We start from the raw sequence: 261,238 nt of genomic DNA on the forward strand, positions 1-261,238 counted from the left end.
TATTGTATATTTGTTTTTAATTATTTGTTTTTTTTTGGGGTAATTTATTTGGTTATTAATTGGGTAAAATTATGTAGTTTTTGATGCGTCATTAATGGGTTTCTTTTATGCAATGTGCAAAGATGATTTTCACCGAAGGGAAAATTTATTCTGAGCACTTGCGAATTTTCCATAAGTACATAAACCACTGGGTTGTGGTGCCATCTGATGAGGGGTGCAGGTATTACTGCCGAATCATCTACGTCGAATAATCGATCTAGTTCTTCGTTTATATAAAAAGTTTTCCCCATTTTCATTCAGTCGCACCCCGAGTTGAGTCCGGACAAGTAGTCTCTACGCGACCGCCGTTGAAGTACAATTTTCTCTATATACCAGAGTTAAATTGGTTGATAATTGAAAATTGTCTCAATATCACAGTTTAGTGTCTATTTTCACATTGAAAATTGTAATAGTTGCACTGTGTGTTGGGAATTTGTGGAATTTAGGAATCTTTTTGCGTGGAATTTCCACGAATTTATGTACAATTTTCACATAAATTCTAGTCAACACTTTCTCTCGCCTTTCTTCCTTACCCCCATAATTTTATGTGAATGAAAAGAACGTTCTCTGTGGTGTCATAATCTATGTTCAAATGATTATTTCTATAGTGGTGGAATGTCTGTTAATTTGGCAGGATTTAGTGAAAGTCAACACAGTTAAATTACCACGTATTGTCCGTATGAGTATTTTCATTTGAAATTTTATACCAATTACAATGGATTTGTCATGTGGTTTCGTGGTCCAAGTCATCAACTGTGAAGCACAATAATTAATGTGCACTCTGGGAAGATTTAAGAAGAATCTGTATGTGCTATGTGTATTTGTTTTTAAGGGTGAGAAGGAAGATTGCATCAAAGTAAAATATATTGAGTGAAATATTGTGAGTTTTTGGTGTCAAATTTCACCAAAGTAAAAATATAAAAAAAGCATAATCTCCGTAGCAGCTTCCAATCCGCTTTGCTATATTGTTTCTTCGGCGAGTGAAGGAAATTTGGAGGAAAAAAATGGTACGCCCATAAAGAGTTTTATGTTGCCCTACTGATGTTACACATTCGACGTTTCAGTACAATTCAAATTGAATTTCCATTAAAGGCTGTAAACATATTCACCCTCTTGAGGCAAAGAAAAAAAAAGAAATAAGAAGAGAGCAGATATGCTATATCGAAATGAACTGGAGCAACTAAACATGGCACATTTACTTCCATCCCCCAAACCCTTACTCATGTATCCATCCTCTTGTACATATGTTTTGTCGTGTTATAAGTAATTGCAGCTCATGGTGTTGAGGATATATTACACTTGAATATGTTTTTCTCTCCAGTAATAATTTAATTTCACACAGGGATTTACTCATGAATATAAATGTGATAAAAAGCTTCAGCTGATATGCTCGTGCATATGATAAATAACAACCTGAACTTCAATTTTCTCCTGATAAAATATGTACACACTGGAAGAGTATATATACAAATTTAACAATTAGGATCTTGCTATGCAAATAACATACTCCATAACTCCTATAATTTTCATATCATCTCAAAACTCACACCTACTTTAGCGTTATCTGCTATACGCATGTTTTATGAAACATCTTCAACCATAGAATATCACCCACTTGCAGATTACATTGTATACTCTCCTTTCTATCTCTATCCCAAAAAAAGTATTTTCTAACAGCCTGAAAAATGTCCTCTACTTTCAGTACGGATTTGTGAATTACGCTCTTGAACTGCTCGTCATCAAGAATTTCGGATTACAAATATGGAACCAAATAAAGTGAGTTTTTCCACCAGATAGAACCCTCCTAAATCTGGATTATATTGTTTCATCCAATTGTGATTTTGAGTGATGGCATTTTTGTGTGTTTGTTGCTCCAAAAAAAAAAAAAAAAAGATTCTAAAGCGTTTCCATAGCAAACAATACATTGGAAATGCTTCACCGCGGTTTCTATAAAACATCATGCTTTACATTTACAGAAATCATATTGTATTCTGGTGAATGGAATTGGAGATCATTCATAAATTAACCTAAATAGCTATGGGGATTCATTTGTGCTCGAGAAATATTTATATAAAATGTAAAAGGATTATTTTGATTTCCTCAAATGAAATCAAAAGGAATGGAAGTTGGCAAAATAAAAATACATAAAAATTCCACAGTTAGGAATACCTCGAAATGAATAATATTTCCTTATATCCATCCGCAGTAAAAAGAACTAGTGTTGATCCAAACGATTTGGAGGAACTCCCTAGTCAAAAAGTTAAAGTACATTCTAGAGAATTTGCGTTTGACAAGATTGAAATAGGAAGGGATTACTGTTAAAAATTTCCAATTTTCCGTGAAATCATTTTTAACTCTGCAATTTTTCTTAAAAGGATTTGCAAAATTTATAAAATTCATTTCTCGGGGTTAGGCTTAAGATACAACTCGGACGGAAAGCAAGAAAAACATGGAAGAAATGGGTCTGTTTTAAAATTTTCAGGAAAAAAGAAGCACTTTGTTAATTGCTTTTTTGTCTTTCTGAGAAATTTGTTGTAGGAAATTTTCCATAAAGGATGAGATCGACTCTGGGAAGTTATATGTTATCAAGGGGTAGCTCATTTTGGGGAATTCGAGACGAACTGACCAGGGAACCCAAGGAGAACCCGGGGAATCCAAGGGAACTCGGAGAGCTCACGGAGTAGGGGAGACTGGGGCAAAAAGTCACAAATTAAAAAATTCAAAATTCAATATCTTCCAAGGTAAAAAAGATAACGGCTCAAATTTTTTTTCTATAGATAGCCACCATAGACTTTCTTCAATGTCGTAAGTTTCTTAGAATTCAAACAAGGAATTTAGAAAATAAAAAAAATATTGAAATTTTTAGCACTATTTTTGAAATATTTTGCTTGCAGAAGATATCAATTATTACCACTTATTTTCCAAAATTGATGCACTAATGAATATTAGGTGAGATTCTTAACAATCTCACCTACTATAATCCTAACAAAATTTCATGTCCTCCGATCGCGCTCAAACTTGGCCAAAATGTGTCTCGCCACTTCCTGATCACGAATATATGGGGGGCTAAGTTACGTTCCCGGCCGGCCGGCCGGCCGGCCGGCCGTCCGGCCGCTCTTTGGAGCTTAATAGCTCCTAAACTAAAAAAGATATCGACTTGCGGTTTTCGGCAAAGGTTATATATCGCATGAAAATTGCAACTTGGTGCATTGACCCCCCACCCCCCACCCCTCCTTCCGCCATTTTGAAGACCCCCCTTTTTTTGTTTTCTCAATAGCTCCGCCCCTATGGCATCGAGCGGGCTCAAATTTTAGTATGTTATAGCTGGGCCTTAGAGCTTTCCATCAATACCAAACTTAAGGTCCCGCGACCCCCCTGACCCGAGCTATAAGGGTCCAAAAAAAAATTCTTAAAATGGCCATAACTCCGGTTCTAGTTGTCAGAATTTAAAAAATGAGGGCTTTTTGGAAAGCTCTCGTGAAATGCCACTTCTCCTTCTAACATCGCAAGTTCATAAAACCACCGCTAGGGGCGCTATTATTAAAAAGAAAATTTTTAAATCTTATAAGTTAAATAACTCAAAAATTCCTTATGCAATCGGGCTGAAATTTTAGTATGTTGTAGCCGTTGATTATACCTATCAAACAAAAAAAACCTTAAGTCGATCCATAACCCCTGACCCGAGCTATAAGGGGTCAAAGTTCGAACATTGACCGGCCTCTATCTCCGGTTCTAATTAACATAGCGGCCTAAATTTTACCTTTTTGGTTTCGTCTCGATGAGCACTTTTAGATGGAAGTTCAAAAAGTCACCACAGGTGGCGCTGCGATAGCGTCAAAATTCATCGAAATTCAAAATCATTTTTCTCAAAAACGGCATTGTGCAAGTTAATGAAATTTTAGTATGTTGTAGTCCAGTCTAGGACGTTTCCAAAATGGTGCGTATGTGCGCTGTGGTTTCAATAGAACCGGAGATATGAGTGGTCAAAGTTCACGAAATTCAAAAAATCATATCTCCGGTTCTATGTGACCGATTTTGATGAGTGAGGGCTTAAACGAAAGATCTCACCAAATGCTACAACTTTCTAGAATATTTGAACTTCGTGGGACCAACACCAGGGGCGCCACAGTCGAAAAACCAATTTCAATATCACATAACCTCAATTATCTCGACTGTCGCTGAACCGATTTTGATGATTACTTCGACATAATTGTAGAGGACATTTGTCTCTACATTTCGTCCATACATCATTTTCCGCTCAGACTACGCTATCACTCCGATTTTGCCGTTTAAGTGTGAAAAAATTGATTTTTCCCATAATAACGCTTTGAAATCACTCAGATGCCAATTTGACTGCCTCTACTCCACCAAGACACTTAAAATAGGGTTTTAAATGGAAAGTCCCACAAAATACAACAATTCTTTGATATGGTTGAAGTTCAACAAATGACTACTTGGGGCACTCTAGATGAAAAAACGAGTTAAGAAACAAAAAACCTCGATTATCTTGGCTTCTGAGTAATCGATGAGATCATGTTCTATGGGAAAATTATAGAGAACATTCTGGTCTACATTTCACCCATATAACACTTTTCTGTCAGTTCATCCAAATCCTTGATATTTTGGTTTAAATGCAAAATTTGTACAATTTCACGAATTTGATTCAAGATAACTGAATGGCGTCTCCCAACTTCAGCTCCAAATCGAATTTGCATGCACTCCGAGTTAGCTCACGTTAAGAATCTCACCTACATAAGCCGGTTAGGATTATCTGTCCCTTTTCTAAATGATTTGGATTCTTTTTTCAAAATTGAGTCTTCCCTATTCGGGGAACTGACGGGGAACTCGGGAAACCCATAGGGTAACATGTGGTATTTCTGGACAAGGTGCTTTTCGGGACATAATATGGGTATTTTGGGACACATCAAAAATCCTATAAATATTTGTTTTCTAATTATTTTTAAGTTTCATATGAAATATTAAGCTCTTTACGTATCAGATAAACACAACACTTCTGAAATTTTATTTAATTTAAAGCGTGAAATACGCGTGAATTGTGAGTGTTACTTTTCACTTTTTACAAGACCTTCAGTTTGGTCAATTTTGCAGATGTCAACACAAACAGTGCTTAGTTTTTTTTTCGATTTAAGTCACTTTAAAAGTGAAATTTGAACAAAAATTTTATGAAAGAGTGAAGTTTAGAACTTCTACTTAAAGGTAAATAATCAGGCTCGGTAAAATTTATTTGCATAATAGCGACTTTTGTCTGTCCCGAAATACCCAACTGTCCCAAAATGTACGACTCTTACTTTTTTACATTTTTTGCTATTTTGTATAAAAAAATATGCATTTTTCAACATTTTTGGATAAAAATCTTATTCTGGATAGCATAAAGAACGTAAATATTTGTATCAACAAAGAAAAATATATTTGAGAAGTCTTTAAGGTATTTGAAACTTAAAAGTGCTAAAAACTGTCCTTAAATACCACACGTTACCCTATATATATTTTTTTAAGGAACCCGGGGAACTTACACATTTTCAGTATATTATCAGGAAGCAGTCTTTTGAAGAAATATCCCGTATATATGGTATAATAGTATAAATATATAAATGAATTAGGGATATACCTAATTTTTAAAAAGTCGGATTGTGTTAAAAGTCGGATTATTAAAAGCGGATGCAGCACACAAACTGGGCTATTTCTTTAGTGTCCGTCTTTCCAAATTTTACCCTATTTACTTTAAATTGTTCCTTAAAACTCTTGCTGTTTAAAATGCTTGTTAAGCCATTTGGTTAAGCCTTAAGTCTGAAGCCCGCATTAGTGTCCTTCATCATTGAACTAAGAATATTATATGTTTTTATTATGATCTTATAGAAGAAAAATCGGTCTTTTATGTATCATTACAGCATCTTTAATGAAAAAGGGTGTTTATGTGAGGACGTAACAATTTTTTGACAAAATTCGAATCTTAACACTAAACCTTTCGACCGTTTTTGATCGTTTTTTTTAGAGCACTCGATCAAATGATAGACCGCGGTGGGATACTCAATAAAATTTTTCTTAGAAAAGAAAAAAAAATAGAATTTAAACACTGAAAAAAAAATTTAAGAAATGCATAAAGTTTGATAGTGACATTATACCGTTTGAATATGAGTTAATTTTGAAATGCTTTTAAACCGGTCAATTTAACCAGTCTTGGTAGGTTTAGTGTTAAAACCGTTCAATATTTTTGATTCAAAAAATTTTTTTTTCATGATTTTGAGTTTTTAATCCCACTCGAAAGTTGTTTTGGATCCCGGTCAAAATGCGGAATGTGTTGAAATCCCGAAAAAAACAAAATCCCGAACGTTAAAATCCCGAAAAACCAAAATTCTGAAAGTTAAAATGAACGCTGAAATTCTGAAAGTCAAAATCCCGAAACCGAAATCTACAGGGCATTTTTATTTTTTTTTCTTTCATATTCCTTATGTGAATAAATTCAATAAATTTTCGAAAACCTTATTGATTGTAAAAACAGTAAGAAAATGTCGTTTTGAAGTTACTTCTGTAAAATTAAATTTTGAAATTTTTTCAATTATTTTCTTCAATAAATTCTAGATCTTCCCAAAAAAGGGGGGTCATCATCATAATTTTCAACTGCTTATCCCTATTGGGGTATAATTTACTAAATTATTAATAATTCACAAAACTTTTGCAAGAGTAACTTAATCAATATAAAATTTTTTGAGGATGAAGATTTAAGGTTTCTGCTGTATCCATTGATACCATCTTCTTATACTACTGTAATTAGATTTGCAATAGTCTTGTTCAGAGTCGACGATTTGTACAACTCCATAGATTTTTGAACAGAAATTAAATGTAAATCCAATGTTATTGGATAATAATTGATTTCTCTTTAGCTTAAATCACTGAAAGTCTAAAAAATTGCTATTTACGTTGAACGTTAAAAAAATTATATGGGTTAGTTGAATAAAAAATTTTACGATATGTGTTGAAATGATCAAACCCGCTAGTACATACCATAAAATAATACGCCTTCCTCTCAAAATTGCCCATTTTAGTTGATTTTTTTTTTATTCCAGTAGTGTCAACTAATCTAGTAGTGTCAACAAGGCTGGAAAGTTGACTCTACTGGAGGCGAACTGTATTACTATTTGTGCAAGCTCAGGTATACATGATTCTCTAATACAGAACAGAAAGGATTTCACAATATTGATGTCAAAAGAATTTAAAATCGAATAAAATACATTTAAAAGGCATCCTCCAAACACCATGAAGCTGTGTGAAGTTTTAAAACAAAATAAAGAGGAATTTGGGGAAGTCGCATATCAGAGAGTTAGGAAAATTTATATAGGGTACAAACCACTAGGGGAGGATTCTCGACACTTATCGGTGCATAGTGCAGAGAGGTGTATTTCAAAATAAATTTGTTTAGTAGAAGCTCAAATAGATTCAGGATGACCCTCGAGAATATTTAGTCTGTAATATTCGGCAGTTAAGATTTTTTTAGACTATCCTGGGAATTCCTTTGGATAACTTTACTTTTCTTAATTCTTTACTGCCAAAATTTTATAGGCTAAATATTCTAAAAGCTCAGTCTGAAACTATTTAGGTCCTAATAAGATCTGTTTTAATTGGATGAATTTCGAAATGTTCGTACTATATACCGGTGAGCTTGAGGATTTTTTCATATTTACTCATTCATTCCAAGGATAAAATCTCTCTATCGTCTATTATTATGGTTCACCGAAGTCTTTTCGGAATGTATTCCAAAACGTTGTAAAATTGTATGGAGGACTATCTTATTTATAGAAATATTAATGTAAAAAAAATGGTAATATATTTACACATCATAATAAATTAACTTCACAATTAAAAAAAGATGAAACATTGTACAATCAGAATATTAAACAAATCTTATTGGATATTCAAGAACGCTGAGGATGTATCTCGTACGGATTGCTCGCACTTGATTTAGCATTAAGTGAAAACTAAAATTTATATAGTCAGTTACAAAATGTATATTTTTTTGACATGAAAATAAATATTATCTATCTATCTATTTTAAAGTTCGTGGTAATACTGATAATATTATTTTTTAAAAGAAAAAAGAGATTGGGTATCTTTTTTTATGACACTGACTTTTAGAAAAAAGACCTCAAAATTCGATGACCTCGCTTATGCACTAGACACATTTAAGCCTTTGAATTTAAGCCGAGAAGCGGATTAGTCAGAAACTGATGGAAATATAATCTGATCATTATTTTTATTACAATTACGTTAACCCTTTACGGACCATTGGAGCACCAGTGTCCCATAAAGAAAATACTTTTTCCTAACTACCTAAAGGTACTCTTTTCTAATGTTTGTACATAATTTGAAAGTAGAAGGTTCGAGGAATCTATAATAATTTTTGCAAGCCTTTAGCTACTTGCTATATAGTAAACATTTAAGCCAAAAAATGGCGATTTTTTAAATTCTCAAAGAGATTTGTCCGAAGCTTGATTCGTTCGAAGATAGCGCGCTTTCTCCTGAATATATCAATTTTTATTGTATTTAGTATTTATTAGTTCTTGGATAAATACTTTTCTTGATTCATTCATATTAAGTCAGTTTAAAAATGGGATTATAAAGAATCCTAAGTAACATCTCATTGTATGATTTAGCCCTGACACCCCCTACGGTGCATCTTTTTTTCAAATAAGGTTGATAATATTTCGTTCAAAAATAATATACAAATACTTATGTAGGATGGAGTAATTACTTATGAGCGTTCTACACTAATGGACAGCGTCTAATAATCTTAAGTTCTTACTTAAAACAGATTTCGAAAAATCATAGAACTTTGACAATTTTGTGATTATTGGATAACTGTTTTAGGTAAGAACTTAAGATATTTACATACTCTCCATAGACACACTTATGGCTTAAACCGAGAGACGGTTTAACGTAATTATAACTTAAATAATGACCAGATTTCAGATTACGTTTCCATCACTTTCTGACTAATCCATCTCTCGTCTTAGGTCGAGGCACGGCTTAGAGGTAAGCTGATGGAAATGTAGTCTAATCATTATTTGGATTATAATTACTTTTGAGACAATTTTGGTCTTAAGGTGTCTACACATTGGGAGCAATTTTCGTCAAAAATTGCGTTTTTGACAGAAATTTGACGTTTCCCCCTGCAACGCTGCAGGGAATTTCCTTCAAAAAAGCAATTTTTGACAAAAATTGCTCCCAATGTGTAGTGGCCATTATGCGATATAACGGTAGTGGACGGAAAAACTTACACAAAACTTAGCAAAATTCAAGAAAGGTCTAGGTTTTTCCGTTTACTGCCAGTCCCGATTATAATTACGTTAAGTCTTCTCTCTGCTTAAGCCGTAAGTGTGTCTAGGGTATAACGTCCATAAGTGATGACTCCACTCTATGTGCAATTTTAGATTTTTTGCTGCATTTAGAAAATTCTGTATTAAATTTGTAGACAAGCTTTTTTATTTTGTCTAAGCAGAATGGTCAATAAAAATTCATTCTGGTTCAACCGAAAATCCCACGATAATACATAACTTTTTCAATTAGTAAAGAATTATTTTTATTATCTATAATTTTTCTTGGTGAAGGAGGTTGAGAAATTAAACACGATATTAAATTTAAATGGATAACATAAAAGTATTTTCAATTTCTTATTTTTATACGTAATACGCGCTCTTCTTGTGTTTAAGTTAGGTTTAATAGTTCAGTTTAACTATATTTGGGAATTAAAATAAAAGAAAATATGCAAAAGGAAAATTATACTGACGAAAGCAACGACTTTTGTATTTGAATGTTTAGCAAATATTAAACCATGACAATAAAGTCTTATTAAAGTATTACAGATTTAATAAAATTATATTCTAGGTACCAGTAGAGATAAGCCACAATATTCACAGAATTTTAAATTGCATGATATAAATACAGTAGGTTTAGTGAGTTAGCAGATACAAAAGCTTTCAGAATGTCGTTTTTTCGTATTCTATTTCGATTGTGCGTTGGTAGATTCATTCTGCGAAAGGTAAGGGTATCAATTTTCTAAATTCTCTCATTTTTCATCGTGCATGAGACATTAAGGTAATTTTTGTCTTCTGTACAAACAGATACTTTCTGCGTGATATCTTTCACGTTTCTTCCTTTTGTTTATTAATTATTCTAAAAGTGAGTGGCAGAATTTTGCTGTTCTAACAAGAATTCCACAGTGAAGGAGTTGGTAAACTTTGATGCCACTTGTAACATCAGCGTGACTTATCCACATTGTTTACTTCAAACCCATTACATTTATCAATTTTAATAAATTTTCTTGTGCCTTGGTGGGGAAATATTTTAAATATTTCTAATAACATTCTCCCTAGAACTTGGAGGTATGGTAGATACTCAAAGAAAAATGTATTATGTAATATTCACAGGAAAGAATGCGTTTTCTGGTGAAATTAATTCTTATGGTACGTGTTATGTGGTATTATAAATTCTTCAGCACAATATTCCCTCTTCGAGAAAATTTACTTGTAGAAGTTTTCATTTAGCTTTCCATCACATTTTTATTAGATCGTTGAGCTATTTCAGTCATACATTCACCCGTTTCATCTTATATAAAACATAATTCATTAATTCAGACAATATAATCTCTCCAAAAAGTCATTCATTGAATACATGTTAATGGGACATCGCATGTTTCAAACATTTTCTCTATATATATATACATATATAGTCAACATTTTAGCGAAAGGGGTGTAATTTTGTTATATATATAGACTAACTTGTGAGACAATCCAATTTGCTTCACTGACTGATGACTAATTGTCGTATTCTCCTTATAAAATATGTAATTTTATATCACATAGGGGAGAGTAGAGCACTTTCACGCACGTATAACTTTAAATTTTTTTTCTTCAGGAAATTAATAAAATATTAGTTTTGTGCTGTAGGGGAAAGCGCGCTACCTTCGAACGACTCAAGCTTCAAACAATTCATTTTTTCTATGTTTTTTAATGAAATTCGCCCTTTAGAATATTAATATTTTAATAGATTAGTTCAACGCTTCAAATTTCCAGAAGAGAGCCATGGTTCAAATCCAAAAATTAAGTTGTCCGAAGCTCGAGTCGTTCGAATGTTTCCCCTGTATTTCAGATATTTTATACCAACGAAAAGAAGTTATAGGTCCCGTAGATACGGGTGACTTACCATCCTTACATTTCGTAAGCTTTTCTTCAATTCTATCTTTCAAAAGATGGTTTAGAGACCATAAGGGCCCTTTAATAAAGCCTATGGATCATCCCTGGGTGTTAGAATTAAATTGAGGCTTACAAAAAGTAGGAGTGCAAAGCCACCACTTGAGTGCAAACATCCGTATCTACGGTAATAACTTGAATATTCTTTAGAGGAAATTGTGATATGTTCGGATGGATAAATCTTCGGATAACTCATTTTTTGTGTTCTTATTAAATTGACCATGACTATTTTTACGAAATACGAGTATCAAGCGTCACCTTAGCCAAATATTCAATCTTTATCTTGAAGTGCAGTCCAATAAGAGAGAACAAGGGACATTTGAGTTCCTGGACGAGGTAGTAAAAGCCACGGAGACTTTCCGGATCCTTTGACTGAGTCACATCTATCATACCAGAGAACCCGTTTTGTAAGTCGTGCAGGATATATGCTTATCCTCAATTACAATCCCAATCTTCCGTCTTCCAATACGGTCTGGCAATTTCCGAACGATGATTCTCTTGAGTTTCTCCATCACACAGTAATGTAAATAGGCCTCCTTCCGGATCATCGTGTCGTTCTTGTACTTGGCACTCCTCAATTTTCCATCTAGATGGACAGAATTTAAATTCCAGTAACTTATGCCCGAACTTTCCCTTGTGCCGTACGTTATAACGCAATTAGAAATCCTCTATGGCCATTTATCCAAATCCTAAAGAAGTGATTTTCAGCGAGATTAGACGAATTAATTGTACATAATATAAAAATACATAATAAATGAGTCCCAGACAAAATCTCGAAAGCCAAAATTCCGGAAGCCAATATCCCGAACGCCAAAATGCCGAAAGCCAAAATCTTTAATTGGTCAAAATCCTGGAAGCCAAAATCCCGAATTCTTAAAAGTGGCATAGCTACTACAACGATTGCACCCGCGCTTGTTGGAATCAAAGGGGGATTTTCTATGTCTTTGGAAATTATTCTTCACATTATCCTCCATATAATTATGTCCCTTTCAGGATTTTGTACATTCGGGATTTTAGCTTTCCGGATTTTGGTTTTCGGGTTTTTGGTTTTCGGGATTTTGGTTTTCGGGATTTTGGTTTTCGGGAATTTGGCCCTTTCGGGATTTTGGCGTTCGAGATTTTGGCTGCCTCCGATAATAAATACAGTTGAGTCTTTTAAATTTGAAAGCTTGGGGGGTATAAATGATTTTTCACCTCCCAAATTCAAAGGATATTTTCAAAACTAACGAAATTTATATGAGATGGAATTGAACTTTGAGTCAAAAGCCCGTACTTCCTCACAAATTTTCGTTGTGGCGTACTTTCTTGTCATTTTATATGATCATAATGTATGTAAACATTCTGGAAGCAGCATAAAAAATTGATTTTCAATTATCCACAACTCAAATTTTTAAATATAACCCCACAATTGACATTTTGAATACAACCGTCGCCGTTCGAAATTGAAAGATTCTGATTCGCAAAACTCTACTGCAGGGGCAAGCAAGAACCTTTTGAAAGGTTTGAAACCGAATCGTCAAAACATGTCGTCGGTTGCGGCTACCTCTGTCGTATCTGCATTTCTTTTGTGTCAGCATTTCACGCAAGAGGCGACGTCTGTATTGTAGCTTGCTCCGAATGCAGATACAAAACAAATGCAGATACGACAGAGGTAGCCGCAACCGACGATGTATAGATTGTGTTTTGACCGTTTGGTTATATGGACCTGATTGAGTCCGACAGCCTAATAAACATAAAGAGGAAGAAAAAGAAGAAAGAAGTTTTGATCCTTGACGTAAAATTTTCATTTGACGTTTGCTCGATTTCAAACGGTTCTCGCTCACCTCTGCTCTACTTTATGTGACATAGGACTAAATATTTTAAATACAATGAATCCGTGGGTAAAATTAATTAAGAAATATGTGAAAAAGATGAGTTGTTTAAAGTTTACTTCACCCAACCCAGCTAACACATTAAGTACTTATTAAGTACTTAATAAGTCCTTAATTTAATGTAATATCATAATTTTAATTAGACGCAGAACAGCTGTCAATTTATCAAATGTATAGTGAGTCAATTCGAGTAACATAATATCTTGTATTATATGGGAAAGTACCACCCTTTCCTCTATATTAAATTTGGCATAAAAAACCAAAAATAAAACATGCGTGAATCCTCCTCACCCTCCCCTGTGAACGAAAAATTATGTCCTCTGGCCAGTACTTATAATATACTTTTATATATGATACTCTGAGTGACAATGGAAATTTGCTTATCTCCATACACATGGTAGACTTTCCAAAGGGACATATTGGGTAGCAAACTCATAAAATTGATTTCAAATATTTACTCATGTCATGTTTAATTATTGCTCAAAATCTAGGGAAGGAGAATGTAATATAATATATAAATCCCTCGATTTTTTGATACCTATAAATTTCCGTCCCCACCTACAGGAAGTTTAAAATTTTATCATAATATTATGAATAGCATTATGCCCAACGCACAATAAATTTTGTTTGTAAACATGTTTTCAAAATTTCATATGAGAGAGAGCGAGATGACTAGATCTCGATTTCATTCACTCTCATTGAAATGTCAAAAACATGTTTACAAAACAAAAATTATTGTGCATCGGGCATTACAATGAAACAAATATTATATTTGGGATCTTTTTTGTGACACTATAGTTCAAATTTTAAGAACTTTCATAGCTTCAGTGAAGTAGAAAATGTTTAAAATATGTTTTTACCGTTTTTACACAGAGTTTAATAGAGCAATAAAACGTTATTTTGTCTAGATTTTCTAAAGAACTTTAAAAGTTTCCAACAAATCCTTTATATTTCATGCCCGGAGTGCCAAGTGATAAATAATTCCTTCGCACAGCTAGTATTTATATGTCTGGGTTTTGCTTTAGATATCTTTTAAAGATAATTGACCATGAAAGTGTTATTTATCTTTTATGTAGAACTTTACACTGCTTCTGTGAGAATAATCTTGTGCAAAATAAATTTTATCCTTCAGACTAGATAAATTGTTTTAGTTCAACAACACATTATATACACATATAACCATTATTTTTTATATTTAGAATTTTTTTGTGTTCTTTATTAAATACATTCTTATAGTCTTTGTAAAAGAATGTATAAGAATGGAGCTAAATTTCGTAAATCTCAGCTAAAACATCACAATGCAATAGACGTCCGATTTAAAGAAGATTATGTAGAGCAGACTAGGGCAATTTTGAACATGTATAGATGCTAAAGAAGTCCTCGTCAGTTAAGTAACTAAGTAAGATATTGTCTGTTTTTACCAGTCTATATCTATTAAAATACAAGTTATTGAAAACAGAAATAGTTTTATTTTTCGGGGGGTTTTCAAAAACCGGAAGTCAATATAATATCATACTGTTTGGGTTGCTTTTGTGTTTCAAATTAATTATAGTAAGTTAAATTAGTTTTAGTAACAAATTAGTTTTAGTAGGTAATTTTAGTAAGTTTTTGGATTGATTTTAAAGCACGATGAGGGTAAATTTTAGTAAACTGGGGGTTAATTTTTGAACCTCGAGGGTTAATTTTTGTACCATTCGGCACTAAATTTAAAACACAGTGAGGGTAAATTTATGTAGCCTACGGCGATAATTTTAGTTATTGAACGGTTAAATTTATTGACTTTCCAATAGGACTTTAGTAATTTTGTGGGATCAGTTCTAGAAATTTTCCGTGTTGATTTTAGAAACTGAACACTTAATTTTAGAAATTTTCAAATTGGTTTTAGAAGTTTTATGAAATTCATTAATAAATATTATGGAATAATTTCAAGAAGCTCAATAATTATACAACAATTTCTACAATTATCTGAAATAGTTGAAGGTCGTCACATGGACACAAGACAACCTCTGACAAAAAACGAGTTTAAAATCAATTAAATTGGTTTAGGGTGAAAGGAACACCAATTTCCACTTTAAGAAGTCGTGTCAGGGCTTATTGACACCCTACTCTGTACCATTTGGAATACGAAATTTGAACACTGATCCTTATCGAAAAACGTAGATTAATGACAAAACGCCATATTACTTACATTTTGTAAGATATATTAAATAAATTTCAACATTTTGACAAAAGTGTCAATAGGGGTTCCCTGTCGAAGAGGTGTTCATTCGACCCTATTCGTTTCCAGAGTAAACGCTAAGATGACGTTCTTTGGGAAAATAATAGAGAATATTTTGGTTTACATTTTACCAATTTTTTTATCATCCTTCTGTGACTTCATCCAAATCCTAGATATTTTGAAAAATTTGCATTTATTCAAAATTGCTGCATAACATCTGTCAAATTCAACTCCAAATCGAATTAGTATACAATCCGAATTTTCTCACGTTAAGAACCGTCATCTACAATAAACTTTACTATGGCTTTTTCTTAGCTTTGACTACCCAAATGTAATATTATTACTGGGAAAATTTGTTTATGGATCTTTTTTTTGTTTTAGAATAATGGAAATATCATACGAATGACCAGTTGACCTTATAATTTTTCCTTTTCTTAAAGAAAAAGATTTTTAAATTAATTTGCTTCTAAAATGAATAGGAATTTTGTCAAATTTGTCAAAAAGTTTGTAGTTTAAGGAATAAATTTGTTATTTTGGTTCTATTACCAACCAAGTTACCAAACTTTGGGTCCTTTATCTGACGCAGAACAAATTTTTGTTTGCAATAGACCCAAAAGTAGAGGAAAGTACTCTCATCAATTATCAGAATTATCATCAATTGTTGCTAATTCCTTGATAATTTAGTCTTTAGTGTAAATCTCTTACGAAAAACAAAAGAAATTCACATTATTCGAAGGTATGAACAAGGGTATGAACGTTCGAAGGGACCGCACTTTCCCCTAATTATTTTCATTTTTGTATATGTTTTAGATATTAGTCAGGCAGGTAGTGGTCCATATACGAAAATACCATTGGATTATTCCGAATAACAGTTTTTCAAGGTCATAGGTTAAAAAGGTTCTAGAAAGCGCATTTATAAACTGAATTATATCATGTTTTGGATCGTTGGAAAAATCTTGGAATTCTTGCCAATCCTGAACTGATTCCACATGAATCCATTCATAACCGATACTAATTTTTATCCCAAAACTCAATTATATTACTCTAAAGATAATTTGGGCAATATTTTGACTGATTTATAAAACATTTCAAATTGGTTATAGACCGGTAATGAACCGGTTATGAAACGATAAAAAAAATTTTACGAAAATCAATCGGTCTTTAACTGAATCTTTAACTGAATCTAACTTGAATCGGTAAATAATGGAAAATTATTTTTGAGGTATATTATCTAGTCACGAGTTCGAGTACTTCGCAAAGCCTGGGTCCTGGGACGCTTTGACACCTCGTATTTAAAATAATTAGAAAAGATTATTCAAAAATCATTTTAAAAAGAAAATGATCTAGATCTTTTTTGTGTTTTTTTTTATCTCAACTAAGACATTACAATGTGTTCTTCTTGTGCAAAAGAGCTTTTTAATATTATGAGGAGTGAAAAGTTAAAATTGAATTCTTATCTCTTTAATAGTCAGGTAGAATTTAGTTGAAAAGTTGAAATGAAACTTTCTGGGAATCATATGAAATTCAATTTTTACAAAAAATCCTTTGTCGAATTCGAAAAATCTACCTTGTAAAGTTTAGGTATATAATTTTGTAAAACTATATTTGAAAAATATTTATAGCAGTTTTTATTGAATTTGATTTATCTTACTTCATAGTTGGAGTTTCGTTTGGTTCAATATTGTGAGGGAATTTTAAATCATAATACTTTTTGAAATTTATGATAGGGTAAAGTGGTACAAGTTGGACAATGCAATGGTACAAGTTGGACAGGGCTTTTTCCTTGATAAATTTAGTACTTCATTTTTATTTGTATATTTTTAATGCTTTAGTTTTATAATTTGGTTCCTTGTATTTAAAAAAAAATTAGTATTGTATTTATCAAGAAAAAATCCCTGTCCAACTTCTAACACTATGTCCAACTTGTATCACTTTTCCCTACACTATAAATACGATTCAAATTGAATTTCGACACAAAAAAATAATACAAAACAATTAAAAGTTCTTTATGAAAGGGATACAACTATTTTAAAAGCTAAAAATAGAAGAGTCTTGGATAATGAGACTTAAGAAAGTACACTTGTTCATAATATAATCCACTTTTTCCTTTGCATATAAAGAGAAAATTCATTATGGTAATAGCGTAAATATCTTGAATTAAAATTTTTAAGACAAAAATAGTCTGAAGACAGAACTTTCTTTCTCACTCTTGAAGCATTTTCAGTTAGAAAAAGATATAGCTAAGTTTCTGGAACGAAGATGTGACGATGTTTTTGTTCATGGATCAAAGCATTAACATTTTTTTGTGGCTGAGGTTACAACAATTTTCCCTCAATCGTCTTTTTCTGTCTTGAATGCTATTCTAAAGATGAATAGTCCTTAATGTGAAACGTCATGTCTTCTGTATACAAGTATTTCTCACTGTTATTACACTTTCAGACACAGGATACATTTTGACACTTTTTCATTTCACATTACGTACCAAAAAGAACAATTTTGGTTGGAAATAGCAGAAGCTGAAGGAGGATCCAGGAAAAGACTTATTCTTTTTTTTTATAATACTGCAGATATGTATGAGAAAGAATTTTCTGCTTATTCGTCACACAGTAATAAACTTGACAAACTTGGATATTCTTTCGTTCCGTATGATGTACGCGAATTGAAATTTGCATAAAATATCACCATATACAATCAAACTCTGTATGAGTAATTTTGACAAAGTTCTTGGGATGGAAGAGTGTGAAAAGTTTTGTTGTGAGAGAAAATTTGATTTGGCCAAAAGACATTTTCTGTTGCTAAAGCTCATAGAAAAGTCACAATCATAAGAGTATTGTTCCACCTCAATTTTCCACTCTTTTCTTTACAACTTATGCAAAAACCACAATTATTTTCGTGTGTACAACAAGTGGTTAGAAAATTCATACACGTGTTGTGGAAATTAGAACATAAACATAATTGACTCGTTATTTTCAACCGCAAAAACACTTATACAGAAAAGTACTTTCCTTGAATTCCATTTTGTAAGGATTAGTACATTTAGTTGCAATTGTAACAGTGTTAATTCAACATAAAATTGGTTTTATTCAGTCTAATTTAAAATTGTGCTGTGCTTCTTAAACCAATTTCGCCAAAGGGAAAATCCCATTGAATGGAAAATCCATACCATCAAAACTTCAAAGGTTTTATTTTTATATTGACCTATTTTTATCGCAATTGTCAGAGCAATTTGCATTTCGCTAAAATTTGTCAGTGAAAATTAAACTCCTTTCAGATAAGGAAAATTTCATGAAATCTAAATTGACATCCTTTTCTTTCTTAAAAGCTTTGCATACGTCTGTCTCACTCTTTCGCACTCTTCTTCGTCTTCTTTTGAACATCACAACAAATTCAATTTAATTCAATCTAATTCTAAATGCGAAAGAATTTGATAGACATGTAAAAACGTTTAAAAGGGAAAGGGATGTGAATTTATGCTTCATGAAAATTTCCTGATATAGGGTAAAGTGATATAATTTGGAATTAGTATTACAAGTTGGACAATTCGCCGGTACAAGTTGGACATGGCTTTTTTCTTTATAAATACAGTACAAAATTTGTTTTTAAGCACAAGGAACCAAATTATAAAACTAAAGCATTAAAAATATACAACTAAAAATGAAGTACTAAATTTATCAAGACAAAAAGCCCTGTCCAAATTGTACCATTGTCCAACTTGTACCACTGTCCAACTTGTACCACTTTACCTTAAATAGTGTACTAAACCTACTACTGTACCTTAAATAGAGACTTGAGACAACAGCTTTAGTATACGTTTTGGACTAGGAAAATTTCATTAAATCAAAATTCACATTCTTTTCTGTTTCAAAAAGTTTTCATATGCATTTTACACTTTTTCGCACACTTCTTATTTTATTTCTTATGAACATCATAAGTAATTCAAATTAGTTCAATCCGATTTAAGTGTCAAAAAGTAAGATAGATATATGTAAAATGTTTGAGAAATAAAGGAATTAAAAATTTTACTTTATGCAGTTTTCCTGATATAAGAGAGTGCTAGATACAACAGCTAAAGCACAATTTTTAGACCAGGAAAATATCATTAAGTAAAAATTCACATCCTTTTCTTTCTGAAATGTTTTGCAAATGTCTATTACACTCTTTCGCACTCAAGTTTGGTCTGAATTAAATTCAGAAGAAGAAGGAGAGTCTTTAAATCAAAATTCTTATCCTTTTTTTCTCAAACATTTTGCAAATGTCTATTGCACTCTTTCTTCCTCTTCTTCTTCTTTTGAACATCACAACAAATTCAATTTAGTTCAATCCAATTTTGAGTGCGAAAGAGTGTGATAGACATGCAAAACGTTTAAAAAGGAATGGAATATGAATTTAGATTTCATGAAATTTTCTTGATGTAAATAGTGTACTTCAGACAACAGGTTCAGTACATATTTTAGACCAGGAAAATTTCATTAAATCAAAATTCACATCCTTTTCTGTCTCAAATTTTACATATGTTTGTCCCGCTTTTTCACATTCTTCTTCGTCTTTTGAATATGACAACAAATTTAAATTAATTCAATCTGATTTAGGTTTCAAGGAGTGAGATAGACATACAAAATGGTTGAGAAATAAAAGAACGAAAAATGATACTTTGTGCAGTTTTCCTGATATAAGAAATGGGATAGATAACACAGCTTCAGAACAGTTTTTAGATCAGTAAAATTTCATTAAATCAAAATTCACATCCATTTCTTTCTCAAACGTTTTGCATGTGTCTATCACATACAAAACATATCACATATTTCTTCCTTTTCTTCTTCTTTTAAACGTTACAACAAATTCAATTTAGTTCAATCCAATTTTGAATGCGAAAGAGTTTGATAGACATAGGGTCGGAGGAACGTCTGTTCGACAGGGAACCCCTATTGACACTTTTGCCAAAATGTAGAAAATTATTTAATGTATTTAGTAAAATATAAGTAATATAACGTTTTTTCTGTAATATAGCTTTTACTATAAACAGAGATGTTCAAATTTCATATCCCAAATGGTACAGAGGAGGGTGTCAATAGGTGCTGACACGAATTCTTAAAGTGTCAATAGACGTTCCTTTCACCCTATGCAAAACGCTTAGAAAGGAAAGGAATGTGAATTTAGATTTCATGAATTTTCCCGAGCAAAAAGGTGTGTAGAACGCTTTAATACCAAAAATCAAAAAATGTAAATAAAAGTCTTTTAATCATCTTTCGCGAGTTATTCAATTAAACTTGTATTTACTGAGAATGAATATAGAATAGGTCCCATTATAACTTTGAAGAACTCTTCATCAATATTCCACCGGTCCATTAGAATGCAAGAGCTTGCACTTGATGAGGCGTTTGCAAAAACCTTCAAGATTCTCCACTCAATTGAATGATTTGAGTAAACTTCTCCTTAAGTACTTCCTCTTCACAAAATAGTTATACTTCATAATGATAAATTAGGATCTCATGTGCTTCATACAAACAAGCATTCATTTTGTCTAGAGATATACTGTATAATTAATATAACAACGTTGTTTGTATAAGTTCCTCCATAATTATCTGAAAATGATACATTCTGTACGTTCATCATGATGAAATTATTAAATTTGTTTTGAAATTAAAAGAAAATCAAGCATTTATGAATTACCATCGAAAAAGTTTTTCTAAACAAATTTAATACCATAATATTAAAAAAATATTATATGATTGAATATGATGAGACACATACCTACTTTATGCATGGATCTAAAAAAAATATTTTTCATCGTTTCTGTTTTGTGAGATATTAAATTCAAAGAGACCTAATTTGAAATTCAAATAATATGTTTACTGGAAAAATGAAAAATTGTTTATGAACGTTCAGTATCAGAAAAATCATATTTAAATTTATGTTTTTTAGTTCATTATGCAGAGTTTATTTTATTTCATTTTTCATGAAAGAAAAACAACGATAAAGGAAATTTGCGAAGCGCTGAAACGCTCTATATGAGTTTCCCTCTATCCATATGCTTTTGGGCATTTCAATAAGTTCCCAACCGATTTCAATCAGTTCATAAATCAAGTAAAAATTTTTCAATTCAATTTTAAATTTGTTCAGCCAAAATTGATGAAAGATGAATAGGGAAAAGTGCTCTCCCTTCGGACGTTCATGCCTTCGAATAATGTGAATTTCTTTTGTTTTTCGTAAGAGATTTACAATAAATTATCACGGAATTATCATCAATTGATGGTAAGCCAACTAATATTTAATAAAAATGTGTAAGTCTCTTAGGAAAACTAAAAGAAAATTTGCATTATTATTAGTACTTCACATTATTCGAAAGTATGAACGTTCAAAGGTAGAGTACTTTTTTTATAATTGTTTGTGGATAATCCCGCCAGGCGCATAATTCCGGAAGAGCATAATCCCAAGACTCCCTGTACCTAAAAATAGTTAAACATGAAAAAATCCTCTCTCAGATAAATCAGCCTCTAAGTAAACAGTGGAAATTATACATAAGATGATAAATTCGGAAAAGATTAATACCATCCACTAAGCAGATAGTGCACCAACTTTGTCTCAAACCTGTGTCATGTATGAGACAAAGATCAAAGAAAGTCCAATATACCATCCATTCGAGATGAATTACAATAAGATGGCAAAGTCCATTATGACTATGAAGTAGCGGTCCTCTGTAAAGGATCACTGAATGTATATAAAGCAATAGCTCAATGAATCAGTAGTTCAGTACACTCTCACCCAATATCTTATTTGTTTCCACTCGGATGCCACAACTTGAAAATACACCTAGAATTAGATTCGGTAAGAATGGATCACACTCTTTCATCTGGAGCAGAGAAAATTTATTTTCTTCATTCTTTTTTCTTTACACTTTCACAAAGAAAGTAATTGTAAAAACAAGCCATATTAAAAATCATCAAGATGCAAGGGGGAGATATTAGGGTGAAAATGTGTACAGTGTACACTACTTCCAGACACTTCCACAATTTATATAGAGGAGCTCTTCACACTTCCAGTATTTCGGAAAACTCCCGAAAAAGCTGCAATACTTCCGGCACTTCTTACACTTCATGCAATTCTCATACTTAGGAATCAATAATTTATTTAATAATATGAAAAATCTGTTTAAAAAATTCTCAAGAAATTTATTTTTAGATATAGTTTTTTTTTTTAATATTTTGCTTATATTTTGAATTTCTTGCAGCAGATATTCTTCATATTAAAAATCAAATCGAAAATCATCCTTCAAATTTTTATTTTTCCATGCCTGTAATCCATAAATACTATTCATGCATTTCAAAAACAAATTTATTTAATATTGTATCAAATATAATTGTTTTCCAAAAGTTGACCATTTTTTATCGGCTAAAAGTTTCTTGTTCCGTTTGAAAACATTACTTAAGTTATTCCGAAAAATATATCATCCGACAGGATAGCGGTCAGATCAGTGAGATGTCTCTAAGGTTACTCTTAAAACCCCATGCATCACCACGCTCTTACTTAATTGCCGTTATCCCCAAAGACTTCATACCCGTTTAAACATAACACGGGATCCGGCAAATCGTGTATTCCGGAATTGGATAGAGGTCTTTGCTTAAAAGGTTACGAGCAAAAAGTACCATAATAACCCGTAATACAGTTCATACAGTTCCGGCAGTTTTCCTTATTCCTTTCAGTGAAAAAATGTGGCACCCATGTATCGAGCTTTTAAATACATCCAAGCTTTTTCTAAATAGCGAAATACGATCGAATTATTGTTTCCTAAAATCTTGATAATTTCTTCAATTCGATAATTTTTTCCACTCGAATACTCACAATATTGCCATCAATGTCAGAGCCCGTTTAAATAAAGTTGATCTTTTCAATAATTATATCCTTATATCGAAATTTTCTAAGCCATTCTTCAATCATTTAAACACAATCTAAATAAACCCCAAAAATGTTTTTTTTTGTTGAAGTCCATCACTTAGGCCTTTCCAAAATTCGACTAACATTAAATACTACAAAGGTACCTTTTCATTTCCGACGTATTTTATAAAAGTCCTTCAAAGGACATACCGACTTATTAGAAAGATACTCAGCATTAGGGGGATGTAAGACATTATAATCTTACCAGTAAAAGCAAGAAAGTAAACATACATGCTGGAGGAAATCTACGGGATACTTATTGAGTATAAGTTTTAATAGCTACTCCTTAAGTTATAATAAATTTTAGCGTTATTTACTCCAAATTATTATCATAACCGAACTTGTAAAATGTTAAAAAAAAAACTTTTTCGGCCACTAGAATTTAAAATCTGAGCTAAAAGTAACGTACAGTCTGCAAAATTCGGAATTAGACAGAGATGACTTTATTTTCGGACACTCCCACTTCCAAAGACTTCCAAGCACTTCATTCAGTTGTACACCACTTCTGACCCTAATATCTCCCCCTTGTCAAAATGGGTGATTAATCATAATCAATTTGAATATAGTAAAATCTAATGAATTTAGACCAATCTTGTACAATTTTATTATACTTTTTGGCTTTTTAAATATTTATAATATACTTATTATTCTTCAAATTAAAAATCAATTAAATTATTGATAGTTTTTCGAAATATGGAGTATGATTTATCACGTTTTTTGAACATGAAATATTGATGTATTTGAGCTATTTAAACAAAAGTCAAGTCAAATTTGTTTTTAGTATTCTAATGATTGTAAATTTTACGAGTAATTTGATTCATAGAAAATTAACCCTCCTATTCACAAAACGTTATAGTATAATCAATAATGCTTGTTGTCTGCTATGAATTTGAATTGAATAACTCTAAAATAGGCCCATTTATTTTAGATGACACGAAAACTTTCGCATGAAAATATTCATAGTGTAGATTCATATTCAAATGTAAATTATTTGGATTATGAGGTGATAAATTGCAAACATTACTACATCTATCTATTATTATTCAATAATTCTAATTGTATTTAGAACGCACGCTGTATGAAATTTTCTATTAAAAAACATCAAATTTACGTACTACAATTGATACTACAAAACCAATTGACAATTCGTTCGATTTCATGTCATGGATATTGATTTGCTGAAATGTAAATAAATATCATCGAGATACAAAATATTGTTGACAAAGCTGAATTCTATTAAGGAAGTTGAATAGAATGTTAGCGTTTTGCCTAAACAAAGTTTACTAATAGGGCTACCGCCTTTATTTGTCAGTAGAGGTTTTGTAAGAAGTTGTTCTGCTCGTTTAAGCATGGAATTACAACAAAGTTTTGAGTTGATTTCACAAAGGATTTCACTTATATTATCATGTGGGACTCGAGCCTTAGTATTTTGACTTCATTTATCTGGTGAAACAATTGAAATTTGAATAAGGGACAGTGCGGCAGTATCACGCATGTGTGACTACAGAAATTATTATTCTTCTATGTTTATTAATAAATATGTAAGATTTTTCAGATAGCCAATACCCTAGAGAAACAAATAGTATAAACTATAGGTCAAAGTTCACATCACTTTAGTAGATATACAAATACCAAGATCCTTTACGAACAATTATATTTTCGCTATGTTAATTTCGAGATACACAAAAACAAGGATTAAAAATAGAGAAGAGTAGAAGAGTCAAGAGGAAAAATATTCTTTAGAGAATATATTACTTGTTTAAAAAAAAGTACAGGGGGCCACCGAAGATCGAAAGTCAATATCTGCTACCGTTTTGCTTGTATTCACAAATATTTCAAATAAAAAACAATTAACACAAGAAATATCCTTATATAGAAAAGAAATTGAATAAAAATTTATAGACTTCAACACGCGCTCTCCTGTAGAACCTGTTGTCACTTCATTCCATACCAGTTTTCTCTCTGCGACTGTCTCCCGTTTCCTTATCGGCCAATTAATACTGTTAACGTTATAGATATATATATATATCGTTGTATATTCACATAGTTTAATATGCACTCGATTTTATGAGACAGCATAAACGCCCTACTGACCCAGGGTTTTTGTGGTTTACCTGCTGAGGCCCGTAATGGTAAGACGGCGGCAGACGTAATTACAAAACAGAATTTTGGGATAATAAAAGTCTTATCTTATCTTAAAATTATATTAAATTTTAAAAAACAAGCTTTAATAAGCGTTATGAATAATCATGAATTGAAAAAAATCTTAAATAAATACTTTAAATAAATAAATTTATTTATTTATTGATTAAAATTATGTGTTGATAGGCTTGCGTATAGTTAATATTTAATTTATGTAATTAAAATCGAAAAACTGTTGAACTACATTCATCTATCACATCCTCTAAAATTTAAGTTATCAAAGCGAATTTCGAATTTGATATTTTCTATCAAATCATCCATCTATCAATTTTCATTTTTGAAATGGATATATAGGTCTTAATAAAGTAAATGGAGCTTTACTTGTGCAAGCAATTTGCTAAAAGCATCTTAGAGTTGCATTTTGATCAATCCATATTCTTGTGATTCTCATGGGGATGTTAAGGTAACAACTATTTACTCTATAAGATGCTTTCTTATAACATTGAGAGAACTTTTTCTTATGACACAAAAATCTATCTAAAAAGGAGTCTATCAAAAATGTGAATAGCTGCCACAAATTATTCTTCCTTATATCCGGCTTAAATGTGAATTTAATACGAAAGGACAAAGAATTCAGATAACATCTTGAAAATGTGTTTGCAGTTCTATATCTTACATCTTGTGAAATTGCAATTCTTCTCGAATTGTCTGAGAAACTTTCTTGCGATTTAGGACCAGGCCGACGGAAACCCTTATTTTTGCTAACACATAAAATTACACTTGTCTGTTCTCTTCCTGTATATACAGATATATAACATTTCAAGTTGTGATATAGACCGCTCAACGTTTATTGTTGTTGGGATTGTTATGCTTGCGAAATTAAAAAGGAATCCTAAAGAGCAGTTAAATTTATTCGCAGGACACGAGACATTTTTTAATGTAATTGCAGCACGTAATCCATTTCTTTTACAGACGGAGTTACGTTTTTTTTATTTCAAATAAAGCCCAAATTTCTATTATGAGACTTTAAAACAGAGATTAATCATTGTGTTAATGTTATAACCAATTGGGAATTTTCAACTTCCTACTAAACCATTTCTAACTATTTCTACACTGAGAGAAATCCGAAAAAGTTAAAATAGCATTACGGAAATGTTAATTTTACCCTGCAGTATTGATCCAAAATCGGTGTAAATATTACCCCTTTTAGGTGTATCGCGGGTTAAAGTTATCCTTTTTCATGTTAATTTTACCCTTAAAAAGGTGCAAAATTAACATTAAAAAATGTTGATATATTTTTACATCTAAAAAGTGTTAAAGTTATGACGAAAAAAAGTTAATCGTAGCCTCTTTTTTCTTAGTGTAAAAACTAATTCTAAAATGTTCCTATTTTTTGAAACGTTGTTGCAGAATAAGTGTACTAAAAGCAAAATTAATAAATGTATAAGAAACTTTAAATACTATAAATCTTAAGTTTCGATCAATCCTATTACTTAAGATACAAAATGTTAAGATCCATTAAATAATAACTAAGTTTTTTTTATGAAATTGTACGCAACTGCATACCCTTGTACTAACTAAGGATAAGAGTTCATTTAATTCTGTCTCTTAATATTATTTTTCTGATCATTATTCAAAATCATACACTTTCTTAAAAAACTGACACATTTTTTGCAGACAGAAAATAATACGGGCTTCAGACCTAAGGCTTAGCCATCTGGCTTAACTCTTCTAATTCCTTATCAGGCATGATTTTCTACAGTGAATTGTTGTTCAGAATTAAATATTAAGGGCAAAAGATCCATTAGATTTTGAAAAATCAATAAAATATCTGATTAACCTTCGGGAACTGAGCTAAACCTCCAGTCTGAAGCCGGCATAATCTAACAATTTTCAAAATTTATTGCAAAATTACTAATGAAAATACTTTATTTGAATTTTAAAAGGCCAATTTAACTTTAAAAGTAAAAATTTTCTCGGTTTAATTATTCTCAAAATGGCCATAAATTGCAAAGCTCTATAATTTCGAACTTGGTTTCCAAGGTCTGGACTGGTAACCAATGGCACTTACAATAATGTCATATTGCAAATCACCTGATAATAAAGCAACATTTCCTGAGAAAATGTAAAATATGTTAGTATTATTTGTTTACTGCTCGATCTCCACAGTGAGATGAGCCTCTTGATTTTTCACCCCTTAAAATTTACACCTTCCAATTTTCTTAATTAATCTTCGCGTTTCAAACGATTTCTGGGAAATGGTGTTACGGTGTTTGTCTATCTGTCCGTCTGTCCATCCAGCTGTCGCTAGCTCTAGAGGCCAAATAATTAGAGATATACGTTTAGAACCTTCGAGGACCCCCGCCCGATAAGTCGACCTTAAGTTAGGCGTTAACATGCCCTTAATTTTTCCTCAGTCACCCCTCCCTTCCCTGACCAAAATCAGGCTTTTTTGAATTTGTCGAATACGCGCTGTGCGATTTTTTTCATTTTTGGATATGTTTTTGGGGTTGTCCAGGCGGACATTTCGTATACAGACAAAAGTATCGTTGAATCATTCCTAATAACGATTTCGTCAGTTGGATCAGCATTTGTTGTAATTTTCTCATCACCTCATCAGCACTTCTTCTAACACCATGGAAATACACACACTATACAAGAACTGCTGATGAGGTGATGAGAAAGTTGCGACAACTGATCAAAGCCAAAGGCGGTGTAGAGAGTGCATTTATCGACTGAATGGGGTCATGTTTTGGTTCGTTGGAAAGGTTTTGAAATTCCTGACAAGCTTGAGCCAATTTTAATTGGTTATTAATTTGTAATGAACCGATTCATAACCGATAACTATTTTAACCAAAATTCAATTTTAATACTCCTAAGGTATTTTGGGCAACGTTTTGAGTGATTTTTAATCCATTTCAAATCGATTGTTGACCAGTAATAAACCGGTTATGACTCGATAAGTAATTTTTGTGCGAAACTTAATTTAATCATTATTAAAACTGGTTTGTGGAATCTGTGGGTGATTCGGTTCAAATCGGTGTAGAACTGGTAAACAGTAAATGATCTGTAAGTACTTTTCAGGAATAGCAGTACTTCAGTACTTCGAAAAGCCTCGGACGCTTTGCCATCCCTTTTTTTAAGGATTGAAGCAGTTATATTAACATGCTCTACAGTACCATTGCATTTCCTAATTATTTGTTTTTGAAAATTAGAAAATTATATATCAAATCGATCATTAAAAGGACCATGTGCAAATAATTCTAGGTTATACAATGAAAGGCTACTTATAATCGTTAAGTTCGTTAAGATCGTTATGTTTCGATTTTAGTTTTAAGTTAAAGTTAGGTTTAGTAAAAGCGCCAAACACGTCACAGAAAGAGTCTTTGCAGAAGGAAAAATTTAGAAATTATTGAATTGTGAAATATTTAAATCCCATACAAACCTTCCCAACTGATTTTTCCTGCTGTGATGTTTTTCCTTAATTCCCAGAAAGTGAACGAATCCTCAAGAAATCACAAAAACATAGTCATAGTCGACCACATAAGAAGGTCCATATCCGGACCGAAAGCTCCGGCAAGATTAAAAAGGTGTTTTAGTCTTGAGATGAAGAAAAACTCTCTAGATATTTTTCAATTAAAATTATTACTACACTTCATATGGTAGTGTTACGATTCTGAGGGTAAAGTGTGACCTGTTAAACCCTCGGAACAACCCTCAATTGACTCACGACTGAAGGGATAGCCAGATGAGCTCCTAGGTTAAATAAAACACAAGAATTTTTCTTGTAGACTTTTATTTACTTCACTAATATATTTCTAAGGGAAGGTGGGGCTACATTGAAGTTGGGGTTATATTGAAAACACTATTTTTCGTACATTTCTAAAGAAAGATAGGCTTTAACGAGAGTAATACAATTTAGATATAAAATACAATTGTGGATTTAAATCAAATTTTGGCTAAGACCAGTTTCCTTTAGAAATGTGTAAAAAATAGCGTTTTCAATGTAGCCTGACCTTCAACGCAGCCTCACTTTCCCCTACTTCACTTTCCTTGGATTTCTGGGGACTAGATGGGCCACTTTAGATTCCAGAAATAAAAAGAGATCATAAGATCACTCTCTGACGAATCGGAGTAGATCTAGAGACTCTATTAATTAGCCCACGGACCAACGGAGCCAGATCTTCAAACTCCACTCAAAACTTTCTAAAATAAACTCAAAAATGAAATAATGCACTTTTATCGTTGCAAGTTTAATTTGTATATGCGTTTTGTTCGCAAAAACTATAGTCCAAAAGTGAAAAATTGCTTTCTTGCGAAAAATCGTATTAAAATTATAACTAGGGGGAAGTGGGGCACCTTTGAAATGGGGCACATTTGAAATCGAGCTATTTTCTCCTATTTTTAAATGAAACTGTACCTTAGTTAGCTCAGCAAATCATCGTGGAGCTTACGATAAAGCTCAGTTTCATTTCAAAATAGGAGAAAAAAGGATAATTTCAAAGGTGACCCATTTTCCCTATAGTTATAATATTTAGAGCAGGGGCCTTTAGACATTTTATTTTTCCATACGTTTTTGCATATAGGCACTGAAGACTATTGGCAAGTTTTTTCCTAAAGAGAATTGACTTATCAGTCTGATATATTTCGAAATCGTGCATTAAAAGCTATCTAAAAATACATATTTCATAATGCTCGCCGAAATAATACAAGAACTACGAGCAAATTTGTTTAAGTCGCGGTGCAATATCTGCAAAATTTTTACAAGGAGAAGTCAAAAATAACTTCACTTTTTATTACGCTTGATGGGCCCCTTATTTAGAGGCTGCAGTTGATTGTACAGTGTTTTGATTAGTAAAAATTAAATTTTATAATTTTATAAATAAAACAGGAATTTGCAAATGTCCAAAAATTGGTAAATTTCTTAGCAAAGTGAAAATTAAATGAACCATCTAAATATTTTAGCTATGTTTTGAATCTAATCTGCTAATTCACTAAACAAAAATGACTTTCCATATTTATAAATGTTAAATATCAGATATCTTACATATGGGTCCCGGCCAAAATCCCGAAAGCCGAAATCCCGAATTCTTTAAAGTGTTATAACTACTCCCACGATTGTACCCGCGCTTGCTGGAGGCAAAGGGAAATCTTCTGTGTCTTGGGAAATTATTCTAAACATTTTCCTCCATATAATTTCATTCCTATCAGGATTTTGAACATTCGGGATTTTGGCTTTCGGGATTTTGGCTTTCGGGATTTTGGCCTTTCGGGATTTTGGCTGCCACCGTTACATATATTTATATTCCATTATTATTTATTCAAGTCAGTTATAATAGCCAAATATCTCATTCAGACATTTCTATTGCAAAATGAATTGAAAGCTCTACCATTATTCTTAGGATTATCTTTTTTTTTTGAAGAAATATCTTTACAAATAAATATCAGGGACCACTTACCAGCTGTGTTACATTGAGAAAATGTCAATTTCTCCTGAATGATATTTATGTGTTTTTCCGGAGTCCATTCATCGATGTGGTTCTATTCTGTATTCAGTGAAGTAGTATTCTATCGACCTATATATACGCATTAATTTCCCTCTTTTGTTTCCTATCTTGCTCCCAGGAGTTCCACAAGAAATCAAAGTAATAAGAAACCCGCATATTTTTACATACCCCCATGGCTCACCCCTAAATATTGCGGGTAGCGTGAATTGTAAACGATTGTGTGTCAGAAAATCAATAACTGATTTCAGCGAATAACTTTGGTTTGGGGTAATTAAGTGTTTGGTATATGGAAAATGCTGTATATAACGACCATTTGTTGTGCACAATCATTGCCAATTACTCAAATTAACAATGGGTTGGAGCATGAAAATTGAGTATATAAAAATTTTGTAATTTTTGCTTTTTTTCTGCAATTTTTTTTTGTTTCGCAGAAAAAAGGCTGAAGTAACGATGGAGGGACAATTTCTCGTCCGACAGATCTATGATGATGAAATAACATACAATCTGATAGGTGCTGCTGTTGAAATATTAGGTGAGTTTAATGTCTACCATTAATAAATTGCCTTAAATCCTGTGACATCTACCTTATACCTGAACTTTGAGGCATACCCTAAACTTGTTAGTGAAAATTTTGCGGGGAAAATTTCCACAAAATATTATGAAATTGCAAAAATTAAATTCATTGCCCTAATTTCCGCAAATATTACCGCTTTCTCACCCTTCTCATCCGTCCAAACCACACCAGTCACAGCGCAAAACTTCACCGACTTTTGCGTACAATATTATAGCACTTTGTGAAATATAGATGATGTCTAATTTTGCAGAAATACCCGCTGATGCTATTTTAGAGTTATTCGGGAAGACCTTTTTTGAGTTCTGTCAGGATTCTGGGTATGATAAAATTCTCCAAGTCCTTGGTGCTACTCCACGGGATTTTTTGCAGGTACGTGATAAAACGCACCACGCATGACAAATTTCCGCATAAATTATAATCATGATAACAAAAAAAATAATCCATTCACAGAATCTCGACGCTCTTCACGACCATTTGGGAACGCTGTATCCGGGCATGAGAGCACCCTCCTTCCGATGTACGGAGAGTGAAAGTGGTCTCAAGTTACATTACTATTCTGAACGTCCCGGTCTTGAACATATTGTCATAGGAATAGTGAAGGTATTTTTTTTTCAGAAAATTAATCTTTAAGCATGAACTTTAATTTCACTCGTTTTGCACTAACATTTTTCATTGTCTTTTGGAAAATATTTTGTTTTCGTATTCATCTTTCTCATAAATTTTAGCATGAGATTGCGCAACAAATTTATTCTGCATTTCCAAAGGAACATTCAGCAAAATATAAAATTTTTATCATAACATAAATATTCTTATGATTGATGATGGGAAGACGATAGACTTAACAACATGCAATCTTTTTTTAGCTTCAATTTTTTTTGATTATTTAGTTTAGGTCAATAAGTTGAAAAATAGGGTGTGCTCTGCCCTTACCTCCATTTTGAGTAAAATAGGGGGAGGTAGGGCTACTTTGAGCTGTGGGGCTAAATTGTTATACGATCATTTTGCCAATTCTCCTTTACACTTACAAGATTATAATGAAAAATAAACCATCATCCAAGTAGAAAAGATTCCTCTTTTTAAGAGAAAGTATAATGATGACGGAAAGAGAACCCTGAAAATAACATTGAACACAAGGTGGCCCGTTTTAAATCAGAATCACAGTGATACGTATGAAGAGTAGAACAAATAGAGAATTAAATTAAGCTTCAATGTTGGATTGACGAATGCAGATGAAACGCAGACTGAATGGGTAGATTGTTCAGAAGCAATTTAGTTGCTACTGAATGGGGTGCTAGAACACTTGTTACAATCCAACTTGAGTCTGCATTTGTCAGGAGTGTGTTCGAACTTTAGGCAGTTGAAGCATTACTTAAGAGTTAATAAACAAACATTATATTTTGAATATTTTGGATGTACAAGACAAAAAGTGGTGCTAATATTCCAAAAACTCGGCTTTCTATCAATTAGCTCTTAATGTTTAATGTCTGTTAACGTGTTTATAGTCATATTCTCAAAGAAAATTATTTCTCACTCCTATGATAGAAAACATAATTACAGGTAATTAGATGAACGAGATGGAAGTTTGCACATTATCATAGTTCAGCGGTAACTTGAAGTTTTAACTTATAATAATAACCTCACTGTGAGCAACACGGAAAAATGTTTCTTTTGTAAAAATGCTTTCAAATACTTAATTGGTCAGTAGAAAATTTAAATTGATCAATAAATAAATTAAGTAAAATGAATAAATTAGCAGTCAAATTACGATATGGTGGTTAATTTTTGGTTTTGGTAAATGTAAATGTCTCGAACCATAAATCTAATTTGTGCAACTGACATCCAAATTCATTAATTAAAACTATTTTGGTTAAAAAATTTTGGTTCCATAATTTTGTTATTTCAATGTGCATTAAAATTTTATATGTATATTCTTTTGGGCCTTTAGCAATCTAATGCAAACTTTTTATAAAGGATTTAGAAGAAAAGCCGGACTTGACAGTCAAAAACCTTTGCTTTTTTATTAAATATTCTTAATTTATAATAGTAATAAAAATGTTATTAGTGCCATAAGTATGGGTTGCTATTAATTTGCTGAATTAAGGGGGGGGGGGCACTTGCGGTTTTTAGGTTTATTTAAAAAAAATTGTCGGTCAATTTCAGCTTATCTCCGTGTTTTAATCAAATTTTAAGAGTTTACATAATTCATTATTGCTCAAAATTCGCCTATTTCGCCTCATTTACACAATGCTTCTTCTTAAATTGATTAAATATTAAATATGTAGAAAATAGAAATGTACAAAAATGTTTTCGTTCTAAGTGAAGAGAGTAATTTTGATTTTTCATGAGTATTTATGTTATGATAAAGATTAATATAGAATTACCTACTAAAAACTTTGTGTGATCATTTCATTTGCAAATATGCCATGTTCTTTTTCTATACTAATTTTCTCGAGCAAATTAGATTGATTTTTATGTTAATTAGGGAAAACTGCTCATGTTGTTCAAGGTTTGTGATTTTTACTGATTAACACATAGACTGAAGCTGATTACGGAAGAATCACGTTTAATTTATATTTCTAAGCATCTGTTTTACTGCTCGAACTCAAAGAGAGCGCTGTTATATAATTCACTTTTTCCAACTTGTGACACGGCGAAAGGCCTAACAGTAAGAGATATCGACTCCGGTTTTCGACGACCCCCCCCCCCCCATAAGTCATTATTCCTCTTGATCAGTAATAACCTTCCCGATTTAAGAGCTCTCTCCGGTTGAGGTTTTTCCTTTACCGATTCGAAGTTATGTCAGAGAGAACTTACCTAAAAACCTGTTGGAAGTTCGAACGTTTAAACCGACGAGTTATACAAAATGAGCAAGTTCATGAAAAGGACATTCCTTTGAATGAAATTGCAATTAAGACGATCTACCATCCTTAAATTCCACAAAACTACACAAAAATTCACTTTTTGCAGCAGACGTTTGCACACGATTGAAGTGTCAAGTATATCGAAATTCGAAATGGCAGAACAATCAGCGCTAAAGTGGCGAGTACGCGAACTTGCACTTTAGGCTTCCGGTAAATTTTCGAATGACTCCATTGGAGCCATTGGCTCCGTTCAGTAATAACCTTTCGAAGATACAAAGTCACTCTAAAGCCAAGCCAAACCTATTCGAAAATCTACCGGAAGAATAAAGTGCAAGTTCACGTATTGGCCGCTTTATCGCTGATTGTTCTGTTATTTCGAATTTCGAGATTCTTGATATGTCAATCGTCAACAATTTCAACAACAATGTGCAAACGTCTGCTACAAAAAGTAAATTTTTGTGTGGTTTTGTGGAATTTCAAGATGGCAGAACTTTTGAATTGCAATTTCATTAAAATAAATGTATTTTTGATGAACTTGCTGATTTTTGTGTAACTCGTCGGTTAAAACGTTCGAAATTCCAACGGGTTTTTAGGTAAGTTCTCTCTGATGTTCCTTTGAATCGGTAAAGGAAAAACTTCAACCGGAGAGAGCTCTTAAATCAGGAAGGTTATTACTGAACGAGAGGATTATTAATCTTGGCTTCTAGAACTTTTTGCGTAGTCCATAATTTCTGTGCCATTAAGTTTCAATAGTTCAACCAGCAATGAACTTGAATTTCTGAACTAATTGAAATTCCTGGATGAACCAGAAGTATTTCGAGTCTTCTGGATCGTGTTTCACCGCTGAAGTATCAGACCACCTTCCCCCCTCATCTGCTTTTGCGTCTCCAAAAGTATGTTTTTCGGCTTTATTTCGAAAACGGCTTCTTGGATTTTTTTTTTAAATTTTCGGCGACTCCCCTTCCCCTTATAAGTCAACATTCTTTACGTACAGAAGTAGAGTTTGGTAAAAAGAAAAGCCATTCGCAAAAATCTATTTGAAAAGCCAAAAAGAGACTTTCTTCTTGATACTTTCGCAAGGTGGCTGAATTACATTCTGTTTCAATTTCGAAGTGCTCAAGTGTCAAAATGTGACGGTCTTCACATAGTTGATGTTAGGAAAAAAACAGTACAATGACACTTGTTCTTGTCCCATTTATTTAATCACTCAATAATCTCTGAGTAACTCTTTTGTCAGCTTTTTAGTGTGATATTTCATAAATTTCCTAACTTTGTTCGAAAATTTAGTATGAAAATTCGAAATTAAATTTGAATTCTTCGAACATCAACGACTCTTTGTGCAAATAGAGTTCCATTTACTTTTTATCCAAGACACTTTTGGAGAATCAAAATCTATTTGTGTTTACACCCATTAGGTACCTAGTCTTTTTCCTTTTTTCCCTACCCACTTTTTCTCCTCCAAAACCATGTATTGTATTTTTGGTTTATTTCGAAAACGCCTCCAAGATTTTTTTTCATCTTCGAACATGTTTTAAGGTAGTCAAGGTGAATATTTCGTCCTTAGATACCTGTGTTCGGAAAATATTTTCAAGATATATTTTCAAGATGAATATTTCGTCCTTAGATACCTGTGTTCGGAAAATATTTCGATATCGAATTTTCGAAGATCAAACTTTAACCACTTTGGTATGTCTGTTTTTTAACCGATTTGTTTAAGTTTGGATTTTATTGAAAGATCTTGAAATTTTCAACCCGGCTTCATTTTGTTTAATCTGCGTAATTAATCGGTAACGTACCCGTAACTGATATGTCTTTCTCGGATTTACTTTCTTATTTGTCCGTATGCTTGTTATACTAAAATATTCTAATTTATGTTGTTTTCTTAAACAATTCTTTATTTCAATTCATTTATTCAATCTTTAGGAATATAAAATTCAAAAAGAGTATACTTTACATGTTGAGCCTTTCGGCTGTTCACATTGAAAAAAAGTTATCGATGCACAAAAAGCAGAGGAAGTTAAAATATGAATTACTGATATCTCGATTTGAGAAGGCCCCTGACAAGATCTCCGGGTGCTTTCGAAATGATTTTTAAATTTATAAATAAATTTAATCGGCAGTAAATCGATATGCACCCAAAAAGCATGCGAAAAGATAATACACGGAGAGTTCTTTCTCGTGAGTTCGAGCACTCTGCAAAGCTGGGACGCTTTGTCATTTCTTTTATCATTAGAAATGATGGCTATGGGTAGGATTTGTAAATTTTCCACCACCCACAAAATCAGCCTCTTCCAAGCTAATTTTATCTTTGACTTGTGATAGTAGATTTTTACGATAAGGGATGTTAATTATGTAAAAGATTGTAGGGGAAAGTACTCTCCCTTCGAACGTTCATGCTTTCGAATAATGTGAATTGCTTTTACTTTTCCGAAGAGATTTCCGCATGATAATTACATAATTATCAGTAATTGATAATAAACTAACTAATATTCAATAGAAATGTTTAAGTATCTTAGGAAAACTTAAAGAAAATTCGAAGAGAGAGTACTTTCCCCTATATAGAAACACAGGAAAATTTGAATACTTGCAAAGCTTGGCCAGTACGAAGCATGAGCACTTTTCCTTATGCTCTTAAAATGTATTTACATTTTTTTTTATAAATTCTATTGATATTAAATTCCTCTAACTTCATCGAAAGGATAGGCACAATTTTCATTAAAAGCCCTAATCTAACTGACGGAAGAATTTTCCTATAACACAGCAATTTATTTGTAGGCGGTGGCGTCGAAGCTTCATGGCGTTGATGTGGACATTCAAATAATTAAACGAAAAGGCGATCCCATCGACAGTGTGGATTCAGCGGGTGTACACATAGCGAAAAGTGTCGACACAAAAGACAGTCATAGTATAAGCTTAGGAAATCAAAATCGTGTAGGAAAACAAAATTGTACCTGTTTTAAATCGTCTGTGCTACAGAATGGAAACGACAAGAATGTTATTTGCACGTGTCAAGGTGAGTTCCATTCATATTTTTTTCCTCTTACAAATATCAATTGAAATGTATTTCAAATGTCAAGTGTGAAATTGATACCTTTTGCAACTGCTCTCTTGTTATTAAACAAATCGTCTTCCAATTTGTCCCCGTTGATGGGGGAGAAAGCGGAAGGGCAAAAGTTCGCGACGTACAATAAATCCATTGACGAGGAGATTAGAAAGTCGGGGATTAAAGACGAATGAGTGGCAGATGAATAATTAAAGGCTCGAGATGAACGAGTAAAGGAAAAGTTACAATTATATTCTACCTTTTGTTTTAAAGAAAATTAATAGTGTTCAAATCGAAGAGAGAAAAAATTATCCAAGAATATAAAGTTCTTTTCTTGAAGGAGGTGGGGGGTTAGGGGTTACTTTAATTAAAAGTTATACAGACTAGTTAAAAAAAAAAGTGGAATTGAGCAGCGATAGATGAAATTATGTTAAATAGAGAAAAATATATTGCATGCTCTTTTTCGCTCTTTTTATTAAATTTAATTTAAAAATTCCAAATGCAATCAGAAAAAACTTGAACGATAATACTTCAAAAAAAAAATAATAAAATTCGGGATGGTGGCACAATTTTATTCCATGCACGCCATTGAATTCTATTGAATAAATTTATATCTTTTAATATACCGATTTTTTTTTAAAAATATAAGAACTATGTAATACCACAATTTGGGCAAGGCACCAGCTTATTGAACGTAAACTTGCCACTGCATTGTTGTTCCAAAATAAAACAAATTTTTAAAAATTTTCTCTACTTTTAATAAATTAACTATTAGGGGAAATGTTGACATGGTTCGCACAGAGTGAACCTTCAAACAACGTAAATTTTCTCTTTGCTTACAAAGAACTGGTTCGTCATTTCTTAGCCATAAGATAGATAATTATTAAACTCATGAGACGAGATGAGAAATGGTAAGTCAGCTCTTTGCAAAGAAAGAGAAAATTCACATGATTTGGAGGTTCACTCTGTGCGAACTATGCCTACATTCCCCTACAAGGATGCATTGCGTCAGTTCACATTTAATTTATAAAATCATTTGTCCATGACACAACTAATTATATTCATGATGATCCAGGGTACTAAATCCTTTAAAGACGAATTAGACACCGGTGTCTCAAAAATAAAAACTTATTTTTAGGACTATTTGGAGGACAAAATAACTTTCTATAGTCAAAAAATAGTTTTAATATCCGGTCTTTGGTAACTCCCAATTAATCCTTTAAGGACGATTAGAAGACCGGTTTCCAAAAAAACTCATACGGCCTTCTAAAGTTATATTTTGCTCTAATAAGTCAGAGAAAAAGATTTTTTTTTACCCCAAATTTTTGATCATCTCGTCCTTAAAGGGTTAAAAGGCATTATCGGTAAACGTTTCTTTTCTTTTTCTTCTCGCTTCCCCTCCCATACCTAAAAAAAACATGGTTTTTGACTTTTCTCGAAATCCTCCTCAATTTTTTCGATAGTTTTCAAACAAGTTTTAGAGGTACTCCAGGTGAACATTTCGTGTAAACATACCTATGATCGGAAAATTCGCCATTTTGAATTATTAGAGTTCAAAAATCAGTCACTTTAGAGACCTCATTTGAAATTTCGCACTCACTTATCAGGCATTGAAACTTCGAACCCGGCTGTATCAGTCTTCAACGGTATGAAATCGGTTAAGTACCGATAATTGGATTAGTTTTTTACTTGACCTTAATAACCTTTTAAGGACGATTTGGTCACCGGTGACCCAAAAACAAAATTTTTCTTACAGTCATCTTAAGTTATCTCTAAAACAGAGGTGTGCAAGAACCGTTGAATCCGAATAAACGTCAAAATAAGTTTGTCCTGCTAGCGATTTGACCATTGACGTACATGTTTTATTCGACGTTTATTCGGTTTCAACGGTGCTTACACGCCACTGCTCTAAAAAGTAAGAAACAAAATGATTTTTTTGAACACCGGATTTTTTACCCTCTCGTCCTTAAAGGGTTAAGTTTGTTCCCGAGCAAGAGATCAAGCGGTAGAAGCTATCCACCTCAGGTCTTTCCCCTAACTCCCTTCTATCCCCTTCAAAACCATGATTTTTTTGGTTTTTCTCAAAATCGGCACCAAATAGATCTTTCTTATTTTCGGATATGGTTTAGAGGTAGCCTATGCGAGCATTTCGTTCAAACATAGTTATGACCGAAATAAAATCCATTTTGAATTATTGAAGGCCAAAAGTCAATTTACTTTGGATGGCTCATTTTTTAACCGATTTGGTTAAATTTGGATTTTTTGGAACTTATTCTTATTAAAAAAAAATGAAATTCTTAATAAATTCGGAATTCCTTCAATCGTGCTCCCCCGATGAAACAATAAGTTAAAATAATCACTTCAAAGGTTAAGAAAAGTACTATGTCCAACTGTAAATAGGATAATTACTGGTTGGTAGAAGTATTAAATCCCAAACTACTCTATAAGAATATTACGCCAAAAGACTTAAAATACGGTATATTACACCAATTTTAGAGTCATTTGCAATGGGAAGATCTAAACGAAATCTGAGGCTGAATCAGGGATTCTTAATCACCGGAGACAGTTGTTTATCGCTATCGGAAAGTCGTTTGAAAAATGTGTGAGGAAAGGAACTGAGGAAAGCATAAAATAGGAATTAAGATTGTTGATTTCATCTTATACGAGGAACTTGCAAAGAGTGAAAGAGTAATGAATATTTAACCAATAAACAATGATCTGAAAAATTATTCTAAATTAATTTTAAATATTAAATATATACTCCCATATTTATGCGAAATTATCTTTAAAATACGTCCGTCTGTCGCCAGGTCTAGAGACCAAATGGTAAGAGATAGCGACTTAGAACTGGTTCCAATTTAGTTCTGAACCGGCACTGCACCGGTTTATAATCGATAACTAATTTCTATCCGAAATTCAATTACTCCGAAGATATTTTAGGAAATGTTTTGAGTGATTTATATATCGATTCAAATTGGATCTAAATCAGTATTGAACCGCTTATGAACCAATAAGTAATTTTCGTCCGAAAATCAATGCTATTGCTCCTAAAACTATTTTGGGGGATATTTTCACTGATTTATGAATCTGTGAGGTATTCCCTCTAATACGTCGTCCCTCGGCTTAAGCCGTAAGTCTGTCTAGGGCGTTATATATTCAAGGAAAAAATTACGACATTTAATAAAACTACCTCTGTCCTCATTATTCTGCTTTCTTCTGTATTTCAGGTCTTTTAAAGCAAAGTTCAACAAATCAAAAGTCTCTGTATGAATAGAAAGTAAATTTTTATATCAAATCCATTTTTTGTGGATTAAAAGAGGATGAATGGATGAACTATTAACATCCTTTAGCAATATTTAAACACATGTACGTTTTATATTGTAGGTGCCGTAAGCGACGGTACACATGAGAATTTTTGTTTAAAAGTGTATTAAGGAATGTCCACAATCCTTACTCTTCCTGTTCAGCACAATGAATTATACATTGTGGAAATACCACGATAAATTACTCAGCTGTTTCAATTGCAGAAAGACAATTGTGATAAAACTTCTGCTAATGGATTAAAACTCACTCTTAATCCTACAGCAAATATCTGCATTTACTGAGGGATTCACTTTTATCGTTCTGATTTTCCTGAACCAACATATGCATTAAACTTCCTTGAATGTATACCGTTCTACGATAAATTATATACATTGGGGTTTCACACTTTTTTTCTTCCCTGGTGGATTTTTTTTTTCATGGAGAAACGTATATAAACGTATTTAAATAAAGCAAACTTTTTGTAATAACCCAGTTCAAACTTTTGTATTACGTACTTGTCTCATATAATTTAATATTCTGTGATGTAGCATTTTGTCACACATCCATTTTTTAACATACTCCCTATGTATTGTATTTTTTTTGCGTATATAACAGAAAATTTGCAACAGAATTTGAGTCGAATCAGCAACGAGACGACTGCGGTGAGTCTGAATGAAAAAGCAATTTCAGATGTTGGGAATAGTGGAAAGAGTAGCACAGGAAGTCAAGAACTCTCGGACCATATCCAATTTTTGATAACAGAAACTTCTGGCTCAAAGACGGAGAAATCAATATCGACAGAGGAGAAGGACCTACCTGATGATGCAGAAATAACTTCTCAAGGTATTTTATTTTGAACAAAATGAGAATATTCATGAATTCAATCAACAATTCAGTGCTCAAGTTGCCAAACCTATAATTTATCTTATGACTTCATCCTCGATAATCCACGCGAAAATATATAGAAATGATGGAGATGAAGAACACATCTGATAAAACTTTTTTTTTTACTTCTTAATTAGATGAGCCCCTGATATCGCCATCAACTTTCTGCAGAGTATTTCCATTTCATATAATGTTCGATCGGCAAATGCGAATTGTTCAAGCGGGAAAGTCAGTTTCACGCGTTATACCAAGGTACGTATAGTCATTACTTATTCTTTAATAAACTTTTTAGGGAGAAAGGGACCTATTTAAAAGAATATCATAGTAATATTCTTCAATGAAGCTGAGTTTTAGGGACAAATGCCTCTTATTAGACGTTTCAGTAAAAAGGTAAAATCTATTTGCTAATCCACTTAGTCCTCAAATATCCCAATGACAGCTGTCAAACCTTGGTCTCCGGTATAAAGCATCTCTGTTTAAATCGGAGTGTTTTGAAGATATACTCCATTGGTGTTATGTACCACTAAGTCTTACAAAATATCCCGAAAGTTTCATTTCCACCATAAGAATTTAATACAATATCTCCCGGTCGAAGTCCCAAAAGTCTAAATCCCGAAAAAACCAAAATTCGGAAAGTTAAAATTCCGAAAATCAAAATCGCAAACGGGCCAAAATTTCGAAAATCTGAAACCAAAATATACCGAACGCCAAAATTCTGAAGGGGACAAAATCCTGAAATTTTAAAAGTATCATTTTCTGAGTTTTGGAAAATTATACCACACTTTACCGTTCGTATAATTTCGTCCCTTTGAGGATATTGGCTATTCGCGACTCTGGCTTTGAAGATTTTGACCCTTACATGGTTTTGGCTTTCGGGATTTTGACTTTCCAAATTCTGGCTTTCGGGATATTAGCCTTTAGAATTTTGGGTTTTGGGATTTTTGCCCTTTTGGGATTTTGGCTTTGAATTTAAGCTTTTGGCATTTTGGATTTTAGAATTTAGGCCTTTTCGGGATTTTGATCCATTCGGGATTTTGGCTTTCGAGATTTTGGTTTTCGGGATTTTGGTTCTCGGGATTTTAACTTTCAAGATTTTTTCTATTCGGGATTTTGGCTCATTCGAGATTTTGGCCCTTTCGGGATTTCGACTCATTTAGGAGTGTGGCTCATTAAGGATTCTGTCTATTCGTGATTTTGGCTCATTCGGGATTTTAAACCGTTCGGGATTTTAGCCCATTCGGGATTTTGGTTTTGGGAATTCTGGTTTTCAAGATTTCGGCCTGTTTAGGATTTTGTGTATTGAGGATTTTGGCTCATTAGGGATTTTGGATTTCGGGATTTTGGCTCATTCGGGATTTTGAAATTCGAGATTTTGACCCATTTGGGATGTCTATGATTTTAGCTTTCGGGATTTTGCCTATTCGGGATTTTGTCTATTCGGGATTTTAGCTCAACCGGAATTTTGGCCATTGGGTATTTCGTCTATTCGAGATTTTGGCCCTTTCGGGTTTTGCCTTATTCCGGGTTTTTGCATTCTCGGATTTTGTCCCTTCAGGATTTTGTCTATTCGGGATTTTGGCTGATTCAGAATTTTGGCAATCGCGATTTTGCCCATTAAGAATTTTGACCTTTTCCGGGATTTTGTTCGGGATTTTAGCTCATTCGGGATTTTGTCCCTTTCGGAATTTTGACTCATTGAGGTTTGTGGCACATTAAGCATTTTGTGTATTCTTAATTTTGGCTTATTCGGGATTTTGGTTTTGGGGATTTTGACTTTCGAGATTTTAGCTCAATCGAGATTTTTAACTATTCGGGAATTTAGCCCATTCGGGATTTTGTCTATTCGAAATGTCTAGCTATTCGGGATCTCGGACCTTTCGGGATTTTGGCTTCCGGGATTTTATCTATTCAGGATTTTGATCGGAACCAAGGCATATGAACTCGTATAAGGCTCAATGGGGGATTTCTATTTCGAAAGATAAATTTCGAGTCAAAATACTCTGGCTTAAATAGATATTTACTTAAGGGCACTTAGGCTTAAGGGGGCATTTGATCCTACATACTCTTAAATAGGGAATAATGTAATGGAATTTTGTAAAGTAGTCATTTGATTTCGCACAGTTTAAATGGAAAAAGTTAGCCAAATTACACTTTTTAGGAAAATGTATTCTCTATTTAAGAACAATCCAATAAAAAAGTTGCTATTTTAAATGTAGTTTTGGAATCCTTAAAACACGATACAATAAACTTGAAAGTAATTCTGAATAAAATCTTAATTTAACTTCCAAGACTTTCTTTCTTGTATACCTTATTATGTCTTGTAATTTAGCACGAGAGAATTGCTATTTCAAGCAACTTTTGTGATAACAATTATCTCAGTAAAGCTTTCGAGTGGCTTCAGAAAGTCAATCTATTATCATGGAAATTTTAGAGTGTATACAAGAAAAGCGAGGAGAAAACATAAAACACCCGGAGAAATCTAAGAAGAAGCACTATGGAAATCTTCTTCCATGGCAGTTTACTGTGTCCAAATGAATATTAATTGCCTAAAAGAGAGCAAAGTACTTCACTTTTAATTACTTTTAATCACGCCCATTATCCGACAGAGAATCAAGATTTTCCATGTTTATTTTTCTTGTTTGTCTCACGATTAAAAAAAAAACACAGAGTATCTGAAGAAAACTGCCCACTGCTGGAGGTGCTGGAAGCCGTGCGTCCTCACTTGGATATGACTTTCGAGAACGTTTTGGCTCACATTAACACAATTTACGTGCTGAAAACAAAACAAGGTGCAATGGGCGAGCACGAGCGCTATCTGAGACTGAAGGTACATAAACCTCCCTTAGTATATAAGCGTGGGCAAAAAAAGTTTTTTTTTCTACATAAAACATAGTGCTATATACAACTTCCCTAGTAATTTTTTCAACCATTTATATAACTCTAATACACATAATATTACGCAGGGTCAAATGCTGTACATACCCGAATCTGATTTGATCCTGTTCCAGTGTTATCCCAGTGTTATGAATCTCGATGACCTCACCAAGTAAGTCAAACACGGTTTAGCAATACATCATGTTACGCCAAGATATAATAAACGATATTTTCACGCTGGGAGGCAATATTTCACTTACATCAACTTCTTTCCTTGTCTATTCAGGAAGGGCTTGTTTATATCTGATGTACCACTTCATGATGCAACGAGGGACTTGGTCTTGTTGTCTGAAAAATTCGAGGCTGAATACAAACTTACGAGAAATTTGGAAATTCTCACGGATAAACTTCAGCAAACGTACCGCGAACTCGAGAGTGAGAAACAGAAGACAGATCGGTAAATAAAATTAAATTTTGAATTTTGTCTCTCCATATGTCTCCAATATTCCCAATAGTTGTGATTCTCTCATAATCACAGCTATTGTGATGATGCTGTTTAGTTAATATTGTCTAATGGAACTCAATTAGAGGGAAGTGGGGCATCTTTGAATTGGGGCAGGTCTGAAATTGAGTTTTTCCTTTATTTTTAAATTAAATTGAGCCTTATCATAATGTAATTTAGCTCCACAATTGGTTTGTAGAGCTAAATTATATCCAAGATTCTATCATGATACGATTCCAGTTTCATTAAAAAATAGGACAAAAGAAGCTCAATTTCAAAGATGCCCCAATTTAAAGGTGCCCTACTTCTCCCTATCCATAACTTTTAGGGTTTTCTTCTTTAAACTAGATTATAGAATTTTTCAAGTGACTTCATATTTGACTCCTAGTATAGAGTCATAGTGGCTCTTAATTGGCATTTTTAAAAAGGGACCAAGAGCTGTTATAAGTATTTAAAAACAAAACTTCGTTATAAGCATTATAAGATATTTATAAGTTTATTAAAAGATTTTCAAAAAAGTTTCGGTCTGATGGGATGTAACAGAGTTGAGGGAATAATATGGAAAAAATATTATTATTTTTAATATATGATGGATGTTTTCTTTATCAGATCTACAAAGAATTGTTAATAATTTTGGGATAGGGTAACGTGTGGTATTTTGGGACACTCTTTAGCACTTTCAAGTTTCAAACAGTTTAACGACTTCTCAAATATTTTTTTTTCTTTGTTGATACAAATATTTATGTTCCTTATGCTATCCAGAATAATATTCTTATCGAAAAATGTTGAAAAATGCATAATTTTTTATACAAAATAGCCAAAAATGTAAGAGTGGTATATTTCGGGACATTTGGGTATTTCGGGACAGACAAAAGTCGCTATTATGCAAATAAATCTCACCGAGCCTGATTATCTACCTTTAAGTAGAAGTTCTAAACTTCACTTTATCATAATTTTTTTGTTCAAATTTCACTTTTTAAGTGACTTAAATCGAAAAAAACTAAGCACTGTTTGTGTTAACATCTGCAAAATTGACCACAATGAAGGTTTTGTAAAAATGGAATGTGATACTCACAATTCACGCGTATTTCACGGTTTAAATTTTATAAAATTTCAGAAGTTTTATGTTTATCTGATACGTAAAGAGTTTAATATTATAAAGAGCTTAATATATATAGGATTTTTGATGTGTCCCAAAATATCCATATTATGTTCCGAAATGCACCTTGTCCAGAAATACCACACGTTACCCTACCATGAAAATATATCTTGCATTTCCTTAAAATATTACCTCTAATTTCAAAGCAAGAATGTAAAAACAAAATGCAAAATTTTTCAGTTTTATAAAATTTCTGAAAAATCTTTGTACGCTTGATGAAGAATACATTCATTCTTGAAACGTGCGTCGTGAAGAATTAAAAGAAAAATCAAAAGATATTTTTGTTTTATAAATGTTTGCTTTTTCGTTCTGAAATTTGTGTAAGGTTGACTTTTGAAAAACTAATCTACTGATTTTATACAGTTTTTATTTGATATTTGCAATGATATTTTAAAAAAAAATTTCTGAAAACTTTCTGAAAAAAAATGTTTTTCTTATTGTTATAGCTTGACCGGTTTTAGGTTTAAGATCGGTCCAAATCGTACTCAGACTTAAAAATCTAATTTTAAGCTATCGAGTTACAACATTTTACAAATTTCCTTTTGAAATATTGTTAGAAAAGTTGAGTTGGACGATCGGAGTCAGTTAATTGAAAAAGTACTACGATATTTTTTTATAAAATAATTTATTCACCTGATTGAATTGTTTCGATTGGTAGAAAACACACTTTTCACGAAAAGTTGCATCAAATCTATTCAGTTGCTTATAATACTAATTGTCTGTCGTGATCGTTTTGTCGCGTTGGAGTAGCTCTTAAGAGGTTACGTGGGTTACAAAGATAAAAAAGTATCATTTTCTTTTTTTTTTTTTTCAAAATAATAAAAAATGCAAAATTTTGATCAGATAAAAGTACATAATTTGAACAATATTTTCTGATTTTAATTTACAATTTTTAAAAATTAACCGTTTATGCCATTTTTGATAATATATAATATTACGGTAATTAATTCCCCTCAATAGAAGAGAACGGAGAGTGGAGAATTCGTAGCGATAGGGAGTCAGTCTTGGTTGGAGCGAGGAAGTCCTGGGTCTGATGAGGTGGATAATAGCATATTCCAAGGCCCAGGGCAATAAATATACCGAAAATGGTAATTTCTTGCATAAAATTATCCCAAAAGTACAAATTTACTTAATTTTTTTTTAAAATATCCTTGATTCAAGTACGATTTTAATAAATCTTCTAATAGGAAATATTTTGATTGTTCTGACTTCTGATGAATCTGAGTAATCAAGACTACCGCGAGGTAAGGTTTTTTACAATAGATTTCGGCAAATCAGGTTCCGACCCCAAAACCTTTTAGGTGACACCTTTTAGGTGTAAAAATATATAAACATTTTTTAAATGTTAATTTTACACCTTTTTAAGGGTAAAATTAACATGAAAAAGGGTAACTTTAACCCCTAATAACCTAAAAAGGGTAATATTTACACCGATTTTAACACCAATTTCCCGGAAATTAACATTTCCGGAATGTTATTTTAACTTTTTCGGATTTCTCTCAGTGTAGACTTAAACGCCACGGAGATTTACGTCCAATTTAAGTTCCCAAGGGTCTTATTCTAAAATTAAGGGTCAAATTTTTCTTGTGTGTACCCTTGTGAAGTGCTTATAAGATATGAACCCTTACTACGTGCTGTAAATGCAACGTTTCATTCTTAATCTTGGAAAAAAAAATTAATTAAGACTAATTATATTGTTCAAGTTTCTCGAATTTATTCCGAAAATGTAAACCAAAATAGAGGAAATAAACTACAAGATACAATGTAATTTAAATTACGAAACTATTTAAAATTACTCTATACGTGTAGAATGATGCCAGTTTTATTATATTACTTAATCCGGAAGAAAATGTACATTTGTTTATGCTTCAATTCAAATTTGCACATAAATCAAATTTACAATGAAAGATTCGCAGCTCCCATATGCTCAAACAAGCTTATCACTGATTTTTTTTTTACTACTCAAAGTCAATTTATTTCCAAATGACGGATTTAACGGAAGAAGTCTGATCGAAAAATTTCCATGTTTAAACACATGGTGTCTGGATAATATTTGAATTGTGGAAATATTTAATCCTATGCAGACAGCTATCTATATACCAGTCTATATAGGAAAATATGAGAAGAAAAACCTAATAAGAAAATGTTCATATATCCCCTTCCGTTTTGCCAAAATGAAATATAATCCTATTTAATCCAGTTGAACATGCAATAAATAAGGTAATTGGATTTTAATCACTTGATAAACGTTTCAGCTTACTGTATTCCGTTCTACCCAAAACTGTTGCTAACGAGTTGAGGCATCAGAGACCTGTCCCACCCAAAAGGTAATGTTTATTTTAATAATCTGTATATGTCTCAATATAAAACATCTCATCCATGATACATTCGAAATAACCCATAGCATTTGGTATTCCACTGAGATATAAAATATCAGGGAGGGAGGGGGGATGTTGAGCCAGAAGGGTGAATGAATTAAGTCGTTGTGCTAGTGTCTTGGAATTGGAAACTATAAAAGACACATGTGACAAGAGGAATGTCTCATGAGCTATTATTTTTATCTGAGTTCGGTGACTCTCTCACCGTCCTAATCCATTTAATCTTAGGGTATCGGTTAAAAGCTGTGTTTATTTAATAATCTAATTGGATTAGGGAGAATTGTCACCTCGACCAATTGGGTAGTTTAATCTCATAGGATATACTTTCCTAAATTTTTCTACATCTCAGACTGTGGAGAGATTTAGGAGAAAAGTACTCTCCCTTCGAACGTTCATGCCTTCGAATTATGTGAATTTTCTTTTATTTTTCCTAAGAGACTTACACATTAGTATTAACTATTAATTAGCTTCTCATCAAATATTGATAATTACGTGACAATCATGTGGAAATCTCTTAAGAAACATAACAGAAATTCACATTATTCGAAGGCATGAACGTTTGAGGGGAGAGTACTTTACTTTATGTTCTTAGAACTTGTCTGAAAGAAATTCGGAAGTTCTTTTTTATGGAAAATGGACCAGAAAGATCAAAGGTTTGACTGACTACTTAAAAAAATTATGTACTGGATTTTGCCACAAACTACAGTCTCTTATCAGATCCTTTGTAATCACTCTCTACTATCACAGATATCTCTTTTGCTTTATAAATACTTAGGTAAATTAATGAGTGGGTGAAAATTGATTATATTTTGGGATACCCATAAACCCTCAAAGTGTTAAGTGTACATTTGGGAAAGGTGCGGCAGTTTCAACTGAAAATTTCTATCTTGTCTTTGCTAATGTTTGCCTAAAAGACAATAAAATGACAGATTTGCAATATACATTCGGATGAAGGACAATTAGAAATATTTAGCCCAATCCTTGAAGTTCTTCAATTACGATTATAAGAAAATGGTTCTCTACTAGGGGGAAGTGGGGCACCTTTAAAAGTAGGGTACCTTTGAAATTGGAATTTTCCACTTATTTTTAAATAAAATTGAGCCTTATCGTGATATAATTTAGCCTCATAATCTGTTAGCACAACTAAATTATATCACGATGATGCTCAATTTTATTTAAAAATAGGTGAAAAATCTCAATTTCAAAGGTGCCCTACTTTCAAAGGTGCTCCAGTTCCCCCTAACCCATAAAAATTTATTTATATTTTTTTATCCCAGATCCCAGGTAAAAATGGTCAATTTTTGTTAAACTTTAGTTACCATAACTCCTTAAATTTGAAAAAAAAATACTGATTATTTCGAAAAATTGTATAAATCTACGTAGTTTGCATTTCGATTCTAAATAATAAATACTAAGCCAAAGGCATACCAAGCATATATTATTATAATATATTATATAATATTATGAAATGCCAGAAATCATTATAATATACCTTTTTAGGAACTACTGAAAATGTATTTTACTTACAGTAGGAATCATAAGTTTGTTCCGGTGCTCATTTATAGTGAAAGAGGCTTTAGGAGACTATAGTAATAATTTTGAAAAAAACTAAGTTTCGATTCCATTACATTCTATGGTTATTACGCTTTCTAATCATAGCTATGTAAAAAAAAATAATTCTAATATTTCATTAATAAGAAAACTAATTAAAAAAGTGATGCAAAATTTTATCGATCAAAAGTTTGTTACGGTTTACGAAACAGTGAAGATAGCGGCGGGATCAAGAAACATTGTCAAATAGGGGAGACTAGGGCAATATTAGTCACGAATGGTATTAGATATTTGAGTGTTATAGTTTGTCTAACAAGGAATATTGAGAATATATAAAATCTGACCTAGGTCAAGCGATTGTCTGGATATTGGGGCTCCAAGTTCAAGATTTTGGCATTTTTATGAATACAGAACTACGGGGAGCTTCTTTTATCGAAAATGAATAAATACGACTCCGCAATATATTTTAAAAACAAGACACTTTCCCATAGTTTTTAAAATATAGAAGAGATGAGTCACATTTATTGAAAAACACAAAAAATTAGTCATTGTAAAGCTTGGGACCGTGTAAAGCATGGGCACTTTCCCCTAAATAAATATATAAAATAAAAGCCTCAACCATTTTTTATAGTTACATATGAATTTCATTCAGGTTTTAAAATTCAGGATTAGAAAATAAAAATGGCCAAAATATGAATATTTCAAAATTTTAAACTTTGAACCTCTGTATTTAGGTAATTGCTCGACCTAAGTCGGAACAAAGATACATTTTGAAAAGGCCTTGACATCAGCTACAACATACTAAAATTTCAGCCCAATAGGACAAGTTTTAAGTTTTGACAGATACTCAAAATGGTGGACAGAAACGTTAAATCAAGATGGCGACCACGTCATCTTGTAGATGTCGTGTATCTTATCCTCAGATGTGAAGATCTTCACTGTCGGTTATTATCAGAAATTGTTGATTTTTTAGTATTTATTAAAAAATGCAAAGTTACCCGTACCTTATCCCAAGAGCAAGCCTTATTTCTTGATTTTTTTTTAACAGGGTAAGTGTGCGAAATTTCGGCATAGTTGCATGCAAGCGACAAAGTCTCAAGTTTGAAATGTAATATTTTTAATGAAAATTGTATATTTTTGTTACTCTTTTAAAAGGAGTGTTGCTTGGAACCTTGCAGACAGTTTATCATCTTCATTTTCTGTAAAATTATTCTTAATACATTTTAAAATAAATAAAAATGTAGACATAGCATTGGTGGTCTATTTCGGCCACCTTCATTCTCATAGTGCCTTGCCCTTCCAGAATTCTTTTAATGTCTTTTTCAGATCATCTTGCTCGTCGAAGCAACATTTTTTGCTATTTTTTTGCATTGTACAATCTCAAGAGAATGCAAAACTAAAAATTCATGGAAATTCAAGGAGCAAAAAATATGGCCGAAATTGCAAGCTGGCCGGAATATGGCACACTTACCCTAGTAAAATTTTATAAAATTAATTCTAATGGCACAAAATCCATTCATTAACAACTGAATACAAATAATTTTATCCATTCACCCTCTTCCTTTTACTTTAACTATCCACTTTTAGAGGGTAAAGTTGAAAAACAGCGAAAAAAAGTGCAAAGTTACCCGCAACGACGGTCGGTAATTTTTTAAAGCCTCTTTCACTAGAAATGAGCACCGTAACAAACTTATGATTCCTACTTTATATGTTAAGAGAGGGTTAGTTTCGCATAGCTTAACTTTAATCACAACTTTTATGTTCAATGTAGATAAATTATGTTTATATTTACTAGGTACATTTTATTTGGCTCAGTTATTGATTATCTAGGATAAGTAAATAAAAGGAAAAAGTTAAATGAAAAGTAAAGGAGGCTGGGGCAGTTTTTGACATCTATGGCTTTCGAGAACATAAAATTGTGGGGTAATAAATTAATATTGGAAAATGTACTGTAAATTTTCGAGTGGAGAAACTATCTGGATTTAGGTAGCTTGAATAATAACTTATAAACATTCGGTGGATCTTAAAAAAAAGTTCAGCTGCTTGAAACTTCACCATATTTCTTCTTTAAGAAGTTTTATTTTAACACAATTCTATAAAGTAGAATTTATTACAAGAACGGAAGGTAACTTGAAGAATATGGCTTTATTGGGATATGGTACAAAAGGTATTGGTTCATTCTTCTCTTTAAATTGATGTTTAAAACTCGGTAAATGAAGCTGCCTCACCCATTCCTAGAAAATTTAAGTAAAGTCATATTTCAAATGAGTTTAAGGCTGCACTTAATTTCTCAATATGTTAGCTCTGAGATTCTTTATAATCTCATTTTATAAGCTTAATTAACCTAATTGCTGGTGATATCTTATCGGATTCAGATCTTTGTCGTTATGTTGGAGAAATCAATAGGAAGAACATTGGTTATATAGCTAAAAGTAATTGTAAATCTACATTTCTCAGTCAATTTAATCCCAGTCATATATGTACTTCTGTGTGTCTTTACCATTTTCCGAGTAATAGACGAACACATTTCTGAAATTTACCACCCCGTTTGGGAGGAAATCTGGGATTTCCAGATATTTCTACACCCCAAACCCTTAAGTCTGCACATGGGTTTCTCATTGTCATTATTCCGGCAATTGAGCAATAAATTACTTAATGGCCCAACAGATTTTGGAGCAAATATTGATGTTTCGAATGAATTTCTCAACAGGTACGTCAGTGTTACTGTAATGTTTTCCGGTATCGTTGGCTTCGGGAAGTACTGCGCTGAGAATACGGATGCCGAGGGCGCGATGAAAATAGTGAAAATGCTAAATGAACTCTATACAGTGTTTGATGCCTTAACTGATTCCAAGCGAAATCCCAATATTTACAAAGTGGAGACTGTGGGTGATAAATACATGGCTGTGTCTGGCCTTCCAGACCCATGTGAGAATCACGCCAAGTGCATTTCCAATCTTGCCCTCGACATGATGGATATGGCAAAGAATGTCATGATGGGATCTCAGCCAGTGGTAAGTTGTTGTCCCCATTAAATAATTGCCTTTGACACATCCAAGTTCAGTAGAACAGACTATATATAGGAAATATATCCAATACACAATACAATAAATGCTGAAACAATTGGAGTATCTCGGTTATTGTTCTCCCATTAATATTCAAAAGCTGAGGAAATTGAAAATAAATTACAAGCATATTGTTAATTGGAAGTGAAATTATCACGATTATCATCAAAACTGACTGTCATCTATTCCACTCTCCTGTAAAAACTCAGCTACTTCAATTTTAAAAGCTTTGGGAGTTATTTACGACTTTAACTCACTTTAAGGAGCTCCCATAAATTATGTGCATCTTCACTACGCTTTTTATCTGCAAAAGAACTTACTCAATTCCAAGTTTCACTTCTGAGTTGTTTCGCAGAAATTTTCAAAGTTTAGCATAAATATTAGATCGGCACCTAAGTCTCATATTGAACGTATTGCGATTAAGAAAGTGCGACTTTCATCTTGGTAATCTAAACCACCTTTTAGCAATTCTGAAACTTTTGAATAAGCAATATTCATTCTGTATTCTAAAAGTTTGCATTATCATCTATCCGAGCTTAAATAATGCTTTTATTATTGGAATTAGTACAACTATGTAGATAGAACTTTTCTTCTAAAGTTTAAATAGCTGAGTTCACACTTCCTAAAATCGTAATCTCTTAAAATAATTGTAGAAATTTTAAATAAATAGGGAGAGGTGGGCTACATTGAATTGGGCTACACTTGAAACACTATTTTTGCGTATATTTCTTTACAAATATCCATATTATATTTCAAATTTGCATATGTCATTTAAGTAGAAACACAATAATTGTGAATCTAAATTAATACTAAACCTACCAAAACCCGGTCGAATTGATTGGTTTAAAATTAACATTTAAACAGTACAATGTCACTATCAAACTTTATGAATATCTTAAAATATGCATGTAATATATTTTTCAGTGTTTGAATTTTAATTTTTTGCTCTTTTCCAAGGCAAATTTGTTGAGTATCCTACCTTACCGCGGTCTGTCATTCGATCTAAAAACGACCAAAAACGGTTGATTAATGTTAATTTATGGCAAGGTCAAGCTTTATTTCAAATATGTGAAAAATAACGTTTTCAGTGTAACATCACTTTCCCCTACGAGAAAATACATTTTTCTAGATAGGGGGAGATAGGGTTATTTTAAACTGCGGGGCTACATTTACAGTAGACTCTCTCAAATTCTGGCATTTTGGACCGAAATGTCACCCGAATTAGAGAGAAATTCGGGCGACAAACTGTTTGAAATACAACGATTTTTTATTCTTCTGCATACTAGTACTAAGTTTACATACTTATATTTATGGTAAATTTAGTGAAAACTGCTTAATAATGTAAAATCACAGCATGATTAAGACAAACCATAGCATATTTGAGCATATTTGCTTCATTTGAAAATAATAACCGAACTAGAAAAATGACAACAAACTTTTTTTCAAATATAACTGCTGCCCGAATTAAAAAGTAGCCCGATCTTAAAAGAGCCGAATTAGCGAGAGTCTACTGTATATACGATTTTTCGAATACTTTTAAAGGAACTGGGCCCTTAAATTACTTTATTTAGTTTCACAATTATTTTAAAGAGCTAAAATACGGAGAAAGTGCCAATGCTTCGTACGATTGCAAGCTTTATAAAGACTAAATTTTTCCTATGATTTTCAAATATGACTCATCGCACCTATATTTTAAAAACAAGGGCAAAGTGTCCTATTTTTGAAATATATTGCGAAGTCACATTTATTCAGAAACATAGGAAAAATTTAGTCATTATAGAGCTTAGGATCGTACAAAGTATGGATACTTTCCCCTATGCCTTAAATATCTAAAATTAGGGCCTTAATTCTTTAAGTAGTTAAAGATTTTTCCTGAATCCTCTCTAAAATCTTAGCATACTAAATTCAGCCTTAATAGTCTTAAATTCACGTAAATTAAATTTGTAATTTATTCACACATGAACATCCGATTAAAACATGTAAAAATACTAAAAATCTATTACATAAACACTTTTATTCAATTTTTATGTTACAATTTAAATAAGATGATTTTAACCTGCACTTTTCTGCTTAGTAATTTTTCTCATTATATATTATATTAATATTTTAAAATTAAAAAAAAAAATTTCTTCTCGGAACCAAACAAAAAATAGGGGAGCATGAGGTAGTTTCAAGCATCTGAAACTAAAGTTTATTTTTTAAAGATTTTTTTGCTAAAAGTTTATGAACTACATATGTTCAAGCGACTAAAGGAGATTGGACTGTAGGGGAAGGTTTCGCAGTTTCGTATTGTTGAATCTGAGTAAAAGCTTATTTTTAAAGTTACTAAATAAATCTAATCCATGGCCATAATATTCTAATAGCTGGTCCAACATCTTACATTTCCAGACAAACTTGGGAGCCTAGGTCTTTTTCCTAAATTCAATACTTACTTAGATGGCTGCACCGTCTCTCTCTGGGGGCATCTTATGCTGACCTCCGCCAGTTCCCTCCAATACCTCAGCACCCCCAGATGTTTAAGAACATTGTCCATTACTTTTCTCCATCGTTTTCTGGGCGCCCTCTTATCCTTGCCCCTACATGCTCACTGTTTAGAAGTTTCCTAAGCATTCTTTCAGCTGGTGCATAGGTCGCTGCCGTAAAGTCCGTCCTATCCGAGGCTCCTTGCAAGTTTTCGTAACAATCTTGCCCCGGAAGGACACCCTACAATAGGGAACACCCTACAATATGGATTATAATGTAGACAAAGAGAAGATTCGCAAAAGGCTTAGGTATCTCACTGCACCAGTCCCCTCTCGCCTCCAAAATAAGGCAATCGGACCATAAGTAACCGGAAAGTCTGGTTTCATTCGTTGTAGCCCATGGTACCCGCAGAATAATTACGGACAGAAGTTGTTAGCTCCTCGCACAACTCTCTCTAGAGGGACTAGGTCCCTTGTGCGTTAACATCAGGTTCGTGACTTTCCACTGTGGTTGGTTGCCCAATTTTCTATCACTCAGTTGAGTGTACTGGGGCCTACCAGGCATCTAGCCCGGTTGGAGGTGAATATAGGAATTGAAGAGACTGCTCTGAGCGTCTCATATATCCCATTACCCACCTACCCCATTTATATACCTCTTGCTTCTATCAAATCAAACCTTAAGTCTGAATCTGCTTATGGTAGGTGTGATTCTTTCATTGCCACTTCGGTGTATTTTGAGCACTTCCTTTCCACTTTGCCTTTTTTCTAGTTAAATTTTCCACATTTGACTTTAAATTGGTCACTAGTCGTTCTCGGAATCAGTGATTTTCAAAATACATTCTGTAAAACATATTGGAGGTGTTATTCGAAATTCTCGAATTACAATAAAGTTGCTCATGAAGGAGTCACATCAGAGGCATGACATTTCCTATGATTCCCGTATGTTTCTAGCGAGCCGAAAAAACTTTTGAGTTTATTAGCTGTTTTCTGTCATTGTAAAATGAATTAGCAAAAAATACTAATACAAAATAAAAGCCAATTTAATAGTGAAGACGCAACCGAAAACCCCAAATTGGCAATCTACATGGTTTTGAAGAAATCTCGCGAAATGTGTACGAAAACAGGGAAAAAATTACACTAAAACCGGTCGCATTTTTCAGTGCTAAAGTCACCTCCCTGAGTCACATCTATATTCACTTGTCAGAACGCAACAAAAAAATATTTTCCAAATGTCACAAAAACATCCCTTAGAAAAATTGCATAAAATTGATTTTAAAACACCTGATACCTCCAACAAACGGTTAAAGCAAATAAATGAAAGTTTCGTCTAAACTTTAAACACTCATGTCAAATTTTTTGTGTCCAATGTAGTGGTTAAAAAATGTACGAGGCTGAGCAAACAGGAGCAGCTTCGTAAAAATCGCTATTAAATTTTAATTTTCCTCTAGGGGCATATCTAAGGATTCTCAGGGATTTTTTTGAGGTGGGATTATGAACCTAATAAGTAAGAGATATTTTGACAGAGTGGTATAATGATTCGGCTTGTGTGACATTCAGTAAAAAATCATGAAACTTGGACATCATTTTCCTTACGAAGCTGCACGAGCTTCCTCTAACTGGATAACCCTGATAACCATGTTAGAAATAACCATTATTTGTTTAGAGTAAATTCCTTCTTCCTTATTCATTGTAATATCTATTATTCTAATACAAGTATTTTTTTAAAATAATTTATATGCAAAAACTTATTTTCTGGATAATTTTGGTCCGGTCTTCCTTACTTTGTTAACTTTAATTTTTAAAAATGAAATTTGAAACGTAATTTAATATTCTTGGCATTATTAAACTATCTTGGCATTTTCCATTTGATTTAAGGATATTTCTGATTAGTTCTTACTTTCATACTGCAAAATGCAATTATTGTTTGAATTAAAAGCCGATTATGAAAGCCCGAAAATATTTCATCCCATCCTAATTTATATGAAATTACGTTGATACAATTTAAGATCAAAGCGATACAATTTATATTGATCCAAAAGCTAATATTTTTCAAAAAATTACGGGTTTTGTTTGAAGGATTACTAATATGACTATTTTCTATTCATTCATTCATTTTCAACCGCTTATCCCTATTGGGGTCGCGGGCCCATGACATCCAAATTAGCAGCCCACGCTTGTCGATCCTCCGCCACTTCAGGAAGATGTTCGGGTTCGATCCCGAGGCGTTCCAAGGCAAGATTCTGAATTTGATTCAGCCACCTTGTCCTAGGTCTGCCTCGAGGCCGAGGTCTCCTCACAATGGCTTGCATAGCTTTTCTGGGGAATCTTTCTTCATTCATGCGTTGAACATGTCCATACCATCGAAGTTGTGATCTCTCAACCCGAAGAAGCAGCTCCTCGACTCTTAGTTCCTCACGAACGGCCACATTCCTCACTCGATCTCTACGAGTGATTCCCTTAACCGCTCGAAGGTACCTCATCTCGGCAGCTTGTACTCGCGATCTTATCTATTTACCGATTTACCGATTTACCTATTTACCTATTTACCGATCTTACCTATTTTCTATATTCAGTGAAATTACTGGGTCCAGTCGTGATGATATGACCTATTAAATTTGTCTCAAGAATTTATGGAGTGATTTAGTTAGGTACGCAGTTGTTTAATTGCCATCTAGGCCTTATGAAAATCTGTATAATTTTCTTAAGAAAAAATCTCGGTGTTGAAACCTTTTAGAAATGTCGAGCACTTGCCATTGTTTTAGTTTTGAAGATCATCGTATTTTAGCATTTAGTATGAAGATTTGTTCAATATTGTTTAACATCTAATGTGAAAACTCCAAGTATGGCAGGAAATCCTTATCTAAATGAGATTTTAGACAATTGCTGCTATCATTTATAGATCTTGTCTTTTTGTGCTTTGCCACCTTCCTACCCTCTGCCCCCAAATTGTAATACTCTTTATGAATACGGAATGCTAAGCGCAGGTGTAAAATTTTCCATTTACAGAAAGTCACAATTGGTATACATTCAGGAGAGGTTGTGACGGGGGTGATTGGAAAAAGAATGCCGAGATACTGTCTTTTTGGGAATACAGTGAATCTTACGAGTCGCACAGAAACGACTGGCGCCCCAGGATGTATTAATGTGAGCGAAGAGACCTACAAGTGAGTATGATATCAATTTTTTACAGCCATATGGGGTCCATTGGGTGTGAAAATTTCCTATTTTTTTTTCCATCAAATTTATACTATACTTTCCCTCTCAGTCTTTGAGTGCTTCACCCCGTTTTATGAAGAAACATCAAAATATGTGGTACACTTTTTATGTGATTATATATAATGAATATGTATATTTTTCGGTGGGGATATTGCGTAATAACATTTTTAAGTACATGGACTCCACTGGGTTCACTGCAATAAATTATTCAATTATTTTTATGGAATATTTCCAAATGGTTGATATAGGCCGTAAAAGATTCTACTGAGTTGAAGTGATGAAAGTTTGGACAATGTAGTTCACCTGCTGCCACGGGGGAAGACTGCGTCAATGTGTCTGGCAGATCTGGTGCAGCGAATTAGTCCTCCATTAAGTCAATATATCGCTTCAGGTGACGCGGAAGCCTGAGATTTTTTATGCCTGTGGGCAATTTCCCGGTATTTCCCAAGCGCTGACGAATGGTACACCTGTGTACAGTTAAAGGTACATTTAATGGGAACATTACAAATGTATTTATCACCCAAACCTTGCCAAATGCTTGAGAGATGTCACACCGTGTATTTGGTCTTCCGATATGAGACCGTCCTTGATGAGCACACTGTATTTGTCCATAAACACTTCCTTCCGCATATCAAAAGTATATGGCTGTGGTGGGCGAATTATTAAGGCTATATTATATATATACATTTTGCGGGCTGTTTAAGAATTGCCATCAATCTCGGACAAACCTTAAATGGTAGATCAATAAATGGTACAGCCCTCATCAGTATTTTCAAGCACGCTTCTAATTGGTATGGATATCGTCTATCCTGTGACTCAAGTAATTTATCTAGTAATGCGATTATAGGACTCGACCCTCCGTCTTTCGGATTTGGATTGGCACCATATCTACAAATGCATATTTTTCAATATTATTATGCAGTCAAAATATGATAGTACAGAGCAGAAAAGCTTCGCAGTTTACTCAAGTTAGAGCCTAAAATTTTATTATGAAGAGGTAGCTAAGAAAAAATCGATGTTTCCTGAAGCAATTTAAACTTGAACCTTGAACTTTGAAACTAGTAGTCTTATAAACAAATCCTAAAAAAACAGACGGAATGAAAAGTAAAGAATAGTTGCGAAAATAGCTAGAACTACAAGTGCACTGCCCCAGATCCAATGCCCTGTAAATCACGAAAATCCTAATGACATAGCAAGAACAGATGATTTGACCATTGTGCTGAGGAAAGCTTTGAAGCCCAAGCCGAAAGCTTTGGAAAAAAACGGAAAAACTGATTTGTTCTTAGCTTCCCCTTCTCCGCCTTCTCCCAACGCTTACCGGATCTGATAGCAATGCCTTTTAAACCATATTTTGAAAGGTAATAAGTTTATAATTTATTCTAAGAATGTTAATTCTTTAAATACTTTACTACTGGTAATGTTGGGATAATATTGAAGATACTGGTACTCTTAAAACTTGAATTATGACATCAGACGGTTTGTCCGTCTGTGTGTCTGCCCATCTGACTGCCCATTCGTATGTTACTACGTCTATAGAAGCCAAACGGTTAGAGATAACAACTTGGAACCATCGGGCGACTCTCAGATAAGTACGGTAAGAGAAGCTTTCTTAAAGTTGATTTTGTCGAAATTCTAAAAATACTAGGAAAAATATTAGCATGTATGATCTAATTTGTGGTATAGGGGAAACGGGGGAATCTGTGGAATTTCCGAACACAATGTAGCACCGTACATTGCGACTTTTTAATTAGATGTTAGACTTTAGAGACAAGACCTATAGACATTTATAGGCACTATAGGGATGCTTGTCCACTGAAGAAGACGATATAGGCCAAGTGGTTTAGAAATAAAAATGAATGTTCAATGGTTCAATACTACTTCATATTCGATGGTGCTCCAGTTTCCCCTATAATCTTGTAAATGAAAGTAATATCCAGCTAACGTATTTGTATGAGAAATTTAATCCTCCACAAATTCGAAATACACCATTGTTATATATATATTATATACTCTTTCCTATGCTTTAGAAAAGGCAGAAAAGGCGAACTGGAAATGCTGTTACGACGATTTAACGATACTTATTAGTATAATTTTTTAACTTCACAGTCCAATCCATTTAGAGCTAAACTTTAAATCACCAACAGTATTTTTGTTAAAAGCTGAATCTCTCTTTCCACAAAAAGTTGTTGATGTTCGAAGAATTCAAATTCGGTTTAAGTTTTTCGTACTAAATTTTCGCACCAACAAGGTTGGGAAATTTAAGAAGTATCTCACTAAGATGCTATTAAAAGTATTACAGGGAGTTCCGCTTTGAAAGAATTTTTCGGGACCGTAAAAAAGCCCCCGAATTAACTCCAGTGACAAAGTAAAATTGCATATCTGCAGGAGATGTCTTTGGGTTAGGCTATGGAAAAGTCGTGATGTATGCAAGACATTTTCGGCGCTCATTTTTCAGCCTATTTTCAGCGCCAACGGTTAGCTATAACTATAGCTCTTAATAGTAGGCAATTCATATCAAATTCTTTCAGTCCGTTTTCTCTCAAACCGCAACTCCTTGTACTAAGCAATTATGAGGAGAATTGTAATAAAATTAAACCTGTTACTTTGATTTTATCCATAACCAAGTCAAAACAGATACATTTTGACCCTTAATTCAATTCGAAATTTAAAAAAAAAAAGTACTTCGGCCACCATGCGGACAAAACGAGAAGTAAAAATAACATTTTTGGCATTCGAAAATGATCTTCGAATTTTTAACACTTAAGAGTCTGACAGAATAATTAAGTTTTTAGTTTTTTTTATTACTTCATTTTTAAATTAATATTATTTAATCTTTTTTTTTTGTACAGGATATTGCCCCAAAAGTCTGAAAACAGATGATGCATTTGTGTTTAATTTATCCAAATTATTTTTTGAAGACTTCTTAATCTATAAAATTAAATAAAAAATATTTGTTTGATTAATATTACCTTTAATTAAAAATTTTGGAAAGGTAATTTCAGTATATTTAATTTTCCATATTTCCGTGGGCAGAACCTCAAAGATCAAAGGTAGTCCCCTGGTCAAAACAAGAAAAGTGACGTCTGTCACTTTTCTTTTCAATACTCATGTTAAATTAATTTATTAGAATTTTGTGGTATAAAAATGATATAAATTAAGCAAATAAAAGAATGAAAAAGATGAATAAAATACAATAAAAAGTTAAAAAAAATTAAAAAAGTGAAAAATGAAATGAGCGAAACATCTCAAATTTCAAAATTTCAAACTTGTGATTTTTTGCCCCAGCTTCTCCTAAAGTCAAAGCAGACTAGAAAAAGAGAAACGAAAACAAAATGATTGAATTGAAACACTTTTTTGTTTTGACTTTATTATTTCCAAAAGTCAGAAAATTATCTTGAAAATGTTGTATTGCGTTTAGTAAACTCATTAATTAGTATAGACTCTATTAAAATAACTCGTTTAGGGGTTTTGTCACATTTATTTAAATACTCAAGGAATAAGCCTCCGCGTCTCAAACATGTAGCCTCTCTCTTATATATGCAATTCTAGGGTACTTTGAAGATTATTTAATCGAGTTTTGATTGAGTTTTGGAAAGTTGTCCAAATCAAAGAATAGATTTAATGGAGAATATTGAGTTGTTCTGGTAAAAAATTTCAAATGTTTACACAACTATCCATAGCTTGGTTTAAACTCTAAATTGTCCGGAATTTCAGAGTTGTTCGGAGTTTTAATTTATTCCTATCATAGAAAGAATCATATCATTTGTTTTTCTTTTTTTCTAAATGTTAAATCCAAATCTATAATGCGAAATATTTAATATGATATAGCTAATCTCCGTTGATATAAGATGGTTTGCAAATATTGTGGTTGACTAACTCTATTGAATCAAAGCTTCTATTGATAGACTCCACAAGTTTCATCCCCAAATTGAATTCTATTACCATCTTTTGTGTACTCTATTCAATAAATGTCAATAACACTGAACAATTCGGGGTAAAAGAAATTCATTTGGTATGAACCTGAAAATCCTATTGTTATTTCTCATAAAGAACAACACAGAAAGGAAAATCTTCAATTCTCCAGATTTGAGATCAATATATAGGACACATATAATATATATGAAATTATTGATATTGAACACAATGTATAAACTTCCGAAGAAGTTGACATGAAAACCCATTCACAAAAAAAAGAAACATCATAAGGGGCAACATATGAAAGTGCGGTCCTTTTGAAATTAAAATATGAAAACGGAATTTCAATGAGCTTTGACTTTATATAACCATAAACCATACTTTATTTTTCTGTTTGGTGCTTGGTACCACTTCAAAGGATTTTGTGCAAATGGCTCTTGGTAAAAACGAACCAATGTCGAATTATAATTTTCCATGGAACAGACTCTTGTCGTATTTACAGTATTTATTCATGTTACAAGGATCCTTTTACTATTTCCCTATTTATTCAAAATATACACATCTGTTGAAATTATATATTTCCCACTTATGCAATTCTAGCAGTTTTAGAATTAAAATCAGGTGAATTTGTTATTCTGTATATTGTTTCATTGTAAATCTCTCTCTATCTCTCACTCTAAAAAAAACTATAACGATTTTGGTATCCGTTCAACAAAAGAAACTTTTTGTACATCTTCTTGAATTATCTCAATAAAAATAATCAAGATAGTAACCTTGGTTAGAGAAATGTTTAACAGCAAGTATCCAATCCAAAAAAATAGCAACAAATCAATTCACAAAAAGAGCTTAAAGTTTTTGCACACTTAGCTACAACACCAAATAAGCTTTGGCATTCCATAAAAGTTTCACACCAAATGTTTAGCAGTATCGTCTCTATCAATCAATGTTATTTGATGTTTTCTCTTGTACACATACCAACAAGTAACTTAAAGACTTACATTTCCAATAAAAATTCTTCATTTTATATGTTTTATCAAACTATGTTCTTCAATAGATTTTCTTATGCTATAATAATAAGGTTTAGAAAATAAATAGGTTTTGTTGTCTAATAAAATAAATTGTGTAGCTTCGTAAAAGTGGGGCTTATCTAGGTTTGGCCAATATTTTGTAAATTTCAAGTAGTTTGAATACGGAAATCTTGTGGAAAACAAAGTTCCTCGGAAATGGTTAAAAAATACCGAAAATATTTCATTTTACCTCAACGACCAAATCAAATACTAGTTTAATCATAATATAATACATTATTGTACTTAAAAAAATTATAAATTGGATCTGCACTCAGTTACATGAGTTGATGTACAAGGACCACTGATCCAGAGGTTCTGCTGTTTACTAATTTTTATAATATTTTCTATAGTCCTATGAAACTATTTGTTGAAGAGATCTTGGACTCTGCTGTAATATACTTAAGTTACATACACAGTAAAAAAAATTAAATTAAAAATGTGTAAAATTAAAATTTTACACATTTTTTTACTGTGTACAGATCGAGTATTAAGACTTCCAGTTATCCGGAATTGAAATATCGAAAATCGACTTATCAATTGTAAGCCCTGATGGAGCACACTAAAATAAATTTATCACTTATAAAGGGAAAAATGGGAACTAAAGGTGTCACCCATATTTCAACTTCCTCGGAGTGAACTATTCCCGCGACTGATGCTCACTGACTGAAGTACAGGGATAGCTGCCACGAACAAAAGTCCCAGCAACCTTCAGCACCCGCCTAGGGATGGTTTGTTGGGTATGTCATAGAAATAAAGGATTGGGATTGGTGGGTTTCACCGTCGACTGGGTTAACAATTGTCGAAAACGCCATATATGGCGAAAATGAAAGATTAAATGAAATATTTCAACTTTTCCAAATTTTTAAACTACGAATGAACACTTTTTCACAACGAATGAGAGCGTATACGCTCTACACAATTTTAGTTTACCAAAAAGTGTTCATTCGTAGTTTAAAAATTTGGATAAGTTGAAACATTTCATTTAATCTTTCATTTAAACCACAGAGGGGAACTGTGCTAAATTTCGGATAGGTTACATATAAGCATCAAGGTTTTTATTCTGAAATATAATTAAACATAACATTTTTAAAAGAAATTAAATATTTTTTTCATGTTTGAAGCATTTCCGGTGATCGCCAGTTGAAATGGAATAACATCAAGACTAAAAACACTTTTACAAACTTCCACATTTAGTCGAGTGAGTAAATTTAAAAATGTCTGAAGGAAAAACGACCTTGTACAAGAATAATTTAAAACTGAATAAAACGAGTGGAAAAACGTCCCAGGCTGGCCAAGTGCTCGATCTCGTGACTTTGATACTATCCCTCAAAAGCACTTTCGCATCATTTATCATGTACCGGTTCGCAACTGATTTAAATTGATTTATAAATCACTCGAAAGATCCCACAAAATAATTTTAAAAGTAGGGGAGACCGGGGCAGCATTAGCCACGTATAATATTAGATAGTGGTATCTTATATAGTTTGCTTGCGAAGGAATATTGAGGAAACCACTCTTTATTTCAAATATATACTTCAATTATATATACACAATTAAAAATCTAAATTAAATTTCTAAATTAAATTAAATTTCACCCGGGTATCCCGTAATAAAATTTATTTTCGGACAAAAATTACTTATCGGTTCTTAACCAGTTCATTATCGGTTCACGATCGATTTGAACCGACTTATAAATCACTCAAAATATTGCCCAAAAAACCTTAAGAGTAATATAATTGAATTTCGAATTAAAATTAATTATCAGTTGTGAACCGGTTCATTACCGGTTCAAAACCAATTGGAACTAGTTCAGTTTTGTCGGAAATTCCAAGACCTTTCCAACGAGCCCAAACATGACCCCATTCGCCTGATAAACGCACTCTCTAGAGCATATTTAAACTTTGACCTTGAAAAACCGTTATTAGGAATGATTCAAGGGTATTTTGACACATGGTCAATTGTCCGTTTTGAGATCTCTTAAAGCTCGATTGGCATTGTCAGGTGTCAAACTGAAGTATCATAATGCCAGACATAATTCCCCTACTTGTCAAAAAAAGTAACTATTTTTACTTAGGGAAAGGCTTTTAGGCTCCGCACACACTTTAGCTTCGAATATTTGATATTTTTCCCATATTCCTTTAATGAATCTGGTCTATCTATGGCAATATATGTTTGAAAAATATTAAGTATTCGAAGTCATTGAGTGTGCAAAATCTAAAAGCCTTCTTCTATAAACCCTTTTAAAATAATTTTGTTTTTTTTAAATTGGCGTCAAAAATGTTTTATATTTTGGAAATATCTCCCTCCTACGCGTATATGACACTCTTTCTAAGGATTCACTGAGAGAAATCCAAAAAAGTCAAAATAACATTTCGGAAATGTTAATTTTACCTTGCATTATTGATTCGAAATTGGTGTAAATATTACCCTTTTTAGGTGTATTAGGGGTTAAAGTTACCCTTTTTCATGTTAATTTTACCCTTAAAAAGGTGTAAAATTAACATTAAAAAATGTTGATATATTTTTACGCCTAAAAATTGTTAAAATTATGAGGAAAAAAAGTTAATCGCACCCCCGTTTTTTCTCAGTGTTCTTTTGCGAATTCACCCCATTTTTTCGGTCCCGGCAATGTTTTTATCCCAGGATAGGCTGTATCATATTCTTGATTTATGAGTGTCAAGTCAAAACATTTTTCTTCAAACTTTGGGCATGACCGGGCGGCATCCGGTTTCACCTCGAACCACAGAAGTTGAGATTCATAAATATTCTCAGTTAAGTTAAAATTAATTTCTTAAATTATCTAACTGAGTAAATTATCATTAGAGAAATTTGATACATAGATAATTCCTTGTCAGAAAATTTGATGACTTATATCTTCTTTTCTGAGAGTTATTGGGAAAAGTTGAAGTTACTAATGCAATTATAGCCATTAGGGTGTGTTACAAAGTTTCTGGGGTTTAAGAAGGAAATTAGAAAAAGAGACATCTTTATCGGTTTCAGGAAGATCTTTTTGAAATCAATTAATTTGTAGGATGCCTGAGAATGCCATAAATTCTATTTCCACATTTTTCTATTAAAGTGCTAGTATATAAGACTTACCTCAACAAAATGAGCAAAATATCCGGAGCTCCCGCTTGCAGAGTGACACGTAGAGGTGAAGCCATGCCACACGATTCAATTGGCACATCGATGAATCTAGAAATAGCGGGGTTAGACAAAGAAATTACATCCGGGGGTGGAATGATGTTTTTTTTCTCCTCTCCATCTTTTTAAATAGAGGTATATTTTTCTGGAGGATGCTTTTGTTCACCCACAAATGCTATATAGAGGCTGTCATTACCGTGTCATTCTGGGATTATTTTCCTCTGAAGCTCCACCATGGACGGGAAATTCAATTCTCCGTCTCGATGCATGCTCCAAGAAGTACACCATGGCTCTACTATTTTCATCCTTTTTCGCGATGTGGGTGGGATAAAAAAAATGTTCCATTTATTGATTTATTCACTATGAATGGGACGAATAGGGTTCAGGAGGAGGCGGATGTAGTGGATTGTGGGTACGATGATGTGTATAGCGATTTTACCTGATCTCTAAAATCCGATTTCCAGCCTGCAATAAAGTAGGGCGCGCTGGTGCCGAAGATAGCTCCCAAAAATAATCGTTCAAAGGTTTTCTCACATGAGTAGATTTCTCCTAATGACGAAATGTACCCCAGTTAGAGGCATCATTCCTAAACCCAGGAAGATCAAATGGAGTCGATAGGTGACGGTTGAGGAGAAAAAAATTGCGGTATAAAAGGATATGCTAAAGGAAAGACTCATTTCAAATATACCATATGTATACATCCCATACATGGTACGAATAAAGTGTGGAACAAGTTGAATTTATACAAGAGAAAAAAATCTTTTATAAAATAGGTAGTCAAGTGAAAAACACTTCGTGGAATGCTTGGGCTTGCCCTTAAAATTGGTATCAGCGGTATCAGCTTAACCTTTTCAATGATATTTGTGATATATCTTCTACACACCATATCAAGAATCTTAAAAAATGCTTTAAACAGGGTGATACATTCTGTAAATAGGTTCTCATTCTCGTTTTCTAAACTTCATTGTTATTTCAATAAGTCAAAATTTGTCTCAGATATGCTCTCCTTGTTTAATAAATTAGGGGTTACATTATAATTTTTCAATAGGACATGTTTGATTGTTTGTAGCCTAAATGTATGAATAAAGTTCTTGATTTATTCAATAAGTCCATCGTACCTGGGATTCGTTTTATTATTCACGGCGGTAAAACCGTGAATCTGATCATTAAACATTTCAAACATTAATTAATTAATTAAATATTAATCATAAACTAATTAATTAAATTTGTAATTATTTCTTGAAAATGCTTCGGACTTGTCCGGAATTCCAAGATGTCCAAGATCTTTCAAACGATCCCAAACTTAGTTAAGTCTGTTGAAAAATTCACTTTTTAGGGCTCTTTTAACATTCAAACTTGACAAAAATTATCAGAAAAAAAAGAATAAGTAAGAGTGCATGCAAAATAAAACTTGAACGAGCGAAATAACGGAAATAGGGGAATAGTTGAAGCTATTTCTAATACAACCGAAAATATTGTTATGTTCCCAGGGGGTGAAGGGGTACCCTTGGACAGTCACAAATGCGTTCGTTCTTTGAAACAGTTATCGTCCACTGAACTTCAATATCTAATTAAAATAACCTCAGTGTTTACAACTACCCCATGTTTACTTTCTGGCTCAGTTTCCACTATACCTTTTTTGGTTGATTTAAGTGCATTCTTGGCATAGAAATCCAGTTAAAATAATGCCATAAATCTTTTATTTATTGCAAAATTTATTAGTAGTTTTCTACACTAAGAAAAAATTTGTGGAATTGAAACTAATCACCGAGTTGAATCAACTCGAAAAATATCGATGTAATTCTTACTCTAATTACTCTGTAATTCTTAATTTAGTAAATGAAGTTAAAACAACTCTACGTGCGAGTTGAATTAACTCGTCGAATAGCGATTTAATTATTACTCTTTCTGTCGAAATTTCGTGAAGTTTTAGCTTTTGTGATAACTAGGTTGTATAAATACCTGGAGAAACAAAGGAGCATAATCTCTACGAATGAGATGTAATGAGAAAAGCCTTAAAAGGCTCCCGGAAAGGTCAGGGAATGAGCGAATCCGCGAGTACTTGGATTACCGAAGTCAACTCACTTTATAGCAAATTTCTGGGCTTCTTGTAACATTCTACGGTTCCTTTACATAAACAGGAAGAGGACTTGGTAAGATAGGTTTTTGAAATGAAGAGCAATGAGCATACTTTTGAGACGAATTAACTGTTCAAATATACAACCAATTGGTACAAAATAAGAGTCAAATTCACCTCTACATATCAATTTATTTTTAAATGTAATAAAAATAATTTTAGTAAAAAAAGACGACAAATAGCTTGCCAAGTTTCTAAACGACCCTTTTAAAAAGAGAGTAACAAAATAAATCAATTAGTATTGAAAATTACCGCACTTTAAACTTGGAACATCGATGCTTATAAGCAGGCTGTCCAAAATTATGAGCCTTTACCCTAAGTACATTTTGGAATTGATTTTAGATCACTGTGGCATCATTTTTTCTCTTTTTTATACCAGCTACTTCAGTGACAAAATACTCTAAAATTGATGTCAAAATCTTTAGAATTTATAGGGTAGTGCTCTATTGATTTAATGCCATTTTTGCTAAAATTTCAGCTTTTCAAAACAATGCTTATATATACTAAAATCACTAAAATTAATTCCATCATAATTTACTTATTTCTCTAGCAGAATTCGAAATTAGTACTTAAATTTATCTAACTAACTAAGAAATTTCTGTCTGTACAGTAAAAAACCTCATCAGTTTATTATAAATCTGAATTGCTGATATTCCTTAAGACGAACGATTATGAAAGTGAGCAGAGTATAATAGGATAATTAGGAATCGGACATAACTTTTGGAATTATAGAATTTTCTCATTATTTTAGATGGGCAAAAAATGCGCGACTTGTACCACTTTGTGGTCTTTGTCAATCCAAAACAGTGCACTGAGGAAATGTCAAAATTCCAATGTAGGTTCTATTTCAAATTATGCCATTGAACGCGAATATGACTATTAAGTATATGTTTATTCGATTTTCTTGGTAAGACCGGATATTGAGTTAACGGTAGACACACATGAATCTAGTAAAATAAAATTTTGATGTGACTGATGCATTTGTGCAGAGATAATATTAAATTCACGTCCCCTCGCGAATCTGGTAAGCCCTCGGAAGCTAGGGAAATTCTTCAGCAATCTGAAAAATTTTTGGGAACTACTCTCAGGATCCTTTTAATTCGGGAACCTCTACAACCCGGAACGGCCACCGGGACCGTTGGGAAATCCACTAAACCTTAAAGGAACCTCAGGAATCCTTGGTAACCCGATGATCTCTTGCGAAATAGGGGAACCTTCAAGGACTTTGAGAACTTAGGTTATAAGATTTTTAAGACTATATTAATTGTTCCATGAGGCACCTATTTTGCCCCTTGAAGGCGTTAGCCTCGTATGTACTTTTTCTTTGAGAAAATTTAATTTTTCAATATTATTTACAATCCGTATTGAACATTTTTTTTTCAGAAAGAGATCACATTATCCTGTCCTGATAGGGTCAAAACCATTACTAACTCTTTTACGGTTATGGTTTCAAGAATCCATCTAAAGCTTCAGATCTCTTATCTCGTACCGTTTAGCATCTGAATCTCATGGCTACAAACAAACAGTGGTATAAAGAAAAGATATTGAAAAATCTGAGAATTATTGAGAAAATTCAAAAGTTCATAAAAAATAACGTAGAAATTTCCTACTGTACATTGTGAATTATTGCATAATTTTAAGAAGTATAATATAATTCATTTTCGAATATTCTTGAGATATTTTCCAGTTATAGCGTGACGTGATGTCTTAAAAAATGCCCACTTAAAGCATTGAAATGGAATTTAGGCTTATGTACCAATGAGGTATAATACATAGTTTTATCAATATAAAGTTCATTGCTAAAAAATTCAACTTGTTGCACGTTTTATATAGTTTTTAGATGTTTGGTGACACGTACAGAATCTAGCGATAGGGGATGGAAAAGCGTTTTCATTGATGAGCCAGGGGAATTGAAAATGTGTCTCCCAAACCAAGAAGTGAGCAAACTGTGATGCTGTCTGTGACACTCCAGTCCCAAGATGTTTTAAGAGCAATGTACAAGATGTTGTGAAATTTTCCCATCAAACAAATCTGCAGAGAGAAAATTTGCAAGAAATTAAATTATCGCTCAAACATCTCAATATGGTGCTCTTAATTTGTATATATTCTTCTTGTAATCTTCCCCCCTTTTACGACTTGGTTCAATTTTATATAACTCAGTTAATCCCGCTGAAATATCGTTGATGGTAAACGATGAACATTCATAGAGTTGATGACAAAACTCCAACACTTCAATTATGCAAAGCGATGAAGGTGATAATTGAAGTGCATGAGAAAAACGTGGAAATGGAAATTAAGTCATTTTTGAATGTGATTGGTTTTCCATCGCATGATTGGAAAAGCATTTTATGCAAGATGCTAAAGAATGTAATATAAAATAAAAACAGAAGCGAAAAGCTGCCAAAGTGCATCGAGAAGATTATTTTTGAAAACATTTTCTAAACGAACTGGTAACAACAAAAGTTAATAACTTGGTGTGGTTGATGTCACGATAAAGCTCTTTCCAAAACAATTGTAGTGTAAAGAGTTTTACGGTGTGCACAAGTTTAATACCCTTGTCACGGCACAAAGTAATCCATTTCTATGAGAGCTTTCAGAGCTTTTCAAGGTTCAATTAAAGGAAAACTTTGATTTTCTTTAAGTATAATGGTTTTTATATGACCACTATTATTATCATCAGTTAGTAATAGACTCTGTTTAGTATTTGAAATAAAATAAAAGTTGCTTTGGTCATTATATTCGGTTATTCTACAGAAATTACCGGATTCGGGAAGTACGTAAAATTCTCTATCTCGGAAAATCTAAAAAAAAAATCTTAAAACGTCGTTTAAATCCAAACTAGAGTGTGTGCAAGGCCGAAAGCTTTTCCCAATAATAGTTTTTCTTAAAATTTATAAAAGAATCTCATTTGCAGAGGCCTCTCGATATTTATTTTTCCATACGTTTTTACATAGAGGCAGTGAAGACTAATGGTAAGTTCTTTCCTAAAGAGAATTGACTTATCAGTCTGATATACTTCAAAATTCTGCATTAAAATCTATCTAAAAATAGATATTTTATGGCATTGAATAAATGAGCAGTAAAAAGTTAAAATTGATCAGTAACAAAAAAAATTTAAACAGTGATATTATCGTCCAAATTTTGGCAAAGGGAAAATAAAGGGCTTTTCACTATATATGGAACAATTTTAAATGTTAAATATGTAAATTAGGCCCATTTTTGTAAAGATTTAAGTTTTTTACTGACCATAATTAGATATTTTACTGCTCATTTTTAATATTTTACTGCCCATTTAGAATTTTTTACTGATCGTTTATTTTTTGCCATATTTTATAATGTTCGCCGAAATAATACAAGAACTACGAACAAATTTGTTTAAGTCGCGGTGCAATATCTGCAAAATTTTTAAAAGGAAAAATGAAAATTAGCTTCACTTTTTATTAGGTTTTATGGGCCCCTGCTCATTTGATATATTTCAATTCAAAGGATATAGAGTTATTTTATTAGTTATTGTTATCATTATAATTAATATTTAGTCTATTTAATAATTCAGAAGAGAAATTTCCATTTAACTAATGGTTCATGAAATTGTTCTTAATGTTCTCATTTAGCAGCATGAGTAGCAAAATAAACATAAACTGCATTCTGTGTATTCTAAAATGTTGGGGAATGTTAGCAAACATTTCAAATAGCAAATAAAAGTTCATAAACATTGATTTTTTTGTTCTTTTAGAGAAATGAACTACTTTACAAATATGCCATACATTTCATCATGGTATTTGGCAACTGAAAATGGAAATATTCCAAATGTTTGTTTGCTCATTGTAAAGTCTTCTTTTTTGGCAAAATTCACTCCTTTTTGCTAAAATTAAACGGTTGGCTTGCATAATGAAATAGCAAGTGCACAATTTCTGGAAGAGTTTAATTAAAGTGCCAGAAATGCATGGTTTTAGTAGGTTTGCTTGAATATTTTTCTTGAGGAAAATTGTCGGGACAGTAAGGCTTGTTTCTGTTTACGACAGTGACGACAGCACAAAAGTAAATTAAAAATAATTCATCTGATGAATAAATTATACAGAGAGTGCCAGAAAAGTTTTAGCACAAAGCTCAAATTTTCAGGATTTATTTCATTTTAAAATGCAAGTTTATTGAAAAATTTGTTCTCGTTACAAATTTATTGTATTCAAGGGGGTTAGTTATATTGCGAAACCTTTGTCAATTGCCCCGAGAAACGTTATGCTAAACCCGAAAATCCCAAATTGCATCGCGAATCTTGAGAGCCTGAAGTCGCTAAACTTATCGCCAAACTCAAAAAATCCTAAAATTACGTTGCAAAACTCGAGAAATCCAAAAACTTGCAATTCGAAAGCAAAACAGATCCAAAAGATGCTTCAAAAAAACAGATAAACGTAAAAATGACGACGAGAAACTCAAAAATGTTATTTCGAAACCCGATTAATAAAAAAATGTCTTTTTCAAACCTGAGTAACATTAAAATGTTCTATACGTAAGCCCAAAAACTTAAAAGTTGCATCAAGGAACCAAAGAAACTCAAAAAAAAAAAAAAACATATCCTGAGAAAATCAAAAATTTCCTTTGTGAAATCCGAAGGAACTCAAAAGTTTCATCAGGAAACCCAAGAAAGTCAAATCACGAAACCCGATACATTCAAAAATTATATCGTTGTAATTCGAAAAAACCAAAAATTGCTTTACGAAATCTGAGAAATCCAAAAATTTGCATTTAGGAAATCCAAGTGCCCAAACGATGCTTCAAAAAAAAAAAAAAAAGAAAAAAGAAAACGGAGGAACCTAAAATTAATGTCGAAAAAAGTCGATGTCAAAAATTTTATTTCGAAACCCGATTAATCCAAAAATCGCTTTTTTTTAAACATGAGGAACATAAAATTGCTCTTAACGTAAACCAGCGGAACCTGAAAATTTCTTCGTTATACCCGAGAAACTTAAAAATTGAGAGAGCCCAAGCAACCCAAAAGTTGCTTCGTAAAACCCGAGAAACCTAAAATAATGTCGACAAATTCAATAAAATTGTATCAAGAAACCCAATAAACTCAAAAATTGCATCATGAAACTCTAGAAACCCAAAAATCTATTGTTCGCGACCTGAGGACCCAAAAAATTTGCTTTGTGAAGATCTTAGGAACCCGAAAACTGCTTTGGGAAACTCTAGAAACCTGAAAATTACAAAGTGAAACTCGTAAAATCCAAAAATCGTTTTCGCGAAATTCTATGTATCCAAAAATGTTTTGTGAAAACCCAAGGTTCTAGTGAAATACCAGAAACTTAAAATTCCTGAGAAGCTCAAGAATTGAGACCTGAGATGTAAGACCTGAGAAGCTCAAGAATTTGTTTAACGAAAGCCAAAGTAACCAACATTTTGCTTCGTAAAATCCGATAAACCTAAAAATGGCGTCGATAAACTCAAAAATTGCATAATGAAAATCAAGAAACCCAAAATTCTGTTTTCGCGAAACTCATGGAACCCAATAATTTGTTTTTGTGGAAACCACCCAAGGAACCTGAAAATTGCTTTGGGAAACTATAGAAATCTAAATGGTTTCTGTATCAATTTTAGAACACTCCGGCATTGATTCTATCCCATTGAGGTATTGATTTCAGACACTCCGGTATTGATTCCATTCCATTTTGGAATTTAGTTTAGGTTATTTTTGTATGGATTACATCCCATTGACGTATTAATTTTAGGGATTTTAGGGATAGAATCAATGAAGAAATACCCTAAAATCAATACCGCAACACTCTAAATTCAATATCAAAATAGGATAGAATTAATAATGGACGTCGTGGAACACCAGAAACACAAAATTTACTCCGGGAAACTCAAAAAATTTGTTTTACGGAAATCCATGAAACCCAAAAGTTGCTTCGCGAAACATGAGAAACCTAGAAAAATGACGTCAAGAAATCCAAAAACTGTATCACGAAACCCAATAACTACAAAATTGCATCATCAATCGCCGGACCTAAAATCGTCGGACTCGAGGACCCAAAAAATTGCTTTGTGAATACCCTAGAACCCGAAAATTAATTCGGAACACTGTAAAAACCTAAAAATTATATTTAGAAACCTCAAAATCTCAAAATTTACTTAGTGAAACTAGAAAAACTCAAAATCTGTTTTTAAAACGCGAGAAATTCAAAAATTTGCTTTTGTAAAACCTAAGGGATCCAAAAGATGCTTTAGGAAGCTCTAGAATCCTGAAAATTACTTAGTAAAACCAGAAAAATCCAAAAACCGTTTTCGCGAAAATCGCAGAACCTAAAAATATTGAATTAAATTGAATTGTTTTATTTTTTCATGCCCATATACACAAGGTACATCGTAGGAGTATACTTTTGTGAAAACCCAAGAAACCCAAAAATTGCTTCGGGAAACTCTGGTAAACAAAAAATTACGTTGTGCAACCTGAGAAACTCAAAAATTTGTTTTACGTAAACCCAAGCAACCTAAAAGTTTACTTCACAAAACCTGGGAAACACGTATCGTGAAACCTAATAAACTCAAAAATTGCATCATTAAAACACAAGAAACCCAAAAATCGTTCTCGCGAAACCTGATAAATCCAAAAATCGCTCGAGAGATTCCATTGAAAAACTCCAGAAACCCAAAACTTATTACGTAAAACTGTAGAAAACGCAAGGAACTCAAAATTACTACGCGAAACGAAAAACGTGAAGAGTTTTGCTTAAAAAAAATTGGAAATATAAAAAAAATAAATAAAATCAATTATGAATTTGAGAATTTAAAAATTCGCCATTTTTGAGCATAATTATTTACTAGGGTAAGTGTACCAAATTTCGGCATAGTTGCATGCAAGCGCCAAAGTCTTATGTTTGAAATGTAATATTTTTAATACAAATTGAATTTATTTGTTACTTTTTTATAAGGAGTGTTCCTTGGAACCTTGTAGGCAGTCTATCGTCTTTATTTTCTCTAAATTCACTATTAATACATTCTAAAATGTATAAAAATGTAAACATTACATTTGTGGCCTATTTCGGCCACCTTTATTTTTACAGTTCCTTGCCCTTCTGGAATTCTTCTAATGTCTTTTTTAGATCATCTTGTTCGTCGAAGCGACATTTTTTCATTGTAATCTTTCTAGAGTATGCAAAAACTAATGAAATTCGAGGAACAAAAAATGTGTCCGAAATTACCAGCTGGCCGGAATTTGACACACTTACCCTAGCAAATAGCTAGAGACTTGCAAACAATATTCTAGCTCAATCTTTTACTTTACAATTATGTACAGACATAAGAAATAAATAACTTTGGGTAGTCAGGAAAAATTATTTTCTTTATGGGACACCGGTGTTCCAATCATCCTTAAAGAGTTAATAGTCAATTTAATAATTTCTATAAAACACTGATAATATAAACATTATTTCAAACCTGAGGACTTCAATAAATTTTATAGAATAGAATAAGGCTCAAGATCTTGGTAATCTTTTTATACGGTTTCGACGTTATCCTATTTACTTTATTGCTTGTCTTGAATTAAGCTTAAAACATCGTTAAATGTGACATATTAAAGTTGATAACATTTTGGCTTTAATTTTATTTTGTCTGGAAATTTAATAGGTTAGCTTATCAGAAGAATTTCTTGGAAAATATCTTTACTGTATTAAAAAGATTAAAGATTATGTTTAATCACACTTTCTTTATTAAATAAACACGTCTTCATTAATAAGTTTAATCACTGGAATACGTTTCTTTTTAATTCTTGCTAACTTTATCCAGAGATATAGCTCTTTTTTTGTATTTCTTGGAAAATGAATGTTGCAGTGTAACGACGAAACTAATTAAATTGCAACAATGTATGACACATTTTAGCTTTGTAGACAAGATTTGTGCTTAATTGACAAATTTTGCTGGAGAAATGTGTTTTAAATTAAATTCACCCATGGAATTAAGTTAAATCCAATTTGATATCCTTAACGAAGTTTTCTGCAACTCTGTACATTTTCTTGTTTACACTGTGCAACTAAAAGAAAAATTTTTATCTGCAAACTCACTTGTGAATTTTTTGCCTTCATGTCCCTGTGAAAATTTATAGCTGTTTCTACTGCCAAACGAGCAGATTCTTCGGGTGCCAAGTTTTGTCCTGGTGGAGTTGTCCCATAAAATTAGTTATTGTGCAATGGGAAAAGAAAAGAAAAACTTTTTTTTATTGTGGGTCAAATATCACGACATTTTATATTGAATTTTTACCATCACAAATGCCAGAGATTATTGAATTGAGATGATCTCTTGCATTCTTTCGAGCCTGTCTTGTTTGCAAGCCATCTCGATTGAGTTGGCTGGAGAGTTCTTCGAAGAATATATAAAAAATCCTCTCCATCTATCTGCCAAGTCGATATGAATTTGCTAAATGGACAATATAAACTAACAGACACTGTTTGTTTTAAGAGAAAACCAAAGTGGGGTTTCTTGTTATCGAGAACGAACGATGGTTGTTCGGAAAATACGTGGCCCAGAAGACATGAGAACATTGTTATAAAAGAGAGTCGTAAATTGTGTAGGAAAATTATCCGCAGATACATAAGGCTTTTACTTAACATCTGACTGTTTATTCCATGGTTTCTCGGAAAATTTCACATGGGAAATGATTTTCATGCGAATTTTACGTACATTTTGTAAGTGACTCTTCGATTTTATAGCTAACAGCATCTGTTTTTCGGTCAATTCAGGTGATGTCCACCTTCTTTCACTCTGAATTCGTTCCCTAACATGTAAATATTTAAAAATACCTTAGTGAATCATGCTCAATGCCTATAAAAAGAATTTACCTAACATAATCCTATAATCCTAATCCTATAATCATTGCAGATCGGCGATCTCAATTATTTTTGGCCCTTCGGAGTTCGAAGCGCTCCTCCTTGCCAATATTTAAAAACAATCAAGTTTTGCTCCCTTATAATTTCTAATACGTGTTATAAAGGTTCTAATATTTAATGTAGAAACTCTTTACTTTTTAATAGGAAAGACATTTCACGATTTAAACTTATTATTTTGGATTTTGTTGAGGGTCAGATCCTCTCGTGGCATTTTGTTTTTTTTATCGTTGGCCATAGAAGAAACGGAAGAAACTTAATGTATCTTTAATACAGATTGTTTCAAATAAAATCATTAAAAAAACTTATTATTTCATTTATTACTTAAAAAAAAAAACAAAATTTATTTTAAAACGAGGTTGTTCCTCGGAGTATTATAGAGAAGGAAAAACCTTCTCGGTATCCCATTGCTTTCGGCGTACTGCACCAAAATAAAACACATAAAGGAATTTTCATTTTTTTTCATTCAAAAAAATTCAGGGATCTAAATTGTATTCAGTTACCACTGAGGAAGGTGTACACGTGCAGTATACGCCGAAAGCTATGGGATACTGACAAGGTTTTTCCTTTGAGTTGAAAATTGTCCTCCACTGATGCTTCCGTAAGGGACACTCGTGTCCTGCCGTCATATTATATTCGCGTCAGTTAAAGTACTTCTCTATGCAAAAAACACAACAAAACTTCAAAATAAAAAGCTGAAATGAATATGACACGACAATCTTTTTAAAGTTTTCTTTAATTTTCACACTACATATTTAACTTAAGTCTTGTAACTTTCATTACCTCGAGAAATAAATTAATTAAGATGATTGAGGGGTTTATCCGATGAAATGAAGCTTAGAAAGTTAAATATTCTATTTAGTATAAAACTCGGTATTGTGAGTAAATATTATAAGAAAGATTCTTTTGACCTTACCAAATTTTAATGAATCAATGGACAGTGTATTGCCTCTATGACTCTGATATTCCGGATTCAATTCAGCATTATTCTGGTGGTATATCAATCTTGAAGTGAATTAGTTAAAAAATTATTAAAATATAACAGTGCAATTAGATAAGAATAATTACAGCTGATACAAATAAAGGGGTGGCAAAATGTCTTAGGCTTTGCGAAGTGTTCGATCTCGTGATTTAGATGCTGTACTCCAAAAGTATTTTCGCATTATCATCATCATGATTTTCAACTGATTAACGCTATTGGGGTCACGAGCTTAGATTATATCCAGAAAACCTTGTATATTAAAAAAAACCTTGTATAATATTTTCGAGACGTTGAACAAATTCAAAAAATCCATCCGGATTACGAAGCGGACATCTGTCATATTGTCTCACAATTATCAGGATTACAAAGCGGGCACTGTAACTTCAAAATTATTTTAAATGTAACCGTTAAGAACTCGTCCGGATTACGCCGATCCGGATTAGAGAGAGGTTACTGTAATTAAATTTCGAATAAAAATTAGTTATCGATTAAGAATCAGATCATAACCCGTTCGTTTGGATTCGGTTTAGTCTTGTTAGGAATTCCAAAGCTTTCACTACGAAAATTAAGGGCATGTTAATGGTTCTTGGAACGACTTATGAGGAGTCCCCCGAAGACCCCAAGTCTCTCTAACCAACACTGAGACAAAAAAGAGGGTTCGATTAACTTTTTTTCCTCGTAACTTTAACACTTTTTAGGTGTTAAAATATATCAACATTGTTAATTTTACACCTTTTTAAGGGTAAAATTAACATGAAAAAGGGTTAATTTAACCCCTAATACACCTAAAAAGGCTAATATTTACACCGATTTTGGATCAATACTGCAGGGTAAAACAAACATTTCCGGAATGTTATTTTAACTTTTTCGGATTTCTCTCAGTGAAGTAATCTCTAACCATTTTGGGCTCTAGGCGTGGTAACTGCCGGGCGGCCAGATGGACAGACGAATAAACAGCGTAGTATCATTTCTCGACAATCGTATGAAACGTGGTGATATGTTGAGAAAAATGGTCCCCGAACGGTGGAAGGTGGAAATTTTTGGGGATCAAAAAATCGAGGGACTGTGGAGTTCAAGCAATAAGAACAGTACAACTTGATGAGTCGTACTTCACAGCCACTGACCAAAAAAAAACTAGGGAAATCTCCATCGAATTCCGATTCTGATCAGTTTACAATGGACTGGGTAATTCTTCCAATTAGAGAACAATTCCAAATTAATAAACGATTCTCTCAATCTACGAAATTAATATTGATAAGTGAATTAAATTGAATCTGTGATTCAGGTTTTTGCCATCTCCCAGAAAAGGCCGCTATTGGTAAGTCGGCGGCAGTCGTAATCGAATGAAAGGTACAGGGAATAAAAATTATGTATTTCTCTCTCTTTAAATTCGAGTAAATAACCGTTTCATTAAATTTTAAGCGAAAATTTATTACGAATTTCCCAAAAAATAGAAAAGTTAAATGGAAAATTTCACAAGGGAAAACTCGGGAATACGGAGCGAATAGCTTCTGTAGGAAAAGTACTGTTCTATGATTTGGAGAACAAGGGCGTTCTTGTATATAAAACTTTTATATAAAAATGTTCTTCCGTTAAGAGTCCTAATCTAATTAAGTATTGGCAAAAAATGAAGCAAATTCCCCAAATATATAATATATAGAGCAATATCAAGTCAATAATCTTACAATAAGACCACTAAACTTTGCAACAACTCAAAGTATTTCTGAGGCTTCGCACGGGTTGGGAAGAAAACTGGGAAAAGTCTATCGATCCATTTCCTTCTTGTGTGGTGCATAATAAAAAGAGTGTGTTTGTTTAACGAGTCAATATCTCTGTTTCAGACTCCTCAGCCAGGGAGTAAACTACGATGACTCATTCCAGTTGGACTTCCGTGGTCCGGTCGTGATGAAAGGTAAACCCGAACCAATGAATGTGTGGTTTTTGACGAGAGCCACCCCACGGGACATTGTCGACAGTGTGGACCTCGATTCAATTTCGGTCGATAACAAATTATAACCGAATTGAATAACTACGCAATTTTGCAATATTATTTTCCTCAAACTGGTACATTTTCACATGGATGTTTCGAAGGATATGATTAGTTTATTTCTATTGATTGGAGAATAATTTGTTTCATTCACTTTTTTTTTCGTGTTATGCCTTGTCACCATTTGCTATTATAAGGGCATTCAAAAGAGAGCCAACATCAACACCATCAAAACGTATAAAAATATTTTTATTATTCATTTTATTACTCTATTATTATTAATATGTAATGTGGTCGCTATTACCGGAGATTGACAACATTATATATATCTATATATGGATTTAACGTATACAGAAGAAAGGGAGGAAAAAAAACACATAGACGAATTCTGGAAAGCTTTATTGAAGATATACTTAGAATAAATTTTATGTATAGAAAGAAATATTTAATACGTGTAGATGCTTAAAATTATACATAAATTGAAAAAAAAACAAGAAAAATAACTTTATGCATCTTCTTGGTAGCAAGTAAATTTATCACTAAATATCTTATACACGTATGCGTATCTTATCACAGACTATTTTTATCCAACACAAACAGCTTTAATGGAGTCTTTGAGGATGGGGTTAAATTGGGAATGAACGAGACTTTTTTGCATATGAGAATACAGATTAAAAATAAAACCCACTTTCTGATTATTATAGACGGAGATTATGTACAGTAGGTGCTCAGACGAGTTTATATTTATAAAAGGTGAAATGTGCTGGTTATTGCCTATTTATTTAGATGAATATTCCAATTAAATTGAAACTTAGCGAGGGACAAAACCTATTATCTAGTACAACACATCACATTCTCATAATCCGAGACACTTTCTCCAGCCAATGAGAACCAGAGCTATTACAAAGCCAGGAGTCCCTTATTTTGAGACTAACAAATTTCCAGATTCTTTCTGGAAAGTTGATCTTGAGAATTTAATTAGTAATTGAAAGTTTCAACCCAAAGCCATATTTTAGTAGATACACCTAATCACTTCTAAAGTAGCCTTTAGTAATGTCTACAGGAAATCTAAGTTAAAGACATGTCCCGGTTAAAATCCCGAAAACCAAAATTCCGATTGAGCCAAAATCCTGAATGCTAAAATCCCGAATTCTTGAAAGTGTCTTAACTACTCCCACGATTGTACATGCACTTGCTGGATGCAAATGGAGATTTTCTGAGTCTTGGGAAATTATTCTACACTTTATTCTTCATGTAATTTCATCCCTTTCAAGATTTTTAACGTAACGGAAAATGGCTTCAGGATTATCCAGAATTCACTTACATTGCGTTACGTACAGTAGGTGCCAAAAGTTTGTTGCCTCACGTATGATCGGGAAACCAGGTGCAGAATATGATAGAAAAAATTACTTTTTCGAATTTTTCTTTTTGCAAATTAGTTGCCTGTAATCCGTAGATCTTATTTATATACTTAAAAAAAAATTAATTTTATTTCATATAAAAAATTATTGTTTTCCAAAAGTTGGTCATTTTTGAAAAATCTAAAGTTTGTTGCCTCATTTAAAGAACTAATTTAAATAGATTAAAAATGCAGCCAACCTAATGTAAACCGGTTACATTTTGAGTTTATGTCATTTGAAAGGTAAATGGTGGGTTTGTACGTTGCTAAAGTTGTCTATGGTAAATACATGTGTGTAAAAGTATTGATAAATAACAAGAAATAATCTATTTTTTGATAATTTATAATTTAGGTTAAAAATTGCAAATTACAAAAAGTTAAAAGGAGGGAAATTGTCCAGATATACTGCCGGAATGAATCTTCGTCGTCAATTGCCTAATTTTATGGAAAATCTCAACAAAATATACATAAAATCACCAAAATATATGGTGATAACGACGGTCATTTTTGATTATTCAAAAATGAGCAACCTTTGGAAAATAATAATTTTTTATATGAAATAAAATTAAATAATTTTTCCGAAATACATAAATAAGATCTACGGATTACAGGCAACTAATTTGCAAAAAGAAAAAAAAAGTAATTTTTTCTATTGTTTTTTGCATCGGTTTCTCGAACATACATGAGGCAACAAACTTTTGACACATACTGTAGATCAGTAATTGTCGTAACTTTTTCATGACCTAATCAGAAATTCTTGTATAAGCTGTTTAATTCTATATTGATCCAAGCATCGACTAGCTACCTATTCCTCCTAAGAGGGGCATTGTTTTCTACCGTGATCAACGCTGGAGACTGTTCTCGAATTTAAATTCCCAAAGGCTTAGTCGAGTGCGACACATTTGAATTTAAATTCTCGAAAATTTTTCCAAATTCTAACTTTTTGATCTATTTAATAATTTTCGAATAAATATTAAATCCGAACAGACTAGGGTAAGGACCATGACAGACCTGAAGATTAGTCGAGCGACGGCTTAGCGCAATTATATTCTCAATAATGGTCAAACTACCTTTACATCATTTTCTACTCAACCGTCTCTCGGCTTTAGTCGTAAGTCTGTCTAGGACATAAGATGGGTAATTTGGAATCATGTCAAATTCGGAACTTCGAGATTTAACTTATAGTTTTAGGTGGCAAAAAAAAGACAACGAAGAAGTTCTCTCGAATGTAAAGCCTTGTATTTCTTCATGGTTTTTTTCTCTTTGACCATCTGGAATAGTAAGAAAATCTCAAAATTCCAAAATAGAAATGATTCTAAATTACCCCATCTTACCCTACGTTACAAAAGGGTTCAACAGATTGAGATTGGGAGTGCTTTTTGTAAAACGTCAGTAAAATTACAATTTAGTATGAAAAAAAATGAAAAATAAAATTGTAAATGCTCAGTGCTAGTAAAATGGTTTTGGCAATAATGGGAAAATGAAGAAGTTATGAACCTTTTTGGCATTATTCGTTTTACGAATGAGATTTATGATCCACTTTTTAGTTTTTTACTGTCCAACTTTTACTAGTTATTACGAATTAATTTTTGGTCAATAATGTTCATTCTATTGGAAAATTTTTGTTAATCAAGGTGCTTTTGGTGCACTTGTAAGGCAAAAATTTTTGTTCTATGAAAAATCTCTTCTATGATGTTCTATGAAAAAGATAGAAATTTTAATTAAGCTTCCATATTAATATTAAATATTCATAATTTTAAATCAGGCTCTCGGTAGTTTTGCAATTCGTTTTAATTAAGCATTCTTATTGTTAATTCTTTTTATTCTGAATTTAAAAAGAGATGGCAAAGCGTCCTAGCTTTGCGAAATGCTCGAACTCACGACAAAGAGCTATCCGTGTATTATCTTTCCGCATGCTTTTTGAGTACATACCTCTTTATTACCGATCAAATTGATTAATGAATTTAAAAAAACCATTACGAAATAAGAAACTGTTTAAGAAAAGCAAGTTTTAAAATATTTTAGCATGAGTAACGAGCATACGAACAAATAAAAAAGTAAATTCAAGAAAGGTAAATCTTTTACTGATTACCGATTCACATTCACTACTAATTAAATCCGATACAGTGTCGTTGGGAATTTCAAGAGATTTCAAAAAATCCAAATTTAAGCAAATCGATTGGAAAATAGGCTCTCCAAAGTAGTTAAAGTTTGACATTCGAAAATTCGATAATAATAAATAATAATGGTCGTACAGCGTGTCATAAAGGGACCTAGGCCTTCCCGCAAGGGGAGTTCGGCACATCCATTATTATTTTTCTTATACAAGGATGGGATTGTCAGTAACGCCAGATAAAATTCTGGTGGCCTAAAGGGGATTCTAACCCGGGACATTTCCATCATAGAGCGAGTGCTCTACCACTTGACTCATTGAGTGCCCTTACGATACGTCCTTAGGAAAATTGGATTTTGAAATGGTTTTTGAACATAGGTGTCCAAGTGCGAAATATTCGCCTTGACTACCTCTAAAACATATTCGATAATGAAAGAAATCGTAGGAGCCGTTTTCGAAATAAACCAAAAAACATGGTTTAAGAAGGAAACGAAGGGGGTGGGGCTAAAAAGAAGAAAAGACTGTCCTGTACTTATGGAGGGGTCGTCGAAGACCGGAAGTTGCTATCTCCTGTCCATATTTTCGAAAAATTTATGGGGAAGATACATCAATTACGGGTACCATACCGACTCATGACCAATTAAATCCGATACAATCGGGTTGGAAATTTCAAGATCTTTCAAAAAACCCAATTTTAAATAAATTAGAAAATTCAATATCAGAATGTTTTTCGAACATAGGTATCCAAGGACGAGACATTCGCCTTGACTACCTCCAAAACATATTCGAAAATGAAAGAAATCGTAGGAGCCGTTTTCGAAATAAACCAAAACACATGGTTTTGGTCGGGAACGAAGGGGGGTGGGGCTAAAAAGTAAAAAAGACTGTCCTGGACTTATGGGGGTGTCATCGAAGACTGGGAACCTGATATCTCTTACCGTTTGGCCTCTAACCCTGTCACAAGTTGAAAAAAGTGGATTGTATAACTGGTCTCTCTTTGAGTTCGAGTAGTAAAATCAATTGCACTGAATAAGACTAATTTAAAGAATAATTTGCAACATAAAAGCACAATCCAATTCAGTTTAGGAAGTGAGATAATGAGAGTCAGGAGAGCTGCTCATTTGGGAAGAAAAAGTCCATCCTTTTTCTAGCAACTGAACTTATATTAATTAATTTTATGGAGAGTTTTTTCCTCTGACTATGTAGTCCTTTTTGCCATTTATTTTATAAATTCATGGAGCTGAATAAGTTGTATATTTTGTAAAATTTTATATAGACTTTTCTGAGCTTCTGCTGGTACATCTCAAATCATATGCTTTACGATCAGAGCTTATAAAATTTACTCTAAATGCAATATTTACTAAATTTTCTCAAAAAAATACCAATTTCACCTTAATCTTATCATGTATACTGGAATTTTAATAAAGAAAAAAAATATACTTACAATTTACCAAATTTACTTTGTCACGGGGGAGAATTTGTCTCGGGAAATGTATAGCTTAGGGGGAGAATAGAAATGCATCTTTAAACAAAGATTGAAAAATATAAATTCAGAACTCGTAGGCAAGAAATATGGTAGAAACGGTTTGTTTGATTTCACACGTTATTGAATTCAGAAATAGGAAGTTATACTGTCATGAGAGGAGCAAAATAAAAAAAAAGAACAACAGCACGTATTGTGAATATTTGTGTACGAAATCTAAATAGAAAATGAGAATAGGAAATTTTTCATGTGACTCCTCCATTCTGGAAAAAAAAACACAGAAAAAATAGCATAGAATTTAAAAATTTTCATGTTTTCTGTTTGGCTTTTGACAGAAGAGTAAATATTTAAGGAAATAACACATTTGCAAGTTTGTGGTTTTATTAAAAAGTCATGGTAAAATTTTACTATATATGTACATAAATTCTAACAATAAATGGTATATAGAAAAAAAAAGGAACAAGTGTCTTCAATCCATGTCTAACTTTTCTTGCTCCTGGAGATCCTGGCTGAACTTTTTACTGATGAAATGGTAAGCGAAGCAAATTATTATGAGGAAGACTGGAACCATCACAGCTGAGAAGCATATTTGCAGAATTATTATTTTTTTTCTCTCTCCCCTTGAGTGAAATTATGTATAAATGGAGCAATATAAGGGCAGAACCTTACCTAAAACCACAGCAAAGGAAATTCCAGCCGTTCTCGATGAATATTCTTGTGTGCCTGATATTGCAGAAGATAAATGAGAAACAAAATAGATAGAAAATTTAATTATACCGAAATTCATTTAGTCGCCTTCTCTCACAATATTCTGCTTCAATAACTTTCGCATTGATTAACAAAATTGGTTTTCAATTGAATAATAAAGTGGCTCAAGTCTTGGCTGAGTGAAAAATTTACAGATTATAAATTATATTTCTTGGGAGGGAAACTACCATATTGGTAAAATATTTGATTTAAATGTCAAATAAATTGCTGTTGGACAAATAGAGACCAAAGTCAAAAGCAATGAAATTTCATAATAAACAGAAATTAATAATGCACTATCCGACATAGTTAATTAAATCTCTGTATCAACAGAAATTTCTATTCAAATTTGTAAATGTTATCAATTTATTCAGTTTCATTTAAATTCACTTTAATGCACTTAGTCATAGCCTTATTGATATTCGTCTAAAGGTAATGAATGGCCAACACACAATAACTTTTGTTTGTAAACATGTTTTCAGAATTTTACATAAAAATGAGCGAGATGACTAGATATAGGTCTCACTCACTCTCATTGAAATGTCAAAAACAAGCAAAAGTTATTGTACGTTGGGCATAAACTTGAATAAACGCAGTAAAAAAAGCGTACTACCTTCGCACGACTCAAGCTTCGAATCATATTTAAACAGCTAGTCTAATGCCTCAAATTGCATGATAAAAGCCATGAAGATAAATAAATGTCATTGATATATTAACAATACACTCAGCTCTATTAATAATACTACAGCTCTAAGAACCTTCTATTAACTTATATGAGTCGGATTTCCGATTACTTCTTCCGAATTTACCATATAAAGAAATTAAAATTTGTCATTCAAATGACATTGTCATACTGTTACAGAATTCCCCTACAGATCAGAGAATCCAATGAGATCAAAATATTTTAATTTATCTTTTAGGAAATGTTTTCTATTAATTTCTGTTTATTTTTATATTTATTTGATTACACAAAATTCTAATAGAAAATTAGAAAATATTTGCCTCTTCAAGGTGAAGTCCAATGAAATCTAATATATGAGGAAAATTGGGAAAATTGTAAAAAAATATTATATTTGTAAGCTTCCTTTTGAAAAAAAAATGTTAGGGGTTAGAAAAAAGCTGTTCCAAATGTAGAATCTTTGAATTTTAATTGACTTAGAGCTTTTGAATAAAAAGTTCTTTTTAAAAGAAAAAAAATCTCTACTAGAATAAAAGTCAAGGATATTTTTTAAAGAAAAAAAAATAGATATTTGTTTAAAATTAAGCTGAAGTTTGAGGATAAATTCATGAACATAACAAGTCAAAACAGAAAAATTATTAAATTATTTAATTTTCTGTTTATAATCAGAAATTTACTCATGAACAACACCAATTATTTCGTACAGTACACAATTACCCTTTAAGGGGTTACGTGGATCAAAAGGACTTAAAAAATAACAGCATATTTTCTATACATTTTTCAGCAATATGAAAGAAATTATTTAATTCCAGATTTAAGGTTTATAAAAGCAACATTTCAACTATATTTCTGTAATTCTATTTTTAAAATTTTAAAAATCTATCCAGTGGGATCTGATTTTTGCAGACGGTTTTAGCGGATTCTTTATTGTCTTGATTAGAATTTGTTTTACAAGACGAAACATATGCAGAAAAAGGTAATTCTTCGTATAAAAATCTCAAAAAAGAAACACATTTTTTTTTTGAAAAATCCCCTGTTCAACTAACGAGCTTAACTCATCCGCTAACAAGAAATATTTAGTTTTTAAACGTTAGAATCATTTACTTTGAGTAATCTTGTCTATTACAAAGTAAGTTTTCTCAAAAAGATCTCCTAAAATCAGGTCCCCAAGACTGAATTTTTATTTTTTTTTTCAATGAAAATTTCAGAAAATATAGTATAAATGTTGCACTGATTGCACTCATGTGCTTAGGAACTTTAATTTAAAAAAAAATTTATTATGTTGAAGAGATAAATAGACAAAATATGCTGTTTTTCAGTCTTTTTGACTTAAGTGACTCCTTAATCGAAGACACTTTAATGTTTTACAAATGAAAATCTAACTTTAAAAGCTCTAAGTTAAATTCAAATCTAACTTAAAAATTGTTCACTTGAGTTTTAAAAATGGCGATTTTATATAGACATCAAGCATAAACATACAAGTTGCACAGGGCAACTCAAATTCTAGCAGTTTTGACAGCTATTTTCAAGTCATAATTTTCTTAAAAGAAAACACAGAGAACTGACTCTTGCTGTATAGAATTTGTTAATAGATCTACTCATAATTCTTGATACTTACAGCTGAATGTTGAAATGAAGAATAATTTTTCTTACAGCACAGACTAGCATCATACTTCGACTTAAAAGTTCTTTTCTTTATATGGCAACCCTATTTTGACTTTCATGAAATACATAAGTGTCAATTTTTCAATATGTCAATTTGATTTAGAAAAATTTACGCTATATTTCTCCGAATTAAGCTAAATAGATCATTAGATTTGCTAAAAAGCTTCTAACGTACAGTAGGGGAGACTGGGGCAAAAAGTCACAAAACGGATATTTTATTTTTGTACAACCTACTCGAACGCTTAAAAAATTTCTAATTAGCGCAGTTTTATAGGAAATTTTCCGCTCTACAACTTTATGAAAGTAATTTTCCTCTATTTTGTAAGGAAATACGTTTATCGAGCCAATTTCTAAAAGGTACTTTTGTGACTATTCTCAAAAATGCTGGGGCAAATAGTATCGGACATTGGGTATTATCATATTTTGATTCGCCTCATTACAGGCTTCCGTAAATTTGAAAAAATTACCTAGAGAACATATTTTCATAGAAAATTTATTCACCTACACCTTTGTGAAACATCGTTTTCTCTGCGAGAAAAGTGAGAAAACGAGAAAAGCGCTTTTCAAGCTATTTTAGAAAAAAAAAACACACACAAGACTGCAAATCGTTTGACCAATGCCAACAACAAGCGGCGAGACATGATAATAACATTTCTTTTCGCCGTGAAATATCGGAAATTGCTTCGTATTTTTGTTACTTTTTGCTCTATACCTTTTGTTACTTTTTACCCCAAGTGGCCATTTTTAATAAAAGAATTTCTGGAGAAAAGAACTTTTGTGAAATTCTAAAATAGATAGCGGATTCGTATTCAGAAAATCCAAATTATTTAGGAAATATTCACGAGTGCATCAATTTTGGAAAATAAGTAGGTAATAATTGTTATCTTTTGCAAGGAAAATATTTCAAAAATAAGGTTAAAAATTTCAAGATTTTTTTTATTTTCTAAATTCCTTGTTCAAATTCTAAGAAACTTACGGCATTGAAGAAGGTCTATGGATGCTATCTATAGAAAAAAAATGAGCCGCTATCTTTTTTACCTTGGAAGATATTAAATTTTGAATTTTTCGATTTGTGACTTTTTGCCCCAGTCTCCCCTAGAGTTTTTTTTTAAATTCGAACGCTTGGAGGGCAGGAATGACGTTTCTTACTTCAAATTGAAATGATACTTTAAATCAAATGCCCGTACTTTCTCACAAATTTTCATGGTACCATATTTTTTTATCATTACTGGACTTTTTTAAACTAAGCCTACATTTGACATTTCGAATTCAACCGTTGCGTCATTCTAATTTGACTGATTTAGATTTGTGAGACTTTACAGTAAGTTAAACTACTGCAACGACTGCAATACTACTGATTCAGTAAACACTCATTGAACTCGACTACGATAATTTTTATTTCTTGAAGTTATTTTTTTTACTTTATGTTAAGAAGCTGTAAGATAACTTTTGGTTCTTTACATAGAACTTTATGGTTATAGTAGCCCTTTATTCCTTTGTCATTAGTTAGAGCAGTTTTCCACTGAATAGTTCATCTACGGATTATCTTAATACGTCATTTCAACATTCAGCTGTCAATATAACTGCTAGAATTATCCCCTAGACACACTTACGATTTAAGCCGAGAGACGACCTAACGTAATTATATTCAAAATAATGATTTGACTAAATTTCCAACAGTTTCCCATTAACTAAGCCGTTTCTCGGCATAAACCGATAGCCGGATTAGTTAGAAATTGATGGATAATGTAATCTGATGGTTATTTTGATTATAATTACGTTAAGCCGTCTCTCGGCTTAAGTCGTAAGTGTGTCTAAGACATTGGAGTTGCCCAATTCAACTGAAATAAAATTGTTAGATCTGTTAATTTTTTTTTAAACTCTATACTAATATGAGATTCTACATTCGGGACTCGGGACTGAAACTCTGAATCGGGCATTATTCTTTTGGTTATTGGGACAAATACAACACATTTGAACACAAACACTCTGGGAAAAATTCCAATTAATTTTATAGCATGAAGAGTAAAAGACAAACATTTCAATAAATGACATAAACTATATCGACTATTTTATTTATTTAGTGACAAAGTTTGTTGATTTTTTCATCTACAAATTTATATAAAGTACAGTGAATATGACACTATTGCATTGCGATGGGACGACAAAAGAGTGATGTTCTCTCGTATTGATTATAAAATGTGGTCATGGTAGATTTATCTGCTAAAATTTGTTAGGAAATAGAGCATAGAATTTTTGGGGGATTAGGGAAGAATTCGAAATATTGAAAATATAGATTGTGCTATTGTGATAACAACTAAATGAAAAAAAATCTTAGTTAGAGATATAATAAAAATTTATATGTCAGGAAATTAGTTTTTCGGTATCAGAATTTAAATCTCCGGTCTGTTCATGATTTTTGATCCACAGAAAACCCTTTAAGTTTCCTGCATGCAACATGTTTGTGGATTTTTTTTTGTGATGTCCTTACTTGGTAACCGTATCTTAGGGATGAATCTTGTGTGGCACAAGTATCTGGTGTCCTTTCTAAATTCTAACAATTGGCTTTTAATATGCTTACAGTAAAATGTGTGAAGGTGTAAAAAAAGGGGGGACTATAAGTAGGGTTGGTGCCGAGGTGATGGTCATGACCTCAGACTCACACCTCGGTCGCCTTGGCGTTGACCCGTGGCAGACCAACATCCTGGGGCGGTGGTTGTGGCGACGATGGCCCCGAGAACGTTAGGAATTGGTCTGGCGGAGAGGGAGACGCTGGTCCGGGTCCAGGAAGAACACGGACAGCTCCACTAGGTGGTCTTGCTGGGCCTGTTTGAGGTGGTGGTGGTGGCTGCTGCTCATTCATGAAGCTGCTGTTGCGATCGAGGCCACTATAGGTGGGACTGTAGCCAGGGCTGATTGGTGTTGGTGAATCAACGGGTGGCGGTGGGAAAGACTGTGCATTATTCTCCTCCTCAATGCCACCCATTCGCATATTTCTCCGTCCTAACTGTCTCGGTCTGTCTCCTGTATTTGATACGTACTGTATATCTTTAGCTATTTTCGTATCTTTCAAATCACTACCTTCCGACGATGTCACATCCTCATCATCCAGATCCCACTTCTTCTCTGGAAAGTCAATGTTTGGCTTACCCTCCAACGGTTCATGCGTCCTGTACACTTTGTCGTAGCTTCGGCTCTTCTTTAGCGTATCCCCACCGTCCATGTCGCTTCCATCACTGTTCAAATGCCTAATGCTAGCCCGTGAGCCAGAACGCGATGGCAGTGGCATCTTCCAATTTGGATCCTCTTTCAATTGCTTCTTTCGATAGCAATATACGCCACATACAAGGCACATTAAAAGTGGCGCAATAACCGCAAGAACAATGCCCGTTGTTATCCAAGCGGTACGACGAGTGTAGAACACCTCGCCTATACAACACAAAGTGGTAACACAATTAATTTCATCCCTCGCCATCATCACTGGACGAACGGAAGGGACTTTTCTCTCATTTATTTCAATTTCATGTTATATTTATTTAATGAGATTATTTTTAGGGAGATGGATAGGCGGTACTTCTTGCTCAATGTTCGATGAAAGGGTGGGCAACAAATGGACCATTTAATTTAAAAATAAGTCATTACTTATAAAAATTTACCCGACTACGAGTTAAAGATTAAGAGTTATGTCCTAGACAAACTTACAACTTAAGTCGAGAGACGCTTAACTCTTTCACGTCATTAGGGTCATATATGACCCGGGGAAAAATCAATTGTTTTTGACTATTTACATTAATTGAAATCTATCGGTTTGTGCACGTCATCATAATAGAAGGATGTAAGATTCTTGGCTAATTTTCTCAAGACTCCAGATATTCAGGAAAAGAAAATATTTGAGATCAAAAATCACTAATTTCGAACCTTGTGAAATGACTTTTCTTTTTCAAAATTTTTAATTTTATTTATTTTTTCAGCAAAAAGTTCTTTAGAAACACAAAATAGAATATCCAAAGATTGTAAAATGCATATTTTGATATAATAAACTACTCTCAATTTTCCAGAAAAGCGTGTAGAATTTTCCGGGTCATATATGACCCTATTGTTAGCAAGGGTAACAGTGTTTTCGTCCCAAACCTATAGCGAAATGTAGTTGGGACATTGTTTTTCTTTATGAAATCCAGAAGGAAAATATCTTGCTCCTGGACATATCATCTTATATCTGATGAATTATAACACATTTTGCATTATTTTAGAGTATTCTGCAATTTGCAATTACAACACACAATACAATTGCAATATTGTGCAATTGTATTATGTGTGAATAGATATGTGGATAAGTTTATTTTTGCCAAATACCACTCAAAATATTGTGACAGTGACTGTTCAATGGATTACCAGGAAGATTCCTTGAACACCAGGAGTACAGTGTTCATCAAAACAATCCAGTTTGCCATGGTTTTGGCCAAATTAATAACTTCAAGCAAAAAAAAACTCTTAAAAAGCCCGTGATATAGATTTTTAAAATGGTATGTACACTTCCCTTGAGGACAATAGGGTCATATATGATCCAGGGTTTTTCCGAGTTTTCACGCAATGGAAATTTTTATTCCTCTCTGAACTATTATATTTGATCATAAAGCATTAGGAAAAACTCAATTTTACATGAATTCATCTGCTGAATAAAAGTGTGACGCGAAAGAGTTAAGGTGATTATACTCAAAATAATGATTTGACTAAGTTCTCATGAGTTTCCTACTAATTAAGCCTTATATGGGCTTCAAACCTAAGGCTTAGCCAAATGGCTTAACTTCTCTAAGGCCGACTTCAGACATGAGGTTTAGCCCCGTTCCCAAAGGTCTCAAATTTCAAAATTGTAACCAATTTTATTGATTTTTCAGAATTAACCAGATCGTTTATCCATAATATTCAATCCTAAGTCATATTTCCCCAAAAAATCTTGACTGATAAGAAATAAGAGAAGCTAAGCCATATGGCTAAGCCTTAGGTCTGAAGCCCGTATAACTGTTTATTGGTCAAGGTTTTTGGTAAAATTTTGATTTAGCATTACATACTGAGAGTGAGTGATCCTCAAGATTATTAATTTAATTTTATTTCATTTAATTTATTTCAAAAATCCACAACAAATAGGGTACAATCCTCTTACAAACGCGTGGCAAGAAAAAATAATTTAAAAAGAAAGGGAAAAAAACACAGATGAACAAGAAAATATATGAATAATAGGAAAAAGAGAAAAAAGCCAAAGAAAAAAGATAAACTAATCAGTTAAGCCCAGTTTGGAAATGTTTCTGAATTGCCAAAAAAAAACTGAAACGAAATACCAAAACAAAAAAAAAATTGCTATTTAGGATTTTTAGACTTTCGAGAACTGGGCTAAACCTCTAGTTTGAAGATAATTTTAAGCTCTTGGCTTAAATTGAGAGACGGATTAGTCAGAAACTGATGAAAATGTAATCTAATCATTATTTTGATTATAATTACGTTAAGTCGTCTTTCAGCTTAAATCGCAAGTGTGTCTAGGGCATTAGATCTTAATCTTAAAGTGTCTAAGGCTAATGTCATTTTTCGTTTTTTAATCTGGATAATCTTTTTTCATGTATTTTCTTTTTAAGGGTTAACCATAAGCCTTAATTTTTCCAATTTCCTATTAGGCATGATTTATGCACAATTTCGATTTATGGTTTGATATGAAAAATGATCCATTAGATTTTGAAAGCAGATTAAAATTGCTTTTTGAATAGAATTTCGAGATATTGGGGAACTGGGCTAAACCTTTAGACTGAAACTCGTATAAAGTATAGCCATTGTGGCTTAAATACTTTACTGCTAAGCAAAATTTTTAAAAACAGTGATTAGATATATTTACGGGGTTAAACTTATTCTGAAGACTATTTAACTATACAAATTGTTTAATGCGGCACCCGGTCTTATTATCAGTTTTGTGAACATTTTTATTGTGACAAAATTTTTCAAAAATTATTTCTACGTATTTTATTTTGAAAACAAATTTATAAATTAGTTAGGAATTTTCAAAATATTGAATATACCGTCGTTGCGGGTGACTTTGCACGTTTTTTCGCTGTTTTTCAACTTTTCCCTCTAAAAGTGGATAGTTAAAGTGAAGGGAGGGGGGTTTTTGAGTAAAATTATTTGTATTCAGTTGTTAATGAATGGATTTTGTGCCACTAGCATTAATTTTATAAAATTTTACTATGTTTAAAAAAATCAAGAAAAAAGGCTTGCACTAGGGTTAAGGTGCGGGTGACTTTGCACTTTTTAATAAATACTAAAAAATCAACAATTTCTGATAATAAACGACAATGAAGATCTTCACATCTAAGAGTAAGATGCATGAGATCTACAAGATGACATGATCGCCATCTTGATTTGACGTTTCTGTCCGCCATTTTGAATAACTGTCAAAATCTAAAACAGGTTCGATTGGGTTGAAATTTTAGTATGTTGTAGCTGATATCAAGACCTTTTCAGAACGTATGTATGTTCCGGTCTACGTCAAGTATTTACCTTGATACAGAGGCTCAAAGTTTAAAAATTTGAAATATTCATATTTTGGCAATCTTTATTTTCTAATCCTGAATTTTAAAACCTAAACGAAATGCCTCAGTAACCATTATAAATGGTTGAGGCTTTTATTTCATATATTTATTTAGTCTTACATAATTAAAAAAAAAATGAAAAGTGCATTTATTTATTTTTTTATTTTTTCATCTTTGTAAAAGTTTTTCAGATCTTCAAATAATATGCTGTTATAAAGAAAAACATTACTTTTCTTTTTGTTTGTTATTTAGATCTCATCGCCTAACGATAATACTGCCTTTTTTGTGATGGTTTCGATAAAAGAAGCTCCCCGTAGTTCTGTATTAATGAAAATGTCAAAATTTTGAACTTAGAGCCCCAGTATCCAGACAATCGCTTGACCTAGGTCGGATTTTATATATGTTCGGAAAAGGTCTTGACATCAGCCAGAACATACTAAAATTTCAGCTCAATCGGATAATTTTTTTGTTTTGACAGTTATTCAAAATGGCGGACAGAATCGTCAAATCAAGATGGCGACCACACCATCTTGTAGATCTCGGTCATTTTATCTTAAGTTATAAAAAAATTGGATAATTTTTGGCCAAATACTTCTATAATAAAGCTTAAGAAAGTCCATTATATGCAATTTTGTAATATAAATCATGCGTTCCTAGGAAGACTATAGTGAAAAAAAGGAATTTACTAAAAATAATGAACACAATCGAAGTGGATTATTCTAGCCAGATAAATTTAGAATAGATTTGGGCAATTTACTTCTCTGAAATCGATTTTGGAATTGCATCTTCAGATAACTTTTTCGCGGAGTCGTTTTTTGACAAAATACCTATACTAGGATTTCATTGTCTATTACTGAAACTACAAGAATCCTTTTGAGGATCATTGTATCTTACTTGGTACTTAACATATCCCTATATACTTTGACATGGTAGACCGGATCGGCGAAGACTGTCAATAAGTGCTAGAATTGTTCAAAGTCTCACAAACAGCAGAGTGCAAAGTCACCCCCCGAGTGCAAAGTCACCCGCAACGACGGTATGAAAGAAATAAAATTAAAAATTCGGTAAATCTGATAAAACTTAAAAAAGAATTAAATTAATCAAGATTTTAGAAGCAAAGAACAACATTTAAAGCAAAATTTATTAAAAATTCTACTTCATCTCTGGGCTAAAAATTTTGGGGGTAAAAATGGAATTTTTAAATATTATCATACATGAGGCATGTGCAAAATATTGAACCATTGAACATAAACCCTTAAAGATTCTTTATTCACAATGATTTTTCCAGAAAAAAAAACAATTTTTCTCGGGATAAACATTTTTCTCAAATGTACGTTTTTTGGGACAAATTGAGCACATGATTAAAACTACCGCCTCTGTTAAATACTGGAAAAATATTCAATAATAATGTAAATATTTAACAAAAAAATTGTAATTATTGTTTGAGTACGAAAATCCTTAAAAATGTAAAATGTTCTTGGTAAAAAGGAAATTAACAAGTTATGAACCATCTTACACAAAAAAAATATTTTGTAAAAATGTTCGTAAATGTTTGTAAATTCCTATGGGGGAGTTACGAAATACTCGTGAATCGTATAACCCACGAACAAGTTTGTAAAAGTTTGTACTTTTTTCACATACATTATTCGTAACATGATCATTTGACAAACATTTTTTGCACTTTTACAAACATTTAAAATGTTCGTAAAATTTTGTCATTTGTTCGTAAATGTTTGTTTTTCTGTCGAGCATTTTACGAACATTTACGAACAAATGTCAAAATTTTACGAACATTTTTTGTGTGTTTACGAACATTTACGAACAAATGTTTGTAAAAGTACAAGAAATGCTCGTCAAATGATCTTTTTACAAACAATGTTTGTGAAAAAATTATAAAATTTTACAAACTTGTTCGTGGGTTATGTGATTTACGAGCATTTCGTAACTCCCCATAGGAATTCACAAACATTTACGAACATTTTTACAAAATATTTTTTTCTGTGTAGAAACTTTTGTTAATTAAAAGCTTTCTTTTTCATTTTAAGTTTTCTTTGCTGGTCAATACGATTTTCCACTAACCAAAGTAGGGTGGAATCACCAGTTCTCGCCAGTGCCCCACTTCTCGCCACTTACATTGAAATCGCTATTTTTTGCAATTTATGAAATAAATGAGTCGCAATTTTTTTGTATTGTTTCTGCTTCTACGCATAGAATCGAAAAATAATAATTATTCGTTTTGGATTCACGATTTTGATCACTTTTTAGAGCAATATTTTAAGCAAGTGCATCGAATCCAACATCTCTTACCAAATGTACTAAGTGTCGTCAAATTTTCATCAGGCCAAAAATACCTATTTGGGTAAATAATTTGTCTATTGAATATTTAATTGCACTTGTGGAATACATAAAATTTGTATTTAGTCAATTAATATTTCATTTTATATTATTTTTGTATAAAAATGAGGCATGGCGAGAAGTGGTAATATTCTGGAATTGATTTTACCACCTGTCGCCATATCTTTTCAATAGGCGACGCTAACTTCACTTCGTACATTCTCAGTTGTCAAATCTGCATTGTTTACTTTCTGCAAAAGCCCCATAATTTGATTTCTCAAATAAAAGTGAAGAAAAATCATTTAAAGAGAGTAATAATAAAGTGATCACAAGGAAAGAGAAATGGTGAATGTATTCTTTTCATAGCATTGCCTAAAATAACCGAGTGTGGTTCTTTTCAAGTGGGTGGCGAGAAGTGGTTACAAATTTTACAAAACTGGCGAAAAGTGGTAAAAAGTGGCGACGAAATGGTTATTTTTGCATTATTAATAAAAATCAGTTTTTTAAGTAGTCCAGCGTTATGTTCTAGGATTATTGTTTTCACGTATCTAGAGCCAATACATCTAAGTAACTTTGTGTCAAATTTGACTTATCTTGTAACAAGGATTCAAAAGTTATGATTAAATGAATTTAATTTTTTCCTAAACATGGCGATAGCCGGTTATTCCACCCTAATAGCTTACTGACCAAAAATAATTCTATATAAAATCTCTGAATATTCATGAAAGTAAATTCAAAATTTATATTTGGAAAATTTGATGTTCATTGTTAGTGAAACGTAATAGTATTTTATTTGATCAAATAACACATTGAGTTTCAAGTATTATTCACTGAATAAAAACAAAAATGTGATAATTATTCAGTGTACAGATTCACCTTTTTATTAACAAACATTTACGAATAAATAGGACTTTATTTATTTGTTGAGATTGCATTTGAAAATTTAACTTGAACGAATTTGTAAACAAAATAATACTAAAATAGACATTTTATTTGAAAAGTTTCATGGAAAATTTCACATAACGCTTTCAAGAGTTAAGTAAATTTATAAAGCTACACTGAAAGTTTTATTATTTTATAAATAAAATGCCACAGATATGCAACAGTTTGTGACATTACTAAATTCCACAAATTTATTTAAATAATATTTCAAAGGAAATTAGGTTCATTTTAAACTATGTCGTCACTATTTTTTTCTTTAAATAGATTTCGTTTATTTACTCTAAAGATTTTTGAGCATATTACATGCCATATTTTGTAGGTTTATCCTTTAGTGAAAAGCTCCTACCGATTTTTTAAGCTATTTTTGGGGTAGCATAGCTAAACAATTTACACGGAAAATACCACTCCATCGATTGACGCTCAGAGGTATCAATACTTTCTTGCGTAAATGCGTGGGGTTACTTTTAGGAATATTGCAAGGAAATGAGAGTATTGGGTGTGGGGGTTGAGAAAAAAAAAGTCGAGAGCGGAAGGAAGAAAGGGCAAATCCGCTCGAGGCCCGACAACTTTGTAAATAACACAATATCTTCCTTTTTTTCTGAGGGAGGATACATCTATATAATGGACTTGGGTACTTACGTAGACACTCAGTATAGCCATGAACAGGGACATCCCATCTGCCATCGGCTTGACATACACGACGGCTGTCTCCAATCAAAAAGAAGCCCTCATTGCACTCAAACGACACCCTCGATCCGGGTACGAATTGGAAGTTTGATTTTCTGCCAAAACGAGGTGTCGGTAGGATGCCACATGAGAGAATTTGCCTGAAATAAACACAAGGATTGAATGTCATGAAAAACAGATCCAGCCAAATGAAAAAAGAAAATCCACTTGTGCACCCTCACCGTTGATTCTGATCCCGAATATTTACGATACTATCGTAGTAATTCTTGGTGAAATGAGCCATCTCGCGATTTAGCGTCATGCCAAAATCAAATCGACATTGATAGCTTTCGCCACATAACTCGTGTGCTCGCTCCACATCATGCGTTCGATTGGGTGGCAGGAAGTCCCTTGGCTCCCGTATAAAGTTGGGAATGAATGAGGCATTGGAAAAGTAACTCGAAGTTCGTCCAAATTCTCGCGTAAAAAGTGCCGCACCTATTCCCGGTTGCTCTCGATCTGCTAGCGCCCCTGTTATTTTGAGTGAAAGAAAATTGGAAAAATTTCCACATGAAAGACTCCATGGTAATGCTAAGAAAAAAATCTATTGGGATTTACATCTCAATCCAAAGTCTCGGTGAATGCTCTCGAAATTATTCAAATTAATCCCCACTATCGTGTCATCTGGTAACGTAAAGTCATCCTGTATGTCCCAACTCCAATTTCCAAGTAAACCTCTCGTGCGATTCTGTTGGGAATTCACCATGATATTAAGAATTTAAAGTATACCTATTATACCATAACACTTTGCTCGTGCTAGTTAAAGAATTCTTGCATATAGTGGGAGTATTTAATGAGTATTCTCCGCCTATAAATAATTTTAAGTCACGCCCCTTTTAGGTGCTTTGCTTTAGAATCCAGCGAGGAAGCCATTAATTTGGCTTGAAAACTCTATGAAAAAACCTAAAAAGTTAAAACAGCTCTATGGTAGAGTTGAATTAACTCTATACGAATATCGATGTAATTGTTACTCTTTTCGTTGTAAAATTTAGTAAATAAGAGTTGAATTAATTCGTCGGATATCGATCTAATTATTACTCTTTTTCGATGTAAAATTTCATCTCGACTGAAGTATATGCTTAAGTGTTTTCGTCTTAGGAATATACTTCAGTCAAGAAGATTTTCGTGTGACAAAGTTCATATGGAACATTAACTAGAAATATGCCTAATAGTGTTTTATGAAGACATGTGCGTGGATCATACGTGATATTTCGCTCGGAATACAGTAGACTCTCGCTCAATCGGTTCGTTTTCAATCGGACGCAAAATTTTGTTGACAATTTTCACGTTTGATTTTAAAGCAAATTTGTTCAAATTCGCTGTATTTTCTCTTGTTTTAACATGATTTTTCATATTTGATCGCTTTTTGTGGAATTTAGAATGATTTTGATGTCCAAATCTCTCGATAATTTGGATGACATTTTGCCCCATATACCCGATTGAGAGAGAGTCTACTGTATAGGGAACTTGAGATCAAGAAAAATTAATAAACAAAATGATAAAATAAAATAAAAACATGAAATTGCAAAATCTATCCATTTTGGGATTTGGAAGAGTTATTGTAACTCCAAAAAAGATTTTTTTAACTCTTGGAACGAGTTATTTTAACTCCTAAAACGAGTTATTTTCAGTCTTAAAAAGAGTTATTTACACTATTTTGTCATGTAAGTTTTAGGAAAAAAAGTTAAAACCACTCTTCCGAATATTACACCTAAATATAAATAAAATCAACTCTAAAATATAGTTAATCGAAAATCACAACGAAAAACAGTCAATTCAACATCGATTCGAGTTAATTTTACTCGATTATTTTTCTGAGTGAAGGAATTCAAAAGACCTCACGTCAAAAGACACTCGTAAAACAACAATAAAATGTTTATTGTAATTTTTATCAGTGGGGGTGGCTTAAGTCTTAAGCCATAGATTAAGTCTAGCCTCCTCCGGATATTGGATAAGTGGTTTGACAGAGTGGCAAGTGACAGCGTTGATTAGTCGATCTGATCGGCTAATTGGCACCGTGTCGCTCTGACCGGCTCATTGGCGCCAATCAATCGTTCTAATCGTCTGATTAGTGCCGATCTGTCGCTCTGATCATCTGATTGGCGCCGATCTGTTGCTTTGACCGCACATCTTTTATATTTAGTCAAGCTTTGTGAAAAATCTTTCTAAAATTCATTCAAAACTAAACAGAATTTTACTATTTCTACAAAAATTGCAGAAATTATCATTAAGGAGCAGAAATTTGCATAAAAAAATACCCTTTTCCTTAATTATCATAAAATTTTTGACTTTGTTTTTATTTCACAACACTGAAGTTACCATTAATAAATTAGGGTTGCCATTGCCATTTACTAAATTGGAAAGGTATAGGAAGCAGCAACAGTAACATTAAAAGAGTAATAGTACCATAAAAATCACTAATACGAATGCTTTTAACCCTTTAAGGACGAATGGGACACCGGTGTCCCAAAATCGAAAATAATTTTTTCTGACTATTTGGAGGACAAAATTGCTTTCTACAGTCAAAAAAATTGTTTTTAATTTTGGAACACCGGTGTCCTACTCGTCCTTAAATGGTTAAGGAACACTTATGAAACCCTTACGATATTTTGACATTTTTATTCCTGTTGTAAGAAAATAAAGTAGGACGTAAGGTTGACGTTAATTCAATGCAATTCAGTTCATGTATTTCTAACCAATTAAAGCTTGGTTGCGGTTTTCGCGGACTTACCGCACCCGTTTTCAGCATAAGGGGTGAGTAAGTATGCTAACATTGTGCCGAACTGGAACTAAAAATCCACAGATGGCCATTATTTTGCTAAGATATCAACAAATCGGCACAATTTTGCCAGAAAGCGACTGAACGGCATGTTCATTAGCAGAAAACGATAGATCAGCACGATATTAGCGAAAAATCGGCAGATTTAAATGTAACTTCTCATTTATGAAGTATAGCATTCTTTTAAACTCGTGTAACATCATAAATTTCCGACAGACAATTCCAGTGGTAAATGCTAATGTACTGCACTGGGAACACTAATCTTCTAGACTTACTCGGCAGACCGGCACGACATCGCCAAAATTCGTGCGAAATCGGCAAATCAGCACAATTTTTATAAAAGATCGACAGATCGGCATTGAAGTGAACCTTGAGCGGCACTGTTACCTACCCCTTGTCTCAGAGGTAAACGGTAGAAATCACTGAATTATAGATCTCATATGCCAAAGATTTGTATCAGTTACTAGATACTAGATTATTTAGATCGTATTTTGTATCGTTACTACATTTACCAAGTGGTCAAAATAATTTTAATAACGTGATAATTACGTTTTTTAACGTTATGTTTCTCATTTGAAGAGGAAATGTTTTGGGAGGATTCTGTGAATTAAAATAGTGGGAATAATACGAGGGAAAGAAGGTTAAAGAAACCCTTATTAAAAGGAAAATTAAAATATCAAGAGGCGTTATCTTAAATTAGTTATAGGCGGGGTCGAATAAGGGAAAGCTTTTAAGCTTCGCACACAAGTTTGTCTAGATTCGAACACTTCATATTTTTCCATATTTCAGAAGATAGTCTTAAGTCACACTTTTCCTGGAGGGGAATTCTGTAATGATATGACAATGTCATATGACAAATTTAAAAAATTTTATATGGTAAATTTATAAAAATTATTCGAAAATCAAATTCATATCAGTTACTAAGAGCCTCATAAGAGCTCCTTGCAACAGTCATTCAATGCTCGAATTTACCACGCAAATTTGTCATATGACATTGTCATATCGTTACAGAATTTCCCTACTGGAAGTGTATGGGAAGCCTGAAAGTCTTCCCATAAAAATATCTCCCTGCAAAAAAATAGAAAAGGCAGAAATGTGCTAAAATTTCCTGCCAAAACTTTAGAAAACACTCACTATAAACGTCCATGGTAGGTACACTCGACACGTCATAAAACCTGCATTTTCCACAACTTCCACCCCGGCTCCCGAATCAAACATAATCACTACTTCCGATTGATTGAGGATGTAGCTGGGTGTGTAGACAGTGACTCCGTGGAAGTGCTGGAATTTGAGACTGGGCCTGTCGAAGTAGATCCTACGTCCGTCAGCGAAAACGTCCAGTCGGTAGCGCCATTGAGCGTGCTTAGGTCTCAGCCTAACTTCAATGACTGTGGTGGTGTTTCCTCTAGCTGCTACTGATGTGAGATGCGTGGCTTTCACTGGACCAAAGACATTGGGATGAACTTGTTCGAATCTACCCTGGACATCGAGGCGTTCTCGACCGGTATTGACACGAGCCAGAACGAATTCGCCCATTCCGTTGAATGTGTAGTGGGCATTGTCGAAGGTGATGATGTGAGGATCCCCAAAGACTCCTCCCACAGCTGGAGCTTGATAGGCTACACAGTCCTGGGAAGGTCTTCGTTCAAACCTGAGAGTTTCACATCCTACAGCCTGTTCATCTTGCCAGTAGCAGCATGAGTAGTAGGGCCTAACGTCGTGGAACCAAGTCGATAGAGTGGGAACTTTGTTAGCCTCATTCCAGGGCAATTGTCCGATATTGTGGGTTCGCCTAGGTCTTGAACCCCACATCTGATCGTGCGAGAGCATAAGGAAGCCATTACGATCGTAGCAACACTGCTGTTCCGAACCCTGCAAGCTAGGCTGACCAGTTCGAACACAGTGAATTGCTCCCCGATGGTGAAGACAGGCTGGATTGGAATCTTTGTCGCAATCATGGTCAGGCATGAATCGACCTTTGTCATTGAGGGCATGATCCAAATGGCAAGGACAGACGGCAATTTCAGCAGGGAAGTTCCTCAAGAATCGATCGGTCCTCAACCAATTGTCGCATAGAGCTCTAGGCCAATTTCTCCCATGAATTCTCTCCCATTGAGGTCCAAAGTACCAACCCAGAGGAATGGGTTTAGACCACAGAACCCTAAATTGCAAATTTACCATTTGAATTGCGATCTTACTTAATTAGCGAAAGACAACACAAGGTGTTAGTATGTAAAGCAAAATATGCGGAAATCCACTCAAGAGCTGATGAGAATTTAGAATTATTAAGCTTATTCTTTCTGAGAAGTCAACTGGAAGAATCCATGAGAAGACTTCCGAAAATAGCTGAGTAAAACCTTTTCATTTTAGGTGAGCCACAAGGAAAATCAATACAGCTTTTCACACACAAGATAGCAAACAGAGAGATACTTGTAATTTTCAGTACTTACGGTGAAATTCTCAAACCAGAGAAATGTTCAGGATTTGTGAGATTAATCATAATGAATCCAAATTGCATATCAACATTTCGGGGATTGTTTCTCAAACGATAATTAGCTGGTGCAATTGTATAGTAACCCTGATTTGTTATACCTTCCTCAATCATATCAATATACTCCAATTGTGGCCTGAAAAATATCATATATTGCAAAGTTTTTTTTGTGTTTTAATTTGAAAAACTTTTTCATCAATATGGGAGTTATTGTTTTTAATTAAAAAAATTTTACCGAATTGTACTCTCTCTGTAGCCCCAGAGCGATATTCTCACTCCAGCATTCAAGTTGGTCGTTAAATTAAATCGATTCCACGTTATTTTCACTTCAGGAGGTGCCTTTTGATATACATCCTGAGTCTCAAAGAAAATTCTATCAGTCGCCGTTGCGGGTGTTTCTTGAATGTGAAAAGAGAAAATGGGGAAAATTTAATTTGCTATAGAATTCACATTAATTCATAATAGGGCCATTTTAAATGATTTGTTCAATTAAAATTTTCCTATACCCGTCGATTGAAGTACCAGATGGGGGCAAAGAGGGGGCCTTTTACTACATTTTGCAAAGATTATTTTATCATACAGACTCTGAAAACATAATTTTATACAAGTCATTCTGAGTATCAGTAGCAGAGTTGATGGTGAAACTTCATATTATAGTTCAGAGATCAAGATCAAAATTTATATAATCAGAAGAATGAACAAAAGCCTGGCATTTGTTATAATTACTCTACATAAAAAAATGGTTTGTTAAGTGGATAAACAATTCGAGAAGGAAAACGGTGTAAATAATTCCGATTTTACGAAATTTTCCTGATCTAAAATGTGTGCCAGTGCCATAGGTTCAGTAAAAAAATCAATTTATTCAGCAAGAAATCAGTTTTAGTTAGTAAAGCCTCTGGCACATCTCTTAGATCAGAATAATTTTATGAAATCGAAATTCACATGCCTTTCCTTCTCAAACGTTTTTCATATGTCTATCTCATTCTTCCGTACTTAAAATTTGATTGAACAAAATTGGATTTGTTGTGATGTTCAAAGGAAAAAGAAGAATGAGATAGAGTAAGACAAACATATGCAAAACTTTTGAGAAAGAAAAAAATATAAATTTCGATTTCATAAAATTTTCCTGATCTAAAAGATGTGCCGGAAAAATCGAATTCGGTCGGTAAATAATTTAAATTTAGTCAATACTATGTTAAATTTTCGTCAGTAAAATCTCAAATTCTTTGAAAAAAGAAGTCTAAATTTCACAATTAGTACTTTAGAGGTACTAGAAGAAACTATTTTCCATCTACTTAAAACGTACAAAATGATTTCACTGTTTACCAAGTTTTATATTGATCATTGATCCAATTTGCTTTTCTACTGACCTTGAGATTTTTGGTAACCTAAATTGATTTTAAACTTAATAAAATCGTTTGTCATTAACAAATATCGCATTTTTTTTGCAACTGTTCAGTTTTAAAGGGGATGTCGTAGCGTAATAGATAGAAGTGTTAGCTCTTGACCGGAAAGGCATCTAACTCGACTCACGCAAATTTTGATTTTGATTTCATTCGGTGCAAATAGCTAAAAACGTATTAAAAATGTACTGCATTTCACTGAAAGATTCCGGTAGCACGGAAGAAATATTCACGTTGCGGGAAAAAAACTCCACAACGGTCTACAACGGACTTAACACCTTGGTAAATTCGATATCGATATGATTCATAATTATGCCGGTTTGAAGTTTTTTACTAATTAAATTTACTAACCTTACTGACCGTTACAATTTTCATACAGTTCGAAATATGTTATTTTCAAGCAAAATTTATAATTTTATAAACCAAATTTTCTTAGAGCTTTAGTGGATCAGTGGATAGAGTAGTGTCTCTACGACTGTGAGGTTTCGGGTTCAAAGCTGAGCAACAGCAGAAAAATATTTCTCAGCTTTGAATTCGGCTTTGAATTCGTCCAGTGAATGAATGTGAATAGCAATAGTGATGCCAATGGTGCATATTAGAAAAAAAGTGAACCACTTAAGCAATAGAGGCTGGTACGAGAACGAGTTTCGGTGTGAAAATGGTACTTAAGGCGATACAAATATTCACTGTCACTGATCCAAATACACACCGAGATGGGTGCTGCGATATAGTAGCGGCACTATGTGTGAGACTGCTGTACAATTAAATTGCTCGTTATTTAAGATTTTTAAATCTTCGTGAAGTGGACTAAACATCTCTCCTGAAAACCGTTTTAGTAAAATACTGCCCATTGTGACACAGCTGCTGGGGCCATAAGAACATTCTAGCAATTTATTAAACTAATCCTTCTATCCGTTTATTTATTAGAATATTTATCAGATAATTTCAAAAATAGCAAACTAGGATTAACAATTTTAAATAATAAATATAAAAAATATGTATTCCGAGAAAAAGCTTTGAAACAGTTTTATGAAAGGGGTATGAAACAATGTTAAGACGCCAAGAAAGGAATTTAGTATCAGTGAATAAATAAATAAATCAATATATAAAATTCAGTACAAATTTAAATATTTTTACAGAACCCTAATTATTGAAAATTTAACGTAAGAAAAACGTAAATTTTACGTTTTTCTCATTCTAATACCGTAAAATTTATCTTTTTTTCGTTAATACTAAGATTTTTTTCTGCATACAAATTAAAAGAAAATCCTTTTATCATGATTTTTCAACTCTGTGTATTGATAAATACATAAAATATATAATATCCGTTGAAAGGGAAATACAATGGAGGTTTATGCAATTTGTAAAAAAAAAAGATGCCAATATTCACAGGCTCAAAGTGGTTCAATTTATTGCTGCGTTGTATAATAAGTTGTATACAAACATGGCGTAATTAAATTGTGAAAATCTGGCTGTATGAAAAAGATATATAAAATTCATAAATAAATTATTTGCTTCCTCTCGTTGGGCCGAATATATTGGTATTTCCTGTTTTCAATTGGCAAAAAAAAATATCGATGGTATAAAAAGAGTGATAGGAGAGGCATATAAAAGGATCGGTATTCTTCCTTCAATCATTCACTTTGAGTTATTTTGTAACGTTGATTCTTGAATAGGGAAAAATAGATTTTTTTTTTCGATCGAATAAAATTTCCGGGTTTGAAATTTATGAGGGCCCAATTTTCCAAATACTAATATTTCGGGAACGGATTTACAAGGGAGAATTTATAAATCAGGTTTTCAGAAGTTAGCTAGGGTGTTCTGAAAACCAGAAATAAAGATGAAGAGGGAAGTCCTTCTATGATTCATTCTTGGTATCATATCAATCTGACAAAATTCCATACATAATAGCTGTTAATTGTAGAAGAATCAAATAAATATTGAGGAATGACTTACCTACAAAGTACCTCCCACGCCATTTATACTTCTCCGTGCCTACAGAGATTTCGAAACGAATGTACCCTTGGGCCATTAGGAATGGCTGAACACATATGACACGATTCCGGTCAACGAAGTGTCCAATCACCTCTTCTGTATCAAAGCGGCAGGACACTCTTTCATTCTCATTGAAGCATGGTCCAGTAATGTTAACCACAGTCCCACCCAACATATTTCCCGACTCTGGTGCAAAGACCAGGGGCAAGTGGGCAGCATCTACAAAAGATATTCCACGTGAATAGTAAAATAGGTGTCCGTTAGAAATGATAATAAATTGTCTACGCACCAATATCTTTATTGCACGTCCCCAGCATAATTCGCTCGTCTATGCGGAAAATGTGCCTGCCCGGAAAACCATTAGCCCATCCACGTCCTGTCAAGTCTCGAAGCACCGATGCCTGACTATAGGGTTTGTATTCATATGACTGTGTCCCGTTGCCGGCATTGAATCCAATCTAATACAATACAAGTGGTAAAATTTGCATAAACTCCTTATCCGCTCTCTTATGAATTGTCAGGAAAGGCCATTTGTCTGAAATACTCACATAAGCTGGTACACCACCTTCACCACCCGTCGTATCACCGCCAGCTTCCGTGTGTGAGGACCAATTTATCTCGGCATAATTGAAAATTGCATATGTGTACACTTCATCAGTGGCCAGTACCATTTGGAACGTATTGGTCTGAAAACATTATTATGAATAGTCAATATACTGGCTTTAAATATCCTTCCAAAACACATACAAAATCTACTCTATTGTCTCTTAATACAGAAATCCATTTATAATGCATTTGCTATGAGTCCAGATGCACTATCCATAGGGTATTATATTCTTCATGAAGCGATACATTCACGGCTCAATAGTTAATTACTACTCAGTATCACAATGACGCTTTACTATCCATATGTTTAAAACATGTAGCAGGAAAGTTGTGATACAGTACTCATATTAGCACACAAAATTACGTTGGAATAAGGGCTAATCCGTTCAATGAGAATTAAATTTGTAATACATTTGAGTTTCAGTCAATACCCCAGGTGCTTCATTGGATTATATTATTAAATCCTTTATCATGCATTGCATATAGGATACAAAAATTGTATTTTCTTGTTTTTTTTTCAAATTATTGTATTTATTGTCTATAAAGAACATGCGTTTAATGAACGTTGTAAAATATTCATAAGGAAGGCAAGGGTTTAGCCAAGATTTTAGTAAGAGGGGGCTAATCCATTAAATTTATGTTGGATATACACCCAAAGAAACGTTTTCGAATGCAAAGAACAAGAGTTTTATCAAACATCCAATTTTAATCAAATTTTTAGACATTTTGGTGAACAAATGATCCGCTTCTTCAACGGTTTTGACAATTTCTACGGATTTAGATAATTGTTAAAAACGTTCTCATCTGAGTAGCTTTTTGTCTTAAAAAAATATCCCAGAAGAAGTATTAGACCAAATATACTTTAAACTTTACTTGAAAAATCGGCATAAATGTTTTCAATCCGATTTTGATGATTTTAAGTGATTTACAGAGCTAATAAACTTTTCATTAGCTTTTCAAGAAGTGAAAATTCCAAAAGCAACCTTAATTTCACGAAGTTATCCATAAGAATTCATAATTTGTCAATACTCCATTTCCACTTCCACATGGGTTTTTATAATCTTAAATGATTAAGTAAAGACGAGAATATCCGCAAAAATTCTCTGAAGTCCAAAACATACATATTTAAATGAGCTTTTCTTGGTGAAAATTAGATAGAAATACAAAATGAAAATTATGGAAAATTTAAAAGTTAAAACTAACCATGATTAAACTGATAGATTTGATAAGCTAAAATGCCGGAAAATTCATGAAAAATTGGATACAAACTCCTCTTTTTGAGTTTCAAAAGGTTTCCATCTGAAGTTTCTTTCAAAAAATTTCACCAAAAGTGTTAATCCGATTTTGATTATTTGGAAGGGGGCAGATATAGAAAGCTTTAGACATTCCCTAAAAGCTGTTCTAAAAAATTAAAAGATTTCTTAAAGAAAAGATAATTAAAAGCTTTTCCAAAGTCCTTAAAAAACTTTAAACTCATAAATTCATTCATAATCCAAATTTAATAGTTTTAAAAGTTTAAGTTTTGTGAAAATATCACAAGGTTCAATAATAGAACTTTCAAGCCAATAAAAGCGCTTTTTTGGTTGAAAATACTCTCAAGGCGAGCTAAATATTACCGGTCTTAAATCATTTTTATTTATTTTTTAATAAATCGTTAAAAATCGTGTAGGGGGAAGCAACAGCTCCTCTCTAAGCCTTTGAAGACGAGGTGGAGCAGTACAGTCGTATAAGTTTCGAAACCATAAAACGTGGGATTATAAATTGATATATGAGAAATATTCTGAATATTTTGGAATAATTAATATCCAAAAGAAACTAATAGGGCTTACTTAGCTTGAATATATGGTTCATAAACGTTAGATCAACGTTAGATCAACGTTGGATTGGATTTCGCGTGAATGAAAATTTTCAAAATCGTTGGAATTTTCATCGATTCTTGATGGAGGTTCCTATTGTCCAGGTTTCAGTTGACTTCTCTCACGAAAAACAGTTTGCTATAGAAAGGACATAGCTAGAACTACGAAGTTCATGCGCATAAAAGAAAAGATTGGGTAAGTTTATCCGTGGCTTCCGGTGACTGGGCTAACAGTTGTCGATTACGCTGCTTCTATAAGTGAATCATCATTTAAGCGACCGCAATGATTATTTCTAAAAAAAATAGGATTCTTCTTAGAAGAAATACTATGGAACGACCAAGTAGATTGATTTTCCTAATACAATGAGACTTCAATATAGCGTGAATACTTCAAATTTAAAATTAGAACAGGCATTATTTGTTTATTTGGCGAATAGGTTCTTATGGAATTTGCGGTTATGTATGACTTAATGGGGGATCTCAGTGGCGCAATAGGTAAGACCGTTGGCTCTTGGGCGGATCGATTCCCGGCTTGACTCACAGTGTTGTGAGTTCGAGTCCCGCCCGGTGCAAATATCTGAATGTCTAGAAAAAGATATTTTCACTGTGTTATAACCGCCTGTGGCCAAAAACTTCGGGAGCATGGAAGAATCATCCACATTACGGGAAAGACGCTCCTGAGCGATCTACGATCAGCAGATTCGTCCAACACGGGATATACAACATGATTGAATTATATTAAATATATATCCCGATACGATTAATAATAATAATAATGACTTAATGGGCTTAACCATGTCAAAACGGAAGATCTCATAGTGCTGAATTCAGATAAGAAACATAACCTTCAAATTTTGAGTGACACAAACTTCAATAATTCTCCGAATTTACCAATTATTTGTCAAATTACTGAATATTTTTGTTTCTGGTTTTTTTAAAAATGTTTTTGAGGTCTTATCCTTCGTTTTTAAAACACTTCCTTAACAAAAGAGATGACATATATCTTGCATTTTTAAGGTTAGGCTGAACATAACCTCAAATTACTCAAGTTAACCTTTTGGTTAAATAATTTGTGAAATTATATGATAAATGCCATGCATTTAAGTTACTTTTATTAAGTAAGGACGGATCTAAAACAACTTTTAATAAATAATATTACTATATCTACAATAAATACAAAAATAGAAAGTTTCAGCACCAGAAGTGTTAAACACGTTTACACTATTGAAGTCACAATGTACGTAAATAAAATGTTATTAAAGGAAGTAGAGTAAGTTCTGTGACGAAAAGCAATGTTGAGTGAAAAATAAGTACCTATCATGAGTGAAAAGGTCAAATCTGTCAGTTCCAAATAGTGAGAACCTCTGAAATTTTCTCTTCCGCCGTCTGCCTATTGAGGGTTATCATAAAAATCTATAGTGGTGCTAAAAACAAGAGGTTATTATCTTCTATTTTTAGTAAGTCACAAAGAAACAGTCAACAAATTGATTTTAAGTTCCTATGCAGATAAGGGGTGAGTTATGCAGTATCGTATAGGTATGAGAATTTTTGAGGATTTACAAATAAAATATAAAGGTAGCCCAAATTAATTAAAAGGGTTTGATCATCGGTATACCAAACAGTGTCATTTGTATTCAATTTGTACAATTTTGGAAAAAAATAATTTTATACGAAAAAGTAGCTTCAAGTTTTTTTTTAAGTGTCCCTTTCCTAGTTTTCTTCCAAGGATTTAATATACCTTGCACGATAAATTTTTGAATTGATTCTTTGGTTTTGTTTTACAGTTAAAAAAATTTCTGGAGGCGTGGCCTATCTTTCTAAAAATTTAGACGCTTCACCGTGGTGTCACATATAAGATTAATATTAAGAGTAAGGAAAAACGGAAAGAGAGAGATATAGTATGCAAAATTTCAAATGGAAAAATAGGTGTGTTAGAAAGAGTGTGTTATAGTGGATTAATTGTTTTCTAAATCGTATTACAGACAATTCGAACAATTTTTTATGCGTGCCAACTGTTACAGTATTATAAAAAAGGTATCAACTAAACCTGATAAATTTTCCTCAGTGTTTTACTAATTTCAATTCATCCCCTCCACTGATCTTTTGAATATTAGAGTATGCATTAAATTACTTACCCTGTGGAGTGAAATATCAATTCCTCCGGCAAATGACATATTCTTCCAGGTGATGATGACAGCATGTTTGGGGATAAATGTGTCAGATCCGACGACACCCTCTCGAATATCCCACATCACACGTTCACGCACTTCCACACCAAATCGATCTGTACGTGTCTGCAAATCACGTTCCATTCTGAAAACAATTTGAAAAATTAAATGGTCGGGAAAGTGCTAAAAGATTAGCCTATTCTCTGTTATTCTCTCTAACAAAAAAAATAAATAAATAAAATGAAGACAAATACAATATGCGTGCTGTCTAATGTTGTAGAAATATCATGCAATTTGGAGGATATTCCAGTAAATGAGGAAGCAAGCATTGGTGCTAAACTGTTAGTCGATCCACAATAATTTACACCAATAAAAATTTCATAAATTTGGAAATGGTCCAGACCGCTGAAGGGTGAATAATAATGGCCTGGATTACGAGGAGGAAGAATAAAAAAGCCAAGAAAATTTGGATGGAAATGTGGTAAAAGATAGGACCATTGGCAGAGTTAAAAAAGCAAAAACCCTTGAATAAAACATTCTCTGTGGTCAACTTTATGATCCCATAGCGATATGAGATACACAAAATACAAAGCTAACAAAAACTAATAACAATTTCTTGATATTTAAATTTAAAATATTCTGCTCAGAATTTGAATAGTCTGTCCCCAGGTAGTTATAATGCAAATATGTATATTTTCTTTGGATAAAGAAATTCCCATTTTCTTTGGTTAGGCTCAAATGGTGCTCAAGGGAAAAATCAGGAAACTGAATCAACATTTTGCAGCATGAATCACCACAAAGCGGAGAAAAAAAAATGTGAAAGAAAGCTAAAACGCGTTGAATTAGTCTTTTCAGGAAAATATCTTATATGAATACACACACATGACAAAATTTATGAGAGCTTTTAATGTAGTCCATTGTGCTTTTACTCATTCTTTTGTATCCATACAGCTGAGTCAATTTTGAAAGGAGTCAACATGACATATTCTTTTTTTTTGCCTTTCGCTACATCACAAAAATGTCACTTTTCCCTTTTAATAATACCCTTTCGTACTTTCCCCATTTCTTATTACTATTTATCTTCCCATTCACTCTCCTATGCGATTAAAGTTGGACTTTTGTGATTAAGGACAACAGAATAAATTTGGACATCCAGGCCATGCACATCTTGGCTTTCAAAGACATTTCGTGACGTGGTAATGATCTCACGACAAAAAAAAAGAAACGTAAAGACAATAAAAAAGCTCATTTCAATATCAAACAGTAATAATCTGTCCATTAGGTACATAGACTTTACTGAGAGAGAAAAAGGTCACATAGTAAATAAATTGTCTTTTCCCTATTCCCTGAGCCAATAGTTGGTAAACAATTTATATTTCATTGACTCATCTCTACCCCTCTAATATAGATATTTGCTCATCATTGAAGCCAGCATCAACTCAGAGACTTTACTCAATGATGATATATTGGTATTTTGTGACCCATATTTGTGCGAACGCATGAGATTTGTCAGCGCATTATTTATGAATGACTTTGTGAAAAATTAAATACCAACCCATTTCGCTGAGTAAAAGTTGACTTAAAAAGAAATTAATGGGTTTTCTTCTAACTTATTGATCTGCATGTTGCTGTGATTTATTTTATTTTTTAGATACATTTTTAGTACAGAGCTGTACTAAAAACTTTACTTATGATTAGAAAGTACTAAAATTTTATAACTGTTTTAAATAATAAGTGAGCAATTTTTATGATACAATATGTATACAAATTATGATGAGAAGCCTTGTTGAAGAATTATAGCATCGTCCGAGGCTTGGCTATGGTTTTACTTGTATTACTTCAAAGGAAGTAGGTCTTTTCTTAAAGAAATTATGACTTGAAATACTAGGTGAAAGTATCCATGCTTCGTACGATCTCAAGTTTCGTAATGATTAAAGTTTTCCTATGTTTCTCAATAAATGCGTTATACTATACATCGCATTCATATTTTAAAAGAAACATTAGAAAAATATAGTCATAATGAAGCTTGGGATTGTACGAAGCATGGGTACATTCCCCTACGGACAAATAATTCTAACACTCCATATTCGTTCAATTTACATTCTATTCATAAATTAGAGACATGAATAATGCGAAAACCGTATTACACTAAATCAACTTAAATATTTTAATAAATCAGAAAAATTTTCATTAAACAAATTGGCATGTTAGTCTGTCAAAAATTTTATTTGTTAATTATATTTTTTAGAAGGTAAGACAATTCATATCTTCTTAATTTTCACATTTTCACGAAGTTTTTCCAATACTCATTTTTAAGCACTTCCCTAGTTAATTTTCTTTAAAATTATTTCACGTATTTAATAAAATTTTGTCAAAGATGCTTTATATTATTTAGTGCGTTTATGTACTAAAAAAAATCATATCAATATTTTGTAATTCAGAGAAAATCTTGAAAATAGGCAGTTTCTTTTTAAATTGTAGTATTCATGGAAAAAAATAATCAAGACTCTAAACATTTTAGTACATGCATGTGCTAAGGTGAAACATCACATCAGTGAGCAACATTTAACTGCATTTGTATTTTAAACATTTATGTGCTAACCCAGTGAAAATGGAAAAATCTAGTTTAAGTGATCACATCGAACCCTTAATATTTTTTAAAGTAATCTTCTGTATATTAAGTGAATTTAGTACTAAAAAAATTGTATTAGTAATTTGTAACTCAAAGAAAATCTTAAAGACGTGTCGACAGAATCTTTTTAAGTTGAAATGTGCGAAAAAGAAAATTGGCAATCATGCTAAAGTTTATAGTACATGCATGTACTAAAGTAAATCGTTACATTAATAAGCAACATTTAATTCCATTTGTATTTTAAATTAAACATGAGCTTGCTAACTTATTGAAGATGAGAATAACTTGAATAATGAGTAGTTATGCTGTATCCTCTTAAATATAACTTTTTTTTCTACTTATGTTATAAATTTTTAATGCATTTTGTACTAAATTATTTTTTTAAGGTAATGTATAACTAAAAAAAACTTGTAGACCAATTTTTTTAAGTTGAAATATTCGAAAGAGAAAATTAGCAATAGTCGCTATAGTGCTAAATATTCTAGTACATACATGTACTAAAGTAATTCTTCACGTTATTGAGCAATATTTGAATGCTAGATCTAGTCACGAAGAACTTCAAATTTTGTTAAGAAAATATGATTACAAAAATACAAAATAAATGTAATTGTTAAATTAGGAAGTAAAAATTACAGAAGTTAGGCCATTATCATTCTTTCAAGGACCTTTTACTGATCGAACTCCACAGAGAGAACAGTATATATAATAGGGCGTTTCAATTAGGAAAAATTTTTTTTGGCACTATTCTCACGGTGCTGTATTTGATGAGACAAGAAAGTTTTTCTTCTACGACCACATGATCAGACGCCGTTTAGAGGCGGCTGAACGACCCTCTCTGTATTGTAAAATTCGGTAAAATCAGAAATTTGTTCTACAGAGAGGGTCGTTCAGCCACCTCTAAACAGCGTCTGATCGTATGGTCGTAGAAGAAAAACTTTCTTGTCTCATCAAATACAGCACCGTGAGAATAGTGCCAAAAAAATTTTTTCCTTGTTGAAACGCCCTAATATATAATCGAGTTATTATATTTCGAGTTTTTTTAACGTCACGCTGTTTGTCCATCTGTGCGTCTGCGCGTCTGGTGTCCGGCCGTTACCATGCCTAGAGCCTAAATGGTTAGAGATAGAGACTTGGAACCTGCCGGGAAATCCCCATAAGTCAACCGTGGGACCATTACTATGTCCCTTATTTTCGTCCCACCCCTCCCATTCCCCTCCAAAACCACGTTTTTTGGGATTTGCTCGAAAACGCGTCATACGATTATTTTCATTTTCAGAGATTTTTTTAAGAGATTACTCAGACGGACATTTCATTTGATGTTTCAGGGTTAAAGGACAAAAAGGCTCTAAAATGGTGGTCATATTTGGGCTAGTTGAAAAGGTCTTGGAATTTCTGAACCGGTTCATAACCGATGACTAGTTTTTATCCGAAATTCAATTATGTTACTCCTAAGCTCTTTTGGGCGATCTGCTGAGTAATTTGTGAATAGGTTTAAATCGGTTATAAACCGGTAAATGATGCAAAAGTACTTTTGATGTATAACATCTAAGTCACGAGTTCAAGTATTTCGCAAGGCCTGAAATGCTTTGCAACCCCTTTTTCAATTAAACATCACCTTCGCATTATATATCACCTTCGTTTTATTCACAAACCTCTCCTATCACCTTTCAAAATAAGTTTTGTTGTTTATTTCGAATCCGTAAGATGTTTTCATTTTAAGATAGGTTTAATTGAGATTGTTGAGTTTATAATATAACAATGACCTTGAATCATGACTAAGATGGTTTTCTGAAGGTCAAAATTTATAGAACTCTAGAGAGCGTATTTCTCAACCGATTGAAGGCACTTGTAAGAACAAGTTCAAAGCGGTTTCAATCGTTTAAATGTCGGTATTAAACTGATAAGTCATTCATTTAAATTAAGTTAAAATTCAATCAATTAATTTTGATCTTTTGAACTTTTGCATAATCCTTACACAATATTTGCAATAATTGTGTGTTCTGTACATCAGTTAAATATCCATTTATCATCATGCAAAGATTGCATATGTTGAGAGATAAGCCTGAAAATTAAATCAACAGGAAAAGCTCTCAAACGATACAGTTGTGAAAGAGACTGAAATATTTCAAACAACCTATAATAATTGTCATCAAAATGAAAAATTGGCACAAAAATATTTTGTAAAATGAATATAAATTAAAACAAATAAATTTTAATCTAGATATTTGTGGAATCGGATGGATTTTAATACAAATACACAAATTGAAAACTCATATCACAAAGCCTTATTGAACAATGGGTAAGTATTGAATTATGAGCTTAATAGCAAAATTACTAAATAATGCATTCAAAGCATACAAACAAATGAATTACTAATTGATCATCTAAATGGGGTGTAGAATAGTAACAAATTGATAGGGATTTGTCGAACGCAATCATCACGCTGGATATGAATCTTTGGTAATAAATCTTTTTGTTGTTGAAAGATTTATGGATAATGGATAATATCTCACCTGAAATAGACGCCAGGAACTCTCTGATCGAAATCAGTTGGTCTCATTTTTCCAATGCGGCACTTTGAGAAAAAGATTCCAATAAAGGAAGGGTCATTGCGTCGTGGCCAGTCTTTGATGGGAAAAGTTAATGGGTATGTAAAATGTTCTGGTGGATCGGAAAATTCCAAATGACCATGCATAGAAACCTATTGGGAGACAATTTACGGTTGAACTTGTTGCATTCATCATAGGAAATCTATGGGGTGTACTTACTCTCGTGTAATTGAATCTGAAGCCAAAGAATGGAAGCTGAAAATTGAAATTTTTATGCAACTGTGGCATAGATGCATGAATATCTGTTTGATAGTCTCCATGATTGTTGTCACCACCCTGATCGAAGAACCAGTACATAAAGTGTCGTCGAATTTCTGCCAGTCTAGCAGGTGATATTACATAGCCCTGTCCATCATTTCGATGTGTTTTAGGCTCACTCGGGGCTACGCGATTGTTTGGATCTGCAAAAGATAAGGCAAACATTTTATGCTTTGGTGATGAGTTTCAGCATTCCCTGCGGACACCATCATCATTCTATATCTTGTCCCATCAATAATACAGACAGAAAATGGGAAAATATATGGTTAGAAATCTCAGTTGAATATCACTTTCTTCACACTATCACTTATTCATGAAAATCTCCCAGCAATGGCAACTTTTGCCTTCCTGATGGCCTCGATTGAACACTGAAATCTCATCGACTTCCCAAAACACATCAATCATTCCTCTCCTATATACTTAGTTATTGCATACATGTAGCACTGTGGCAAAAGTCCACACAGAGAAGTGATTTTGAGAAAGCGGTGTTGAATTTGGGGTTGAATTTGGTGTTGGTGTTGCTTGAACACCAAACGTAGTAACATTCACACCAAATTAACACCTAGTTTTGAATCAATGGTGTTCTATGAAATGCTTTGGCGGTGTTGTATTAACTCCGCCACAGAAATCTCTGAAATGGTGTAAAAGTAACACCATCAATTTTCTAAACAGTGCTGTTGCAACGCCAAACGGTGTTCGTCGCTCACCATCGACCACACACACAGAAAAATGAAAAATTCTTAAATAAACACCCAGGAATTTAATTTCAAATCCCATCCAATGAATGCCAATGCCCTAATTCTAAATCCTTGATCATTTAGTTTTAGTTGCAAATCTGTAATTCTAATTGTAATCTCTAATTTTGGAATATCGTGTGTGCCGATGCAACGGTTCCCAATATGCTTTGAATACATTATAGGAGTTCGTGGCGCAGCTGGAAGATGCTCGACTGTCATCACAAAGGTCGCGTGTTCAAATCTCGGCGCAGGCTTAAATGTTGGAAAAAGATTTTCACGCACCAAATGGCTTTGAAATACAGAGAATATCATCCAGGGAGGGCCCCAAGCCCTCAAACAATGGTCAAAAATTAATAAAAATCACGCAGAAAAATGGAAAATTCTTAAATAAACACCCAGGAATTTAATTTCAAATCCCATCCAATGAATGCCAATGCCCTAATTCTAAATCCTTTGATCATTTAGTTTTAGTTGCAAATCTGTAGACATTTTTCATTTATTGGTGTAAAAGGAACACCTATATTTTCTTGAGATGGTGTGATACAAAATCCACAATGGTGTTCCAACAACGCTAAATTTGGTGTTAATAATTGGTGTAAAATTGGTGTAATCAGAAACCCAAAGCCGGTGTTAGTTACTTTGTGACACCACTTGGTGTATTCTGAACACCGAATTGGGGTTAGTTGATTTTGGGGTTGAGGTTGGTGTGTCCGACAACACCATTTGGAGTTGTTATGCCACTAAAATTTCTCTGTGTGTCTCTAAAACCTTCAAGATTTCATCTCGGAAAAAGGGATTTTTGCCCTACTAAAAATTACTCCGATAAGGTACCATTACAACGCTCATTTAATATTGCAGGGGCACAAGTTTAATTTTTTAATATCATTTTACAATCCATTTCTTTACTATTTTTCTATTTTTCTTTTTTGTTTTTTAAACTAGTAAAGAAAAAGAAGTGATGATGGATAGATTTTCACCCATTTGCAAATATATAGCATTGAATGGATTTTCAACAATTTATGCGCAATTGATACCCGAACCGCTACTGGGAATTTTTTTTTAGCTACTCTAATTATTTAATGTCATAGAAAAAATAATCTGGCAGGGATAGAAATACATTTTATCACATTTTTTCGCATTACGAAAATTTATGCAAAGGTTGTGCACGAAGTTCCGTGCGAAAAATTTGACATCGCGTCGATTTTGGTAATATTTTTCTTCATTCTCTTTCCTGATTTGAATTCTAAGTGATAAATTCTTTTCTTAAATAGTTACACAATAGAAATAAATGGTGTTTTGAAGAATTTAATGTAAAGAATTTAAATTCAGTGACTATTATGACACGTATTTCAGAGAGTATCCTTGCGGTCCCTTAATAGATATTTCTGTGATCCCAATCGGTTAAAATTGCTCTACAGAAAGCAAACTTGTGTACCTGTAAGGTAGGGCTTTTAGGCTTCACACATACTCTGGCTTTGAATACTATATTTTATCATATTGCTTTAATGTATCTGACCTATTTTTCAGGAAATGTATGACTTAAAAAAATATGAAAAAAATGTAAAGTGTTCGAAGCCAGAGTGTGTGCGAAGCCTAAAAGCTTTCCTTTATTATCGATTGAGCGATACAAATCATACTCAATTGAAGTATGGAAGCACAACCGATTTTATTTTAATTTCTCTTTTTTAATTTTATTTACAATAAAACGAATAATAAAATTAGGAGATAAGACAGAGAAGAAAATTATAGGGGAAAGTACTCTCCCTTCGAACGTTCTTGCTTTAAAATAATGTGAATTTTCCCTCAAATTTCTCTAATTTTCTCTAAATTTCTCTCAAAATGAGCTTCAAAAAGTGTGCTTAAAAAATTGCCTACACATTTGGTATGAATTTTTGACAAAAAGATGGATTTTTGAAGAAAATTTGTCTAATGTGTAGGCAATTTATATAAGAAATTATGTCCAATTTAAGGTAATTTCCATCAAAATTTTTTGAAAGAAATTATCCGCTGCGGCTACACATTGGAACAAAATTCATCAGTTATTTTTGACAAATTTTTTGAAGAAAAATATCATAATTCGAAATTATATTTCCAAAAAATTTGTTGTTTTCGGCTGGAAAAAGTGCGAAAAGCGTTTGTGGAAGTTCCTTGGGATAGTATTTAGTGAATTGTTGTGGAAAATTTCCCAAAAATGCATAAGAAGAGTGTTTCTCTGGGGATATTCACATTATATTTTCCACATAAATTCACTAAATACTATCTCAAGAAATTTCCACAAACACTTTTCTTGCTTTTTTCAGCAGAGAAACAACAAATTTTCAAGAAAAACAATCACAAGAGCAAAATAAATCTATTTTGAAGGCATTTTTCTTCAAAAATAAGAAATTTTCTTTCAAAAATGTTTGAAATATTTTTTGATGACACATTTCTGTTAAATATTAGCTAGCTTATTATGAATTTATTGATAATTATGTGATTTATGTGTACTTACACAGTCTCTTAGGAAAAGAAAAGAAATTCACATTATTCGAAGGCATGAAAGTTCGAAGGGAGAGTACTTTCCCCTAATATATCCCACCAAAAGTAAACTACGACTTGACTTGTGTCCCTGTAGCTTCAAATGTGCGAATATGGTAGCTTTTTCCTCCAAAAGAGATCGATGGTATAATTAGATTTTGTCCATTTAATTTTGTGACAGTCACTGCGTGACATTTGATGGGAAAATGAATAATTTATGTTATTTGTTCAGAAAAATAAATTACAACATGAATAACAAAATCGATAGATATTAATTATCTCTTACCTAAACCCAACTTTTTTTATTTTATCAGCCATACGACAAATTGGAGATACAATTTTATCTACTTATTTTTGTGAACGTCTTTAATTCTATAAATAAAGATACCTCAACAAAATTTGGTATATTGGTCAGAATAAGTCGTCAAAAAACCTAATACCTTTGTAAGGGGGAAACAAAAAGGAAATCTCTTACCTAAAAACCCCTATTCAACCACGGGTTTGGAGAAGCATTGACAAGAAGAAATAAATTTAATTTTTCATGAGAATTTTGTCAAAAAGGTAAGTTTGCTATAGAAGAAAGTTAATTATGAATAAGAATTGCGTTATGAATTAAATTTAACCTCATTGAATTAGAAATTTGAAGGATCTTGCTTTGAATTCTCCTGAAATTGTTAGAAATTTCACTTGGGAATTTTCAGTGACTTGATAAACATTATTAAATTAATAATTGCGTCAATAAATAAAATTTAATTCTAAAGATAGAAAAGATATTTTGATCGAACAGGGAAATCATATCAAATGAATAACATTATTCTTTGACAGGCTGTTTCCTTTCATTTCCCTTAGAACCCTTCGTCTTTTATTGTGACGATTCTGACAAATAATACAATTGATAGGGACTATATCTGCTCTAAAGGATTACAACAAAAAGGTATGTTACTGATAAAATACTAACTAAAATAAAATACTTCTTTTTGAGGAATGTTGCTTGGAACCTTTGAAGTAGTTTATCGTTTTTAATTTCTCTAAAATTATTCTTAATACATTTTAAAATGAATAAAAATATAGACATAGCTTTGGCTAATATTTCGTCCACCTTAATTCTCATAGTTCCTTGCCCTTTTTGAAATTTTACCAAAATCATAACCTCTTTGCTTTGTTTTAGCATTGTATAATCTTTAAAGTATGCAAAAACTAAAAATTCATGGAAATTTGAGGAATAAAAGAAGTGGACGAAATTTCAAGCTGGCCGAAATTTGGTACATTTACCCTAATTACTAAATTTCTTGGAAATGTGCTACATATATTTTGCTTTTGCCAATATTTAAGTGAAACTAATAAAGCATGTTAATTCTTCAGTTCTTCAAATGTTTGCCAAAGAATTGCCTTCTTTTCAAAACCAAAAAGAATTAATTTTCTCCAGAGCTTTCGACCCTCGGTATGGGTCTTCCTTAGTGGGCTGAGTATGATTTATTATTTTAAGTAATTTTCTTAAGGACTGTTTTTACAGTCTTTTCAATGAAAAAATTAAAGACATTAACTGTGTAAAATTAACTGGCTGTAAAAAATGTCCAAAAAAGATTATCCAGATTGATGCATACCGAATGTCGAAAGCTTTAGAGAAAATTAAGTCTTTTTGGTTTTGAAAAGAAGGAAATCCTTCAGCAAACACCGGAAGAACTGATGATAATACACAACTACGTCAGACACCAATAAAACATGTTTAGTTTAAATTGGTAGTTTATGTTAACATCGGAAAAATATTCTGAAAACAATTTAAACTACTTCAAACCACAAAACTGCCTACGTTGCTTGAGTATCTCAAAATTTGTAAATTTTGTATTAGTTTTTTTCATGAAAAACTAACGATCGAAAAGTTACGTATTTGCAAAAATTTCTGTGACAAAAATTTATTTTTTCAATTTATAGTGAAAATTTTTAACTGTCATGTTGGTCTAAAAACACTTTTTGTATCTTATGCTGTTCTTTATCGAGATTTAGTACAAAGGCACTATTTTCAGCTTGATGGTAGCCTTGTTCGAAAAATCGCAAATACTAAACGTATGCTTCTGGGCTACCTCTAATTTGTATAAGTTTTTTTTAATTAGTATATTATTTTACATAAAAATAACAGCACAATGCTGAAATTCGTATTAGTACAGTTCTGTACTAAATAAATATAACTCGTGCCTGATATTTTCTTTTTGATTTGTAGAATATTTTTCAAAGTATAGCTTGTTGTATTAATGATAGTCACAGAATTTCACAATGTTTCTTCGATTAATCCCTTAACGTAATAATTGTAAAGGGGGAAAATAGATAAGGATTAACCTTGCAGCAAACAGGTGAGAATCAGAATGTGAGTCAACTCGGAATATTTGCAAATTCTATGTAGAGTAAATATTAAAGGTTTGTAACATGGAAGTTTTATAACAAATTTCTGTACATTATCCTTAAGAAATTAAATATTTATAATCATGAAATATTTTAGTCACATTATTTTTTTCATTGGGTACAGCTTGAAAGCATTCAGAGCTTTCAAAAATTTAGCGAATCAAAACGCGTTGGGACAGTATTATTTTACGTGATAAATTGTTAAATAAAATATGGGTAATATTTGAAATTCAAATAACAGGGCGTATCGTACTGAAAAAGAAGTTATTAAGTTTAATGAAAAATTCAATTCTCACTTTTTGATCATTGTGCAAGATTTTGTAATTCAAAAGAATTATTTTAGCTTGATTCATTTTCAATAGAATTTACGAAAGATATATTTACCCTACTCAAGGTACGCTTAAAACGAGTGGGAAATTAGTAATCGCGATGATAAATGTGATTTCCAAGAAAAGTTGAAATTATTGATATGCTATCATTGAGGAGATAACAAGTTCATTTCGCAAATAAATACACCTCATGCCATATATAGATATGGCATCATCCAGAAATACCGTAATGAAAATTCATCAGAAGGAAAATTAATCATAATTTTTCCGAAGCACGGACCTTCACCCTTTAAGGACGGGAAGAGATTTTAAAAATGAATTGTCCAACAAATTTTTACATTAGCAATAATGTTAAGCAATTTTATAGAGTACACTTTTATATTAAGTAAATATCTGAAATCGGAAATACTTGTTAAGTAAATCGTTTTAAAATGTTTTCCGAAAGAGTTAAGTCTTTAAAAAATAAAATTCGTTAGTTTTGCAATTAATAAAAGAGAACTAAAATTGTTTCTTTTCATCATTTATTAATTTTAAAATTTCTAATTTCGATGAGCATATTAAAAACTTTTACAGCCTAAAATTTTTTATGGTTTCTATCCAAAACCTTTACGGAGAATTTAAGTGGCCTTCAAAGCTTTTTTTGAATAATTTTGGTATTTCTCTTTGTAATTACATTTGCAGGAGAAATTCAATTGTAAATTAGGTTTGTAATTTTTCGTGTAAATGCTACACATTTATTTAACACCTACAAATTTTATCTAAACTCAAATTGTGAAAATAAATGGATAACCAAGTGTTTTTGTTCCGCAAAAAAAGTTTTGTTGAGTGAACAAATGGATCTTGTTAAAATTTTGTCAAAAGGATGTTGTTTACAAATTTGACAAAACTTTTTCTCACATTTTACGGTGAAAAATATCCTTTTGGAAAACTTTTAACGAGATCGAAATGGCTGCCGATTTGACAAAACCTTTCCATATTCTGTATGGAAGGACATCCTTTTGACAAACTTTTTATTTTTTTTAGAGTAGGGTAAGTGTGCCAAATTTCGGCATAGTTGCATATAAGCAACGAAGTCCTAAGTTTGAAATGCAATATTTTTAATTCATATTGATATTTTTTGTTACGTCCTTTTCGGGAGGGTTGTGTGGAACCTTGAAGACTAGTTTATCATCTTTGTTTTCTTTAAATCACTTCCTAAAATATTGAAATATTAATAAAAATATGGACATAGCTTTTGGGTAGTATTCCGGCCACTTTGTGTGAAATACCGGCAACCTTTTTTCTGACCACCTTTTGTGACGCAACGGATAGAAAATTACAAATCGTCAAACGGAACGAGTTTAATATGTAGTTTAATACATTTATATGACCCACAAGCCCTTAGATCTTCCTTGTAATTTGTCCTGAAGACCTGAAGAGTAGCATCTCAAATTTACGCGCAGATTCCCGTAGCAATTTGCCCTTCCTAAACTCTTCCAATGCCTTTTACACATCATCTTTTTTCTCTTTTCTTTTTTTCCCCAAGATTCCCAAAAATTTTCCAGTTTCCGGACTGATCTCGAAAAATTTCCCGTGATCCCACTTTATTTCCCAGGCACCTGGTAATCTACTGAATTCACAACGAGGCATTCATTCCAAATTATACACTTTAAAATAACACAAAATTAATATTACACATTTTTAGCAAACTAACAATTTTCCTTGTAGGGTAGGTGTACAAAATTTCGGCAAGTTTGCAATTTCGGACACTTTTTTCTTTCTCAAATTTCTATGAATTTTTAGTTTTTACATACTCTCGAGGTTATACAATGCAAAAAAGTAACAAAAAATGTCGCTTCGACGAACAAGATGATATGAGAAAAATTCAAAGAAATCCAGAAGTGCAAAGAACTATGAGAATGAAGGTGGCCGAAATAGGCCACCAAAGCTATGCCTACATTTTTGATCATTTTAAAATGAGTTAAGAAGAAGTTTTAGAGAAAACAAAGACGATAAATTATCTTGAAAGTTCTAAACAACGCATCTTAAAGAGAAGTAACAAAAAAATCGATTTATATTAATATTATATTTCAAACTTCAAACTTTGGCGCTTGCATGCAACTATGCCGAAATTTGGCACACTTGCCCTATAATGTTTTCTAATGTGTAGGGCATACTTTTCAGCGATTTAACATTTTTTTAACGACTATTTTTTCATTATATGAAATATATTAAAGATATTTATTCCCAATTTTATTGTCTGTAGTAAGTATTAAAGATTATAGGGTCGAAAGAACGTCTGTTCGACAGGGAACCCCTATTGACACTTCTGTCAAAATGTTGAAAATTATTTAATGTATCTAGTAAAATATAAGTAATATAACATTCTTTTCTGTAATATACCTTTTACTATAAACAGAGATGTTCAAATTTCGTATCCCAAATGGTACAGAGTAGGGTGTCAATAGGTGCTGACACGATTTCTTAAAGTCTCAATAGACGTTCCTTTCACCCTATGCATAACACAGCCCCATTATATCTGTCCCTAAGGTCCCTGATGAAAGGCTAAACTTTGAAAAATTACCGTTTTTTTATACGTTAATTCTTTAGGAAACCTTTTTTACCATGCAGCACTTTTTCGTAAAACAATAAATCTGAGAAATGCACGCGGCTTTCTAAATATTTTCCCGCCAAAAACTTTCCTGGTTTCTAGACTTTGAACCCGTTGAACAATTTTAGTAGGTTCTAAAGCTGGTAAGGAATATACGACCTCGCTATGTTTCTTTAAATTACTAATCTACCCAACATCTTTTTTTGTATAAAATAAATTAATAATTTCTGATCAATGTATGACTCATTAGTCCTTAAAGACTTAATCATACTTTAGAGACGTGTAGAACTATAGAGAGGAATGAAAGATTGCAGCAATTTTTACCCAATTTTTTTGGTCATAAAATCTCTGACGCTGTATGTGTGAATTGTGTAAAAAAAATAAATATTTTATGGGTGCCCGAAGACGAAAAAAAAGAGAAAATTACAGCGAGCAACTCTGAATGTTCACTACAGAAAAGTGTAGCGCTTATCTTATCATGCTATGTTGCGAAATTGACACTTGCGCAGTAAAAATTGTGGTGTGTGATTAATGATGGAAATTATAGGAAATTTTGTTCCACGCCAGGAAAAAAAAAATTGGGATATGGGTTTCGTGGTTATACTTTGAATAAATTGACTATCTATATCTATCGAACATACCCCAATTGTAATTTGAGTCATCCATGTCCAGGTTGCTGGACAGGTAATCGTCGTAGAGGTAGTAATTTCCGGATTTACTGGTCCGTGGACGAATTTTGTCCACATTCACTGTATCCTCATTGACGATGGTGTCCACTGGCATGGGATCCTCAAAGTCATCCTGTGCTGGTTCGGGTTGGTCCGATGCTGTGTCATAGTCATCATCATCGTCCGTTTCATCCTCATCGATCAACTCATCCTGCTGTGAGGTTGTCTCGAGAGGTTCAGGGGGACTTTCGAGAATGTCCTTATCAATAGTCTCCACCTCTTCTACGTCGTCCTCATGTTCACTCTGTCCTAATACACTGCATGAGGACAACAAGGTGAGACAACATAAAGTCACTAGGAGGATTTTCAGCCTCATGTCCTCCACTGTAAAGTCTATAAATTATTTACACCAAAACTCAGAGACTTTTGCTAGGAAACTACTTTTTTCCCTTTTTCCCTTATCTCACTTTTTTTCTTCTTATTTTATTCAACACTGAGACAATCACTTCATTTTCCACCTGACTCGGTCAGGGCGTTGTCTAAAACTGAGGAATTTTGCTATAGATTTTCACCTGTCTTGGGTACAAAACTGTCCTTATCTGTAACCCAAATAGCTGATAACGTATCTAAAGCTCGATAAACACTTGTAACTTCTCCCACTCCATCGTAACTTCATCGTGAATCTATTCCATTATTATTGAACAGACCCCATGATAAGGTGTGTCATGGTGTTTCATTCTCAGTGCCACGAAAAATGATAAATTCGGGCCTTATGACTAGCTAGCTCTTCTCACAACACACGGAAAAGGGCGAATATTTCTCAGAAATATGATGAGGAATATCAATGAGAATGATGTCACACATCATCCAGTCCAAGCAAAGTACATATTTTGCACCAATATCATCATTTCATGTGATTTATTCATCCTCTCATCTTCCTCCATTATGCTGTGATAACATATCATTGAATATATTGCATTTTGAGTATGTACACCACATCCTGACACCCTGAAAATATGTTGCTAAAATTATTGCTTCCTCCAAATGTGCGACCGTTTGCATTAAAGTACCTACAACTTTTCACCAAACCCATATCACAAATTTCATAAATTTGAGCAATATTTTGCTTTATCTCTTCATCACAGCTTAGCAATTTCCTCTCTTAATTTTTCAATACAAAGATTCATCCACCAGGAAATTGGAGGGATGTCTTAATTTACAGGATGTGTTTTAAAATACATTTAACGTTTAAAGTGATTATAGGGAAATATTCAACACTGTTTAACAACTCTCTTTAAACTAATAAAAAGTTTAATTCATTAATGTACTTTACTGAGGCTACGAAACGAAGCTGAAAACGGTCAATTATTAAATAGCAAATTTGGTTAATAAAATTCTAAACTATACTAAGCACAAATTCACGACCGTAACTTGATAAATTTTGACTGGTTAGGGTGAAGTCATCACTTATGGACAGCGTGTAGGGTAAAGTGATATAATTTGGAATTAATGTTACAAGTTGGACAATTCGCCGTTACAAGTTGGACATGGCTTTTTTCTTGATAAATACAGTACAAAATTTGTTTTTAAGCACAAGGAACCAAATTATAAAACTAAAGAATTAAAAATATACAACTAAAAATGAAGTACTAAATTTATCAAGACAAAAAGCCCTGTCCAACTTGTACCATTGTCCAACTTGTGCCACTGTCCAACTTGTACCACTTTACCCTAAAAATCTTAAGTTCGTATTTAAAACAGACTTCGAAAAAACATAAAATTATCAGTGTTTATGATGTGATTAATGATTTTGTGATTTTTCAAAATCTGTTTTAGGTAAGAACTTGACATTTTTGCTCGCTGTCCATAAGTGTATAGCGTCCATTAGTGATGACTACACCCTACTGGTTAATAATATTATAAAGATTAAGTTGCCTCACTGCTTAAAAGAAGGAAAAGTGTGTTGGATTAATTCAAAATGAAGTGTTGTACGAGATAATTAGTTTTGGCCGTGACTAAATTTCCATTTAATCAGGCAATCGTCAAACGAAATAGATAGTAACTAGTAGTCAATAACAAGTTGTTACGGTCGAAAATGCGACGTTTGATCAGTTATTAGTTCAGTTTTGAGCAGTACAAATTCAATTTAGGGGGGGGGGGGCGGACCCTATTGGTATTTAATCTGTTGAAAATCAATGTTGATTCTTTTATACTTCTTGCAAATCTTATAGATTAGGATAATTTAATGAAATTAAAGTTTTCATAACTTTCTTTCTTAAAATGTAAATATCTTTCACACTCTTCCACTCAAACCTGACTTGAATGTATTATGATGTTCAAAAAAAGAAGAAGAAGATCGCGAAAGGAAAGCATAGACATCTACGCAATTTTGTTAATTAAACGCACTTCAGAAAAAAAAACTTTTATAAGCCCAATACAAACTATTTTAAATAAAAATTTTAGTTAGGGCCCTTTATTAATAAAAATTTATCAGTATTGTCGTAACGGTCTCAACTTACATTTTTTGATGAAGTGACAATAAGTTTCCATGCAAAACTTTTTCTAATCAGCATTTGACTTAACTTCTTTTAGCACATTACGGGAAAGTGCCTATGCTTAGTACGATCCCAAGCTTCGTAATGACTAAATTTTTCCTATGTGTGTCAATAAATGTGAATAGAGTTTTTTTTTAAATATATTGCGAAACCAATAATAATTCATTCAGAACTTAATCCTTTTGCAGATCATTGTGTCCTATTGGTACCGGAGGCAGCCAAATTCGGAACGCCAAAATCCCGAAAGCCAAAATCCCGAATGTTCAAAATCCTGAAAAGGATGAAACGAATTTTCGAAAAGCAGAGGGACAAAGTCACTCACACTTATACGGGCTTCAAACTTAAGGCTTAGCCATGGCATATGGATTAACTTTTCTATTTTTTTTACAGTAAAGGTTTTTGGAAATTTTAAATCAGAAGAGAATTATTAAGGGCAACTGATCCATTACATTCTGAAAATCCAATTAAATTGATTACTAATTAGAATTTTGTCACTTTCGGGAACAGGACTAATCCTCTAGTCTAAAGACTATGTTACGGTACGAATTTTGGTGACTTTGAATAACATTTTGGAGTTAATCAAAATTCAAATTTAGTAAATATATATATAAAATTTAATTAGGGCTCAATTCAAGACATTTGAACTAATGAATCTTTCTGAAAAGTCTGGCAATGTTTATTTAGATGATAATTAATTTTTTTTGTAATGCTTCAGTCGTATTTACATAAAGAAAATTTCATGAAATCCAAAATTTTACATCCTTTTCTTTCTCAAATGTATTACATATAGGTCCTGATCAAAATCCCGAATTTTTTTAAAAGCATCATAGCTAACACCAACGATGGCACCAAAGTGTCCAGTCCGGCAAAGAAATGCCCCAAAGTCTCTTAAGTTTGAAATGTAATATTTTTAATACAAATTGATTTTTTTGTTATTTCTTTTTAAGGAAAGTTATTTCGAATCTTATAAATAGTTTATTGTCTTTGTTTTCCCTAAAATCGTTCTAAATACATTTTAAAATGAATAAAAATATGGACATAGTTTTGGGTAATATTTCGGCCACCTTGATCCTGATAGTTCCATGACATTCCTGAATTGTCCAATTTTAACATCATCTCGTTTCTCAAAGCAACTTTTGTTGTTTCTTTTTTGCATTGTATAATCTCTAGCTAGAGTATGCAAAAACTAACAATTCATGGAAATTTGAGAAACAAAAGAAGTGGTCGAAAATGGAAGCTGACCGAAATTTGGTACGCTTTATATAGTTTTTCCTGCCACATTCCACTTGATGAAGAGGACATTCATCCTTGAAACTTCGTAGAGAACAATCTTGTGAAACTCAAAAGATGTTCAATTTTTCCGACCATTTCTTGCTACCTGAGAATGGAGCGACATTGACATGGGGCTACAAAAAAAAAATGTGGAACTAAATGACATTATGATATCCTGTTTTGTTTAGAATATGCAAAAAAATCGTGTATCAATGTAGCCCTACTTCCCTTTACTGACCATAAATGTTTTCTGCATATTTTCCAGTAACCTCTACTCAAAAGCTCTAATATAATCCAAATTCATTTGACTATAGAGTCATGATAAAAAGTAAAACTGCGTGAAAATACCCTATCCACCTCTATATAATGCAATGTTAATATACCATAAATATGAAATCAGTATTTAATATAAAATGCTTCACATAAAATTTATGTCGAACAGCAAAATGTTTGTAAAAAACTTATTGGGTAATATTTTATTCATTTCGACCAGTAAAAAAAGTCACTAGGAAATTCAAAACAGTCTAATAAAATAAACCTTCCCTCAATAAATAATTCAAAATTGATCAGAAATTTGTACCATATGAAATGGTTATTACAAAAATGAAATGTCAATATTTATGAAATATGGTCGCTTTTTGCAAAAAAGAATATAAAAGAACATCCCTATTATCTTGAAACTTTGCCAAATTTTTATTGGCAGTTTTAGAAATGAAATGCAATAGATTTTCACAGAATTTTAAATCAATCGGATATTGGAAATATTTCAAATTTTAATTGAAAATATTATTAATAAATGAATTAGTGATATATATTCTCGACTTTTCTTTGTATTGGTTCCTGACACGGTTTTTTGTTGGTTTCACAACACGGCGAGGACTGGGACAAACAGTCGAGACAGGAACCAACACAAAGAAAAGTCGATAATGCAGAAGCATTTGAGAACAGTAAAGTTCTAAAAAAAAACATGTTCATTTTTGTTGGAAGAGCACCAACTCAACTAAAGTACATATCTCAGTAAGATAGAGAAAAAATGGCATTTGACAAGGTTGTAGAGGAATAAATTTCCTATAAAAATATGTCGATTTGATGTATTTTGCATTTATGTGAAGGCAAAGTGTCATATATCATCCCACATCTGACAAAATTTGCTCCAGCAGTTTTGAGAATTCCCACAAAATCGACTCTTGGGAAAATGCTCAAAAACCACATTTTCTTTCAAGATAGAGGAAAGAAGTCTTCAGAAAAGTTGTAAACCATAAATATTTTATACGAATATTGAATTGAATTGAATTTATTTTTATTTCATTTTTGATCTGTACCATCCCATCCCCCATGCGTTCATCGCCGTCTTAGCGTTGATTCCAACCTCCAGGACCAAACAGAAGAAAAGTATAACCAAAAGAATATGCTCATTATATAATGCAATAGAGAAATGACCTCCTTCCGGGTGCGTCAGGGATGCTGATCCTTTCAGAGACCAAACAACAATGTTTTCAGCGAAACATTTGGTCTCTTTTTGGTCTCTGAAAGGATCAGCATCCCTGACGCACCCGGAAGGAGGTCATCTTCCTATTGCATTATATACATATTCATCGTCAGTTATTCTATTGGAACGCTTATTATAATATATCGATTAATTTTTCGGAGAGTTCTTTTGACATATTTTGTCCCAGTCTACAACCCTTCAAAACCATATTTTCTTGAGTTACTTCTAAAACATCGCGATTGGATCGTTGTCACGGGAGTTCCGTGTGAACAACGTATTCAGACAGGGGTACGAACTCTTGCGCGTTCTCTTCAACCTGGCACTGGAGATGGCAATCCGTGACTCCGGCATAAGGGGGATATTTTCAAAGAGTCTACGCATCTTCTAGTCTATGCTGACGATATTAACATCATGGGACGCAATCTCAGAGCTTTCAAGAGACCTTCATCCCGACTGACCTGAGCATGTAGCACTAAGTCTGTGGCTACAGATACACAAAGGCAAAACTAAGTACATGATGGCCGTTAGCAGTAACTCCAGCAACATCTACGGAGAGCATCGGTCCAACAGGGTTCCCGATGGGGGACTAAAAGTTTGAAGTTGTTAACTCATACGTCTACCTTGGATCAATAGTCATAGCCGACAATAACATTCTAAAAAAACTCCGCTCACGAATGCTGAAACCCAACAAGGCCTTTTTCAGTCTGTTAAGAGTTTTCCGGTCCAGAATATTAAGCATAAAGACTAAGCTACTACTGTATGGGACTATGATCCTTCCAGTCCTCACGTATTCGTCTGAAACGTAGGTCCTCAGCAAACAGAATTGCGAACTCTTATCCGCGTTTGAGAGGAGGATTCTACAACGGATTTTTGGCCCCGTATGTTAGGAGGGGCGATTCCGGAGCCTATACAACCATGAGATGTATGAGCGCTACCGGAAGGTAACTGTTGTCAAGCAAATACGCCTCAATAGGCGCAGATGAGCTAGTCATCTAGATCAAAAGGGTGAGGACGATCCAGCCTGGAAAGTCTTTAGGGGCTGACTCTACAATTCTAAATGTTTTGACGAAAAGAGGCCGGCTCAGCCTCCAATGGACCGACCACGTGGACAAGTACGCCAGTTCATTAGGGGTGCAGAATTGGAGAACAGTAGTGCGTAAAAGGCTCAAATGGCGACAAGTCCTGAGTTATGCCAAGACCGTTGGTTGTACTGCCGGTTAAGTTAATAAGTATTTCGAAAACGGCTCCTACGATTTCTTTTATTTTTGGATATGTTTTGGTAACGGTCCACATGACATTTCGAATATATTCACCCATGACCTAAAAAATCTTGATTTTGAACTTTTGAAGGCCAAGGTTTAACCACTATATAGGGCCTATTTTTCGTCCGATTTGATTAAATTTGGATTTTTTGAAGGCCTTGATATTTTCAACCCGACTGCATCAGTCATAATCGGCAATGAATCAGAAAAGTACCTGTAAATTACCTATCATTCTTAGATAATATTCTTTTCTTTTTTCTGTCTGTAAACTTGTAACCCAACTAGAGGCCAAACGGTAAGAGATATGAACTACTGGTCTTCTTAGTTGACCCAAGGATCAGACCTTCATTTTCCCTCTACAACCCTCCATCTACTCCAAAACCATGTTGTTTTGACTATATTTTGGAGGTGCTCTATGTGAACAGTTCGTCCATACATACCGATGACCTAAAAAAAATCGCCATCTTAAATTTTTGAAGGTCAAAGTTTAACTACTATAGGGGGCCTATTTTTCAACCAATATGTGGATTTTTTAAGGTCTTAAAATCAAAAAAAATCGGTAAAATATTCGTAAATGTCTTATCTTTCTCGTCCATGCCAGAACATTTTAATATACGCACTTCTTTACCAATTTTCGATTTTTAAATTCTTTTAATTTATGAATTAATTTAGTTGGTACACGGTAAAAAATTTTGGCACATATTTGTTCCAAAAATTAGCTCGTCCACGGACAACGTAATTTTTGGCACAATCTTGTTCATTTTACGAGACACAAAAAGATAATCAATATTAGTAACGAATTTGTTTGAAAACGTAGCTCGTCCACGGACACCGAAAATTTTTGAAATAAATTTGTACCTTCTAGGAGAAACATAAAGATACCCAATATTAGTAACGAATTTGTTCCCAAAAATAGCTCGTCTAGTATAAAATCGTAACCCTCCTCTCACACTCAGTCACCCGTCACCAACGAAGCCAGGAGGACGCCAAATCTATGGCAATTTTCGTGCTACACATTGAGGAAAAAAAGAGGGTGCGATTAACTTTTTTTCCTCATAACTTTAACACTTTTTATGTGTAAAAATATATCAACATTTTTTAATGTTAATTTTACACCTTTTTAAGGGTAAAATTAACATAAAAAAGGGTAACTTTAAGCACTAATACACATAAAAAGTATAATATATACACCGATTTCGGATCAATACTGCAGGGTAAAATTAACATTTCCGGAATGTTATTTTAACTTTTTCGGATTTCTCTCAGTGCATGTACCGAAAAAGCTTACTGACAAGATAGAATAACTTAGAGCTTTATCTCGTGAGTTCGATGGTTTCAAGCATATCGCAAACTGGTACGCTATGCCATATCTTTTAATTTTGACTATAGAAATTTATTTGATTTTCTGAATCTAAATAGTCAGAAAAAATATGATTTTTTTAAATACGTAGTAAACTTAATTCAACAGGTTTTGGGACTAACAACTATACATTTTTGTAAAAGAAAATCCATTACTGCTTAAGCTTTCGCTCACGGAAATACTTTATTTTCCCTATAAAAATGTCTGAAACAATTCTACGAGTCTTCTGAGTGAATTTTATTTCCCAGAGTAATAAAATGCAAGACATTTAATTTTTAGCTTTCTACCAAGTTAATTTCAAAATGTCAATTAAAATAGTTAATAATTTCATCAGCATTTCTAAGCGTTTTGTGAAACTTTAATTAACAGTTTTGTTTGAAACGGCATTTAATTCTATGTAAGAGGATACAAAACATACACTTACAAATTTATTATTAATGAATCATGTTCATGTTAATCTTTAGGAATGCTGCCTAGTTTCAACGCGTGAATAACACAATTTCTCTGACAAGTAACAAAAAGAAATAATAAAGAATTACCTGGAACTTTGAATTCATGTAACGTGGGAAAAGTTCATTAAATGCCTGGGATCAGGGAATATCTCATGTTAAGGAGTACCATCTGAGTAGTTGTGGAAGGGATTGTATGCCGTCAGTGTTGTTTCATTAAAGTGAAAATGGCGTAGATGGCTAATCCCTGAGAATCCAGACACACAAAACCCAACAAAATTGATTAGAGGATGAGAGAAAAGCTTCGTCTTTTGCCACTTTCTTAGACACAATCTTCCCTTAGCTATTCGACTTTTGTGTAGCAATTCTTGAATTAGATTATACGAGACAGGGAGTAACATTGGCAACAAGTAGAAATCCTCATAGAATTCTCAGTTGCCTTCACTGCCTTAATGGATTAGTTACAGCCGGATGAATACGAGATGTGCTTAGACACAATTCTCTTAAACATCGCAACGCGGAAATAAATCACTGGCACAGCATTGCCGATGGAGAAGCTTCAGCACCCATCTGATTTACATTCATTCATGTTCATGTGCCCTATAAATCATTCAGTGAAAATTTCTACAATCATACTTAACGTAAATACACATTTTGCCAAAATATTCACATTAGCGTGTATTTTTTTGCGGTCAAAATTGAATGAAACATTCAGCATTGACGCAAACTTACCCACACAATCATTAATATACAGTTACTTGAGGACTCTTCTTGAGAGTCCTGCCTCAAGATGAATAATTGACCATTTAGTCTGTCTTGGGATTTAATGACAATGAACTTGAATATTTTAAATAAATCGAAGAAATTATTTTTGTCATTAAAGACGAAGATTTTTAAAGTTCTTACAAGATTTTATTTAATCTTTAGGGTGTTGGCATGGTTCATAGCCGCAATTTCCGTAGCAGAGCCTAAATTGTAGGATAAGATGTTTTAGTTTGTCCTACAAGGTAGAGTGGTAACAACTCAATTAGGGATTGTACCTCTGAATCTCTTATAAGCTACAAAAATACATTTAGTTATATTTTATCATTTTAATAAAATATCAAGATACTAATATAAGAACGATTTATGGTGCTATTCAAAAGGAAAAATTAACATGTTTTTTAGCACTTAACTGTTATCAAGAAAAGTCGATAATGCAGAAGACTTTTCTTTGAGTTGGTTCATGTATCAAATGTTTTCCCCAGTCCTCACCGTGTTTTAGCCATCAAACAGTCGTGACATAAACCAACAGAATGAAAAGTCGATTTTGTAGTAACCCTTGAGAACAGTAAAGTGCTAAAAGAAATATAAACATTTTTCATTGGAACATAAGTATTATGGAACATAATGCCTAACGCACAATAACTTTTGTTTTGTAAACATGTTTTTGACATTTTAATTAGAGTGAGTGAGATCTAGATCTAGGCATCTCGCTCTCTCTCACAGGAAATTTTGAAAATATGTTTACAAACAAAAGTTATTGTGCGCTGGGCATAAGCATTATGGTGCTACGGTGTTATCGACTTTTCTTTGCGCTAGCTCCTGTCAAGACTGTTGGTTCATATTAGAACACAACGAGTACCGTAGAAAACATTTGTAACAGGAACCAGCACAAAGAAAAGTCGATAATGCAGAAGCACTTGAGAACAATACAATGCTAAAAAAAGATGTTCATATTCATTGGAGTAGTACTTTGTGTATATTTAAGCTTTTTTTCAAAGTTTATGTTCTCATGTAGGGGGAAGTGGGGCATCTTTGAAAGTGGGGCACCTTTGAAATTGGGATTTTTCATCTATTTTTAAATAAAATTGAGTCTTAACGTGATATAATTTAGCTGCACAAACTGATTGAGAAGCTAAATTACATTATGAGATAGCTCAGTTCCACGGTTCCACTTAAACATAGGTAAAAAATCCCAATTTCAAAGGTGCTCCACTTTCAAAGGTGCCCCACTTCCCCCTACAAATCTTAGGGTTTAAACAAGGGGTGAATAAGTGGCTCTCAGAGTGAACCGTGAGCGGCAATCGACAAAATTGTGCCGATCTGGAGGTAAAAATCGACATATTGGCACTCTTGTTAAGAAATCGACAGATCGGCACAATTTTTGCAGTAATTGACAGATCGGCATGTTGAACATGCCATGTTCATTCACAAAAATTGGCAGATCGGAACGATTTTAGCGAAGAATCGGTGGATTTAAGTGTTAGTTCGCTCTTATGAAGTATAGCGTTCGCTAAAGCTCTTGTAACTATAAATTTCCTACAGACAATTCCAGTAGTAAATTTTGATATACTGTACTGGGGACACTAATCTTGAAAATTTACTTGCGGCATACCGGGATGAGATCGACAGATCGGCACACGAGTGAACCGTGAGCGGCAGAGTTATCTACCCCTTGGGTTTAAAATAGGAAAACTCAAAATTTTAAATTTACTTACCACACAATGTTTATATTAAGTAGTTTTGAATTGAAATCGAATCCGCGAGGTAAAGTTTTGGACAGTTTTGGGGAAACACAAACATAAGAAGATTGTTCTGTCAGAGACTTTATTACAGTTTTGAGTCTCCGTAAGTTTGGAATGATCGTAAGTCCTACTAAATTACTTCAATGTAGAAAACAACAATAACACAAGATTTTGAAAATGTTCAGCGTGCTAAAAATGATTATTTCCAGGTATAGTGTCCAGGTCGTCCAGGTAGTAACCGAACAATTTATGGTGTAAACTCTTCTAGATGTCCTTAAAAAGAGGGAAATAGTCAACTACAGTGTCGACCAAAAGTTTATTGATATTCCGAGAAACCAAGTGAAACTTATAGAAAAAAAACCAAACTATTTTTTTTTTGCAAATAAGTTGCATGTAATCATGTAACTTGCTATTTTAACCTAAATTATAAATTTAAAAAATATATGGATAAATTTAGCATTGTAAACTTTAAAGATATCCAAACCCACCATTTTCCTTTCCAATGATATAACTTCAAAATACGGTGCACGCTTCGTTATCCGGATGATTGGGAGACAATTTGGCAGATGTCCGTTTCGTAATCCGGATGGATTTTTTTAATTTGTTCAACGTCTTAAAAATATAATAAAAGGTTTTTTTCTATAATTACAATAAATGTTTTAAAGAAGTTTAAAAAGACAAAATTAGAGAATTCTATGCCATTATACTTCATTTATTAGACAAAAACTTCACAGGATAATTCATTTTCATTGCTGAACACACATGCATACATGACCTCTAAATGATTTTAAATTTAACCGTCGATAAGTCGTCTGGATTACGGCGATCCGGATTAGAGAGCGGGCACTGTATAATAGGATTCAAAGAAGTTAACTGAACGTATTTAACCATTTTGAGTAACTTTTCCAAATGTGTCAAGAAACTTTTGGCTGATGAAAAATCATCAACTTTGGGAAACCATTTTTTTTATATGAAACAAAATAAAATGGAATTTTTAAAAAATACATTATCTATGGATTTCAAGCAACTCATTTGCAAAAAGAAAAACTATAAAAATTATTTTTTCTATTATTTGTTTCACCTAGTTTCTCGAACAAAGATTTGTCACGAAACTTATGGCCGACACTGTAGATTCCTTGGAAGGATAACTATGGTGATGGCGTATGTCATTGAAAAATCTTACTTAGATAATCTTTAAAAACTCAAAAACATTTCCGGCGTCATTTTACTTATGCTTCCAAGAAATCCAGTCGATCATTTTTCCTCTTTTCGAACAAATCTTCAACACTATCCTTGCATTTCCTCACAACCACCAAGAAAAACTTCTTTTTCTAAGGCTAATTCGGTTCAGGTTCTACCTGCGGTACTTAATGCTGACTCACAGAAATGCTTAACTATTTATCACAAAAAGACTTCAAGGACCCATAAAATTAGCATTATTTTTTATTATAAAATATTGTGAGGAAATCTCTTGAAACGATTTCTTTTCGTGTATCCAGAACCCAGAACCACATACAACTTTAATAATTAAATATCCACAGTTACCCGTATCCTAAAGGATATGAAGCCTTAGGATTAATATCCTTGCAATTGAGCTTTAAAAGCATTACAACAATTAAATTAAGCAATTAAAGCAATTAAATCGATACTATAAAGTGTTGGAAAGCTCTTGAATATCAATTGTTTTTTTCTAGATTTTTTCTATTGTAAATACTGAATGATTGAATGTAGTCCCACTGTTCTGTACAATTTACATTCGTTTCATACAACGCTTGAAAGGATTCAAAAGTGTCCAAACTTCTTCAAGCTCCTGCTGCTATTAACTTTTTTTTATTAAAATTTAATTGTTCTGTTGCTTTTTATACTTCTTTTTATTAACCATTCATTTAGCCTGTTCATATTCGTAACTCAATGAAACTCATCCAGCTTTTAGGAGTGGTAAAGCGTTCTATCTCAGAATTGGCAATTTGTTGCTCTTAAAAGAATATTCTAACAAGTTCTTAAAATGGTAAAATAGGATTTTAAAGAAATTTTATTGTAACTTTAAAAATAACATTACTTTTATTTTATACGAGGTTAACATCTGTTTTTTATATGGGAGACTTTATTTCTTTCAAACTGTAAATGACTTTTTCAAATAGTCTATTTAAATTTGCATTCTTCAATTTAGTAATTTTCAAAGATGATGATCGTTAATTTTGTTTTAAGAACATTTCTCGAATGTCAAAATATTTTTTTTTATTTAAAAGAAAAATTAAATAGCCAGAAGTAATGCAAAAAATATCATTATCGCTAATGGTTTAACTTGCTATTTGACTTCTTCTCCATCTTCTCTAGATTCTTATTATCGACCCTTCATTTTTGATAGTTTTTTCTGACTGATATTTTGATGCATTCCCCAGGATCATTTTCTCATCTTTGCTCCTCTCATTCAGTTCTTTATGCTGTGTTTGTACATATCCTTAAGCGTTTACATTTCTGTATTTCTAAAGGCTGATGTTTTAGTCTTTGATGTTACTACTGCCCCATCCACCCCTATCTGCTTAAAACTTCAAAGCTATTTGCTATCAGTGTTTTCCTTATCAAAGAAATTAAAACAGCAGTTAGGGTGGTAACATGGCCTTTGGCCAAATTAAACCTACATTACAGTTTTAGTGTTTTCATCTCAAATAAAATATTATTTTGCGTATAATTCTTACATCAATCCAGGAATTTTCAAAAACTGTTTTTAATCCCCTTAAAAATTAATTTATTTTCAGCATGTTAAATATTAAAACTTGTATTCAAGTCACAAATTTCACCTGAATTTAATCAGGTTAAATTAAAATTTGATCAAATTCCTATAAGTCATGAATTTAGGCATCACATATCATTAGCAATTAATATTCTAATCTTGTATGATGTTCTTGTGTATAAATTAAGTTAGGAATAATTAATGTTAACAATTTAGTAGCTTAATTTATGACTTTTTCGATTGTCCTCAAACTCCTAAACAGAGAGTTTAACAGAACGATTTTACTTTGCTCATGCTCCTACTTGATGTAGGAAAATTGAAACTATTCGCAGTTAGGCCTGGAATTCTTCACTGATAGACATTAAATGCTAAATAATTTAGAAATTTTGAAATTTTCTATTTAAGATCTCATGATTTTGTTCGAATTCGAAATTATTCCTGTCTCTAATTAGGTTCGGCATACGGGGCGTACGTGTTATACAAATAAGTTATGAATTTAAGTTTAAGTTATGAATTTATGAATAATTATGAATAAAGGGCAATAAAAAGTCAAATTTGATCAGCAAAAAAAATCTAAAATCAAAAATGGTCAGTAAAAAATAAAAAATGATCAGTAAAAAATAAAAAAGGGCAGTAAAAAAATTAAAAAGGGCAGATTTTATTAAAAGCGGTCAGTAAAAAATGAAAAGCGGTCAGTAAAAAGTGAAACATGATCAGTAAAAAGTAAAGTGATCAGTAAAAAATAAAAAGTGGTCAGTAAATAATTAAAAATGAGCCGTAAAAAATGTTCAATTTGGTCAGTAAAAATTAAAAATGAACAGTAGAGAAATATTCGAATTGGTCAGCGAAAAATTAAAAAGTAATCAACACAGCAATAAATTAAAAATCAGTATTTAAAAATAAAAATAGGTCAGTACAAACTAAAAAGTGGTCAGTAAAAAATTAAAAGCGAGTAATAGAAATATTCGAGATGATCAGTAAAAATTAAAAAGTGATCAGCATAAAATTAAAATTGAGCAGTAGAAATTAAAAAGTGGTCAGTAACCAAATTTTACTTTTTATGGCTGCGGCAGACCTTTTAGATCAGGAAAATTTCATGAAATGGAAATTCGAATCCCTTTCTTTCTTAAACGTTTTTGAATATGTCTATCTCATTCTTTCGAACTCTTCTTCTTCTTCTTCTTTTGAACATCACAACAAATTTAATTTAGCTCAATCGAATTTGGAATGCAAAAAATGGACATATGCAAAATATGTGAGAAAGAAAGGATGTGAATTTATATTTCCTAAATTTTTTCTGATCTAAAAGGTGTGACGAAGCCATTACTGACAAAATTGAATATTTTCACTGGTCATTTAGAATTATTTGCTGATCAAATTTAATTTTTTGCTGACGAATTTTAACTTTTTACTGCTCATTTATTTTTTTCCTTTTTTAATTGTTCTCCAGACTATAAAATTTAGTGAACAATTCTAAGTCCAGGATGACCTTTTTGTCCAAGAACTAGAGTCAATAGTGTTTAGTGATGAACTACAGTGCTAAAGAGTGTAAAAATAAAATTCCATGATCAGTAAAAAGCTTGAATCTGAGGGTTTCTTTTAGTGAGTACATCTTACAATTTCTTTTTAGTTGTCCAACCACTCTGGGCCGCTATAATAAAAACTGTTCTTCCACAAAAGGAAGGGAATATCTCTTCTGATTTTAGCTGAGATTCTTTATAATCTCAGCTTTTGTGTTCACATGTGAAATCCGACCTCGTCAGGTCGGGCCCAAATTTTGGATGTACATGTACACGTTTTGACACTCATAGATCAGGAAAATCATGTGTGCTAAAAATTAATTTTCATGGCCGGCCGTCCGTCCCGTCCGGAGCACAAAAGCCTCTGGAGAGAGAACGGAAAGAGATATCGACAAGAGGTTTTCGGCTAGAAGTTGCTGATGCCATACCAATTTTATCCATTTCGACCGATAAGTACAGTTTACTCGACGCGATTCTTTATGTCTCCGGCACATCTTTTCAAAAGGATCAAATTTGGATCAATTTAATCCTTTTATTTTTACCAGTGTATGCATGTCTGATAATTTTAATGTGTTACACAGAGAGATATACATATATAGCCTTATTGTATTCATCGATTGCAGTAGAATCATTACATATTTTGACTTATTTTTTTAACTGTGATTTATGTATTTATTTCCTTTTGAAATCGTAATCAGATTTTATGTGACTGAATGACATTTAACTCTTTCGCGTAATTAGGGTCATATATGACCCGGGGAAAAAACAATTTTTTTTGACTATTTACATTAATTGAAATCTATCGGTTTGTGCACGACATCATAATAGAAGGATGTAAGATTCTTGGCTAATTTTCTCGAGACTCCAGATATTCAGGAAAAGAAAATATTTGACTTTTCTTTTTCAAAATTTTTTATATTAATTTATTTTTTTTTTCAGCAAAAAGTTCTTTAGAAACACAAAATAGAATATCTAAAGATTGTATATTGCATATTTTGTTATAATAAACTACTTTCAATTTTCCAGAAAAGCGTGTAGAATTTTCCGGGTCATATATGACCCTATTGTCGGCAAGGGTAACAGTGTTTTCGTCCCAAACCTATAGCGAAATGTAGTTGGGAGTTGGGACATTGTTTTTCTTCGTGAAATGCAGGTGGGACATCTTGCTCCTGGACATTTCATCTTATATCTGATGAATTATAACATATTTTGCAATATTTTAGAGTATTCTGCAAGCGTCTCATGTTGTGCAATTGTATTGTGTGTGAATAAATATGTGGATAAGTTTATTTTTGCCAAATACCACTCAAAATATTGTGACAGTGACTATTCAAGGGATTACCAGGAAGATTACTTGAACACCAGGAATACAGTGTTCATCAAGGCAATCCAGTTTGCCATGGTTTTGGCCAAATTAATAACTTCAAGCAAGAAAAACTCTTAAAAAGCCCGTGATATAGATTTTGAAAATGGTAAATACACTTCCCTTGAGGACAACAGGGTCATATATGACCCGGAATTTTTCCGAGTTTTCAGGCAATGGAATTTTTTTTTTCCTCTCTGAGCTATTATATTTGATCATAAAGCATTAGGAAAAACTCAATTTTACATGAATTCATCTGCTGAATAAAAGTGTGATGCGAAAGAGTTAATGTACGAGAAATTACAATAAAATGTATAAGTTTAAGGGCTTCTATCTCAAAACACCCAGATGCTTAAAGTGCCATTCTAATCATAATGTGCGATATTTCTTACCTTTTTAATATTTCATATTGTTCTTAACAATAAATACCGTTACGAAGACATATTTCTTTGAAAATATTTGGCATCTCTGTATCCGAATTGCTAATAAATTTGCACAAAAGAAAAGAGAAAAATCATTTATCTCTATCACAAACAACTTTCACAACTTTGTGCTCTTGATTTTTCCTTAGGTATTCTATTCATTTTTTTATTTCATTTTTTATGAATAAAAATTTAATTTTGCTTTCACTTGCTTTTGTACTAAAAACTAATTTTTTAACGATAATTTTCAAATGTGAATTTGAGAAACAGACGAATAGAGAGAAATAGTCGTCTCTTTCCAGCACATGGAAGGGATTGGCAAAATTAAATATCTTTGTGTTGCCTGCCTGTTTTTCGGAGTAGCCGTTGACATTGCGCTTGCGTTTGTTTATGTTTGAAAAATAATTTTGCCGGCTTTTAATTTTCCTCAAAAGTCCAGAAAATGGAGAGATATTCTGAAGTAATTGATGCTGTGTACAGAGAGTGTGGTGCTAGTTATTGTTCTGTGATAAAAACACCGTCCTATCTCAAGAAAATAGCCCAGTTATCAGAGGCGAATATTTTGCTGCTCTTCAAAAATGTAAGTTAGAATTTTTCCGTTTTTCTTGGGAAATTCTCAATGTTGGGGATGGATTTAGGTGACTTCTAGGAAGAAATCTGATGATATGCCTGAGATGTCAGCAGTGAAGCCTGATGATTTGTTGGCTGAGGGGGATACTTTGGATTTGACAGGGTCTCCTCTCAAGGATGATTGTCCTATTGATTCCTTGGATATTTCTGCCAATCTCAAGGAAAATAGGGAATATAAGAATTGGGAGAGTGTTGAGGAGAATTACAGGGGAATTGATCATCAGGATGTCATTAGGATTTTGAATAGTTTGGGCGAGGATGTGGCAGAAATTGGTACTTCCGTCTGGGCACTGTGTTCCAGTGAAAATGATAAGGTCCTGCTGCTGCAGAAGGAATTTGCTGAAGGATGGAATACCCGTGGGAGGATTTGGTTTGATGGTCAAATTCCTCTTGAGGATGTTAATTTGGCTGCATTTAAGAGATCCCATTTGTCGTTTGTGGGAAAGGATGAGAACGTCGAGACGGATATCAGGTCGCACTTTAAGCTCAATACCAACACCATTCTCGAGCACAATTGGCTGAATTCGAATGAGACCACTCTAATGAACATTTCCAATTCAACGTGCATCCTGCACCAAGTGCTACCTGTTGATCCCAGGGATTTCTCCGCCGAACAGTTCTGGCGCCAATTGGTGATTCTGGATATGATTGCAAAGGAAATTGTCAAGTACAAGAAGCACGATGATAAACGCTTCGATCCAGCCTACGAATGCGGATGGTAAGCCCTAAAGTGCCCCATTTAGCAGCAAAGGACTTGAGTAATGTTTCTTTTAACCCTGCAGCAACACGACAACAATCGATACCATCAAGGAACAAATTCGCACGAGTCTCACGGAGCTGCCAATAAATTTTGCCGATCTAAAGACCTCAACTTCCGAAAACACCGTCTCATCCGTCTTTGGGAACACTCACGAGCGTGACTGCCTCAGCATTACCGATAAGCTCTGGGACATCCTTAAGTACTCAGCTTCCTATCGAGACCTCAAAGTGGCTTTCAACTTTATCTTTCACTGCGCTTCCGAGAACAGGATTTTGGTGAGTTTTTTCAAGTCATTAATAATTCATCATTTCTTTTCACACTAAAAGATAGTTGGAAAATCTCTCTCAGTATGAAAAAGGCCTTTGAAAATTTATTATTTATGCAAATAACTCTAAAATTTATTATTGAAATCTTGATAATCTTGATTGAAAATTCATTAAAAAAATTACATATTCTTGCAACTGGACTTCTTCAGAATTTATAACGTTCAATTACAGTGATATTTTTTACCCCTTATTTTTGCAACTTCTTTGTGCATTCCCACTTATAGAAATCGCCACTAGAGGGCTACAAATCGGGATTTTCGGTCTGCGTTTTATGAGGCCGAGTTTTCCGCAAAGCGTCCCAAGCTTTGCAAATTGCAAGAAATTGTGACTTAAATGCTGTACATCAAAAGTACTTTTGCATCATTTACCGTTTACCAGTTCTCAACCGATTTGGACACATTCCCCATCAAATCATTGCTCTACCTGCCGATTTTACTCGGAGATTTTTTGAATTTTAACGGTATATTCTAGTACATGAGAAAATCTGTAGATTTTCGGCAGAATTTCTGCGTAGAAAATCTGTAGATTTTCGGCAGAATTTCTGCGTAGAAAATCTGTAGATTTTCGGCAGAAATTCTGCCGAAAATCTACAGATTCTAGGCAGAATTTCTCCCTAGAAAATCTGCATAAGCTCCATTACTTCACAAAAATATTGTTGATTTATTAAGAAACTGTAGAAGTTATAAAGAAAATGGTATGCTCTGCTTAACAAGTATTACCGAGTACACATTTTAGATAAGTAAAAAGTTGCGAGAAAAAATACTAATTTCTTAAAAATCGCCAATTGAATGATACAAAAACACGAAATTTAGGTTGACGTTCTGCTTAAAGTTTTCACTTCACTATTCTCTACTTATAACACGACGTCGCAGAATTCTTCATTTTATATAAACACTGTGAAATCACCAAGAATAACTCTATTGAATTTTGCAAACTTCAGTGAAAAATATTCCATCTTTTCTGACACATCTGTCTGGAAAGTCTGGAATGTAGAAAAATCTACAAAAAATCGGCAAAATATCTACAACAATTCGTCAGAGTATGCACCAGGATTCGTCAGAAAATCTGCAAAAATTTCTGACGAATTTTGTCCCAAGCCCAAATAAAATTCGTAGGAATATCTACAGATTTCTCGGCAGATTTTCGGCAGAGGTGTAGATATTTTCTGAAGAAAACTTAAAGATATCTGACGAAATTATTTGACGGGTCATGAATCACTCAAAGATTCCTCAAAATAGTTTTAAGAGTAGGGTAAGTATGCCAAATTCCGGCATAGTTGCATGCAAGCGCCAAAGTCTCAAGTTTGAAATGTAATATTTTTAATAGAAATTGATTTTTTCTATTACTTCTTTTTAAGGAGTGTTGCTTGGAAGTCTGAAGGCAAATTATCATCTTCAGTTTCTCTAAAATCATTCTTTATACTTTTTAAAATGAATAAAAATGTAGACATAGCTTACGTGGCCTATTTCGTCCACCTTCATTCCTATAGTTACTTACTGTTCCGGAATTCTTCCAATGCCTTTTTCACATCATCTTTGTCGAAGCGACAGTTTTTGTTATTTTTTGAATTGTATAATCTCTAGTGTATGCAAAAACTAAAATTCCTGGAAATTTGGCACGCTTACCCTAATACATTTGATTTTAGGACAAAAATTACTTATCGGTTCATAACAGGTCCACATTCCCGGTTTAAAACCGATTTGAACCGATTTATAAATCATTCAAAATATTGCCCAAAATACACATCAGGAGCAATAAATTTGAATTTCGAATAAAAATTACTTATCGGCTATGAATCGGTTTATTACCGGTTCAAAACCGTTTGAACCATTTTAGTATTATCGGAAATTCCAAGACCTGTCCAACGATCCCAAATATGATCCCATTCGAATGAGAAATGCACTCTCTATAGCCTTTATAAACTGTGACCTTGAAAAACTGTTATTACGAATGATTCAACATTGTTTAATTAATTTAATTGTTCGATCATTGCAGTATTACCAACGATTATCATAGCAAAGAGTTCATTTTTTAACCGGGAGCTGAATTTTACAACGATTTTATCGTTTGAAATTATTTGAAACCTTTGAAACAGTGAAAACGTATTTAAAATTCTAGCTAAATTCTCAAAAATTAAACGATAATCGTTGTAAAACTTTCAAAAAAAAAATAATCGTTGCAAAATTCAACTATTTACACCGCTATTGGGGAGTTTGAAAATTATGATGATGATGGTACTAAAAATGCGTTCAAGTTTTGTTTTTGGCCAAGAAAATATCTTTTTGATTTTTTTTTGAAAATGCCAAATCCAAAAATTTTGATTTTGTTGGTTAGTAATATTGTGGTACTATATTCCTTAAAAATAAAAGTTACCATTTTTGAGTTTAACTATTCAAAAACATTTTTTTGAAAAAAAAATCAAAAAACCAAATCTAGTGAAAATTAGGCCTTTTTGCCCTTAAATAATTCAGGATAGGAATTGAACCGGTAAAAGGTGTCTAATCACAAAGTGTTTAGCTATACTAACAACAAAATATATTCGAAAATCATTCAAAAAAAAAAAAAAAAAAAAAAAACTGGCCAATTTTGAGAAAAGTTAGCAAAACCTGATTTTTGACGGATTTCAGCGAGTTAATAAAAAAATGAAGTAGGAGGGAGGAAATAAAAAGATTAGTCTCGATATAATGTCATTTTAAAAGACTCATCGAAGATCGGAACCGATTATGACTGGATGCAGTCAGGCACAGAAATTCAAGACCTTTCAAAACAATACAAATTTAAAAAAAAAAAATCTGTTGAAAATTATGCCCTCCAGGTGGGTCTAACTTTTACCTCGAATAATTCAAGATGGCTATTTTTCTGGTGATACGTTTTGAACAATCGGTTCTCTACGACCATATGATCAGACGCTGTTTAGAGGTGGCTGAACGACCCTCTCTGTAGTGTAAAATCCGGTAAAATCAGAAATTTGTTCTACAGAGAGGGTCGTTCAGCCACCTCTAAACAGCGTCTGATCATATGGTCGTAGAAGAAAAACTTTCTTGTTTCATCAAATACAGCACCGTGAGAATAGTGCCAAAAAAATTTTTTCCTAGTTGAAACGCCCTACTGTACCCCTCCAGCTTGTACCAAACCGATTCATAACCGGATAACTATTTTTTATCCGAAATTCAATTATATTAACTCCTAAGGTATTCCTGTTTTGGACAATGTCTTGAGTAATTTATAAAATTGTTCAAATCCGTTATAGATCGGTAATTAACCGGTTATGAACCGATAAGTAATTTTTGTCCGAAAATCAATTTTATTCCTCTTAAAACTAGTGAGATTTTTTTTGAGTGATTTATGAATCGGTTCAAATCGGTTGAGAATGAGAACCGCTAAACGGTAAATGATGCGAAAGTGCTTTTTGAGGTATAGCATCTAAGTCACGAGTTCGAGCACTTTGCAAAGCCTGGGACGCTTTGCCACCCCTTTTCTGATTAGATAATTCTTAGTTAAGAAATTAAACGTGCTCCTACAATAAAATATCCTAGCTTTGGACATCCTATATGTTTGTGTGAACATTCATATATTTGGTGCGCAATTTCATTAGCTTGCAACTCAGAATCATCAATCAAAAGCTAATGAATTGGTTTTGAAGTTGGAAAACCCTTCAGAACATTAAAATTTTAAAACTCTGTTTAATGGCGAAAAAGTACTGACTTTACTCTACACAGAAAAAAAAATTTTTGTAAAATTGTTCGTAAATGTTTGTGAAATCCTTTGGCAGACTTACGAAATGCTCGTGAATCGTATAACCCACAAACAAGTTCGTAAAATTTTGTAGTTTTTCACAAACATTATTCGTAAAATGATCATTTGACGAACATTTTTTGTACTATTACAAACATTTGTTCGTAAATGTTCGTAAACACACAAAAAATGTTAGTAAAATTTTGTCATTTGTTCGTAATTTTTTGCCAAACAAAAATTTACGAACATTTATGAGCAAATGAGAAAATTTTACTAACATTTTTTGTGTGTTTACGAACATTTACGAACAAATGTTTGTAAAAGTACAAAAAATCTTCGTCAAATGATCATTCTACGAATAATGTTTGTGAAAAAAGCACAAAATTTTACGAACTTGTTTGTTGGTTATATGATTCACGAGCATTTCGTAAGTCTGCCATAGGATTTTACAAACATTTACGAACAATTTTACAAAATATTTTTTTCTGTGTAGTAGGGGAAACTGTAGCACTACCGAACATGGGGTAGCACCGAACACTGCGATTTTTTAATTAGATATTGGACTTTATAGGACGAGCCCTGTATAAATTCATGGATACTATAAGGATGTTTATTCACTAAAGAAATGATCGTCATAGTTCAAGTAAAAATCAGTGTTTGGTGCTACCCTATGTTCGGTAGTGCCCCAGTGTAACCTGAAACTTATATTTATTTTTTTTATAAGAGTTTTATTTATATTTTTTATTTTAAATTTTCTTTTCAATTTTTGATAATATTTTTAACTTTTTCGACTAAAACATTTTTCTGAGTGATTTCAATAAATTTTAACTTGTTCAAAAATGGAATAATTTGTGACAGGAAATTGTCACATGAATCTACCTGTAATTATCTCTTACGTACATTTAGATAATTTTTCAAACCATATTAGAATTTATTAAATGTTGAAGGTATGGTATTATTATCATGAAACCACTGGAAACCCATTGCAATTATGCTACTTCGACAGTTAATTGCATAAGTTCAGAAATTGTTGAAAAGCTGAAAATCCTGAAAAGTTCCCTCTGGTGCGATTTTATGAAGATAATTACAGAACTCTCAAAATACGAAAACTACGAAGTTTATGATTTTTGTGGATTATGGAGCTCAGGTGTTTTTAAGTTATATTGCATTAGTAACTTTAGTTTATTCCTTTCATAAAGCTGTCTTTTCTGATTCGGAAGCCCACGTGCATAAAGAGAGAAAATACTTGTGTTTGAATTATTGAAGTAGGAGCTTTGGTTAATGGGTTTCACATGAATTTCCAAATGGTTGCATATCTCTTAGAATACACAAACAAACAACAACCACTTGGCAATGCTGATCGATGCTATTGCTCACAAAGAGCTAAGTATTCCTTGCCTCGTCGGAAGTGAGCCCCTGGAGCTTCTGTTGGAAATTGGCATTGAGAAAGCGCGGAAGGATTACGAGTATATATTCACAAATAGCAAAATATGTTTCCCGGAAGAACTTCAACTCAGGGCTGAGTATGTGCTAGCGGGGAGCAATGTAATTCATTGAGATGTTCTGAGAATATTTTCCTGTATTTAGGGGAACCCTGGAGGAAGAAAATCAACCCTATTCCAAGCGATTGACGTCGCGAAAATCTCTCTTTAGTGCTAATCATACCAAACCATCGCGAACATTGTCGGCAAAATCTTTGCTGAAGAATCCAACTGCCCAAGATTCTCTCGATGATAGCACAGTTGGTTTTCGCAACAGTAACTTCAATCGAGCTGAAGTGGATTATCGATTGGCAAAATTGGCACAGGTTCACATCATTCTTGAGCACTTGCTTCTGGTGGAGAATCTCAAATTGACAAACTGTAAGAAGAGGATGCTGTAGGGGAAAGGCTCATAATTTTGACCAGTTTCTTATTTTGGACACTTTGAGGATAAAATTGGACACTAAAAACAAATTGATTAAAATTATGGATTTTTATTCCAATATTTAATGAATAATGAATTTTATCAAAATATTTGTTCCTTTTGGAAGATTGTAACACTAAATACGTTAAATTTTGAATATGATTTGAGTTAAATTTGTTTTGTTGAAAATTCAGTGTGAGCAATTGCTTACGAGAAATATGACAGAACTTCGTGTTTACTTCAGTCTTATTTAGCTGTGGTGAAGTACTAACAATGTTTCTTCGCTTTTTTTGAGTGATATTATTGAATATTCATTGAATATTGTGTTGATTCACGTTAATGGTGATTTGTACATTTGACCTGAAGTGAATTAGATTTTTCGTGTGAAAAATGCGACATTTTTTAAGACATTTATCAGTGATGTGATACTCCTTATTTTGGACAGGTGTTTTTCTCACGAAATTTCGTGAAGTTTTACAATGCCGGACAAAATTGTACCAATGTTTCAAAATTCTCTATAAAGGATTTAATATCTCAAGATCTAATTTATATTTTGCCTGAAACTTTTTTTTTCTTAGAGAGCTTTATTATAAAGCTACAAATTATGTCTTATTAGAATTTTTTAGGAGAAGGACTAATATTTTTATAAACCCTTTTAAAAAAAGGAAGCATTGGTACAATTTTGTCACTTGTACCCAAACGCTACTTTTTGTTCTAAAATTTTATTTTATGAACTATTTACATAAATAGGAGTTCAATATAATGAATTTCGGCTGTTATTAATGCATTTTGCATGATAACTTCAGGAATTTCTTCACTTACAGCCTAAGTAATGATATATTTGAGTAAAATACGCTCTTATATGAAAAAGTGTATCAATAACGCATTTTTCTCCAACAAAATGGCTGCAAAACATGACATAGGCCATATCACAGACATAAGACTACGTATTTAGGCGTGATCCAGTGCTAAGACTATCAAATCCGGACTCCTATCACAGTTTATTACCATTTATTGCTGTATTTGGGCGAAAAAATCGCGTTCGGCGAGGTCTAAACTATTGGCTAGCCTTTCAAACTAATCAAAATCGATATACTAAGCAATATCAGCTTCAGGGAATGATAATTATGCCATGAATTACCCGGCTGAAACAAAACAACTCTCCTGAAAAGAGAGTAACAAAAAAAGTCAATTAGCATTGAAAATATCGCACTTCAAACTTGGAACATCGATGCTTATAAGCAGACTGGTCAAAATTATGAGCCCTTACCCTATAACAATTTTACTCTCCTCGAAAAATCTATGTGGTAATGCTATATAAGAGACCTTCGTTTTCTCTCGTAGTGAATCAATTGATAACGAGAAGTTTGTTGGATGCCCCTCTTGTGGCTTTTAAGGATATCAACCCCATTGAGCACTATACACTCGACATTTCAGTGCCCAGTGACCAAGTTACGGACCTCACAAAATTGTAAGACATACACCAAGAATCATCATTAAATTGAATTGTAAAACCTCTTATGTCAAGTAATACTAACTTTTTTTCCTCGCAGCAAAGGACCAAATTCACTCAGTATTGTTATGCGCACCATGAATAAGTTCAAACAAGTGGAAAATACTTTTTATTGCACTTCCGAAACAATTATTCCACCTGAAACTTTTCCAATGAATGCAGAGAATTTATCAAAAGTTGATGGTGAGTAGAAGTGAATTAAGTATGATGTTATATTCAGTGAAAGAAGTTTTGTGCACCAATGTATCAGCATTCAATGTGCCAAATGCAGATACATTGCACAGCTTTAAATCAATAATTTATTTTCTACTATGATTGATTACTTTATGTAATGAATATTAAATCAAAAATAATTTGTTATTGAGCTTCATTTAATATTCTGTGGCTGCTGGGAGGAGGGATGCATTCCCATGCAACTCCCATACCGCCCATACCTATTAGCTGTTTATTTATTTTCAGGCAGGTTTCAATAACATAATTTGTCATTTAACAATATGGGCTTATGCTTAATTAATTTATGAAAAGTCATTTTAAAGTAATTTAAAAAAAAAATCCAATGTGTTTCAGGAGGGATGGCAGCATGAGAACAATTAAATTATTTGTCATTTTATTAAATGAAATTTCAGATATTAATTGCATTGTGCGAACAGAAAAGCAAAGGATGCAAAATTTTCATGTACGGTCCATTGATTATCCTGAAACAAAAATAACCCTACACGGTAAAAACTGTTGGACACTGACCAAAATATTGGAACAAGTTTTCCTTGAAACAAATTTTTTGGAATCAATTTGTATCTAGGGTAAATTAAGCTAATACAAAACCTGCTCCAAATGGAAATTTTTCGCTACTCCAAATGGAAACGTCATTGTTTTCATGATTCATACAGTACTAAATTGCTATATTTATATATTTTCTATACCTCAGTTTCATTATTTAGTTAATTTTGCTCTAAATAAAGCGAAAATCCATTCATATTCATATATATAGTCAGGAACAAATTGGCACATTTTTTATAACAATATTATTCCTACATCTGTAACATATTTGTTCCACAAACTTTCGGTGTCCGTGGACGAGGTAATTTTTGGAACAAAATTGTTACACATATGGGGAATGTGTTTATTCCCATTTGTCGGGAACAAATTCGTGTAAAAGATTTCGTCTTTTACACTTTTTATATATTTTAAAGTTATAAAAAATTTAGAAAAATCATTCCCATTTCTTTTAATAAGTTCAGGAGGTAGGGAATTAATAGATCTTCGTAGAATGCAAAGTTCTGGAGCATCGAATTCGTAAATTTGATTAAATTAGTGTTGCGCTATATCTCTAAACATTTTCGAAAAAATTCCTACCTCTTTTCCTGTCTCTACTTGGGTGAAATTTGTGAAGTTAGGTATCACTACACACACAGTAAAAAAATGTGTAAAATTTTACTGCTATAATAATGCAAAATCGACCACTTTTGTTGTTTAATTTAAAAATGTTTAAAAAATACACAAAATTTTGGTAATTTATTGTCATGTAATTGAAAATTACCACTATTGTAGTTGAGAAATTTTCAACAATGTTGTTCAATTTGAAAATGTGTAAAATTTTAACACTATAATAGTGTGAATTCGGATAAATTAATTATTTAATTGCTATCTGTATTAAAATTTCTCACAATAATAGTCATAAATTTTTCTTAACAATCTTTCGTGATTTAAAACTGTTGAATAAATCTAAGAATTACCACTATTATAGTATGATTATAATTTTTCACATTATTATAGTGTGAAACCTTGTGTATTTCAACCAAAGTTGTTGAATTTTTAAACAAAAGTTGTTGAATTTTGCGACAAAAGTTGTTGAATTTTTAAAGAAAAGTTGTTAATTTTTGAGACAACAGTTATTGAATTTTTAAACAAAAGTTGTGTAAAAATTGTTGAATTTCCAATTAAGACTTATACTTCAGTCGAAATGCTTTTCATTGGGCAAAAGTCATATAGTACATCAAATATTTATATATATTTTTTTTTGTATGTATTTGAAACAATCTGTATAATAATTACAATAAGTTTCTTGTTAGGCCAACGAATGAAAGAAAAAAAATGACATGAAGGTGATATGCGACATTAAAAATACACAATTTGGTTTATCACAAAAGGTTTTTATTTAGGCTGATGTCGCATATTCGTTCACTGGGAGGCGAAAGAGGACTAACTGCACTCTTTGCGCCTTTTTATACATTGGTTTGCTATAAAAGTTTAGGGAGCAATATTTCATAAATTTCATAGTTATATTTCATATATAACACCACTCCCTTTTTCAAAAGCTTTTTCCTTCATTTTCTTACAAACTAACAATGGTTGGTCTCCCATGCTTCGAAAATCAAACAATAATTCAATGATACATCAATCTTCTAGGTGGACGGCGGATCCTATCTGATTTTCGAGCGAAACCATGAAAAGGTGAATCTGAGTCGCTCTCTTCTGACTCTGCTGTACTAAACTTCGAATTTGAGGATGAGGAATCATTTACTTCAATTATTTCCTCCCCCTCTTCAAAAATGAAAGAATATTTCTGGGGAATTTTTCCCTTGTGAATTTTAAGCTGATCTTCGTGGGCCTGGATGATTCTATTTTCAACTGCAATCATATATCTTACTTTACTTAAAACTTTTAATATTTTTCCAGGAACCCACTTTGCAAAATCTTTACTTGTAATTCTGTATAAAATATTATCGTTAACTTTAAATTTTTGTTTAATGTTTTCAAAAGTTACTTTTTTCTCCTGTCTAATACTACCCTTTACTTTACTTGAATTCTGAAAAAGTGGATTAATTATGTTAGTCTTATTTCTCGGAGCAAAATTAAAAACTAATTCCGCCGGGGAAATCTGTGTAGCGGTAGTTGGTGTCTGATTATATCGCGACATGATATTTCTCAGAATTTGCGACAACTTATGCGGAGGAGCACTGCCCGTTCTAACCATCTCTTTTCTTAAAGAATTTTTCATAGTTTGTACGGCACGTTCACACAAACCATTGCTCTGAGGGTGATACGGTGGGCTTTTTCGCACAAGAATGTCCTTACCATGACAGAAGTTATTGAAGTGTTCTGAAGCGAACGGTGGGCCGTTATCGGAAACGATTTCGCGAGGAATTCCCATTCGAGCAAAACAATCATTTAACTTATCCTCGACACTCTCAGCTGACGTATTGTTCATGAGATATAAATCTATCCATTTGCTGTAGCTATCGATAATAATCAAGACTGATTTTCCTCCGAAGTGAAAAAAATCCAGGTGGATCCTTTCAAATGGAACTTGAGTCTTTTTCCAGGGAACCAAATTTGATGATTTAGCCCTCCCAGTAATTGCACATTCCTCACATTGACCCACAAATTTTTCAATGTCTCCCTCCAACCCTCTCCACCAAAGCAATTGTCTTGCTACCATTTTCATGCGAGTGATTCCTATATGAGTTTCATGTAGGATATAAAGCATCTTTCTACGCAACTTCCGGGGGATCAAAATCCTATACCCATAGTAAACGCAGTCATCTTCAACAGATAGGGATAACCTGAATTTCCAGTAAAATTTTTGCACGTCCGAGAGATTCTTAGGATTTTCTGGCCATCCGTTTAGGATTATTTCTTTTAATTTAGAGATCTCACGATCTGACTTGGACGCTGCCTTAATTATTTCGTAATTTAGGGGACTTTCTCGTGTTTGGAATATTCCCACACGAATTTCTTCTTGTTCATTGTCTTCTTCAAGCGGTAATCTTGAGAGACCATCGCAATTACCCTGCGACTTACCCTTTCTGTATTTCAACTCGCAATCAAGGGATGAGATTATCTCCTGCCAACGCAGCATACGTGGAGATAAAAGGATGGAGGTTGATTTCTTAACATCAAAAATAGATATTAAAGGACGGTGATCTGTGTATATCACAAATTTGTGCCCATAAAGAAATTTATAGAATTTTTGGATAGCAAAAATTATCGCTGCCGCCTCCTTGTCAAGCTGGGAATAATTTTTTTCCGCGGGTGAGAGAGTACGAGATGCATAATAAACAGGTCGTTCCTCACCATCTTCACAGATGTGCGATAAAACCGCACCCAGCCCGTCAGGTGACGCATCAGCCGCTACCACTATAGGTAACGAGGGATTGAAATGAGTCAAAATTTGCTCATCACAAAGCAACTTCTTGCACCGTAAGAAACATTGCGAATGTTCTTCGGTCCATTTGAGTTTCTGACCCTCGCGATTTTCGGTCTTTAAGAGATTGTATAGTGGCTTGAGCTTGTTAGCCAAATCTGGAATGAATTTGCCATAATAATTGACAAGACCCAATAGCGCTTGCAATTGTTTCAGTGTTTTGGGTTGAGGTGCATTTTCAAGTGCCCTCAATTTCTCTGGATTGGGTTGGATTCCCGATTTCGAGATCACATGTCCCAAAAATTTGATAGAAGTTTCGAAAAACTTGCATTATTCAAATTAATTTTAACATTATGCTCTTCAAGCTTTCCCAAGACGTCCCATAAGATGGCTTTTACCCCCTCCCGAGTTTGCCCATAAACCAGGATATCATCCAGGTAGCAAACAACTCCTTGGACATTTCCTAACAATTGGTCCATGAAACTTTGAAAAATACTCGGAGCGGAAGCAACTCCAAAAGGTAGACGCTTGAATCTGAAGAGACCCTTTAGGGTATTTATGGTGAGAAATTCCCTTGAATTTTCTTCAACCATAATCTGTTGGTATGCCCCTTTTAAGTCGATTGAACAGAAAATTTTCCCTGTCCCTAACTTGGCCAGAAGATCATCTATCTGAGGTAAAGGGTAATGTTCCTTCTCTAGGAATTTGTTGATGGTGACTTTGAAATCCACACATATCCTGATTGTATCCCCTTTTGGAACCACCACAATCGGACTTGCCCATTGACTGTGTTGCACGGATTCAATTACACCCCCCTCCCTCAATCTTTCCAATTCATCACTCACTTTATCGCGAATATGAAAAGGGATCACGCGTGATTTGAAAAAAATTGGTTTAGCATCTTCTTTGAGATGAATTTTCGCTGTAAAATTCGCGATTGGATTTTTATCCTTATTATCAGTTACGCGAGGAAAAGTTGATTTAATTTCTTCAATGAAATTCTCATCAATTTTGGCCACACCATTCGGATCAAAAGTACCGATTATACCCTCTTGCCATTTGGGGAACAATCTGTACAGCCATTCCCTACCGAGCAATGGTAAAGATCTTCTCTTAGCAGCGATCACGTACAAAAAGAGATGTTTAGATCGAACACTCACCAAGAATCTTCCTTTAAGATCAACCGGATCTCCATTGGCAAGCATAAGATTCAAATCAGTGGGCTCCAGTTGCGCATCAGGAAAAATTTCTCCGAAAACATCATCACCAATCACCGATACCACAGCCCCAGTGTCCACTTCGAAAGTTACCTCTTTGTCGTTTACTCTAATAGAAAGAAGCATGGGGTTAGTATAAATATTAGTTGATGACGTCGAATATAGAGAAAAAAGATTGTAAATCTCACTCGTTCCTGCACTGCTCCAGCATACAGATGCCCAATGTCCTCTCTTCCCGCACACACGACAAGTAGAATTGGCTGCTTTGCATTCTCCTTTTTTATGACTTAATCCGCACCGGTTACATTGTTGTCCACTCTGGTCCGTTAAGCCTTTGGATTTGTCTCGTTGCTTCTTTCCGTCCATGTGGCGTGATTTTCCATGTGGCTGCCTCGTGGTCGATGATTTTTTCCGTGACCCATCAGCATGCTCAACCGCGTGTGTTGGTATTGCAGATCCTCCCATAGACTGAATATTCCGTCTTGCACGAAATTCCGCAATACAGATGTCTTTCGCTCTCTCCCAAGTCAGTTCAGTCTGAAGAATTAGCTTTGACTGAATCTGTTGGTCATTTATTCCACTGACCAATCTGTCTCTTAGAGCTTCCTCTAAGAATGATCCGAAATGGCAATCCTGTGAGAGACTTTTGAGTTCTACGATGTAATCTTCTATGCTCTCACCGTCGTGACGAAAACGCATGTTGAATGTGCATCTATCCGAAATCACGTTATTTGTCTCTTTGAAGTGCTTCTCGAGAATTGTCATCACCTCATCGTAACTTTTGTCTTCGGGTTTCTCTGGAGACAATAATGAGACCAATTTTGAGTAGCAGGTGGGCCCCATCAAGGTGATAGCAATGGATAATTTGCGACTATCCTCGATTCCGCTTCCAGATATCAGGTGATTCATGCGATTCCGGTAGTGTGTAAAATTTTCACCGGGCATGTAAGCCTCAATTGAGCCAATGAGTGTAGACATTTTTGGCTTAATCTGCACACTCACATCCACTTCACTACTTTCACGATCGAATTGTTCTTGAACAGATTCACTACTGTTTGATTCGTGATCAGATTCACTACGTTTTAGCTCGTCGCCAGTGATATGCGACATTAAAAATACACAATTTGGTTTATCACAAAAGGTTTTTATTTAGGCTGATGTCGCATATTCGTTCACTGGGAGGCGAAAGAGAACTAACTGCACTCTTTGCGCCTTTTTATACATTGGTTTGCTATAAAAGTTTAGGGAGCAATATTTCATAAATTTCATAGTTATATTTCATATATAACAGAAGGGATCTGCTCAATAACAGAATCCAACAAAAATTAACAAAAATGGTTTAAAAACAAAAAAAAAATACCATTTTAATATGACTATAAATAAATATTTATAAATGCATATAAATATTTATATGCATAATAAGTATATCGTGAAGATACGAGCATTAGATGTAATCATTTCGCATTAGGAGGATCCCGAGTACAGGAAAAACCAATAAAAATTTCTAAAAAGGCAAAAAAATAAAATAAAATCTTCGAAATGGAATGAAAATTCAACATAAACAGAATTCAACAATTTTTGAGTTTACACATAAAAATTCAACAATTTTTAAATTCAACAATTCCAAATTCAACATCTTGAAATTCAACAATTTTAAATTAAACACTTTTTCCAAATTTATTACACTATAATAGTGGAGTGAAAGATTACACACTATAATAGTGTTATTTTTTTTTACTGTGAGGGACAATTTGCTACCCTTATTAAGTTTCACTACGAGCAGTGGCAGTGCTCGGACCAAGGATCTCTGCGCCATTGACTCAGCGCTCTATCCATTTAGTCAGAAGATCATTGTTAAACAATTGTGAGCCTACAATTTATAGAATAACCATAAAGATGTAGCACAACTAAAAATTTAAAATTTAAAAGCTTCAATTTCTGGTGAGCAAAAGAGGATTTGAACCCGAAGCACTAGCAATAGCGAGCTAGCACTCTATTTCTCAGCTCATTTTCTGCCCTGTTAGTTCAATAATCGACAAATTTATGCGAAATATGAACCTGCCTAAATCGGTCATAACTAGCCAATAAATCAGTGAAATTTATCTAAATCTTAAACCGATAGAAAATGGATGAGAAAGTTAAAAGGACGCTTGTGATATCCTCGAACTCATGAGTTCAGTGGTACAGCTGTGAATTGGTTTGTCAAAACAACATTATCGAACCAAATAAAGTTCTTGAGCAAATTTCAGAGCGTAGCATTGAACTCGCAAGTTAGAGCATTTCACATATTTTTAATCAAGATTTCCATAAATTAAGCAATCAATTTTTATATCTTATGGAAACTCCTAATTTCATTTTGCAGATGACATCGGGAGAGATTTGTACTTGGTGTATCGCTATTTGAAAATTAGGACATTGAACCGAAATGGAATTGCATAGATTTCATCCAACATCATCGAACAATTAATTTGTATTCAAAATCGATATGAGCTAATAATTACTAAATGCACAAATTAATCATGAGAGTGTTGTTATTGAGTTTAGAGCACTATGGTAAATTATGCTGGAATTATTGGCCGCTGCCCACGTAATTAATGCAGATGGTAAAAAAGGGGAAGTGATGGCAAATGTTTGAGGTCAATACAAGTGTGAACAAATTCTATCGGATAGAAAATGGGAAATGCTCTAAGACACGAGTGAGAAAAAAACGGGAACACTGGAGTATACTTTTTTTTTGCTCAATACTGAAATACAATATCTGTAATTTAATTAACGTGGTGAAGCGGTTAAATTGTTACTTTCAGACCAATTTGACTTTAGTAGTTTGGTGAACGTTGGACGATTTGGAAGATAGTTCCAGAAAAAGTGCTTTTCCACCTCCTTTTTTGCCATTCAGTGGAAGTTATGGTGAGAGGATAGAGAGTGTTAGTGCAATTAAGGTTTTAGGAGAGCAATTTTCCTAGCATTTAATAGCCAAAAAAAGAAAAGAAGTGTTCTGTGAAAGTGAAAATTTACGAATTTTTGCAGAGAGAGAGAGTTTCTCGTGGAAACTTTTCTTAGAGATCTCCATCCAGATGATTACTCACATCTAATTATCATAAATTCAATATACAAGTGATGTAATTGACGTTGGAGATGATAGTTTTCTAGAACGACACAGTTTCAGCAAAAAAAATAAATAAATAAAAAATAAAAAGTTAGGAAAATGTTCTTTCGATACAGAAGTTTCTTGTGGATTCTGTGGAGTGTTTATGTTTACGGGAAGGACATTGAATTGTCCTCCTATCCACTATGTGCTTTCAATCCTCTGTGCACCTGTTCAAAAGGAATTCCCGATTTGGGAATTGTTCAGTGCAAAAATGTAGCCTTTCCCGCCATTCCACGGATGATAAATACTTCCAAAGTCTTTATGCTTCACATGGAAAATAATGAATTGCAACGCCTTGAGCCGTATTTCTTTCAGGCAACTGGTTAGTCCAAGAAATAAATAAGGGAGAGCGGGGTGACTTGAGACACTTGTTTTTAAAATTTCACTAAGACAGGATTTTTCAATAGGATTTTCTTAGCTGGGGACCTTGTAGAGAGATTTGCTAAACCATGCATAAATTATTATTTTTTAAATTTTAAAGAGCAGCTAATTTGTAAAATTACAACCATGTGGGGCAAATTGAGACAAACATTGAACAGTTTTATGAATGCAACTTTTAAACATCTCTTACTGAAATTGCTCTTCTCACATAAAAAAATTAAAAAAAAGATTTGTAAATATTTGTGGATTCCTACTGGGGAGTTATGATATGCTCGTAAAGCATATAACCCACTAAGAAAAACGTAAATGTTTGTATTTTTTCACAAATATTCTTCGTAACATAATCACTTGACGAGCATTTTTTGTTCTTTTGAGCATTTTTGTTCTCAATAGTAATTTTTGATAAAAGAATTGGTAAATAAAACATTTCGGAAAAATGTTTAAACTCTAAGAAAATTCAAAGCCGATTAGCTTTGAAGCTATGAGATAGGACTCTCATGCATTATAATTCCTTTAGAACGAACCTCGTTTAGGCTTGAACTATGTGAAATTTCCTACGAACTGTAAAATTTACTACTACGATCATTGAAATTTCCTGAAGACAGTAAAATTTCTTGGGAACAATAAAATCCCCTGCAAACAGTAAAATTTATTGTGAACAGTATGAACCGATAAATTTTCTGCAACCAGTAAAATTTTCAACTAGAAGCAAAATTTCCTGGACACAGTAAAATTTTCTGTGACTAGTAAAATATCCTATGAACAGTTAAATTCCCTGTGAAGTCAAATTTTCTGAGAACAGTAAAATGTCCTGTGAACAGTGAAATTTCCTGTGAACTGTAAAATATCCTGTGAATAGTAAAATTCCCTGTGAATAGTAAAATTTCCTGCAAATAGTAGAATTTCCTGTAAACCGTAAAATTTCTTTTGAGAAGTAAAATTTCTTGTGAATAGTAAAATATCCTGTGAACAGTAAAAATTCCTGTGAACAGTGAAATTTCCTGTGAACAATAAAATTTCCTGTGAACTGTAAAATATCCTGTGAATAGTAAAATTCCCTGTGAATAGTAAAATTTCCTGCAAACAGTAAAATTTCATATGAACAGTAAAATTTCCTGCAAACAGTAAAATTTCCTGTAAGCAGTAAAATATCCTGCAGACAGTAAAATTTCCTGTGAACAGTAAAATTTCCTACAAACAGTAAAAATTCCTGTGAACCGTAAAATTTCTTGTGAGCAGTATAATTTCTTGTGAATAGTAAAATATCTTGTGAACAGTAAAATTTCCTGTGAACAGTGAAATTTCCTGTGAACAGTAAAATTTCGTGTAAACAGTAAAATATCCTGTGAACAGTAAAATTTCCTGCAAAAAGTGAAATATCCTGTGAATAGTAAAATTTCCTGCAAACAGTAAAATATCCTGTAAACAGTTAAATTTCCTACGAACAGTAAAATTTCCTCTGAATAGTAAAATTTCCTGCAAACAGTAAAATTTCCTATGAGCAGGAAAATTTCTTATGAGCAGGAAAATTTTCTCTGATCAATAAAATTTCCTGCAAACAGTAAAACTTCTTGTGAACATTGTGAACAGATAAAATTTCTGGGCGTAGCAAAATTTTCTGTGAACAGATAAAATTTCTGGGCATAGCAAAATTTTTTGTGAACAGAAAAATTTTCTGTGAACAGTTAAAACTCCTGTAAACAGTTAAATTTTCTGATAACACCAAAATTTCTTGGAAAGGAAAAGAGTAAAATTTCCTGTGAACAGTTAAATTTTTGAGAACAGTGAAATGTCTTCCGCAGAATTAAATTTTCTGCGAGCAATAAAATTTGCTGCGAACACTAAAATTTCCTGTGAACAGTTAAATATATTGAGAACAATAAAATTTCCTATGAACAGAACAGTAAAATTTTTATCATAAGTAAAAAAAAAATGAATATGAAATACACAAAACTATCTGAAAAACATTAAAGACTTTTATCCCGGAATCTGTGAAGGAAAAGAAAGCCTAGCCTTCGGAGCTGCTTTAATTATAAATTTATCAATGAATTCTCACTAAAAAAAATATTCACTCAATATTCTTTTCTCCAGGTATTAAAGAACTGTTCAGTACGCCAAAAGCTTTGGAAAGCTGTACGTGTACAATTTTTCACTGTAGTAATAAAATTTTTTGCTAAAGTTTCAAGGGATCTTTGTAGTGCTCAAAACTTACGTAGTAAATTATTGGTAATTACAACGTAAATTGTTTGTAACTTTTCCTTAGAAAATTTACGTACATTTATCGTGACTTTTTCTGTATAATTCTGAAAATTTTTCTTGAAGAATTTATTTAGTCCTGAATCCTGAGGTCACTGAGGTTCTCGAACGTAATTTTACTGTTTATTTCGTTTGTCGATTTCCTGGTTAATCGGAATTTTAGCCATAGCTAAAACCAATTATCTCATACAACACTCCATTATGTAATTAATCCGAGACACTTCTTCTTTTGAGCCAGTGAGGCAAAATTATCTTTATAAAATATATTAACCAAGTAACCAGTCAAAAATTATCTGGTTACGCTCCTGAATTGCCCTCTATGGTTACGCTCGTGAATTTGAACTCTGCTTTTATAGTGAAAAGATAAAATGAGGGAAAAATCGGTGTGTCTCAAATATCTCAGCTCTCCCTTACATCAAGCCAAATGATTTTAATGGGGATATTTGTGTTAAAGGCCTCTATGGACTATCTATATCGTCGAATCCTATTTCTGAGATCCCTGATGATGCATTTACGGGCTTGGAGAGGTCTCTGTGGGAACTTCACTTGACCAACAACCATTTGGTCGATGTGCCAACAAGGGCCATTCGACACCTCCAGAAGCTCAGAACACTCGACTTGAGTCTGAATCAAATATCCTATATCGACCATGAATCATGGAGAGGTTTGGAGGATTCACTCGAGCAGCTAATCCTCTCGGAGAATTCACTCTCATTCCTCCCAGTTGACAGCTTTTCAGGATTACCTTTTCTGCAAACTCTAGATCTCAGTGGAAATAATTTGAGAGACATCGATGGTAGTGTATTTCGCGATGGAATGGACAAGCTGTCGAGAGTAATTCTATCCAACAACCTCCTCACCCGAATACCCTACGGACAGGTTTCCGCCCTACGTTCCCTGAAGCTCTTGGATTTATCTCACAATCGAATACCGACGATGAACTTGGCAGACAATGAGTACAATCCTGGCATAAGACTCTCTCTAGATGTTCTACATTTGGAATATAACAACTTGGAAATCCTTCAAACGGGTTCCTTTCAATTCTTCGATGTCGTAAATCAGACATTTCTCGATGGGAATCCCATGAAGTTTATCAATGTGAGGAGGAAATGTTACCTTTAACGAATACGTTGTTCCCCATTTAACTGCAATATTTTCTTGTTCAGGATGATGCCTTTAGGCAAGCTAAAATCAGAGAATTGTACCTCAGACATTGCAATTTAGACTTCATTTCACCAAGTGCATTTGGAGGACTTGAAAATACCCTTCAAGTCTTGGACATGTCTGGAAATAATTTAACATCCATCCCGGAAATACTGTTTCAACAACTTTTCTCACTCAAGTAAGTTTAATTGCAGAATTTCCTTAAGAGGTTTTTCTATGAATTGGCAATGTTAATTGAGGCCACTTGCACTAAGCGGAGTCCTTTTTTTTAATTTTTGTAAAGCAAAATTTTCATTGGAAAGGAAAAAAAAGGATTATAAAAACAGTTCTTGAAAGTGAAACTTTTAAGTGGTCGTTTTGTTAAACTTTAATTTCCGATGCGAAGTATAAAAGATAATTATGTTGCATTTTGTGAGCTTCTTAATAGGAGAGAGTAGGGAATTAATTCGCAACTTTTTTTAAACACAAAGAGATGAAAGATTAAAAGACAAAGCCCAGAAACCTGACATTTTCGACCACTAAAGAAGGTGCGTAGGGCACCGAAAGCTTTGGGAAGAAGAATTTTTTATTCTGGGCTGAAATTTCCCATCCCACGATTACCGGATTTTTGTCAAAAATTATTACGTCGATTCCTTACCATATGAAAGATTAAAGAATTTTATTTTCTGATCTTGATTTAAAACTCTTGAGGCGCCCCGGGAGTAGCACTACACAAGGGGGCATTACTGCCTCAAGCCCGATGGCTCGAAAGAGCCGTGAAAACAGCCTAGAGGACCTAGAGTCAGTCTGAATACAGAACGAATTACCCGGAATTCCTAGGAATATCCTTATCAAAGCAAGGGAATAGTCTGACAGGATTCAGGCTAGTCTCTTCTTCATGTTTGTGGCGGACATTTCGTCCTTATACGAAAATACCGTTGAATCATTCCTAACACCGGTTTTTCAAGGTCAAAGGTTGAAAATGCGCTAGAGAGCATATTTCTCATCCAAATGGCATTTTTTTGTGGACCATTGGAAAGGTGTTGGAATTTCCGATAAAACTGCACCCGTTCCATTAGATCCTGAATCAACAATGAACTGGTTCATAATCAATAACTGATTTTTATCCTAAATTCAATTATAATTTTTCTTAAGGTGTATAGGGTAAGTGTGCCAAATTCCGGCCAGCTTGCAATTTCGGCCACCTTTTTTGTTCCTCGAATTTCCATGAATTTTTAGTTTTTACATACTCTAGAGATTATACAATGCAAAAGAATAACAAAAAATGCAGTTTCGACAAACGAGATGACGTGAAAAAGGCATTGGAAGAATTCCTGGAGGGCAAGGAACTATGAGAATGAAGGTGGCCGAAATAGGGCACCAAAGCTATGTCCATATTTTTATTCATTTTAAAATGTATCAAGAATGATTTTAGAGTAAATAAAGACGGTAAACTCTTTACAAGGTTCTAAGCAACACTCTTTCAGAAGAAAGAATAAAAAAAAACAATTTGTATTTAAAATATTACATTTCAAACTTGAGACTTTGACGCTTGTATGCAACTATGCCGAAATTTGGCACACTTACCCTATTGGGCAATTTTTTTTTGGTGATTTATAAATCGGTCAAATTCGGTTGTGGACCGCTAAAAAACCGATAAGTAATTTTGTCCGAGCATGAATTTTATTACATCTTAAACTCTTTTGGGGGATCTTTTGAGTGATATATGAATAAGTTTAAATCGGTAGAGAACCAATAAACGGTAAATGATGCGATCGTAATATTCAAAGATGAACATGGATTGAATACACAGCACTCAAATATATTTAAGAAATTATTCAATAATTTTATTAAAGCCCACTTCAAGCACATGTTAATGGTGTAGGGACTTTATTATCAAAATTTACAGCGAATCTCAATACATTCTATGAGGGAACTATCATTAAACAAGTCCTTTAGACTTAAAAGAAAAAGAACCTTCATCTTTCTTCTGAGAATGTTGATAGAATCCGTTTAAAGACTGAAGTGTTATAATAATAGACTATTAAGTATTGCTGAGTGATTGCAATGTCCAAGGATGAGACATGTTATTTCTCCTTACCACAAGGACCAAAGGAACGGGAATATAGGGGAAAGTATTCTCCCTTCGAACGTTCATGCCTTCGAATAATGTGAATTTCTTTTAGTTTTCCTAAGAGATTTACAAATAATTATCACGTAATCCACGTAATAGTCAATAATTGATGATAAGCTAACTAATATTTAATAGAAATGTGTAAGTCTCTTAGGAAAAATAAAAGAAAATTTACATGATTCGAAGGCATGAACATTCGAAGGGAGAGTATTTTCCTCTATTAGAGTATTTTCAAGATATTTAATTTCAAGGATTCATTCATAAAATCCTAATGGTCTTTACAATTTAGCTAATATTAAAAATAAAAGTTATAATGTTTTTAAGACTTTGTAAATAATAAGAGCAAAAATCTATATTTTCAAGGCTTCATTTAACACTTTTACAAAGGTAAATTGGAATTTTGACCTATGGCAAACTATTTTTGAACTATTCAAAAATATATTTGCTAAATACAAATTAAAATAAAATCGATGGTTTAAGAACTATTGAAGATTAAGAAAATAACTTAATTTCCCATTAATAATTAGGTCACTCGACAATGGTGAAAAGCGACACCGGAAAATGAAAACAAAGTATGCAATCAGTTAGCAAAATTTAAATAAATAAGAAAATTATGTCACTAGAATTACAAATTTAGGTTTGAGACATATTTTGATATGAATGCTTGAAGTGGGATATCAAAATTTGTATAAAATCTTTAAAATTTTTCTAAATAAATCAGACTAAAGCCAGTAATCAACAAAATGTTTAACTACCAGCAGCAGAATATAGTGGCACTACTCTTTGAAAGAGCAAGTTCCTTTACAGGGCTTTTTTATCACCATCCAAGGCCTTTCTGATCAGCGGCACTTGCGTGCCTAAACAAACGACGGCCTAGCTCCAGTTGCCTCCAGCGGCAATCAAAGTCGGCTATCAGCGAGATTCCTAGTGAACTTTTTGCTGAGATCCTGAACTGAGGCTTACCATAGCCAAGTTGCGTGCAGATTTTTCTGCCCTTTTAGCTTTTTAGCCAATCATTCGAGTTGTCCCCGGCGAAAGATACCGGGGACAACTCAACCAGGATCCGCAGATTAGGAAGCTCCTGGAGCCACTCGAAGAGCAGGGAATTATTTTGAGCTATTTGGAATAATTTTCCAGACAAGTACTTGTGAGGCATAGTATTTAAATCACGAATTTGAGCACTTCGTAAAGCTTTGGCCACCTTTTCACCTCTTTTGTCTTTAAAATGCTTAAAAATATTTCAGATCTAGTCATTTAAACATTTTCTGGTATTCCAAGAATTCGGACTTAAAGTTTAGCCATATGACTTCTCTTCTCTAAATTCCTATCAATATAGATTTTTGCGGAAAAATTAATGGTCCATTAGATTCTAAAAAAAAAATCTAATATTGTTTGTTGTAGGATTTTCAAATTCTCGGAAACTGGGTAAACCTGTAGTAGAGTCAACTTTATAAAAAGGTTGATTTTTTTATTGTTGGAAACTGCCCCATTTTTGCCATAAGTTGTCCTTGGTTCAGACGATCAAGAATCGTCTTCCTGGAGGGGAATTCTGTAACGCTCTGGCAATGTCATATGACAAATTGGGTACGAATCTTAGGAAAGCTTTTTCGAAAATGCGATTCTGTAGCTGTGACATTGCCATTTCAGCTCACGTGGCATTGTCAGAAGTCACATATTTGAGATTTCTGGCAATTCAAATGACAATGGATTTTGTTAAACAAATCAACAAAAACGTAGGGGAAAGTGCTCTCCCTTCGAACGTTCATTCCTTCAAATAATGTAAATTTCTTTTGTTTTTCGTAAGGGATTTACACTAAATTATCACGGAATTATCAACAATTGATGATAAGCCAACTAATATTTGATAGAAATGTGTACGTCTCTTAGGAAAACTAAAAGAAAATTCACATTATTCGAAGGCATGAATGTTCGAAGAGAGAGTACTTTCCCCTACTGTATTTTCATGAAATCATCAAGTAAACAGATTTCATTAAAAAACCAATGAATTGCATTTTCGAAGTCATATGATATGACAAAAAAAGCTCGATTGGCAATGTCAGGTTTCAAACTCACGCGTGACAATGCCACGAATATTACAGAATTCCCCTACTGGTCGTTAAATCAATTAAATTCATGATTTTTTGTTAACGTAATTCCAAAGACAATTGTAAAAAAGAGAAACAAAGTCTTGGTTGGTGGACAGGGACAGTGTCAAAGTTGTGTCTAAAACTGACCCAGTTCCCTCCTTGTATCAACAAGATCAACAACATTTTTGAACGTATTCTAGTTCTAATGGCTCCACCGTACCTTTTAGATCAAAAAAAATTTCATGAAGTCGAAATTCGAATCCCTATCTTTCTCACATGTTTTGCATATGTCTATCTCATTCTTTCAAATTCTTCTTTTTCTTTTAAACATCAAAACAAATTCAATTTATAGCTCAATCGAATTTGGAGTGCGAAGGAGTAAGATAGATATATGGAAAACGTGTGAGAAAGGGATGTGAATTTTGATTTCGTAAAATTTTCCTGATTTAAAAGATGTGCCAGAGCCATAAAGCTCAAATTTAGGTTACTTTTTTTAAACCATTTCAATTAAATTGGTCAATATTTGAAGATTTTGTTGCGATTTGAATTTAGTAAGACTAGTACGTAGATTCTATCTTATTCATCTGTTTGTGTAACACTTTTGTTTGTGGTCTAAAAAGTCTTCGTAACAAAATAAGCTATGTAAAATTTTATTTGATGAAAATGAAAAATCTTGACATTTATAAAACTGATTAAACAATTAGTGCAAAGAACTTTTAATCAAACATTTACTCTCATAGGATTCCGCATAGTTTTATTTAGAAATAGAGGAAGGCTTTCAGGTTTCGCACAAACTCTAGCTTCGAACACTTCATATTTTTCTCCATATTCAGGAAATGTATGACTTAATATCAGCTGAATTATTATTGCCAAAAGTCATACGAAACGTTCGAAGCCAGAATGTGTACAAAACTTAAAAGCCTTCCCCTAGTCAAAACTTGTGCACAGTCACCACCAACCTACCCTACAATTTTTTTGAATAAAAAATCGCAAAAAGTTCTTTCTTTTGTCCACAATTAATTATCTCTCGAAAAGCTTTTGTGTGAGAGAACAAGTAGAATGCATTTATTTCTTAAGAAATTAATGCAGTTTTTTTTTGTATCAAAAAATATATCCATCATTCACATTGACTATAGAGATGATTTTTCTTACTACAGTGAGAAACAAAAGGAGAATTATGTACAAAAGGAAAGCGTTCTGAAATAACAAGCTTTTAATATCGGATAATTACTCTCTAGACTGTGCATTGTTCAGATGGAATCTAGAACAATTTTCAATTATAAACTGAAAATTCCACAGAGAATTTTCACATTATTTCATCGGCGTTGGAACATTTCTCTGGAGAGTGCGAATACAAAAGACTTTGGATTTTTTTCAGGTCCCTGGGTTTACGAGAGAATCGCATAAAGAGCATAATTCCTATAGAAATGTTCAATGGCTTCCAATCCACCCTTCTCAAATTAGATTTAAGTGGCGACACGAATGCTATAACGAGCTTTCAAGACTTGAAGAGGTCAGTGGTTGGATTTTAAACTTTAAAATCATGTTAAATTCCAATCCGAAATGCCTCTATTTTTGATTTTTTTTTTAGAATGAGAAATCTTCGATCTTTGGCAGTATCGAAGTTGCCAAAGACGAATTTGGGTCCTGAAGATTTTTTCGATTTTGGTGTTGAATTGGAAAATTTGAAAATATCCGGAGGGAATCTCAAGAGCGTAAAATCGAATACATTCCGTCATATTCGAGGAATTAGAAGATTAGACCTAAGCGATAATGCAATTTCTACTCTGGAAACTGATGCATTTCTCGAGGTAATTGGTTCATTATTGCAAGTTTTAATTACCAATTAAGGATCAAAATATTAATTGGAATCATTTGTTCAGATTGGACATGCACTCCAATCCCTCAAAATGTCCCATTCTTTTGCATCATCATTCACAACTCTGCCCCGGGATGTACTGAAGTATTTAACATCGCTGAGGGAATTGGATATTAGCAATAACAAATTGAAATCCATCAGTGATACAACTTTTCATTTCCTGCGCAATTTACAGTACCTGAATGTGCAGGACAATCAAATAGAGCAAATTGTAAAAGGAACATTTCAGGGAGATATCCATTCAAACTTGGAAACAATTCTAATGGGCTACAATAGTATCAAATACATTCCGCAGCATTCCTTTGTTGATCTTGAAGTAAGACAAACTTCTCATTCCAATTCATTAAAATTCCTCCAACACAAAGGACAATCAACAAAACTATCTTTTCAGAATGTCAGAAATATCATCCTGTCCGACAATCAAATTGAGAAGATAGAAAGACGTGCTTTTATGAATCTGCATCAGCTTCGTGTTCTGAATCTGAGAGGCAACAAGCTCACAAGCATTTCAGATGAAGCTTTTCAGGTATGTAATCTACTGCACATGAAATATACATGATTAACTTAAATTGATAATGACTCATTGCCTTTGGGCTTATTAACTACAAAATGATGGGAAATTTCCTGCATTTCGGATCAGAGATAAAACGATTTTACGAAAGCTTTTCAATTCCCAAATTACGAGTTAGATTGATTGACAAGACACAAGCTTAAAAAATTTAAATAAAATCAATAAAACATTTTTTCACTCGAATATAGAACAAATGATTTAAAAAAAAATCCCATGAAATAGACAGGTAGTTTGTGATAACGTCATTATTGTATTCATTGTTATGAGGAAATAGAAAAAAAACTCCCAAAAATTGCACATTTCCCGGAAATTGCAAACTCACGTATAAATAAAAATCGCTTAAAAGTTTGAAAACGAATAAATTTCAGTAACACAATATCCGAAAAGCCGATTAAAAGAAATGAAAAATATATTTAAAAAAATAATAATTAAAACGGAACAATTTGTTTTTTTATCTAAAATTATAAGTAACACGCATTTTCGCTGCAATTTTTTTTATTGTTTTAAATGTTTTCAGGCAATAGCCAATCAAAGACCAGGATGGTATTTGAAATGTTATGGGATTAGAGTAGATAATAGGGAAAGATTTTCAGGTTTCACACACACTCTGGCTTCGAACACTTCATATTTTTCCCATATTTCTTTAACGTATTTGACCTATTAGTAACATAAATTAATGATGATCATATTGTCGATGCGACATTTTTTTGTTTTTTTTTTGCATTGTATAATCTCTAGAATATGCAAAAACTAGAAAAATATGAAATTTTAGGAAACAAAGGAAAGGTCGAAATTGCAAGCTGGCCGAAATTTCGTACAAAAATTCCCCTAAGTACCCGTGTAATTGATATATTAATTACTCTAATAATTTGTTTCTATTTTCTAGTTTTTTAAGATAGTACTCGTTTTCTTTCTCCCCCATCTTCCTCACAAAAACCCTCAAAAAAAAGTTTAATTAGATGATCAGTGTGTAAAGGGTTTTTTTTTTTTTGAAAAATCTGGAAGAATATTTGGCAATCTTGTTTGTTTAAGATAAAGCACGAATAATTGTCATTGTGTCCCGGTCAAATCCCAAAAGCCAAAATTCTGAACGCCTAAATTCCGAATGGGTCGAAATCTTGAGTAGCTAAAATCCCCAATGGGTCAAAATCCCAAAAATTCATAATTCTGAATAGGTAAAAATCTCGGAAACCAAAATTCAGAACACCAATCTAGAAAACCAAAGTAATAAATGGGCCAAAAATCCAGAAACACCAAAATACCAAAAGGGCCAAGGTTCCGAACGTCAAAATCTCATAAGACAAAATTCCAAATGAGTCAAAATCCAAAAAAATACAAAATACCGAAAAGGCCAAAATTCCAAACGCCGAAATCCCGAAAAACTCAAAATTCCGAACCTCAAAATTTCGTACACCAAAATCTTGGAGAGAGAAACTTGAAATCTGGGAGAGAGAACGGAAAGAGATATCGACAAGCGGTTTTCGGCAAAGATTAAATGTCGATGGGCGGCTAGCAGTAGGTGATGTCAGATCCACCCCCCACACCCTTCCGCCATTTTGGAATACCCCCAAATTTTGTTTTTTTTTAATAACTCCGCCCCTATGGCATAGATCGATTTCAAATTTTAGTATGTTATAAATGGGCCTAAGACCTCTCGATCGATATCAAATTTAACCCCCTCCGACCTCCCTGACCCAGGCTAGAATGGATCAAAAATTCAATTTTCAAATTATCGGAATGCGAAAAATTTTGGTGTGATTAATTTTGGTGAAATTAGGGTAAAGTGGGATAAGTTGGACAGTGGTACAAGTTGGACAATGGTACAATTTGGACAGGGCTTTTTGTCTTGATAAATTTATTACTTCATTTTTATTTGTATATTTTTAATGCTTTAATTTTATAATTTGGTTCCTTGTGTTTTAAAACAAATTTTGTACTGTATTTATCAAGAAAAAAGCCATGTCCAACTTGTACGGGCGAATTGTCCAACTTATAAAACTAATTCCAAATTATACACTTTACCCTACAATATTACGACCAAAATTTTTAATTTATTTACTGCTCATTTATTTCTTGTCCACCAGAAGCAATGTCTTTTATATTAGGTGAGATTCTTAACAATCTCACCTACTATAATAATAATAATAATAATATATTTCTGATTCATGTCCCTGTACAAATATTAGTACAATAGTGGGGCAATAGTACAATAGTACAATAGTACAATCCTAACAAAATTTCATGTCCTCCGATCGCGCTCAAACTTGGCCAAAATGTGTTTCGCCACTTCCTGATCACGAATATATGGGGGGCTAAGTTACGTTCCCGGCCGGCCGGCCGGCCGTCCGGCCGCTCTTTGGAGCTTAATAGCTCCTAAATTAAAAAAGATATCGACTTGCGGTTTTCGGCAAAGGTTAAATATCGTATGAAAATTGCAACTTGGTGCATAGACCCCCCACCCCCCACCCCTCCTTCCGCCATTTTGAAGACCCCCCTTTTTTTGTTTTCTCAATAGCTCCGCCCCTATGGCATCGAGCGGGCTCAAATTTTAGTATGTCATAGCTGGGCCTTAGAGCTTTCCATCAATACCAAACTTAAGGTCCCCCAACCCCCCTGACCCGAGCTATAAGGGTCCAAAAAAATTTTCTTAAAATGGCCATAACTCCGGTTCTAATTGTCAGAATTTAAAAAGTGAGGGCTTTTTGGAAAGCTCTCGTGAAATGCCACTTCCTCTTCTAACATCGCAAGTTCATAAAACCACCGCTAGGGGCGCTATTATTAAAAAGAAAATTTTTAAATCTTAAAAGTTAAATAACTCAAAAATTCCTTATGCAATCGGGCTGAAATTTTAGTATGTTGTAGCCGTTGATTATACCTATCAAACAAAAAAAACCTTAAGTCGATCCATAACCCCTGACCCGAGCTATAAGGGGTCAAAGTTCGAACATTGACCGGCCTCTATCTCCGGTTCTAATTAACATAGCGACATAAATTTTACCTTTTTGGTTTCGTCTCGATGAGCACTTTCAGATGGAAGTTCAAAAAGTCACTACAGGTGGCGCTGTGATAGCGTCAAAATTCATCGAAATTCAAAGTCACTTTTCTCAAAAACGGCATTGTGCAAGTTCATGAAATTTTAGTATGTTGTAGTCCAGTCTAGGACGTTTCCAAAATGGTGCGTATGTGCGCTGTGGTTTCAATAGAACCGGAGATATGAGGGGTCAAAGTTCACAAAATTTAAAAAATCATATCTCCGGTTCTATATGACCGATTTTGATGAATGAGGGCTTAAACGAAAGATCTCACCAAATACTACAACTTTCTAGAACATTTGAACTTCGTGGGACCAACACCAGGGGCGCCACAGTCAAAAAACGAATTTCAATATCACATAACCTCAATTATCTCGACTGTCGCTGAACCGATTTTGATGATTACTTCGACATAATTGTAGAGGACATTTGTCTCTACATTTCGTCCATACATCATTTTCCGGTCAGACTACGCTATCACTCCGATTTTGCCGTTTAAGTGTGAAAAAAATTGATTTTTCCCATAATAACGCTTTGAAATCACTCAGATGCCAATTTGACTGCCTCTACTCCACCAAGACACTTAAAATAGGGTTTTAAATGGAAAGTCCCACAGAATACAACAATTCTTTGATATAGTTGAAGTTCAACAAATGACTACTTGGGGCACTCTGATGGATGAAAAAACGAGTTAAGAAACAAAAAACCTCGATTATCTTGGCTTCTGAGTAATCGATGAGATCATGTTCTATGGAAAAATTATAGAGAACATTCTGGTCTACATTTCACCCATATAACACTTTTCTGTCAGTTCATCCCAATCCTTGATATTTTGGTTTAAATACAAAATTTGTATAATTTCACGAATTTGATTCAAGATAACTGAATGGCGTCTCCCAACTTCAGCTCCAAATCGAATTTGCATGCACTCCGAGTTAGCTCACGTTAAGAATCTCACCTACATAAGCCGGTTAGGATTATCTGTCCCTTTTTTATTATATTTTTTTAATATATGGATTAGAAATAAATTTAGAAAAAAACATAAAAGATGATAAACTATTTTATAAGGGTTTCATTCAAGTGTAAGGATATAAAAAATCTATTGATATTAAAATTATTAAGGATATTGGTGTTTACGGTGTTAATATGTAACCTTATGTGAAATGTTACTCCTTTCCCCTATTTTTCAAAAGTTAAATGTATTTAATTTGACTCAGGGTTCTATATTCTGACATTGTTCAATTAATTGGAATTGGATAATTATTAGGATCATTAGGATGATCCAAGGGGGAGATATTAGGGTCAGAAGTGGTGTACAGATGAAAATAAAGTGCTTGGAAGTCTTTGGAAGTGGGAGTGCCCGAAAATAAAGTCTTCTCTGTCTAATTACGAATTTTGCAGACTATACGCTACTTTTAGCTAAGGATCGTAAGGGACGTAAAGGTGCCTTTGTAGTATTTAACGTTAGACAAATTTTGAAAATGCCTAAATGATGAACTTTCACAAAAAAGAAATATTTTGGTGATTTATTCATGTTTAAATGATTGAAAAGTGGCTTGGATAATTTCGATGTATAGGAATTTATTCGTGAAAAGATCAACTTTATTTTAAATGGTACCTAACATTGATTGCAATATTATGAGTATTCGAGTGGAAAAAAATTTATGGATAACAATTGAAGAGATTATTAAAATTTTGGTAAACAATAATTCGATCGTATTTCGCTGTTTATAAAGCTTTGATATTTTTAAAAACTCGATAAATGGATGTCACATCGTTTCACTGAAAGGAATAAGGGGAACTTACACAGGAAGAAATTGTATGTACTGTATAATGGGTTATTATGGTACTTTCTAGTGGTAACATTTTAACCAAAGATCGCTTTATTCAATTCCGGAGTATAAGATTTGATGGATGCTGTGCTGTGGTTGAACGGGTATGAGTATGGGTAACTTTTTCAAATGAGAAAATAAACTGTGAGAATTTTGCGAACTTTTTGTTAAAGGTTAATTGTATTTATGTACGAAGAATCATCCAGTTTTTTCTCAGTGGAGATAGGGAAAATTCCTCCTTCCACCCAGAATTGAACTGGGGACTTCTCTGAGTTGCCGGCTCAATTGTACGTACCATACCGTTTCCAAATCTCGCAACTCCGAGAGTAAGCGATTGCAGTGCACAATGCAATTGGTTAAGGTCGTGTAGCAAGTCAAGCAGAGCATGTGACCTCTAATAGCTCAGTTGGTAGAGCACTCGTCTAGTTAGCGACAGGCCTCCAGTTCGATTCTAAGTGGAGGCAGGAATTTTTCCTATCTCCACTGAGAAAAAACTGGATGATTTGAGTGTCATTTGTTCTGATTGAAAATAGTTTTAGCCGATAAAAAAGTATTAATATTTGGGAAAACAATTATTTTTGATACGATATTAAATAAAATATATTTATTTTTTTAATGCGTAAATAATATTTATGGAATGCTTGCAACTCAAAAAAAATAAATAAAAATTATTTTTTTTATTATTTATCATTGATTGCTCGAATATAACTTTGTCAAGAAGTTTTGGCCTATACTGTACTTCTAAAATGCTAAATTATTTGTTACACTCGTACTTGTGGTCTATTTCAGAATTTCCAACACAGTTTCAATAAATTAGAAACGACAATATATTTTTCTAGTCTAGAGACTTTCTTTTCCAAAAGTACCTTCTCTGGTCTCCTAGAAAATCCATGAAAGAAATTCTGTTGGTCGTAAAACACAAATAATATTAAAATAGTTAATATATCATTAGTATGTAAGAATATCTGCCGTTAGAAATTCAAAATATAAGCGAAATATTAAAAAAAAATATTCCTAAAAATAAATTTCTTAAGAATTTTTCAAATAGATTTATCATCAGATTTAATAAATAATATATAATTCTTTATTAGCGTCCATTATGGACCTTTTAGAAAATACATTAGTTCTTATTCTTACATTGACAACATCGGTATTTTTGTTTGACTCCAAACTTCACAAATATTCTTTATTTAGTTTCTTCTATACTACCCTTTTATTTCTTTTACAAAATCCTTGTATTAGGTATGTTCTAATCGTTATAATTTTAAGGTTTTCATCGGTCGAACCTGCGTTTTTTTCTGTTTGCTCCACATCGGTATAGCCTGTTTTTTCTTTCCCAATATTCTCTGTTCCACCATTTACATTTTACGTTTAGATTAAATAAATTATTGATTCCTAAATATGAAAAGTACATAAGGTGCAAGAAGTGCTGGAAGTATTGTAGCAGTAGCATTTTCGGGAGTCTTCCGAAATACACTAGATCCCGGCATTATGCACATTTTCGGGACCGAAAAAAACGCGCGAAATGGCATTATGCATCGAGAAAATTTGCATACCTACAGGGGCTTTCTTTTGAATAAATTGACCGTTGAACGAATTTCGCGCAGAGTAAAAGTAGTTCAAACAAAAAGATTCAAATGTTTCAACTAATTCAACAATATAAATGCATTAACAAACAGTACATGGCCAGAGTTCTTCAATAAATGGTTAGAATAATAAAAAAAATACCCTAAAAAAAAATTAAAATTTTGTTCTGAAAAAGTAGCAAAATGTTTTCAAATTTCCCGCGTCGCACCATAGTATGCATTCAGGCGTATTTCAAAAATGATTTCATAAATTGACTCCCGATGGTAGGCAAATTTGCATAATTGTGTGTGCATAATTCCGTCAGGTGCATAATCCCGAAGGACTTAATGCCGGGACTGAGTGTACTGGAAGTATAGTGGCCACTTGCATACAAATTCTGGAAGTGTTTGGAAGTGGTGTACACATTTTCACCCTAATATCTCCCCCTTGGGAAGATACTTTTTGCAAGTAATTTTTCCTAAACGAATAAAAAGTATTCAAATTTTGAAGAGTATTCAAAATTTAGTACAAAACGGGCACTTTTAGATACTTCGGGATTGCAGCGCCCCCGGCAGGGCGTCTTGCTAAAGCTTTCTGCGCGCCGCTCGGATTTCGGAATGTCAGTGTCAAATCGATCAACTCTGGCCGAGAAAATGCAAAGTTTGTGCATTAATGCCGGAAGGAAATAAAAGTGTAGAAATTTGGGTGGAAAAATGAGTGGAAAGCCGGTGATATCGATGCTGGAGTCATGTCGGGTGTGTGGAGAGGGCAATGTGGAGGGGAAAGGACGGCATTTTCTCTATGGAATCGATCAGAATGACGAATTGCTGACCATTCTTCGGACAGTTCTTCCAATAGTGGTATGTTTACGCTTTCTTTTTTTTTTTTGTTCTTTTTAAAAACATCCGAGGGATGTTTTTTTGTGTGCTGTCTGCAATGTCTGGGCATTGGATTGCAGATATACCCTGAAGATCCACTGTCAAAGTGGATCTGTACCCGATGCCGGGACAAAGTGATGGCTTTTTGCGGAATCTCACAGCAGTACAGGAAGTATTTGGGCAAGTGCCTTGGTGCACTGAGAAAGGTTGACCCTGAGGAGACATACCTTCAGATTTGCAGTGATGTTGAAGTGAGTTTGGGGGGTGCGGGAGGGGAGGGAGAGGGGGTATTGGGTGGTTGGGAAGTGATTGTAATGGGAATTATTGGGTGTTTTTGCAGACATTTGCTGCCACTTTGGAGGATAGTTTGAAGGAAAAAGTTCCATCGGCGGCATTCGATCGGAAGCGATTGATACTGCCGGGTAGGCGGGGTAGTAGGGTGCCAGAGAAGAAGGCTGAAAGGGCTGATAGGGCACCTGGGGTGGTTCCGTCACTCTTTGAAGTCTGCATTGACTATATCAATCGCGAGGGACGGAATCTCCTGAACACATTCTTGCACGTTGACTCTGCAAGGGCATGGAGTGAATCTGAAGTTGAGGAATCAGAGAGTAGTATGAGTTTCGATGATCATACAGAAGGGGAAACATTCTATGATACATCCAATGTGGAATGTACAGTAAACATTACCGAAGGATACTCAATGAGGCAGGAAGCGGCCTTTCCGCAAATACCGCCGACTGTGACGGAAAATGGGGTTGGGAAGAAGCGTAAGCTGTCCGGAAGGTCTGTGGAAGTGGAACCGACAGAGAAACCCCATACGCGTCCGAAATCACGCGTCAATTATTCCGAGGATATGCTCGATGAAGCTTTCTTCTACGAGCAAATGATGCTGGAGCAGTACAAGAGGAGGGCTAAGACGGTGGTGAAGGAGGAACCGGCCCCAGTGTACAAACAGCCCCAAGTGGCGGCCAAACGAACACATGCCAAGAGCAGTATTGGAGCATTCCCCCTGATGGACATCAGGCAACAACTCAAGACAGATCCCACGCAGGTCATTCAGTTCAATTCCGAACTGAGTATTCATCTCAAGGCCAGGGACACCCCAAGATCACCCCCAGAGATCCAATGGGAGCCCCCAAACGAAGATGTCGATCCCGTGGACTGCAAATTTTGCCGGAGGAGATTCCAAAATATGGCAATCCTGTCAAAGCATCAACTCCGTCATTTTGTTCTGCGCCTGAAGCGTCTGGACACTCCGGAAATCCTTCATCCGAAATTCCGACGGTACAGCTATCGTTATCCGAATTTTCGGTGCTGCAACTGCCTCAGCTACTACATGTCCAAGGAATCGCTAAAAGAGCACTGGGGCAAGGGCGAATGTGAATTCTTCTGTCGCATCTGCCGGGCCTCCTTTCACCGGAGCCGGCAAGATCTCCATAAGCACTACTACCTGGTGCATGGAATTCGCTTCAATGATGCCATCTTTGCCATTTCTGGCCTGGAAATCGACGAGAGCAAGATCTGCAGCATCTGCTACTGCACCTTTCCCAATTTCCAGTCACGCAACTCCCACATGAAGATCCACAAGAAAAAGGGCGAAGTCAGTCAACAAATCCTGATCCCATCAACCAGCAATCCCGCCCCGATTCCACGACCACGGCTGCAGATCAATCAAGCGCTCCAGATGGAGATCAAACGCATGGAATTTGCCAGCCACCAAAGATTCAACGGTATCCCATCGTCATCGAGAATGGTGGCTCCTCCATTCAATCATCGACCACCGCCCCATCTTCTGCCAGCGCCACCTCGTTTTGTCGCTCCTGGGCCCCTCAAACGATTCCCAGAAGTCCCCATGCAGCAACCTCCTCCAATGGGTGATGATGAACCCGTGCCCAAGATCTACAATTGCATCCCATGCGGCGGGAAGTTCCCCAATAAATCCGAACTGTATCGGCATAAGCGGACATGCCCACAACTCCTGAGGACCTGCTGTCACATCTGCTGGAAGCAGTTCACTACAACATCGGAATTCGAGAGTCACATGAGGCAGCATCATGGCTAACGACTCTCCCTTCCCTTTCCCTCATGTGGACCCAATACTCAATCCTCCTCATCTCCTGTCTCTCTCATCTTCTTCCGACGAGGCCCTACTCGCTCGTCCGGAGGCACTGTCTCGTAATTTAGATATCCACTCCCAACAATATAAATGTTACAATTGCCAGATATAATAAAGAGTACATCTTGACTAAAGTGAAATGGATGTTTTATTACAAAGGGGTGACATTAGCTCTGAAAAATGCGACCGATTTTAGTGTAAATTTTTCCCTGTTTTCGTACACATTTCACGAGATATCTCGAAAACTACGTAGGTTGCCAATTTCGGGTTTTCGGTTGCCTATTCAATATTAAGTTGGCTTTTATTTTGCATTTATATTTTTTGCTAATTCATTCTACAATAACAGAAAACAGCTAATAAACCCAAAAATTTTTTCGGCGCGTTAGAAACATATGGGAAACATAGGAAATGTCATGCCCCTGTTTTATTACGTGGAATTAATTCACCCGGAATTCGCCGGCGATTTACTTCAAAATGCTAAATTTTGACGAAAATTTCTCACAATGTGGAAAGGCCTTTATACAAGAAGAGAAAGTGTCTCGGATAAAGGTACGTTGTACGAGATACAGTGGCGGCCATATAATAGAATCACTCTTGAAAACTTGAGTTATTTTTTTTAACTTTTGTTAACTTTTTTCTAGTATGGTTAAAAAATTTTTAATTTAGAAATATTAAAGTAATTGCCTTACGTCGAAAAAGTACAGTACTGGCCACAAAATGTCTGTATTTTTACTCAGAATGCGTCAATAGTGATATTCTGCTGGGACAAAAAAAAATAGAATCACTTTCATTTATACATTTATAGTCAATAAACTGAAATTCATTTCGAGTATTTCAAAAATAACAAAATTGTAGTATAATGTCAGTTATTAATTAGTGTCTTGACAATTAATTTTCCAATTTGAATAAAGGAAAGTATCTATGGGAGATTGGAGAAAATGTAGTAGAACTTTCTCGTTAGAAGCTCTATTAGATTTTTGAGGCTACGGAAACATGAAATTATCGTGAATATCATAGCTGACTACATTAAATTACGAAAATAAATAATCCATAACACAATACAGTAGGTGTCAAAAGTTTGTTGGCTAATGTATTTTGGGAAACCAGGTGCAAAAAATTATAGAAAAATTACTTTTTTTTGCATTTTTCTTTTTGCAAATTGGTTGCCTGCAATCCGTAGATCTTATTTATGTATTTCGAAAAAATATTTCATTTTATTACATATAAAAAAATTGTTTTCCAAAAGTTGTTCATTTTTCATGCGTCAAAAATTTGTTGCCTCCTTTGAAAAATTACTCAAAATGGTCAAAAACATGCAACTAACTTAAAACACACCTTCTATATTTTTAGTTTATGTCATTTGAGAGGCCAATGATGGGTTTGGACATTTCTAAAGTTTTCTATGGTAAATAGATGTGTATAAAAGTGGTCGAATATTATACTGATTAGGTACGAGTACATCTGAAAAACGCTACTGGAAGACCTAGGGTATCCACTCAGAGGGTTGATAACAGCATTGTAAATATCTCCGATAGTGACCCAATGATGTCTGCTTCATAAATTGAAAAACAGTTGGTTGCTGAAGGGACACAGGTCCCTACTGTTACAAAAACAAGTCCATACTAAATGAAAATGGTAAGAATGTTTGGGTGGCTCGCAATATTCCATTGGTTAGCTATAGTCTAATCTGGTTAAAAAGTTGTAGTTTTACTTGTTTTACATGTTTGAAGTAAATCTACAACTTTTGATCCAGATTAGACTAACCAATGGAATATTGCTTGTCACCCAAACATTCTTACCATTTTCATTTAATGTCAAATTCATTTGCAAAAAGAAAAATTCGAAAAAGTAATTTTTTCCATCATCTTTTGCACCTGGTTTCCCGATCACACATGAGGCAACAAACTTTTGACACCTACTGTATAGTGTTCACGTGTACATAATGACCAGCGCACAATAACTTTTGTTTGTAAACATGTTTTCAAAATTTCATATGAGAATGAGCGAGATGACTAGATCTGGATCTCACTCATTCTCATTGAAATGTCAAGAACATCTTTACTAAACAAAAGTTATTGTGCGTTGGGCATAAGACTTGGGATTTTGGCTGCTATCAGTTCTACGTCCCAATGGTATTAAGAAAAGAACAACAATTCAGGATTTTCGAATTGTTCAATGTGGTTAAATCAACCTAGTATTTCTTCGGAAGGTATTCTATGGGGCAAATAAAGTTGAAAGGGTCCTCAGATAAGTCCTGACTAATTTAGAAATAGATTTCGATTATTTGTAGGGGAAAGTGACCATGCTTGATACGATCCAAGCTTAATAATAACTATTTATTTTCTATGTTAATCAATAGTTATGACTTATCGCAATATATTTCAATAGCTGGTGCTAAGCCTCACATTTCCTAAAAAAAAAGATAGGATCCTAGCTCTTTTTTCCTAGTTTCACGAAGCAAAAATCAAAAATAGGTCCAAAACTGTAATTTTGATACATGATATTTTATAAGTATTTCTTAATTAATGTCGCTTTTCAGGAAAACTACTATCATAGGCACATAGACGGTTCATCAGTATTAATATTTATGTAAAAATATTTTTACTTGGGGACACTGTTTTTGTGGGTGGTGACAAATTCATAAATTCTACCTGTGTCCATCCTATATTTTAAAAAGGGTCCATGAATGATAATTTAATTGTGGCAACTCTATCATTAGATGTGATTCTTTCATAATTACACCTATTGAAATCCTCCAATTTTATCGACAATTGACATAGCCTTCAACCCTGTTGCCTGAATTTTAAGGTTGCAGAGTGACATTTTCATGGACTCAAAGTGAAAAAATGGTTTTCGCTAGTGCCCTAATGTCATAAAAACACGGCTTAGAAAAATTACATAAAAGTGATTTTAAAACTAATAACCAGTCGTACAAACGATTTAAGCAGATAGATTAGAGTTCCGTCTAAATATTGATGTGCAATTTTTTGTATCCGGTGAAATTTTTGCAGTGAAAATAGGCCTCCGATTTGTAGAATCAATTATTATACAGGAAGGCCCCGGACCCGACTTGTATAAAAGTCGCCACTGAATTTTCATTTTCTTCTTGAGGAAAATCTAAAGATTTCCAGGAACTATGTGAGGTAGGACTATGAACCTAATAAGTGAGACATTTTTTCGTCATAGTGGAAGAATCGCTTCGGTTTGTGTGTTAATCAGAAAAAAATCACAAACCTTGGACATCATTTTACAGTATCAAGCATGGTCACTTTCCCCTATCACTTTGAAGGACGAACAAATTTAATTACATCGGATTTGAATCGGTTAAGTAACCGTAAATGACCAATATTTTTCAAATATTCTTTTTTTCAGTTCATGTTACACATCTAAAGGCAAGACGATAAGAGATACGAGCTTCCTATCATTGCAGGACCCCCCCCCCCCCCCCCCCCATAAGTCGACCCAAGGAACATTATTATGATATGAACTTTTTATGTTCCTCAAATTTCTATGAATTTTATAGTTATTGCATAATCTAGAGATTATACAATGCAAAAAAGTGACAAAAAATGTCGCTTCGACGAACGAGAAGATGTGAAGAAGACTTTGGCATAATTCCTTTGGCAAGGAACTATGAGAATGAAGGTGGCCGAAATAGGGCACCAAAGCTATGTCTACATTTTTATTCATTTTAAAATGTATTAAGAATGATATTAGAGAAAACAAAGACGATAAACTATCTTCAATGTTCCAAGCAACAGTCCTTATAAAAAAGTAACAAAAAAAATCAATTTGTATTAAAAATATTACATTTCAATCTTGAAACTTTGGCGCTTGCATGCAACTTTGACGAAATTTGGCACACTTAGGGTAAGTGTGCCAAATTTCGGCATAGTTGCATGCAAACGCCAAGGTCTCAAGTTTTAAATGCAATATTATTAATACAAATTGAATATTTTTATTCCTTCTTCTTAAGGAGTGTTGCTTGGAATCTTGTATACAGTTTATCGTCCTTATTTACTTTAAAATCATTCTTAATACATTTTAAAATGAATACAAATATAGACATAGCTTTGGTGCCCTATTTAGGCCACCGTCATTCTTATAGTTCCTTGCCCTTCGGGAATTCTTCAAATGTCTTTTTCTCGTCATCTCGTTTATGAAAGCTGCATTTCTTGTTATTCTTTTGCACTGTATAATCTCTATAAAAATTTGAGGAACAAAAAATGTGGCCGGAATTGCAAGCTGGACGGAATTTGGCACACTTTCCCTAACCCACTCCTCCAATGCTTCAAATTTCCAGCAAAGAACTGGAGACGAAAATTCACTAAGAACATAAAAAAATTGATTTGTGGGAAGCTTGAGTCGTCTAAAGGTAGAGCGCTTTTCCCTGTCAGTACACTGAAATTTTACGCCTGCCCCTAGCGGTGGTTTTAGGGACTTCTAAAGAGAGAGCTTAGTTTTTTATCGAAGGCTTTAATGTCCAGCTATACTATACGAAAATTTGAGTACGATCAATACCATAGGATCAGAACGATCTGAACCATTAAGAAAACAAAAAGGAGCTCTTAAAAATGGCGGAAGGAAGTGTGAGGAGTGATTGGCTTAAATTACAATTCTTATGTGATATATTCTTTGCCGAAAACCGGAAATCGATATTTCTTTTGCTTTTGGAGTTATTAAGCATAAAAGACTGGCCGGACGGCCGGTATAATTTTTAGCCGCTCATACATTCGCGTTCAGGAAGTGGCCAATCATAATCTGACAAAGTTTGAGTCCGATCGGAGGACATTAGATATTATTATGATAGATTGAGATTAATTAAAATGGTCACAATTCAGCACGAGATTATACGGATCTTACAAAGTATTGTTAATTTATCTGTTACGAAAACCCCAAGTAGATATCTTACACCGTTTGGCCTCCAATGCAAAAAGACGTTTTTAATGCGTAAGATCTGTCCGATTTCTTTTCTTTTCAATTTTCTGAATTCAAGAAAATTGCTATCTAATCAGTAGACAAAAGAGCTGTCTTGCAAATACATTTGTGACTCACTGGACTAACTACTTTTCTACCTGAGTTGTTCAGCTTCACTCCAACAATAAGAGAACCTCTCCCAAACCTCCCAAATGAAAGATATCTTTAAAATAACAACTATTTATTTCTGCTCTTGCTTCTGTTCCTCTGAGCTTTTCCGGGACGTTTGGTTACTTTTCCCGGCCGATTGCCCATCTTCCCCTTGGACTTACCTCCAATGCCCATTGAAGACATTCTGTCGTTGCGCTTCTTGCCCTTCTTTCGTCCACCAAAGCCGAATTTCTTATTCTTCGCTTTGCGCTTTGTTTCGGTTTTGGAGTCTTCCAGGAAGTCCAGATTCTTGAGTTTTCCCTTCCTGAACTTCTTCAATTTGTCCATGGTCTCTTTCTTCTCTGCTTCCTTCCGGAGACGTGCCTGCTGCTGCATTTTCTTGCCCATCTTCCTCTGTTCACGGATCTGTTTGACCTTCTCGGATTTGGCCTGACCTTCCTGTTTGGCCAGCAAATGTTTTCGCACCTTTTGCATGTGCTCGTCTGTCTTAGCCATTTCGGCGAAGTAGTCATCAGGACGTTTCGTGGTCACACCTAGGGCATGTAACTTCTGGATTCCTTCGACCACAGCTGCCTGGGCTTGACGATGGAATTGCATCTCTCGCTTGAAATCATTGAGCACGGGATCTTTACTAGGTTCTTCGTATTTCAATTTGGCATTCCCAGCAAACATATTCGCACGCTTCTGTTCCTCCTTCTCGAGCTGCATGGCCATTTCCGGAGCCAGGGGAGCAGGTTCATTTATCATGTCAAGGCGCTCAATCCAGTCAATATTGAGCCGGAATTCTGTGCATTTTGCATTCATTCGCGGCTGCAAGAAAATCAATAATTAATATTTCTGTTAATTACTAATTCCTTTAGCAACTTACCACATTATTAGCCAAAGGTTTCTTCTGTGGTACCTCAATATTGAGGCCCGGCTTGATGAGTCCCTTTGCAAAGGCTTCCCTAACCTATAAACACAAAATTTCCATTAAATCAACTTAATTTTAAAGTGAACTTAAATTTTCCTTTACCTCATCGTCAGAATCACTGAAAGCTTCAGAATCACTACTCATTTTCACTAAATTACTTCTATTTTCAAAAGAAATTGCAGAAAAACGTGAAACGCGTGTAGATTTGTTTTGCAAACACGTCGCTGTCAAAGTGTCCCACGTGCAGAAGATACTCGTCGAAATGTCCCATAACCAAAAAATGTTTTCTAAACTCCCGCCAAAAATTCATATTTTAAGTTTCTTTGTCATTGCAGAATCTTCCTGAAACTGAAATAATTGATTTAGCGTACAATTCGCTAAATTACTTTGACTTTGAGTTCTTTGACCAAGTTGGAACGCTATCCACACTCAAAGTGAATGTGAGTCACAACAAAATTAACTATCTCTTCGATAATAAGACGTTCTTCAGTCCGGGAAGGGAATATGGTGAGTTGAATAGAAGATATTGTAATAAAGATGACTAATTTTTAACTGGTTTTCAGGTTCTCAATATCATTCCAATATAAAAGTATTGGATTTATCGGGAAATAACATCACTGACATCAACGGAGGATACTTCCGGCCGGTTGAAATTAGTCTTACGCATTTGTACCTCAACAAGAATAATCTAATGGTAAGTTTCACTTTATTCATTGTTTCGTTGTCTGTATTAACTATTCTCGTATCTGTAGGGGAAAGTACTCTAGGTTGGATCACAAATATGAAGTTCAAACTTGATGATTTTTTTTTTGGGAAAATCGAAAATGAATCCAAATTTTCGTTACACCGAAAAAATCTTTAGTTAGTTGAGATCCCATGCTTATATCATTTACCATTCAAAATATCTCAGTTTCTTTTTACGAGGAAAATAAAAATACTACGTCGATTTGGTCCAAGGCATGGTACAATTTTTGCCTTCGAATGTGACGGTACATGCCTTTGAATCTAGAATTTTCTGGGAGAATATTTCTGTCGAAACACTAAACGATCTATTATTGATTAGCCTGAGGTCTAATACACTCACTGAAACTATCACTACAGTGAAAAACGCTAACAAAAAGAATATTTTCGAATTTTTCTGAAGTACTGCTTTTCCAATAGGAATAAATTGTTGGAAAGGCCATATTATCGATATGACAACCCTAAAATACGAATGTAAAAAAGGGTGATATTTAAATGATATCAATCCAAATGTCTTGCCTTTGTGTGATCCTGCAAGATCACCATGGTGAGCAATGAAATAACTCTAGCCACGTACCGATTTGAAGACTAAACATCTTCATCAGACCATCATTTCCAGATTCAGAAAGACAACACATTACACTATCACCATTCCGATTGAGGTGAAATGAAAATAAAGCTACAAAATTTCCGATTTTCCTCAGGATACATCACTCTTAGAAAAGTTTAGACGTGTTTACCAATGAAAATTAGTTGTTCGGGCGATTATTATCAAATCTATTTAAAATAGTTCTTATATCCTTAAAACATTATACTCATAATAAATTTATTAGTAGTGAGAATATAAGACAATATTTACGTGGATAAGTTGCGGCAATTATTTCATAATGCTTTCATACAATTATATTTGCTTGTGTTAATTAAATGAAATCATTATCCCAACTAATATTGGTCACTAATTCCTTTTAGTTCTCACAACCAATGTAAATAGATGGGCCTATATTTTCATAATGTTATGACTACTTTTCCAATAGTAAAGAGTGGTTTTTATTTTAGTAATGCGTTGAAGCTCTTTCGAATTTTAAGCAACTAATAAGAAATATGCATCACAATGAATGCTATATAGTAACCACAACTAATATGATATAGTTATTACAGCCAATAAGATGGGTATCAACCCCATTTATTTAGTAATTGGAACTAATATGTCATAGTACCCATTACTATTTTGATTTAGTTGTGATAACTAAATGAAAAGGATAATTTAACTAACTGTGGTCAACTATTTCATTTAGTTACCCAAACTAAATATATAGTTGGGTCTATATTTACTATATTTTATAGTTCTAATAACTGCATATGAGCTTGTACGAACTAATTTTTTCTAAGAGTGATGAATAATTCTACTTTTAAGTAAGTACTATCATAGTCAGGTAGTAAGGTAGTATACACTGTGATATTACACATTTATAAGACCCAGTTTCATTTAAAAAATGGAGAAAACGCACAATTTCAAAGCTGCCCCAATTCAAAGGTGCCCTAATCCCCCTACCTGATCCTAATTGACTTGACCAAAATAGAATTTTAATTTTAATTTTAATTCCAGAATTTTTATTCCTTGGAAATTGTCATTCACAAAATTTCTCTACTTTGAAGAAGATAAATTTTATTTGGAGTTAAATAAATTATTTATCTTAATCCCAATCCAAAAAAATATTAATTAATTTAGAATTTTTTTTGAGTTTAATAAATGAAAGTTTATGGATTAAAATCTATAAATTGTGCACAAAATTTGTCAAAATAAAAGAAGTAAAATCAAGGAAGAATCTTAGAATATTTTACTTGATCCCAAGAATGACTAATTTTTTGTAGGTCTTAGAAATTAATATAATTCATTAATAAAATCCTTTACTTGAAAAAATAAAACATTCTTTAGGTCTAAATTAAAAAAAAAAAACGAAAATATTTGAATTCTGAGTTTTTTTTACCTTATTTATGCCTTTTCTATTTTTTATTAAAATTTCTTTCTCTTTATTTTATATTGTTATTATTTTAGTTTTTATAGTCAGTGTGGTAATTAACACTCTTTATACTATTTTGGCTTTGATTTATTTACTTCCAGAACACTACGAGAAGTGTTCTTGGCAACCTGCAGCATCTTCACTGGCTAGATCTATCCCATAACCAAATCATCGACTTAGACTATGATACCTTCAGAAATACCAGAAAATTGCAGTATATCGATATGTCTCACAACAGAGTGGCTGATTTGCCAACGGAACTCTTCAAGTACATCACAGAGTTGAGAGTTGTAGATTTATCAAATAACTACATTCGTTCCCTCCCTGAGAATCTCTTCTTCGACGATGGCCTGGAAAAATTGGATTTGTCCTACAATTGGCTCATCAAAGTCCCCGTAAATGCCATGAGCAACGTTGCTGCTCTTACTCTTTGCTATCTGGACTTATCTCACAATCAAATAGCCACTATTCATAATGTCGATCTCTCAACGAAATTCAGAGTAAGATCTTCGAGAGGAAATTTCTCAAGTCCTAGAATAATTTTCATTAATCTTTCAGAGCCTATCTTACTTGGATCTCTCTGACAATCATTTACTGAGACTCGAAGATGCAGCTTTTGCTACCCTTCCAAGGCTAAGCACTTTAATCCTGTCCAACAATGCCGCTCTAGAGGTTACTGGGAAAGTGTTTATTGGCCTGGAGAACAGTCTGATGGATTTGCAGATTGATAATGTCTCCCTGATGACATTTCCTGACCTGCCCTTCACTTTTCTCAAACGATTGAGCATTTCTCACAATGAACTGCCTTCTATCCCTCCAGATCTTGCCCTCAATGTCAGTTCCTTGAGGCATTTGGATCTATCCTACAATGATCTCTCAGCAGTGCCTTTGATTACTCATTCCCTGCCCCAATTGAAATCTCTCAATCTAGCTGGAAATCCTATCTCTACTCTCACAAATACGAGTCTCATTGGAGCTGCAGAAACTCTGGAGGTACTCAACATAGCTCATCTCTTTCTAAACTCATTTGAGGTAAGAAATTTTACATTTTTGTAATGCTGTAACTTTTTTGGACCGCATATTTTGCAGGGATGTTTCATTAAAATTTCCAAGAAGGTATCGCTCAAGAAAATTTAGGTCACGCCCACTTCAAATTTGATAGCCTAATAAAAAGTGCAATGGCTTCATTTTTTATTAGACTCGCAACCTCCCTAGGTAAAACACAGGGACCTTTCGATATTTCGCTTTTCCATATGTTTTTGCATAGAGGGACTGAAGGCTATTGGCAAGTTTTTTCCTAACGAGAGTTGACTTGTCAGTCTGATATATTTCAAAATCGTACATTAAAAGCTATCTAAAAATACATATTTCATAAAGTTCGCCGAAATAAAACAAGAACTACGAGCAAATTTGTTTAAGTCGCGGTGCAATATCTGCAAAAATTTTACAAGGAAAAGTGAAAAATAGCTTCACTTTTTATTAGGCTTAATGGGTCCCTGGTAAAACATATCCGAAAATGATTGAAAAAGCTTGGGTCAATTTTAAGAAAAACCAAAAAACATGATTTTGGAGAGAATAGAGGAGGGAGTAAAGGGAAAAAAGACCGTCCGAGATAATGTCCGCTTATGACATTATCTCGTTATCAAAGACCGGAAGTCGATATCCCTTACCGATTGACCTCTAGCTAGGGAACAAACTTAAGGTCAAATAAAAAAAATAAGTGTCTCCACTCCGGAGAAAACTCTGATTAACGATTTTCTGTACGTAAAAAATAATTTCCGAAAAAATGTAATTATCGGTACTTAACTGATTTCAATACCTTTCCAAAAAATCCAAATTTAACCAAATCGGTTAAAAAGTTTTGCCCTCTAAAGTGATTGATCTTTGATCTTCAATAATTCAAATTGGTGATTTTCCAGTCATAGGTATGTTTCGACGAAATATTCGCCTAGGCTACCTCTAAAACATATTCGAAAATCATTGCAAAAGCTTTAGCAAATTTTGAGAAAAACCGAAAAAGCATAGTTTTGGAGGGGATGGAGGGGTTGAGAAAAAAAGGAAAACAAATCGTCCGAGATAGTGTCCACTTATAGGGGGGTTATTGAAGACCTGAAGTCGATATCTCTTACCGTTTGAAACCCAAAAAAAAAGTTTTGGAGTGGATGAAGTGGGAGTGTGAGACAGGATAAAAAACGTCTGGAGATATTGTCTTTTTAATGGGAGTCATTTAAGACCGTAAGTTGATATCTTGTACCGAATTCTTTAAGGACAATAGGGACACCAGTGTCCCAAAAAAAATCCTGCGGCTTTCTAAAATTATGTTTTGCTCTAAGAAGTCAGAAAGGTGATTTTTTCTGACCCCTATGTTTAGACTCTCTCATCCTTAAAGGGTTGAAGGTGACCTTTCAGAACGGTGATATCAAGTTAAACGGAAGTCAATATCTCTTACCGTTTATTAGCCAGGATGGTTAGAATTTGAAAAAAAAAATTGGTTTGTGAAAACTGCTCTCTCTCTTGGAGTTCGAGCAGAAAAAAAGATTAGGGTAAGTGTGCCAAATTTCGGCATAGTTGCATGCAAGCGCCAAAGTCTCAAGTTTGAAATATAATATTTTTAATACAAATTGATTTTTTTATTCTTTCTTTTGTAAGAGTGTTGCTTGGAACTTTGTAAAGAGGTAACCGTCTTTATTTACTCTAAAATCATTCTTAATACATTTTAAAATGAATAAAAATATAGACATAGCTTTGGTGCCCTATTTCGGCCACCTTCATTCTCATAGTTCCTTGCCTTTCGGGAATTCTTTCAATATCTTTTTTATGTCATCTCGTTTGTCGAAGCTACATTTTTTGTTATTCTTTTGCATTGTATAATCTCTAGAGTACATATAATCTAAAAGTTCATGGAAATTCGAGGAACAAAAAAGGTGGCCGAAATTGCAAGCTGGCCGGAATTTGGCACACTTATCCTATGTTACTTCTTTCTCTTTGAGTTCGAACAGTAAAATATTATATAAGCTGAACAATGATAGTCGTTTAAATACTATTATTATTATTCCTATTAGTTGTGCTTAGTTGCGACTGCCGCCAACTTCCCAAGACTGGTCTGACTATTAAAACGATAGAAAATTTAATTTAAAGGATCTAAAAGCCAACTTACATAATCAAATGATATCACTATTAAAATTTACATTCCTGCAAAGTATAGTTTTTCAAGTTACGATTTTGTAAACTATTACGATTTTTCTAATCCAAAGCACTCTTAAATATTTTTCAGTTGGGCGCCTTGAGTAGAATGTCTTCCCTCAAGCGCTTGATAATCTCTCCTTACCCAGATGTCATTAACTTTAATATTCCTCTTGTTGTTGAAGAGATTGAGACCCTTAGGCAATTGGAGATAGAAGCTCCTAAAGCAATTCCTGTGGCTTATGCAGGAGATGCAGGATTTATGAGACCCAAGGGTCCTGATCCTCAGACAGATCTGAGACTCGAAATGGACGGTATACTGCCTCCGAAACTTAAGACTGTGGTCTTAAGAGGCAGAGGATTTAAGCAAGTGGCCAATAATATTCTCAATGTAATAATTTTTTCAATATAACGCTTCTGGGAAAATTCTAAAAACGTTTTCTTTCGTAGGGCATTCAATCGCCTCTTTTGCATCTTGTACTTCAAAACACTTCCATAACATCTCTTCCAAATAACTTTTTCAAGAGCTACGGAAACGTACGAAATCTCACACTGGATTTTACCCAAAACAATGATAATTTAATAAAAATACCCAATCCAAGCACAGGAAGAGTGCCCTATTTGCCTGATCAAGTTTTTCTAATGGACTTGAGACTGGGAAATCAGCAATTGACCTGTGATTGTGGCTTGGGATGGGTAGAGTACTGGTCCAGGAAGAAGAGACAGTACATGTGTAATTCAATCTCTTGGTCCAGTGATGTCTTTGAGATCTTCTCCACATCGCATCCTCTTGATCCCAGACCAACCTCAAGGGAAATTTGCGAAAATGAAAATGGTCTGAGAGAAGCAGAATGTTCCAATAAGGGCTCACAGAGTCTCATTGAGGTAAAAATAAAGAATAAAAAATTAAACATATTAAAAAGAATTGTAATGCTTTGCTTTCCATCATCCAGGTACTGAAATCGGAGCTAGAGTGTGGCTGGGATAGCTCTTCAAAAATCGACAGTGAAATGATAATAGTGTTTAGTGTAATGGCAATTCTACTTGTGTTTTGGTTTTGACTCCTTGCTCAGATTTTTAAGATCTCTCGTGATTTCTACGACGTAATAGCGCAAGTTTATGAGCAATAGTGACTAAAAATATACCAATATGCTGTCTTTCAACTTTTCTGTTCATGTTTTCTGTAACAGGTGAAACCTCGTGCCAAAGATTTCATTAGAAAAAAAATTATGTCTATCATTAAAACTTGTCGCCCACTCACTCAACAAGTTTCATTAAATGCGAAACATTGCGGAAAATTAAACATCGATAATACTAAATATAATTAAATATATATTGCCTATTCATTATATTTATTATTAGGGATCTTTCAGTTCATCTAAAGACAAAGGGAAGTTCGCATAGTGCTCGAACACAAAAAGTTGCATTTCTAAAATTTTACTTTACTTTACGGTATACGTAACTATTTTAAACCGGCTTTTGCATCAAACAACCCAGCAAAATACTTAGTGGTAAAGTTTACTCTTAGCATAATTTTGCTGATTTATTAGCAATATTTTGCTAAGTTTCAGCAATTGTTGGTCTAAACAGGGAACTTTGCCAAATTTTCAATGAAAATTTATTTTCAGGCTATCTTTGGTTTAGGGAAGTGCTTGTTATTTGGGACAGCTTCTAATTTCGGACACTTTGAAGGTAAAGTTGGACACTATAAATAAATTGACTAAATCTATGGAATTATATAAAGTACGATTATATAAAATAGATTCAGCAGAAGTCAAAAACAAAATATTTGCTTATAGCAGATAAGTTAAACTCGTGGGTAAACTCAGTCATAGATTATTGGTTACGCCCCTCCGTTTTTAAGCTTACGTTTTGAAGTCTCGAAATTTAATTGGGCGTAGCATAACTCTGCAAAAGTAATACGGGCTTCAGACCTAAGGCTTAGCTATATGACTTAACTTCTCTAATTCCTTATCAGTCAAGATTTGATGACAAAATATGACTTAGGATTGGATATTATGGGCAAATGATCCGGTTAATTATGAAAAATCAATAAAATTGATTTTTATTTTGAAATTTGAGACTTTCGGGAAGTGGGCTAAACTTCAGGTCTGAAGCCGGAATAAGACACCCACAACAATGTAATCTGGCAAAAAACTTACCAATGAAAAATATACCACGCCCCTTCGAAGATTTATTATTAAAAAATTAAGAGAACGTGATTATGAGAGGAATATTTTTCACAATGTCGCCTTTGCTAAATATATTAAAGTATCTTCTAAACTGACAAATTATATTTTATTTGGTTTTGTAACAGTACACTACAGTGGGAGTGGCTTATGTATGTGCGTGGAATTACAATATTTTTTCATTTAATTTGTTTTGCAAGCTCTTTTCTGTGTCAATTCAATGTAATGTAAATATTGCCCTAGACACACTTATGACTTAAGCCAGAAGACAGCTTAACGTAATTATAATCACATTTCTGAGTAATGAGTAATGAGGGAAACTGATGGGAATTTAATCAAATCGTTCTTTTGATTATAATCAATAATGATTTGACTAAATTTCCATCAATTTAACACTAAATAAACCGTTTCACGGTTTAAGCTGAGAGACGGATTAGTCAGAAACTGATGGAAATGTAATCTGATCATTATTTTGATTACAAATACGTTAAGCCGTCTCTCGGCTTAAGTAAGTAAGTGTGTCTAGAGTATATGGGTATTGCAAAGGAATTATGAGGCTGGTCAATTTTTAAAGATCAACCTGTTTAAATTTGAAGCCAGATTACTCTAAGTATACTTTGATAAGGTGTTTGAGTATTCATATTTAGTTCTTGTTGGGGTGCGCAATATATTAAATGATATAGGACTTGTTCTAATATGCGAATGTTCCCAGTTCGAAACATTTTTAGTTAACTGATTTTTCGGGCACTGAAGTGTTCTTGGGGGCGTGGCCTAATTTTTATAGAAGAGATTCCCTAAACCAATTACACACAATTAGCAAACACAGTTTAAGAAAGGGTTATTGCATTACCGAATTACCTATTCAAGATTAAAGACTACTATTTTAAGTATGCAACTTCTAAAAAGAGGTGTGGGTATGATCGATAAATTTTTATAGGCTGAGCTTATATAAAGAACTTCCCAAATTATGTTAAAATACGTTGAGTACGAGACAGACGCTTAAAAGTATCACAAAATTGGGAAAATAAATATTGTTCTTTGGATCCAACAATAAAAATTCCTATAAATTATATCAAATTTATGTGCAAAAAGTTGTTGCTAATTTATAATATCAAATGTTAATTTAACTGCAAAATCTGTTGCATCAACTAAATTTGATTTATGAAATCTACCAAAATGTTCATCTCATTTAATTTAGCTTAGAATCTTGGAATATATATATTTAAGAATGTTGAACATATGGCTGGCAAATGTATATGTAAATCTCGCTTTCACCACAACACTCTGTATTGTGTTCTCTAAATACATTTAAAAGAAAAATTTCTTAATAGTTTACAAAAGTGTTTTAATTTTTCCACTCCCTCAGTCTTCATATTCGCTTCAAAGACGAAGTATAAATCGTCTGAAACTGAGAAGTACTTTAAAATTTCGATTTCCCACACAGAAATCATTTTGATAAACATCTTACGAGCAAGTCAGCATCACACGAGTCTCTCGGAGCTCATTGGCAAAGTCATTTCCTTCCCAACTCTCATCAAGAGAAGTGCAATATTGAAGTCAAGAGCAATTTACTGAGTGTATTTTGAGGCAATTTTCCGATTGACACCATTTGTGATTACTTTGTGATCTTGTGGGAGTGCTTTTAATCCGATTAAAGTGTCACAATGAGGAATACCTTGTTGGAAGAGGTAACAGTGGATTTTTAATAAAATTTCCTTTATTCCTTGATCTTTGTTCCCAAAGATCCAGAACCAAAAAGAAATTACATTCATCACCATTCATAATCTCTAAAATGAACATGGGTCATGTTTACAAAATTTGCGATAAAGTACCCTAAAGATGTTTTCATAATGTAAAACCAACAAAAAACAAAACCCAGATAACCGTCCATTGGAAAACTGTTTCTACAAAATGATTTAAGAATTCAATTAAAAAAATAGTAATTATAATAATTTGGAATGCTTGGAAGATTTTACATAACTAAATCAATTATAATTGAACATTAAGTGAGAAAATTCTTTCACGAGACATTAATTGTGGAAATTATTTTTACATTATGAGAAGAAATTCTGCGTGAGGGCAGATTCACAAACACTTTCTTCCACCTCAAAAGTGAATCATCTCCGTTTCTTTATGTAGGAGACTCATTTTCTCTGATTATGCATGTGGCTAAAGTTAGAATTTGGACGCTATTTCGGGGCATGATTCTTTTTGATTGGGAAATGACGATCGGGGCAAATCAGTAACTTTAATTTTAAATGTTCCTATTTTATTTAAATATTTAAGTTTTGTTTTTTTTCCTGATGATTAAAATATTTTATCTCGACTGAAGTATATTATAAAGGTGAAATTTATTTAGAAGCAGTCAGGGCAGTCTTTATGAGCAATTTATTAAAGTCCCTGCATTGCGAAGAAGTTCTTATGCCTATTATTTTTCTAAGACGTGTTTACAAAATAATGTAGTGGGATGCTTTTAGGTTTTGCACACACTCTGGCCCCTTTGGCCCTTCCAGATCCCCTAAGTAGTGTAATGTAGGGTTATTTAGAATCCTGCACTGAGAAAAAAAAGAGGCTACGATTAACTTAATTTCGTCATAACTTTAACACTTTTCGGGTGTAAAAATATAACATTTTTTAATGTTAATTTTACACCTTTTGGGGATAAAATCAACACGAAAGAAGGGTAACTTTAACCCATAATACACCTAAAAAGGATAATATTTACACCGATTTCGGATCAATAATGCAGGGTAAAATAAACATTTCCGGAATGTTATTTTGACTTTTTCGGATTTCTCTCAGTGTGTATACTTCGAAGCTTCAAGATTTTCTAACAGTTTTAGATAGCAAAAGGAAAAAAAAACAACGAAGAAGTACTCTCAAATGTAAAGTCTTGTACTTCTTCATGGATTTCTATTTGTCTTTGTTCATCTGAAAGAGTAAGAAAATTCCGAAATAGACATGATTCCGAATTACCCCATATTACCCTAGTTTACTTGATTTACAACTACTTAAAATTAAGTACTTATTAATTGCTTAAATGAAATCTTTTGAAGTGGTGAAAATGACGAACTGCCCTCTAGCGGGATTATTTCAAATATCTAAAGCTTTTGTGATGTTAAAAAATATGTTTCCCTTTAAAGGTGTTCGTACTAATCATTTGTAACTTTCGAGCTCTTCTTCTTTTTAATTAAAATTGACATCATAAAAAACACCAATTTACAAAATTTTGAATGCCACTTAGGAATGCTTAGTATTTTGTTCCGAGATATTCTTTAAGAGTTATATAGTTTTCAGACTAAAAGTTTGTCAATATAGCTTAATTGTAATGATTTCTTAACAGGGAAAGGATTTGTAAACTATAAGACCTATTTGACAATTGTTAACCCGGGCAACAGCCGAAGACGATACCATAAAATGCAATGCTTCATTTCCGTCCTAGCCTCAATTTCAATCCTTTTCATAAAGATAAAAGATTAAGTAATTACCAAAAATAGCAAATATGTCACATTCCATTATTTAACAGCCCCTTAAATGTCTTTGAAGGTGGAAAGAGTTGCAGTCAATTTATGAATGAACTTTATATATTTTCAGCTTCAAGAAAATGGGTATGTGGTATTTGAAAATTTCCTTCTGCCCGAAGAGGTGGAGGAAGTGAAGAAAGCAGGACAGGAACTTTGTTTAGAAGCCCCAAAAGAATGTCGCACAATATTCAGTACAGTTAATTGCAACAATAATCAGAACAGAGAGCAATACTTTATTGAATCAGGCGACAAAGTGCGATACTTTTTTGAGGAAGGTGCTCTCAATGAGCAGGGGGAGTTGATTGTGAAACCAGAGAATGCCCTCAATAAAGTGGGCCATTCTCTACATACCGATCATGACATCTTCAAGAAATACACCTTTTCCCACCGCGTTCGTGAGGTATGCTGGCAATTGGGCTTCAAGAGGCCCGCTATTCCTCAGAGTATGTACATTTACAAAAATCCAGGAGTTGGAGGAGAAGGTAAATCCTTAATCTTTGTAGTTATTTTTATGATTGCAAAATTTGAGGTATATGACTTTCTTTTTCAGTAATTGCGCATCAAGATGGAACGTTTTTGTGCACTGAACCAGTATCAACAGTGGGCTTCTGGATTGCCCTGGATGACGCTACTGCACAGAATGGATGCCTTCAGTTCATAAAAGGATCGCACAAAAGTGGTGTTCATCGCAGATATATTCGAAATCCGGATAAATCATCAAACGAGCTTTTGATCTACGATAGACCGGCACCGATTTACCCCGCTTCTAATTTTACATCCGTTCCTGTTGAAAAAGGTTTGCTTTTACTATCATTTGATGAGTACTAAAAATAAAAAAATCATCGGGAATCCTTCCAACAAATCATAACCAAAGGGGATGCTTTTCATCAAACCACTTATGTGAAAAACATTAAACTTTTAAGTTTTAATGGCTCCGGCGAGTTTTTAGATCAGGAAAATTTCATAAAGTCAAATTCACGTCCTTTTCCTTTCTCAAAAGCTCTGGATATGTTTATCCCACTCTTTCGCACTCTTCTTCTTCTTTTGAACGTCACATCAAATTAAATTTAGTTAAAAGTTTGTTATAGGTAAAGTGACGTGAAATTATACCGAGCTACAACGCTACAAGGCGTGGCAAAGGCATAAGTATCACTTCAGTTAGGTAACGCACGTAAAGCCTCCCTTTAATAGTAATGCTTTGAAAGTTCTCTCAATGTGATCTTTCTGAAAGAAATCAACACTTAAGCGTATACTTCGGGAGAGAAAGTAATAAAGAATTGCCATATTAGATTAGATTACAGTAAGGCAAGGGAGCTTCTTTGTGGAGCGTTGCAACTAGGTCTCCATTTGGGCTCATTATGCATCCATATTTAACTCTATTAGATAGAGCGACTTTAATCTAGATAAGTCTTTATCAGGCAGTACTGTTTTACTAAGCATCACTTGTATGATCCTACATAACCTGGAAAAGTCGCACACAAAGCTAGTGACGGTATCCTCAGTTATAGGCAATTCATTCAGGTGTTTATTCACACTGTGACTGATTAAAAGTTTAGCAATCTTCATGGTTCTCGAGTAATTGCGTTCCAACAGATATCCTTATCTGAATTACCCATAAACAGTTTGGACACGTCGCAGTCTTTTCTTGTAGTCCAGAGGTGAGCAAAAACCGTTTGAAACCGAACAAACGTCAAATGAAACTTGAACGTCAATGGTCAAAACGCAACCTGGACAAACTTATTTTGACGTTTATTCGGTTTCTAACAGTTCTTGCTCACCCCTGTTGTAGTCTATTACGTCTGATAAAGTTTTAATGAAACTTTTTGTATAATAATTTTCTCGTTTGCAAGAAAATCCACCTAACAAGATCGCGATGTATGAAAAGTAAATCATTTAAGGGAAATCGAGCCAATCTGACTCTGGATCTTATGTAAAACCCATGGTACGCGGTTCCCGGAGAACTTACGGGGAAACCGAAGGACCTATACATATTTCAGGGGATCTTGAGAAACCTATACATTTTTTCATGAAACCCAGGGAGCCCATATATTTTTCAGGCAACCCGGCGAGCCCATATATTTTTTTCAGGGACTCAAGGGAGCCCATATCTTTCTCGAGGGTACTCAGGGTCTCAGGGAACCAGTCTGTTATTTCGAGGAACCGGAAACCCAAGCCACCATGATTAGCTTATGTGTGATTTCTTTATACATCAAGTCGCTCCTTGTTCTAGCTACAGTAGGTTTTTCATTTCCAACTTGTTCGTATCCCGCTCACTATACCCTTGTATCCAGATATCCAATGTAGATACGTCATTTTTCTATGAGACCGGTTCTATCATTCTTCTGCATTTATGATACTATTCCAATGAAAAATGAGTATGTGTTTTTAGCACTTTACTGTAGTCAAGTGATTTCTGATAATCGACGGCGAAGACTGGGAAAAACAGTCGAGACAGGAGCCAACATAAATAAAAGTCGATAATACAGAAGCATTTGAGAACAGTAAAGTGTTAAAAACCATAATCAATTTTTCTTTGGAATAGCACCATTAGTCATGAAACTAGAACGCGACCATAACGTTACTTATTTAATCGCAGATCTATTACTCTCAAACGGAAAACAGTGCTCGGAAAAACAGTTTCTCATACCAAATTGCTACAATCTGTTTTAATTAGTGTGACTTGAATAAAAAGTACCCAAAATTGATTAATTTACTACATAATCTGATGAGGCGATCAAGGGGGATCAGTAATCTGCGTAATTGGTCGATTAATGATCGATTATTTGTATATCGACAGATCGACTTCATTTGTCGATTTAAGTACTTGATCTTCGCATTTATAATCGATAACCTGTGATTTCAGCAAAATCTACCAATCATTTCAACTGAATCGACACAGATCAATCAAAACACTCCTCACGAATTCTTTGCCAACCTTATGGTGCTATTCCAATTTTTTTAGGTCTCTACTGTTTTTTTTAGCTCTCTACTGTTCTCAAGTGCTTCTGTATAATCGACTTTTCTTTGTGTTGGTTCCTGTCACGACTATTTGGTTCTTTTAGAACAGGGCGAGGACGAGGGACAACAGTTGAGACAAAAACCGACACAAAGAAAAGTCGATAATACAGTAGCATATGAGAACAGTGAAGTGCTAAAAAAAAGCTTCCTTCAGGAGAAAGATTTCCCCTTTAGAATTTCCATTGGAATAGCACCATTACTTGTTTTTACTCCTTATTAAAATTATTTTTTTTCCTTTGTCTTGCAGGGTCATGCATCCTGATTCATAGCCAAGTAGTCCACCGAAGTAATCAGAATAAATCGAACAAAGAGCGACATGCTTACACCTTTCATGTAATCGAAACAGACAACGTGAAGTATTCAGAAGAAAATTGGCTTCAACCAAATCCCGATTCATCATTTCCAATTTTATATGAGTAGATCAAAATTATTGAATTAATAAAAAGCATGAAAATTTTGGAGATTTATACATATATTTACAAAATAGATGGAAAACAGCTGTTATTTTAGGAATGCAAATTCATTTGAATTATACAACTCAATTATGGTGGTATTTTTTGTAAGATTGGTCCCTTTTGCATGGGTCACCAAATTATGATGGCGCAGTGCTGTAACAGTTAGGAACTTTTTGTTACAAATCCAACAAAGGGTAAACTCATCGCTAAAGTGTATTTGGACGTGCTTTTTCAAGTCCTCCACATCATTAAAAAGTCTTCTGCAGATTGTGCAGCTGAATGGGGCTGTAAGAGATATCCTTGTTAACGGTAAGATCTAGTTATAAACCCAAATTATAAATATCAACCTGAAAAGCTTAAGGGAAGTCCCCGGTGAGTCTTAAGTATGTGATTTTTGAGAGCAGTCCTAGAAAACAAGGTCTGCATACAGTACAGACAAATGTTATTGGTTTTGAGGTCGGGAGTTTGGTTTTCCGTATGCAATTTACTATGCGCTAAAAGGTCAAAAATTTTATTGAACCTTTTATCACAGTACTTGCATATTAAGGGAGCCTCTTCGATCTTTAGAACTGAACCATTTCTTGTAGCCTTCTTCTCATTGTGTTTATTGAAATGCCGAGCGTACTCATGCTTGTCGGAGAAGATGACATCACAGAATGGACATTTATATTTCCCATAGGATCGTTTTAATCTAGATCTGTAGATAAAAAACAGTGATAAACTTTTGTATGAGTCTTTTGCTCAGAATTTCGTTTGACCGATATGTATTCTGTTCTTTAGTAATAATTTGTTAGTGCAAATTTCTCTGGTTAATGGCGCTATTCCAATGAAAATTTAACACAAAGAAAAGTCGATAATGCAGACGCATTTAAGAACAGCAAAGTGTTCTCAACGGTTCTCAAGTGCTTCTACTTTATCGACTTTTCTTCATGTTGGTACCAGTCGCGACTGTTTGGCGGTTTTAGAACACGACGAGGACAGGGGAAAACAGTCGGGATAGAAACCAACACAAATAAAAGTCGATTATGCAGAAGCACTTGAGAACAGTAACTCTTATTTTAGAACAGAATGTCCTTCCAGTGAACGTCGGTGTATTGAGTGCAATCCAAAAATGGAACACATAATTTACGAGAGCTTTCGACACCTATCGTGTTTTCGTCAGTGGTTCTTGGATAATCTTTTCTTTGGATATTTGGTAAAGATGTTGGCTACTTTCTGCCACATCAGTTACTGGAAATTAGATAGGAGCGAATTATTTTTTTCTTTCCTGCACAGGAAACTGCTTGAAACCGTCAGACCATTTTTCTCTACACTGCTGAGAGCAGTAAAGTGCTAAAAAAACACGTTCACTTTTTTTTATTGGAATAGTATCAGAAATCCCTATTAGTCGTTGTCGTATTCCAAAACAACAAAACAGTCGAGATAGAAACCATCACAAAGCAAAGTCGATAACGCAGAAGAACATGAGAGCAGTCATATACTAAAAATGTTCCGGAGAAAGACTTCCCCTTTTTTCATTTTGCATTGGAATAGCACCACCCCGGCTAACACAAAGTAAGCTGTTACTATCGAAATTCAATAAATAAAGACATTGTTCATGCTCTTAAATAAGGGCTTTGTCCAAGTGTATGAAATAAGTCCTTAATAAGTACTTAATTAAGGCATTTTTTTTGGGTTGGCGTTTGACCCGTCTGACCAATCATCTAGCGGCGAAAAATGGAAATTGGAATGCAGAATGCGATGTCCACATGTTGGCCATGTAATCAAATGTATGATTCATTCTGAAAACTTTTTGTAATTTAGTGATAAATCTATTAAAAGTGAAAATTAGGTTATCTTATACGGACTTCAGATCTAAGACTTAGCTATCTGGCTTAACTCCTCTAATTCCTCATCAAACAGGATTTTTCTAGAAAATTGTTCTTTAGGATTGAATATTAACCCTCCAACAGGTAAGACCGCCTCCAGGCGGTCTTTACAAAAATCACATTTACTGTGATTACAAAGTTTTTATTTATTTAAAAGTGCTATAGTGTCCTCGGTAATAGTTTTCCGCATATTTTTCGCATATTAAAGAAAACACTGTTAGAGGGTTAAGGGCAAATGATTCATTAGATTTTGAAAAATCAATAAAATTGCTTGTTTTTAAGAATTTTGAGACCTTCGAGACCTGGGCTAAGCCTCCAGTCTGAAGCTGGCATTACGAAGTCAATCAATCCGTTTTCACTTAAGCCGGAACTCCTTGTAATTTTTGTAAAAAATCGCATTTTTGACAGCACATTTCCACTTACAGCACTGTAGGCAATTTCCTTCAAAAAGCAATTTCTGACGAAAATTGCTCCCAATGTGTAGAGGCCTTTAATCTTTTTGGACCACATAACCCTTTAAACTCGTGTGCCGGTAGTTTACCAAATTATCACTACCCATTTTCAACCTATCTCAAGATCATTTTAAAGATTTTCTTGTTCCAGACTCATCTAGAATGTTCACAGAGAGATTGAAGGAGCACGTCCAGAACCAATTGAAGCTACCTCAAATAGAGTATTTGTATCGGCTCCAACAGTGCTTAGTAACTACTTGAAAAGCACTTAGTTCTAAGTCTTTAATTAAGTACTTGATAAAAAAAACACTTAATGTACTTAATGCAAAGTACTTAATTAAGGACCTTTACAATGCCCTTAATTAGGTAATTAATTAGTATTAAGGCTGACTAATTCGCAATTCGCCACAAAGCGCTGACGTTTGCCTCATTTTTACATATTTTTTAAGTAGTTGACAGTTCTACAACTCATTAAAATTAGGTAATTGAGTTAAGAACTTACTAAGTACTTAATAAGTGCTTAATTAATGTGTTAGCCGGAATAATGTCATATTTTGTCACTTCATTTGTAAACATTCAATATATTAGTTAAAACGAGAAATATATCCTACCCCATTGGTTTGTGCATCTTTTGTTCATGGGAGTGCCTTTCAGTCTTAGATCCAAATATCTGTCGACAAATTTTGCATTTGAATCCTCTTTCTTTCCTATGTATTATGCTATGTTGTCTTAGAAAATGCAAATTCTTAAATAATTTGCTGCAGTGAGAGCAATTTAGATATTTAGTCTTGTGCATCCTCACTATATGCTCCCGGAGTCGTATTATATGCCCGTATTTCTTTCCACAGTCCGCACATTCGTATTCCCTTTGACCAGTGTGAATAGCCCTATGAGCATTAAGTTCACTTGGGCTTCGGAAGCCTTTCCCGCAACCGGGGAATAAACAAATATGATTTTTGGGTTTTCTGTTTCTGGTGTTTTTAATTTTGGTTCGATGTGTGGATTCCACACTGGACAATATTGTATTGGGCATATTGGGTTGATCTTCCATATTAAATGGAAAGTCGTACTCATATCTGCAAGGTAATCAGTAATCTTTTTTTTTTTAATTTTAGTTGTAAATAAGTTAGATCTTACTCATCGTTATTAAGAAACACAGGACATTCCTCTTCTTGAATATCGTACTCCTCTTTTACAATAACGGTATCTAGAACTTCTGTTTCTTCTTCCTGAACTTCCATCTTATTACTTTGAACTATTAGTATATTAATACTTATGGCACGGATTTTAGATTTTAGCTCCACAATGAAATATATTGTTTATTTTTGTTTTGTTTGTTCAGTTTGGTTTTTTTCACGTTTTTGTGAATCTTGACATTTCTCCATGTCCCTTTAACATTACTATCATCACTATCATATTCCTTTAGCTAAACCAGAACTTTCCATAGACAATTCCGTAGACTTTACGCAGATATCGTCTACAAAGCCTCTAACATAGAAAAAAAAACTTTTGTAAACGTAGTCTCAATTTTATTATCTATCTATCAAGTACAGCCTTCAAATCCAAATATTATTTTAAATTATTATCATTTTGATGAATCCCTGCCCTTGACTACTGCCTTTGAAGTTACTGCTTTTTTCAGCAAAAGAAACATTCTATCGACTGCTTCTCTCTCATGTTGATCCATATGCTTTTTCTCATGGTTCATTTTGATCTCTTGACTCGAGAATATTAATCCACAATATGTGCATGGGAATCGTTTTACATTCTTGTGTAATAAGTGATTTTTTTCGTGGAGGATCAGATCATTCTGCGTTTTGAAATTTAAAGGGCAATTTGTGCATTTGAACGTTTTGATCGATCCTCCAGTTTCGTTCATAGAAAAGATTTTTTCAGTGAATGGAATTACCCTTTTCCATACATTAGGAAATCCACTGGGTTTCATTTTTCTGTAAAATAACAAAAAAAAATTGTTTGGTTTTAGTATAGATGTAGACTGTAATGGCGGGCACATTGGTTGTTTCGTAAACACGTTTTCGAAACCGTTAATACGTATCAGTCAAATGACTAGATTTAGGTCGTCTTTATGTCTTGCACTCCGTGCACACACTAAAAAATCACTTCCGGTTTTAGATAGGTTTACTTAGGTTTAGTTAGGTTAGGTTTACTTAGGTTTTCGAATAGAGCCCCCATTATTCATTCCCGAAGAGCTACGGACCAAACTTTCTCACGTTTCTGAAGTTTATTTATTTCAGGCACCCAAACTTATTTATTTACAATAAAAATGCGTGCTGCTATTGACATTAAATCCCTTGAAAACACATAAAGGATTTACGCAATAGAAGAAATAGTTAGCGTCCACCGCCGTCTTAGCGTTGCTAACCAAACTCCAGAGCAAAACGGTCGAAATGCTCTTTCGTAGGTAGTATAAGCTGTCTGAGCCAACCAAGTTCAGAAAGTACAAGTCAAATGAAGAATTAAAAGAAAAACTAATACGTAAGACAAGAGAAAAAAATCTTCATGGACGAAGATGAAGGGCAACTAAGGATCCGTTTCGAATACGCCTTTGGGATAAAGGCTTAAATAAATGATCAAAATGTTCAAATCGATCAAATGTTTTGGCCCATCAAACTTTTACGCGTTCTGCCAGAGGAAACTGGTAGCTTTCTTATAAAAAAAGCTCAACAGCGTTGAGCTTTTGTTGTTCCCTGCTATAAATGTTGTGAGTAAAAGTGAGCTGAGCGCTATATATGGGCAACCTACATAGAAGTTACTTGTCGGGAACGCACCTCAACTGAATCAGTGGATAGAGTAGTGTCTCTACGACTGGGAGATCTCGGGTTCAAAGTTGAACAGCAGCAGAAAAATATTTCTCATGCCGTATCGGCTTAGAATTTGCCTAGTGAATGAATTTGTAGTAATACCAACGATGCATATTAGCAAAAAAGTAAACCGCCTAAAAACAAGAGAGGCTGGTACGAGAACTAGTTTCAGCATGAATGTGGTACTTCAGTCGATACAAATCGTCGGTTGCGTCTACCTCTGTCGTATCTGCATCTCTTTTGTGTCAGCACTTCACGCAAGAGGGGACGTCTGCGTTGTAGAATGCACCGAATGCAGATACAAAAAAAATGCAGATACAACAGAGGTAGACGCAACCGACGAAATATTCACTGTCACTGATCCAAACACACACCGACATGGGCTGCTGTGATGTAGTAGCGGCACTATGTGTGAGACAGCCGCATACTGAGCTGTGATATAGAGCAGCTACCCGTATCAGGGGGTAAGAAGAATAGGAGGGGGAAGCATAAGGTGCCCAATTGTGGTCTGTATGCATCGGTAATCTGACATGGAGAACTGACCCTTGACAAAATCTTATTGTATCTTATCTTCTTGTCAGGAATGACTTTCGGAAGATTCGGAGCCCCCATGCTATAAAAATTGATCTTTGAATAGTGCACGGGATTTCACTACTTCTTTGTAAACAAACTCTTTAACACGGAAATGATCAGTGTAGAGAAACCAGAAGAATCAGTAAATGTTGCTGGGCCATGGACAACTCGATAGATCATGGATCTCGCAAGTTATCTCTTTCAAACCATTGAGATTGAGGCATCACCCTCGCTTGACAACCTTTTGAATGAAACGAGTTTTCGATTCTTTTTACAGCACCTCCTGTAAACTTGTTAGGGCCCCTACTTTTATTGGTAAACATGGCATTTAAACTTTATCGGGAACTTACTTCGTCTGCCAGAGACTAGCGATACAGTGACATCCAAGAGTAGCTGTTAGAGCACTCCTAAGAACTACCACTACTCTCTTCCCTATAATCGTAACATGATTCAGAGGTGGCAAACCTTGTAGTTCGTAATGTGTACAAGAGGAAGAGAAGTAGTAGTTCCGTGATGTTATTCCATCACAAAACACAGGGGTAGACGGTAGACCATCTCCATCGGATTTAGTAGAAGGCACATCTGATGCTTACACGATAAAAACTACAGAGAACCGAAACTCCTAACACACCGCATTGGTTAGATTAGATTAGATTATGGTAAAACAGGATAGTGATACCTAGGCTTGTTGAGCTCTTTGTATCTCCTGCTCCTCTGCATCTTCCTTTTTTGGACTTATGAAAGAACCAACTGAACTTATGAATATAATTCAAAATCGTTTTGGGTGTAATATCTTGCCCTTCATAGGATAATGCCAGTATCTTCCCGGATAATGCCCGGCATACATCCAGGGAGGGGCATTTCTATAAGTGTTTAACTGTTTCTAGGGCAGCTCTACTTTAAGATGCTGATGTTACTAATCCCATCCTGAACAGGTGAACACTTAGAAGCTGACCGGTTATTATTATAAATCGTATCGAGATATTGTATTACAAGATAATCATTTTTAAAATGTCCATATCCCGTGTTGGAAGAATCTGCTAAGTCCATTATAGACCGCCCAGGAGCGCTTTCCCTGCTATGTGGATGCTTCTTCCATGCTCCCGGAGTTGTTGCACGTAGGCGGTGCATTATATAATGTTATTAACATATGAAAATTGTCTAAATTAGACATTCAGATCTTTGCACCGGGCAGGACTCGAACTCACAACAGTAAGTCGAGCCGGGGAATCGATCCGCTCAAGAGCCAACGGTCTTGCCTATTGCGCTACTGATTCCCCTGACCCGTCTGACCGGTAAAGACACCCAAGACATTTTACAAATCTGTTCTGCTTGAATTGAGCAGAAAATTGCTCCATCTCTGTAAGTGCCTCCGATCAACGACTTCGCCTTCCTTCAGCCTTGACAGTTCATGCAGTAATCCTACTGCGACTGCCTGTCACATAAACTGTTAGAAAACTCTTCCGTTCCTTTTATAAAGTCATTCGTCCGTTACTACTTTTCGTTCTCCTTCGTACAAGTCAAGTGAAAATTAACCTTTCTTATACTTACCCTTTGTGGTTGTTCCTAACGTGGTCGCGTAGTCCCCTCTCTGTACAATATGCGTGACCACAAAAACCACATTCCCAAATCGCCTTCACAGAATGGACCTTAACATGGCTTTTTAAGTCATCCAAAGTTTCGTAAATTTTATGGCAGATTGTGCACTTGAATGGGGCTGAAAACGACATTAACAGGTTAATTACCAGGTCCTCCGCTCGAAGTTTAAATGCTTCTAAAAACTTACCATCTGGTAACAATATGAATGGAAGACCTGCATGATCATCCCTAACATGATTTTCCAAACTGGACTCTTTAGAGTATGTTTTGGGACAATATAAACATTTTGCAGTATGTGGAAAGTGTAGTGCAATATGGGTAGAAAGAGTAGTTACTGATTTGAAAACCTTGTGGCAATGCTCACATGTAAAATTACCAGGTCGATGTTGCAGTAATGAAAGGTGATTTAAACAATGCATTCTGAAATTTTCTTTTATGATATACGTCTTATTGCAAATGGTGCATACGTAACGTTTAGTTCTGAAAAAAAAAAAATTCATTCCCGGTCAGAATTAGTTAAGTTGGAAAGATTGGGAAGGAGTAGTAGGCTCTTCTAAAGTTACTAGCCGCCAAGCCCTTTAGTATCCAGTCAGTCTGAGAGAACTAGGTCCACTTTTTTTTTCTTACGTTCTAGATCGGAGTAGTTCTCTCGACTCTCTGACTCAGATACTTGTACAGTGTCAAAATCATAGCAGGCTATGACACGGCAATTAGTTTAGAAGCAGCTCAGGAAAGGATTTGAATAGTAACGTTTTCTAAAAGGCAGGATGTTTGACTAATGTATACCGTTCTTTGGTATTATATTAAGAGGTAACTGATAAAAACATTGTTTATACGTACCCCTGGTTATATCCGTTCAAAGCCCAAACAACAAAATTCTCACAGGGTAGATCATTCTTGCAATTATCGCAATTTTTACAAGCTTCATTATAGTGTCTTTCCATGTGGCTTTTCAAATTGAATGTATCTCTCATTACCTTTTGGCAAATTCCACATTTAACGAACTTCGGAGTGACATGGTATGACATGTGAGATTGCAAACCTTTCTTGCTTGTAAAAACTTTTGTGCAATGATCACAGAAGAAAGATTTATGGTCCGTATGAAGCTTAGCCATATGATCGACCATTTGAGATTTTGTTTTGAGCATTCGTGGGCAAACAGGGCATTTGTAGCTCCTCCGTAGCAGATTGATCTGAGTTTCTCCGTCCTTAGCTGTCTTTAGCATATCGTACAAATTTTCGACACTATCTGCGTCACCCGCGGAATGTCCTACGTTAGACTGCTGCGTTACCGCTACCGCCTCTACACTATTCTTTTCACTCTTTACAAATGACGTCTTCTTTGGCCCCGCAACAGGTTTGCCAGTATAGCGACATGTGAAGATCTTCAAGCTATTGGGAAAATCACTAGGTCGTTGCACACTGTAAAGTTTTGACAGTTTTGACACTTTGTTACCAACAAAACAATATAAAGAATGCTTTTTTACATACTGTTCATGATAGTAAGAATAGTGAATAGATATTTCAGATGCGGTACTGTAAATCATTTTACAAATTGGACATTGGTAGCTTTCCTTGACCAAATGTATCCTCACGTGTTGTCTAAGATCATCTAAATTTTCGAAATTATCCTCGCAAACTGTACAACAAAGGGGATCATCTGTAAAGCAAAAAAGTTTGAGACCGTTGCGGATGACTTATCAAAGGGAGTTCTCTTACTCATTGGATCAAATGGAAGACCACAGTGATCCTTTGTAACATGATCCTGAAATTTTTCTATCTTCTTGAATACCTTTTCGCAGTAAAAACATTTTAAGTCCCTGATTTCATGTTTTGACACATGATGTTGAAGAACAGCCAAGACAGCAAATTTCTTATTGCAAAATTTGCACACGTAGGTCTTTTTCCTAAAATTATTTGAAACTTCTTTAATATACACACTTTTCGGCTACTTTTCGTACTTTGTTCGAGAAGCAGCATCGTTTATAGCTCCCTTAGACCATGCTTTACGAATCTGAATGTCGAGGATCGCAAAAGGTTCTCAACAACCGTCGACACTTCAGAAAAATGAGAATTCTAAGGTGGTTTCTAGGACAGATTTTAAAGGACAAGGTCAGAAATCAACACATTAGAGACCGTTTTGGAGCTCAACACATCGCAGAGACAGGAAGAGAAAGGCGACTGAAATGGTATAGCCACATCATGCGTCGTGAATTTGGCATATTAACCGGTGTACTACGCGGACGTAGAGGAGACCAGAAGAGGATCAGGACGGTCTCCGACAACGTGGAAATCCAGGATACATAATGACATGAAGCGAAATAACATCGAAGATGCTGTGATACAGGAGCCCGCTACTTAGCGTCTTCGAAGTAGGAAGGCTGATCTCCGCTAAGGGGATATAACGGCGGTTAAGTAACGTGAAAATTGTTCTTCACTGACATTTACGGAAGGGACACTCAATTCAATTTAATTTAATTTATTTATTTTCCTTAATTCCCAACAACGAAGAGATTCGCGGTTGAATAGGCTGCGACGGTGGCGGCCTCCTAATTTGTTCGGAGCGCGGTGGCCACCATGATAAACTCCTTCTAGTTCAGAGCGGTGACCACCGCTCTAGCGCCACTGACTGTACATTGACTAGTAGTCACAAAGGGTCACGCTATGTTAAATTCCCATAAGGTGGCTGGTAGTTGTTCAGGTATTTTTGTACTGTGGTACCAACCGCGAACTTTCGTTGCGAATGCTTGGTTGCGACTCCCGACTGACTTACCACGACCAATCTCATCAAGTAAACGAAGTAAACGTCAGAAATAGTTGAATTCACTAATCGTATATGCTAAAAATCGTACACGTTATAACACAGAATAATGGAAGCAAGCATAGTGAGGGATAAGTCTCAGCTTGGCCAAAAAGACACATGTTGCTGAAACTGGAGTTTATAAGGATGGAATAACAAGGGAGCTCCAGCAGGAGTATAAGAAAATATTTAGAGTTTGGGGAGAAAAGTGAGGTATAAGGACGATCAGAAAAAGCACAGATCATCCATGGCAAGGGCGTCACCACGACCCGAGCACACAGGAGCTGCTCCGCCACTCTTAGCCAGAGCAGATACTTAGCCAGAAGTAGATACTTGAAGTATGACGGAAATTTCCTGCATGGGAGACCGGGACAGAATTAATCAAGGCTAAATAGAAGTAGTGTGACAGTAGAGTCCACCATCAAATTCACGAGAAACCTCGATGGGACTTGACTTGCATGCGAGGAGGTTCTGGAGACTCTGGGACCACATTTTCAGGATTTGCTTCGAGACAAAGAACAGAAGGATCCGGCGCCATAATTTCCGAGATTACTCTCCAATTGCACCCGTCTCCAACCCGACTTCTTGGTAGAGAACAAGGAAGGTGTCTTCGTGGTCAACGTTACAGTCTGCCACGAGAATACGGAGCGACTTGCTTGGTGAGAGGATGACAAGGTAACAAAATATACACGCCTGCTACCCACCATCCAAGAGGTTTTCGGAGTAGCTCCGCGACGATACTATCAAGTTGTTCTATTGAGTTGTACTATCGATTCCCAAAGTAGAGAAGGCGATTAAAGCCTAGAGAGACGTGACATCCACCCCTTGTGACGTTTTAAATGTTAATTTGTTTGCCGTGCTGTTTAATATTACAAGACTGACAACAAGCGATCAAGTCGCCCCAGCTGTGGATTATAGCGACACTCGGCGAATAAGGACTAGCGAATAGAAGGCAGTGTAATGCAGTACAGGGCGATAATCGCCTTCACACAAAAAAAGCGCTCAAGTCAGCACAAAAAAGAGGATAATCCAAAGTACTTGCTTCGATCTGAGTTCTCTAGGGAGGTTATTGAACAGAGCTGGCACCTGGTAGCCAAAAAACGTCTAAAAAGTTAACTTCTAGGAAGAGGCAAGAGTATTTGTGGCCTCAGACGCGGTTTACGCCCCCTCACGTACTACAGTAGCCACTACGCCCAAAAAACGCCATTAAAGGTCTGAAAACTATATATCAATACTTAAATGGAATAATTTTGAGGTCCCGAAAACCCTACAACAAGGAGTTACTCCTACAGTTTTGATGGACAGAAGGAATGGCGATGTCTGGGCTAGAATGACGAGTAAGATAGAGTAGTGGTATAGGTGCCACCCCAGAAGGATCAGTAGAGCAACTTGACTCAAGCTCGGTCAAGCTTCTGCAGTAATGACGGAGCTTGGTAGAAGCGTGATGAGGAGGGCCGAGCTTAGTTGTTCATGATCATGAGATGTAGGTAATGACCGAAAGCATAAGATCGCGAGTAAAAGCTGCCGAAATGAGTCACCTCCGGGCGGTTAAGGGAATTACCCGCCGAGATCAAGTGAGGATCGTAGCCGTTCGTGAGGAGCTAAGTAAGAGTCGAGGAGTCATTTCTTCGAGTTGAGAGATCACAACTTTGATGGTATGGCCATGTTCAGCACATGAATGAAGAAAGGTTCCCCAGAAAAGCTATACAAGCCATTGTGAGGAGACCTCGAACTCGGGGCAGACCTAGAATAAGGGAGTGAATCAAATTCAGGATCATGCCTTGGAGCGCCTTGGGATCGAACTCGAACATCTTTCTGAAGTGACGGAGTATCAACAGGCGTGGGCTGTTAACCTTGATGTCATGGGCCGACGACCCTAATAGAGATAAGCGGTTGAAAATGATTATGACGATGATGATAGAGACGGACAATTTCGATAAGAGGACTCATGATGTCCTGTCTTCATTTTATAGAGACAGTATCTCTCTGGGAAAACTTACTATAGGGAGAGGAATCCGTAGCTAAAATATACTTCAGTACGTCTTTGTTTTCGTTTGTTCAGTTTGTCTCTTTGATAAATTAAGTAACTTATCGATGCAAATCAGCTTTCCGCCACTGGCTCCACTACACACCGTTTTCTCTGAACGTTGACCGTTAACCTCGTTAACCTTAATGGCCTCTACACACTAGAGAAATTTATTTTCACATTGAAAAGCTTTTCCTATACAAGCGTAGAGAAATGGCTTCAATATGGACATAAATGTTTATAGGGGATAAGACGGCGACGGACGTTATTACCTAAGTATGGCTTCCTTAAAACTAAGGCGAATCGGTTCCGTAGATAAAGTCTCCGTCATTATTTTGTATCCCCAAGGACTGATTGAATTCACATTGTGCCCTGTCCCTAGGGTCAGCCCCAAGTCGTCTTTGTTCTCATAAAGAGTACAATACTCAAGAAGTTTTTGAGATACCCGCAAGTACTTACATAAAGTGAAATTTTTTAAGATGTTCAGCAATCATATCCTTAGTCGGAAAACCCTTGCAACAGTATTCACATTTAAATTTATGAAGATTTTTCATGTGCTGTTTAAGATGTTTCTTTATCTTATCCTGACTTTTGATGCTCTTATAACAGATATTGCACACGTAGACATTTCGGTATTCACATGGAGAAACTTCAGATGCAACTATCTGAAAACTAAAAATTTTCTATATTACAGTAATCTGAATTGTTTAGAAAATATACTCAGCTTACTCTTTGTGAATATTAACAATATGCTCCTGTATTTCTTGGACTGTGCGAAATGTTTCTTTGCAATTAACGCATTCGTAATGCAATTGGAAGGAAAGTATCTTTTCCAGCTTTTGCGGATCTTCTAGATCTTCAAAAATCTCTTCATCGTCATCGTCTGATTAAGAAAAAAGAAACATATCTCTTATTAATATGAGATTCTATACGACAAGTTTGATGGGGACTTACATATGGACTCTCCTTTCTTCTTTTTCATCTTTTGACTTTCGGACTCATTTAGGTTCATATAGGCACTACTTGTTGGTTCCATAGGAACCTTTGCTTGTTTCTTAGATTTTCCTTTACTTTTCTGCGTACCTGTAGTAAACTCGAAGATTTCAAACTGAACCAATTCATTTGGATTCTCTTGAATTTCATAATCATATCTGAAAGATCATATTCATTTTAGATGTTAGCTAAACAAGGACTCTTAAAGCATACTAACGAGGTTTGCTGAACTTCACTTAAGGGGTCTTCTTCCTGCTTTATGTCTTTTTGTTTCAGATCCTCGCCTTGCGTTTGGTCATGGTACCCCTCCATTATGAAGGAGGAATGTAAATCATCTATGACTTCTTCCTTGAATATCATGTCTGTTACATTACATTCTGTGATATCCATTTCTAACACTGAAATCGGGGAAACGAGGGAAGCCAATAAGAACAACAACTGAGAATCAAGTCTTCTTCCTAGTTTTGTAGGGCTTCAACTTAGAATGTTTTGTGTAAAGAAGTCTATGTACTACTAGAAGTATTCACATTTTTCTGTTAAATAAAACAAAATTTAGGAAACGGACTATAAGACAGAAACTAGGCTGTTTGGAAGCAAATCCAATAAAGAAACTTCATTATTATTTAAGCTAAATGTGTTAAAGAATTTATATCCGAAGTGATAATCAGATTCTATCTAATACGTAGGTGAAATATTCAATTGGTTTAAATGCAAAACAAAATGATTATTTACTTTCTTAAAAATAACAGTGGATGGAGAGAGTACAACTGTCAATATTTTATTTGCCCCATAACAAATATTCTGCTACGCTTGGCAAGCAACGGAATATCGTACGAATTCTGACGACAGTCTGCAGACGTTGTCCTAACCAATCTTCTAGCAATCTCATCTGGATTTTACGAAAGTAAGATTTTTATTATCCCAAAATTCTGTTTTGCGTTTGCGTCTGCCGCCATCTTACCATTACCGGTCTCATCAGAAAAATGGCACATGCACAGACCCTGGATCTGTAGGCCATTTATGCTGACTCATACAATCGAATGCAGATCAAATTATGCAAATTTAATGCACAATAAAATATATATTGTTGTGGGGAAAAGGACCCGCACCCCTCCTGGGGAGTCCTACGATGGTTTAAACGGAGGATCATCGTACCTCAGGAGTAATTTAAAATTCCCGTATACGTCAGGCGAGGTACACACACATCAGTGAATGATCATGGGGTAATAACCTGACGTACTTCACTCTAGTCAAGAGATTTGAGAACCAGGCAAACTTGATATTTGGTGATCGCATTGCAGCTTATAGCGCAAAGTTACCATCAGAAAAGCCGTCCACGGAGCTCTCTCGACCAGTAAGCACCAGAGGAATCATCTCGGGGCGCCAAATAACTGTTATTTACAGTCAACGGATGCCACCAAGAGTCTTCGTGCCGAAGATCTATTGTAGTACGAGTGGCAAGTGACGCGTTTTCGCGACCTTCGCGCCGAGTACCCTCCATTTTTAGAAGTGAGAGGTTGAGAAAGGCCCTACAGCGAAGCCAGCTACCGTTCCGGCCTATCGGCTCGATCCTCCGGCAGGATCGCCGTCACCATCGACCCGCTACAACTGAGGTGCGCGTAACCATCTCTGGACACAGACCTACCGTTAGGCAGCGGCGAACCAAACGTAGTTGCCGCACTGGTCGTCAGGTGCAATCGCGCCGGTTACGGCAGCAAGGAAACCCACCCTTGAGGGCACAAATACAACCCCAAGACGTGCTGCTGAGAAGTACCATCGATCTCCCCTAGGACTGAGAGGCTCCTATTGGAAGGCAGTGTCTAGGGCAAGGAGGAAGTGAATAAAGTGCTCTAAAGAAACCCTCTTCGTTTAAATCGTTCCCGCCATATTCATTCCCTGGCCAAGTCCGGAACAATATTTTGATTACAAAATTTAGGTTTTTGTGGGGGTCTTTGACGAGAGTGCCAAAACTTGTTAGAGGGTCATTTAAGGGTCTCAAATGTCAAGTCCGTTTGTCCGAGTCACGCCTAGATTTTTTAAATATGCATTTTTCAAGGGGTAACTCATATTGAGAAACCCTCGTCAATTGTCCGAGAAACCCACTTTTTGCATCGCGAAACCCGAGAAACCCAATCTCTGCATCGCGAAACCCGAGAAACCCAAAAATTGCATCGCGAAACCCGAGAAACCCAAAGTCTGCATCGCGAAACCCGAGAAACCCAAAGTCTGCATCGCGAAACCCGAGAAACGCGAGAAACCCAATGTCTGCATCGCGAAACCCGAGAAACCAGAAACCCTTGTCAGAAAGCCCCCTGTTGTAGTCCCCTGTTTCGCTATCAGGTGGAAAATCTCGACAATGTAAGATTGATCGGTTCCGCGGCTAAAGGCCCTGCCGTTATAACGAATTCCCAGACTGATTGGGTACGCAATGTGTCTTTTCCCTAGCGTTAGCCCTCTAAATGAGAGGTGAAGGCTTGGGTGAAGGATGTGCATCTTTTCACCTATTAGTGAACATGCTTTCCCAAAAGCATAAGACTAAGAGCTAATGTGCCTTAGATGGTGCGCAACAACAGGATCAACAGACAGTGATCAGTTGATCCTGAGCTACGAGTACGTCGATACATTCAAGAAACATTCAGAAACTGGACCAAACCTTCATTCTAAAGCCTGAAGGCCCTCGGTGCACATAATCGAGCCAAATCATTCTTATTGTCTGAGTACGAGTCATAATGCCGTGTACGGCGTAGAGTCTCTCTAGTTCAACTAGTTATACTAAAAACCTAACAGCAAGACATAGGACTCCTGTAGGTTCAATGGACGACACGTTAAAGAGGAAAAGGCCTATTATACAATAAATCAACTTACGGAATTCAATTTATTTATTTTTTAAATAAAAAATCATTTTACTATAAGGCAAACCGCTGACTATGTGAAATTGGCCGGAACGGGGCCTTTGATGCTGATTGTTGTACACATCAGTGTGTTTATGCGCTTCCACAATTTAGGATTTTCCACTTGCACTTGAACTCTTTAACGGATATCTGTTCCTAATAATTTTCTTAGCATCCTGGGCTTTCTTGAGTAGATGGAACAAGGAATTTATGGAATTATCAATTTGATTTGGGTCCTTCAGACCATTTGCATTTGCTTTCTTTTCCAACAGATTCACTGTGCTACTTGATGATTCGGTGGGATTCGTATCTGTTTTCGAATCATCCGCTTTCTTCAGGAGTTGGAACACCGAATTCACAGATGACTCCTTCAATTCATTTGGTGATTCGTGATCTTCGATTGGTTTTTTGTTTTGGAGTACAGGTTTTTGATCCAACAAACTTGTACTACTCGGTGAATCTGTACTTGCTTGAGCTGTTTTCGAATTTTTTATTCTCTTCAGCAGATGAAAAGGCGAATAATTATTTATGGGATCATACGATTCATGTCGTTTCAAATGATTTAAGGCTATATTGTCTTCTTCCGGGAAAGCCATATGACACACTGTACATTCGTATTTTAAGTAGTTCTTTTTATGTTTCTGTATATGATTCTCTACGGATTCCGTATCAGAGAATATTCTAGGACATATTGGGCATTTGTAAAACGTTCTTGATGATTTTGCAGGAATGGTTTTACCAGTATGGGGACATGTCACCAATTTCCAATCCAAGGGAAATGAATCAGGTAATGGACTTCTGTAAAGCAATAAACATTGTTGTTTTTTTTTCTTAAACTTGAAAGGCACTGAATTTAAGTGTATGGCCTACCTATGGTGATACGCATCTACGTGATTATATATTTCTCTCTCAGTGAGCACTATTTGATTGCAAAATGCACACTGATAACTCTCCTTTATAGCATGTCCTCTTACGTGTTTCTTCAACTCATCTAAAATCTCGTAATTTTTCCCACAGACTGTGCAAGTGAAAGATCCATCTTAAAAAGAACAAAACTTAGCTAAATCGATCTAAATACTTAGTTTACTTCACAACTTACTGGAATTTGGTTTAAGTGGAAGACCATAATGCACATTAGAAATGTGATTATTAAGTCTCGCATTTCTAACAAATTTTCTGTCGCAATAGGCACATTTGTTAGTTTTTGGCAGGGGAGCTTTCTTGACTCTACGATAATCCATTATAGGCTTTGAAGTTCTGTAAAGTAATTAACATTATTTTGATAAAAAAAGAACATTATTACTGGATTAAAAAAAATTGCATACGGTTTGTGGTGATGTTTGACTATGTGATCAACCATTTCCTTCTTCGTAAGAAGTCTCAATTTGCAAAATTCACATTCGTAAGTCTCTTTACTGGAATGTATTATTACGTGTTTCTCAAGATCATCCAGAAGCTCGTATTCTTGCCCACAAATTGTGCATAAGAAAAATCCATCTTTAAAAAAAATGTCCAAGATTAGTTAAATTGATCTAAATATTTATTTTGCATAAGGGGCGACTCATTCAAATATTTGAAAAGGCAATTTCATAAGGTCTCAGGATTCTCAGGTCACGTGGATTCTTTCTTGGGTTTCTTGAAATTCGCGAATACTTTTTACAGTTTTTGGACTCTGGTTTTTGCGAATATTTTCGAAGTATTCACGGATTATCGAGAATTTTTTGGGGTTCTGGGATCGCAGAATACTTTTTGGGATTCACAAGTCTCGCAAGTACCTTTGAAGTATACTCGAACTCGCGAATATTGTTTGGTGTTCTCGGATTCACGAATATATTTTGGAGTCTCCGGGATTCGTAAATTTTTTTTTTTGAGTTCTGGGATTCACGAATAAGTTTTGGCATTGTGGTATTCAAGAAAGCTTCTTGGGATTCACAAGTTTCGGCAAGTACCTTTGAAGTATTCTCAGATTTGCAAATATATTTTGGTATTCTCGGATTTGCGAATACTTTTTGGTATTGTGGGATTCAAGAATACTTCTTGGGATTCACAAGAATTGCAAAAATCACTGAAGTATTCTCGGATGTGCAGAAAATTTGTTTTTGATATTCTCGGATTCGCAAATATTTTTTTGCGGTTCTCGATTTCGCGAATACCTTTTGGTATTGTGGGATTCAACAATACTTGTTGGGATTCACAAAAATTGCAAAAATCTTTGAAGGATTCTCAAATACGCGATTTTTTTGTGTACTTGGATTCTTGAATATTTTTTAGGGTTTTGGGATTCGCAAAACTTTTTGAGATTGTGGGATCCGTGAATACTTTTTGGTATTCGGGAATTCGCAGGTTTCGCAAAAACTTCTGAAGTAATCTCGAATTCACGATTTATTATTATTATTATTTATTGGTTTTTAGGTTCGCGAACACTTTTTGATATTCTGGGATTCAAGAATACTCTTTGGGATTCACAAGAACTGCAAAAATGTTCAAAGTAATCTCAAATTCACGATTTATTATAATTTTTTTTTGGTTTTTGCATTCGCGAACATTTTGATATTCTGGGATTCAAAAATACTTTTTGAAATTTTGGAATTCAAAGATATTTTTTGGTATTTACCATTTCTGGAACTATTGCCAAAGCATTTTTCGTATGAGTCACCCCTGAGATTTTGTAAGAAAACTTACTAGTTTGATTAACTGAAAAACCCCGATGATCGTCAGCTATATGCATTTTCATGGAATTAGGATCAAGGAAAACCTTTTCGCAGAAGATACAGATCAAACTTTTCCTAGATAAAATGAATTCTCTTGCAGGAACAGTTTTACCGGTGTAAGGGCAAGTCACTAATTTCCAAATATAAGGAAATCGTTTGGGCAGTTTGCATTCCTTGTGATATCTATCAGCATGATCGCGTATTTCCTTTTCTGTCAACAGTATTAGTTTACAAAATCCACATTGATAGCTCTCCTTTACAGTATGCTTTCGAACGTGCTTCTTCAGGTCATTTAGAACTTCGTAATCTTCTCCACAGACTGTACACGTGAAAGGTCCATCTTAAAAGAAAAACTTAGTTTAGATAGCTAATCTAAATATATAATCAACTTGGTAGCTTACTTATATTATCAAATGGAAGTCCATAATGATCCGTAGACATGTGATTCTCAAGAGTACGAGCCTTGAAAATTGCCTTTTCGCAATATGGGCATTTCATTGGTTCTTCTACTACAACCTTCTTTGGCCTTCCTTTGCGCTTTGGAGGAGACGAAATCTTCTTGTTTCTGCAGCGTAAAATAATACACATTGTATATAATAATGTTGTAGGACTGTTGAGCCTAGAGGAGTTGTAGGAAGTAAGGAAAGCCTGTCCTAACAAAGACACTTCTAAGCCAACGGTACCAATAACTGTTCAGCTGGGGTGGTTATGAGGCGTGCTATAACGGCGGCTAACTTCAAGTTACGATATCAGTCTAGACTCCGCCGATAGATAGAGTGGTGAGCGCCCGATGGATTATCCCACTTCTGAAATGTAGTAAGAATTGCTAAGGGTTCACACCAAAATATACTGGAGCACTTTTCATCGCTAGCCTCCCGGAAGTGAGCTCTATCGCTCATTTCAAGGCAGCCACGAATCTGACATCATCCTTGTTTCACTTATGAAGACCGACTTTTGAGCGGATTCGATAGTGCTTTCGGAATAATTTGTCAAGAGCTCACAACTCCATCTAGCGGAACTATAGCGATATCGTAACTTGAGGCTAACCGCCGTTATAACACCCCTCAAAATTACCACCCCAGCAGAACAGTGATTGGTACCATTGATTTACAAGTATTCAGGATCGTCAGGATCGGCTTTCCTAGTCTCAACAGTCCTACTACAATTATAAAATAAAAGTTCAAAAATCTCAAAAAGAATACATACTGCGAATGAAATGACTTCACATGTTGTTTCAAACGATTTGTAGAGTTGAATCTCTTGTAGCAGATTTTACACTCAAAGTTGTTTTTCATTAGGTACAAATGGTACATAAGATGCTCCGTTAAGGAAAATTTACTTTTGTGTATTTCCCAGCAGTAGGAGCAATGAAATACTTCTGATTTTTCAAGTGAATGTTCATTCATTTCAACTGAGCGCCATGGTTTGTGCCCCATATCACCATGTTGATAATTTGAAGGATGTCCGGAAATTTCTGTTATTTCGAATTGAACTACATCTTCAGAATTTTCGGTTTTGATTTCATTCTTTAGGTATTCATCATATCTATAAAAGGATTAGGTTATTGAATTTTGATTTTGAAAATTTTTCTTTAGCTTAAGACTTACTCATTCTGATTGAAAGGAAGGGGATCTTCTTGTTCTGTGAGCTCATACTCAGTTTTTACAAAAACAGAATCTAATAAACCTGGCTCCTCCTTAATTTGGATCTCTTCAAAATCCATTTTAGTGCTGTAATTAAACAGATTGCAGTTAAGTTTGAAAACCCTCAAAAAAGCATTATGAATTTTGTTTCATAATTCCGCATAAATTTATATGATTATTTTTAAAGGGTAATGCTACTGTACTACTCGGAATTCTTAAAGAAAATTTGTAAAAAAAAGTGATGGCAAAGTATCCCAGGCTTCGCGAAATGTTCGAACTCGTTTTCACATCATTTACAGTTTACCGGTTCTTAACCGATTAGAACCGATTCATAAATCACTCAAAAGATTCCACATAATAGTTTTAAGAGTAATGGAACTGATTTTCGGACGAAAATTACTTATCGGTTCATAACCGGTTCATTATCGGTTTACAACTGATTTGAATAGATTTATAAATCACTCGTTGAAAATATCGTTGAAAATACACCTCAGAAGTAATTTAATTGAATTTAGAATAAAAATTAGTTATCGGTTACGAACAGGTTCATTACCGGTTGAGAACTGATTGTAAACAGTTCAGTTTTATCAGAAATTCCAAGACCTTTCCAACGAAGTCCAATATGATACAATTCGGATGAGAAATACGCTCTCCAGAGCCTTTTTAACCAATTGCCTTGAAAAAACTGTTACCTATTAATTATATCGCACGAAGGGTCTTAGAGCAATCCCAAAAAACATAGTTTTGGAGGAAAAAGAGGGAGGTCAATGAGGAGCATGTTAACGATCCTTGGATCGATTATGGCGGGGACTCTTGAAGGTCCCAAGTCACTATCTCTCACCGTTTGGCCTTTACAGCAGGGGACAGGCGGACGAATTAAACGGACAGCGTGTCTACCAAACAAAAACTCAAGATCGAGAGATAGCTCTCTGTGGAGTTCGAGCAGTAAAACATGTTTTGCAGTCTTGGAAGATGATAGGACATTGAAGATGTCAACAAGGATTTAGTTCAGGATTATAATGGGTATAGTAGTACTGACCTAATTATCAAGAAACTTCAATAACATTTATTTCACGTAATTATTCGAGAGAAAATTATTGCTTATTTTTTCTTCTTCGTATTTACTAAGGAAATGATCGAAATGATATTATTAATAATTTGTATCACTTCAAGAAAGTTTACGTTTTTTCACAATTCAACTGTCAACTACCCAGTAACAAAATGGTACTCTCGAAAGCAATAGACATTCTGTCCGAATATCGGTAGATTCGTCGCTTTGTTATTTGCGATGAAAATGTAAACATTGACCTCGATTGTGAGGATCGATAGAAAAACATTGAAAAATTCAAGATTTTGGTATACGCTAAGCAGAAAGGCGAAACTAACTTCGTAATAAACAAACAAGAACCAGCTAAATTTTAGTCTGGATTCTGGATACGTTTATAAATTTGATTTCAAGCTTGAGACCAATCCTAACCAAGCTGATCAACTTTGTGAAATCTCTGGATATGATAAATTAGCATAAACATTACGTTTGAAATTAAAGGTATCTTACTGTGAGTTACTCTCAAGCCTTTCGCCACAAATTGCTGCAATATCTGTCTGGGATTCCATGGAAAATGCTTCAGATGAGGAAATCATCAATGATTTGCTGGGCCCATGAATTGATGCTGGATAAATACTTGGCACAACATTAGCTTTTAGGCTCTTTCGGGTAAAATTTGCAAAAGTCGTTTCAGTGAAATCATCCTCACAAAAATGCTCTGAACAAATTCTTGCATTTTCTACAACGAATGCATCTATTCGCTGCGTGAAATTAATCCATTGCATCCGCTGAGTTGTATTTTTGGGAAAGCGAAACATTTGTACATTATCTCCCTTTGCTGTGGATTTCCCACAATATTTCACTGCACAGACGCTGGGCATCTTGAAAGAAATTTGTTTATTCACTTCATAAATCACTTGTAACACTATTTAACAATCACTTGATGCCAATACAATTAATCAAATTGATACTAAGGACACAAATGATATAAAAATAAGATCCAAATCAAGCAGAAACTTTTTTGACATCTCGATGTGTCACACATACACACATCTTTATTCAGTTAACCTTATAAAAAGTGATTCCAACTGGGGATGGCAGAAGGGAAAGTTCCTCGGATATCCGAGCTATTTTCCCAAAGCCATCTAAAATTTAGGGGTTTCGTGATCCTAAATGTTTATTAGTCGCTACTGCGGGAACTCCCACATAAAGTGACTAATGTTCGATTCCCAGTAGCGGTAGCTATCTTCTCTGTCCTCTGACCTGCGAGTTTCTATTAATCCTATCTTCCTAAACCCTCCCTGTCGATTTCCAAAAAAGATTCCTGGTCGTAAAACACAAAAATTTCAAAAACTTGTACATGGACGAAAATGTAGCTAACCAAATTCTCTATCAAACCCACAAAACAGATTATTAAGCAGAGTTTTAGTTTTAGTTTTTTGAGACTACAGCGCCTCTGGTGTCAGTTTTACGAACCTCATCTGTCCAGAGCTAGCCCCCAGCAAAGTGTTTTTTTAATGGAGCTGTTTGAAGCCAAGTTACAAATTAATCAGAAACTCAGCTTATACTTCTCAGAACAAGACCGCGTTTAGACAGATATATAGTATATTTATCTCTCTTTACAAGGATCAGAGTCTTGTACACAAGGCACACCTCAATTTTGACAGACATCGTGTAACGGTCACGAGTGCACAAAAATTCCCAAACGTATTTGTATGTGAAAGTAAGAAATTGGCTTCAACTTTGGAGGCCACTCGCCAGGGACTAGGTACAGAGAATTATCGGGCATGTAAAAGAGAACAAATATTTCCACATAAGAAATAAATTGGTTCAGCAAAATCGGTGATATAGGCGCCCAAGTATCATAAAACGGCAAAAACCGTTTTGCCTAGATTTCAGGCACAAAAATGAAATCAAAATGATAAGTACAGTGTCGTCTCCCTAATCCGGATCGCCGTAATCCGGACGAGTTATCGACGGTTAAAAATTAGATAATGAGACTTTTACTTCTTTACGACCTTTTTTATTTTAAAGGCTTCTACACACTAAGAGAAATTTCTTTAAAAATGTATTTTTAAAGAAAATTTCCCCTATCCTTGTAGCCAGAAACGTCAGAATTTAAAAAAGGCAATTTTTGACGAAAATTGCTTCTAGTGTGTAGACACCATAAGGGAACATACCTTTTTACCTCGATTGTACATACCATACATTGCGAATGAATAAGAAATATTCATCTCGTGACAGCTGTAAATTTTGATAGCCTGCAGCAGATTGGTAAGTATTTTAATAAAAATGGTAAGTAGATTAGCAAATTTGGTAAGTAGTGAAATATTATTGGCAAGTGAAAAATTAAGATGGTATGAACCATTTTCAAATTTTATGCCTCTGGTACACATTTTAGCTCGGTATAACTTCATAAAATCAAAATTCATATCCCTTTCGTCTCTTTCTTTCTCGAAAGATTTGCTTAAGTCTATCCCACTCTTTCGGTCTCAAATTTAGATTAAACTAAATTGAATTTATTATGACGTTCAAAAGAGGAAGAAGAGTCCGAAAGAGTGGGATAGACATATCGTCGGTTGCGTCTACCTCTGTCGTATTTGAATTTCTTTTGGACGTCTGTATTGTAGCTTGCACCAAATGCAGATACGACAGAGGTAGACGCAACCGACGATATTCAAAATGTTTGAGAAAAAAAGGCATGTGAATTTCGAATACATGAAATTTTCCTGATCTAAAAGGTGTGCCGGAATCATTACTTATCAAAACGGATTTTTCTACTTACCAAAATTAATTCTTTTACACGAAATTTGCTAATTTATGGCTTCGCCACACCTTTTAAATCAGAAAATATTCATTATATAAATCAAAATTCACATCCCTTTCTTTCTCAAACATTTTGAATTTGTCTATCCCAGTCTATCACACTTCAAATTAGATTGAACTAAATTGTATTTGGTGTGATGTTTAAAAGAAGAAGAAGAAGATATGACAGAGTGGGAGAAACTTATCCAAAATTATTGAGGAAGAAAGGGACGTGAATTTTGATTTCTTGAAGTTTTCCTGATCTGAAAGGGGGGCTGAAACCACTACAACATTAATTTGAGTTGAAATAAATTAAATTTCCTATGATGTTTTAAAGAAGAAAAGTGCGAAAGAGTGAAATAAATAATACACAAAAGTTTGGAGAAAAAAAGAAATGTGAATTTTGATTTGATAAATTTTTCTTGATCTAAATGACGTGTCGAAGGCCTTCATTGTGTTTTTTTTTATTGGTTACCAAACTTACCAATTTACTTACCAAAAATGTTATATCATGTTTGGATATTGTTATATGGAAAGGCTTTCAATATTTTTGATAAATGTAAATTTACTCTGAACCATGTTTTTTTTTATTAATTAAGCAACGACAAAATATTTATATTCTCATGTCTTTATTATTTTTTCTTTTTAAATAAAAATCAGTTTTAAATTTTATACAAACAGAGAACTAACACTAATCATTGTTGAATACATCACTCTTCAGGAGCTTCGACTTTAATTTCGGTTTTAACACTAACGATGGTACTTTTTGGTGGATCCCTCTTCCTAATAACATTCTTTGCATCCTGTGCTTTCTTAAGCAAGTGATACAATGAATTGACGGATTTTTTTAATTCTTTTTGTTTTCCCAAATCTTCCGTATTTTCTTCCAAAAAACTCATTGTGAACCTCGGTGAATCCAACATTTTTTTATCAAATTTCATATCTTTCATTTCTCCCGGCAGTTCGATCAATAAATTCCTTGATAGTCTGAATAATATATGATTTGTCACATGTTTTCGTGCGAAAGTATCAAACCTCAAAAAAGTCATGCCACATATTTTGCATTTATACTTTAAAATTCCCAAATTATGTGCTTCTATGTGTCCCTCAAGATAGTCCTTTCTAGCAAATTGCCTATTGCAAATATGGCAATTGAAAGGCATTGGACACTTATATTCTTTACGTTTTGTGATTTTCCAAATTTCAGGAAATCCTGGAGGCATCATATGTCTATAAAACAAATAAACATTATAATATGGCATATAAAATTTCGGGAGAACAAAATTAAAATACGTACTTTGGATGTTTTTTAGCTACATGACGACGTATTTGTGATTCTTTGTATACCATTCGTTCACAAAATCCGCATTGAAAACGTTCTACTACTGAATGGATCTTTACGTGTTTCTTAAGATCATTTATAAGTTCGAAAGGTTCTGCACAGATTGTACAATAGAATGGTCCATCTGCAAATAATTATTCAAAACTTAAATGAAAACATCTAAACGTCGAATATGGGAGGTTTTGTGGGGCAGTTTCAGACATGCACTACCGGAGGAGAGCAAGAGCAAACCGAACAAACGTCAAATGAAAATTATACGTCAATGTTAAAAATGTTACCTTGATAAACTTATTTTGACATTTATTCGGTTTCAAACGGTCCTTGCTCACGCCTATGCATGACATTTGGAAATATAAAACTTTTGGAACAGAAATTATTTAAAAAAAAAAAAAACTGCAAGTGCCTAAAACTGCCCCACTCACTGTCCTTTCTAATAAAACACTTACTAATTACGTCAAAAGGTAGACCCAGATGTTCTTGAGACAAATGCTTCTCAAGAGTACTAGTCCTAGCATATACTTTTAAACAGTAAGGACAATGGGTTTTACTTGTAGCTGAAGCGGTAAGTTTCTCAGGAGCTGTTTTACCAGTAATAGGACATGTAATCATTTTCAATACGTACGGGAATGCTATAGGAATTCCAATTCTGTGAAACGATAAGCACACTTTAAAATTTAAATGTACAAAACCTAGCTGTAGGTAGAGATTTTTGACAGATTTGCTTACTGTTTGTGAGATATTTCTAGATGGCAACGAATATCCTTCTTAGTCCGTACTATCTGATTGCAAATTCCACATTGATATTTCTCCTTTACTGAATGTACTTTTATATGTTTTTTCAGTTCATCTAGATTCTCAAAAGTTTGTTGACAGACGGTACATGAGAAAGGCCCATCTTGAAAGATGATACTCAAGCTTAGTTAAACTCATCTAAAGTCCTCGACAGATCTACGGCTTAAATCGAGAGGCAACTTGAGAGATTTATGAAAGTTATCTACCTGTGTAAGCGCCAATCAATGCCAGAGATGGGACCTGGTTCATTTTATAGGTATTGGTGGTAGCGGAAGGCTTTCAGACTTCGCACACACTCTGGCTTCGAACATTTCATATTTTTTCTATATTTCATTAATGAATCTGACTATGACAATACATTTTAATACCTAGTCTTTAGTCATACATTTCCTAACAAAAACAAGGTCAGATTCATTGAAGAAATATGGGAAAAATATGAAGTGTTCGAAACTAGAGTTCGAAGTGTTCGAAGCTAGAGCAAAATGTGAAACAAATTTTCCAAAACAGGCCCAGGCACTGCAATTGGTCAGCCCTCCATATATATTTAGGGATTTTATCGGAACTAAATCAGTGCTCCTGTAGGGGAATTCTGTAACAATATGACAAAGTCATATGACAAATTCTCGTGGTAAATTCGTGCGCGGAAAAACAATAAAGCCCAGTAGGTATCGAATGGCCATTGCAAAGGGTTCTATTAAGTTCTTAATAAGTGATGTGAATCGAATGTTCAATTAGTTCTTCCGAATTTACCACATAAAAAACTTAAAAATTTTAATATAACTTTGTCATCGTGTTACAGAATTCCCCTACTGGACAGTCCCCGGGCACAGACTGACTCTTCCATCATGAGGCTAAAACTGTGAGTAACGAAAAGGATATACCTCAAACACAACGCAAGTGAAAATCATGTGAATATGGGGTAGTCCAAACCGCCTCGAAACTTGTGTGTTTCTCCATTGTCCTCGGCTTCATATCAAGTAGTGGATTTGATAATGGCAAGTTCGCTTGTTATTCATGTGGCTCGTCTTTAATCGAGACATTTAGGGGAAAGTACTCTCAATTCTAGCGTTCATGCCTTCGGATAATGTGAATTTTCTTTTAGTTTTCTTAAGAGACTTGCATATTTCTATTGAATAATATTTGGCTTATCATCATTTGTTGATAATTACGTGATAATTTAGTGTAAATCTCTTACGAAAAAGATAAAAAATTCACATTATTCGAAGGTATGAACGTTCAAAGGGAGAGTACTTCTCCTATAATTTTTTAAGCCTCGACCCGATTAATAACTCAGCTTACGCTTGAGGACGATTTTTTGTGTATTGTCAAGATTGTCCAATAAACCACGTACAGGAAGTTCCGGCTTGTGTGAAAACGGATTGAAAGAATTTGATATGAATTGCCCACTATTAGGAGCTTATTTATATTTTTTTAATAGCCCCTAAATGTATGTAAATATTTTCCAGGCGGTAAATTTGAAATGCATCTCATGAACCGTTCGCGTTGAAAATAGGCTGAAAAATTGGGGCCAAAAATGTTTTGTATACATCACAGCGTTTTCGTATCTTATTACAAAGATATCTCCTGTGGGTATGGAAATATTCTGTGTCACTGGAGTGAATTCACGGGATTTTTTTCGCTTCCGAAAATTTCTTTCAAAGCGGAACTCCCTGCAGTTCATTCTCTGCAGATGAAGGAGCCTCAGAGAAACTTCCACAGATTTTGTGTGTTGCTTCTAGGACTTTGTTTGTACACGAAGTTGCACAACTTATACTCATGGTTTAGTTCACATTCGGGGACTGCTTATTTACGAAGAATAGTTTATTTGTAGTTGGGGTCTAAACGGGGGGAGGGTAATTTGATACATAGCCTTTTCCCCTGAATACCTAGGTTTACCTTCAAACGAGCTAGATGCCTGGGATCTGGGAGGCTCCGGTACGCTCAGGTAATGAGCGAGGGGCTAAAGACCGCTCCCTGTAAAGCAAGATTGATATGAAAACACGCAGGGACAGCGTGTTTTCGATGTTTACGACAGCGACCTATGCTACGTTTTGGACCGAGCTGACGGAGAGTCGCCAGGACTGGAGGAGGTTAGTGCGAGAGGCCCGGTCCCTTACAGGGACGTTGCCGCCATCTAAGTAAGTTTATTTACAGGTAACCTTGGTAGGTTTTACAAGAGTCCTGCCTGGGACGTACAGTAAATCGCAAACTATACTGTCATCCCTCCCCCTGGTAAGGTGAGGAAAGTCTGTTCTTTATAAATAGTTTCTTCTTCAATAGAGTACACATTTGTGCAATAAAATTTGGGGAAGACTTTGAGACTTTGGATTAAGGTTTACAAAATCTAGGGGATACTCGATAAGTAAGGGTCTCGGGATTTACTAAAATTAGTATTTCCGAATTACGTTATTTTGGATTCTGAAATTATCTGACTTCAGGCTCCCAGTTTTCTGCATCCTGACTTAAAAAGCATGGATTTAGGATCCCTGTGATTTTTGGATCAGGGACTTTCAGTATTTTGGGGATTTTCGGGGTTCCGGGATTTACGGAATCTCTGGGTATTGGGGGTTCCGGAATTTTCCGATGATGGAAGTTGTGTACCACTCGACTATGTCTTAAAATGAATTTGATTGTCTGTGTTGTGTAGGTTGGTCAGCTTCATTAAGTAATTAGGAAAAGGACAAGTGCCATGAAACTTCGATTGGCCGAAGTTTCAAACTTTTCCTTATCGGTATAAAAACCGTTTAAAGTGTGTACGAAACTGACTTGCCCGGCTTGCCTACACTGAGAAAAAAAGGGGGTGCGATTAACTTTTTTTCCTCATAACTTTAACACTTTTTAGGTGTAAAAATATATCAAGATTTTTTAATGTTAATTTTACACCTTTTTAAGGGTAAAATTAACATGAAAAAGGGTAACTTTAACCCCTAATTATACACCCCTAATACACCTAAAAAGCATAATATTTACACCGATTTCGGATCAATACTGCAGGGTAAAATTAACATTTCCGGAATGTTATTTTAACTTTTTCGGATTTCTCTCAGTGTATGAATCAGTTTAGTCGCCTCTAGGCTCAAATCGTAGGTCTGTCGAGACTAATCCAACAACTAACTCAAAACTTACTATGTGCATCTGGTGGAAGACCACGATGATCTTGATACATATGTCTCTCGAAAGTATTCGTATTAAAGAATTCCCTTTCGCAATAGGAACATTTTATGCCAGATGGTTTGATGTAAGTAGGAATTTGACCCTCCACATAATATTTCCTGCAATGTACAATTTTAGACCAACTCTAAAATACAAATTCAAATTACAATGATTTTACTGTAGAATACATACTGTTCATGAAACTTTGTCACATGTTCATCAAAATTATTTTGGTTTTTGAATTTCTTGTTGCAGATTTTGCATTCGTGTTTTCTTTGAAGGTACAAATGGTACTTTAGATGACTTTTTAAAGTACGCCGATGGTAGAATGTTTTCCAGCAGTAGGAGCAGGTTAGAGTCTCAACATGTATGAATGAATGTTCAGACAGTTCATAGCGCGTCAGGAAACTTTTTCTGCAGCCAGAGCATTTATAAATGCCCCCACCGTTTAATACCTTGTGGTTTGCAGAAATTTCTATAACTTCTAATTTGACATTTTTCTCTAAATCTTCCGACTTAATTTTTTCTTTGATTTTTTCATATCTAAAAGAATTAGATAAATTAAGTTTTAAATGCAAAAAAACAAGTATTATATTTTATTTTCTAAACTTACTCATTCTCTTTGATTGCCAAAGGATCTTCCAGTTCTGTAATATCATACTCAATTTTTATAACGTCAGATTCAAAGAAATCTGGCTCTTCCTTAATTTGAATCTCTTCATAATCCATTTTAGGGCTTTATCAAAATATGAAGTTAGTTTTTAAAGGTTTCGTTGTACTTTCTTAAGTTTTACAATTGTTTTTGACTCAATAATTTTATCCTGTGACGTAGCACATTGTCTGCAATTTATTTAAAACAACTCAGTCTAAATACCAATAACTAATATGAGGTCATTGAAATTTAGTTTAATATTTTTAATGTAATTTATAAAGTTTCTCGTAAGAAAATCAAGAAATAGATTTTGCTTTTAAACAAAGTCTTGTGAATCGCATATTGTAAATGTCAACAAGTGTTTCGCTCGTGATTATAAAGTTAGTATTATTAAATTTTGGCAACAAATCTTTAAATTTCCGCTTGAGAAACTTTTTAAAAATCGTATGAAGGGACTCTACTTTCAATAAAAAATATTTAGAAAACTTTATTTACATTCACTAGAGAAATTTTTTGAGGTTGGGTTCACTAATCCACTGTCACATTTGCTACCCAATAACAAAATATTACACACACTTGCGATTGAAACGTCAAGTGTTTTCATAAAATCTTCAGTTAAAGTGATAAATACCGACGATTTAAATATCCCTATATAGCTCCTATAGGGGAAAGTACTCTCCCTTCGAAATGTTCATGCCTTCGAATAATATGAATTTACTTTCAGTTTTCCTAAGAAACTTACACATTTCTATCAAATATTAGTTAGCTTATCATCAATTATTGATGATTATGTGATAATCATGTGTAAATCTCTTAAGAAAACTATAAGAAAATTCACATTATTTGAAGGCATGAATGTTCGAATTGAGAGTACTTTTCCCTATAACATGTTTACTAAACAAAAGTTGTTGTGCGTTGGGCATTATCGATATCTTTTGATCAAATGATCATCAATTTTGATCCATTGCTACTTTTTAGGATTTTTGATTAAAAAATGGTTTAAATAGATTTTTCGCTAATACATTTTTTCTACGAGCCCATTTAGTGTTAAATTTGCTAAAAATACTAAAGATAGACTGTTTATATGTTCAACTTAGCTTCTTATACTCGTAGATTCCCAGCAAACACAGTTAGCTAAAAAAAGGCATTGTTTTCAGTATAGTTTTGCTGAAAACACTGCCTATTTTAGTTGACTGTGTTCGCTGGCTTACTAGATGATTATTTTGAAAGGAAACAAAAGTTACCTTAAAGCGGAGCGAGGAGACGCTATCAAACATGTCTCTTAAAGACCATAAAATTTAAATTCTTTCAAACATAATTTATTTTTATATTGTGTAACTATCTAAGAAAAGATTTTGTCACCCAGAATTCAAACTGTGAACAAAAAAGAAGGAAAATATTATCAAAATCGATGCAATGTCAAACTTTGTGTACGTAATTTTGAGCAAAAATGTTGCTAATTTTTCTCAGCAAGTGCAAAATGTTTTTACCTGCTAGGTTTTTTTTGCACTTCACTGGAGGACTAAAGTAAACAGAAAAGTATCTTAAAGTTAATTTTCACTTTGCAATTAATATAATCCTCGATTATAACAGAATGGGCAGATTGGTGATTTAATAACTATTTTTATACGCTAAACTCATAACCTGAGTGCAGATTTGTCACTATTTTTTTTAGTCGAAATTTTGAATTGGACTTACCTTATATTATTTCACTTAATTCACTGAATAACTCTAATGCTAAACGAATGACTTAAACCTAAAGGGGGGAGCAGGCAATGAGGAAGCAGACCACCTCACAATTGCGGGAGCTAGGATTGCTTTCATTGGACCTGGACCAGTATTAGCGCTCTCCTCACAAATGAGGATGAATATAATAAGAGAATGTATGTTAAAGACTCATCAAACGGACTGGACTGCGGCAACTAACTGTTGTGTGTCCAGAGTCCAGACATGGTCAATATTGATTAAAAAAAAGAACGGACGGATTATGTTGTGGGTGGCAGTTTCTAGAGAGCCGGGCAGGTTCCTAACACTTGAATTATTCGAAGGAACATCTGAGTAAGATTAGCATTCATTACGCCTCAATGTGCAGAGGATATAGTGAGACTGAGGAGACGGTCATACACCTTGTGTGTGACTGCCCCAGTTTATGTAATTTGAAGCGGAAGCTGCTTGGCAAAGCAGTACTGCTTCAAACAAACTGTTTGATGGAGTTTACCCCGATAATGCGCCGGCTTGGCACTCCCTGCCCTTAATAGTAAAACTTTTTTAGGGGATACGTAATTTGCAGAATATGGTAAATTAAGCTAATTCAAAACCTGCTTCAAATGGAAATTTTTCACTACTCCAAATGGAAACGTCACTATTTTCATGATAAATACAGTACTAAATTCTTATATTTTATATATTTTCATTACCTCAGTTTTATTATTTAGTTAATTTTGTTAAAAATAAAGCGAAAATCCATTCATATTCACAAATTTTTATTTGTGAATTTCTCAGAAAGATTAAAAGTGTACCTTTTCACCATTGAATTTTTCATCGGTCGACCATGTTTTCCAATGAAATACACAATGAGGTGACTGTTGTTTATTCGTTTTGTTTAACATTTGTCTTATTTCTGGCTAATTTTAGTTAAATCTTTATTGTTAATGGTACGTGAAGTTTTCAAATGAAATAATTACCTATTTCGTGAACAAAAAAGGTTTTTTCTGAAGTGTCTGCAAATGATTTAATAGGAAACCTCGGAAATATTTTTTTTTGTGAAATTTTCTTATTATTTTAGATGGAAAGAGAAAAGACCAGGAATAAGAACAAATCCTGCACTCAAGAGCAACTCAACAAGGTTTTGGAAGCCTTTCGTCGCGGTTTCACTTACACTGTGTGTCTCCAATTATAAACTTTCCCTTGTCTCCATTTAGATTAATTTGTTTCCAATAGAAGCATTTTGCACTCGTGTATTTTTCTTGTATTTAGTAAGTTTTTTAATTATATCCGAAGAATTTTCACTAAAGAGTAACATTCTAGAAGAGTCAAGGAGCAAATTTATGTAATTCTCTTCAGAAAAAATATGAACTTAGGCTCCGCTCAGTAATAACCTTTCGAAGAGACAAAGCCACTCCAAAGCCGAGACAAACCTATTCGAAAATCTATCGGAAGCCTAAAGTGCAAGTTCATGTACTCGCCACTTTAGCGCTGATTGTTCTGCCATTTCGAATTTCGATATTCTTGACACTTCAATCGTCAACACAATGTCAACAACAGTGTGCAAAGTTTGCTGCAAAAAGTGATTTTTTGTGTAGTTTTCTTGAAATTCAGGATGGCAGAACGTCTTAATTGCATTTTCATTCAAAGAAATGTCCTTTTAATGAATTTGCTCACTTTTGTGTAGCTCGTCGGTTTAAACGTTCGAACTTCCAACGGGTTTTTAGGTAAGTTCTCTCTGATATACCTTCGAATCGGTAAAGGAAAAACCTCTACCGGAAAGAGCTCTTAACACTTCGAAGAACCCTAACTAAAAGTGTCACGGAAGGACCAAGTGGCAGCCGCTGCCACTTATCGGATTTTACATAATATTTTAATATTTTTACATATATTTTAACATTCGGAGCCTCAGTCAGTTATTTTCTGGTGTCTGAATCAGAAATTTCACCTCCTTGGGTACTTTATCTAAAGATTTTTAACCATTCGATGTTTTCATTTTTATCAGAATCATGGCGTCAGGGAAAGTGGTCTGCCTTTGAATGCGGCAGCCTTTGAATATTTCAATTTTTCTCTTATTTTTCAAAGCAAAAATTCTACATATGAACAATAGTTAATACTATTAACTATTTTCTATTAACTTCGCTTAACAAAATGGATTTTGAGCTTTGGGAAGTAAGAGAAAAATTGAATAATTCCCAAAATTATTCATATTTCATACATATTTCCCAATTCAATATTTCCCATAATTCTTCTCAATAATTTGCAAAAACACTTTCAATTTGTTCTTTTAAGGCTTTTATACACTAACAATCAAGAAAATTACATCTGCAGAACGTCAAAGTCTCATATAAAATGCAAATGGCAGCTACTGCCACTTGGTCCTTCCGAGTGCAGTTTTTTGTTTTTGCAATATATTTACATTAATATTTAATTTTTATTAAAAATTTTATAACGAAAAAATAGCCAGATAAATTCTGCACGCATTCAATCGGGTCTCCAGGCGAAATAATATATTCTTCACTATAAAGAATAAAATTGAAAATTAAATTGGCAGCGGCTGCCACTAGGGTCCTTCCAAGTGTTAAATCGAGAAGGTTATTACTGAACGAGAGGAATGTGTTGAGTCTTCTGTCAAAGTTGAAGCATCTGGAAATGGTTTTGAATTAGGACATTTTACCCTACAGATGCCTGAGTGCAGCGGTCAACTTTGACCGCTGTAAAAATTAGACTTCAGTTTAGACGTTTAAAGGGTTAAGCCTAGATAATGGATTCCTGATTTTAAACAATTTAATCTAATTCATGATGAGTATCCTGATATTTTTCTTGTTCAACCTGGGAGCCGGATACAACCTCCCCAGGGAATAGTCTGTTTTAAATTACTCTGCTCTAAAACAAATTAGAACTAGAACATCCCTGTCTATTGTAGCCCCGTGTTCCCCTATGGGCTGAATTTGACTCTAAAATTTTTCCTGACACCGCCTTTTCAGGGGAAAAATTTCCGGCTTTTTTTTTAACAGTGTATAAGAGTTCCCGGATCCGGAAGAAACAGCCCTTTTTCCATTTCAGGTCAGATTTAGTAAACTGTCTTCGTAAACGGAATATCCTTGGGATTTGCAGAAGAAATATTTGTCGTCTTACCTTGAACGATGCTGCTTATCAAGAAAAATGGCTGCGAGGTTCCTGCTAATCCGGAACTTGAAGGAGGTCTTCGGTTCTCTATCGATCAATACACTACAAAATTCTGTCTATTCTTCAATGAATTCACCTTTATATCACTTTTAATAGCTCTAAGGACTTGATGTTATCAATAAAACTCACTCACAAACAGTTTCTTGGTCATTTTTCTGCGAAATTGTGCAATTGATGGAAAGCTGTGGACGACTAAAAGCCAAGAAAAAAGTATGGCGCCTGCTGCTTTCGTGTAAAAAAAATTTTGTCGAATTTCGCCTGTTTTCGCCTACTTTAGACAAGATTCAAAAATCTACCCGATTCAAATTTTCAACGGGCTTTTTTGGGATCGCATTTGATATTTTTATTATAAAAAAAAATATTAATCATGAATCATAGCATATGCAGAAGAATTCTTATTTATGTGTTTGTCGGATTATGTAAGAACAAACTGAGCATAATAATCTTATCAAAAAAGTTTAATTAGCAATTAAATTGCATTTTTGTATACAAAATATCTCACATAAATTCAAGTAATAACAATGATAAGAATAACCGTATATAAAGCATCCCGTTAATGAGATTGGCAAAATAATTGAGTGGAGAAATTTAGTTTGAAGTGAGCTTCTGGGCAAGAAAGACTATCCAACTGCACCTTTAATATGGATTCCTCAAAAAGTTGGTATTTCTGTAATTTCTGTTTTAGATTAATTTTAAAAGCTGTATTTTTTTTAAGATATGGGCCTGGCTCTTATCCAGATGTACAGCACAGCGGATAAGATGCAGAATCTGCATCATGCTGGAGAATTAATCCGTGAGGCTGTGGCTAAATACAATCCTCATATTGTTTGCCTTCCGGAATTTTTCAATGCTCCCTACGACACTAAACTCTTCCGCACTTACGCTGAGCCCATTCCTGAAGGCATCACCAGTAACTTCCTTGCAAATTTAGCTCAGGAGCTGAATATTCACATTGTTGGAGGGTCAATTCCTGAAATTGACGAGGAGAAACTCTACAATACTTGCACTTTCTGGTCCCCTCGTGGGAGCCTTGTAGTCAAGCACAGGAAAGTTCATTTGTTCGATGTTAATGTACCAGAAGTGATAACATTCAAGGAATCCTCAGTTCTGACTCCAGGAGAATTCCTCACAATCGCGAAAGTTGAGCCAGCGTGCATTGGCTTTGGCATCTGCTTCGACATTCAATTCCCAGAGATGTGGATGAAATATCGTGAAAGAGGATGCAATATCATGATAATCCCATCGGCATTCCCTGTAAAGTACGGAGATATGTACTGGGAGCTGTATCTGCGAGCCAGGGCAGTCGATTCGCAAAGCTTCGTAACCATGATCTCACCAGCTCGAAACGTGGATGCTGGTTACGTATCTCATGGACATTCAATGATTGTCGATCCTTATGGAAAGGTCATCAAATCAGCCAAAGAAGACGAAGAAATTATCTACGTTGATCTTGGTAAGTTGATTCTTGAGGGGAATCTTTAAATATTTTGCTGATTTATCTTTTATTCTTTCTAGATTTCTCTCTGGTGGACAAAGCACGGAATGAGATCAAATCATTTGAGATGCGCAGACCGGATATGTTTGAGCTGGTCCTCAAATCAGTGGAATAGGGCGATTAGCTGTACTGCAATAAGCTTGAACTGAACCAGAAAAGAAACAGTGCATTGATTTCCTAACAGTTTGCTTAATAATGCTTTTTATCAGGCCAGTTATCGGTTTGATATTAATCTGTTTTAATTGATTTATAAAATGATACACTCAAAAAAGAGCTTATTTGAGGCAAGGTTTAAAATCGACTATAAACAGGGTTAGCCACGGTTTAATTTTAAAAAGGTTTTAAACTGTAAACATGAGTTAACCCTGTTTCAGCAATTTTAACTCCTTTTTTTAGTGAAGGATTTCACTATTAACCTTAACACATCGGTTTAAATCTTGCGCAAGGTTTGAATGGTTTTAAATTTCTATCATGGCGAGATTCTTAATGCATTTAAGGGTTTCTCGTGTAAACTTGTCAAGTGGAATCAGTAAGAGAAAAATGGTGTTTAGTGTTCAGTGTGCCTCAAAGAATGGAGGCATTCGCGTTGACATTTCTGGGATTGGGGCTCAATATGAGCCCCCACAGTGACCACCCAGGGACATATCAGCGACAAGAAGAGTAAATTGTGAAAAGTTCTGTGGTAAGTGGTGCTTAATTTTCTTTTCAAGTTTGTAACCAAACGTGCGCGTCAAGAATCAAAGTGCGGAGTTTTCTTTCTTTTTCATGAGATTTTCACTGAATTTAGTGTCAATTTTACCGTAAATGTGTAAATAAATGGTGAGCAATATATTTTCTAAAAAAATCTCGGTGAAATTCTTGAAGATTTTAGTGGAAAAAGCGTGAAAATTCTGTTCACTGAGGATTATCCGCACGCCTAAATTTTAAACCCTGTCAAGATTAGGATTTTACCCCTGTTTTAACCTTGAGTTAACCGTGTTTTAATCTCTCAAGGGTTGATTTTCATCCTTGCCACGGTTAGTATTGGTGCAATGTGTGCGCGTCTAAAGCCATTGTGCGGCGTTTCCTCAAGTTTTCACAGAATTTATCCCAATTTTCCACCATCAATGCCTAAATAAACAGTGAGAAATTAATTTCCATAAAAAATATCGGTGAAATTCTTGAAGATTTTAGTGGAAAAAGCGTGAAAATGCTGTTCACTGAGGATTTTCCGTACGCCTAAATTTTAAACCGTGTCAAGATTAGGATTTTACCCCTGTTTTAACCTTGAGTTAACCTTAAGTATTTTAATCTCTCAAGGGTTGATTTTCATCCTTGCCACGGTTAGTATTGGTGCAAAGTGTGCGCATCCAAAGTTAAAGTGCGGCGTTTTCTGTATTTTTAACGGGATTTTCACGAAATTTTAAAAATTATTATTTTCTTATCTTTATCTTTATTTTCTAAAAAAAAATCGATAAAATTTCTCGTAATTTTAGTGAAAAAACTGTGAAATGCTGTTCACCACAAAATATTCTAAAGACTTTTGAATTTTAAACTGTGTCAAGATTACGTTTTAACTTCTTTTTTTAATCTCGAGTTAACCGTTTTATACGTTTTCTATTTTCCACGGGATTTAGTCTCATTTATTGCTAATGAATAAACATCTATCTATCTATCTACATGTCTAAACGGTTAAGATAAATTTTGTAATTTTAGTTTATGTTACCATTTTTTCTTAGATGTCGGAACTCCAGATTTGCAGAAGTTCGAACGAGAGGATCATACTGAAACATGGAAATTCTACCTAAAATTTCAAGAGGAGAGAGCAGAAGCACGCCAGCATAAAATAATTGCCACCGTCCTGCTTACACATCCTTTGAAGTGGTGCAGGCTGAAGCAGGATTGATTAATTTCAGGAATTACGTAGGTTTCAGAAACCAAAAAATATGCCCTCTTTAATTTTTTTTAAATATAATAAAGAATATTTCTTCAAATCCAACTCTGAAACATAAAAGTACAACATTAGAACAATATTTTCTAAAATTTTCATTTACAAATTTTAAGAGGCTGATCTTTTAAAATGATTTTCGGAGACATAACTCACATAATTTTTCTCTGAAATCAGAAAACTAAATATTTGCTATTAGCAATTGAGTAAAAGTTATATTTCAACGAAAGTTTAAAAACATGAAATTTGTTTTCAATAGCATTTTTTATAAGAAAAAATTGCGTATTTTACACTACATTTCGCCGTGCAAAATAAGGTATGATCAAGGAAAAAAAACAAATCCTTGTTTAAGTTTTAAACAATCAACTCTAGAAGTATGCAAATTTTCGATGAAATTGATGCATTAGTTTTCGAAAAATTTTGCATATAAATCTCACAAATTGAGATTTTTAAAAGAGCTTTAAAGTTGATGCTTCTCAATTGGCTTTAAATAAATTTGTAAAGGCTCTATCCTAAAGTTTCTCACTGGCTTCAAGCTTTGAGATGAGAAAATATTCTTCACATGTTGTACTTTGTTATCAAAGAATATGTATATATTTTTTTAAAAATGCCTTTTTAAAGCAAATTTCCCATATCCTTGTAGGTAGAAACGTCAGAAGTTTTTAAAAAAGGCATTTAAAAAAAATTCTACTAGTGTGTAGACGCCATAATGCTGTTAAGATAATCTAGATATATTTACTTATTTTTCATTGAGATAAGATTAAATATTGAAAAAGAATATATAGGTAAACAAATACTGTCAATTTTTCTTGATGGATTTTCCTAAGTTTTTGCTTAATTGTTTTGAAAATAACTTTTCTCATGCTGTTGTAAAATTTACTCCCTAGTTTTTGCCAATATTGTTTAAAAAAGCTTTATATAACAGATATTTTTACGATACCTTAAAAAATAATAATATAATAAAGTTTAAAGTAATGAAATAACTAGGAGTTATAAATTCTTATATTTGTGTTAAATTGTAATTATTTAATATTAAAATAAGGAATTATAATGATATATTGTTAGAGAAACAAGTACTATTTTATTGTAATAAATTCTAAATGTTTACTTAACCTAATTATAATTTTTTTATACTTCTACACTGATGTATGTATATGAGAAATTCAAATCTCACTTAAGTAAACTTCTTGGAAATCATTTTTCAATCTTTGTTAGAATTTAAGTCAAATTTACGTGTAAAACAATTAAATAAGGCTTAGAAATTCCTTTTATAATATTTTTCTTCACTGAGATAATAAGAAAATAACGACTAAAGTATAAACTTTTTATTCTAGCCGTTACTTTTTATTTCCTTAGTGATGCAAAATATTATAATAAGAATTTCTAGTTTTATTTAATTATTTTCCAAGTAAATTTGATTTTAATCTTAACAAGGGTTAAAAATAGTCATCCAGGGGTTGAAAGAGGCGAGATTTGAATAAACTCATGACAAGTGTTGTTTTTCCGCTTGCCAGGGGTTGATGGAAACAAGGGTTGAGTGTAACCCGTGTTACGGGTTAAGCCATACTCCTTCCAGGGTTTGACGAAACAGGATTTAAGGTATAAACATGCCGAGGATTGGTCTTCATTCTTGCCAAGGTTTACTGAGAAAAAGGTTTTAAAATATACCCCTGACAAGGATTATAGTTTACTCTTGCCAGGGTTTGACGAAAACAGGGTTTAAAATATAATCGTGACAAGGATTGGTCTTCATTCCTGCCAAGGTTTACTGACGGCAAGGTAAATCAATATCCATAACAGGATTTGACTTTCTACCTTTTCAGGGTTTGGTTGAAACAGGATTTAAAAAATACTTGTACGTCAAACCTTGCCACGTTTAGGTTGAAACAGGGTTTGGCATCAGTTTGATAGACAAACCCTGTTTTACATACCCATTTAACCGTGGATTTTTTTGAGTGTAAATATGTTGATTATAGAGATTATTTAATAAAATTGTTTACCACAACCAATAATTCAATTGAGTATTTTATTCTTTAATAAACTTATCGAAATTTATTAGAAAGAACAGCACATATCAAAGGATATTTTTTAAAAACTTTATGCTATTATTTTTTTAATTTAATATTACACATAGGAATTTTTGCATATTTCTTTTAAAATTTCACATCTGAATAAAATTTTCAATTACAATGATTTTTTATATAACAAGTAAATTATTTCCGTTCTAATTTAATATGTTTAATAGAAATTAAAGAATTTTCTTTTTTTCGTTTTTCTTGTAAATATTTTCGTTATAAAAAATATTTGTTGAAATGAGGTAAATGAGCTAAATCTCAGAATTTTATTTTTTCATTCTTTTATCCATATTACTAAAGATACTTTTTAAAAATCCTGGAGTTTAAGGAGCTTAGAACTTAAAAGAATTTCTTATTAATATTTTTTAAAACATGATTTGTTCGTCGAAATTAAAAAAAGGAATTCTACTCTTTATGTTTTTTTATTTTTTATTTTTGTTTTGGAAACTGGCACAATCGAAATAATACATAAGGGAAAGTACTCTCCCTTCGAACGTTCATGCCTTCGAATAATGTGAATTTTCTTTTATTTTTCCTAAGAGATTTACGCTTTTTTATTAAATATTAGTTAGCTTAACATCAATTATTGATAAATTTGTGATAATTGTGTGTCTTTAGGAAAAATAAAAGAAAATTCACATTATTCGAAGGCATGAACGTTCAAAGGGAGAGTACTTTCCCCTATTAAGTCAAGTAAAAAGTTCTGAAGCCTTTTAATAAAGCGGATGGTGACTGACGATGAAAAGTCTATCACATACGAGAACAACAGTTGGATAAAATCATGGTCGAAGCGTGATGAGTCAGCCCAAATGATCGCAAAGCCCGGATTAACGGCCAAAAAGATTTTGCTGTGTATTTGGTGGGATTGGAAAGGAATTATCCGCTATGTGATGCAACCCAATGGCCATTTCACTAAGCGACTATCATCTTGATAATTTCTTGATAATTTGCAAAATTTTCCTGATGGTACCAAACTGTCCTTAACTCTTTCGTCTCCTTTGGGACACTGGGTACCCATGGATACAATAATTTTATTAGACTATCTAGAATCGATAAAAATCCAATTCTTCTAAATAAGTACAAACTATAAGGATCTCCAAATCTAGGATATTTTTTGCAGGATCCCAATTAACTCCTGAGCTAAGATATTTTTGGTCAAAAATCGTGAATTTTCGATTTTCTGCTTCCTTACAGACATTGTGACTTTTTTGAAATTTCTAGAACAGAATAAGGAAAAACCTCTCGGGGCCAATAAGTATGATAACTAACAATTACAGATTACATAAATTCAGTTTTTCCTATTCTTCCTGATTTTGGTGAATTTTGATTGTCCAGGAAGTGTCTTTTATGCTTTTGAGAAAGCTTAATGTGTCTGCAATAACATCGTGTTGAAAGAAATGTGTTTTAAATTGTTATGTGTAAAATATTATGAGGAATCTGTTCACAAGCAGGAGCTGGGTGTCTTTTTTAGCACTTCCTGGACATCCCACAAGATACTGGTCAATAATTCACCTTGTTTTAGTTATCAACATCGTACAGGAGTCCTTTGACACGCACAAATAGTTTACAAAATCGATAATATTGGCTTTGAGAAAATTGAGATTTGTATCCTTTTCGTTCTTTTGGGGACGAGACTTCTCATGAGTTTTCCAATTTCCCAGGGGCGGAGAAAATTCTTTCTCTACAAAAGTATCATATTTGACCATTAAGAGTTACAATAAAGTGAGTTTTACTGAAATTCGTTTGCTGGATATCTTGTGGTCCGGAAAGAGTTAGAAAGCCCGTGATATAGATTTTGAAAATGGTATGTACACTACCCTTGAGGACAATAGGGTCATATATGACCCGGGGTTTTTCCGAGTTTTCACGAAATGAATTTTTTTTTCCTCTCTGAACTATTATATTTGATCATAAAGCATTAGGAAAAACTCAATTTTACATGAATTCATCTGCTAAATAAAAGTGTGACGCGAAGAGTTAACTTCAAATTTTCCTCAAAGATTTTTAAGAAAATTAAAGGTCTTCTTCCTCTTCTTCGGAGATGAAAGGCTAAATGGTAAAGACTTAACTAACTAAGAAGTGTAAAATTACACATAATAAAGAATAAGAAATGTAGAAGCAATAAAACCCGCCATAAGCAATAAAGGCTCTGCTTTGGCAAAATTCCCACTCTTTTCGAGACAATAGTCTCCTTCCCAGGACCAGAACCTCTGAGGGTGGTGAAGAAGACTGTCAAGCGAGTATCTTATAGGACTATTAGTAATGAATAGGCATGCAAGTAGAGAAAGGGAGAACTCTCTCTCTTCTTGGCGGACCGTCGTGCAGTGCAGACGTGTTTAGGGATAGCTCCTCGCGTACAGTCTGGGGCCCACCCCAGTTAATTGTTCACAAGCCGGTCCATTCCCCATTTAAATAAAGTATTAATCCGCATTGCCCCCACAGAAATATAATTCATTTATTTTTTCCATGTGCCTGAAGGGCCTGAAATAATAGATAGTTTTTCGGGGTTTTGCTAAGTATAAATCAAGTTTGATCTGAACAACCTGGAGTGGAATACTGTAACATTATGACAATGTCATATGACAAATTTTCGTGGTAAATTCGAAAGTAGGACAAAAGTCCAGTGAACATCGAATCCATCGAATAGCTAGTGAAAGCAGCTCTGCTTTCATTAACTAATACGAGATGAATTTTTGATTAGTTTTTAAAAATTAATAATAAAAAAGATTAGAATTTGTCATATGACATTCTCATAGTGTTACAGAACAACGCCCTTACTGAACTGAATTTAGAACGATAAAAGGAGTGAAAATATTTTGTAAATTTTGGCTAAAAGCAAATAAATAGCTTATAATTTTTTTTCATCTTTTGGAATTTTCGATTCACTGATTAAATTAAATATTTTTTTATTGACCAAATAAATTTTACTAAAGTAAAATAATTGTTCTTGGACGTCGATTTTATTGGCCTTAGGCATTTTAACGTGATTTTGGCTTCATTTACTTTGAGAATACAAATATTTATTATTTTAAATGGTTTAATTTTATAATTATATCAAACAAAAAGTTCTTATTTTAGTCAAAAAGAACTTTTTGCAGTAATAATGATAAAAATTATTTAAAACCGTTGGGTACATAAAATTCTAAACAATTTTGAATTAGACGAGTTCCAGGGGAATTCATAAAAACTGTCCCAAAACTTTTGCTTGCAGAAGTTGGCACAATTGATGACTGTCATCTTTTGTTGTGCAATTACAAAAGTCACAGATATTGCAGTGATCGTGTTTTCTGAATAAATTTGTTTCAATTTTATCACGGAAATTTAGGAACTTTCACACTTTTTAAAGAAGAATTTGATTATTCAAGTTCTCAGTCTTTAGTTTAAGTAATTGACATTGTGAAACATCAATGATTTTCTATTCAAAGTGCTCAGCAATCAAAGTTTGGATCATAAAACCTTTATGATAAACAACCAATATATCAGGTGGGCCTAATCAGCTGTTGCCCTGGCATTTGTGTTAGCAGATGGAGAAAAGTATTTCCCAACAAAAACATATTCCAAGTTCTGCTGATTGAAGAAATAGTTGAATAGTTGATTGTTTCTACGGTGTTAGCTTACTTTTTAGTGTTCAAGTAGTTAGTTGAGTAGTTGGGGACAGTTTTTTGTGGGTTTTCCCCTCGACAAATGGTTTTTCTTTCCGGGTGGCCCTTGCTCATGATATTTGCAAGATGGATCCACTGAAAACACCCAAGAGTAAGAACTCCTTTGTCTTCTGCGAAGGCAGATTTGGGATGAACTAATTGGGATATTTGGCAGATTCAAGGGCATCCGGAAGCAGCATTCCGCTGACAATTCGCTTCAATGCCAATGAGGAGAGCATCTCTGAATTCCTGAAGCCAGGGGACAGTCTCTCGGGGAGTCCCCAGAATGTGAGTGATCAACAAAAACACCTTTGTGGTGAAATTACGTTGCGAAATTGCGTGTTTTGTTTTCTTGTGATTGCCAGACGGACGAAAATAGCTGGCGCCGAGAGTTTCTGCAGGGTGGCTTCTTCACTCGCAAGCGCTCAGGAAGTCCCGATGGAGCTGGGATCCTGTCGTCCTCGGAAGGTACCACCTGGAAACTGATCAAAGGCAAGGTCACCCAGGCCATGGAAGATATAAAAGCACCCAAACAGGAAATCCCACCTAAAAGTAAGTTTAATTCTTTTTAATCCCTCGCTGAGTCACCCTGATTTACACTGCTGGAAAGAAATATTTGCCCACTTTAAAAATAACAATTGAATAAATAAAAACATTTAAATAGAACTGCTATATTAAGTAAGGCATACTGCTTCTTATGTAATTACACATTAAACAAACCGACGAAAACAATTTTAAATATTTTCCCGAAATATTAGAATTATTTACTAATATATGGATTTTTTTTTGCCAAAAAATTCAGGACTTATTCAAAAAATCTGAAATCTGTAAAATTTAAACCCCAAAACCCCCGAAATCTTCTAGTAAGTTTTTGAAAGCAATACAAAACGCTCATTTCACATAAGGATATACTTCGGTCGAGATGTTTTCATTGCCTAAAATTCATATAGAACATCGAATACTTTTGTGAAAGTAGTAAAATTTTGCACAGAAAAAATGGGAAATCTTTTAGAACATCCCCAGAATTCAATAGAAATTCTCCAAGAAATCCGTATCAATTAATTTTCACTTAAGGATATACTTCAGTCGAGATGTTTTTTTTGGTAAACGTGTATAGAGAACATCGAAGAGTATGACACTCAGCTCTTTGTTATCCGGCAGACGTGGGGGCAAAATGACAAAAAGGTTTTGTGAATCTAGTCAACGGTTTTTATATTTTGTGTTGTGGGAATTTTTAGTCCGTCGAAGAACAAGAGGATTTTCTTCATGATGTGTTTATGTTTTATTTTTTTTATGGTTATTAGCATCAATAACTTTGATTAAATGAAAATAACACATTAATTCACTCTGAACAAACTGCATGTTTCGTAAAAAACGGTTTGAATACATCAACCGTCAGTATTTGGTAGCTGTCACATGGATATCGAAGTGCCGGATAACAAAGAGTTGTGTGCATATGAATATAATTTCAAGCAGATAATTTACCAAGAGGTTAAAAGTCTTAACCCATTCCTTACCATGGTATTATACATCATACGCAAATTGAGTGATTTTAGATGATTTATTCCTGGGAAATTTATCCGAATTACTGTCGGGTATGGACTTTTAGTAACTTTAGTTCTTCAATAACTTGAAAAAAAAAAATCAGACGGAGAAGAAAATACATTTTGTTATTGTTTTCTTACTTCGACGAAAAATTCGAGATCCCGTCGAATTTGTTAAAATTGGCCTCTTTTCTCTTTCCTGATTTGAATTCTAGTTGCCAATTTGTTTTCTGGGATAGTAAGTCTAGCTAAAGCAATAGAATTTGTAATGAAATGCACATAATTTAAATTCACTGACAGTTAAAAAGTGTGTTTGACATAGGCTTCCCGCGCCCCCATAATAGCTATTTTTTTCTTTTCAAAAAAAATCATCTATTCATCTGCAGGAAACTAATCCCAAAATATGAACATTTTATCTCAAGTATTTCTGGTACATTGACTGAATGGGTTAAAATAAACAATGAAATCCAGAGAGAATTCAGGAAAGAAATATTTGACATAATGACTCCTGCTTCCGGAAATACGAAAAAATATTATTTCTGTCATGATTCAAATTCTAGATATCTAACTCTATATCTATATCTAGGAAGATTTTAGCATTTTGCCGCCAAAAATTACTGGGCGATTTAGCTGATTTAAATTGAAATGATTTAGCTGATTTTATACGAAAAAATATTTGAAAATACTGAACTTCAGGAACAATAAATTCTTTTTTAGGAACACAATCTTTTAGGTTTAGGTTATTACAATTTTTATAAATTATTTTAATGATTTTACTCATTTCGGGGCTCATTCTTGGTAACTGATTTCGAAGTGCCGCGAAAATTCACGTAGAGAATTTAATGTTAAAAATGCTTCATTCCTTAGAATTAAGTAATTTTTACAAGAAAATCCTTCTTATAATTTGGTTCAATACAGCTATTTGGGTTAATTGTAAATACTTGTCGATATTACAACAAAAACATTGGGACAAAATTTTCATCTGGAAGACTCATATTCTTTTGAGCTGTCTCAAAATTCAGGATAGGTTTGAGAAAAATCTTTTTGTACAACACTATTTGGGTTAATAAGGAATGCAAAAGTACGTATTACAAGAAGGTACACAACCTGCTAATAAGCATAAATTAGAGAAAAAAGAATATTTTGTCGCATTTTTATAGATTTTTTGTCACCGCAGCGCCGTCAGACGTTTGTCAAGTGAGTTATTTGTGTTTCAATCTTTTTCTTACAGTTGAATTGCGCGCGATTTTAGAAACTTTCCATTTGAAGTCATATTTGCATTAAATTTCTTTGTATTTCTCCAAGATTCAAAAGTAAAAGGGTGTGTAGCGAAGAGCTACCCGTCTTCCGACAAAAATATCAAGAAGATAATTTCTTTTTATGTGAATTTTTCATTCTATTGCAGTCGAGTTCCTCAGATTTGAACTCCTCAAATTTGAATGACGGTTGAGTTCAAAATGTAAAATTTGAAGTTGTGTGAAGAAAGTTTTGCGTAGAGTCTGAACTAGAACCATTTTTCTCTGGTGTTTCCTTAATATTATCGTGTTATATTAACTTCCGCAACAAATTCCATTTATTTCACAATAAATTACATTGATACAGTAGAGTCTCGCTATAGTCCATATTTGGTTCCAGATTTGACACTTGGGTCGCACTATAGTCCATATCATTTTTTTAAATTATCAACGACTTTTAGTATTGAAATTGCTCGACGGCTTCCACTTTCTTTGCGATTGTGGTACTTGTCCTTGCTCTCTTCATTGTGGATCACAATTATCACAACTACTTAATAAAGTTTGCCAAAAATATTAAAATAATTATGCATGTCGCATACTAAAAAACATAACCTGACTTAAAATCAGTGTTTTGAAATCAACGGTCGATAAATTGTGAACTATAGAGCGATGGCCTATAGCGAGACTCTACTGTATATTCTCTAAATTTAATTGTCTTAATTAAGGGAAAGTGCATTTCAAATGAATTCCGTAACATTTTTGAAAATATCGTTCAAATTTGAGGAGTGAAAAATGTCATCTATACCCCCCAAATGTTCAAATTTGAGGAACTCTACTGTATGTCTTTTAAATAAGCGAAAAGCGGGATTAGTGTTACCAGCACGACTATCTGGAATTTCTATTAGAATTATCAATACAACATTTCGGATATTACACGACTTTAACCGAGTTCAGGTCTGTTTTAGGGATCTCTCAGGCGGACAATTGACCATATTTGAAAATACCGTTGAATCATTCCTAATAACGAGTTTTCAAGGTCAAAGGTTAAAGAGACACTAGAGAGCTTATTTATCAGACGAATGGGGTCGTATTTGGGCTAGTTGGAAAGATCTTGGAATTTCCGACAAAACTGAATGAGTTTTGAACCGGTAATGAACCGGTTCATAACCGATAACTAATTTTTTTCGAAATTCAATTATATTAGTCCGAAGTTATTTTGGGTACTGTTTTGAGTGAATCATTCAAATCGGTTGTGAACCGGTTATGAACCGATAAGTAATTTTTGTGGGAAAATCAATTTTATTTCTCTTAAAATTATTTTGTGAGATCTTTTGAGAGATTTACAAATCGGTTTAAATCGGTTGAGAAGCGGTGAACGGTAAATGATGCTAAAGTACTTTTGAGAGATAGCACCTAAGTCACGAGTTTGATAATTTTGCAAAGCCTGGGACGTTTTGCCACCCCTTTAGAAAGAATTACTCAAATTTTAACTAAAAATTTTCATCTGGAATTCGAAAAGAAATCACTGTCCCTATATTTCTTTTCAGCAGTGTTTATACTCAAAAACGTTATCACCAAATCAAATTCTATATGGTGCAAGGTTTATGTACAATTTTTTTCCCACTTTACACAGTTTCAAGTGACGCTGTTGATGATTTAGAGTCGGATTTAGACTCAATGACCGTCAACAGTTCCGTGAGTGAAGAGTTTTGCGAAGCTCAAACATCCAGTGATTTAGGAAAGCAGATTGCAAATAAAACCAATGATTCCGACAGCGATAATGACATTGATTCGGACATTCTCAACCTTGACACTGATTCCGTCAGAGCATCCGGAAAGCGATCACCAGTTCCGGTGGGCAAACCGGTGAAAAAGAGTTTGATGGCAAAGTTCAATAAGGTCAAACGGGGTGATGATTCACTTTCGTTTCTGAGACGTCGCCCAAAGCCAGAGGCGACGACAGTGAAGGTGGAAAAGGCTCCGGTTGAGATAGAGTCTGGAGTGGAAATGATGGAAGACATGATTTTGCCCACGGAACAGACTGAGATGGTGAAATCAGTGGAAATCCCACCGAATCCATCGGTAGCAATGACTCCCGAGGAGAATTTCGTGAATACAGAATCCCAGTCGAAAACAGTGCCAATGAGAGATGAGCCAAAAGCAACAAATGGAGACTTCTTGAGAACCCTTCTTTCACATTTCTACTTTCAGCGCAATGTGGCAGTAGGCTGTGGCCTGCTGATCTTGTGCATCTTGGCGCCGATTCCGCCATTCATGCAAGGCGTCCTGGCGTGCCTGTTTGCCATGCTCTTCCTCACGACGCTCTATGAGATTGTCGTGGAGCTCGTGAGTGTGTCCATGGGCAAGAGTGGCGGACCCGAGAGGGGAGAATTTGCCATTCCTGACTTTGATGCCATGCCAATATGTCAAGTGCCGGCTGTTGAGGAGCATAAATCTCTCAAAACGTACACGGTGAGTATTCGCACTTGGTTGTCATCATAAGACATTTCGATTAGCAGAATGCACGCTGTGAATCACATAATTCTTTGTCCACTCCTCCCCAAAGGCACTCATACATTTTCACTTTGAAATTCTGCATAAATTTTCACAACGACGGAATTATGTGGCTTCTGCCGCGCTGCGGTGATTCATTAGGGGGGCCATTTAATTCTCTGGACATGTACACAAATTGAATATTAGCTCAACAATGTTTGTATTAATTTATCTTTCACTTTCGCGATAATTTTTTGGTAAAGATTTTTCATAAGACAAGAAAGCGTAAAAAATGTTTAGATTGAAATTAATAAGATAAAAAAATAATCTGCAACATTTCATAGCAAAATCCAGAAGAACTATCACCACTTCCCTACAAAAATAAATCCTAGAGAATCTTCTCTACTCTGGAAGATAAAGCTCCCTGCGGCTCTCCCTGAAAAAATCCTGGAAACATGGAATAATGAGGAAAACTTGGAAAATTTTCCCAATTTGAAAATGTCAGGTGTCGGAAAAGCTAGGGGACTTTTCTCAAAGAAATACCTAAGAACTCTTCTATAATCTATATGAACTTTTCCATTAGAAAACCATCTCGCCCGAAGTATATTCTTAACTTTCACAAAATTTCTCCTAGGATTCTTCTTATATTCGTCACGGAATTTTCACATATCTCCGAAAGGAATTTTCCCTTTCCGGGGGGAATTTTCCCCTCGATTTCCCTGGGAAATTTTCGAGAATGGTCTGGAAAATTTATAGATTTTTCCTCGGAATATATGGAGGAATTCCCCAGGGGGTAAATTCTGTAACTTTGTAAGAACGTGAGAAGTGCTAAAAATGAGAAAATACCGAAATTTATCACTTAAGTGTGATTCTCCATGTCCATTTTTGTGACATTTCTCACGATATTTTCGTGACACTTCTCACAAAATGATGGTCCAGTGACTCAAAAATAATTCGGAGAACATGGTCGATTTTTTTTTGTGAGTGTCACTGGTGACCAACTCAGAAAAATTAGAGAATTTTCCCAATCACTAGGAGGAAATTTCCCTTTTAAACTCAAAGAATGCCGGTAGAAACTTCCTCATGAAATTTCCTCTTGAGTGCAGACTGGGAGCCAGTCAAATTATCCGAGAGAATTTTTAAGGGAAATTCTCAAAGGGAATTCAAAGGGATCTCTTTGGAAAATGTCGACAATTCAGCAGGGTAATTTCTCCAGAGATTTCACCCTAATTCCCGTGGCTGAAATCGTAGGAGATTTCAGATAAATATCGAAATTTAGGTGGAAAATCCTAGAAAACGAAAATAAAAATTACCCATAGAAATTTCTCCAGGAATTTCATTGGAATTTCCTAGGAAGTTACCATATTTTGCGAGAGAAGAAAACTCTAATAGAAACCTCTATGATCTATCTGGGAACTTTCCACTGTTTAGTTTCGATAAAAAATAGCGAATTCAAAGGTAAACAGCAAACAGATTTCACTTTTGAGAAATAAGTAGAGATGATAAAATTTCAGAAATTTCACAGCAATCGCCACCTGCTTTAGACGGAAATTCATGAAATTTCTTTAAATTTACCAACTCTAGAAAAAAGGACTACCTAGTTCTTCAGCAAAACTATAGAGGGCATTCTGGTCTACATTTCACTCATATGCCATTTTTCTATCAGTCAATATGAATATTTTATTTTAAATACAAAATTTTATCAACTCACAACTGGCACGCTCATAGCAAAAACCAGTTATTTAAATAGGAAATACGTAGGCGATAAACTGTTTTTGTTCGCTGGAATTCGAAAATCGAAATTACTGTATTAACATTCCTTAACTTCAGCTTCAAATAGAATTTCCATACATTTAGAGTTGTTAACTTTAAGCAAAAGATGTCCCATATGGAATAGTCAAGAAGAGCTGTATTCGGCGATTGGTGCGTCACATTGGAATGTACACTCCCTCTGTTTGAAATATTTGGATACCCACGGCTTCAGAGCTTCTTCCAAGGGAATTTCCCGATATAAATTGGTATTAATTTTGACGCCATGGTTCAAAAACATAGTGGAATGCAATAATCTGCCATTACGGAATGGAAGACTCAACCATAAAAATGGTGGTTCTTGACTTCCGCTGGTTATTCGCATGTCCAATTTTTCGACTGATCTTTCACTGTGATTATATTTTTTGTGACGCGAAATTCTCCCAAAACTTCCAAACACACGCTACTTAAAATTTCTGGCGGAAATCTAAAAAAGGCAAGAAAATAAGCCATTTATGCTTAAGAATAAAATTCATGCGAGCAACCGATATATTAGCGAGTGACAACCAGGCGCAGTAAGGCGAAACAACAAGTTGAGTGAGGAATAAACAACTCATGCTCAATTAGGTCAGTCTGAATGGGCCATTGCCGGTGTGAATTAATATTCAAATCGGCAATAGCTGCTCATTAAGCGGGTTCCTCCAGCTTCGTGGGAACAAGTTTATTGCCTTTAGCAATATGTTCTTAATATCGATCTCATATTCTTATTTTTCCCTTCTTGAGTCCCTGGTTATTAAAGCATTGTGAAGCGCGGCAATAGCCGACGATTGCAATTGCTCCCAGTATTGCGGTATCTTTCTCTCAAAAGTGAAGTTTGAGATGCCCATACATGACTATCAAGCTTCTTAAATCCCTCATTTTCAAACAACAGTAAACAGTAAATCTCTTTGATTACATCGGGAACTTGATGAGTAGAATCTCGTCAAATAGAAATTGGTCTTGTAGCATTCGGTAGCGTGCTTTCGTACCTGACTGACTCAATAACTCCCTGGCTTTCTTCCTTTTGGACGACCGCTAGTCACCAGGTCCATTTCCGGAAAAACGAGTAGCTACGACTAGGCCTTCTATTTGACTCATACTGGGCCCTTTCTCGTTGAGTCTCTTTCAATAAACGCTCGGCAGGAAAGTCTCCGAGTTGTTTGTTGAGGACTGCCAGCGGATATTACTCAACGGAGACCGCTATGCGTTCTGCGTGGCCATTAAACGTTCCATCTTTGTGCAAATGTTCTGTTAGCACACAGAGCGCTATAATCCATCGCGTTGAACGCCGCCCCATTGTTATGGCCTCTGTGGTTGCAAGTCATCTGGAAGCCTATGAAAAGATTGCTCATGCTCACATGTAACGGAAGGGAAGATCTGCCGTCCTAGCCCCTACGGAAGATGATTTCGTGCTCTTTCAGACACTCCTCGCACAATCGTCCTTGCACAAACCCCTATTTGAGATGGAGTGATAAATGTTAGAGTCTGCAATGGAATCTATGACTCGTCATTGTTGCTGACCCAGTTCTTAGTCTCTTCCTCTCTCTCTGTAAAGGTCGTTCAAAGTTCATTTCGTAACAATATCTTTTGTTCACGAATTGCTCAATTGGAACATATTTTTCATCACAGAAGACGATATTCGGTAAATGGACATGAACGACAAAACTTTAGAACAATTTAAAATAAAATTAATAAAAATATCTCTACGATGAATGATTGTATAGGCAGTTCCATATTCATTGTTCTCCCGAAGTATAGATTTAAGTGTAAAAGTTTATACCTAAAGCTAATTACTTGGGTTTTATACCTTGCAAGGGTATAAGAACCTTTAGGAGACCCAAGGGTGATTTGCGAAGGTTTGAGAGGAGTGTTGCGATTACTTAAATACCCCTAGGGCCTAGGCACTCACTATATAAAGTCGCTAGGATGTTGAAAGTATAATTTTCCTATTAGTTTTGATTGATGATTTTTTAGTGGTCAAGGTTTCATTATCGCAAATGGTTTCATAAAGGGAAAACAATTTTGGTCAGTTAGTTAGCCGATCATTCAGTAAAAAGAGATGACAGAGAATCCCAGCTCTCCGTAGAATTCGAGCAGTAAAAAATGCTTAAGAAAAGCACATTTTAGAATGTTTTATTATAAGTAAGAAGTACACGGAGAAATAAAAAAAGTAAATTCGAAAAAGGTATATCATTTACAGGTACATTACCGATTCATTACGGATTAAATTCGATACATCCGGATTGGATATTTCAAGATTTAAAAAAAAAAAACAAATCAAATTCAAATAAATTGGTTGAAAAATAGGCCCTCCAAAGTGGTAAAACTTTAATCTTCGAAAATTCGATATCGAAATAGTTTTCGAACACGGGTGTCTAACTAAGGACGAAATATTCGCCTTAACTTTCTCTAAAACATATTTGAAAATGGAAGAAATCGTAGGAGAAAAAAGTAAAAAGACTGTCCTAGATAAAACTTATAGTGGAGAGGGGGGAGGATCGGCGAAGACCGGAAGTTCGAACAGCAAAAAACAATAATAGGGGAATTTAGGCATGGTTCGCACAGAGTGAACCTTCAAACGATGCGAATTTTCTTCTTGTTTGCAAAGAGCTGACTTACCATTTCTCATCCCGTTTCATGAGCTTAATAATTATCTATCTTATGGCTAAGAAATGACGAACTAGCTCTTTGCAAATAAAGAGAAAATTTGCGTTGTTTGAAGGTTCACTCTGTGCGAACCATGCCAACATTCCCCTAATACTCACATTTGTGGATTTATTCAAGATGAAAATGGCCCCTACCTTTTTTATTTAATTTTCTTTTTAGAAAATTAATTTACATATAATTAGGGTAGGGTAAGGCAGTTCAGTCAGCTGAAGATATTTTTAATACATGTTTGCTCAATGTTTATGAAATATTTTCAAATTGGAGTCCAACTATTTTCCTTCGGTTATTGTTTTTTTTAAATAATATTTTTAAAGGACAGGCTATGTCTGAAACAACGTCTCCTTCCCCTATAGGGTAATGAGGCAAAAAAAACTTTTCTTTTTTTTTTAAATTTTGCATTCAGGGTTGGATGAATGAGATTAATAACTACGATCCTGCCAACTATCACATTTCCATGACCAGAAGTGTTTACGTGAAGCTCGATGGATCGACCCTTCGGGTGTCCAATGTGGCTGATCGTGTGCCCAAGAAGTCCATGTGGAACGAAGTACCCATCGATAAGAATTCCATAACATTCATCAAGCATCGATTCTACAATCTCCTGGGATGCCGAATTGAGATGTGTCCCAAAGGATTGGCCCGGAAGAGGTACTTCAGTCGGAAGTATCCCATTCAGTTGACCATATCTCAGTCCAAGGTGGAACAGAGTTTGGAGAATTGTGTTAGTGGTGGTGAAGTGAGGGAATCAGGGGAGGCATTTAGTGATCGGGACTTGGGGCTAAATCATGTGGGCGGCGGGGCTGAAAGTGGGGAGGAGAAGACTGTGAAGGTAGTTAGTGAGAATGCTTACAATGATCTCGGGAGCACCATAATGAACTTCAATGTGGATTCCGTAGCGCAGATGAATGAGCAGGGGGATTTGGGGATGAGGGAGGCTGCTCCCAGTGGAGATGACGTCAGACTGCTCCTGTTTGCACGTTGTGATCGGGAGAAAGAGGATTGGTTCAGACGATTCTCAGCTGCAAGTTGTGGATCTGTCGTTGATTCGGACTGCCACATTCCGGACATGGTGATGCTCTCGGATGAGGAAGTTGTAAGCATTAAACTGGCCAGCAATTTGGATTTACATCCGCAGAGTGAGAATGCAGAAGAGAAGGCTAATGGAACGGACGTTGGTAAAGTGAGTGAGAAAAGTGGGAAGGAGACTGAAGGAGGAAGGACGGAGAGTCAGAGGAGTAGCATTGCATCAGTCTATGAGGGACTTTTGATTACAACTTGTGCAACAAGAGGACCTGTTGATTACCTGAAATTCATGTCCAAATATCAGGTAAATTTCTATTATTCTCATTTTTGCAACTTTCACAATTGTCTATTTTATTTTGTTTTCAATTGAAAAGGCATTTATTTGAATTGGTACAATTTGCAATTGAAAGTAGTTTATAATGCATTTCAGCTCACTATTCTATTGATGGCTTCATTAAAAGTTATTACAGTCAAAGCATAATTCAGTATTTATGTTTAATTACTCTTTTTAAAAACCCTATCAATATGCTTTAATCGGAATCAGTGTTCATTGATGATTTTCTGAATTATTTAGTTTTTCGAATAATTTAATTGGACTTAAATATTTTATTTTCATAGCTTGGTTTGTAAATGATTGGAAAACTTTGCATTTGTGTCAGTAAATTGACTTTGAAAATTCTTTTTTATTTTTGTATGTTCCTTTTTGATCCTTTAGGGTTTTTATTGAATTAATTAATTGGATAATTTAATAGAATGATTCTTATTTATTATTTAATTAATTGACATTTTATTTGTTGATTTTTCCTAAACATTATTTACAGGATTTAAATTATTTTAAAAAAAATTGGTAAAGGAAATTTATTAAATGGATTTCTAATCGATTATTCTAGGCCTTTATTGTTTGTTCGTAAATGTTTATGAATTTTCACTGGGAACTTACGTAATGTTCGTAAATCCTTTAACCCACAAAAAGTTCGTCAATGTTTGTACTTTTCCACAAACTTTGTTCGTAACACGAGCACGTGACGAGCATTTTTTGTTCTTTTACAAATATTTGTTCGTAAAAGTTCGTAAACACAGAAAAATATTAGTAAAAGTTTGTCATTTGTTCGTAAAGTTTTGTCAGATAAACAAAATTGTACAAACAAATGTTTGTAAAAGAACAAAAAATGCTCATAAAGTGCTCATGTTATAAACAATGTTTGTGAAAGGAGAACACATTTTACGAACTTTTATGTATGTTATATGGTTTGGAGATTATGTTAATTTAGGAGGGTCAGCGAAGATCAGAAGTCGATATCTCTTACCATTTGAATTTTATATGGGTCAAAAGATTTAAAAAAATTACGAAGAAAAGTATTTCTAAAATAGAGCTATTACCGTTACTTTACCGATCCAACATCTATTGTGATCGATGCAGGATTCGGAACGTCAATACCTTCGAAAAAAAAATCTAAATTGAACCAAATCCGTTGAAAATTAGACCCTCTAAAGTAGTTGGAGTTTAAGCTTGAATTATCCAAGATAACGGTTTAACCGGTGAAAGGTATCCAATGGATTAATGTTCAGCTGGACTAATTACAAAACACATCCGAAAATGAACAAAATCGCCAGGGCCGATTTTCAGACTTTTATTTTAGGACAGAATCCTCTCGTTTAGTATCCCTTTTTCAGAGTTCTCTCCGGTTGAGGTTTTTCTTTTACCGATTCGAAGGTATATTAAAGAAAACTTACCTAAAAATCCGTTGGAAGTTCGAACGTTTAATCTGACGAGTTAAACAAAAGCGAGCAATGATAATTCAAAATAGCGAATTTTCCGGTCATAGGTATGTTTGGACGAAATGTTCGCCTGGACTAAATATATATCCAAAAATCATTGAAAAGCTTGGGCCAATTTTGAGAAAAAATGAAAAAAAACATTGTTTTTAGGGAATGTTGAGGGGGTGGGGGGAGGAGAAAAACGTCTAGAGATATTGTTGTTTTTTATTGGGGATCATCGAAGACCGGAAGTCGATATCTCTTACCGTTTAAGCTCCAGAACAGTGAAAAGTTGAAAACAAAGACGATTACATAACTGCTCTCTCTTTGAGTTCGAGTAGTAAAATAAAACACACAATTTACCAATTAAATTGTGCTCACCGTAGTAAGGATATTCTGTCTTAAAATAAGAGTGTCAACCTTCGTCGGCCCATTTATCTCTACGATTTTCAGATAAGTCAAAAATCATGTTTTTGGATTAGATAGAAAGGGGTGGGAGATGATTTGAGTAAGTTCACAATAGAATGTTGACTTACGGTGTGGGGGGAGGGGTCACCGAAAACTGGAAGTCAATATCCCTTACCGTTTGGTAGCCAGGATAGTGAGAAATTGCAAAAAAATTGGATTGTGAATACGGCTGTCTCGTGGAGTTCGAGCAGTTAAAAAAGGTGTCAAGGTGTCTCATGTTTGCGAAATGCTAGAACTTTTAGCATGGAATATACACCTCAAAAGGACTGCCTCATTATTTACCATTTACTGGTTGGCAAGTGACTTATAAACCACTTAAGAGATAGCACAAAAAAGCTGAGGAACACTGAGAGAAGTCCGAAAAAGTTAAAATAACATTCCAGAAATGTTAATTTTACCCTGCATTATTGATCCGAAATCGGTGTAAATATTATGCTTTTTTGGTGTATTAGGGGTTAAAGTTACCCTTTTTCATGTTAATTTTACACTTAAAAAGGTTTAAAATTAACATTAAAAAATGTTTATATATTTTTACACTTAAAAAGTGTTAAAGTTACGAGGAAAAAAAGTTAATCGCACCCTTTTTTTCTCAGTGAAGGAAAACAATTGTTTTCGGGGAAGAAATAGATATCGATTTATTACCGTTTTTTCAATATTCTTTTAGTGGATTCTTAACTGATTGAAACCGGTTCAGTCTTGTCAGAAATTCCAAGACTTTTCCAATGAGTCTAATTATGACTCCATTCAGTAGGGAAATACGCTCTCTAGAGCTTTTTTAACTTCTGACCTTGAAAAAAAAACGTTATTAGAAATGATTTTCCGGCATACGGACGAGATGTCCGCCTATTTGGAGGAGAAGAAGAGGGCTGCAGTGAAATAAGCAACAAAATAATGTTCCTTGAGTCGTCTTATGGAGGGTTCCTGAAGCTTCCAAGTCTCTATCTTTAACCATTTGACCTCTAGGTCTGGTAACGATCGGATAGATCAGACGAACGAACAGAAAGACATCATTTCTCTCAGAAATCATATGAAAACTGATGATTATGTTGAGAAAAGTTGTCCCCGGAGGGAGCAAAATAGAAATTGTTCGTCCTTATA

At 34.0% G+C, this 261,238-nt stretch overlaps 12 protein-coding genes and 1 long non-coding RNA gene across 15 annotated transcripts; 7 read left to right on the forward strand and 6 right to left on the reverse strand.

Moving 5' to 3' along the window:
• Positions 1 to 298: 298 nt before the first annotated feature.
• LOC129809995 (guanylate cyclase soluble subunit beta-1) lies at positions 299 to 81,314 on the forward strand. The gene is made up of 15 exons (XM_055860177.1): positions 299 to 1,046; positions 1,742 to 1,815; positions 31,405 to 31,505; positions 31,798 to 31,916; positions 31,998 to 32,147; positions 37,184 to 37,421; positions 41,370 to 41,597; positions 41,777 to 41,891; positions 44,307 to 44,466; positions 44,603 to 44,685; positions 44,800 to 44,970; positions 48,430 to 48,501; positions 52,814 to 53,117; positions 58,637 to 58,794; positions 80,809 to 81,314. The coding sequence occupies exons 1-15, from the start codon at positions 1,044 to 1,046 to the stop codon at positions 80,981 to 80,983; spliced, it is 2,151 nt and encodes a 716-aa protein (XP_055716152.1). The 5' UTR covers positions 299 to 1,043; the 3' UTR covers positions 80,984 to 81,314.
• LOC129809996 (uncharacterized) lies at positions 58,949 to 77,538 on the reverse strand. The gene is made up of 9 exons (XM_055860178.1): positions 77,363 to 77,538; positions 77,167 to 77,255; positions 71,041 to 71,140; positions 67,412 to 67,521; positions 67,169 to 67,278; positions 66,928 to 67,023; positions 59,575 to 59,734; positions 59,373 to 59,491; positions 58,949 to 59,313 (listed from the first exon to the last, which is right to left on the reverse strand). Exons 1-9 carry the CDS (start codon positions 77,490 to 77,492, stop codon positions 59,205 to 59,207), a joined length of 1,023 nt encoding a protein of 340 aa, XP_055716153.1. The 5' UTR covers positions 77,493 to 77,538; the 3' UTR covers positions 58,949 to 59,204.
• Positions 81,315 to 86,312: 4,998 nt separating the features above from the next.
• LOC129809998 (uncharacterized) lies at positions 86,313 to 88,362 on the reverse strand. Its single transcript, XR_008752695.1, has 2 exons — positions 86,619 to 88,362; positions 86,313 to 86,525 (listed from the first exon to the last, which is right to left on the reverse strand). It is a non-coding gene; the product is annotated as an uncharacterized LOC129809998 (long non-coding RNA).
• A 2,717-nt stretch (positions 88,363 to 91,079) lies between these two features.
• LOC129809999 (protein mesh) lies at positions 91,080 to 128,248 on the reverse strand. Of its 2 annotated transcripts, XM_055860180.1 has the most exons (15): positions 127,622 to 128,248; positions 118,312 to 118,553; positions 118,057 to 118,244; positions 112,879 to 113,056; positions 108,831 to 108,968; positions 108,572 to 108,740; positions 108,244 to 108,501; positions 105,120 to 105,282; positions 104,844 to 105,020; positions 103,528 to 104,554; positions 100,173 to 100,302; positions 99,797 to 100,085; positions 99,528 to 99,715; positions 92,122 to 92,469; positions 91,080 to 92,064 (listed from the first exon to the last, which is right to left on the reverse strand). In XM_055860180.1, the coding sequence occupies exons 1-15, from the start codon at positions 128,022 to 128,024 to the stop codon at positions 91,700 to 91,702; spliced, it is 4,263 nt and encodes a 1,420-aa protein (XP_055716155.1). In that variant the 5' UTR covers positions 128,025 to 128,248; the 3' UTR covers positions 91,080 to 91,699. The 2 variants fall into 2 exon arrangements, with proteins under 2 accessions (XP_055716155.1, XP_055716154.1); XM_055860179.1 differs by having other exon boundaries at positions 91,080 to 92,469; positions 127,622 to 128,233.
• Positions 128,249 to 144,936: 16,688 nt separating this feature from the next.
• On the forward strand, positions 144,937 to 161,328 carry LOC129810002 (protein zwilch). The gene is made up of 8 exons (XM_055860184.1): positions 144,937 to 145,161; positions 145,220 to 145,929; positions 145,994 to 146,246; positions 151,356 to 151,555; positions 151,620 to 151,894; positions 153,282 to 153,408; positions 153,491 to 153,633; positions 161,174 to 161,328. Exons 1-8 carry the CDS (start codon positions 145,024 to 145,026, stop codon positions 161,248 to 161,250), a joined length of 1,923 nt encoding a protein of 640 aa, XP_055716159.1. The 5' UTR covers positions 144,937 to 145,023; the 3' UTR covers positions 161,251 to 161,328.
• Positions 161,329 to 161,403: 75 nt separating this feature from the next.
• On the forward strand, positions 161,404 to 194,943 carry LOC129810000 (chaoptin). Its single transcript, XM_055860181.1, has 14 exons — positions 161,404 to 162,281; positions 165,051 to 165,694; positions 165,763 to 165,938; positions 171,339 to 171,473; positions 171,552 to 171,771; positions 171,844 to 172,155; positions 172,231 to 172,365; positions 188,171 to 188,342; positions 188,399 to 188,529; positions 190,699 to 191,097; positions 191,156 to 191,629; positions 193,872 to 194,171; positions 194,231 to 194,665; positions 194,734 to 194,943. The coding sequence occupies exons 1-14, from the start codon at positions 162,017 to 162,019 to the stop codon at positions 194,839 to 194,841; spliced, it is 3,906 nt and encodes a 1,301-aa protein (XP_055716156.1). The 5' UTR covers positions 161,404 to 162,016; the 3' UTR covers positions 194,842 to 194,943.
• LOC129810001 (uncharacterized) lies at positions 179,444 to 181,974 on the forward strand. Its single transcript, XM_055860183.1, has 3 exons — positions 179,444 to 179,700; positions 179,799 to 179,969; positions 180,059 to 181,974. The coding sequence occupies exons 1-3, from the start codon at positions 179,554 to 179,556 to the stop codon at positions 181,778 to 181,780; spliced, it is 2,040 nt and encodes a 679-aa protein (XP_055716158.1). The 5' UTR covers positions 179,444 to 179,553; the 3' UTR covers positions 181,781 to 181,974.
• A 2,395-nt stretch (positions 194,944 to 197,338) lies between the features above and the next one.
• LOC129810004 (phytanoyl-CoA dioxygenase domain-containing protein 1) lies at positions 197,339 to 202,978 on the forward strand. The gene is made up of 4 exons (XM_055860186.1): positions 197,339 to 197,657; positions 199,564 to 199,975; positions 200,044 to 200,289; positions 202,759 to 202,978. The coding sequence occupies exons 1-4, from the start codon at positions 197,634 to 197,636 to the stop codon at positions 202,929 to 202,931; spliced, it is 855 nt and encodes a 284-aa protein (XP_055716161.1). The 5' UTR covers positions 197,339 to 197,633; the 3' UTR covers positions 202,932 to 202,978.
• Positions 202,966 to 206,691, reverse strand: LOC129810003 (zinc finger protein 780B-like). The gene is made up of 4 exons (XM_055860185.1): positions 206,424 to 206,691; positions 205,898 to 206,362; positions 203,314 to 203,663; positions 202,966 to 203,251 (listed from the first exon to the last, which is right to left on the reverse strand). Exons 1-4 carry the CDS (start codon positions 206,525 to 206,527, stop codon positions 203,013 to 203,015), a joined length of 1,158 nt encoding a protein of 385 aa, XP_055716160.1. The 5' UTR covers positions 206,528 to 206,691; the 3' UTR covers positions 202,966 to 203,012.
• A 110-nt stretch (positions 206,692 to 206,801) lies between these two features.
• On the reverse strand, positions 206,802 to 233,674 carry LOC129809634 (zinc finger protein Xfin-like). Its single transcript, XM_055859600.1, has 20 exons — positions 233,095 to 233,674; positions 232,674 to 233,024; positions 232,455 to 232,600; positions 229,263 to 229,431; positions 228,983 to 229,182; positions 228,492 to 228,660; positions 227,909 to 228,424; positions 223,309 to 223,431; positions 222,103 to 222,266; positions 219,235 to 219,465; positions 216,317 to 216,497; positions 216,061 to 216,257; positions 215,836 to 215,989; positions 215,566 to 215,778; positions 212,000 to 212,187; positions 211,772 to 211,940; positions 211,121 to 211,702; positions 210,468 to 210,760; positions 210,233 to 210,398; positions 206,802 to 207,235 (listed from the first exon to the last, which is right to left on the reverse strand). The coding sequence occupies exons 1-20, from the start codon at positions 233,208 to 233,210 to the stop codon at positions 206,872 to 206,874; spliced, it is 4,692 nt and encodes a 1,563-aa protein (XP_055715575.1). The 5' UTR covers positions 233,211 to 233,674; the 3' UTR covers positions 206,802 to 206,871.
• Positions 218,961 to 225,440, reverse strand: LOC129810005 (zinc finger protein 26-like). 2 transcript variants are annotated; one of them, XM_055860187.1, is made up of 9 exons: positions 224,900 to 225,440; positions 223,309 to 223,431; positions 222,908 to 223,246; positions 222,103 to 222,266; positions 221,673 to 222,041; positions 220,316 to 220,487; positions 220,090 to 220,247; positions 219,861 to 220,029; positions 218,961 to 219,788 (listed from the first exon to the last, which is right to left on the reverse strand). In XM_055860187.1, exons 1-9 carry the CDS (start codon positions 225,268 to 225,270, stop codon positions 219,101 to 219,103), a joined length of 2,553 nt encoding a protein of 850 aa, XP_055716162.1. In that variant the 5' UTR covers positions 225,271 to 225,440; the 3' UTR covers positions 218,961 to 219,100. The 2 variants fall into 2 exon arrangements, with proteins under 2 accessions (XP_055716162.1, XP_055716163.1); XM_055860188.1 differs by lacking the exon at positions 224,900 to 225,440 and adding an exon at positions 224,384 to 224,506.
• A 4,917-nt stretch (positions 233,675 to 238,591) lies between the features above and the next one.
• On the forward strand, positions 238,592 to 239,753 carry LOC129810006 (omega-amidase NIT2-like). Its single transcript, XM_055860189.1, has 3 exons — positions 238,592 to 238,683; positions 238,742 to 239,479; positions 239,542 to 239,753. Exons 1-3 carry the CDS (start codon positions 238,668 to 238,670, stop codon positions 239,634 to 239,636), a joined length of 849 nt encoding a protein of 282 aa, XP_055716164.1. The 5' UTR covers positions 238,592 to 238,667; the 3' UTR covers positions 239,637 to 239,753.
• Positions 239,754 to 246,765: 7,012 nt separating this feature from the next.
• Positions 246,766 to 258,572, forward strand: LOC129810008 (uncharacterized). Its single transcript, XM_055860190.1, has 5 exons — positions 246,766 to 247,276; positions 247,340 to 247,452; positions 247,530 to 247,716; positions 251,577 to 252,415; positions 257,295 to 258,572. The coding sequence occupies exons 1-5, from the start codon at positions 247,252 to 247,254 to the stop codon at positions 258,282 to 258,284; spliced, it is 2,154 nt and encodes a 717-aa protein (XP_055716165.1). The 5' UTR covers positions 246,766 to 247,251; the 3' UTR covers positions 258,285 to 258,572.
• Positions 258,573 to 261,238: the final 2,666 nt, after the last annotated feature.

This window comes from Phlebotomus papatasi, chromosome 1 (genome assembly GCF_024763615.1).
Source record: "Phlebotomus papatasi isolate M1 chromosome 1, Ppap_2.1, whole genome shotgun sequence".
Taxonomy (NCBI): Eukaryota; Metazoa; Arthropoda; class Insecta; order Diptera; family Psychodidae; genus Phlebotomus; species Phlebotomus papatasi.

What these genes read in the sequence shown, in the direction of transcription:
- LOC129809995 (XM_055860177.1), top strand. An exon ending in CAAATATGGAACCAAATAAA is followed by an intron (nt 1,816 to 31,404) that starts GTGAGTTTTTCC and finishes TTTGTTTCGCAG; the next exon opens with AAAAAAGGCTGAAGTAACGA. An exon ending in TGCTGCTGTTGAAATATTAG is followed by an intron (nt 31,506 to 31,797) that starts GTGAGTTTAATG and finishes CTAATTTTGCAG; the next exon opens with AAATACCCGCTGATGCTATT.
- LOC129809996 (XM_055860178.1), bottom strand. Translation starts at nt 77,492, where the DNA reads ATGGAGAGGATTTTTTATATATTCTTCGAAGAACTCTCCAGCCAACTC. An exon ending in AATCGGATTTTAGAGATCAG is followed by an intron (nt 67,279 to 67,411) that starts GTAAAATCGCTA and finishes ATCGCGAAAAAG; the next exon opens with GATGAAAATAGTAGAGCCAT. An exon ending in AATAATCCCAGAATGACACG is followed by an intron (nt 67,024 to 67,168) that starts GTAATGACAGCC and finishes CGCTATTTCTAG; the next exon opens with ATTCATCGATGTGCCAATTG.
- LOC129809999 (XM_055860179.1), bottom strand. Translation starts at nt 128,024, where the DNA reads ATGAGGCTGAAAATCCTCCTAGTGACTTTATGTTGTCTCACCTTGTTG. An exon ending in AAGGTGGTGTACCAGCTTAT is followed by an intron (nt 108,741 to 108,830) that starts GTGAGTATTTCA and finishes GTATTGTATTAG; the next exon opens with ATTGGATTCAATGCCGGCAA. An exon ending in GACGTGCAATAAAGATATTG is followed by an intron (nt 108,502 to 108,571) that starts GTGCGTAGACAA and finishes TATCTTTTGTAG; the next exon opens with ATGCTGCCCACTTGCCCCTG.
- LOC129810002 (XM_055860184.1), top strand. Translation starts at nt 145,024, where the DNA reads ATGGAGAGATATTCTGAAGTAATTGATGCTGTGTACAGAGAGTGTGGT. An exon ending in TTTTGCTGCTCTTCAAAAAT is followed by an intron (nt 145,162 to 145,219) that starts GTAAGTTAGAAT and finishes GGATGGATTTAG; the next exon opens with GTGACTTCTAGGAAGAAATC. An exon ending in GAATTTATCAAAAGTTGATG is followed by an intron (nt 153,634 to 161,173) that starts GTGAGTAGAAGT and finishes TTCATTTTGCAG; the next exon opens with ATGACATCGGGAGAGATTTG.
- LOC129810000 (XM_055860181.1), top strand. Translation starts at nt 162,017, where the DNA reads ATGTTCTTTCGATACAGAAGTTTCTTGTGGATTCTGTGGAGTGTTTAT. An exon ending in GTATTTCTTTCAGGCAACTG is followed by an intron (nt 162,282 to 165,050) that starts GTTAGTCCAAGA and finishes TTTGTGTTAAAG; the next exon opens with GCCTCTATGGACTATCTATA. An exon ending in TCTTTCTAAACTCATTTGAG is followed by an intron (nt 191,630 to 193,871) that starts GTAAGAAATTTT and finishes AATATTTTTCAG; the next exon opens with TTGGGCGCCTTGAGTAGAAT.
- LOC129810001 (XM_055860183.1), top strand. Translation starts at nt 179,554, where the DNA reads ATGAGTGGAAAGCCGGTGATATCGATGCTGGAGTCATGTCGGGTGTGT. An exon ending in GGACAGTTCTTCCAATAGTG is followed by an intron (nt 179,701 to 179,798) that starts GTATGTTTACGC and finishes ATTGGATTGCAG; the next exon opens with ATATACCCTGAAGATCCACT. An exon ending in AGATTTGCAGTGATGTTGAA is followed by an intron (nt 179,970 to 180,058) that starts GTGAGTTTGGGG and finishes GTGTTTTTGCAG; the next exon opens with ACATTTGCTGCCACTTTGGA.
- LOC129810004 (XM_055860186.1), top strand. Translation starts at nt 197,634, where the DNA reads ATGAGGAATACCTTGTTGGAAGAG. An exon ending in GGAATACCTTGTTGGAAGAG is followed by an intron (nt 197,658 to 199,563) that starts GTAACAGTGGAT and finishes ATATATTTTCAG; the next exon opens with CTTCAAGAAAATGGGTATGT. An exon ending in TCCAGGAGTTGGAGGAGAAG is followed by an intron (nt 199,976 to 200,043) that starts GTAAATCCTTAA and finishes TTTCTTTTTCAG; the next exon opens with TAATTGCGCATCAAGATGGA.
- LOC129810003 (XM_055860185.1), bottom strand. Translation starts at nt 206,527, where the DNA reads ATGGAAGTTCAGGAAGAAGAAACAGAAGTTCTAGATACCGTTATTGTA. An exon ending in GTGTTTCTTAATAACGATGA is followed by an intron (nt 206,363 to 206,423) that starts GTAAGATCTAAC and finishes ATTACCTTGCAG; the next exon opens with ATATGAGTACGACTTTCCAT. An exon ending in AAGATGCACAAACCAATGGG is followed by an intron (nt 203,664 to 205,897) that starts GTAGGATATATT and finishes TTTTATCTACAG; the next exon opens with ATCTAGATTAAAACGATCCT.
- LOC129810005 (XM_055860187.1), bottom strand. Translation starts at nt 225,270, where the DNA reads ATGCCCAGCGTCTGTGCAGTGAAATATTGTGGGAAATCCACAGCAAAG. An exon ending in CTTCCTTTCAATCAGAATGA is followed by an intron (nt 223,247 to 223,308) that starts GTAAGTCTTAAG and finishes ATCCTTTTATAG; the next exon opens with ATATGATGAATACCTAAAGA. An exon ending in GTCAAACATCACCACAAACC is followed by an intron (nt 220,248 to 220,315) that starts GTATGCAATTTT and finishes ATTACTTTACAG; the next exon opens with AACTTCAAAGCCTATAATGG.
- LOC129809634 (XM_055859600.1), bottom strand. Translation starts at nt 233,210, where the DNA reads ATGGATTATGAAGAGATTCAAATTAAGGAAGAGCCAGATTTCTTTGAA. An exon ending in GTAGCTAAAAAACATCCAAA is followed by an intron (nt 228,425 to 228,491) that starts GTACGTATTTTA and finishes TTTGTTTTATAG; the next exon opens with ACATATGATGCCTCCAGGAT. An exon ending in AAAGAAAGCAAATGCAAATG is followed by an intron (nt 216,498 to 219,234) that starts GTCTGAAGGACC and finishes CCCCGATTTCAG; the next exon opens with TGTTAGAAATGGATATCACA.
- LOC129810006 (XM_055860189.1), top strand. An exon ending in AATTATCTACGTTGATCTTG is followed by an intron (nt 239,480 to 239,541) that starts GTAAGTTGATTC and finishes TATTCTTTCTAG; the next exon opens with ATTTCTCTCTGGTGGACAAA.
- LOC129810008 (XM_055860190.1), top strand. Translation starts at nt 247,252, where the DNA reads ATGGATCCACTGAAAACACCCAAGA. An exon ending in ACAGGAAATCCCACCTAAAA is followed by an intron (nt 247,717 to 251,576) that starts GTAAGTTTAATT and finishes CACTTTACACAG; the next exon opens with TTTCAAGTGACGCTGTTGAT. An exon ending in AATCTCTCAAAACGTACACG is followed by an intron (nt 252,416 to 257,294) that starts GTGAGTATTCGC and finishes TTTTGCATTCAG; the next exon opens with GGTTGGATGAATGAGATTAA.